The sequence below is a fragment of the Erigeron canadensis genome, chromosome 7 (genome assembly GCF_010389155.1).
Source record: "Erigeron canadensis isolate Cc75 chromosome 7, C_canadensis_v1, whole genome shotgun sequence".
Taxonomy (NCBI): Eukaryota; Viridiplantae; Streptophyta; class Magnoliopsida; order Asterales; family Asteraceae; genus Erigeron; species Erigeron canadensis.
In genome coordinates this window covers 28,143,624-28,420,983 of record NC_057767.1, presented here as the reverse complement: position 1 = coordinate 28,420,983, position 277,360 = coordinate 28,143,624, and the positions used below count along the sequence as shown (strand labels likewise).

At 33.2% G+C, this 277,360-nt stretch overlaps 25 protein-coding genes across 39 annotated transcripts; 7 read left to right on the top strand and 18 right to left on the bottom strand.

The window, feature by feature from the left end:
• Positions 1-23,492: 23,492 nt before the first annotated feature.
• Positions 23,493-25,956, bottom strand: LOC122607635 (mitochondrial import inner membrane translocase subunit TIM10-like). Its single transcript, XM_043780651.1, has 5 exons — positions 25,696-25,956; positions 25,489-25,541; positions 25,324-25,362; positions 25,161-25,230; positions 23,493-23,772 (listed from the first exon to the last, which is right to left on the bottom strand). The coding sequence occupies exons 1-5, from the start codon at positions 25,741-25,743 to the stop codon at positions 23,722-23,724; spliced, it is 261 nt and encodes an 86-aa protein (XP_043636586.1). The 5' UTR covers positions 25,744-25,956; the 3' UTR covers positions 23,493-23,721.
• A 10,498-nt stretch (positions 25,957-36,454) lies between these two features.
• Positions 36,455-37,737, bottom strand: LOC122609227 (glutathione S-transferase T3-like). The gene is made up of 2 exons (XM_043782285.1): positions 37,073-37,737; positions 36,455-37,028 (listed from the first exon to the last, which is right to left on the bottom strand). Exons 1-2 carry the CDS (start codon positions 37,735-37,737, stop codon positions 36,455-36,457), a joined length of 1,239 nt encoding a protein of 412 aa, XP_043638220.1.
• Positions 37,738-43,019: 5,282 nt separating this feature from the next.
• LOC122608515 lies at positions 43,020-45,085 on the top strand. 2 transcript variants are annotated; one of them, XM_043781620.1, is made up of 4 exons: positions 43,020-43,757; positions 44,136-44,247; positions 44,334-44,406; positions 44,499-45,085. In XM_043781620.1, exons 2-4 carry the CDS (start codon positions 44,210-44,212, stop codon positions 44,970-44,972), a joined length of 585 nt encoding a protein of 194 aa, XP_043637555.1. In that variant the 5' UTR covers positions 43,020-43,757; positions 44,136-44,209; the 3' UTR covers positions 44,973-45,085. The 2 variants fall into 2 exon arrangements, with proteins under 2 accessions (XP_043637555.1, XP_043637554.1); XM_043781619.1 differs by having other exon boundaries at positions 43,020-44,247.
• A 4,281-nt stretch (positions 45,086-49,366) lies between these two features.
• LOC122609226 lies at positions 49,367-50,240 on the bottom strand. The gene is made up of 3 exons (XM_043782284.1): positions 50,189-50,240; positions 49,769-50,098; positions 49,367-49,551 (listed from the first exon to the last, which is right to left on the bottom strand). The coding sequence occupies exons 1-3, from the start codon at positions 50,238-50,240 to the stop codon at positions 49,367-49,369; spliced, it is 567 nt and encodes a 188-aa protein (XP_043638219.1).
• Positions 50,241-54,188: 3,948 nt separating this feature from the next.
• LOC122608015 lies at positions 54,189-58,739 on the bottom strand. The gene is made up of 3 exons (XM_043781096.1): positions 58,358-58,739; positions 56,891-56,933; positions 54,189-54,503 (listed from the first exon to the last, which is right to left on the bottom strand). Exons 1-3 carry the CDS (start codon positions 58,652-58,654, stop codon positions 54,382-54,384), a joined length of 462 nt encoding a protein of 153 aa, XP_043637031.1. The 5' UTR covers positions 58,655-58,739; the 3' UTR covers positions 54,189-54,381.
• Positions 58,740-61,887: 3,148 nt separating this feature from the next.
• Positions 61,888-64,379, bottom strand: LOC122607669 (tubulin beta chain-like). The gene is made up of 3 exons (XM_043780687.1): positions 63,908-64,379; positions 62,882-63,151; positions 61,888-62,750 (listed from the first exon to the last, which is right to left on the bottom strand). The coding sequence occupies exons 1-3, from the start codon at positions 64,299-64,301 to the stop codon at positions 62,077-62,079; spliced, it is 1,338 nt and encodes a 445-aa protein (XP_043636622.1). The 5' UTR covers positions 64,302-64,379; the 3' UTR covers positions 61,888-62,076.
• A 3,457-nt stretch (positions 64,380-67,836) lies between these two features.
• LOC122606671 (trithorax group protein osa-like) lies at positions 67,837-78,654 on the bottom strand. Of its 5 annotated transcripts, XR_006324974.1 has the most exons (8): positions 78,532-78,654; positions 77,262-77,530; positions 76,953-77,174; positions 73,599-76,568; positions 73,324-73,508; positions 73,096-73,245; positions 71,984-72,051; positions 68,719-71,882 (listed from the first exon to the last, which is right to left on the bottom strand). XR_006324974.1 is itself a non-coding variant. In XM_043779511.1 (6 exons), the coding sequence occupies exons 2-6, from the start codon at positions 77,466-77,468 to the stop codon at positions 73,164-73,166; spliced, it is 3,666 nt and encodes a 1,221-aa protein (XP_043635446.1). In that variant the 5' UTR covers positions 77,469-77,530; positions 78,532-78,654; the 3' UTR covers positions 72,898-73,163. The 5 variants fall into 5 exon arrangements, 2 of the variants coding, with proteins under 2 accessions (XP_043635446.1, XP_043635447.1); XR_006324973.1 differs by lacking the exons at positions 68,719-71,882; positions 71,984-72,051 and adding an exon at positions 67,837-68,096; XR_006324972.1 differs by having other exon boundaries at positions 68,719-72,051.
• Positions 78,655-86,658: 8,004 nt separating this feature from the next.
• LOC122608217 (mitochondrial uncoupling protein 2-like) lies at positions 86,659-93,495 on the top strand. The gene is made up of 9 exons (XM_043781304.1): positions 86,659-86,829; positions 88,089-88,307; positions 88,450-88,528; positions 89,884-90,017; positions 91,189-91,287; positions 91,375-91,479; positions 92,115-92,189; positions 92,282-92,368; positions 93,030-93,495. Exons 1-9 carry the CDS (start codon positions 86,749-86,751, stop codon positions 93,048-93,050), a joined length of 900 nt encoding a protein of 299 aa, XP_043637239.1. The 5' UTR covers positions 86,659-86,748; the 3' UTR covers positions 93,051-93,495.
• Positions 93,496-104,149: 10,654 nt separating this feature from the next.
• LOC122606954 (serine/arginine-rich splicing factor SR45a) lies at positions 104,150-110,738 on the top strand. 3 transcript variants are annotated; one of them, XM_043779856.1, is made up of 8 exons: positions 104,150-104,315; positions 107,820-107,848; positions 107,950-108,027; positions 108,144-108,255; positions 108,354-108,503; positions 108,913-108,976; positions 109,668-110,482; positions 110,612-110,738. In XM_043779856.1, exons 2-7 carry the CDS (start codon positions 107,820-107,822, stop codon positions 110,459-110,461), a joined length of 1,227 nt encoding a protein of 408 aa, XP_043635791.1. In that variant the 5' UTR covers positions 104,150-104,315; the 3' UTR covers positions 110,462-110,482; positions 110,612-110,738. The 3 variants fall into 3 exon arrangements, with proteins under 3 accessions (XP_043635791.1, XP_043635792.1, XP_043635790.1); XM_043779857.1 differs by having other exon boundaries at positions 107,820-107,842; positions 109,668-110,738; XM_043779855.1 differs by having other exon boundaries at positions 109,668-110,738.
• A 993-nt stretch (positions 110,739-111,731) lies between these two features.
• Positions 111,732-117,352, bottom strand: LOC122607403 (calmodulin-binding receptor-like cytoplasmic kinase 2). The gene is made up of 6 exons (XM_043780369.1): positions 116,893-117,352; positions 115,302-115,534; positions 114,931-115,099; positions 114,729-114,818; positions 114,349-114,647; positions 111,732-112,225 (listed from the first exon to the last, which is right to left on the bottom strand). The coding sequence occupies exons 1-6, from the start codon at positions 117,200-117,202 to the stop codon at positions 111,908-111,910; spliced, it is 1,419 nt and encodes a 472-aa protein (XP_043636304.1). The 5' UTR covers positions 117,203-117,352; the 3' UTR covers positions 111,732-111,907.
• Positions 117,353-123,514: 6,162 nt separating this feature from the next.
• On the bottom strand, positions 123,515-130,654 carry LOC122608345 (probable anion transporter 4, chloroplastic). Its single transcript, XM_043781438.1, has 8 exons — positions 130,183-130,654; positions 127,789-128,015; positions 126,555-126,921; positions 125,999-126,043; positions 125,770-125,916; positions 125,498-125,635; positions 124,975-125,008; positions 123,515-123,904 (listed from the first exon to the last, which is right to left on the bottom strand). The coding sequence occupies exons 1-8, from the start codon at positions 130,630-130,632 to the stop codon at positions 123,720-123,722; spliced, it is 1,593 nt and encodes a 530-aa protein (XP_043637373.1). The 5' UTR covers positions 130,633-130,654; the 3' UTR covers positions 123,515-123,719.
• A 1,338-nt stretch (positions 130,655-131,992) lies between these two features.
• On the bottom strand, positions 131,993-134,083 carry LOC122607998 (acyl-coenzyme A thioesterase 13-like). Its single transcript, XM_043781078.1, has 3 exons — positions 133,812-134,083; positions 133,506-133,646; positions 131,993-132,301 (listed from the first exon to the last, which is right to left on the bottom strand). Exons 1-3 carry the CDS (start codon positions 134,007-134,009, stop codon positions 132,158-132,160), a joined length of 483 nt encoding a protein of 160 aa, XP_043637013.1. The 5' UTR covers positions 134,010-134,083; the 3' UTR covers positions 131,993-132,157.
• Positions 134,084-137,727: 3,644 nt separating this feature from the next.
• LOC122606574 lies at positions 137,728-138,790 on the bottom strand. The gene is made up of 3 exons (XM_043779414.1): positions 138,596-138,790; positions 138,371-138,511; positions 137,728-137,871 (listed from the first exon to the last, which is right to left on the bottom strand). The coding sequence occupies exons 1-3, from the start codon at positions 138,788-138,790 to the stop codon at positions 137,728-137,730; spliced, it is 480 nt and encodes a 159-aa protein (XP_043635349.1).
• A 1,763-nt stretch (positions 138,791-140,553) lies between these two features.
• LOC122607392 (acyl-coenzyme A thioesterase 13-like) lies at positions 140,554-142,568 on the bottom strand. Its single transcript, XM_043780355.1, has 3 exons — positions 142,068-142,568; positions 141,817-141,957; positions 140,554-141,077 (listed from the first exon to the last, which is right to left on the bottom strand). The coding sequence occupies exons 1-3, from the start codon at positions 142,263-142,265 to the stop codon at positions 140,934-140,936; spliced, it is 483 nt and encodes a 160-aa protein (XP_043636290.1). The 5' UTR covers positions 142,266-142,568; the 3' UTR covers positions 140,554-140,933.
• Positions 142,569-143,508: 940 nt separating this feature from the next.
• Positions 143,509-146,053, bottom strand: LOC122607391 (acyl-coenzyme A thioesterase 13-like). The gene is made up of 3 exons (XM_043780353.1): positions 145,788-146,053; positions 145,067-145,207; positions 143,509-144,051 (listed from the first exon to the last, which is right to left on the bottom strand). The coding sequence occupies exons 1-3, from the start codon at positions 145,986-145,988 to the stop codon at positions 143,908-143,910; spliced, it is 486 nt and encodes a 161-aa protein (XP_043636288.1). The 5' UTR covers positions 145,989-146,053; the 3' UTR covers positions 143,509-143,907.
• Positions 146,054-151,403: 5,350 nt separating this feature from the next.
• Positions 151,404-154,621, bottom strand: LOC122607744 (acyl-coenzyme A thioesterase 13-like). 2 transcript variants are annotated; one of them, XM_043780772.1, is made up of 4 exons: positions 154,371-154,621; positions 153,089-153,229; positions 152,065-152,229; positions 151,404-151,616 (listed from the first exon to the last, which is right to left on the bottom strand). In XM_043780772.1, exons 1-3 carry the CDS (start codon positions 154,557-154,559, stop codon positions 152,098-152,100), a joined length of 462 nt encoding a protein of 153 aa, XP_043636707.1. In that variant the 5' UTR covers positions 154,560-154,621; the 3' UTR covers positions 151,404-151,616; positions 152,065-152,097. The 2 variants fall into 2 exon arrangements, with proteins under 2 accessions (XP_043636707.1, XP_043636706.1); XM_043780771.1 differs by lacking the exons at positions 151,404-151,616; positions 152,065-152,229 and adding an exon at positions 152,296-152,617 and having other exon boundaries at positions 154,371-154,615.
• A 3,022-nt stretch (positions 154,622-157,643) lies between these two features.
• On the top strand, positions 157,644-159,125 carry LOC122607575 (protein-S-isoprenylcysteine O-methyltransferase B-like). The gene is made up of 3 exons (XM_043780582.1): positions 157,644-157,771; positions 158,067-158,138; positions 158,222-159,125. Exons 2-3 carry the CDS (start codon positions 158,069-158,071, stop codon positions 158,827-158,829), a joined length of 678 nt encoding a protein of 225 aa, XP_043636517.1. The 5' UTR covers positions 157,644-157,771; positions 158,067-158,068; the 3' UTR covers positions 158,830-159,125.
• A 23,534-nt stretch (positions 159,126-182,659) lies between these two features.
• Positions 182,660-199,068, bottom strand: LOC122607780 (AT-rich interactive domain-containing protein 1-like). Of its 6 annotated transcripts, none has more exons than XM_043780824.1 (4): positions 197,971-198,323; positions 190,676-190,771; positions 188,383-188,946; positions 182,660-182,706 (listed from the first exon to the last, which is right to left on the bottom strand). In XM_043780824.1, exons 3-4 carry the CDS (start codon positions 188,861-188,863, stop codon positions 182,690-182,692), a joined length of 498 nt encoding a protein of 165 aa, XP_043636759.1. In that variant the 5' UTR covers positions 188,864-188,946; positions 190,676-190,771; positions 197,971-198,323; the 3' UTR covers positions 182,660-182,689. The 6 variants fall into 6 exon arrangements, with proteins under 6 accessions (XP_043636759.1, XP_043636758.1, XP_043636757.1 ...); XM_043780823.1 differs by lacking the exon at positions 182,660-182,706 and having other exon boundaries at positions 186,362-188,773; positions 188,846-188,946; positions 197,971-198,322; XM_043780822.1 differs by lacking the exons at positions 182,660-182,706; positions 190,676-190,771 and adding an exon at positions 198,840-199,068 and having other exon boundaries at positions 186,362-188,946; positions 197,971-198,026.
• On the top strand, positions 194,906-196,283 carry LOC122609225 (zinc finger BED domain-containing protein RICESLEEPER 2-like). The gene is made up of 2 exons (XM_043782283.1): positions 194,906-195,859; positions 195,939-196,283. The coding sequence occupies exons 1-2, from the start codon at positions 194,906-194,908 to the stop codon at positions 196,281-196,283; spliced, it is 1,299 nt and encodes a 432-aa protein (XP_043638218.1).
• Positions 199,069-215,240: 16,172 nt separating the features above from the next.
• LOC122608207 (AT-rich interactive domain-containing protein 1-like) lies at positions 215,241-226,626 on the bottom strand. 2 transcript variants are annotated; one of them, XM_043781295.1, is made up of 3 exons: positions 226,440-226,626; positions 224,952-225,515; positions 215,241-215,459 (listed from the first exon to the last, which is right to left on the bottom strand). In XM_043781295.1, exons 2-3 carry the CDS (start codon positions 225,430-225,432, stop codon positions 215,431-215,433), a joined length of 510 nt encoding a protein of 169 aa, XP_043637230.1. In that variant the 5' UTR covers positions 225,433-225,515; positions 226,440-226,626; the 3' UTR covers positions 215,241-215,430. The 2 variants fall into 2 exon arrangements, with proteins under 2 accessions (XP_043637230.1, XP_043637229.1); XM_043781294.1 differs by lacking the exon at positions 215,241-215,459 and having other exon boundaries at positions 224,592-225,515.
• Positions 226,627-229,075: 2,449 nt separating this feature from the next.
• On the bottom strand, positions 229,076-230,843 carry LOC122607464. The gene is made up of 2 exons (XM_043780441.1): positions 230,522-230,843; positions 229,076-229,689 (listed from the first exon to the last, which is right to left on the bottom strand). Coding segments are annotated over exons 1-2 (447 nt in total). The 5' UTR covers positions 230,523-230,843; the 3' UTR covers positions 229,076-229,243.
• Positions 230,844-231,359: 516 nt separating this feature from the next.
• On the top strand, positions 231,360-232,373 carry LOC122609224. Its single transcript, XM_043782282.1, has one exon. The coding sequence runs from the start codon at positions 231,360-231,362 to the stop codon at positions 232,371-232,373; it is 1,014 nt and encodes a 337-aa protein (XP_043638217.1).
• A 5,652-nt stretch (positions 232,374-238,025) lies between these two features.
• LOC122609223 (squamous cell carcinoma antigen recognized by T-cells 3-like) lies at positions 238,026-244,619 on the bottom strand. Its single transcript, XM_043782281.1, has 2 exons — positions 244,396-244,619; positions 238,026-239,414 (listed from the first exon to the last, which is right to left on the bottom strand). The coding sequence occupies exons 1-2, from the start codon at positions 244,617-244,619 to the stop codon at positions 238,046-238,048; spliced, it is 1,593 nt and encodes a 530-aa protein (XP_043638216.1). The 3' UTR covers positions 238,026-238,045.
• Positions 244,620-245,736: 1,117 nt separating this feature from the next.
• On the bottom strand, positions 245,737-248,526 carry LOC122607585 (protein NRT1/ PTR FAMILY 8.1-like). The gene is made up of 4 exons (XM_043780593.1): positions 248,143-248,526; positions 247,548-247,765; positions 246,889-247,445; positions 245,737-246,794 (listed from the first exon to the last, which is right to left on the bottom strand). Exons 1-4 carry the CDS (start codon positions 248,282-248,284, stop codon positions 245,912-245,914), a joined length of 1,800 nt encoding a protein of 599 aa, XP_043636528.1. The 5' UTR covers positions 248,285-248,526; the 3' UTR covers positions 245,737-245,911.
• A 14,102-nt stretch (positions 248,527-262,628) lies between these two features.
• Positions 262,629-265,537, top strand: LOC122608063 (laccase-4-like). The gene is made up of 6 exons (XM_043781149.1): positions 262,629-262,766; positions 262,963-263,114; positions 263,212-263,456; positions 263,552-263,680; positions 264,123-265,043; positions 265,141-265,537. Exons 1-6 carry the CDS (start codon positions 262,665-262,667, stop codon positions 265,269-265,271), a joined length of 1,680 nt encoding a protein of 559 aa, XP_043637084.1. The 5' UTR covers positions 262,629-262,664; the 3' UTR covers positions 265,272-265,537.
• The last annotated feature ends 11,823 nt before the right edge of the window (positions 265,538-277,360 follow it).

The following is a 277,360-nucleotide window of genomic DNA, read 5'->3' as shown; positions in this document are numbered from 1 at the left end:
ATGATTATTGATTATATAATATTATCCCTAATTACCCGCATAGAAATGATATGCATAAATCCTTCATTAGGCGGAAGTGATTTAGTCCCATAATAACTTCCTTAATTAGATAATACTAGGAAGACAAGGCTTGTTTGTCAAACTGAGAATGCCCTAAGGCAGCCTTCATGTGTCGAAGGTTTTCGTGTATCCAAAAGCATAGGTTCGTACTAAAGGTGAATTACAATATTAGGCTCTAGAAAATCTTAAGTATGCTAACATTGTAAGTATACTATCCACAACGTCTCAAGTCAACAACGTCTTAAGTATGTATAGTAACTAGATAACATTGTTCATTGTTGAAATAAACTTGTGTAATCATATATCCTTTGTAGGTCATATTTCAGATTAGTACTATGAACACTTTACTACCAACATTAAGAAAAAAAAGGCATACAAAACTCATATACTTATGTTTCTTTGAAAGTGACAAATCAATATGGTACAATAAAGAATTACCCCGTATATGATGAAGCAATATGCATCTCAAAGCAAATAAAGAGAAAATAGAAAGTATCTTGGTTGTATATTTATAACTTTAATATGAATCGATATTTAAAGGAAAAATAGAATAATTTCGAGGGATTAAGATTCTTTAATATTATCTCTAATACTAGTAAAATTAGGGATCTTGACTAATAAATTAAAATCAATGATCAAGATTAAAGATGATTTTTAAATATTAATCATTAATTTTAATTCAATGGTTAAAATGTTGATAATTTTTAAATATTAATCATTAATTTTAATTCAATGATTAAAATGTTATTAGCTTTATTGGTAAAGTTCAAACAGGATCCTCATAGTAAACCAAATTTTTTTTATATTTTAAATATTTCATCTTTAGTATATTCATCCGTGACTTAGCAATGATTGGTCAAAGTTTTGTTACACTATTTGGATATAGATGCAAAGTATGCAACCGAAAAAGCGGTAAGTAAATAAAAGAAAGCTTCTACTTTATAATGGAATCTTTCTTATAAAATTTTCCTATAACGGCAAGAAGAATATACACAAAATTACATTAGAGGAAGTAGTGAAGTACTATATTCTTCATTGAATTTTAGCTCATTGGCTTATTTTTACTATGGTGCAAATGTGAGACCAAAACGATGTTTTTTGTCATTCAAAGTTAGATTAGTATTAGTAATATCGTTTTTTACATATGTCATATAGAATCTTACTAGATTTTAGGCTCGTGTCTAATACACGAGGCTTACGGAGTTATAAATATTAAATGTTAATTTATTATAGTTTAAAACTTATTATACTCCCCCCGTCCCAATTTAAATGTCACGTTGACTAACTTTGACCGTAAATAACTTTGTTTGGGTCATGTAACACTTGATATAAAATATATGAATGTATTGAATTTTTATTGTACTTTTCGTTCATATAAGTTTCATCAACTACTATATAATACAAACAAAGTTATTTACGGTCAAAGTTAGTCAACGTGACATTTAAATTGGGACGGAGGAGTATTATTTTGAGTAATAAAACATTGATCTTTGAGTTTTATATTAAAATACTTTTCTAAAAAAATATTTTAATTGAAATTGTTTACTTTCAAAATCTTAATATATTTACATTAAATTTTATTTATTTTTAATTAATTAATTTTATGTTTATATGATTAAACATACTATTGGATATATATTAGTTATTATTCAATTGGATAAATATTAGCAACTAGATTAGACCTCGTGTGTTGCACGTTTATAACTTATTATGCTGATTATTTCTCGTAAATTATATACAGTAGAAACATCGTAGAAGTTAAGATGAATGATTACATATTGTAAACTATACGTTGATATAAATTAAAGTGTAAAAACCTGATTAAGCTCATCATAAATATAATCACATTGATCTAGGTTTTTTTTTATAATGTCAACTAGGTCAGATATAAATTAGTCATTTGACCATAAATATTAAGATTTGTCCCCTTTTTTTCCCCTAAAGATGATGAATTTACAATGATATCTTACAAATAACTTATAACCTATTTACCTACATGTTAAGAGATACCATATTTTCGATGTAGCTATATTAACTTGCTATGATTTTTAAATCCTTATGTGGGAAGTTAATTCATTGTTTAATTTATTTTTCGAAATTATAAGTCCTTAGTTAATAAGCTTTAACTAATATTTAATATACTTATTAGATAACTAAAAGTAATCATTAATAAAGTGATCCCAAATGTATGAAAAATGCATGTCGATTTTACAATTATGATAATGTTATCTTACGACTACGACAACAACGACGACAATGGTACCCAATCCTGGCAAAAACGGGGGTACGGGGGAGGTATGATGTAGACAGACCTTACCCCTACTCAAAGGTAGAGAGACTGTTTTCAGATCCACCGGAGTGGAAGTGTAACACCCCCAAAATATGGTGTCCAATGGGTGTGACGTGTATGGGATCACAACACAATTTCATAGTAAACAACATAAAGGACTTGTATATTAAAAGACTTATTGAATAACAAGATGATTAGTTTGAAAACATGAGTACATTATATTTTAAAATAAAAAGAGTTTGAACGTTGTTGATATACAACAACATATCTATTAAAGACATGAAAGATAGTAGGCATAGAGCTTTCGACGGTCAAGACTTGTGATCCTTCAACTTTTCCCCCATTGCATGCACACATTGACAAGTCATAGAGTCCATCTAATCACCTGTGACACATACTAAACAAAGTCAACAATAATGTTGGTCAATCCCATAGTTTTATAAAACAAGTTATCCATGAACCACAAGGTACCAAAAGTGATCATTGCCGAAATGCAATATCTAGCAGCCATTGTCATATTACAATGCCGGGTAAGTAAATGCATACGTAAATATCTAAGCTCATGAAACGAAACTTGACTAGTAATAGTTTGCCTCGAGTGGTACTTGTTCAAGGTACCCGAGTTTACAAATATGATCACTTGTACAAAGTGGGGTTGTCAATCCTAGTAGCGCTACTAACCATATTCACGTTTGCTTATATTCAATTAACGTTTCATGAAGGAAGGACTTGTATGAACAAAGACTTAGATCAAGTATGTATGCCGTTATTACACTTGTGTTCATAAAGAAATGGGTATGTATCACAGCCCAAAGGTTTAACAAATTGGGGCTAGGGGACTCACCTTGATTGTGGTGACTCGTGGAAGTGAAGAAAGAAAAGAAGTGAGTAGGCTAGTTGTGTTATGTTGAACCTATTTCAAAGAGAAATAATACTTATCTTAATTATTGTATTCTTTTATTATATATAACTAAAAGAAAGTTATTTTCTAAATATTCATCACCCAAAATGTTTGTTGATTTTCTTTGTTTGTATATTTGATTTACTAGAAATCCAAAGTATGACTTTGTTGTATAAAAAGTGAGTTGTGTATACATATTCTTAGATATATATATATATGGATGTACATATATATACATATATATATATATACGTTTTGATTATAGTAATTATAAGTGTAACTTATATATTTTTGATTAATGTTTTAGCAAGTTACTAGTTTATTTGGGTGGATCTAGAGATTGGACATAAGTTTCAAATAAGTATTTCTTTCTTTCAAAAATAATCATTTTGTGACCATATTGACGGATATAAAATGTTTAAAGTATAGTTTAACTATTTGAATGATATCCATGATTATTAGCATATACATATAGTCATAAGATGGTACATGCACCGATATCCTTGATAGGAGGTGGGCAAAAGAGATAGGGTAGAGATGTATGTGCTAGTAATCATAAGATTCTTCACATCAATACATACTTGTATGTATTAACATAAAGAAGATGGTTAAGTTTTTATAGATTGATTGATTAATAAAGATCTTGCATCAACAAACACTTGTGTTATTGATTAACTCATGTGTGGTACACTCGTAGATCAAGTGCACAAGAATATGTTAATGCCAAATTAACATAATATGATAGATCTATGTGTTTATCACATGTTTGTGTAAGAAATCCCCCATGTGAAATCATACAATCTGTTGGAATATCCTTCACATGTATAGATCTAGTACACAACCACATCATAAACACAAAATCAATCATACTAATATGTCCAAAAGTTAACTTTATTTTCAGATTTCCCTTTTTGTCATCCAATCATTAGATCCAATAAATTATTCATATATAAACAAAAAGAATAAGTATAATACAAACAAAGGAATAAAATTAATATGGAACTAACAAAAAGAATAATAAATAAATGAATAAATAATTTTATGGGTGTTGAATCCCAATGAAAAATATTTTAAATACTAGTAATAATTTAACAACTAAATATATAATCTTCTCTTGTCTTAAACAATGGATTAAGGTTCAAACCCAAGGGTCAAACATCCATGATATATAGACAAATCATTGAAGATGATTTAAGAGTGAAAAGAAAGAAGAAAAATATATGGGTTTTCAATCCTAAAAGTTCGGCCATCATCCATGAGAAGGGATGAGACGTTTTTGCTATGATTACTACCTTGTAATATTGATAGATTATGATTTAGATGATGATTTCCTTTGGGGTTTAGGGCTGTTCGAAATCAGCTAACCAAAGAGAAGGAAATGATGAGATTTTTCATGCTAGATCTTATTATTAGTCTTAGATTTGAAGTCTTTGATTAACCTAACTACTAAGGATTATTATTACATAATATTAGATGATTATTAGAGATGATTTGATGGTGTTTTGGGGCTGGTACACGGCTGCCCTAAGTGGCAGTGGTGTTGGTCATGTGTGACCAAGAGAAAGGGAGAGGAATATGGATGGTTTGTCTAAAAGTGATTAAGCTTGTAACTAGTGTTATGGGTGAGTATTTATAGAGGAAGATTAGGGTTATAGGGAGGGGTTTAAGTCCAAAAACCTGGAGTCTTGAGGGACTAGAAGTGTAACTCTTTATTATTAATTTATTTATGTTATGTGTAGGTTAGATTATTTAATTAGTAGTTAGTGTAAAAGATGTATTATTTTTATTATAAGTATTATTATTACCTATGATTATTATTATAATCATTAAACAAAATTTTCCATTACTTTAATTAAATATTTTATATCTAAAGTTTCATGCAAAGGTGGTCGAGAAATAGTATAAGAGCTAGATACACGTTTTCGAAGATTAATCAAGTATATAAACCAAGTGGTCACATATAGTAATTATATATAAAGTTCTTATTTCTAAACTATATACACTTCATTATGAGTTGGTTGTGTGTGGTTAACTAAGTTAAACGGACCTTGATTTTGCCGGGTGTCACAGGAAGGGACCTCTGGCCCAAAAGTAAAAAAATAGGGTTAGATCCATCGTAGTAAAAGCCTTAACCGGATCTCGATCTCAAACTCTCAATCTGATAATGCTATCTTAATGTATATAAAGAGAAGCAATGAATAAAAAATAGTTTCAGTATTTTTTAATTTCTAATACTCCATATGTGATAATGTGTTATGTATAAAGATTGTAACTATATTTCGTTATTATCAAGTATTTTGGATGAAAAATATAAATATAATTTAATTAAAAATATTTTTTGCATCCAAATAATTACATGTTAAAAAAAAGTCAATTCGAAAACTCTATGTTATTAAACTGTAATGGTTTGATTAAAATTAAAATACCTTAATTTTTAAAAATAATTAACGTTTGTACTTATAATTAGTTTATTTATTTATGAATAAATGTTAATAAATTTACCATTTATCTACATGAACTATATAATATTACTTATTTATTTAGTATTCTTTTTTTTATTATTTATTAAATTAACCATTATGAAAAACTTATTAGATGTAAATCATGTTAAATTATCTTTAAATTATCTTTTTTAAAACTATATAAAACAAACTACTTATTTGTAATCTTTTTAAGTTTTAAAATATCAAAAATGCCTTTAATAATATAACTAACATGATCCATAATGTTATTGAATACGTAGTATATCTTTAATGAAATTAATTTATAATATACATTTTCAATTTCTAAAATAACTATACTACTCTTTTTATATCGATAAGCTACATTACTCGCCACTGCAACCAATAGCCAACACTGTTACCCGTCACAACCACTATCACATCGCCGCTACCACTAACGTCGCAACATCGCGTGAGTATTCATCTAGTAACCCCTAGTTCTTATAAATTAGAAATTTGATTTAATCAACATTCGATTTTTTTAAAATTGCCATAGGAATATTTGATATTTGATTTAATAGATATTTGTTTAATTTTTTATATCATGTTAATGGAATATAAATGAAAGGTAAGTATATAACAAGATTATTTATATATATTTAGTTTATAAACTACATACCCCTAGATTATATATGTGGAGGTGATGAGGATATATATTTATTTATTAGTGTAGTCTAGCTTATGTATTTAGGAAAGGAAGGAAATAACTGAAAATTTGGCTAGCTCAATCGGCCTTTGTATTGTTATTACGAAACATATTGTTCGAACAATGCGACCATTTTTATTTTTAATATTTTAAGTAAAGGCATACTTATGTCTATGTGGTTGATGAGGTGTCGAGCTCCTATCTCCTTGTGATATGAGAACGACACGTAAGAAAAAGATGATGTGGCGAGCATAGAGTTATGCCACATCATTGGTTGGAGATAGAGAATTATATATAGAGAGAGATTATTTTATTGGATATATATTAGCTATCAATATTTATTTATTATATATAAATTATTGGGTAAAGAGTGTAAATTTATGATGGAAAACAAAAAAGTGTAAATTAAAGTCAAAATTGAAAACAAAAGTCAACTTTAAGAAATCAAAAGATGTGATTGGTCGATAAATTGTTAGATCCAGGAATTTGTTTAAGTGGGGGCAAAAAAAATTTACTAGATGATTGACTATCCTTGTAAAAGTCATTAAACATGAGCAGATAAAAAATACAATGAATTAGCTTCGAAATAGTATCAAAACTGCCTCGAAATAGACAAAATTTCGGAAAAAAAACCCAATAAACACCTATAATATAACAGCAAAAATACAGCAACAAAACAATCAATTTACTGTAATAAAAAAAAACTTCCAAATAGGCAATTTACTAGCAAAAAAAACTGCGGCAAACAACAATGGTGCCACAGAAAAAAGCATAGAAACTAACATTAAACAACAAAAAAATCTAACTAAAATCATCTATATATTACAAACAAACAATTTTTTTGTTAAAGAAAAAAATTAAGAATTTAGAAACAAACAATCCGATACATCCTTCAAAATAAAACTTGAGGATGTTTTTATTTATTATCATCTTTTCTCACTATGTACAATCAATTTTTAATTGTATAGATTATTTGGGGGCATTACAAAATTGAGTTGGGGGCATTCTACTAGCATTTGGGATTCCATTAAAAATTTAACATTGACAAGTCTAATTTATTTGGGCTCCATAGGGGGCATTACCCCCTTGCCAACAGTATACATCCGCCCCTGCTTATAGGTTATAACAAGAAACATCATCATTGTTCCTAATTTGATGTTAAAGGGAAAGCATTTGTCAGGCCAACTAACAGATAGCATCAACTTAACATCCAAAATGCTTATAAGCAAGTAACACTTTATCATTTAAGATATATTCTGCAGGTAGCCCAAAATTGTGTGTCATAGTTCATACAACGAAATATCTATGACTCCTTAATAATCAAAACTAGAATAAGCAAAACATAGGTAGGTAAAATGTAGTCAATCCAAGGCTTGGACTACAGACATATCTGTGACATTCATCAAATAATGGTAATCATATGGTCATTGCTTCACAATAGCACATAACTATAAACCATACACAAGAAGCTTAAGAGGGTGTTTTTAATAATAGATTGTGTTTTTCAGAATTAAAATTAGATACTCAGCTGTAAGAAAACATGTTACAAAAAGATCGCGACAAAAAAATAAATATACATATATATATATATATATAGGGCTTAAAATGCAAATATTGCCAACGACAAGGACCATTTGTGCTAATAAAAGGAACAATATAGAGATGTAAATTGGCAATACAACAAACATGTTACTGTATATGATTTGAAACTCCATCCAAAATTCCAAATCGCGCCCGTATCTCGACCATCATTTTTAGTAATTTGACCAGACACATTTTTCAGCGAGGGTCGCTGCAATAACCCTCGCCACGTCAGCTTTCCACTCACCGCTTTAAATGTTTGACCTGACCGTGACTCCACTTATTGCAGCGAGGGTCGCTGCAATAAGTTAACCCAGCGCCTTTTTAAAAACCGATCCACCCATCATCTATTCCATCATTTTCAGATTACACTTCCTCCACCCTTCAAAATATAACATTTTTTTACACTTTTTCTTCCTCCACCCATCTATTGCAGTACCGCCGCCAGCCACCACCGTCGACCGCCAGCCACCACCGTGCAGTACCGCCAGCCTTCTCTTCCTCCACCATCTATTGCATTACCGCCGCCAGCCACCACCGTGCAGTACCGCCAGCCGCCGCCGCCATCCACCGCCACCGCAGTACCGCCGGTGTCGGGATTATCCTCCCCCAAATTCCGGTCGGTCGTCTTCCCCCAAATTTTCAAGCCATTTCAAATTGTGGTATGTATTTTATGCTTTTTCCAATATCCAAACCGTTATTTTTTAGTATCTAGACTATTACTAATTTTTGCAGCGACCCTCGCTGCAAAAAGTGAAAAAATTCGGGCCTTTCAAATTGTGGTATGTATTTTATGCTTTTCCCAATATCCAAACCATTATTTTTTAGTATCTAGACCATTACTAATTTTTGCAGCGACCCTCGCTGCAAAAAGTGAAAAAATTCGGGCCTTTCAAATTGTGGTATGTATTTTATGCTTTTCCCAATATCCAAACCATTATTTTTTAGTATCTAGACCATTACTAATTTTTGCAGCGACCCTCGCTGCAAAAAGTGAAAAAATTCGGGCCTCCATGGTATGTTAGTATAGTTTTTGTACATATATCAGTTTTGTTAATTTGTTAGAATTATTAGTTGTTTATAGGATTTTAATAGGTTTGTTAGTATATTGGTATGTTATTATTAGTTTTGTTAGTTTTGTTAATTAGTTAGTTTTGTTGGAATATTGGTATGTTAGTATAGTTTTTGTATATTTATTAGTTTTGTTAGTTTTGTTAGAATATTGGTATGTTAGTATAGTTTTTGTATATTTATTAGTTTTGTTAGTTTTGTTAGGATTATTAGTTGTTTATAGGATTTTAATAGGTTTGTTAGTATAGTTAGTTTTGATTTATTGATAATTTAGTGATTTGTTAGGAGCCACGAATTTGTTTTGTTAGTGATTTGTTAGAATATATATCTTTAAATGCAAATTTAAGAAGATTAGAAATTGTTAAAAAATTGATTAAAATAAATAGGCAAGATTATGTAAAAACTTTGATTAAATAAACTACTTAAGACGTAATAAAATTTAGTTCAACAAAAATATACATAAAAATTAATTATAAAAATTAAGTTCAAAAGTATAAAAAATTAAGTTAAAAAGTTAATATATTGATTTGTTAGAATATTTTAGTCATTAGTGTTAGGTGTTTTACTTTTTGGTTAGAATATTGACAAAATAAAAATGACGTAGATTAAAATTTGTTAAAAAAATGATTAAAATAAATAGCCAAGATTATGTTAAAAATATATGTATTGAACTAAATATACAAAATTATTTAAAAATTTGAATTAAAAATTTTGATTAAGTAAACTACCTTAGACGTATTAAAAATTATTATAAAGTTAAATTTAAAAGTATAAAAGTAAATTTATATTGTATAAACGGAGTTCTAAAAATTATTATCAAGTAAAAAAGATATATATAAAAGTAATTAAATTTGTGATAATTTTGTTATATGATTTGTATTTTGCAAAAAACGTATAATATGATTTGTATTTTGCAGTATAGATGGCGACTTATCATGGCGGTGATGGCGGCAATGAAGACCCACGTCGACCATGGTGGAAGATTACATGGGGCTGCAAAGGCAGCGGCGGTAAGGAATTTGGTTTTTTTATAATTCATATTTTAATTTAATATTTTTTTACTAACTTGTCTTTTTAGAATTTGGTTCTTTATAATTCATATTTTAATTTAATATTTTTTTTACTAACTTGTTTTTTTAATTTTTGCTAGCCCCACGAAAGGGAAAGGGGAGGGGGCCATGTCAAAATTTAAATCTGGAGGCCGAGTTCGCGAAAAAGGGCCGTCTGTCAATCGACTTTGACACGAGCAACTTAAAAACGTGGCAGGCGATCGGCCCAAATTCTTCTATGTATAAGAGCCTCATTGGCACCTTGGTCCGCCACATCCCTCAGACATATGACTCCTGGGACCATGTGCCTGCTGAAAGAAAGGATTTTATCATCCCGACCCTGAACGTAAAATATTATTCATTTTTAACTTCTTCTTTGATGTTTGTATTTTTTTTTAATTTCGCTAACTTTTACTTTTATAAATTGCAGACTCGGTTCAAATTGGACCACTTTATTCAGATTCCTAACCCCGAGGATCCTATCAGGCGGGGGTTCAGGCTGTGTGTTGATAGGGACTGCTCCGATCAGTATCGGCTCCGAAAGAGCCAGTTCAAGAGAGCCCACTTTTCCAAAAAGGGGGGTCTGGATGCAGTTCCCCAGTTGGAACAGGCTGTTCCTCCAGAGGGTATGTCACAGGAGGACTGAAGAACTTTGTTGGGGTATTACCAGAGGGAGGACCGGGTGAAGCAGTCGGCGAGAAACAGCATGAACAGGGGCAAACAAGTTATTGCGGGGACCCATGGTCGTAAGTCTTACTCTCAGTATGTCCACCAGGAGAAGGTTAGTTATGAATTATATATGTATTAAATATATATACTTGTGTTTAAAAGTATGAATTAAAGAATGTATATGTCTTATGATAAATTGATGTGTTTACAGGTTGAAAAAAACAAGGACGTGGACTTGGTGGATTTGTTCGAGATTATGCACAAGAAGAAGAAGGATAAACAATGGGAACACCCGATGGCTGAAGAAATACATGTATGTGTCTCTCTGTAGGATTTTATATTTTTTAGTATTAAATGTTAATTAATCAACCTTATGTATAATGTAATGTTTTTTACAGTCTCAGCTCAAGAAGAAGAAGGAGGAGGCTGAACAGGACCCCGTTCCGACACCAGATCCTGACATTGTCATGGATGTACGGGGACCCTGGGCGGGGCATCGTCGAGGCATAGGGCGGTTCATCAGGCAGATGGGTACCGAGGCGTATGACTATACGCATCTTACCCAGGGACAGCCACGTGCATCATTCGACTTGAACAATGACCCACCTCAGCCTAGCCAGACGTCCTCCTTATTTGAGGAATTATTTAACTATTCTAGTTATGCACAGGCTCCTTTTCCTCCTCAGCCGTCCCAGCAGTTGCCCACAGCCCCTCAATACTCAGGCGGATCGTATCATGTCAATTTAGATAACGATGATGATGAGAGCGATGGTGCTCATGATTAGTATTTTTTGGTTATAAACAATATATATTTTATTGTATCAATTATGTTTGTGGTGTATATGTGTTTATCTTTTCGGATGTGCTGGTGATGATGGTCATAACAAACGAAAAAAACGTAAAAAAAATATGCCTAATCTATATAAATAAATACGTCAACGATATCTAGTACTTATAAAAACAAAAACATCAAAGATAGCTATAGAATACGTCAACTATTATTAGTAATCATTATAACAAATATAAGTAAAAAAATACATCAACGATATCTAGTACTTATAATAACTATTATTACATACGTTAAAGAGTTACAAACAAAAAATTATACGATATAAATAAACTATTCAAGGATCTCATATCCCGTAGGTGCCTTATTAGCTTGAACGTGTCTGTGGTACTCAGCCAAACGGTCTCTGTACTTCGGATGTGTTGCCCAGGCCTGCGATGCAGGTTTATCATGTCCCCAAGCTGAGGTGTAAGGCATTGGGCAGTCCTTATCTAAAAAAACCGTAACAAAATGTGTCGACCCCGATACCAGGGCAATGCATATCGGGTCATCTACGTATAGCTTGCCTTGCCCCTTCCAAAAAGGAAAACATGTGATGTTCTCCTCTAAACTTAAACAGATAATTATTACCCCCAACGCATTAGACAGAAGCATAGCGCAATATGGATTCATCATCCAGTAATCGTGTGGGCGACCATTTGGATAAGACATTGTCGCTGGTCTGTTTTGTTCGGGCGTCTGCAAAAAAAAAAATTTAATAACAGATTACAATTACAAGTATACTAACAAATAGGGGGCAATTACCAAAAAAAAAAAAAAAATTTAATTAATTAAATGTAGTTCGAATTATGATCCGACATACTTGAGGTATATTTTTCTTTGACCCGATTGGTCTTCCACGTTTATTTTTAATAACAGACGGGTCCTTGATTTTCGTTCTCCCGGATAGACAATGTCTTTTAATTTAGAAATCCAGTTTTTGCGATTTGACTTCGGTTGATCCTTAAACTGGACTTTAACATCCTCTACTAATTGGTCGATAGCTTTGTCATCGTCAGAGTCTTTTCGATGATCGTTGTCTGGAAGGCATGTCGACAGTGTTAGGTCTAGCTTTCTCCAAAAGTCATTTATGGTATGCACCTCAACACGTTTGTCTACTTTTTTGACGAAAACTAATTACAATATTTGTGCATTTAGCCAAAAAAAAATAAGCAATTGCCTATATTTCAATAAACTTACTGCAATGCATGTACGCAGCTAGACGGCAGGCACATGGAAGGCCACAACTAGTCCACACCTTACACCCGCATTTTCTCAAGTCTTTTCCGATCTCATTTTTTAATCGTTTTATTTCATCGACCATTATATCAAGAGCTGTCACAGATACAACACAAAGCAGGTCTTTCAAACATGGGTAGTTGTGTTTACCAACTCTATAAATCCTGCTTTCTTCTAGTTGGCCCTTGATTTCTGTATCTTGTCCGAGGAGGACATCATTAACACACTGAATTATTCGGTGAAATGTACATCTCCCCTGTAACTCGGACTTGAGGAGTGAATGCTCAGCCTCAACTCTGTTGGTAGTGTAATTACGGTAGTTGAGGTGTTGATCCACCCAAAAGGACACAAACTTTTCCTTGTACGGGGAAAGCCACTCCTTCTGCAGGTACTTGTAAACCTCTGTCAATTTAACATGTGATTAGCTTGTGTGGGTATATGTGATTTACCAAAAATTAGGAAAAAAAAAACTTCAAAAGAACTTCACTTACTGTCTAAACGGGGACCCATCTTCTCTTTTAAATATGATAAATTGTTGGTGTACTCTTCTAGTGTGCGGGACTCGTAAAGTTTTTTCCACCATCCGTAAAAAGGCCCCCATTTCCCTTCCCCTTTTAACGATGGCATGCTAAATTTGTCTATGTTCCTCCATATGTGCACTCTACACAGTAAATGGTATGCTTCAGGCATAACGGTTTTGCATGCTTTCATTAGCGCCAGATCCCGGTCCGTGAGTACGACACGCACAGCAAAGCCTTCACCTAACGTCGACTTCAAACACTCCAACACCCATCTATAATTATGCTCTTGTTCGCTTATGATAAACGCATATGATATGCTAAATGTCCTGTTTGTTGGAGTGACACCAACGATCTCGACCAATGGCATGTTGTACACATTCGTTTTGTACGTGGCGTCTATTTGGATAACATAAGGAAATGCACGCCACAATTTAAATGCTGTCGGATGTATAAAAAACAGATTCTCCAATCGACCAGATACACTGTTTGTTGTATGATAATACAAGTAATTATGCTCCTTAAGCAAACTGAACATAACCTGTTTCGTTTGAACAATATGGCGTACATATGTCGTTTCAGATACTCTATCATAGTAAATAAATAAAAAGATATGTAAATTTGATATGATATACCTGCATTGGAGTGTTCCCATGTTTTTCGGCCGCCTTTTTCCGCATAGCTTTTTGGAAATTGTAAATGTCATCACTGCGGGTCAAGTTTCCTGGAAAATTTTCTTTCAATAGCTTTAACATCCTACGGGGCGTACTACCATGATGATATTCTTCTTCCAGAAATAATCTCTCCTCTTCAGTCAACCTTCTTGCGTACGCGTAACCTTCCAGATTCTCAGCTGGATAGTGATTATGTGTGTCGTCTACAACGGTTATCCTCCAACCATCATCAGTTAAACGACCGATTAATCTAAAGGGGGAACTAACACTTAAGTGTCTTTTTAACGAGGCCGCTTATCCTATCATCCATTTTCCCAGAAAAATTACAGACTATCGTCACTTTATTTCTTACACCAGCTAAGTTGGAATTTGTTCGTCGTTTGATTAACACATAACCAAGCTGCAATCCTGTACTTTTGGCCCAGTTGAACAATTCTTCGTGTGAATCGAACACCTTAAGATGTATTATTAGTCCTTGAGCAATATATTTATACAAAATTGCGGTAAAAATTTACAAGTTATTTGGGGGTTTAGTAAAAATAAGATTAGGGGTATTAAAGTCATTTGATAATATTTTAATAGTACTAAAATATAAATATTTTAATGATATTTGCCTAAATTAGTTTTTTTTAACAAATTATCATTAATTTGTATACTAATAAATATCTAACATTAAAAGTATGCAATATCTAACATTTTAAAATATGCAATAAATATAACAACGAAACACAAATGAAATAGTACTAAAATATAAATATTTTAATGATATTTGCCTAAACTAGTTTTTTTTAATTATCATTAATTTATATACTAATAAATATCTAACATTTTAAATATGCAATATCTAACATTTTAAAATTGCAATAAATTTAACAACGAAACACAAATTAAATATTACTAAAATATAAATATTTTAATGATATTTGCCTAAACTAGTTTTTTTTAACAAATTATCATTAATTTATATACTAATAAATATCTAACATTTTAAATATGCAATATCTAACATTTTAAAATTGCAATAAATTTAACAACGAAACACAAATGAAATAGTACTAAAATATAAATATTTTAATGATATTTGCCTAAATTAGTTTTTTTTAACAAATTATCATTAATTTATATACTAATAAATATCTAACATTTTAAATATACAATATCTAACATTTTTAAATTGCAATAAATTTAACAACGAAACACAAATTAAATAGTACTAAAATATAAATATTTTAATGATATTTGCCTAAATTAATTTTTTTTAACAAATTATCATTAATTTGTATACTAATAAATATCTAACATTTTAAATATGCAATAAATTTAACAAAAAAACACAAATTAAATACTACTAAAATATAAACTAATAATGATATTTGCCTAAATTAGTTTTTTTTAAAGTTAACAAGGATACCTGATCGGTGTGGAAAACCCTAGCATCGTAGTCAAAATGAGGGGCCGCCTCTGGTATGTCAAATTCTTCATCAGGTTCTTCTAAGTGAAGCTCAAAACCTTCCGCACCCATTTTGCCCCATATACTTTCAAAATCCATCTGAAATAATGATAAACTATAATAATAATACTAAAGAACAAATAGAACAAATAGAATGTTATATAAAAACTTTATGAAAGAACAAATAGAAAGAAAGAATGAAAACGATTGTGTATATTGAAAATCTAATGTATATCTATATATCTATATCTATATATATAAACGATTGTGAAAGAACAAATAGAACAAATAGAATGTTATATAAAAACTTTATGAAAGTACAAATAGAAAGAAAGAATGAAAACGATTGTGTATATTGAAAATCTAATGTATATCTATATATCTATATCTATATATATAAACGATTGTGAAAGAACAAATAGAACAAATAGAATGTTATATAAAAACTTTATGAAAGAACAAATAGAAAGAAAGAATGAAAACGATTGTGAGATACGAGTTTCCATATATAGAATCAATTATACACTGTGGACTTAATGGTCCACAGTGTACGATTTCGTACATCGACCTTTTGCAGCGAGGGTCGCTGCAAAAAGTGTGGTCATTTTACTAAAAAATTGGTCGGGTAATCAGGCGCCTTCCAAATAAGGCACACATCTGATAAGTGATAACACCAACTACCATGAGATGGAATAGTACAGTAAATGATGATGCATTTCACTTAGAAAGTATTAGCTCACCAAATCGGTCTTCTTGTAAGTGTAAGAACAGTAGATCCCAGAAAGGGTAAAACTATCATTCAAAGTAATAAACTGCAATTTTTGTGGGTGGAAGGACTACATTACTACCATCAATAATAATGCAATAGATAAATGTCATTCATTCATACTAATATAATAACTAATGTTCCCTAATCAACATCAATGTCATTGCTACATTACTACCATAAATACAGCAATGCATAGAAGTCATTCATACTGATAATAATAATATAACTAAATGTCACCATTAATCAACATCAATTACTTCTCCTTTTTTTTTTCTGCATATGAGATAAATCAACACAATCCATAACCACATCTTCAAGATCAATCAACAATCCTAAACTCTTAATCACTGTCACGATCTCCACCCGCAATTCCTCCTAAACACATATACATCCATAAAAGAAGTTATAACATTTTCTAACAACTCTATATATTAAACATTTATTTCATTCCAACTCTTTTATAGTAGCAATGATACATCAACTATTTTACAATATTTTTTCTGATCACTTTTTAACAACAATTTTTTAACATTTATAGTTCATATTGCTATGGAGAATAACGCATTATGCATCAATTATACAGCAGAAATTATTAATAACATTCACATAACATCTAAGTTCGATTTAAAAGTTTGTTGTAAACAAATGACTTAAGAGATCATCTACTTCGAATCCATGCGAATCCATGACACGTCCGGTTGCATTTAAATTAAGAATTGACCAATCCAAATATGTTGATAAAGTAACCTAGATTTGAACAAAGAACTCACTTGGTCGACAAACTTACCAACAATTAATATAACTTACCCAATTAATTAATTTGTTTTGGCTATGTATTAACAATTATGCCCACATGAACGTGACACCATCAACCGCTAATTAACAAATTACTTTCCATTATTAATATGTCGTTTGCTACCACACCATGAACTAACAGTAACTACTCATATAGAAACAATTGAAATCATACTTATATACTTCCGACACCATCGACAAAGCATACATGTATCACTAACAAGGATAACAATAAGAGACAAGAAGTATCTCGACACAACGTTAATAAAATCAACTTGAATGAAACTTTGTGCAACAATCGTCAATTGTATCACTTCATCTCAATAGATAATGAATTTTTGATTATTTATGATTAAACTAATAACACTAATTCATAAGTTTAAGAAAAGATGAATATTATTAAATTACTTGAACTCAAATTTACACTATTAATATATAGAAAAAGTAAAGAAAGTCGAACCCCAAGGTGGGGCCTGCTTGAGGCTTACCTTACAAACACAAAAACTCCTGCCGACTTTACTCTCCAATTCGTAACCCTACATCTAAAAATTATCACAATGAATATATATATATATATATATTCTTGACTTAATGCCCAAGACTAATATATTTGAATATTTGGGCCTTTTTGCCTCTGCCAATTTGGGAACACGACAAAGGAAGGAGTGGCCCTTCATTTATTTTGGGCTTAATGTTGATTAAGTGGGCTGCCACTTTACTTCTTCTCTTTTTCTCAAACTTCCTTTCGCAACTAGCAACCAACGAGCACCATGACCACCTAAAGTAGTAATATAAAATTGAGCTGCTTTTCTATCGATCAACATCAAATTGCAAAAGCAGATATTTACATCCATTTCAGCTTGGTTTTCATTTAACTTCCATCACATGGACCTGTAATTCAAATAAATTATCTATTAAGTATCCTAAGTTTATGAAAATAAACATAATTTAAACATAAATAAATAATATCGCGTAAAATAAATATGTATAAAATAGGTGATATCAAAAGGCGTGCAAGATACGTTGCAGATACAATATCTCGCCGGAAAACATCCAAATTTCGAGCAAGGTACATCTCCACATGAGTAGGATCCAGTTCTTCTGGGAACTTGATCCAACATGGTAAAGGCCTTATTGCCAACCGAGTATACTCTTCCCATCGACTCACCAATAAAGGTAGGTAGTCTTTTGGGTCAAAAATAAATACACTATTGACAGATCAATTGGTGATGAAAATTGGCTTCAAATTAAACATTGGCAGACGAGTTCAATAACTTCAAACTTTTGTTTCCATCTATGAGCATAATATCCGCGCATTTCGGTGAATTTATTTTAGGAGTGACAATTTATTATAAAGGTATATACGGTAATTTAGTATTGTAGTGTGTGGATGAGCATTTTGGGAACCATAGCGATACTGAAAGAGGCTTTTGGGGAAAAAAATATGCTTAATTTTTAAGACATATCATAAATAAAAATCCAAAATGTTTTATAATATACTAGCCTGGTGCCCGCACGTTGCGGCGGTGATGAACGGTGTTGATGGTGTTGATAGCAGCGGTAGCGATGGAGGGCGGCGGTGAAGATGGAAGGCGGTGGTGCAAGCAGTGGTTTTAGGGTGGAGATGGAAGGTGGTGGTGGAAGGGTCGGGTGTGTGTTACGATTAGTAAGAAACGAAGGAAAGAGATTAGCTTTATTTTAAGTAAGGGTATTTTTGAAATAAAAAAAATACTTAATGTCTTAATCCTTATTGGGATTATAGATATAAATAAATAAAGATATTTTTGGGGGGTAAAAAAGGAATAGATACACCAGAAAGTAAACATTAATGTTGGCAAAAGATGAGTCAATAACTTCACAGTGCCGCAGTGCCGTTTTTAAAGCCAAGTTCTTTACTACTTTCTTTTTTTTTTTTTCCTAACTTCATACTAACATTGTACTCGCGCGATGCAACGACGGTTTGATAGTGACGATGACTGGCGGTGATGACGGCGGTTGTGGTGGTGATTAACTGTTGGTGGTGGTCAGTGTAAGTAATTGATTTAATATAACTTGTGTAAAAGGGTAATGGAGATATTTTAGAAGATAAAGGATTGATGATGTAAATTAACTTATTAAAGGTAAAATGATAATTTTGAATCTAACATTTTATTTTATTTTATTGAACAGTAAATTTTTGGTACTTTATTCCACCAAAATCATAATAGATACATTATCAAACAGCTTACATACAAGAAACATACAACATCAGATTTTTTACAGCAGGACTCCACTAAAATTCTTCCACTCATCTCATCTATTTCTTACTTTATTTGATCTGTTAGAGACCCATTGGAAAGTGATAATTATTTTGTCTAATGATTGTTTTACCTTTCACAGATCTCTAAGATGATTATTAGAGACTCATAAAAGAGAAAGTAATAATTATTATAATATAATATAGATAATAATGTCTAATGATTGTTTTACCTTTCACAGATCTCTAATGTGAAAATGGAAATGCACAAGACTCGGTATTAACATCCTACTGTTATTTTCGTTATTTTATCATCTTCTATTGACCTTTTGATATATGTTTTAGTAAGTAATGGCATCATCGGGAAATGGGTTCGGATACTCCTTTTCATTACCATGCCCGTGGGTTTTTCTTGATCGGTCAAATCACACGTATCTACTAACGAATTTTTTGTACGGATACGCAAATTTTCTACCCAAATGGTGTAAATACGAACTTTGGTTTCTAAATTTGCAAAAGTACGAAAACCGGTGTCTAAGACACCGGTCTTCATTTCTCTAGACCAAAGCCGGTGTCTAAGACACCAGTCATACATTAGGTGGCGTACTTTTTTGACAAGACCGGTGTCTGAGACACCGGTCTTCACTTTTACACCTAAACGGCTCTATTTCTGTGTTGTACCTTCCTGCCACATCAACTCAAGTCTAGCATCTTCAACGCCGTTCTTCGCTTGCGTGGCAGATTTTTATTTTTTCTCCATTAAAGAAGGTGTTGTGGTTGCCGGACTTCGTTTTTGTTTTCGGTTGCAGGCGGTGTAGATGGAGAGGAAAGAGGAGGTTGGTTAGTGGGTTTCTTGGAAAATGAAAGATATGAGAGTGTCGTGTTGTTGTTTTATTGAAAAGTCATGGTCTCATTGACCAACAATTGTTGACCCTATTTCTTTTCTTTTTTTCGACATACCAATTTCTTTTACTTATTTAATATAATAAACTTTCAAAAAAAGTAAATTAATATACGAATAACAAATTAATATGTTTAACTTTTTTTTGAACTGGAGTTAATATGTTTAACTACTAAATGGATATTCCAAAGTCTTTTAAGTCTTATCCAAAATATTTTAAATTTTCAATTATATGAATAGATTATTACAAAATAGTTTAATTTAAGGGACTACGCACTAATTTAAGAAGGTATATACAAGTTTCACACTTTCTAATTAGATTAAAAATAAAACAAGTCTGTTATCTGTTTTAGTTTTTTTATCAGGGCTACATATTTGATGGAACTAGAAGGCATCTTAATCTTATCTTAATATATACTGTAAGACAGTTGACCTAATAACTTATTAACCAATCATATTGCTCAATTTCATCAAATTAACTTTTGATGATGTCATCATTTAGATAAACTACAAATAAAAAAATCCTAATAATCATTATCCAAATATATTATTATATTAGTATTTATATTGATTTGTAGAAAAAGTCTCATTAATTTACACTTTTTTATTTTCCATCAATAATTTACATTTTTAGCCCTGAATACTTAATTTATATTTATTTTTAGCCATCAACTTGAAAGAATTTTTTAAAATTACAATCATTTAATTAAATAAAATTTTTTTCAACATATGAAATATTTTCGACAAAATTTTTTTCAAAACCTAATGACTTATTAACAAATATTAGATTAGAATTTTATAATTATAGATATTAATATTTAGTTTAATATTTGATATAAATACAATGTGACATCTAGATACATATCCCAAACACGATTTATAACAGCGGGTTACTTGAATCCTAAATCCAAATCAAAAAGGTTAATTCTATCACTCAATCAGAAAGGTGCATAATTTTCTCTTTTTTATATATTAGTTTTGCATATTAATATTTAAAGTTACAGTTCTCACTCAAATCAAGAGTCCTAATTGTTATCAAATATATAAAATCAATCCTAATTGTTATCATATTATCATAGAATAAGTGATTGAAAATAAACCTATGCGTGTTATGGATGCGCAACATGATTAAATACATATACTTGAATGTCAAGTATAGGATCACAAATATGTTTATATCTTTTATTCTTAATTATCTTTCATAATAATATCACATTATGAGTACAACTGGTTTCAAAATATTCTATAATGGAGAAATTATTATATATAGCATGTGACTTGTGGAATGACTACGACAAACAATTTCATCAATATTTCGAGACTAATAATGACAGTGACAAACATATGATTATTGTACTACAACTTGCAAGATATAACACTTAGAACCGTATTTCTTCAACATTATAAGCTTTTATGACTTAAATGTATGAACATCTAATATTGATAATATCGTAAACCCCGTGTCCAGTATTAGACACGGGTCTAAAATCTAGTATACAACTAACAACTTCTATGTTGTGTTTGAAGTATTTTATAATAGGATACATATCATTATTATTATTATTAAATATTTGTATAAGGATATAAAAGATACGAGTATGAAATACGGAGTAACTGAAAATAAAAAACATATAAGTATCAAATTGATTGGAAATGAAGAGAACCACACCTTTACGTTACTTCAACATGTTTTTTTTTTCTTTCCAAAGCAATATTAATTATACTTCTTCAATACCTTTTGTCTATTCAATTAACCAACCCCCTCTCTCCTCTTCATTTACACCGCCTACATCCGGTCTTTAAACCCATATTTTCATAAACAAAACTCAGGTATGGTACTATATATATATATAAAAGCATACAATTTATGATGGCCGGCCATGTTCATTATATATATACTAGCATGGTAACCCGCGTATTACGCGGGCAGATAAAAAAAAAATTTACTTTAATTTACCGAAAAATATTTGTAAAAAAAATGTATATATATAAAACTTAAAAGAAAGCATGTAATCCATTCACATGTAGCAAATTAAAATATTTAAAAGTGAAAGTATTTAATGAAGGAATAAAAAATCAAAATTTAATTAGGTATGATGTCATAAATTAATTAAATAAAAACAAATAATTAGTAAGAAAATATCTCACAATGACAAATAGGTTTTCCTTTAATAAAAATGACATCATCACAATTTTCTTTTATTTATATAAGAGATATATATAACCATACACTGTGAGCTTTAGTTTGAGTATATATGAAACCATATATATTTGAATATCAATAACAACAGAAACAGAGCCGTCCTCTAAGATACCGGGTTTGGGTGAATCAGTGAAAACCGGTGTCTCAGACACCGGCTTTGTCATCCCTTTTCATAACAGCACGCCACGTAATGTTAGACCGGTGTCTTAGACACCGGCTTTGGCCTAGAAAAATCATGACCGTTTTCGTAGTTTTGCAAATTTTGAAACCAAAGTTGGTATTTACACCAAATGGATCGAAAATTTTCGTATCCGTACAAAAAATTCATCTACTAACGGGTTAAATATCATGTCTATCATCCGCGGAGTTCAAAAAGATATCTAGGAACAATAAGTGTTAAACAATGTTATTCATGTGATATTTTAGACAACAAAATATGAATTCACAACGATAAATTGTAGATACATCTATAATAGCACATAGATCTTCAAGAAAAAATAAACATAAAAAGAATTTTATACAATAAGGACTTGAGTAATTCAAAGGGTTATATCACATATGACATATATACTAGTTCGTGAGCTTGAGGGTGATGAGGTTTACTTACATATTTATATCCGTATCCATTGAAATTACCCGTCCACGACTGGGTATCCGCGGGTTATGAGTTTTTTCTTACTCGTTGCCATCCGCGATAGATGATTATAAGGCGCACTGTGAAATATGAGTAAATATAGCCCAAGGGATTTCGTTTCCAAATAGCATATTCAATTATGTGAAATACCCATCCAATTATGTGTCGATAAGAAGGCTTGTCAGGATTAAGCATGTTTAACCACAAGCGAAAAACCCAAAATAACAAAACCAATATCAGACCGGCCTGAAGAAAAAGGCTTGAGCCTTTTATGTCCAGCCTTGAAACATACAACACCAGCTGACAGCCTGACACAATATTTGCCTCAAACTGTTTTCTAAGAACAATTGGCTAAACACAATCACTAAGAAACATCATCACCGTTCCTAATTTTCATTTGCATGAGATGGATGTTAAAGGGAAAGCATATGTCGGGCCAACTAATAGCATGAACTAAACATCCAGAATGCTTGTAATGATAACAGACATAACATAGTACGATATCATTTAAGAAATATTCTGCAGGCAGCCCAAAATTGTGTTATAGTTCATACAACGAAAATTCTATATGATTTATCAATAAACAAAACTAGAATAAGCAAAAATAGGTAGCTAACATGTGGTCTTTAACAGCCCGGGCTTGCACTACAGATCTACATAGTCATAATCCTCGGGTATTATTGAATAACAATTGACAAAGTGAAAGATTCACATGGGTGGCCTTCCAGATCCAAGCAGCTGGCCTACAAGATTTGTAACCTGAAAATAAATGGAAGAACATGTTATACATCCAGGAACAAAGGCATGTCCTATAAGAGCAGAATGCACTGCAACATTGTTTCGTACCCATAAAACTAAGCAAAGGCCCTAAGAAAAGAAACTATAAAAGCATTTGGATGTACTGCAATACCATTTCTGATTCTGTGATTTTTTTGCTTAATGTTTTTAGTGTCGAATATCAATAATCAGAACAGGAGAAGCAACAAGGAATCACTAAGAAGAAAGAAAAAAAAAACTGATTTTCTAGATGTAAATGTAAAATTACTGCTACTATCTCCGATCTAGCTTTGTGTAGGGGTATGGTTTGCCTGGATCTTACCTCCCCCATACACCTCATTATTCATAGTTGTGTTGTAGTATCTATGACATTAATTTAATGATAATTATAAGGTCATTGCTTCACAATAGCACAAAACTATCAGCCAGCGCAAGCTTAAAAACTAGACCTCAACAACAAGATCTATTTGGACTCCAAAATTATAAAACATAAAACGCCAAATGCTCACAAGGTCGAGTTTTTTCAGTTTAAAAATTACTTGGTTAGTTTTCCATTTCTTAGTAAATTCTTTAATGAAATGTTACAAAAAAACGATAAAAAGAACATACATCTTAGATGATATGAAATTCCGTCCAACTAAGGCACACATCCCTTTCTATGGATGTGGCAAGTTGCAGCCTGGAGTCCTGGACCAGGCAGGCGGGTTGCGAAGTGATCAAACCAGGTTGAAGATAAGACTGACCGCAGCACTAATTTTGTCCATCTTTTACTATGTGTACAAATGACTAATGTATCAAATACAATTCAAGAAACGATATAATGCTACAATAATAATCCTAACTTTGTAGATGGGACGCTATAGGGTGATTCTAACGATACACTTAATCAACTTTCGACCTGCTTCCCTTGTAGCTAAGTTTGTTTTTTCTTTTATTTCACTCATTTTTCAGGTTGTAACTCGGTCAATATTGCGGAACTCGCTATGCGTTCCCAGGTCGGTCGACTAGTGAGTTGTGAGTACTCGGGTCTATGCGGTGAGTAATCGAGGGGTCAAAGTGGTCTAGTCGGTGAGTACTCGGAGTAATCGGCTGAATCGGATCAACTCGGTACCCTACCTTGTAGTGAGTACTCAAAGAGTACTCGACTCGGTGAGTTTTACAACAGTGAACTCCGTATATATTAAAAGTCTGCTATATTAAATGATAAAAATTATATATGATAAAAAAAATCCCTTGTAGCCGATTTATAAATAAATTGGTCAAAACTGGCACCAGTAACTTCACGTCAGTCGCAATTACCTTGCACGATACAGAAACAAAACAAGGCACAAACCCAAACACATAAATAAACTAAATACAAGAAATCATACCAGCCAATATTTCGATACACAACGATCAATGCAGGTGTTTTCAGCCATGTTTAACTCAGACTCTTTGTACCTAAAACATAACAATAAATCATATATCAATAAAATTCTTAAACAGGCCAAATTACTACCCACACAAACAAGTTTGTTTCAAAGAGACCGATACCTATTCTCAACACACTTAGAAAAACATGTGTTGGTTAACCTGCAACAAAAAGACACAAATGTTGTCACATTAACATCACATAAATACAATACACAACAAATTTTTCATCACATAATTATATACATATATACATGTAATATATATATATAAGCGAACAAATATTACTTGTTAAACAATTCGACCCTGTATTCCATCTCTGTTTGTGCCATCATATATATCTATATAAAAATCCACCAAAAAAAATATTAAAAAAAAAATAGCATCAATATATTATTCAAATACTACATACCTGGCTTTTGCGAGATTGTGTACAGTTGTTATTGTATTTTCACATATAATATATATATATATATATATACAAGTGAAATTTACCTGTTCTTTATCCATTGCTGCTTGCATATTATTATTGTTGGCAGCCATTATAGATTCAGCAAAGATTGAAAATCAAGTAAGCTGTTATAAATTATTATTATTATTGGTGAAAATGTAAATAAATCGAATCAAAGAAAAACAGAAAGTTTTAATGTATTGGATTTAGGAAATGTTGTGGCGAGATCTGGGAGGGGGAGGTGTGGGATATTTTTAGGGTTTTAGGACTGAAAAACATTGCACGGTTGTCCTCTGTTTTTGTTTTTCAATTTTACACCACTATACTTTTGCTTTTCATAATTTGAACTTGAGTTATATACAGAAATTGTCCCTGTCGTGAATTTCCATTTGCATCTTTCGTCCCTAAATTTAATAAATTACAGTTTTAGTCTAAAAACCTTTGACCCGTCAACACTTTTGGTTCTGAACATAAACGTCTATTTAAATTGTCTATCATTTTCCAGTCACGTAATGGATAAATTCGTCTTTTAATGAAACAATGACCAAAAATGTTGTTTTTTTCTTACCATAGGACCAAAAATGTAATTAATTATGTCAAACATAATAATCATCATCTATATCTTTATCTATATATGTAAACAAAAATTCATATTCACACAAATGAACAACAACAAATTATTTATTATGATAAAGGAATATGATGTAAACAGTATTTTTTTTGTCTTTATATATGTTTTTAATATAAATAAGAGAATTAAAAAATTATAACAGCAAAAGTGGATTTGGTAGAGTGGTTGGTCTCTATGGTTTTGAGATGGAGGCATGGGCGTAGCTATTAAGGGGCCGAAGGGGGCGCCCGACCCCCCAAATTTTTTTTTGTGATGGAGGGTATATTGTTTTCGTGTAAAAAAATTTTGACCCCCCGTTTACTAGAAAAATAGCGTTATGAAAAAAAAATTAGATCTTGCCCCCCCCCCCCCACCCCTTTGTTTTTTTTTTGTTTTTTTTAATAGTAAAGTATTTAAATTACACTTTTCGTCCATGAAGTTGACACGTTTTTCACTTTTGATCCCTAAACTTTAAAAATTACAATTTAGACCCTAAAGTTGGCCAATTTTTTCAATAATCGTCATTTGGCCTTACGGCGTTAAAAAATGGCCGTTAACGTACGCACGTGCTAGACACGTGAGGGCACTAATGTCATTTCACCATACACCGAGGGACGAAAAGTGAAAAATAGCTACCTGAGGGACGAAAAGTGAAAAAATAGCTACTTGAGGGACGAAAAATGAAAATCATACAAATCAATTTATTCTTCCATTCTTTCTTTTCCGATCATATTTTCCGATGGAATTTTCCGACTACACATTTATTTCCGCTTACCCCCATGCCTCTCCAATCACCACCACCTAGTAACCACCAACAATAGTCGCCGCTACCGGCCACCGTCGTCTGTAACCAATACCAGCCACCGCCGTCTATAACCATCACGAGCCACTACCACCCACCGCTACCTACGGCCACCGCCGCCTATAATTACCAACAGCCACCGCCACTACAATCAACACCAGCCACCACCACCAGTCACCACTGCCTACAATTACCACCAAACACCGCCGTCTACAGTCACCTCCAACTACCGCCGTCTACATTCACCACCAACCAACCGTCGCCGAATCACCACAAAGCAACCGCCGCCACCTAGAATCACCACCATCCACCGTCTCCCTTTCAATTAAAATCAAAATTTAGAAAAGAAAAAAAAAAGATGACTCACATGTTTGAACTATAATTTGTTTAATTGGTTGTGTTTTGAATGCCATGAATTTGAGTAAATGATTTTGTTTGTGGTTTAGATTTGGATTCAAAGACTAGTTTTTATTAGATATCATCGGAAAATAAATGTCTAGCCGGAAAATTCCATCGGTAAAAATGATCGGAGAAGATGATCGGAAAAGAAAGAATCGAAGAATAAATTTATTTGTATGATTTTCATTTTTCGTCCCTCAAGTAGCAATTTTTTCACTTTTCGTCCCTCAAGTAGCTATTTTTTCACTTTTCGTCCCTCGTGTAAGGAGAAATGACATTAGTGCCTTCACGTGTCTAGCACGTGCGTACGTTAACGAACATTTTTTAACGCCGTAAGACCAAAGGACGATTATTGAAAAAATTGGCCAACTTTAGGGTCAAAATTGTAATTTTTAAAGTTTAGGGATCAAAAGTGAAAAACGTGCCAACTCTTTTTTTTTTATATAACTTTTTAAAATGCTATATATTTTGTTATTTACTATGTTTTTTTGGTTCTTTTTAAAAAAAAAAATTGTTGCATTGTATTTCTTTTGTAATCTTTTAAACATTTCGTTTTTATATATTTTTCACATGTAACATTTGTTTTTTTTATAAGTTATTCATTTAGTTTACGTATTTCTTTTTGTTTTTTTTTGCTCTGTTTTTTATTTTTTGGTTTAGTATATTCCTTTTGTAATTTTTTTAAATTGGGTTTCAATATGTTTTGTCTCCCATAAATTTGTGGTTTTTTAACCCCACCCATAAACGCAGACATTTTGAAAAACTTACGCGGCTCATTGGGCGGCATGAAATTCCTAGTTTTCTATATACAAACCCAAAAATCTATATAATTTTTTTTTGTCTTCAAACCTAAAAAAAGAACAAATCTAGAAATCCAAAAATATACATAGAAAATAAAAAAACCTATATCTTCAAACTTTTTGATCATCATCTCAATTTTCTTTTTTCAAAAAAAAAAAAAAAAAACTTTTTTCCATATATATCTATCACCCATATTGATGATGGACTCCGTGGTGATTAATGATTGTTTTGATATTGGTGGTGAAAAAAACTCAAATTCATATATTAGATTTTCAAATCCGAATATATACATATCACTATAAGAAAGTTGGTTTTTCGAAACGAATGTTTTAGGGACAACAAAAGTCGTCCCTAAAAGCTCGCTAAATGAGAAAAATCTCAACGCTTTGACTAAAAAAGTCAAAAAAAGAAGTTTTGGGGACGACTTTTAATTTCGCATTTTCTTTTTGAATTATTTTTCTAACAAAATTCGAAAAGTATTCTGCGACGCTTAAGGTGGTCGCAAATGTCGTCGCCAAATATATATATTTATTTATTTATTTATTTTCGTTTTCCCTCCCAAAAAAATAAATTTCAGCCATAGTTTTAGGGGTGACATTTGGAACGTCGTCCCCAAAACTTTTTCCTCCAAAAGAAAATGTTTTCGTTTTTCATTTTAATTTGGGACGAAATTTGTGACGACTTTTTCATCCCTAAAAATATATTTCCAAAAAAAAAACTTTTTTTGTACGAAGACCTCAGAGCTTCACATAGAGTGACGATAAAGGTCTGAAGAGCCAACTTGACAATATGAGGGTTAGCAAAGATAGGGTCGTTGTTCCACAACACGTCAAACTATTGCGCCATGGCTTGGCGTCCAAGACACGTACCGAGGAGCTGATCATAGTTTATAGATACGGAGGACATTGTGGCGCCAACATCTACGTGTCTTAAGTACATATAATTGATATTGGCTAACTTATGCATATTATGAATGATCATTTGTTAGCTAATATCATTCATTTGTTTACATTTTGAATTAAATTTATGTTATATTTGTATGTGGTGTAGAATTCCACCAGTTTTTGCACTCTCAAATAATGATCTACTAGATTTTAGACTCGTGTCTAACACTGGACATCGGATTTACGATATTAACAATATTAGATCTTTATACATTTAAGTCATAAAAGCTTACAATTTTTTAATGAAATACGGTTTTAAGTGTTATATTTTGCAAGTTGTAGTACAATAATCATAGGTTCTTCACTGTCATTATTAGCCTAGACATATTGATGGAATTGTTTGTCGTAGTCATTCCACAAGGCACATGTTATATATAATAATTTCTCTATTATAATATATTTTGAAACAGATGTACTCATAATGTGATATTATTAGGAAAAATAATTAAGAATTAAAATATAAACATATTTGTGATCCCGAACTTGACATTCAAGTATATGTATTTAATCATGATGCGCGTTCATAACAAGCATATGTTTATTTTCAATCATTTGTTCTATGATAATTTGATAACAATTAGGACTCTTCTAATATTTGTTAATAAGTCATTAGGTTTTCAAATAATTTTTTGTAGAAAATATTTCATAGGTTAAATTTTTTTTATTTAATTAAATGATGGTAAATTTTAAAAAAGTTTCTCAAGTTGATGACTAAATATAAATATAAATTAAGTATTCAGGGTTAAAAAGTGTAAATTATTGATGGAAAACAAAAAAGTGTAAATTAATGAAACTTTTTCTACAAATTAATATAAATATTAATTTAATATAATAATATATTTGGATAATGATTATTAGGATTTTTAATTTGTAGTTTATCTAAATGATGACATCATCAAAAGTCAATTTGATGAAATCGAACGATGTGTTTGGTTAATTAGTCATTAGTTCAACTTTTTTATAGTATATATTAAGATTAAGATTTATCTAATGAAAACAAGCTAGGGAGTGGAAAGTGGTAAACACGATCAATCATATTGGCAACTATTTGGGTCATATAAGGAACGGCGTTGTGCACAACAACAAATGGTTGGGTGGTGAAGTGGTTGAACATGACGGGTATTCTTTGGTACCAATGGTGTGATTTTAATATGTAACTTGTTTTCTAGTGTTTAAAAACCATTGTACGGATAACTAGCACCTTGCTAGTAAGTTTTAGTGATAGTATCACCATTGCTGTTATAAAAAAAAAATGTATGTAGCTACTTTAGTAAGATCGTGTGAAGGATATGTCATCAGATCTAACAAGCTCAAGCTGTCAAGCATGACGCTACTGGCATCGATAATCCTCATACTACTGCAAGAACAAAAATTGCCTAAAAATGAAACTACCCTTGGCTAACAAACTAAGCGATAAACCCAAATAATACCATCACAAAGGCACAAAATCCCTTCTTATTTTGAAAAACCCCACAGCTGATCGAACACAAAAGTATTGCTTCTTAGATTGACGGAGAAAACATAAAATGTAACCAGTTAATTATATATGACATATACACAACATGTAGCAGTAGTTTGATCCTTTTGAGGGTTTAAAATCATACCCATTAGGCCATTACTGTTTATTAAATCATTAGTTAGTTTATACCAATATATTGGGGAAATCCATTTGAATTTTTATTATTATGGAACATGATTAGCCCTCTATTTCCTTATCTCATCTTTTCTTTTTGATTTTGCTACATGTCATAATCATAAGGATTTTTAAGAGATTAGTTAGGAAAATATTATTATTTGAACTTGGGATTTTATGAGTAGTTTTTTAAAAATCTACTAATGGTGCTGATGATTTCCCATGTGCTTTGAACCCAATACTTTCTACTAATTAAAACACCAAACTCATCCATTTTATTTTTCAAGAAAATTCTATAAAAAGATAACAATGGGTATATTGAGGTAACAGTAGAGAAGGTGGACCTGGTGAAAATTGCAAAGTGATGATAATCTTCAAAGACATATAACCCTTAGTTGCTGAAAGTGAAGAACCAAGCATTGAAGATTATGGCATCAGCAATGGTGATTACATCAATCACCATAGGGGGAAGTGTTGAAATTACTCCATAGCAAAATCAAGGATAGATATTTTATGGGAAAATGATCTGCACATTACTTAACTGTTATGTTTAAAACTTTTTAAAAAAAGGGAAAAAAAAATGTTATGTTAAAAAAATATATAAATTATTGAATAACATACATAACTCTCTTTGAATTTTACATAATTCTCTCTCAAAATACACTTATTTTACCTAAGATATGTACTGTTTTACCTAAGCTTTTTCCATAATTTATATTATCTTATAAAAAAATAATCTCATTTAAAACATTACATTAAAAAAAAATGTTAAAAATACCTTAATTATTATATTACATTATTAATATCTTATCTTTTAAAATATTTTAATTAACATTTTTTATCCATTACTTATACATAAACTATCTATACCATTCGATACCGTTTGTTACCACCAACAGTCCCCCACCACCACACCGTAACCGCCACGAACATCGCCGCATTACGTAAGTACCGTGCTAGTTATTGTAAGAGAAAACTGAGTATATTATTGCAAGAAAAAACTGAGTATAAGTTTAGACGTTGATCCCTAAGTTTAGACATATAACCATTCACACATGATATTTTTTAATATTTATTATATAATAGATAAAGAATTATGCCTTATATTTTTTATGAATTAAAAAATTAAATAGGGAAGGTACATTACCCAAGCTTAGTGGGCACATAATGTCATTTCTCTTATTGTAATGAAATTATAAGTATTGGGTCGGTTTTCTAAACAAGCACTTGTGTAAGGGTTAATATTGTCTATATCCATACATCTAACCCGAAGTTTGTATCCGTATATAGAGGGTCAAAAGTTATGGTCGTGTCAATTAAAATAAATTACAAATAGAAAATCGATTTAATTTTATCGCACCCGTTAAAGATGTTTTACCCCTTAGCATCAAATGAGGAAAAACAATTTGTTGTGAATTATATGTGTGTATAGTGTGTGTTTTGACAGAGAATTAGGTGAAAAAGGTGTTTAGATAAAAATGTGTCAAAAGTTATAAGGCTTAAAGGTTTGAATACAATGAACTAGTAAGGAGTATTTATACAGTAAAATCTCTTTAAAATAATACTCGATAAATTAAAAGCCTTGATAAAATTAATGATTTGGCCGGTCCTTACTTGAGATCAGTATAAATTTGGACCCCAATCAATAAAATAATAAGATTATTTTTTTTTGAAACCCTATTGTAAATATATTAGTCCCACTAAAACTATAAATTAATAATTGTATAAATATTCCAAATTTCTAATATTGTCTAGTAAAAAAAAAAGAAAAATTGGACATGGAAAGTTTTAATAAAAACTCTGATAATCTTTAAAGAGTGTTTGATATTGTTTTCTCACTAAAAGATATTAGTCTCATTGTACCGAATCTTGTTGATTGCATTTTTGGCGATCTCTCTAATGCTTGCATAATAGTTTATGGTTGATTGTTTAACACCTTTTTAGTTTAGAAGCCAAATAATTATAAAGTGATATAAATTTAACAAGTTCATTTAATTCATGTTTTTCTTTAACTGGACATGAAAATTTTTAAAGTCATATATGAACCTCTTTAACTCAATAATTCATTAATTTATCAATATAATAATATCTCAATAAGTTAATTAAAATTATCGGTCCTAATATTATTAATTTATTTATAGACGTTGCACTCTATATGCAATCTTAATTTCACTAATATCAATTCTACATAAGGTTAAGTATCCTGGAGTGTAAGTAATTTTGCAACTTTTTCTATTGTGTGTATGCATAAAAAATTTTGAACATTTTATGTAAGTATCTCGCTAAATTGAACGCTTAATGTAAAAATGTATACGTGACAACCATATGAGTTGCCCACTTAGAAGTTTTTGATTGGTCAACGTAAAAATTTTATATTAAGTGTTCAATTTTAGCAAGATACTTACATAAAATGCATAAAAAATTTTATACTTACATACAATAAAAAAAGCTGCAAAGTTGCTTACACTTCGAAATACTAAACCTTTCTACATATATGAAAGTTACAATTCAACCACATAAATTATATTTCTAATAACAACAATGGCTATTTTTTTTTCTCGGCAACTTCATTTTCAACAAATTGATTTTCATTTTTAACTATCATTTCTCTATCTTTATTATGTTTTTATTCCCATGATAATGATTTTTTAATCAGATCAAAAGAGCTATTAGTTGTTGCTAATAAACTTCTTTCTTCTTATTGACACATATTCATACATATTCATATCTTTTGACAGAGAATTTTTATGTTTTATTTGGTGAGTGAAGAATTGAATATAGACAAAGACAGGGAAGTTAGAATAACGATAAAAGAGGTTTTTCTTTAGAGAAAAAAAATCTCTGAAATTTTGTAAAAGCGGTTGGTGGTTTACTAAGACTAAAGATTGCGAAATGAAATTTACTTTGTTTAATGACAAAAATGTCTATAACCATCTGTCATATACCCCATTTGACATCACCTCACACGAATCTCAATTTTCAATTGATGTTATCCCGTATATTTTTGGGTTGCATAATTTAAAAAGTTGTTTTTCTTTACCATATATAAATAGGTTCAATATTCAATTAAATATCTTTAGATATACTAAAAAACAACTGACCTAATAGCTTATTAATCAATCATAACTTTCGATTTATTTTAATTAAACATTAATGATGTCATAAATAAATTAAAATATAAAATAAACATTCCATTTTGAATTGCAATAGAAGTAAACTCAGCATCAAATTAATGATAACCACAAAAGAATTTCAACATTATCAAATTAATGCTCAATATCAACGGATAAATATCCGACCAAAAATATATTAATAAAAATTATATATTTTTTATTTTTTATCATAAATTTACACTTTTTAACTAATAATTTTAATATAATAAATCAAAAATAATAAATAATATATATCCAATAAGATAATAACTAATATATATTCAATATATATCCCATAAATTTAAACTTTCCAACCAATAATTTTAATAAAATAAATCAAGAATAATAATAGCTAATATATATCATTATATCCAACAGAATAATTCTTACATATATATTCAATAGAATAATAGCTAATCTAATCTAATCTAATCTAATCTAATCTAATATATAATATATATAGTATAAGACAGTTGAAACTAATAACTTATTGACCAATCAAATTGGTCAATGTCATCATATTGATTCTCGCTTATGTCATCATCTAGCTTAACTATAACATAAAAATTATAATAATCATTATCCAAATATATTATTATATTAATATTTATATTAGTTTGTATAAAACTAATTTACACTTTTTTGTTTTCCATCAATAACTTACACTTTTTAGCCATCAACTTAAGGAGGTTTTTTCAAAAATTTAAAAAAGGTTACAAAAAGTATCTATGTTATATTTAATTTTTTAAAGTTACAATTGTTACTCAAATCAATAGTTCTAATTGTTATCAAAAAATATGAAAACAATCCTAATTGTTATTTATTTATGAGTCCGCAATCGCATCACCATCAAATACATACTTGAATGTCAAGTACATGATCAAAAGTATGTTTATATTCTATTTCTTAATTATCTTTCATAATAATATCACATTATAACTACAACTGGATTTAAAAAATTCTATAATAGAAAAATTATTGTATCATGTGTCTTGTGGAATGACTACGACAAACAATTCCTTCAATATGTCTTAGCTAATAATGACAGTGACGAACCTGTGATTATTGTACTACAACTTACAAAGTATAACACTTATAACCGTATATCTTCAAAATTATAATCTTTTATGAATTAAATGTGTAAAGATCTAATATTGATAATATCGTAAACCTCGTGTCCAGTGTTGGACACGGATCTAAAATCTAGTAATTTACTATTAGAACCAGTTTATTTACAAAACTTTTATGCTTTAGAATAAGTAGTCTATTTCGGTTAAGTATGCTATTAAAATAATTTAATATCCCGACAACGCGTGGGAAGAAAACTATATTTATGCTATGCTTTTACACGCTTTTACGTTGTTTTCGAAAACTAAATTCACGCGGCAACAACCAGGTATATCATAATAGTCAACTCGTAAATCGTAAGAGTCTAACAACTATATTTACATCCGAAACCTAACACATGATAAAGTAACTATTAATAGTTATAGTTATTTAACACCATATGTTACACACCTCTATATATGAATATGATGACTGTTTGTACAGCCAATCTGGTAGCCTAGAAAGGAGGAATGGGGGTGTTTGTGGTTGTTCGTTGGCGGTTCCCTTTTGGTAAGGCGGAGCCTTTTGTACGCCAAGAAAGTGTGTGTGAGATTCTGATCTCGACCTAGCCATCCTTCACCCTATTTATAGGGGGTTCGTGACTTATTCCTTAAGTAGGGTTTGAATAGATTTAATCGGGCCGTGCATATCTCTTCTAAGAATAAGGGATTTGATTTGATCTTCTTTCCTAAAATATAGGATTCTTGATAAATGCAAATCCTTTCCTTGTTTACCGAGAACGATACGTACCCTTTGATCGTACCCTGCGTGATTGCGTCTGGGTGGGTACGTCATCAATGACGATGAAGATTATGGTGGACGGTCACTTTATATATAAACATATATAGTATAAATTTTAGAAAAATAATAATTAGAGGGACCTTGCCATTTATTAAACACAACACACTTAATTATTCATGTGTGGAAGAAGTATACACTACACTACATTATACGTATGAGTGCAAATAGCTTATGGGGTGATAAGGAGATAAAGAAGTGAAATTTAGATGGTCATCAAACCGAGCAAAAGAGTTTGTGTGTTAAAATAAAGTTAATGAAATCTTATATGTATGGTTATCTTGTACGTTCATAAGGGTGGGGGAGGGCTTCCCCACTCCTCCCCTCCCCTCCCCGATTTTTCTTCTCCTCCCCTCCCATCCCCTAATCCCTAATGCTAGGAGCACCTCGCCACCCCTCCCCTCTCCTCCCCACCCTTTTCTATTTTATTTAATTTCTATTTATTTTTAAAAACTAAAATTTTTATTTAATAATTAAAACACAAATAAAACACATAATCTTATTCAAACACACAAAAACAAGTAAAAACATACAACTTAATCAACATAAACACCCAACTAAGGCATCGGCCATCCGTACTTCTCACAAATGGCGCGTTTCTGCACCAAAACGATCTCCAACATCCCCCCGCTGAGGTGATCGTGTGGCCTGATCACGAAGTCCATATCGTTCTGTCGCTGTTGATTCTGGACCATCCGTGTCATCTCCTCCTCCTTTTTTTTCCTAGCCTCCTCTGCCGCCATGTAGCTATCCATCATCGCCCTCTGCATCTGCATCTTCTCTTCCCGAATTCGCTTTTTATCTTTATTGTCGCATTTCAACTCAGCGACCATCTTTAAGAATTCTTCGGATGTGGTGGAGGCGGATGTAGACGGCTGCTTACCCTTAGCTCTACGACAGGGTGGCACGGGTCTAGCAGGATGTACTAGTGCATCATCCATGTCGTTCCCACCCTCCTCTTCTTGCTCCAACCGGTCCTCATTCAAGTCAATATGGACCAATGCCTCCCTCGATGAACGTACATGGACTGACCCTTCCGTTCTTGCCCTTTTGCTACCCGACTCCTCACAAATCCCCTCCAAAGTAAGAATCTCTGACCACTTGGCCCATCCCTCAAAACTTGCCACGCCTCTACATGCGGAAACCCGGACTTGTTATTGCATTTCCGCATATACAATGCCACGGCCGCCTTAAACACATCCTCGTCACTTTGATCACTCGACATCTTACTTTTCTTCACATTGTAGATACCACAAAAACCCGACACCTTAAGCTTCAAATCCTTCCATTTCGACCGACACATTTCCGGGGTACGTCCCGAATCACGTTTCAAGTGTTCATCCATCTGAAACTTCACCTTCCCCCAAAACGAATTGGCTGTTTGGGCGTTTCCGGTGTATGGATCCTCGGAAACGTTTAACCAAGCTTTTGCCAAACACTTTTCTTCATCCTTCCCCCATCCACGACACTCTCTTTTACCTTTAGCCGCTTTAACCGAGACTTGGGTCTGGGGTATTGCTTCTTCTTCTTGAACCTGTTGATGATATTGTGATGATGAACCACCCGCGAATTGCGAAAACCCGGGTTGACTTTCATTCGAGAAATTCGAAAACCCGGTATTCATTTGTTGGACACTTGACGGGATGGTTGAGAAAAATAGTGGGTCCATTCCACTAAGGAAATCATCAACGGATTGTGGCCGATACGTATTTTCGAAGGTGTCTCTTTGCGAAGGAGGAGGCGGTGGCATTACATTGCGGTTGTTTGGAGGTGGTGGGTTTCTACGTTTTTTGGGTAGATTGGAGAAATTTGGGTCTTTTACATTCTTTCCCCTATTCATTTTATTGATTTTTCATGGTGTTGATTGAAAAACAAAAAAAATAAGAAGAAGAAAGGGAAGAAACGGCGAGAACAGAAGAAAAAAAAAAGAAGAAAATGAAGAAGAGAAGAGAAAGAGAGAGCCGTTTAGATGTGGGCCCCATTTTTTTTGTAACGGTCGAATAGGAGGCACCAACACCGGCACCACTATGCCCAACTCGCTCCCCACCCAACCGGTATCGGGGGGTCGGCGCGGTGTGCCAACCGGTACCGGCCCGGTACCGGTTCCCTCCCCTACCCACACCGTCTAGCCTAACAACAGTGCTACATATGGTGGCTAGTATACACGCATGGTCCCAAACAAATTTTTTTTTTGAACGACATGGTCCCAGACAATTAATAAGAGAAATCAAAGCTATTGTGCGAATGTTTACAGATATTTACTATTCACCTATGGTGGTTGGTGTATTATAGCTAGGGAGAAATTAACTCAACGAATCACTCCCCATCTCTATCTATTTCTCTTTCTCTTAACCTTTATCCTCTTCTCTTCTACAACACTTTCTTTCTCATATCTTCACATATACTTTCATGTCTATGTCTATACATACGCTCTCTATCTCTCGATCATGGCTATATGGTCTTTGCTCTATTTCTATCTATCTATGTACTTATTTTTCTGCTAACAAATAAAACCAACAACTTCATAGATTTTATTTTTACATTATCATCATCCAAATAAAAACCCTTTTTCTTACAATCAAAAATTTCATCATCCATCATCATTCATCTATCATCTTCTTTTACCCATCAATAACTTTTTCACCCATTTCATCATCTTTAAAGATTAAAGCTTTAGGGTTTGAGATTTTGGGGGATTGGAGCTTTGGTGATCAAGAAGAAGATCTCACTACCATTCCATTTCTATTGTTGATATTGGGTTGTAATCTCTTACTCTTTTCATTTTATTCATACTTTTTGTGAAGCATTAATTGATAATGTGTCTATGCATGAATATAAGTATTTTATGTGATGTTATGATAATGATGAGTAAGTAGATTATTTGTGTTTGCTTGGACATATGATTCGAACTTTTTTGTGATGATCAATTAGTGCTTTGCAAATGACATTTTGATTGAGCTTGTATATGTTGGTGATTTTTCACCATGGTGTTTATGAACGTAAAATCATATGGTCCCTTTGGAGTTAATTGGTCAAATAAGATTCGTAAATTAATAAGTTGTAATTGCATTAAAAGATGACCGTTTAAATGTTTTTATAACTTGTTAGCTTGAATTGCGTGCATAAAGGGACACCAACTTTTATTTTGATCAAAGCCTCTTGAGTCATTTTTCATGTCAAACGGTGGAAATGGAGAATACTTGTGACCGCAATACTCATATCCATTCGTTTCTAGTGATTTCAACGTTTGAGTCTTTTGTCGTAGATGACCGTCTAGGAAATTGTTTTAGATGTTTGTGTCACGCCATTTTCTCAAGTAAAAGTCAAGTCCCATAAACAAGTGTTTGTCAACCCGGTTTCATTGTCTATTTAAATCAACCATGACCATTGCACGATAGGGGAAAACATGTATAAGTAAACATATATGTTGATATTTAATTGTTTGTTTATTTTGTTTATTTATTTGCTTTATGTATTTGTCATTTGCATAATATTTTTCTTTTTGTAGTTTAAAAATCAAATCTCAAAAAAATCTTTTCTTTTCATTAACAAAGTGCATTTCAAAAGATCAAATAGTTCACTTAAGTTTTCAATCCACCGCCTCCTTGTTCGACATTGGAGTCATACTTGTCATATACCTTTGTATTTGGTCAAGTATTGACTTTCCATCTCATTTGTATTCTATTTCCTTCATTTATTGACCGTGACCCGTTGACTTTCCAACGACGGTCTTTCGAGCCTCGCGTCAATTGAACATCACACACTTAACATTTGCTTGTCCTCAAGCAAACTCTCAAAATGATTTGAATAAAGGTGACCGCTAAGCATGAATTATAGTGAAATGTATAAAAGTGGGTTATGGAAAAATGGTGAAAAACTTTACCAAAGAGGGTCTTGAATTCTCACACACATTCTATAAATATGCAAATCAAGGCACAAAACAAGGATAATTGTGATACAATCACGGAGTTATGATGCTAATGAACCAATGGTGCATTTCTTAGATGCATCATTAACCTTATTAAACATAAAAAAAACCACATTTACATATATATATACATATAAAACATTTCGAATGTGGCATAATGGTCCAACTAAAAGATCTTAAATCACCCATACCTACATTTGTGTTTTGCCATTGACGGGTTTTAGAAACGCTTTCCACTCCAATATATAAATTGTTTTTTAGCCGAGACACATAATTACTTGCCCTTTAGTTTTGCCTATCCATACTTATTAAGCCCTAAAGGAAAACCCTTAATAGCTCAAGTCTATAGAAAACAGTATTCAAACTTAATTAAATGTTAAACAATTGAAAGGCGGATGGGTAAATATGGATATAAATATATGAGAAGTTTATATTTTTATTGGCTTTATTTTGATTTGAATTTATTTTTATTTTTATTATTATTATATATTTTTTTCACTTTTGACTTGAGTTCATTTCTTTTTTTTTTTTTTTAATTTTTAAACTTTGACTTTTCAACTTTTGTTTTGCATTTATTGATTTATTTACTTTTTGAATGATAAAATAAGGATGAGTGATTTAGATTTATTGGCGAATGAAATATGATTTTTGGGTATTGACGTTTTGGTAGGTCAAAATGATAAAATGTAGGTTTTGGGTATTCAATTGAATATCATAAACGTAAGTTTGGATAAAGGACTCGCAACTTATCTTGCCTTAAGGTATGAGGTATAAAGTTTTCAATTAAGGTTTATTAAATATGGATAACCAAGCCCGCGAGACGTTCCTTATGTACTATAGGTCATGCATTCTAGAGAGTGAAAAACCACAAATCATAAAATATAGGCTTTCAAAGTCGATTATCACCTTCAATGATGTTTAATATCTAATATATGACCATTGACCACACTTTACTAATGTCGAGTTTAAAAATGGGGAATGACCATCTAATAAACAATGTTGCCTTTCTTGGTCAAGGTCTACCCCCAAGGTCAAGACAAACCAAGTCCAATGAATAACCCAAACCAAACTCTAAAAACTTACAAAAACCAAAATCTGTTTTTTTAATATATAACTATATACATAAAAATTAGCATCAAACATTTCACAAAAATCTAAGTTTATCATGAACGTGTACAAATGGTAGAGTATTTCAAAAAATTTGTAATGGATAATGGATGAACGGGACTTAAGGGTCATGAGAGTCTACTAAAAGGTCAAGCAAATATCAATCACAACCACTTTCATATTTCAACAACACTTTCAATTTAACTGTCTTACTTCTAATCAAGATCACATCCCACACTTCAGTTCGTACAGTGTTCTCAATGTTCCAAGCCACAAGGTGGGGAATTCCACTCTTGTGAATGACAAAGAGGGTGTCCAAACCCGAGTATGTTTATATGGCAACAAAGCCCCATAACCTAGTAAAGCAAATCACAATGCTAAATGGAACCTCATATTTAACCAAAACGGACCAATCTCACACTATAGTTAAACATATCCCAAAATGTGAAAAGCCAAAAGGTGGAAATCCCACACTTATGGTAAAAAAAACCATAATGGGTGTTCAACCAACGGATGTGTTAAAGGCAATGGGATCACACACTTAGGTCCTACTTAGTTTCTAATGCTCAATGCCACAATCAACAAGATCAAACAAACTCAATGCCCAAGATTCTAAGAATGCAAAATAAGCTAAGTAATATGGACCCAACATGGCAATTTGACATAAAAGTAAAGGAGAGGAAGATTGAGAAAACTCCCGATTGATACAAAGCAATTCCAAAAGTTGCAAATGAGTATAGTAAAATCATTTCAAGTGCAAGCAATCTTTAAGAACTGCTTCATGCTCCAGACATCACACGCTCCAACACATCCATTTTATTCAAAAGATAAAACCTAGACAAAACAAACACAAAGAAAAACATGAAATAAGAGGTCACAAAGCAAGTCCACCGACTTACTAGTGACCCAAATAACACATACTTATTCAAAATAAACTACTTAAAGCATAAAGGACAGAAAAAAACACACGGGTTGCCTCCCAAAAGCGCTAGTTTATTAACGAGTCACTAGCTTGACTCGTAGGGTTCTTTATATCCTGCCCAAAGGTAACCATAACTTAAGGGATCAATCCCAAAAGTAGGAAATGAGTAAATACGATCCATGGGTCGGGGTGAAGCAAAAGACAAATGAAAAGGAAGGGAGTCATCCGGGGGATACTCTAAAAAGTGCTTCAACCCGACATGATCCTGTGGATCATCAAATGAATCAATATAAACATAAGGATGACTATGAAGATGGTCCAAAAGAGGCACCGAATCGCTCAAGCCTTTAGCATGTTAAGGGGGTCATCGGTGCACTCCACCTCACCAGGACTCCACCATGATGGGTTAATAAAACACTCATCATGAGTAATAACAGACTCAAATGAGAAATCACAAGGTCCAACCGGAGATGGGACATGCACAGTACTTTGTGGACATGAATGATGTGCCTTGTCCATTATTATCTCTAGTTTTTCCTCACTCCATGGTGCAGGAGGAGGTGCATAGGACCAAGTGGCGGCTCGGTGGAGATTGCATTACTTGGCAATGAACCAAGTCGATCCTCATATTCAAGATATTTAACAATCAAATCAAGACCTTCCTGAATCTTATTATGAGAAGTGGCATGTTCTTTAAGAGTAATATCAAGTTATCTTGACTTTCAGAAAATCTTTGACAGAAGGATATTTGGTCAGCCAAGAGTTGCCTCAATTTGTCCTATGTGGACATATGAGGGGGTAGTGCATAATAGGTAGAAGGAGGAGGTGACAACTCGTGATAGTAAGGACCATTGGACCAATCTTCATATGAAGATTGGTTCCAATCCACCGTGTTTTGGTAATGAAACATGGGGTCACGAATCATGCATCATAGAGTTGCATCGCCAAAAAGCACGAATAACAAGAAAATTAGCAAATACAGCAAGTAACTTCAAACGAGACGACAGTCTCTAGTGAAGGATCACAAAATACATACAAAAAGCAAATAATCCACAAAAGATAATCGGACACCAACCTCCCCGGCAGCGGCGCCAATTGACGCGGGCCCGAATGACGTCGCTGGATAAGGGGAAGTGGAAGATAAGATGGAAGATGAAGAGTCATACTTGCCATATACCTTTGTATTCGGTCAAGTTTTGACTTTCCATCCATTCCATTTTATCTTCCACTTCACCTTATTATTGGACCGGAGAACAATAAGGAAGTAGACTTCGAGAAAAAGAAATTCACCTGTTCTCAGACCCAATGATCTGGTTAGGGACAAGGTTAGTAAAGATGAAAGGGCCATTAGCTTCTATATCAGAAGATGTGATTTTTATTTCAACATGCAGATGGAATCATATATGAGTTGTATTCTTAGACCATCAAATCACCAGAACTGGATGGTGAAGAACCAAAGATAAAGAGTAATAAAAATCTAGAAGAAAGGCAAAAAAAAAAAAAACCCGATAACCTACCGTCGACCGCAAGAGTTATATGTACTTAAGACACGCAGATGTTGGTGCCACAATGTCCTCCGTATGTATAGACTATGATCAGCTCCTCGGTACGCGTCTTGGACGCCAAGCCATGGCGCAATAGTTTGACGTGTTGTGGAACAACAACCCTATATTTGCTAACCGTGATATTGTCAAGTCGGCTCTTCAAACCTTAATGACCCTATCTTTGCTAAACTTGATTTTGTAGGGGGAGATAGGAAAACAAAAGGGAACTAAGAATCCGAGTTTGATGGTTGTTTGGAAGAAAAACTTGAAGAACCCCTTGAAGATAGATTTCGAGGAAAACAATAGAGGGACTTACGTCGTTGTCGGTGACAACATCGAAAATTTCAATTCTCTAGCTGGTGCGATTATCTCTAAGATCCCTTACTACTACCCCTCCACGAGAGATGTGCCAGAAGACCATACTTGCACCATCTTCGATGAGATTCAAGTTAATTGTTTTCAGTTATTGTATTTATGAACATATACAGTAGTCTCCAACCGTTCTCATATCTTGCAGAATTTCTATGATGTGGTGCCCCATATTGAAGGGAAGTCGGGTGAGGTTGTTAAATCAGGGCTTGAATTTCACTTTGGGAACATTTTTAAAAATAAGAAGTGGAGGTTTGGCAAGAAACACTTTGAGGACCGAGGGGGGGGGTAGCCAATGCAGAGGCGCTTATGGAATTGCCTCCTAAAGATGTGCCAACTGAGGATTGGAAAAAATTTGTGCGTTATAGGTGTTCGGACCAGTTCCAGAAACGCTCCAAAGCAAACAAGGATTGCAGGAAGGCATAGGAAATCATAGTATGCAATGGAAGAAGGAATCTCGTACGGTATCGCTATGGGCATGTAAGTTTTATATTTATAGTATCATTGCGACATAGTATATAACACTAACCTTATGTTCAATACATGTGTTTATAGCATGGTAAAAGCCCCATCGATGTGTACAAAGACTTGAGGACTAAGGAAGGAGTCTTCACAGAGAGTAAAGCTGTCGAATTGCATGTAAGTAATAGTATATATTATTTAAAGTAACTTTTTTTTGTAACATTTGCATATATATAACATTGATTATTGTTTGTGTTGTAACCATGTAGGCTGATATGGTCACAAAAAGAAAAGACCCCAGTTATCAGATGTCGAGCGATGATGATATTGTGCGGGAGGTGCGGGGGGAGCGTTGTGGCTGGACTCGGGCAGTAGGGCAGAAGCTGCCCCGGTCTATATTTGCAAAAGATTTCTCTTCCTCTAGTGAACCAAAGTACACACAACTAGATGTACAACAGATTCTTGAGGAGTATACCGCCCCGCTTTGGAGCAAGCTTGCCATGACCCCCCCCCCCCCCTCCCTTCCCTGTAATGAAGCATGTAGACCCACAAGGGAAAGGAAAAGGAGATCGAGAACGAGAACCATGTTGTTGATCTTGATGATGAGGATGGCGAGGAACATATTGATGACGTGTGATTGGTTCATGTGTAACTTCAAACTTTACTCAACTCTTGCTATTTTTTTTTATTTTGGTATGTCTTTTGCTACATTTTGGTATGCTACTTGGTATGTAATAACTTAGGTATGTGACGTTTGGTATGCTACTTCGTATGTAATAACTTAGGTATCTATGTGACGTTTGGTATGCTACTTGGTAACTTAGGAATATGCAGGTTGATCACTTTGGTATGAAAAGTTTTGGTTGAATTTGATAACTTAGGTAGATTGTTGATGATGTTTGATGTTGTTGTTCGTTTAGGTAGATTGTTGATGATGTTTGTTGTTGTTGATTGTTGAGCAGGCTAGAAACAGGTTTTATTAATAGGTTCTGTTTCCGGAAAATGCCCAGAAAAACTGGGTGGAAATCGAAAAAACAGCAAAATGCTGCCCATTTTTTTATTAGCGACGACTTTTGGGACGACATAGTCGTCACCAAAAGTCTTTTACGACTTTTTTTTGCATTTATTTTTTATTGAAGAAAATGATTTGGGGACGACTTAGGTGTCACTAAATATGGTCTCAAAATCTATTTAGGGATGACACCTCGTCGCTAAAAGTCGTATATTTTTTTAAAAAAAATCAAACTTGAATGAAGTTTATTTGGTGACGCCAAATGCGTCACTAAAGTCGTCGCTAATATTTTTTGAATTTCTTTTTCATTTTCTTTTTATGGCGGTAGGACCCACTTGAAGTAGTCGCTAAATATCGTCGCTAATGACTTTCGGAGACGAAGCTTTGGTGACCATGCCTTGTCGTCACCAAATCTTGAATTTCTTGTAGTGTATATATATATACACAAGGTTGTAGAACTCGGGGATCGGGATCGGATCGGCGAGGTGGGGAGACGGGAGATTTTGAAAAATCGAGGAGATATCGGATCGGGTGAATAGTGAATAATAATAATAATTTATGGAAATATATTTAATAAAAGTTTAAGTATATAATAACTTTTTCAAAAATATAAATAGAATAAATATAAATTTATGATATATTATGAGAATATAGATTTTTTTTTTTAAAAAAAAAAAGAAAAAAAAACTTTGTTTTGACTTTGACCAGATATTTAACCAATATTTGACCGATATTCCGATATTTGACCCGATCCAACAAGTTTTCCAACGTTGACCGGATATTTGACCGATCCTAGCCATCTCGTCTCCTGGAGTGGCCGATTCCGATAACCGATCCGATATCTCGGCCGAGACGGCCGAGATTTACAACACTGTATATACATATAGTTTTTGAGATTTCAAAGCCTTTGGATTTATGATGTGTTCAAACTTGTAAAATTTGGTCAAAGACTAAGTAGTATGCTTTTGGACAATATGGTCAACACTTGGCGGCACGTTATGAGCACGTTTACCTATAATGAACACATACTTAATTATGATAACTTGAAACAGATTGATGGCGTGCCGGTTACTTGCTTTCTGATATCTTGTGTAGCATAATCTTGTTGCTAGCATTCATGTGAGCTTCGTAGTCCCCTTTTTACATGTTTTCTCGGGGCTGAAAGGATACAAAATGTTCTCTTGTAAAACTGTATTTATTTGATATGATATTGTGAAAACCTATTTTGACTGCACGATTGATAACCTAGTTTGACTACATGATTGATAGCCTATTTTGGATACATTTTGATAACATATTGTGAATACCTTTTGATAACATGTTTTGGTTACATAAATGATTTCATAACTTGGATACCTATTATAGGTACATTTGGATGCATTGGATACATGTTCTTGAGCACGGCTGGTTGTTGAAGTGTAAGGCCTGACATTTGACTAAACTAGATGCATCGGCTGGTTGTTGAACCGTAAGTCCTGACTAAACTAAATGCATTGGCTGGTTGTTGAACGGTAAGTCCTGACTAAACTTGATAATTCCATGGCAACCTTGTGGTTATGACGACCTTAAGACATTGGCAACCTTGTGATTATGGCAACATTGTGACGTGGCCTCTTTAACTATACATGAAATGCATCACGTTAACCTAACAACCTGGACTACAACTCTACGAACTCACCAACCATTGTGTTGACGTTTTTAAGTATCCTCCAAGGTGCACAGGTTAGAGGTGGTTGAGGAGAGTAGCATGGAGCCTTTATAGCAGACTTTGGACTCTATGACTCCTTGTTGTTGCTATGTTATCTTATGTTCTCTTTTATGTTAGTATGGCATTATGCCTAACCTTTGATCCCCTACGTGGGAGTTGGATTATGTTTTATTTGTGATTGAATCTTGTGTTGAATGTTTGTGTTAATCTATGCTAAGACTTTCTATATTTGTGGATTCATTTAGTCTTCCTATGTAATATCCATGACGCGTGTACTATGCGTCGCATCTCGAGTTTTCCGCCTTAGTCGGGGTGTGACAAGTTAAGAAGATGAAACTTCGTTGACAAAAATTAGAAATCCAAAAGCTATGAGGTAAAAAGAAAGGAAAATGAAACTTTCGTGTCAAAAGTAGAAAAGAAAAAGTATAAAAAGTCACGAAAATAAAACTTTTGTGTGAAAAGTTAAAAAAAAAAAAGTTTAGGTTATGTGGCGATAACTCAAAGGTATGTGCGATAACTATATAAAAGTTATGTGATAAAAATTGTTGACAAAAGTTAGAAAAACAAAAGCTATGTGAAAAAGTAAGATAATGATTTTTCGTGACAAAACTTAAAAAAATAAAAATTATAAAAAGTAAATAAAACAAAACTTTCGTTCGAAAAGTAAAAGAGACGAAAGTGATGTGGCAAAAAGTACAGGGGCGAAAACTTTAGTAAATTTATGTGATAAAGAGAATGAAACTTTCATGACAAAAGTTAGAAAAATGAAAGTTTAAAAACTAATAAAACAAATCTTTCGTGGCAAAAATTAAAAATAAATAAATTATGTCACAAAAAGTAAAAAAATTAAAAGTTTCGTGGCAGAAATATGAAACAATCCAAATTCCATGTAGCTAAAGAAACTTGGATTGCTTGTATATAATTTTACATCAAATATATGTATTATTTTACCAAACTGCTAAATAAGAAAAAAAGCCAAAAACATTTCAGGGTAGACTAAGCAATGTGTTAAATATCGGTAAATACTGACCGGTATTACCGGTATCGGAGGGTACCTCGGTATTTTAAGTGGTATTTTTCTGGTATTTTCACTATTTAATATCGGCCTGTATTTTTGGTATTCCTGGTATTTTTCAGTATTACCGTTCCGGTATTTCCAGTGTTTTCATTTATTTTTGATTTTTTTTTATAAAAAAAAAATTTATGATACTTTAATGTTGTTTTTTTTTGTTGTTGTTTTTGAACTTTAAAACTTAGATTACGTTATGACATACATATTTGATACTATTTTTAAGTTGATTATACTTGTATTTTTAATTATTTTTGGTAAAATGTAACAAGTTTTGTAGATTTTTATAAAATAAAGTAATTTTAAATACATTAGAATAGTCATACCGGCCGGTATTTTCGATAATACCGGTAATACTGGGAAATTTTTTCACAACAGTATGATTAAAATACCGTTTTTTAAACATCAAGACTAAGCTTAGTTTTAGTATGGGTTGGGTGTAGTTATAACCCGGTCTCTGGCCCGACCTATCCCATTCAGGCGTTAAATTGATAGCCTAATATTTTCCTCAAGGCCCGAGCTTGTTAGGCAAATCTCGAACCTGACTTTGTGCATCTTTATGGGGCTAAGTTTGTTTACGGATCATAGGTTAAACATACACTACAATGTTGGTTAGAGCCCAAACGAAATGTTAAGTTAAATGTAGACAATTTATTCGACTTTCATGCTTAATTGTAACTAAAAGAAGATTGGTGATCGATATACCGATAACACCTAAGAAGTGATCAAGGTTAAATTATAAACGTTCCAACAGGGTATTGAAGAGCAACAACAATATAAACATCCCAATTAAGCAATAAACCACCAACAATTTAGGTGGTTTAATAATCGGGCATCCTAATGTTCTCACATAAGTCTTTAAGTTCGAACATCAAGATATAATTACACTGGGGGTGGTCACCAAAAAAAAAAAAAAAAACTTGAAAACGGCCACAAGAATATCTAAAAACACTCTCTCTCTAAAGAGAGAAATTTTGCGGTATCAGTCAACAAGGTTTTTGTAACGATTAATGATCTTTATGTGTATCTGATCTCTATGTGCATTGGAAAATTCTGGCATGTTTAATATTTTGTAAGTTTATCCCTTTAATCATAAGTTTTTTTGCTCTAAAATACTAAGAGATGTAATATGCTTTTCTTTTTTCATTTTTTTTTTGGCCAAGTTGACTAACTCCGTAGATTTTTCACAAATATATGTTGCATAAGAAGCTAAGAACAATAAGATTTTTCTAGTATAACATCTCATATATCCTATAATCACATAATATAACTGAATGTGGTTTTTACATAAGACACCACTTAGTTTCCAAAAACAATAGGAAAATCATAGCATGACTCAACAATACATTCATATAGAAGTAGGAGCATAAGCCGGAGAAATTGATAATTCGTTAGAAGCTGGAGCTTCTGCCAACAAAATTGAACCATCTGCAGCAGAAACAGGACCAAAAGCTGCACCCGAACTTAGAAGTTGACCCATTGCACGACGCGGCATCTTACTATGAACTTCACACAGATTTTTTAGATATACACCTAAAAGAATTAAAAAGTTTGTTAATTAGTAACAAGTAATTATGGATGAAGAATTCAATTTTTTGGGGTTTTGCTAAATACAGCTCTAGAGACTATAATTAAAATTCATAAAATAGTTGTACCCTTATCATAAAATTCAGATGGTGGAATTTCAATATATTATACAGTGTAATAATATAAAAAAAAAGAAGATCATTAGTTAAATAAATTTAATTACCTTCACCAATGGCTAAGTTGTAATAGAGATCAACAATGTTGGGGCAGTTATCAAAGCAAGAATGCGAGCAAAGCATTGCTATAGAACGCGGCTCAAGAAGGGAGTCTGAGGAGATCCCGACTGACTTCCTATCAACCCCACAAGCATTTGTGCAATCGTCGTTCTCAATCCAATCTTTCATGTCTTCAACAACGATCTCCGAGGTCTTGCATTGATATTTGATCATGTCTTCCGTGTTTTTTACATAATTCTCTAATACGCAACGCTTTCCTGAAGATGCAATCGAGAAAGCACACAATTCGGTTGGTAGTTCCTCACAAATGATTTCACCTAGATGAAAATTTCAACATGGTTATAAAAAATATGTATATAAAAATTGATTGTTATAAATACAAATTAAGTTGAAAGTATTTTAAGTACCTAAAGCTCCATGAAGTAGGAGTGACAATGAAAGGAATAGAATGAATGCCATTTGATTTCTTTCTTTTCAACTTCCTTCTAAGAAATATATAATCCAGACTAGTTTGTGTGTGTTTCTTTTTGTATTTGATTTAGTTCTTAACTGATGGGCTATATATATACATATTAATCATGTACACACACATAGCAAAAGGACAATAGAGTACTCTTCTTAAGCGAAACAAAAGTATACATGCATACTGATCCTTTTCACATATTCATTTGTTAGCTAAATCCACGCAATTGGTCTAGTAACAAATAAGTATTTGACCACTTTTTTATGTTTTTCAAATCATTTTTTGTAATGGTCTTAATGACATATTAACACTACAATATATCAAAGTATCATGACACCGACTATATTGACATATTGTAGGAGTTACCAGATTCAAGTTTTACCGAGATTTTGGAAAAGTTTGATTAAAAGGTAACTTTATCTTTTATAGTAATAGTAATATAGTTTAACAAATGTGTCATAAAAAAGGAAAATCCAAGTTTCAAAAACGTATCATAAAGAAGAATGTGAATAGGAGTGTTCATTTTAGACCACATATTATGACATTTCCATGTATTTTTTACATAGCGATTTGGTCTTTTCTGTGTGATAACCTTTTATTATCTTAGTATTATCTAACGATTTGAATTAATCCGATCCTTATTAATCTTGACTTTTAACCAACAAACCTTTAGAGGTATTTGGCGTTATAAGATTGGGCAAAAGTTAAAATTAATAACATTGTCTTAAGATAGATAATGTACCCTAGGCGCGTTATACACACAAGCCCGATCACCAGCTAAGGCCCCTAAATGACTCTGTATTTAAAAACAAAGAAGTTTAATTAGTACCTTTAAGTCTATAACGGTTTAGATATTGAAAGTTTATTAGGCATTAGCTATAATTAATGGTACATATATCCGAAAGTTTTTACTACCTAAATGGTAGTACAAATTTTGAACGTTTAGTGCATCAAAAATCAAATTTACTACTGTAGTTGAGCCGATACCCGATATAACTAATTCTGAAAGCATGAGAACTTATTTGTTCCCTTCAAGAATTATAAAAACATCATAAAATACACATAAATAAAATGGAATAAGCATCGCGGCAAATAAATATACAATCCCGTTTGTGTTGTTTTGTTTTGATATTTACTAGCACGTTACCCGCGCAATGCGACGGTGGTCGTGACAATGCCGTTGTAGTAGGGGGGCGAGTGTTGGTAGTGGAGACGGCGTCGAGTGATGTGGATAATTGATGTAAATGATTAATGAAAATATATTAAAGAATAAAGGATTGCTAGTGTAAATTAATCATTAATGTTATGGGGTAGTGTATGTTGAAATATTTTAAGGGGTGCTAAGTGAAAATATTATATATTTTCAACACTTCCATAAATAAAAGGGACTATTTTTTTTATAATATAGTATAGATATTGTGTTTAAATTAATGTATATGGTATATAAGAAACGTTTACATTTGTCACATGTTACATCAGGATCTAAGTAAGGACTATTTAAGGATAGCGATTGTTTGTGTATATACCGTCGATAATAACTATACCAATATTGACAAACAAGTTTTGTCTCATCAGGAGATACCTCAGCCGGTATTCCACTAATACTATAATTTCCAAAAAAAAGTGAAAACTGAAAGAAAATTAAAAGAAAAATCGAAGTGGAGCAAAAACATACAAAAATATTATTTGGCTAGGAGTTGGTTTACGTCGGTATATGTTGTTAGGAAAATAACCTTTGTCATAATAAGCATTAAGCAAATTAAGAAAAATCGGTGATCGAATAGTAACACCTTTGAAAATGGTTAAATTGTAAACGTCCCAACATATATGTTTCTTTAGATATCAAATACGACAATTTAACCATTAACGTTCATTGCAAGATTGGGAAACAAATCAACAACGTATATGTCGTTACTAATTTCTTACGTATAGCTATTATTATTAGCTAAATATATAGTTTGTAGCTAAGCTTGCCATATGCCCATACCCGCATATTACATACACTGGTCAAATATTTGATTTTCACTAAATAATATCGAACGTGTATATCATATGTTCGAAAATAAATAAATAGAGGAATTGAGGAAAATTAGAATAAGTGAAAACGTAATTTTTTTAACACTTTGTAAGGCTTTTGTCAATTTATCAATTAAGCTTGTAATTAGCAGATTGTGCATACAGTATACACATATATAAGCTTTTGTCAAGTCTTTGCATTTTTAAGTCAACTAATTTGTTAGAACATCTGGTGTACTAAAATGCTTCACGGTGTGATTCCCAAACAGCTATTACTGACTTACTGTGATGGCCTGAGCTTGGAGCATACCACAAATGATGTGTATTACATATATACTCACCAAAAAAGGTTGAAAATGAAGAATATGCTCAAACTTCACACCATTTTTGCTTGCCAGGTTGTTTCTTTAAATCTTTAACTGATTTTCGAAGATTTAGAAACTCAACCATAATCGTTATGGTTCACGTTTGGAATGATGCCACAATTTTATTTTCTTCGCTAGAATGAGAGCTTTAGAACCCATGAACTAGATTGAGTTTGAATACACGACCCTAACCTCATTCGCTAAACGTCAATAGCTGGCATCATTATTCAAACCCCCACAACCCTAGCCTCATTGATCTACAATCAAATAACAACTGACCAAACTTGTGTCTTAAACTAGATATCTCAGACAATGCCATGATTAGAGACTACCAATGACTTTTAGTTATTAAACTCACAACTACAAACAAGATTATATCAAACTCATAACAACTACAGACTAAGTTTATCAAACTTTTAACAACTACAAACTAAAATTACTCTACCCACAAAATATCTCTTTAAATTCACGAAAACCACAACTTGAATCTCCATCAAAACAATGGCAAGCAAAATTTACACATTATGCATCTCCTTTCTTGTAGCTCTACTTTTGGTTAATGGTGTTGTTGATGTTGTTGAAGCGAGTCATGATGACTGGAAAAATGGTGATTACGACTACGACAACAAAATCAACTGGTTGTCTCCATGGGAAGTCAAAGAGTTACCCCCGGAGCCTAGGAAGAATTTTTTTAAGGACCTGAGAAGTTGCTTGAAGACTTTAACACACCAGTGCAACAAACGGTTGTATGATTATGTGTACACGAAGCAAGAGATTCACAAACCATGTTGCAGGCAAGTGTTCAAGATGGACATGGGGTGTGTCGAGTCACTAGCATGGGTGTTGACTGCAGCCAATCCTTGGCATAAAGCAAAACTAGTTGATGAACGATTAGCAGACGCATTAAGCAGGTGTAGCCACGTTTTAACCAATGAAGGAAAGTTTAAATACCGAGCATGCAATCATAACAACACTAAAACACTAGATGGGAAACGTCTGGAGTTGGCAGTTATTTGTGCTTGAAGGAAAGCAGTTGACAGCAAAATGGTTTTACAAGTTACAAATGGACATTTTATGAGACCCCATATATTAGTCAACAAGTATGTAAACACTACACTGAAGGTGGAAATTTCAATCCATTGTTATACAAATAGGTGGATTTGGGTTTTTATTTTTTAATCTCTACTAAGTCAAATAAGTTACGCTTAAAAAATCAAACACTCAAGTATTCATACACCTAAAAGGTCAGCATCACATAATATTCTACCTTAAGAAGATTTCTAAGAGCAACTTCCGAGGATTATAAAATTTCTTCGCATAAACTAATCAAATATTGATAATAAACAAGAATAAAAAAATGATTGTGGTTCATCGAATTTAACACGATTTTAACCACTAACCAGCCCATCTAATCTGTCAGTCCTACATGAAACTAAAACTCTGACACCTGAGCACATTAGTACATGAGATCAATGAATAGTGACGTGCATCTCAAGAGTAGATTGAGAGGGGGATGCATGAAGAAATTACAGAAAAATTCAATATGATAATCTTAATTGGTAGTTTTGATATAAAGATCATAGCTATAATCATTAAAAATATCTTGAAAAGAGTTTTAACATGCAACATCATTGCTAGCAATCTTATTTATGAAATAAGATACAATACTCAGTAACAAAAAGCATCAATAACATCTAACCTTGCATAATTTTTCAACGAACATAAGCATAAAACAGCATAGACGGTATCATGTGGATTAAACTTCTGGTTCAGACAAAGGTTGTGTGCTTTGTTCAGTAATCTTTGAGTTGGGAATGTACTTCCAACAACGTTTGTGAACACCGCTAATTTTCTTTGGAGCATCAGCAGCCGGGACACCTGCGCAAACACCAACACTAATTAGAACACAGTATTCACCGAGAGCAAGAAGACTTGGTTTTGATACAAGTTCTACCCAAGTTAAGAGCTGGTTAACTGGATACAAATTTAAGAGCTGGTAAACTGGACGCAAGTAAAACACCACGTGTATCGAAATTGTCACCAAATAAAATAATACCTTTTAATTCGCAAAGTTCTAGTAACCCCTAACATCAAATATATTTCCAGAATCTGGTACTTACTAATAAAAACGATTATGGCCGCACAAACTAAGCAAAAACATATATACCACACAAACACATGTATCAACATACGTACATGTACTCTTAACACCTAATAAGAGTTGGATAAGAGAAAGAAAATTTTGATATACGAAATAGGTAGGATCAAGCAAAAGGTTCAAGACACAAACAGTTCTGGAGCGTTTTCATTTCTGATAAACTATGTGGATCACATCATTTAATAATACAAGAGAATAGATTTCACTTCCTACGATTTTGAGACTCTTCATGACTAGAAGTTCTAAAGAGCTCTATGTCTTTAGTCAATGCTCATACGCAGTTCCAAACAATATAAACTGTTTCCCAAAAATATAGAAGAGTACATAGTGAATGTTTCAGTACTGCATTATGATAGTAGGATGTGAAGTTTAGTCTATCTGGGACGAAGGATGAATAGTCAGAGTGTCAGGCAATAACTTAAAAGAATAAGCTTTAAAAGGCAACAAATACAAATTTCATGGCTTCACATTCATTTTGATTATATACTACCCAAAATAGGAGATCTACCATCACGTACATATAATTTCATAACCATATCAAAACCCTATTACCCTGATATTAATCAAATTACTTCAAATTAAGAATTCATGAGTAGTTCAATTTATTAGCATTCTCTTATGTCAAATTTTCTCTTCCCTTCTCCTCTCATCTTAAACTAATCATTTTTGTTAGATAACGTGATTGAAACTTGATATTAATCAAATTACTTCAAATTAAGCATTCCCGGTTGTTTCACTCTCGACGATGAAGCTTATCCCCCGTTGTCTCACTGGCCGACCTTGACCCCTAAACTGTTGTACACGATGAATCTTTTTGTTTAAGGATCTATATTGAAAGGGTGTAAAGATATAGTGCGCTTATCCACTTTTCCCTTGAAGAACTAAAGTGAAACTAATGTTATACTTATTGGAAAAAAGGAAGTGAGACAGCCTACCTCAATAGCTAAGACATATATGGGACCACTAAATAAACGTAAAAGTGCAATAAGAAATTACCTTAGTAATATACTAAATCTAACAACCATAGAAAACTTCAATTTTTTGTTCTCGTTTGATTTTATCCTTTAAAATATACATACGCACACATATCTTAAAAACTTTTTAGGATAGCAAATCCTAGTTTTCACATATGAATATATGATGCATTTTATCCTAGCAAAACATAATTGTGAAGGCAACAATACCTTATCAGAGTCAACAAATACACATAATCAGCAATTTACATATCAAGTTAAATACTCTTAATATAAGCATACACATAGACTACTACTGGAATCTACTCTGGTCAAAACAACCATCAGAAAAGAACTTAATGAAAATTAGATCAATGATTTACTTACAACACCATTTTCGTAGCAAAAATCAAATGTCTATGTAGTATGTACACCCTTTGAAATACCAAGGGATGCAATGTCACACTTGCAGTATATAAATCGGTAACCACCATAAAAGACGGAAAATTGGTAACACGTTTAGCACATAAAACACTAAATCTACTAGCATTTTACTGTCGAATGAATCTAAAAAAAAAGCTCAATAAACCATTCAATCAGGACTATAACAAGCATTTTACTGTCGTATAATGACGAATAACAAAGTACTCAAAACATAAATGGACATTTTCATTGTCCAGTTCCCAAACTTGAAATTAAGAAGGCATACCACATTTACCCATCCTCTCATATTTCACATTCTATTAGAGAGCTAACCACACCAAAATGTATCCAATCATCCATGTTTTGCTATTATATATGCTGTTCAAACCTTACCTTTTAACATACCAAAGATTCAATTCATTGCAATGCTATGTGTCTTAATAACCTATCCATCATGAAACCTATTAAGATTTTGTGCTGACATGTTGACCTTACAGTTGGCCTCATGTCACCATTTAACGAGTTAAAAGAGATCAGATACATATAAGAGTGGTGAACGAAATATTTTGTTACATCAAAAAGTAAACTTGATTATCCAATACATAAACAAGGATAGTTGGATACACTTTTTTTTGGTGTAATTAACCGTTGTCTAAACAGCGGGAACCTTAAAACACCAATGAAAACTCAAAAACAAGTAAAAAATTACAAAAAAAAAAAAAACAACTCACCATCTTTGTGAACAATTCCCCAAGCCTTCCCATGCTTCCCATCCTGAATAATAATAATAATATAACCAATCAATAATAACTTTTAAATTAGTATAACAATACAACATATAACTTACATCATTCATGTTCCACAAATTAAAAAAAAATAGCTATTTGTTTAGAACTAAGACCCTAAAACCCTTTATAGCATAAAAAAAAGGCAATTTATTTTCTTTTACAAATCTGAATGACACGTTACTGAATACTAACGATTGATACCAGATACACAAAAACATTTCAACAAAACCTAAAAGGAATACATGAATATTTTAATCAAACTAACGCCTTAAAAACCATTACATTCTCTGAAAGCCGAAAAGGGTCTTTGAGGTTGCGTTTTGAGGAAATTATCTTATTATTGCATGATATCTTTCTTATATGCTCACATGACTTATTTGCACCTTTTAGGGGTAGTGTTCTGCCAGCTAGGCGACCTAAGTTACTCTGTGTCTTAGGTTAATTAGCACCCGTTACTCTGTTAGTATACTTGGGCAAGTAGGGCCTCAGGACTTCTTAGCTAATTTCTACTTATTAGATATGTATGCCTGGTTGATATCATTCCTATTTGCTTCTATAACTTGTTGGGAGGGGGTTAAGGGGAGTTCTTGCACATGTCACTCGTAATTGTTGCCCTCACCACACTTGTTTGGTTTATGCAGGCAGTTATGTTTAATATGATTTATGTTGTTGTTTAATATGTGCAAGTGTCTTATCAACTATGTATTGTTAGATATGCGAAAAAGTGCGAATATGTGGTATGTTTGCTACTTTGCTCTGCTTTTAATGTTACCAGGTGATACTCGGCCGACTAGTATGGAAACTACTCTCTTTACACTTCACTACTTTTGCCCCATTTTAGCCAATGGTCCTTATGAAAGCAGTCTCTCTACCTCTGGATAGAGGTAAGACTGTCTACATTTCACCTCCCACATACCCCGCTCAGAGATTGGGTCCTGTTGTTGTTGTTGTATCTTATTATTGCAATAACGCAAATAATCAGACAAAGTTACGTTTTTGTCGAGATGAAACGCGGTTTTGGAAAAGCTGCATGCTTTTTCAAGACTCCTGTTGTTGTTGTTGTATCTTATTATTGCAATAACGCAAATAATCAGACAAAGTTACGTTTTTGTCGAGATGAAACGCGGTTTTGGAAAAGCTGCATGCTTTTTCAAGACCCTAAAATATGTTGTAAACAGGCAAACCCCAAACACCCCCTATTATAAAACACCTTAAACCCCTTAAGAACCTAAAAAAAAAAAAATCACAAAATACATTTTCATTTTTCTATAGTTCACTTTCCAAACACATCAATAAACCTAAAATAAACACAATTATCTCATTCTGTCAGCTATAGATACATTTATATTTATATTTTTATATATACAAAAGAAATGAACATATATATATAGATACAGAAGAGAGGAGAACCTTGTAAAGATTGATTTTAGTGATCTGATAAGCAACACCAGACCAATGGGTTTTCGCCATTTGATAACCAATTCCCCAATTTGGCAAAAACTGTGCCACTTCAAATAAATTCTTTTTCTTTTTCCTTTTTGATGATGATGATTTAGTGACTGTTGTAGTTGTTGTAGTCGCTGTGGCAGCATTTGATGATGCTGGAGAAGTCGCTAATGTTCTTTTGAATAATAATGAAGAAAATAATTGCTGCTTTTGTTTCCATGAATTAACGAGGATTGATGATGATGATGATTTGGTCGCCATTTTCTAAGTAGAGATGCCCTGGTTGCGGCTCTTTTTTTGTGTGTGTGTGTTTTTTGATTGTTTTGTTTTATGAGCTCAAAAACATCTATGTGTTTGCTGTTTACTACTATGTCACCCTTGTAGTTTGTATAAATTTACATTTTGCATCTATCTTTGTGAGATTGTGTTAATATCCTTTTTTTTTTTTTTTTTTTTTTTTAGTGGAGTTAAAGAGAAAATTTCTAGACAGTTTCATCCAATCGATTTTCTTGTTCGGGCGTTGTCAAGAATGAGCAAAATTTTCTAATTTCCAATTTGCTTTGGTTTTAGCAACGCTATCAACCCAATAACTTTATCTTTTTGGTTCAGCATGGAAATTGGAAAAATATGTTTGAATTCATTTTTTTTATTATTGATTTTAATATTTGAATTCATTTTTTTTTTATTATTGATTTTAATATTTCTCGATCACGGATGGTTAGTACTATTATTTTTTGGAGATAACTTAGATGATGTTAACATCATCTTTGTTAGATGATATTGTTATTACAAACCATAATATTTATGACGGGCTTTTTGACATGTGTAAAATTAATGTTGTAAGTATGTGAGGGAACATTTTCCCTTATTTTTAACTCTCATATCTTCTCTTTTTATCTTTTTGGTTCATCATGAAAAAAATACAACATTTCAATGGTATATATGTTTCCCTTAAGTAATTACCAACCAATTAACATCAGTTTTTATAAATTCATATATTGTTTTCGCGACATATAACATTGTTCAACTTCCTGTATGTGAACCTCCATGCAATTACGACCACGACTAAGTTTATCTAAAGATTCTTCCTGTATGTTCAACTTACATGGATTTATCGATTAATCATTTTTTGTGTGTTTTTAAGATGTTTATAAATTTCGAAGATGAGTTAAATAGTGAAAAAAATGGGTTACATTGGTTTCTTAGTTGTTTTCTTTTATTTTCATTATTTCTTTCCCCTCATATTTATTTATAATAATAACAATAAAAGTGTTATAAGTGAAATAGTTCTAAATAATATATAATATATAGAAAAAAAAAACTAAATAATAAGCAAAGAAAAAAAAAAGAAACGAAAAAATGTCAAAAACTAATAATTCTTTTTTTGGATTGTTATCAAGTCTAGTCATTGAGTTATAATATCATATAAGATGAGACAAGAAAGAAGATTCATATGTCAATCCATGTCATATTTCTAATGTAAAACATAGAGCTTTAAGGATGGTGGACGCCCCATGTCTAGCGTCAACACCGCTGCCAAGACAAAGGAATGGGGCGGCATGGGGGTGGCATGGAGGAAATCGGCATGATTGTCACCATCCTAATATACAAGGTATATACGGATCATAGATGGAGTTTCAAACAATATGGATACTATATCTTCAGTTGCTTTGGCATCCAACTGAATTGAACAGAAGAGGTGGACTCTATATATGCAATCTAACAAAATTCTTCATTAAAAAATGTTAAAGTGTATCCTTTGAGGCTATATTTAACATGCATAAAAAACTTTTAACTTCTATATCAAAAGTTTTAATTTTGTCTCCTCTGAATTTTTTCTGAGTACCGCCTCTGAGTGTGTTAAAAGATTGAGCTCAAACTCATTACGTTTAACAAATAAGTTAGTTATATCGACCATTTAGAGCTTTAAATAAAAAGTTCTTAAGTTTGTAACATTATTAGTTATGCTAAGTCATTCTGCTCTAGGCCAAACCCGCATATCTTTATGTCCAGGATAACCATGGTTTTTTCCCAATAGGATACGGCTAAGCTCATTGGATCAGGTTCTTTAATCTAGATGAGCTGGTTGCTGGTATATTTGTCCCATGAGTAACTCTTGTGTCACTTGCTTTGATAATCGATTACTAACTCTTGACATGAAGGATATCAATCTCATACTCTTAATTTTGGTATTTAGAGAGAAGCACCACATATACTATTTCATTTTGGAGTTAAATGTGTAGAATAGAAGAGGCTCTTAGAGGAACAAAAGGATTTGCATGTGAAATTGTTACATTTGTAGACTAATGAGTTTTTTCCTACAAAAATATGTTTGGTAATTTTCTGGATGCAATATTTGCCCACAGTAGTGTACACTCGAAAAGAAGACCAGATTTTGATACAACTGAGGTTCAGGATCTTAACAACCGATACAGGTTAGCGTATGTGCGAACATAAAAGCCTTCTGACAACTCTCAAGTCACCAAATCATTAATAAATTGGGGAGGGGTGCATACCTCAGTTACAAAATGAAAGAAAACAATGTTCTCATTCAATCCAATCCAATTTTGTAGAGTTTTTCACTTCTGAGTCTCAATGACAATTGACAACTACCCCATGCCATAAAGCATTTCAAGGATGGTTTGGGCTTAGTATTGGTCAAGCTTAACTGGAACTAAGCTCAAGTTCTGGAGAGGAAACTTGGTTAGAACTTAGAACCATCAATTTCGAAACTGCCAAGTTTGTATGGATAACATGTTCTCTCTGAGATAATTGGGTTAGGGGTCGACTATTTGTATAATTGTATTAGATAAACCAATTCTACTTCTATAACCGATGGTATTTTGCATCAGTTCATGAGTTTCTTGCAAACATTTGCTTTTATAATACTTGGGTACAATATCTTTGGGTGTGTGCGATGAATATAAATAGTAGCCTAACGAAACTGTTTTGGACCTTGGCTATGGTCCCCTTGTCATGATTCGATCCCAATAAAGATTTTCGCAAGATGCAGGTGTTAGCAACTTAACATGCCATACGACAAATTTAGTGTTCAAGTTTTCTATGCATCTTTATTTGCAAATAGTCCAAGGGGAAAGAATCATTAGAAATAGAACTGATGCGTGAGAGAAATATTAGATTACATATGAAACTGCCTTTTATTTTTTTTATTCGGATCGGATTTCTGTTGGCTTCGTTGGGAGGAAGGCGAAGAGTTAGTACTTTTTCCTTCTCTTGAAATTGCATCCTCCCCTAGTTTCATGAAAAGACTCAAAACTATATTTTGCCTTGTGCTGTAATACATGTTTTGAAGATGCAAATGTTTAATATTTAATAACATAAAAAAACTTGCTACCAATCAAACATATTGAATACTTTTATACGAAAACATAATATGAGTAATAGTTATAGAAAATGCAACTGACAATTCACTAACAGCAAATTAGTATGAAAGATCTTCAAAAACAAAACCAAGAGCACACACCAATCTCAAATGCACAAATATCTCTTGATCAACCAACCAAACTGTAGCCATAACTCTTTTGAAAATAGAAAATCATCAATACGTTCATAGCATAAACATTGCTTAACCTAATTCCTAGATTTTGATAGAATGGTAGTTGAGGTTACAACCACGGCACACAAGTACAACGGACAAGAAGTTACCCACCTTCTGCAACCACTCAAGCCTCGTCATATTCCTCCTCTTCTTCATACTCGCCCTCTTCATCTGCAGTTGCATCTTGATACTGCTGATACTCAGACACCAGATCGTTCATGTTGCTTTCAGCCTCGGTGAACTCCATCTCATCCATTCCCTCACCAGTGTACCAATGCAAAAAGGCCTTCCTCCTGAACATAGCAGTAAACTGCTCGCTCACACGCCTGAACATTTCTTGGATGGATGTTGAGTTACCGATGAAAGTTGAAGCCATCTTCAAACCAGTTGGTGGGATATCACAAACGGTTGACTTAACATTGTTGGGGATCCATTCCACAAAGTAAGAAGAGTTCTTGTTTTGCACGTTCAACATTTGCTCATCGACTTCCTTGGTACTCATCTTTCCACGGTAGATAGCAGATGCAGTCAAGTAACGCCCATGTCGGGGATCAGCAGCACACATCATGTTTTTTGCATCCCACATTTGTTGGGTTAGCTCTGGGACAGTGAGAGCACGGTATTGTTGAGATCCACGTGAAGTGAGTGGAGCAAACCCAACCATGAAAAAGTGAAGACGCGGGAATGGAATGAGATTAACAGCAAGCTTTCTAAGATCAGAGTTAAGTTGCCCTGGAAACCTTAGACAGCATGTGACCCCAGACATGGTTGCGGAAATCAGATGGTTGAGATCACCAACTGCAACAAAAAATTCACAAAAATTCAAAATTACAACGACATCAAACAAATCAAAAACTTAATGAAATATATTCCTAATATGATGTTGAACATATAAATATATTTAGTACTCGTAATTTGTAAGAACTTACAGCTTGGGGTAGTGAGCTTAAGAGTCCTAAAGCAGATATCGTACAATGCCTCGTTATCAAGAACCATACATTCATCAGCATTCTCAACAAGCTGATGAACAGACAACGTAGCATTGTAAGGCTCAACAACAGTATCAGAAACCTTGGGTGAAGGGAACACAGAGAAAGTCATCATCATCCTATCGGGATATTCTTCTCTGATCTTCGATATCAAAAGTGTTCCCATACCAGACCCTGTACCACCACCAAGAGAATGGCACACCTGAAAACCTGCACACATACATATGTCAACACATCATCTTGATAAAACGACCACAACAGAACGATCATACTACTCAAAAATCAACAGATATAGCTAGCCAAAAACAGATAGTTAACTGTAACATAGTACCTATAGATATCAAAATCATACATAGTACCTATACATCTGCATATTTTCTTATATTTTGTTTCATCGTCTTAGATAAATTATTCGCGGTGTTCGTCATTTCTAGCTTCTCAACACGTCGCTCGAATCAAAGCAACATAAAAGAATACATAACATCATAAACGAATCAGCCATTCTAAATAACACAAACAATTAGTAAAAAAATAATACATTATTTCAACGACTATCCATTTTTTTCAACCAATCAGTGCATATCCAGTTAACAGATCTTAGATCTAGCAACTTCAACAATAAAAAGTCAAAATAATTCAAAATTTGGTAAATATACTTCATATATATAGACACATCAGCATCAAACTGTTATCAATCACTATATCAAAACATTTTGAAATCAGATCTACAAACTACTAACCCTAAAAAAAAGTTAGCACAATTAAATAACAGATACAAACACACACACAGATATATATATATATATAAACAATATTACAAATAAATTCAAAAATAGTATAACTTAAACTCAGATCAATTCACATGAACAAACATATAATAGAAAATATAACCAGATCTACAATTTCTAAATGTAACTAATAAATAGATATATAAACATACATATATAGATATAGATAGATATATACCTTGTAAGCAATCACAATTCTCAGCTTCTTTCCTAACAACATCCAAAACAGAATCAATCAACTCAGCACCTTCAGTATAATGACCTTTCGCCCAATTATTTCCGGCACCAGACTGTCCAAAAACAAAGTTATCCGGCCGGAATATCTGTCCGTACGCACCAGATCTAACACTATCCATTGTACCTGGCTCCAGATCCATAAGGACGGCGCGTGGAACAAACCTTCCGCCACTCGCTTCGTTATAGTAAACGTTGATTCGCTCCAGTTGTAACTCGGCGTCTCCGGTGTACTTTCCGGTGACGTCGATGCCGTGTTCTGCGCATACTACTTCCCAGAATTTAGCTCCGATCTGGTTTCCGCATTGGCCGCCTTGAATGTGAAGGATCTCACGCATTTTGTGTGTTTTTGAATTTAGTGTGTGTGAGATATAGAGAGAGAAATGAAAAATTAGGGTTTGAGAGTAGAGTGTGAGACTGAAGTGAATTATAGGAGTATTTATATACAGAGTAGATGTGTGTATACGTATATTTTTTTGTATACTGTGTGACATAAAATGCAAGAAATTGTTTAATACTCACTACTAGAAAATTTAAGAGGAAAGGTTAGGTAAAGCATGCAATACTAATCTTAAGTAAAGCAGGGGGTCATTATGTAAAATTCAAGGGGAGTTTATGTAAAATTCATGGGGTTATGTATGTTTATTAAATTCAAAGGTTTAATATGTAACTTTTTTTAATGTGGCAGTACCTAAGCTTAAATAAAATCTACAGTACGGATCATTTTCCCAAAATTTAATATACGTTATAATTATGAAAAAAAAAATGTTACATGTTGCGTCATTCGACAATCACACTATTTTGTATATCAAAAAGTCATGAAAAATTGAGAATGTACACTAATTTCTTTTAACGAAAATGATTTATCTTTTTAAAAAATTAATCTAAAAATTTTTTTGATAGTTTTATATGGTGAAATGTGGATACCATTAATTCTCTTTTCTAATTTTACTATCTGATTTTTTCACATGTCATATTAGAAAGATTAATAATTTTTTAAATTAACATTAGAAAGATTAGTAATTTTTTAAATTAACCACTAATATACAGTATACACATTTAAGATGGTTTTGAAATCCAAACTATAACAAAAAGAATTGACGAGTGGGATAGCTTCAAGGTTAGTGATCTCACGATATTAGTAGACTTGTGGAGATGACTAATGAATACTTTTAACTAGTCAACATCTTAATTATATTAAAAACTAACCAATTTGATGGTATTAATAGGACTGTAAATGAACTAATCAGTTCAAGAACCGTTTAATAGAAAGTTTTTTCGTGTTTATTCATTCTTTTCGTTATACGTGATAGATAACCATTTACATGATATTATAATCTAAAACTTATATGATGTATAATATTTATCAAAAATCTCGGTCCAATATTTGTTATAACTTATACTTTTGTTTGCTTTCAAAGAAAACTTTTGGTACTTTTTCTTAAATCGAGTACAAGTCAATGTGTAAATTATATTATTATAGTGTTAATTGATTTTTAAAAAAAAATTTACTCTTTCTTGGTTCTAACTTGTTTTTTATATATAATCATGTAGTTTTCTTTTAGTTATTGAACATTAAAGTTGCCTAGTGATTTACACTTCATTCTTAAGTTTTTTTTTTTTAAGGGTTAAGAAAAGAAAAAGTAAGAAAACTAGTGTTTTTGTATTCTTGAATTTTTTTTCCTAAAATAAAATGAAGTGAAGGAAAAGATTACTTAAGGCTTTTTCTTCCAACATCTTTCTGGCCAGATTTGGATGTAAAAAATTCTATCCTCTCTTCACTTGACCTTACTTCACCATCATCGTCATCATCCACCTCATCACCACCGCCGCTGGAGCTCCACTAGCACTACCACCACCACCACTACTAGTCCGATTAGAAGACCAAGATGACCTAGATGAAGAAGATGATGTTGCTGATGAAAATGATGAAGATTGTTTGCTGGTTAGAAGAACCAGATTAGAAGAAGACCCAGATGATGATGAAGAAGATGATGCTGATGAAGATGATGATGACCCAGATTAGAAGAAGACCCACAGAACATGAAGATTTCTTTTAGTTTCCTTTTGAACTCAAAAATGCTTTTTTCTTATATAATTTTCTATCATTTATTCCCTTTATTTTTCTTTTAATAAAAACTCAAGAATATAGTGTTAAGAATTGTTCACCAACCATCTACAAATAAATCAATTAATACTATAATTGTGTCTACGCAATACGTGATGTTAAATTATTTTATAACTTTTTAGTAAGAATTGTTAACTAGATGTTGACAGTCGGTTTCACTTACTCCCGGTTTATGTGGTAGACATTTTTGGTGATGTTGTCATGTTGGTGAAATTTATGTTATGAATTAATTTATAGTAATTAGTTACCTTTTTCTTTTGATCAAATATGTGATTTTTGGTTGTATTAAAATAAAATCTTTTGATTCATTCAATTTATACTATTTATAATACCTAATAACACAAAAGGGCCTTTTTTAATTTAGAAAATTCTGCCTTTGAAAACCCCAAATTGCTCTTAGACATTCTACATCTCTCTTGTAACCAACCTATCTCATCTCTACTCCCATATAAAGCAAATCCCCCCCCCTTAATACATATTTCTATCTTTGAAATACCTTATTTGCCTTTAGACTTTTTTGTTTTTTTTCTTTACATAACTACCCAAAATCCCTAATAAAGAAGACTGTCTTCCCCATTACTGTCGCTGCATTGCACGGGTACTATGCTCGTATTAATAAACAAATTACTCTCCCCTATTTTCAACTATCTACTTTTAAAATATCAAAAATACCTTAATTTTCAACACATTCTTAACTCACACACTAAATCTACCAAATATATCCCTAAAATATTTTACATCCATATTTATCCAAACTATCCATCTCTTTTATTAATTAATTTAAATATTTATGCATAATATCGCTATAATATTCTTAATAAAGTTATTTATAAAAGATATATTATCTCTTAACCATAAAATAACTACACTACCATGTACGTCAATTAATTTTAGATTAATAACCACATCGTTACCATCACCGCCACCAGCACCACTCATTGCCGCCACCGTCGCCACATTATGTGGATACCCATCTTGCTAGTATATATATGTTAAGGTCAGTATACAATCGCACTGAATTCTAAACCGTTAATATTTGCAAAAACAAAAACCCACATGTCATAATACATTATACAAAGATATTAAGAGATTATTTTAAGAATATGAATCATTGTCTTTCTAAATATCGTTTAACAATATGATGAATGACAAAAGAACGTCTACTAATCTTTAATTATTTAATCTCTTGTAAAGAATTGGATTAAGACTTTAAACATATTTTTTTTCTCAAAATGCTCTTTTTAGCATCATTATGGTTTTTAAAATGCTCATATACACACTACAACACTATTCTAAATATTATATTGGTTTTTTTTTTTTATTATTTTAGTTCATTATTTTTGTTATCAAATTATAATTGATTATAATTTAATTAACATTAATTAATATTTCTGACACACTTTGTATCCAATGTATTTATCCAGAAATTAGTTATAAAATTCCGCCGCAACACGCTGATACTATTGTCGTATAATATATACATGATCATGTACTTAAGTACCTGTAGTTTAGATTTATTGATGAAGTGAGTAAGATAAAGAAAGACCATCAAAAATAAAGTACCTTAACTATGCATATAAAGATTTAATAACCCTTTAATTTATTAGATTTGTTACTTTTATTGCTAGTAAAAGTAAAGAATGGCCCGTTCAAAAAAAGAGGTAAAGATGGACATTAATTGGTAAACCAAAACAACCACTTGTTAATACTTTGCGAAACACTAATATTTCCATACAACAATTTTGTTAAAGATAAATTATGTTACCCATGCAAATGATTTGCATCTATATCGGTTTATATAATTCAACAAACAATGGTTTGTTTCCATACACGACAAAAGAATAATAACAAACCATCTAATCTAAATAAAATACAAATTAAAAGTATTAAATTCAATTACAATATTTGAATAAACAATCCACCTCAAAAATGAGGCCTTCATCAACAAGTGTATACTGTGGCCGTAAGTTGAAAGCCTTTCAAAGATAGTGCACCGGGAAGAATGCTTCACACAAGCAAGAAGACACTCGTCGTGGAATTAGAAGACATTGTCATAAAAAATCTCATAAAATAAACTATAACTTGAGCTAGGGTAACGCTATCAGAACTGTTTTATTTCAAGTCTCAATGCGTTTGCTAACAAAGGCAAATTTAACTACCAGGAGATGCTCTATTCCTAGGATTACACCAGCTACAAACAACTATAATAAGCACCAAACTTTCATCATTCCTAATTCCGGGCACTGTGCATATAAACTTGAGAGTGATTTCATTATTTTATCTTATAGCTCAAGTGGTTTCTAGTTTCAGATTTTATTTCCACCATTTACGTTACATTACTAGGATTTTTTTCACCAACTCAACTTATTCACATGGATGGACAGATTATATGCTTTCTTATTTGTGTTCATTTCACCTAGCTGAATAATTGGACATATATAATATATAGCCCAAAGTGAACATATTTCTTGGAAGAATTTAAAGTTCTACAGTTGCATTATGTGGCTTATAAGGAATCAGGTTTCTTAAAGTCACTTCTAAAATACATACAAATCAAATAGGGATCTCCATACGAGGAAAGGTCATTCTTTACTAAAAGTGAATTAGGCCGATTACACAAAATTATAAGTCTGTCATGTTATCAAAGCTCAATGCTAAGGACCTGTTTATTTGTAAGCAAATATTCTCTTATATACTCTTTCATCAACAACTATTCCCAATCATCCATTCCGACTAAAACTAATTCCAGCTCACATGTCAACTATAGATGAAATATCAATAAACGGTCTACAAGACCAAGTATATATGTGATTTTATCTGAAAGCGGAAAACTACATGATATTGTAACCTTCTAAACATCTAACAGCAATGTTAATTCAAGTGAAAAGGGAACCAGAAACACTGCCAGAAAACAACAGGTCTCAAACTTTGTATAAGATTCCATGAACATAAAGGGTCTCAGTACTGTCTGCTAATTAGATTGACAATGTTAACATTTGGAGCAGCACTAAAAATGTTATAGTGCTTCCAAAATTGCCTATAGTATTTCAGAATCACTAAATAAGTATCTTTAAGTTCCAACATACCAAAATCAGGATACCACTCGTCCCCCTACTACATTTCTCTTATTCAAATCTTCATCAATCAAAATCCACCCCTCATTCTTATTAAAACTACTTTGGCAAAATTATAAAACAGTAACCGAAGGCTAAGATTTGATATATAACGATAAAAACCACCATTTTCAGACCCTCAACCTAAGCATAAAAAGTTGAACTATAAATGAAGTTCTCAATCACTTGGTGTATCTGAAGGATATGCCTGCCTTTTCAGTAAGCATTTATTACTCCTACCTATATTATCTTACAGTCTCAAGGACATATTCCTGACAGAATGATTTAATAAGATACAACGCAGCATTGTTCTCCAAATTCAACGATTCAGCAATGTGAAAGCAATGTACAAGTTAATAGAACGTCCGAGAATAAATATGTTAATTAAGAATCAAGAAACCAAGAACTATCTGTATGTTCCTTCTATAGATTAAAAAAATGACACTAGGTGGGAGGACCAGCTTAAAAATTAGGTTACAGCCTAGATCAACTATATAATATGTCGCTAATGGAAGAAACATTTTCTACAATTTGCCTTAGTGGTGCATCTTCCCAATATCTTCAAGCTACAGGCTTCTGTAATCGACACCAGATACATATAGTAAATATCAATATATTTAGTGCTAAATGCCGGTCACCAAAGTATTAAGTGATGAATTTTAAATAAGTTCTTCCAGTTATTTAGAGACGTTGGCATCTTTTGTGAACTATCCATTCATTTTCTCAAAGCTAAACTAGTGTCCGAATTGCACTATTCCTCTGTACATTTCATTGTCTAATAACCTAACTGTCCCAGTATATAATAAGCCAATGGTGTCTATGCCTAGTAGAAATATGGACGTATTAGAGAGTAGCATGACAAAAATATTAGGAAAAAAAAATAAAGAAAAATTATACAATGCATTTGGTTCTAAAAAGTAAAAGATAATATAAAACAAAACTAAAAAGCAACTATGTGTCAATACTTCGCCTTTCATGTCTTGGTTGTTCAAGAATAAGATTCCTTATTGTCTGCCTTTAGTAAGAAGCTAGTAAATAAAGGATGCCAAAAAAATAACTCAAAAGAAAACTTTTAATTGTCACATTTGCATTGCTAACCTTGTTTCTACATTTGAAGATATATCTAATGGTGTATCTAGTAGTTTGTATTGCATTCGTTTAAAAATAAGTTATTCATGTTTCACTAATAAACATCTTGCTAAGTTATCCAACCAAATTCATTATTTATTCGACAGTTCAACCGCTAAGGCCTCAAGGTTTTCCTAACAGCTATTCTCTAGTGTCTTTAGTTACAAATCATTAATGAACAATCAAACTTAAAGTTAACTTGCACTCGATGACAATCTTGTGCAAGTTTACTTCTACAATCGTGAAAATACCCCGTGATGTTTCTTTCTAGACACTTCTATTGCAATCAGTTCGTAATCTTCTCTAAGCAGAAACATCACAGCATAATATACAGTTGGTAGACATTATCTAAATGCACTATTGTCTGCATTAGCATATTGGATCACCATTGGGATCAATGAAAATATATAGATATTAAAGACTTTAAGTTGACTTTTTTTGGAAGAACCATAAATTTGCTTTAAGGTCTTGAATATAAGATTCACAGTTCTAAGATTGTATATAGCTATTGTTACCATCTTGTTGTGCATAAAGCTTTGATTTCTTCCTTATATGGCGCTAAAACTAACTAAGACCTTATCCAGTCCCGATGACCACACATAAAGATGTATATATACGTAAATACTCACACAGACACACACACCAAGACATTGTACTGCCTCGTCATTCCAATTATATTTGTTAACTAATTGGTCACTGCTCATTAGCACCACATGCCTTCATAGAAGTCTCGACTCCTTAATCAGAATTCTCACCTGGCAAGAACAGTGTTTAACCGAGCTACGCAAGCCAATACAAAAAGGGAGATACATGAAAGGCAGTTAAGAATACGAAATATGTTGGCAACCAAAGAAATGATAGCATTCAACAAGGTGAGATAGTAAGGAACTTCTAGAAAGACATCAAAAGCTACCAAAGTTCAAGAGACGGTGTTCACACTGCACTGAATAAATCCTTACTAACAAAATTTGCAAGTAAATCTCTCCCCAGGAAAATATCAGCTTTTTGATTGTCTGTTTTGTATAAAAAATGAACCAGATCCAATACGAAGAGTAAAATGGTTTCCACTCGAAGGAGGGAAACAAAAGCAGACACTAAAACGTTTTGAGACCCCAATTTGATATTTTACATAGATAAGCACAATTACAATACAATTCACTATGAATGATCGGGAGTTATATATAGAAAATTTTAAACATTTTGTGTGTTGCTAAAGATCAATACCAGAGCCTATATGTAGGGGGTTGACTCTTCAAAAGCCTATGGTTGTTTCTTTTTGTCATTGCATGTGGGACACCTAGATCAGATTATTTTGTGACAAAGAAATTGCATTCTAGGTATCAGAAGCTAACAGCAATATACAGACAAAATTTGAGCAAAATCATTGTTAAGCTATCTGGTCTGTAAAATTGTATAACCACACAAAATTCAATAAATATACAAACGACATGCAGCATTCATGACCTGCATAGGCTTATCCAAAGAGTAGTATACTAGTATGCTGTATGCGCATAGGAGGTCAAAGTTCCAGATACTATGCGGATGTTAATCTATATTTGATGTCAAAAAATGCAAATCAGACAAATTCCACACTAAATTTATATGTAGCTTCAGGATCAAAAAGTGCAAATCAGACAAAATCACACTAAACTTATATGTAGTTTCAGATTCCCCCAAGTGAACGATGATGGATCCGATGCTTCTGATCCAGCTGTTAATCTATATATAATATCAAAAGGTTGAAGTTATGTCAGACAATCCTGCTTAAAATGTATTTGTAATTTCATATTCCTCCAAGTCAATGATAAAATGAAACACTTTAGCGCTTTTAATTAGTTAGATTGTTAACTTCAAGAGAACATTGTACTTTTGAGACTATGATAGAGGACAGAAAGTTCCGGAAAAAGAATCAATAAGCTGTAACGAGTGTGACAGGGTTCTTATCTACTATCCTGGCACAACATGATCATGTAATCTTTATCTTCTAGACACTTAGACAGTCATGTCCCAAGATATAAGTTACTCTGTAATATTTGAGTATATTTCCATCTTAACGTGTTCATTAACCACTAGAGTTTTCCAGACAAAACCTAGTAATAGTGAAAAAGTAGAAACAATGTTGTAACGATTTGATAATGGCGATTGTAGATCATGCATAGAATAACGACATCAAATACCCAAAAAATGGTACCAGAACAACCAAGCAGCCATTACTGGTGAATACCTCCAGAGGGATTACAGACCAAGATATGATGTAATACATGAGTATCCAGGGTAAAAAAGAATATAAACATATACGTGTATCACATCTGTGGTTCTAAATTTTGACTTGAATCTACTTCACCCTTAACATGATTCTACAAAGCTCTATGCAAGTCATTCAAGGCATCTCTGGGTGTCTCAATCACAGTGGTTTAGCCAATAAATAAATAAAAATGTTGGGCTGCCCTCGTTTGTGTTAGTACTCAACTATACGGCAAATCTTACTATTGGTATGATGGTCACATCAAACTAGAACACATAACCGGCATAATAAACTAGAACCAATTTCAGACAAAGGAATACTTGATCAAACTAAAAGCTCATATAGAAACCACATATCTAAGAACAGCTCTGCAAAGAGCTACCAAATATCAAGATGGTGAAACAAAACCAGCCTAAGTTTCAACAGAACTCCTAATTCCCAAAAACCATCTTGAATAACAAAGCAGCAACCTGAAATTCAAAACAAGCATAAACCATACAAGAGAGCATCTGACTCACCAATTGCTACATGTAAAATTACCAAAGACGATACTGCTTTGATCCGTCCTCAACTCAACCTTCAGCACCTAAGACATATTAGCTCGGGCGTTACTCTCTGGTTTTCTGAACTTGCTTGCCTCCTCATGTGGAGAATGGTCATTAAATGCTCTACATCATCCGAAAAAACAAGGGTTTAATCTACAAAACAACCAATTATTGCATGAAAAAGACCAAAATAGGACTTACTTTTGTTTCTTAGCATTCTTCTGCTTGATGCTAATGACCATATCCATAGACATCCTCTGGTGTTCGCGTGTTTGACCATGCATATCCAGACCTTCCACACTTTCACAATCAACTTTGCAAATGCGACACCAACCCATACTTGAAGTTTTTCTCTTCCTTAAAGGGTCAAATGAATCAGGCCCACCCTAAAAGACAAATTATAGACACTCAACACTTCCATTTGTAGGGAGGATTATATGATAGTCATTCTGCTTAACAAGGTATATAAGACTTACTGCAAAAAATCCACCATCACTTGGGAACCCCTGACGGGAATAGCTACTTCTAAAACCTGGTTCGCCCAAATGTGGGCCAGTTGACTTGATGCCGTATAATTCTCCAAAAGGTGGTTGATGAGAGAAGCCTCCAGGCCCATTTGATTCCCCAGGTCGACCATATTCTTGAAAGAAGCCAATACCAGGCTCACCGCGACCTCTCGGGCCAAAAGGTTCACCACTTCTTGGCTGTGGCGGGCCATCAAACTCCCCTCTATGCATGTGACCAGGAGGCCCCATTGGGAATCTATTACCAAATGGGTGTCTTTCCATCTCCCTGCCATCGAAATCGACATTGTGTGGTCCCCTAAATGGACGTGATGGATTTCCTGGACTACCAGGTGGTAAACGGTCCCTGTTATGCCGACCAAAACCATGCATTGGTCCAAAAAAATCAGGGTTGTGGCGGTTATTATCGAACCTCCCTCTGTTATCATCATGTATACTTACAGGAAGTGGTCTTCCACCAGAATCACCAGGATGCAAACCATCAGCAGAATGATAGTCGTATCCATGGGGGTCTTTATCAAGAAACCTTGATGGTCCGTCCACGCCTATTGGCCTTGATGAGTGATTCCCAAATTTCGGGGAACCCTCACTGCCTAAATGAGGGGGGCCAGGGAACTGTTTCAGAGTTCCCTTAAGCTCGCCTTGATCATGGTAACGAGTCGGTCCCATAGGAAAAGCATCAGGATTTTTAAAGTTGTGATCACGAAAACCAGGTGCTAATGACGAGTCATGACTTAGTGGTGGTCCACCGTTCATCCTCGTAGAATTTGATTCAACACCAAAAGGCTGCCCATAAGGTCCTCTGTCAACATTTCCAGATAAGTATGAATCTGGACGTCTACTATCATAATGAGGGGGCCTCTGGTTTTGGTACATATCAGATTCCATCGGACCAAGAAGACGTGGATCAGGCCCATGTGGATGGGGTACATTACCGAGTGGTGGCCTTAGATCATAACTCCTGCTGTCATTACCATAAATAGTAGATCCAGGACCAGGTGGTCCACTGAAAGGGCCCTCGGACGGGAAAGGACCATGTTGGCTTGGACCAGGTGGATGGAAATGCTCACCTGGATGGGGAAAATAACCAGGCCCCAGAGGCCGTAAATGACTTGCAGGTGCAGCAGGTCTTTGTTGCTGCCCAGAATGCCCATGAGGCATGTGAGGATGTGGAGATCTTCCATGTTCAGTGCCCTTGCTTGGAAATCCACCAGACACATCACCAATTTGGCCTTGTTGAGCATTTCCATTCTTAACCTCAGAGTCGGTGGTGGAAGCTCCCCCATCCTCGGTTTTATTTTGACTAGACTTGCCACCAGGAGAATGATCTATTGTACGCTCTTTGCTCTCTTCTTTCACTCTTTGTAAAAGCATGGAATCACCATCTCTGCTCTCATCTTTTCTCTGGTCAATATCACCTCCATTTCCAGACTTGCGTTCATCATTAATAACAGCTTCAGATTTTACATCCTTAACATTAGCTCCAGAATCATTAGCCACTGGCTCATGTTTCTTCAAGGAAGGTGACCTGTCTTCCGCTCTTCTTGCGGGCGGTGCATATTGGTTATGTTGCTGCTCTAAATATACGGGTGGCTGATTCGTCATGCTTACATTATGTGGTGGTCTAACATGAGGTGGAATACCGGCTACAACAGAAGATTGGGGGAATTGCAGTGACTGACCTCCCTGATTCAACATACCAGGTTGCCCAATGTAGCTTTGAGACGAATGAGGCGGCAATGCAGTCCCTTGCTGCGGTTGAACATAGCCAAGAGGAAGTTGTTGCATTGGCTGAGGTGGACCAGGTGGATTTACTTGAGAGATCTGCTGTGCAAAAGAACCAGCATGGTGTGGCTGACCTTGAAGTTGACCGGGTGCTTGTCCTGTAAATGTTTGAGGCTGCTGCATATATTGTTGAGACATTGGTTGCTGAACCTGCTGCATAATAGGACGCTGCTGAGGTGGCAACATATGAGGAGGTTGAAGAGGACGCATATGAGGGGGTGGTGGTGGAAACTGAGCTTGCATCTGACCTGGGAGTAACGACCCAGATGATTGCACTTGCATAGGATGCTGTTGTTGAGGTGCCTGCTGGGAATAAGGGAGATGACCTACAGATTGAACCGGAGGATGCTGGGGATTAAGAGGTTGCAATTGTGGTTGAGGCTGGAGATGTGGTTGAAATTGTGGTTGCGCTTGTGGATAAGGTGGTGGTTGAACTTGAGAAGGTTGAGAATGATTTATCTGTGGATGAGGTTGCTGAAATTGAGGTGCTTGCATATGTGGTTGGGCATGATTTTGAGCAGGATATGGCTGTGCTTGTGAGTATGACGGCGGTGGCATGTGACCTTGCGGAAGGGGCGGACCACCTGGGTTAGCGTGTGGAGGATTCACTTGAGCCTGATTTTGACTTGATCCAACGACAGCTGACTGAGAATAAAGAGATTGAGGCTGTCCGTTAGCTGAAATTTGTGATTGAGCTTGAGTTTGTGTCTGTGGTTGCATTTGGGGCTGGACCTGAGGTTGAAGTTGTCCAGGGGCTTGGAGTTGCTGCTGAAGTTGTGGCTGAGGCTGGAATTGCTGAGCTGGTGGCTGTTGATACATGTAGTACTGTTGATAGCCTTGCTGATATGGGTCATAGCCAGGATACTGTTGGTAATATTGCTGATATTGTTGGTAGTATTGCTGGTCAGGAGTTGGCACAGCATTTGCAGGCATGGCTTGGGGTGGAGGATTTACAGTTGCTGGCTGATTCACATTTTGAACAGCAGATGGTCCAGTAGCAGTATGAGACGCCTGAGGCTGGGAGGCTGGTGCTGTTGCTTGATTAGCAATCTTGCTATGGTCTGTGGGCACAGTTACTCCAGATGATGCAGCAACCTGTGTAGTCTCACCCCCTGGTTGTGACTGAGTATTTGTACCCTGCTTCAAACAAAGCCAAAGAGAGCATAATAAAGTCTGTTAGCTTGGATGGACTGAGCTGAACAGTGGAATGAAATAAGCAAGATGATGAAATGGATCATTACATCATATCATGTAGATACAATACATATATTTCTCTAATTTACATCTTACTTAATAGAATAAAAAAATTGATAAAATTTCCATGTTAGATGGTAACAAGATGATGAGATCGATCATGACATTATTTTATGAAAAAAAGGATCAAATCAAAGGAATCACATTTCTTCAAGAAAGGTCCATTCCATCCCATTCCAGGAGACAAACAAAGGCTACCTAATTCCACTTAAGATAAAAAGATAAAGAAGTTTTTTACTATGAACTCGAAGGAAAGCATCATATTACATTGGCATTACAGGTCTGCGCATGCTCTTGCACTTGACGATGGACAATATGAATTCCACACCGGTTGCATACAACTGGAGAATTACCAAAGGCACATCCAGAACAGTGTGTTGTGCAATCAGATAAAGGACCTTGCCATACACAGCCACTCCTATGATAAAGGCAATGGACAGTAGTTTTCCCAATTGTTTCTGCTAGAGCCTTGTTGCATTCCATTAGTGGCTGAAAGCAGAATTTTACATAAATTTAATAATCGAAAATCAAGTAACAAAAAAATAACAAAATACAAGAATGATAAGAAAACTTCACCTTTGAACCAGCTTCAGTTACCAAGTATCCATCATAAGGGCAGGCCTGGGTGCTACTTACAACATATGACAAACAAGGTTTGCAGTATAAGTGAGTGCATTGTGTCTGGACTGCTTCATGTGGATAGACAAGTGTTCGACATACGGGACAAAAGTACTCGCCGGCAAGAGATTGAATGTTTAAAATGCACTCATTGTCAAAACCCATGTTGTGTTAAAATACCCTCTTGGGCATTCACGGTATATCAGCACAAACCTAGAAACGGAGAACTGCATTAATAAAACACACTCAGTTCAATTGCTGTAGAAACTAGAACCTAACAAAATCAGTAAACACCATATTAAAATGTTAAACGAATGATAAAACCACAGAAAAGCAGCGATTGTCAAAATCAAACTTCCAACTATTCAAGAGACAAGATCAAGAAAAACCATCATTCCCTAATAATAATTAATAAATTAGCGTTAAAGTAGGAGTGAGTGCGTGACCATTTGGAACACGTAAAAGTTCATTCATATTGCTGTCATTTAAAGTAACTCGAAAAGCAAAAAAACCTTGTCATTAACCGACATAACGACTTACACACGTAGGTCTGCTTTAGTTACCCTGCCTATAAAAGCTCAAAGCAAACCATCCGAATTCATCCAAAACTAGGATAAAAGCAACCACATTACCAAACAATCTAAAAAATCACAACATGATTCATACAATATTCGGCTTTGCCTATATGAGAAAAGTAGCTCTAAGTCATAACACTAAGGTTTTACCAACCCCTCACGAGTAATAAATATATATACATATGTGATATGTCCACTAATCATACGAAAGACAGCTTTTCGCCTTCACTTAACTTTTCCGATTTACTTTAACTTTTTATTATGAGCACTTATAATTCGCCACCTCTTTCGCACAAAACTAACCCCCTAATGTACATGCAATGGTGAAAGCACAAACACACACATTCTTGCACTAATATTCAACAAGTTAGTTAGCTGCTGGTAAATTTGAAAGAAAATAATCCACAAAAATAAAAAAACATAAGAATTATCGCAACCGAAAATCATAAAGTTTATAGCTTTCATTACTTTTGCATATACATACATTCATACATACATGTATCTATATATATATATACATACAAACACACATATATATACGTATATATATATAGGTTACCTGGTTCATTTACAGAAAACATAAAAATAATATATTGAATAATAAAGAAATTAAATTCTAGGGTTTTGGCAAAAAAAAAAGGAAAAAAGAAAACCTTATTGGAAAGAATGAGAACGAACGGTCACGATCGTATTGATGAAATTGTGTAATGAAATGGTGTTTGATCGACGGTGATGATGTGATCGAACGGTGGTGGCGTCAGTGAGCGGTGGCGACAACTGTGTGATGCCCTAACCCCTTGAGTGAGTGTTTTCAGGGATATGTAAGACAGAGAAGGATTGCTTTTGTAAATTGTTGAAGTTTTAGGGGTAACTTATGTAACTTTTGTATATGATATTGGTTTTTCTCCTCTCTCTCCCGAGAGTGTCTCACCATCCCTCCCCGTCCATTCCCACTCTTTTCTATTTAATTTACTTATTATCTTCTAGTCAAATAATAACTAAAACATTTTATTTAATAAATTAAAAATACCATTAAAATATATAAATAAAACACATAAAGTTTTATTCAAACACACAAATAACAAAAGCATAAACAACATAAACTAAGACATCGGTCATCCGTATTTCTTACAAATGACGCGTTTCTGCACCAAAACCATCTCCAACATCGGTTCGGTGAGGTGATCGTGCGGCTTGGTGACGAACTCCAACTTCAATAAAGATGATGTGTTGTTTCAAATGAAAGGAAAAAAAAATCAAACGAACAGAAAGAAGAAAAGAAGAAGAAGAAAAGAGAAAAAAGGATTTGTTTCTAGTGGGCCCCATTAATATATATATATATGGGAAAAGGGAATATAAGGCTGTCCGGCACCTAAGCTTAAGTGTGGAACTCCTCACATACTAATATTTTACTATTTATTGTTTAATGAATAAATGCACGGGCCCCATGATTTTTATGGATTAAAAAAACAATATGTGAGTGTTCCACACCTAAGCTTAGATACCCGACAGCCTTATATTACCATCCCCATATATATATATATATATATATTGTGTAACGGTCGAATAGATAGGCAGCGAAACCGGCACCACTATCCCCAAGTCAATCTCCACGCTAGCGGTACCGGAGGGTCGGAATGGTGTTCAAACCGATACCGGTCTCCTGCCTATGCACTCCGTCTAGCCTTAAAGATGTTTTCAGGTTCTATTTTAAAAGGAATCAGATAAAGTGATAAACCATTTGACCTTTGTTTGTAGATACAACGTGAGAGTACTTCCCATTATAGCTTAATGGTTGAGCACCAGCTTTACATCCTGTAGGTCTCGAGTTCGAGACATGGGAAAGACATTTAAAAGGAATTTCACAAAAAGTCCTCCAGTGAAGCAGGTTTGAGTCCTGCAGAGGGGGCAAGGTTTTACCCCAATTAAATGTCGTGCATTCGTGCGGTTTAGTTGGAGGTTTCTCCACCTACTAGGTATTGAGGGTGAGGGGGCTCTCTAGCGCGGACCCGGTTAAAACAACGTAAGCTAGATCCCATGTTGCGAGCAAATTATCCACACCTTTAAAAAAAGATACAACGTGAGAGGTATCCGTGCAATGCGACTGTGGTGATGGTAGCGTTAATGGTGTAATTATTTATGTAAAGGTAGTTGATGTAAAAGGGTGGTGCAGTTAACGTAAAACATATATTTCCATATAGGGCACTGGTGGAATATGAGATATGTGAAAACTTTTGATATTATGTAAGGATATTTTAGTCATATCAAAGGCTTAAAGTTTAAAAAGAAAAAAAAAAGGTTTTGCTTTATTAGGTATGAGAGGAGTACCCGCCCAATGCGGCAGCAGGGCGGAGACGACGGATGCTGGTGGTATTAACGGTGTGGTCATTAATCTAAATGTAGTTGACGTAAAATGATGGTATAGTTAATGAAAAGGGACACTCGTGAAAATAAAATATTATGGTATGATATTTCCTTACAAGGTGAAAGACAAACTTATTGGGGTAATTATGTTATAACAATATTCATTTAATATGAGTAATTATAATTTTAAGGGTAAAATTGGTATTTTAAAGGTTGGATGTTTAATGGAAAAAAAAAGTCTTTTACTTTATAACTAGCATAGTAACCCGAGTATTACGCGGGCAAATCAAGGAAAAACATAATTTGATATACCAAAATGTGTTTGTATATGTCATGTAAACCGATAGTAAAATAAATATACGAATAATAGAAAAAATATTTTGCAATATTAGAGGATGTACTACTTAAATAAAGTCTCTAATATGTATATATATATATATGTGTGTGTGTTAATATTTTGTGTAGCAAATGAATCAACAAATCAATCTACCATTGGTATTCTAAAGTTACCATCATCATTTATAATTTTTTTAAGTCTCAAATTTATTCTAGAATATAAAAGCCAAGAGTCATTCTTAAAAATAAGTTTCAGGTAATAAAAACATTGATTATAAATTTTATTTTGAAATAAAATATAAAGACACATTAAAATAAAATTAAAATAAAAATTCACAAAATTATATATTTATGTTTATGTTATAACCGCATGTAAATTCGTTCTACACACGATTCTCAAAAATAAGTTTGAGAATTGTATATGATTTTATTCATTAAAATAAATTAGTGACGTCATATTATCATTTTAACATGGAAAGTGTGGCAACCGTATAAAACCATAATTTACCACATAAGAAAATGTTTAAAAAAGATTACCTCATAATAATTTTTCTTTATTTATATATAAGATAATATGTAATATAAGTTATAGATGATATTAACCATTTATCCAACTTTGATGATTTTTGTAAGACGAACCTTTCAAAATTGAATTGGCTACATCAAAAGCTATATCATTAATTCTTTACCGTTGGGGCATCAGCAATATTAAGTCTTTGTAAGAAAGCTTAATATAAAAGAAAAGCTTTTACTTTAAAAAACTTTTAAAAAAACCTCAAAAATCTAAAAATAAATAAATTATAATTAAATATAAATAGAATGTTTAATTTTATCAATAAAGTATATTTTGATAAATATACCACACAATACAACTTTTTGAATACTCTGTATAAGTTGCTAAAACACATGTTTGGTAGATTTATCACAACATGTGGTACGAATATAACTTTTCATTGGCTAATGTTCTTCAACCTATTTGACAATACCATAATGAAAAAAAGCTTAAAAAAACTTTTGATTAACTATTTGTTATAGATACTTTTTAAAAAAGATTTTTATTTAATGGTTTTTATAAAAAAATTTATTTGGTTTTTAATACTACTTTTAGCTCTAGCTATTTTCAAACTAATATAATTGTTATATCAAAGTAGTTTACATTTATTGGCTTGAGTTACTTAATTAGATACATTAGTTATTTTTGGTTTACAGCATACAAGAGTTTATAAGAGCTTGAGTTTATTAGTTTACAATAACACTATTAATTTCATCATTCTCCTTAATCAGTTATAACATATCTTATCCCAAACCCGATTTAAGGATAAGAAATCGATAAGGCTACATACCTGTCTAATTTGTTCATTCTTTACCATTACTAACATATACTACCAATAATACCCTTTTTCGGATTTTACAACCAAACTCTATCACTAAACACACTAAACATACGTTTCATCATACCTCCACTCGTCACCGCTCACTTCCTAAAAATCTACATCGATTGGTCGATTCAGGTATATGTTCAAATGTTCTTTATCCCGTAACGATTGGTCAATTAGGTGGAGCAACCATTTATAATGTTTATTTGAACTGATTTATTAGGTGGTATGGTATGCTTTTTATAGGTCTATTTTTTTAAATAAGAAAGAAAAAAAAAAAGAGAAAATTTTTGTTTCTCTATAATATACTTCTTTTGTATGTTAAATGCTCACAAAAGAAACTTTTTTTTTTCTTTCAACTTTAATAAGAAAAAAATATGAATTTACAACTAACCAACTAATAACTTATTATAATTTTTTACTTTATTTTTAAGTGTTTAAATTTAAAATATTTTATAAAGGTGTCTCATGTGTTAACATGAGACATAATCTAATTCTCAATATATTAAAACATATCATAGATGCAACAAGTCATTTATAAACATTTTTGGGATGCCAAAAAACAAGTCTAGAAAACACTCAATTGAACAACACCATTCCAATTTTATATGTCAGAAATCAAATTATTGACTTTCTTTAAATAATTTGAACATCAATCACTCTAAATTTCTTGCAATTCGTTACAAGATAACAGTGCTCATTTTTTTCACACAAAACATTAGGGTGCACGGAGTCCCTCCCCACCCACATAATGCCAAAAGACAAAAGAAGACAAAAAAAAAATATTAGGGTGGAGACGGACCCGGTGACCGCCCTCCCCGCCGATTAAGTTCCGGTACCACGGTGCGGTGCTTCCTTAGGTATCGGGGTACCTACTGAATTCTCGGAGTACCCGTGTACCCTTAGAAAAAGACAAGTGTATGTGTTTAGTTTGATACGTATAAAAGTGATAAATTAGCATATATGAAAAAGGATTAAGATTTTCTAAAGTTATGAGAACTTTATAGGTAAAGTTGAGAGGATCTTAACCTTTGAATTAAAATCAAAGGTTAAGAAACCAAGTTTGAATCTTGACGTTTAATTTTAATCTAAAGGTTAGGATCCTATCAACTTTATCTGTAAAGTTGTAATAATTTTATAGTAGGGATGAACAAATGAACCGAAAACCCGTGACCCGTTATTGACCCGACTGTAACCGACCCGACCTGCCCGGTCACCAAAGGGTCGGGCCACGGTTCCTGATTTTAATGATTTCCCGGGGTCGGTTCGGGCTGGGTCAAAACTCGCGGTTTGATCCGTTAGACCCGTGTGTTTACATAGCTACTTCGTTGGACCGCATGCCTTTGTATGGTTCCATGTACATCACTCATTAAAGAGAAGTGTAATAGCTAGAAAATACTCCTTCATGGCTTGCTTTACTACTACTACTACTACTATTAAAAAGAGAAGAAACATAAGATATTGTAGTAAACACAGAGAAAGAGCGAGTTTAGAAAGAGAAAATGACTACAAACAAGTTACCATGTAATTTAGAGAATGAGGGAAAACAATTTTCTAGTGGTGTGGATGAAAGAGAAATGATGGAGGTAAGATAAAGACGTTTATTAAATTCATTTGAGGGTAAAAAGACATTTTTATTTAATATTTATATTTATATAAAGTACCACTAGTACAATAGATGTCCATAATATATTATTTTATTTTGTTTTGTCTCTATCTAGTCAAATCCATAGATATCTACTCCTTGAAAAATTGTGAAGAGTAAATAAATAAATAAAAAATGTGAGGGGTCCAAATATGACCTTTTATTTGAATTTCCCAACATCATTACTAGACCTTCACATGATATCTGCTTTTATACATATATACATAATATATAAAAAACTAGATTATTACCTGCGTAATACGCGGGAAATATATATAAATAATGACATGTTAAATTTTCATAATACCGTAATTTCCACAAATATTTAACCAGATAAGAATTAAATCACTAAAAAACATAAAGTTACATTAGTGGTCGTTTAGATTCCGGTTAGCAGAGAGAGTTGAAAAATGGATACATCATCTATTACAGGTCTCGCTAAGTAAGGTTTTCGTTTATTTAAATGTATTTCATTCATCCGGATATGTCTGCATTGTCATTGTACTTGTGCTTTAACGTTTTGATCGAATAATTTAGTTATACGCTAAAATTACTAAGCAATTTAATTATCAATCTATATATCGCATGTTGTGTTAATCTAACTTAAAATTATGCATAATATCATTGCAATTTTTATGCAATTATTTTCTGATATATAATTGTGATAGCTTGCTATAAACTCCATATTTGTTTTTCAGTTATTTATTAAGAAGGCCAGTTTAACATCCGGTCCAGTTTTCAACACATTGATTTAATAAAAACGTTTTATGATAAAAGTCCTATACAAAAATCCCTATAACCAAATTTTATTCGTTATATGATAAAAAAATTTATACAAAAATATGATTTAATAAAAACGTATTACATTAAAAAAGAAAATTTTATTGTAAAAAATAATTAAAATTTAATTTTAAAGATAAAAATGATGTAAAATATAAAAATATCAGTTTCCATAATTATATCATTAAAACATTAATTATCAATGTCTACAAACTTAAATAAGGAAATAATAATAATTTAAATTTATTAAAATAAAATTAGATCTAAAAAAGTTAAATAAGGTATATGACATCATCGTTTTATCTAATGACTATAATTAAAAGTTGAACTTCATCTAAGGGTTCATACTTATCTAATTATGAATTAAGGTTTCTTTTATATATATTTAGAGATTAAAAGGGTGAGAAAACACACGCTTGAATCACCTCACCCTCTCTATTCATCTCTAGCAATATATATATATATATTATACACGCAAATATCTATCTATTTTTTGTCACTTATAAAGACATCCATAGACTCTTGCTCATAAAACAATACGAAGCTGCAAACTCTAGTTCACAAATCCACAAAACAAAGTGTGCTACCGCCACAAAAAATGAATCAAATCAGATTTGCAGAGTGGTTTCAAGGTTTGAGTTGTTTTTTCATGCTCAAAATCGATGGTTTCTTCCCCTTATTAATTAATTTATATATATACATATATACCTAATATCTCTATAATATTTCAAAAGATACATCCCTTAATCATAAAATAAACTCAGGGCCGGCCCTGGCACTGGGCCAAGTGGGCGACGACACGGAGCATCGAAAATCTAGGGGGCAACAAACTTTCGGTTCAAGCTATAATATACTAGGTTCATTTAGACTTCAAAATAAAATTACAATAGATCTATTTAGAAATTAAAGTTATCATATGTTAGTTATGGAAGACAAATGTGAGAAAAAGGAATCTTTGTACGTTTTAATGGTGAAAGGGAAGTTGCAGGTGACTGCCTGAAGAAGAAGATGTAATGTTTTTGTTTTAATTTCATTTTACACCCGTTTACCTTTAGAAAGCTTGTCTATTTTAATCTTAAGTTTCAACATTAACTTTAAAAAGTAGTAGAGACACATATATGCACCTTCAATCTTTCATCAACTTAACAGTGATACCTTTGTTTGTTTTTTTTTTTATAAATATTACTAGTAATAATATAAATAATTTTAAGTTATATGAAATATTACATTATTTGATTTGCTTTTGTATTTGTATGTGATTGTGAAAAGTTTTTATTGCTTTCGGTTATATAAAACAAAACTATGAACTTAACTATTATTATGTTTAAGAAAATATATTATTTGCTATAATCAATTAGTACAAATTGTACGATTATTTGGATAGTATGTTGTTGTAACAAACGTATAATGAATTTGGTTCTATATCTTTGGTTATACTTATTTGTAACAAGGGGATTTGTTAGAAAAATAAATTTAAATTATTTAAAAAGATATCTTATATAAACATTTCTCTTAAGTATATTTTGCATAAAAGATACTTATCTATGAAACATAATGAGCCTAGAGGTATCGAATGTATTCAAGTTTTTTATGAATTGAAAGTAGTTTAGCTATCATAGTAATGTTGATTATTATTGTATAAGATAATTAATGTTTTAATTTCAAAATGAAGACATCATTTTAGATGATTTGTAATGTGGAACTTTTAATTCGGGCTTCATTTTCTCAATTTGTAACTTTGTAAGTTTATAGCATTTTACTTATTTAATATAAATTGACGTATAAATGAGCCCCTTATTTTGACAATATGTAGTTTGTCTACAAAATTTTGATACGGGCATATCCTAAATCTTTAGCCCTGAGCATTTGATAACTCAGGACCGGCTCTGAATAAACTACACTACCATTTACGTCAATTACCTTAATTTTAATAACCACTTCATTACCAACACCACCACTAGCAACACCCGTTTGCTGCCACCGAATCTGCCGCATTACGCGGGTATCCATCTCGTCCATGAAAAGAGCTCAAATCAATCTCCTCACATCACGGATCATAACCTTTTTTCTAATCATTTTTTTTAGTTACAACCGCACACCAAATTAAAAGAAATAAAATCAACTCAATACAAATAAAAAAATCGCATAAATCCAAAACACCCCACAAAATACATCAGAAGCTAAATATTAAATAAAAAAAAAAGTAATTAGAAAAAGTATATATTGCAGTACATTTCTACAGTTCTTATATGTATCAACTATCACCTCCACCGCTCATAATTCAGTTCATAAATAAATGCAATCTAAACACACTCATTTTAATTTTATTTATTTGTATATTTTAACAGATTATTATTATTATTATTATTATGATGCCAGATCTCAGCCGCAATGAGATCTCATTCTCCGCAACCTTTTTTTGTAGTGCATTTGCTGCTTGCTTCGCTGAGGTTTTATTTTCATCATTTTTATATATCTATATTAAACTCTGTGATATTATATATATATATAGGTGCGTGTATGTGTGTGTGACATAGTCATATTGTTAGTTTGAAGAAGAATGTATTGTGCAAATGTTAACTTGAACTTTTTTTTTATTTTTTTTTATTTTTAGTATTATGTTTATTGAAGATTGATTTATTACTATTAATAGAAAGATTGTGAATAGAGTACTAGTTTGGGATCTCGACCTGTAGTGGAGTAATTGTGAATTGAGAGATGGAACGGAATCGTATATTTTTGTGTATGTATATATATATGTGTGTGTGTGTGTGTGTGTGTGTGTGTAGGGAGTAGGGACTATTGAAATTAGTCGTACGGTAAATGCAGAACGAGTTTATATATTTTTTTTTGGTCAAATTTACACAACGTTTAAGGAAAATGGCCTGTACGTGATCTTTTGGAACGAATGTTTTTAATGGTAAAAACATTAGAAGGTGACTCTTGTTGGTGTGAAAAAAAGCTATGATGTTATAATGTTATCTATATTATGGGGACGACGGGTATTAGTTTTAGTTATGTGAATATCTGTTAGGTATATTGAGCAACCAATAATGAATAAAGCTAAAGCGTTTTATCTCTGAGAAAATGAAAATGTAGTTATTGTAATGCATCCTTTTATACTTCTTGGTACGGTAGTGCATACCCTTGTTGGATAATATAAATCTAATACTCAAAGATAGGCTTACAGGGCTGCAATCTTAGCTTTTTTTTTTTTAAAGAACCTAAAAAAATAATACCCAAGACGGTGAACCTGGAGGTGGCAATTTCGGCTTATTTACTTGCAAACGGGTCTTCTTGGGTCAAACTTATTCCAAATGGGTCAATTTCGACCATTTTACATGTCAAATGCGTTAAATGTTGCCCTAAGTATAACTTCTAATGCTTGTGAGTCCTAGATTATTATTGTAATAACATAGTTTTTGTAAGCATTAAATATATTAAAAACTGGGCAAAAATATGCTTGTGGATCGACTTGACAAGACTCTTTTCCGTCCATACTAAAAACAAGCCTTTTCAACCCAAGCTCATTTTGACATGTTACCCAACCCACCTGTCCCATTCACACTTGACTGCTTGACCAAGTTGCAAGCCATCTTTGATTGATTGCATTCTTTACTTGTACATGTAGAACTTGTTAAAGTTGTCATTTGTCAATACCTAATTTAATTCATATTGTAGATCATTTTGTCTTGCTTTTTTTGTGCAGTTATGTACAATCCCTTTAGACACTGCTAAAGTTCGACTTCAACTCCAGAAGAGAGCAGCATTGGGAGATGAAGGCAGTGCAGCCAAGTACAAGGGTCTCTTAGGTACAGTCGCTACTATTGCCAAAGAAGAAGGTTTACTTGCACTTTGGAAAGGTATTATACCTGGATTACATCGCCAATTTATATATGGAGGCTTAAGGATCAGTTTGTATGAGCCTGTAAGTTTCAAGTATCACATATCGGTTTTTAGGCTACCTGGTGATTCATTGATTCGGGGCATATAGGCTTCACCTGTGAGGACTGATCCAGTGTGGCTCAACAGCTGTTAGTGTATTACAATCTGAGATTTTCGTTATACAGGTCAAGGCCTTTTGTGCTGGTGGTATTCTTCTAGCAGAAGTTTCGTTATTTCAGAAAATAGTTGCTGCTTTAATTACAGGTGAGTGATTCTTGATATCTTTTTCTGTGGCTTATAAGTAGGTAACAAAATCGGCGGGGGATCAAAGTAGGTGTATTTGGTTAGTTAAAGATAAACATTGTCCGAATTGACGCATGCATAGGTATTTGGGTCGAAATGACCACCTTTAATTCTAAAGTTAGTCAAGTTATTTTCAACTTCAAAAGTCATACAGATTAGTTTTTTTTGGATGATCTTAACAACACCCAATGTATAAAATTTGTGTTGTTTGTTAGTTGACGTGCCATTAGTAATTCTCGTGGGAATATACAAATTTATTGTTTGAATTACAAATAGACAATGGTAGTTAGAATAAACCTTATGTTAAAAGTCTTGGTAAAACGTTGGTTTTCACCTTGGAGTTTGAACAGATATAAGTATAGTATTAAATAATTTATAAGAACAATATGATAGTTGTTTTTGTCCTCCTTGATAAGGGTTTTGCATTGAACCCTATATGTGGTCTAAAATGGTTGAAGGTGAACGAGATATCGAGTCTCAAGTTGAGATGTTTGAAGCACGAAAGTTTGTCCCACACAAAAGTGCAAGTAAACAGGTGGCAGAGGGATCCCTATTCAGGCTATGAGGGTTTGATGTAAATGACCTAACTGACTCCTTTTTAATGTTTTTTTGTACATTGTACAACTTATAAACTCCTCCAAAGTTTGCATCCGCTTTTGTGTGTTAATTCTCTTCCCTTTCCTTTCCTTCAATTTTGTATCACAAACACCTTGTGACTCTGTAAGACTCGATATTTCATTTACCTTGGCTAGTTGGCTTTGTTTTGGAAATCTTGGTTTGTCGTGAAGACTTATCAAGGATTATGTAACTCACTATCTTATCGTTCGTATAAATAACTAATCGACTAATCCTGTACTTATATGTTTCCAAAGTTGGTGGGAAATAAATCTATTTGTATGTGAACATCAGGGAACAACATTTGAATGCAGAATCATTCACACTTTTCAAGTGAGCTCAAGAATTATTATGATGCATATATTTTTCCATTTTACCATATGAACCAACAATAAATATATGACAGAAGTTTATCAATAAAAGTTTATCACTAAAAGGATATATCCAGTAAAATTTAAATTGTCCATAAAACGATACTTGAAGTATATCCATTCAGTTCAAACTTTATTTGGCTTGTGGGTGAATATGTTTAGGCCTGCTGCTCTATGCAGGTATTGATGAAAAAGGAATTAATACTCAAATAGAAGTAGCTCTAAGATGTTTGACAGAATTAAACATATAGGCCTCAAAATGTCTCTATTAAGTGATCATATGAAAAGTTGGAAAGAAATCCCAAACTTAACATCTTTCTCTACAAACAGGTGCCATAGCAATTACATTGGCTAATCCGACTGATCTGGTAAAGGTCCGGCTTCAAGCTGAAGGTAAGTTGCCAAATGGAGCACCTCGCCGCTACTCTGGTGCTTTAAATGCCTACTTCACCATATTGAAAGAGGTTAGTTTCTGCCTTCTGGAGTTCTGGGATCATCATATCTATTTTACTTATAATTAGAGATATTAAATAGCGTGGGTCAGGCAAGTGGGGTAATCGGTGGTCAAACGGGAAACTTTTGCTAACTTCGTATTAGTTAAAAATGTAAAACCAAAACACTTCTTACATATTATATATTTATAGATTTAGATCAAACGCGGGTCTGTTAAATAATTTGTTTTTTGTATATCCGATAAGATGAACTAATTAACAGTTGAGTAAAATGTATTTATTTTTGTAACCAGATTATAAATAATATGTTTTATAACCATGAATTCACATCCCTTTAGGCTATAGTAGTATATTTGATACTAATTAATGAAAATTTTCATTAGTGGATTATGACATCATGATGACATCAGAAAAGCATTGTTGGCCAACCTAGATGGCTGCCACATGAGCTTTTCTTATGTCATTACTATATATTCTTTAGTAGAATAGTAAGAATAAGAATAGTAAGATAAGATATACATATATAGGGAAGGGTTAACGTGATACAACAAATATGAGGAGAACCGTGAAAACCACTAGTTTCCCTCCCTCTTTTTCCTTTTTGGTGTGGTTTTTTTAATTTTTATTTTCTTTTAACAAAAACCCATTCCATTTTATTTATTTTTTTTGTAAAAAATCATATGGGTTACGTGTTGAAAACGTATGGATACGGTACGGACGTTGCCCCCATCCGTTCTAAAGGGGTTGTCACCGGACGCATATGGAAATGGTATGGATTTGATGGGCGGCGATCCAAGAGATGGTGACGGTTTGATACGGTACGGGCGTAGCCCTTAACTCTAAGGGCAAAAGCCCTTAGAGATGGATTTTTAGTGGTTCTCACAGTTCTCACCATATATGTTAGTTCTCACTTGATCCCTTCACTATATATATATATATATATATATAACTAAAATTTGTGCGTAGGATGTGTCCAAAAAACATATCATCGATCATCCATTTTTGCTATAGTAAAATAATTTAGTGGGTTGTATACTTGTATGCGTTAAGTTTACACATTGGGTTACTCTTGGCCCGTTAGATATATAGTATACCCTGATCTTCGCAAGTAAATGTGTCAAAATTGCCACACGTACCTATTCTCTTTCCATATATTAATATACCATTGATATACCATAAACAGGAAGGACTCATGGCACTTTGGACTGGTCTGGGCCCAAACATTGCTAGAAATGCTATTATTAACGCTGCAGAACTCGCTAGCTATGATCAAGTGAAACAGGTTTGGCTTATCTCAAGTTATTTTTGTTTGAACTCAGTGCTACTTCTACTTCTTACTCCATTGTAAATTTTTTGTTCAACTTTGTAGACCATTTTGAATATTCCGGGGTTCACAGACAATATATTCACTCATCTACTCGCCGGTTTAGGTGCAGGGTTCTTTGCAGTTTTGATTGGTTCACCTGTTGATGTGGTAATCTTGTTTTTGTGCCGAATCGGTTTATACTTTCATATACTTTTGATATGTCCAAAACAGGGAAATACCTTTACTGTGCTTTAAGAAAGATGCAATCTGACATTCTGACTTATGTGCTCTAAGTCGAAACATTAATTCAGTTTGGTATCACTTTTATAGAGTTTGGGAAAATGGGCAGGTTTGGTAATGGACTAAAGTGCAGTTCTGGCTATAAGGGTTTGGTTGGAGCCTTGTTTTTTTCTCTGTAAGTTATATAGATACTTAAATGTATTAAATATGATGCTAAAAACTATACTATTAAAATAATATCCTATATGTTAGAGTAAATCGATGTAGGAGGTTGAAAGCATTTAAATAACACTATAGGTGAGTTCCATTACCATTTCTATTATGATTGAAGTTTTCAATGTCATCACCTGTTAGAGATAAAATATAGCGAACTGTGACTCATATAATTGGCTGAATTGCCTCCTCTAGAGTTGAACTGTTGTATATTGGTAAATGGATCAGAGACGTTAAACAAATTATACCCATTTCAAACTCAAAAGGTAGAATCTTTTATCTGTTCCATGCTAAAGCTCATGTACTCATATCTGATCCTAACTATCACATGCAATTTCTGTTGTTTCCAGGTGAAGTCTAGAATGATGGGAGATTCAATCTACAAAAGCACCATTGATTGTATGGTTAAAACCTTAAATGTTGAGGTATGCTTACATTTATCATTTTTGAATATGGCTACCAATGGCGATCATGATTGTAAATTCCTGTTGTGATAATTCTGCTTCATTCTTTCCAGGGAGCCCTTGCATTTTACAAAGGATTCCTTCCAAATTTTGGTCGACTGGGATCTTGGAATGTCATAATGTTTTTAACGCTTGAGCAAGTAAGATTTGTTTTAGCCAATGGGGTTGGTGGCCCATTGGTAAGGTCTTTGACCTTGGGGGGATCCACCTGGGTTCGAGTCTCACTTCCCACATTTGTGAGGATGGATTAATTGGGATTTTTCGAGAGTTTGGGGTTTCATCTCATGGATGCGTGTAATTTAGGAGTAGGAGTAGATTAGAATGCCCTTTTTTTTATAAAAAAAAAGTAAGATTTGTTTTATGCATTTTCCTTTTATGCAAGTTATATTAAATATATAATAGTATGGCCTTAGCCATTAGGTAATCTCTCTAGAGGTGTCAAAACACGAGGATGGGTAATGGTTCGAAACAGAATGTGCTTGTTTCTGTGGGGTTGACCCACAAACACTTGTCTGTTTTGTTAACCATAGTTGATGCGTTTATAAGGTTAAATAATTAATATTACAAAACATGATACTCGAGCAATTGCGCTGGGGGCAGTTTCTCAAATGTTTGAGGAATAATCTGTGCCAGGACCAATACACTCCATACTCTAATCTGACTATATCCCAATTCTTAAGTAGTTGAGACATACCTGCTTTGTGATGAAGTTTGTACACACGCAACTCTAAAAAGCCAAAAAAACATTAGTTTGAGTGTATTTCTGTCGGTTAACGTTTTTCTTTTTTAATTTATATGCAGGCAAAAAAGTTATTTTCGTGATTTTGCACTGCCAGAATCCGTAATTCCTTGTGGGTACATTATTGCATTCTTTATTGAACATCCAGGTGTTATAGTATAAGTTGCCGCCTGTGAAAGATGTGTAAGCTAAACTTTTAAAGTTATATAGATGACAGAGTGAAAGTAATGAACGTTATCATGTGAGGCTACATGGAGCAAGAGAGCATTATATAAATTGTTGTAGTTTTAAGAATTTCCCCAATTTGGAGACGATGGAACTTGAACTTATGAAGCTTTGCTTTTTACCATTTCGTGTTAATATTGTACTTGTACTATCATCAGCTATAGTTATATCAGCCACATTTGTGTTACGTCTCGCTACTGAACATTATGGTTTGAGGCAAGATTTGATGAATATGATGTAATCAGTGAATGTTGGTGTATGACTATATAGTTACGGTAATAAATCTTCGTTTTTTAACCACCATCAATAGCCTAAGCACAATATTGATTTTTTTTTTCACTTAACACACATTATTATATATATATATATATATATATATCATATACTAGATGGATGCCCGCGTGATGTGGCGGTGATAGTGGTAGCGACGAAGGTGTGGTGACGGCGATGTGTGACGGTGACGGTGGTGGTGAATGTAAATTAATTGATGTAAGAGGGGTTAATATGGTTCTTTAAAGGTTGAAGGATCTATGTTGTAATTTTTTCATTAAGAGTATTATATGTAAGGGATAAGGACCTGAACCTGAGAATGTAATGAACTATGTACAAATGTTTATGTTATGTAATGAACTACTTGGATGTTTACTGTATGTAATGAACTTTCAAATTCAGGTTATTGGATGTATCCGACCAATAAAAACTTACAAGTGGCAACTTATATGGTTGCCACATATATCCAGGTACATCCAATAACCAGGATTTGAAAGTTCATTACATAGAATAAACATCCAAGTAGTTCATTACACAACATAAACATTCGTGCATAGTTCATTACATTCTCAGGTACTTATCTCTATACGTAAATAGGTGAAGATGTGTTAAATGAGTGAATAAAGAAGAAGAGTAATATGGTTATTTCAAAATCTTACTTATTTAAAGGGAGGGGGGGTAGTTTGCTCTATAGAGTAGTATAGAAGGGTATTATAGGTCAATAGACGAATATGTTTAAATTAGTGAATAAAGAAGAATGATAATATGGTTATTTCAAAATCTTAATTACTTAAATGGGTGATGGTAGTTTGTTTTATAGACTAGTGTAGATATAGATATAGAGGTATAGACTAGTATAGATATTAACATTTTTTTTTCCCAACTAAGTAGTTGATTATTTTAAATATTTTCATTTGAAAAACTTATAATACTTATTTGAAATAATTATATTACCCTTAATAAACTTAATTTATAACATCATATTATGAATTGCTCGAGGTCTAACAGGGTCTGAATCGGGGAAAAATACAATTGACTTTTTTAAAATGATAATTTTGATATGTCAATTTCAAATGAAACTTTTTAATAATGATAATTTTGATAGAGTAATTTCCATTTTTTTCTATTTTACCTTTTTAATAAATTTAATCTCGTGTCAAATATACGAGTTGTTTATAACATTTTAAAGTTAAGATAAATTGTTAAATTTATAAAGTTAAATGTAAAAATGTTGATAAAATCAAATTAAAAGTATATATATTTCTAGAACATTGAATGTATATATTGTGTTTCATTTTATATAATACCTTTTTGTAGACAATATTTGTTAATATCTAAAACATTAAAGATATTTTTCGATTTAACTTGAGATATCACAACCTAAAATTATGTGTACCCAAAAATCCGACGTTGTAACTACAAAACAATTTTTGATAAAAATAGTGAATAACATTATTGAGGAAAAATTTGCTCGGAAAAAGAATATACTTTAAGTATAAAACTTTAAAACTAACTATATTGATTCAAAAACAATATTAGATATTGATGATCGAATTAAAAGTTTGAGTTTGAAATAGTATAATAAAAGAAAATCAATATTAACTAGTGAATTATTAAAGAGAAAAAATTAAGTTATATTAATATGTTAGAGAACTTTTTAATTAATTAAATGATGAAAACTTAACAAACTTTCTCAAATTGATGACTACAAGATGTAAAAATTATAAGTTAAATATTTAGTGAGGTTAAAAAGTATATATATATATATAAGGGTTAGTTATTTTAGGACCAATCAGGACATGAGTTTTTTGTAACTTACACACCACTATCATCATCTACTATGATATACAAGACTTTTTTGTAAAAACACTAAGACTTTCCGGCGATGCGGTGTCCGGAAAATCATGGTAGTGGTCGGAGATGATCATGTTGGTGTGTAAGTTACAAAAACACCTCTAAAATAGGTGGTCCTAAAATAACTTGCACCTATATATATATATATATATATATAAAGAGGGGGAAAGATAATTTGAGACCATCAAAAAAAAATCCAAAAAAGGACCATTGATTTTCGTAACTTACACATGTGTAAGTAACTTACACATGATTTTCTGGTGGGCCCGTCGCCGGAAAGTCTTAGTGTTTTTACAAAAAAGTCTTGTATATCGTAGTAGATGATGATGCTGTACAAAAATCAATGATCCTAGTTGGTCCTAAAATAAGAGATGGACTCAAAATATCTCACCCCTATATAAAGAGTATAAATTATAGATGAAAAACAAAAAAATATAAATTAATGAGACTTTTATAAATAATAATATATTTGGATAATGATTATTAAGATTTTTATTTTTTAAATAGATTAATAAATACATCATTAATGTCCTATTTTAAAGATTGGAAAGTTTTATTGGTCAATAAGTGGTTAGGTCAATTATCTTTTAATATATATATATATATATATATAAAGATAAAGATTTAGATTTTATTTATATTTATTTATATTTGTCAAGACAAGTCTTACAATAAAAATAATATATAAAAAAATATTGATACAAATATTAACTTGTATTAGTCCAAATATTGTAACCTCCTTAATTTTTAGTTATATGTTTGTTAATTATTTTTAAATTGAGAAATTGTAAATTGATGATAAAAAAACCAAGAAGTGTAAATTAATTTAAAAATGTATTGATTCAATTAATTTTAAAAATTAAGTGGTGTGATAGCTTGTAAGTTTTAAACTTGATGGTACTTCCCAAAATCACCTTTATGATAATAAATGTGTGAAATCGAGTCTTAAAATTAATAAACATGAATCACATATCAACTAACTACTACACACTTACAGACAATGAACCTGTTTGTATGCAATATAGTTAACTTGGTAAATCTGAGGTCGATCACTAGGACTAAAGTACAATAGTTATTCAAATTAAGCGATTCAAAATAGAACTGGGGGTTGTGACTGAATTGTCACGTTACTTTTAAAAGTTAGTTTGCAGTAATTCCGAGGAATTAATCACAAAGAGTTTTGTTGTAGACAAGAATATAAATAAGCGCATCTACTTGGACCAGCTTACATGTGTATCAATCAGAAAGTCATAATATCACTTGCAATGTTGAATGACTTAAAAGGTAATCAAGATGAACTCTCGTTATATTCAAATCTTTGATTGCAAAAAGTATAGTTATCACTCTCGTAAATAATTTCTACTCTAAATAATTAAACATTAAGAACTTAAGTTGATTTTATGATTTAATCTTGAAAAGCTTTCTTTCGAACCGCTTTATTCGCCTAATCAGATCTCTCTATCATAGACGTTTACACACTCAAAATGAATTTAACTGTTTAAATCTCTATCGCTAGTTTCTCTCGAACTCCAGCGACTTTTGGTTAATTATAGACTGATTAATCATTTCATAAACCAATTGACAATTACATAGATTTCTCTCGAACTTCTAATAACAATTATCAATCAATCTATATAAAAGATAAAAGCAATTTATAAACTCAAATAAATGCGGATCTTCGATTAAACATAGAAATCATGTTCAATATCAAACAATCATATGACATGTTCACTACCCAAGTAGGTGCATAGAGATTAAGCCTCTCATTTTGAAAAGATAAAAACAATTAATAAGATATGAAAACATATTGTACTGAATGTTGAAATCAATCCAAGAATGATTAAGAATTGCAAACGATAATGAAATAAATCTCCAATCGAGTTCTTGATCTTCAAAGGTGTTAAATAGATCAAAAACCCCTTCAAAGTGTGTGAAAAATGGCTGGAATAATTGGTAGGTCGGTTAGGGTTCTTTTGCCTTTGGTTGTTTGATGGAGGCTTCAAGACTTGTTGAATGTTACTCGGTAAACTACTGAGTGATCTATTGGAGTTCTCGAGCCTCTCAAGCCTCCCTTTCAAGTCCTTTATGGTGGCTTGTTGGTTCTTCATCCCTTGGTCAAGCTTACTTCCGAAACCCTCCAAGTGAGTAGTCAAAGCATCCAGATCCAGTGACGTCAACATCTTCTTTGAGTCACTTGCTACTTGTTCGTTTGTTGCTTTCTGAGTGCTAATAAAATCTTTCATGATACCCTTGAGCTCCGAATCAGAATCTTGTTGATTTTGGTTGTTGAACCTGCTCCATCTGTCACTATTAAAACCAGAATTGTTAGTATTATAAGATGAATTAGAAGGATAAAAATTACCCGATGACCGGTTTTGGAAACCAGTGTTACGGTTGAAATTCCCATGTAGTTGGTTCTTAACAAAATTAGCATCTTCAATTGGCTTATGGGGACAATCCTCCGTGTAATTCAGATACCCGCAATTGTCACAACCATCAGCCGTAACTTTCACATCCCTTTCCAAGCTCTTGGACCTACCTTCCTGACCATCAAACCTCTCATCCATGCGCTTCGAGAGAGCTTTAACTTCAACAACTAGTTTTGAATCATCGCTACTTTCAGCTTTAGCAACAGTGTTTCTCCCGGATCTCTTGATTCAGTTTTCATCTCGGGTCGAGCTGTCCCTGGCCACATCTTCAAGAATTTTGTAAGCTTCATTCGGGGAAATGTTGTTGAAACTACCCTTAAATGCATACCCGAGATCCCTCTTAGACCTCCTATCCAATCCATCGAAGAAAATCTCAACAATCAAATCAGTACCCATGCTATGTCTCGGGCAACTCCTCAACATCTTCTTAAATCTCTTCCAAGCATCAACAATATCCTCACCATTATCTTGAGGGAAGCTAGGTGCCTTTGAGTTCTTATGGAATAGAACTCATAAAAAAATGCTTCCCTGAGTTTAGCCTAAGTAGAGAATGAATTTTCTGATAGCTCTTTAAACCACGAGGATGCCTCTCTAACAAGAGTCAATGGGAACAATTCTAGTTTCACAATATTAGCTTGCCATTCCTCGTACTGATATAATTGACAAATCTTTTTAAACCTCTCAACATGAGCATAAGGATCCCATCTTCTAACCCCGTCGAACTTATCTTCCTCGACACTCTTGTGATGATTACCTTTTAAGGATAAGTTTGCTGAAATATGAGGAGGGCAGATGGCTATGCCCCGGTTAGCTGGTATGGTTCTTCTTCGTTCCCCGTAGGAAATGTTGTTCATATCTCTTTCTTCATCACCCATTCTGTTTACTCTTATCCGTTGATCTTGATTTCTGTTGATTTGCGGAAAAGAAAAATTCTATTTTGTTCAGGTGTTTGAACTTTTTCCTCTATTCATGAACCTTTTCCTGTTCTGAATTTCCTATTTGCTTCTGCTTTAGTGTAAATGGCTTCCGATATGTGTGCTTTCTTGGTATAGTACTCGTCCAAGTCTATGTCCTGTTAGACTTGGTCTGCAGTTTCTGAATCTATCTTGACTGATGTGGATGGCTCTGGGTTGTCTCTTTACACTAGCCTAAGGATGGTTCAACCCGGATTAGCTAAAGGACTATGCAACGATAAACCAGAAGATCTAGTGTTCATCAACTAGCAAGAGACCTACACAATCACCACAAAACAAACCGTCAACCATACCTGGTATAAATGAAGTAAAACTGAAAATAAAATAAAATCTATTTAATAAAGCAATTAACTTTCGCACAAGTAAATGGGAGAAAGGGTCAAACTACAAAACTAAACAACTACTAAACAAAAGTCCCTGGCAGCGGCGCCAAAAACATGATGTGTGAAATCGAGTCTTAACATTTATAACAAGAATCACCTAGCTACTACACACTTACGGGCAGTGGACCCGTTCGTATGCAGTATAGTTAACTTGGTAAATCCGAGGTCGATCACAGGGACTATCGCTAAAGCAGTTGTACAAATAATGAAATTCAAGTAAAAATGCGGTTCTGACTGTGTTGTCTAGTTGCTTATGAAATCAGTTATTAGAAAGATCTAGTTAGTAATTCTGAGGAATTAATCGAAAAGAGTTTTGTTGTAAACAATAATGTAAAAAGACGCACCTACTTGAATTAGCTTACATGTCAATCAGAAAATCTAAATATCACTTGCAATGTTGAACAACTTGAAAAGGTAATCATGATGAACTCTCGTTATATTTAAATCTTTAATTGCACAAAGTATAGTTATCACTCTCGTGAATATTTTTTACTCTAAACAATTAAGCATTAAGAACTTAAGTTGATTTTATGATTTAATCTTAAAAAGCTTTCTCTGGAACACTTTATTCTCCTAATCAGATCTCTCTATCATAAACGTTTGCACAATCAAAATGAATTTAATTGTTTAAATCTCTATTGCTAGTTTCTCTCGAACTCCAACGATGTTTATTCTATTGATATTTATTGAAACGACACAACTCGATTTAATAAAAAAATAAGGATTTTTTTTTCTTTTTTATATATACCCACTGCGTCGCAGTGGGTGGATGCAATCCCCACTACGCCGCAGTGGAAGTAACATGCTCCCTGGATCCGAGAATCCCCACTGCGCCGCAGTGGGTAAAATTACCCCCACTGCGCCGCAGTGGGCACCAGTTCAGCAACACCAAAAATCGTTAGATGCTTAATCAAACTTACAGACTATCAAAATCAAAACCAAACTTCATAATACAACATTTCTAAGTTCAAATAAGTTTTCAACTCAGAAATACGCAAGGTAAAAGTATTCGTTGACAAAACATTCACTTTACCACCAAATGGGTCAATTACCCGAGTTGACATCTTACAAATGACGACGTACAAAATTAGAAATTTCGGCATGACCCATTCGTAAAATCATCATCCAAACCTGTTACGGATTATGAGTTTCTCCAAAACACGTTTAAACAAAATCAATACATTACAACTACAAAACGACCCATTTAAAATACCCAAAAACTCGAGTCCAATACTAGACATCATAATAATTCTCCAAAAAGACATAACAAGTGTACAAAGAGCCGATAGTTCAAAGGGGTCACTATGGGTCCTATTACCAGTACCATTATCCGCATTTAACCAAAGCAACCCATATCCATTAAGCATCTTTAACTTCAATCTTTACAATACTTACTTTCTTCCGCATCGGGAACAACCTATAAAAGGGTAAACAACTAAAAGTAAGCAAAGCTTAGTGAATAATCTTGCATACGTTTATACCTACGAAGGAGGGCAAAGTGCAAGGACTTTCACATGTAGCCTATGACACCGTCATGCCACATTTACATGCTCACCTTGCACACTATCAACACATATATGGATCCATATAAGCTAAACAATCATAACAATCATATCTATCGGGATTCTTAGGCCCCGGAGGTTCTTAGGCCTCATTTCACATCAACTATCGGGATTCTTAGGCCTCGGAGGTTCTTAGGCCTCATAAACAATGTCCCACATGGGCTTCACGCCAAATCAATTACCATGCTTGGAACATTCACATCTCATGGTAATTGACCCAACGTAAACATAAAGGTATGCAAGAGTACTCACCTCCTCCGCGACAACCAAAATCATAAATCAAGAAGACCGCATGAACACAAAACATGTATGCTTCAACCTAGCAACAAATTATAACGCATAAAGGATCATCAATGACATACTAGGTCATCTAGCCATAACCACTAGCATTTCAACACCCAACCCCTCATTTACAATCTTATATTAATCTTGGGTTGGTTCATCAAACATGTATCTCTTATATTATTCTCATTTGACCAAAACTTACTTTCATACCCAATTCGTCATTTTCATATTTGACCAAGTAGACTTCAAACAAGCATAACTCAAGTTCTACTTACTCTTTTTACTTGATTCCAGTGGCCAAATTTAGGTGACACATATACCTACCTTTTATCTTTAGTGACCGATATGTGAATTATCCTTCAAAGGTGAATTCTGGTCGTTTTAAAAATCAAAACTGCTGCTGTTAAACAGCTTTGACCCTACTGCCTTCAAATGACCATAACTTGAGTTCTACACCATATTTTGACCTCATTCCAGTGGCCACTTCTTCTTAACACATTTTAGTACATTTTATATTCAGTGACCAAAACATGAATTAACTTGCAAGAATGTGTTTTACCCGTTTTAACAACAGACATCAGAATCATTTTTGCTGAAAGATCAGCATTGCGCCACTGGATTCAAAAATTCATATCTAGAGTTCTACTTCGTATTTTTAACTCATTCAAGTGGGAAAATTTACTTAACACAATAACCTACATTTTCTTTTTAGGACTCAACAAGTGAAAATGCTGTCATGAAGGTGTTTAACTCGTTTCAAACTCAGGGACAGAATCTGTCCAACTTTGTTCTTACTAACATTCAACAAAATCTATCATGCAACTCAATTAAAACCCTAATTTGATTAACTTACAAGAACCCTAATTCATATTCTATCAATTTACTCAATATAAATAAAACCCCCAAATTTTCCAATTCAAGAACCCTAATTTCTAAAATATAATTTAGCAAGAATCAAAATTAGGTTAAAGCATCAATACCTCAAATAATGGAAGACATAAGTTTGGGTTTCAATTTCATACTTTCTTCTCCTTTCTTTCTTGTAATTTCAGCCACCACCACCATAATTAAACCTCCACTTTTCAATTTTATGAGATAAAAGAAGATTATTATTATTGTTCTTGATGAAAGGTTCTTAGATTGAATGAGAAATTAGGATTAATGTTTGTTAGTATAAGAGTTAGTTGGTGGAGAAGTGATGAGTAAGGAAGAAGGATTTGGCTGGCACTTCTTAGGAGTGCCACGCCCCATTCTCTAATTTAGTGGGTAAATACCTGTTATCCGCTAAAGTTCCAACTAAAACAATCCCATATTCAAAAATAAAATACTAGGAAACTATTTTAATGTCAAAACTATAATAGAGGTAAATTTTCATTGACTTAATAATTTAGGGTGTTACATTTATTGTCTAACCACTTTAAGTTTTAATAAATATATATTATTAACCTTCATTTAATCAAGTATTATAAATTAATTATATATCTATAATATAATTATTCATGAAGATTTTATAATGATTGGTGTATATAGTTATAATTGCAAATTTTGTTTGGTATATATATATAATTATAATATAATTATATAAAATATTTTGCATAATATTAAAATTACCGGTATACTACCGAAATACCATTGAAATAATCGATATTTCGTATACCGGTCCTTAACCGAAACACCGAAATTTTTCTCCTTAACTATTTAGAATCAATGTTCAGATTTGTAAGTTATGGAACACTAACATACGCTCCAGTCTTCGATCAGTTAAGATTGCTATTGGGCATCGCTATTTAGTCGGTTTTCTTCTTTTTCTTTTTCAAACTTCGACTTCAGTGAGAATGTCTTCAGTGGAATAGATCTTGACTGGAGTGAAGTCCAGTGAACTCAAATTTGATGCCATCCAAATTTCCTGTACAAGTAAGATGTTCATTGATATTCAATTATTTCGGGATAAATCTTCAATAGGCTCTAGATGACTAGACCAATCCAATGAAATTCTAGAGCAAGTACAGTGAAAACTGGACTAACATAGTTCAATACTTATTAACTTAGTTACCTTCTAGTACAGTAGATAAGATAAATCAATGATGAGTTGGTGTAGTGGTTTGAAGTTTTTCTGGTAACCTATAGTTCTCAGGTTTGAATCCTCACTCTACCAATTTTGAGATATAAGTAGTCATTCTATGAGAACTTAACTTAGGTATATCCAGGTTCAAGTCTGAAAGGGCAAAGATTAACCCTATTAATCGTTGTACCTTCAGGCGGATTAGCAGAGGGTTCTACCCCAATCAGTTATTTGAAATAAACATTTTTACTTCAAGCGAGTTCTATAGTGCGAACCCTGTTAAGGCAATGTATGATAGATCTTTTGCTGTCGAATTGTAACATGAAGTTTCAAGATAAATTCACCATTAAAAATAAAAATAGGATAAGATAAGATAAAATAAGATAAAAATTTCGAAAACGACAAGGACTATAGTAATAGATTTGTTTTTAAATGGTCGAAATGGGTGGCAAGGAAGTGTAATATATTTATGTGGAGAGTGGGGATGAACAGAATCCCGTCGCGGTTGGCTCTAAAGGATCGAAATTGTCTGATGGGATTGGTATTATGCGGTCTTTGCGATAAAGAAGAAAAGAGTACAGAACACTTATTTTGCTCTTGTGAAGTTGCACAGGAGGTTTGGGCTAGAATTGGGACATGGTGTAATTTACCACCTATTTTTTTATTTAATGTCTTGAATTTGTTTCAACTTCACAAGGGAGGAAGTGTTGGGAAGATTTACAAGAAGACTGTCAAAGGAGTGATCTTTCTAACTTGCTGGTGTTTATGGAAGGCTCGTAATGAAAAGTTTTTTACTCAAAGAAAGATTGAGGCTGCAAAAATTATTTAAGACATCAAACCTTTGGGTTACTTATGGTATAGAAATAAGAGAAATAATTGTACAATTTCATGGAATAATTAATGTAGCTTTCAATTCATGTAAATACATGTTGTATAAGGGGCCGATCCACTGTTTTGGTGGGTTTTGGAGTAGTGAATAAAAGTCAATTTAAAAAAAAAAGAAAAGAAAGATAAAACATGACATTTGGTGATCGAGAACCTTCGGTTCCATTCCAGACGGTTCCTAACTGACACGTGTATGGCTATACTTTCATATTCTCCTAAAGTTTTTAGGTTCCTTCCTTCCTTGCTTCAAAACACATAACCCTGTCGATCTTTTAATAAATAAAAATATATTCTCAATTTTTAATATTTAAATCAAATTCCAGTTTCAAACATCCATCTGACCATCCATCAAACATACTTGTGTCTCTCAATCTTATTGTTAATTTTTCTTTGTCGCGAGAAATCATCAATTAATTAAGGTTAGTTTCACTCTTAATTACCTTCCCTAATGCTGTTTGATTATTTTTTAATTACTAAGTTGATGATTTTGCATGATCTTATTTTTCATAATATAATTTTATTTCGTTTATGTGTTGTTTATGTCGTTGATTGTGTTGTTTCTTTTCTATTTCGTTGATGATTGATTATAGTATACAGTTATTTATATATATAAATCATTTGTCAAAATATGATCATGTTACCTTCTCATCGATTAATCTTGCCTATAGCTTTGTCTCCATTTTTTAATATAACGAACCTTGATGTTCCAAAAAGATTTCCTAGAATCAAGTTCATCAACAAAACTAAGATTATTATTATATTATTTATCATGACAAAGTGGAAGAAGAAAGAGATACATAATCTCCTTTCTCCCTGTGTAATCTTTGAGCGGAAAAAAGTGTATATGTATATATCTGATATATATGTGAGTGAGATTTGTGTAAAAATTAAAATTCAAACTCATTTTCCCATTGCATTTTGATTTAAGCGGGACTTTAGCATTAAATGAATGTTTAATCAATCTTCTACTTTATGTTAAAGAACTTGTAACTCGTGCATTTTTGAAGAATATAGGCGGCGGCTTGGAGGGAAGATTAGGCAACTTTCATTAAATGCACACACATGCATCTACATTTTCATGAGACATCAAGTACACATATATTATTATACATAAGATTGTACCCCTTTTACAAATTCTTAAAAATTACATACACACAAAAACGCATATAATGTATATATATATATATATAGAGAGAGAGAGAGAGATCAAATTACATGCCAGATCAATATACATACAAATTCGCGTAGTGACATAATCAATTGTGTGTATAATCTATTGAGATTAGCCTAAGCAATTTGACAAAAAAGTTTTGTTTAGATCATCTCCTCCTCTCCGCTAGTTGGAGAGGGAAATTCTCTCTTATCTTCCAATCATCTCAAAGAACTTTCAGTGTTCTTTTCACCATTTTTTGACAAGGTTTAAGCTAAGAATTTTGAAATGGAGAATATAACAAGGTTTATATAATATTATTATATTGTATTATGTACATAATGTTAGTTGTATATTATTTCGATTCAGTTTTAACATGATTTTGATATATATTTTTTTTAATTTATGATTAGCGAGCTAACCATGTTGGGTGGAGGTAGCGGAAGATGCTACCTCATAAACAATAAACTTCAAAAACTACGTTGGTCTTATATGATCAACGCCAACATGAAGACATGTTACACGTGGCGAAGGAGTAATACTGTCAATGACTATTTAGACATCAAAGTAAATCTACATGGAACAATTAGACTTCATCATCAAAGATATAAATACCTTTTATATGCGACAGATCTTTGATGATGAATTCTGTTGTACCATGTAGATTTACATTGATGTCTAAATAGTCATTGACTTACTCCTTCACCACGTGTAATATGTCTTTATGTTGTCGTTAAACTAACGTAGTTTTTGATGTTTATTGTTTATAATGTAGCATTTTCTGCTGCCTCCAACCAACATGGTTAGCAAACTGTCACATAAATTAAAAAAAAAAATCCCAAAATCATGTTAAAACTAAATCGAAATAATATAGGTTACAACGAATATATATTATGTATATATATATGTATATGTATATATACATATACACAATATAACAATATTATATATACCTTGTTATATTCTCTATTTCAAAATTTTTAGCTTAAACCTAAAATGGTGAAATGAACAAGGAAAGTATTTTAAGAGGATCGGGAGATAAGAGAGAATCTCCCTCTCCTTTACTAAAGGAGCGGAGGAGATGAACTCATAGAAGCTTATTTGTCAAATGCTTAGGTTAATCTGAATAGATCATACACACAATTGATTATGTCACTACGTGTTTTTGTATACGAATTCGTATGAATATCTGATTGGGCAATGTAATTCGTATAACATGTGTGTTTGTGTGTATGTAATTTTTAAGAATATGCAAAAGGGGTACAATCTCATGTATAATAATATATGTGTACTCGATGACACATAAAGATGTAGGTTTATGTGTGTGCATTTAATGAAAGTTGCCTTATCTTCCCTCCAAGTCGCGTGGTTTCTTAAAATATGCTGGAAGTACAGGATCTTCGGCACAAAGTAGAAGATTGAATAAACATCCATTTAACGTTAAAGTCTCGTTCAAATCATAATAATTTTAATTTTAACATAAAACTCTCTTATACAGACAAGGTTGTAAATAACGCTCGGCGGTCACTCGGCGGTCGACCGCCTTTAAGGTTAAATCTCATTTCGCGGAGTTATATCGGCGTTATAACGGAGACTATAAAATATAAGAAATTTATACAAAAAATATATATATTAGCAATATCCTAACAAAATTAGTCAAAAAAATGTCTTTTGACCGTTATGCTCCGTTAAATCCGTTATTTGACCGTTAAATTCCGTTATTTGACCGTTAAATCCCGTTATAAAAGGCCGTTAAGACCGTTAAATCCGTTTCCGTTAAATCCTCAGACCTTTAAATTTACCCTTCAACCCCCTTAACGTAACGTTGGACCTCCATTACCGTTATAACGGCCGTTAAGGCCGTTAATTACAACACTGTATACAGAGGAGATTTATACATATATAGATATATACTAATATACATATACATTTTTTTCCTGCTTAAAGATTGATTATGCAGTTAACCCTAAAACTCTTTATCTCTGTTATTTATTTATTTATAGATAATACCAACACAAAAACTTTCTCTTATCTCTTTCTTCTTCAACTTTACGATGACAAAGAATAATAATAATCGTAATTTTAGTTTTGTTGATGAACTTGATTATGGGAAATCTTTTTGGAACATCAAGGTTTGTTGTATTAAAAAATGGAGACAGAGCAATAGGCAAGATTATATCTTCATCGATGAGAAAATAACATGATCGTATCTTTCCAAATGATTTATGTATACATATAACAATATGCTATAAACAATCATCAACGAAATAATATTATATTATGAAAAATACGAAACAAGTTGAGTTTTGTTGATCATTTTCGCTTATCAAATTGAATTGTGCAATTTGCTTATTAACTTTTTATTTTGTAAAACAATATGTACACAAACTCATCGAATTGTATGACACGTCTGTAGGATCATAGAAGGACCTTTGAAATTTTTTAAGAGTAATTATTATATTAACACAATTGTTCAATACTTGACCGTGTTAACACTGAGTTGTAACTCCTAACCATGTTCATACTGAATTTTGGACCTAGCCGAGCCCAATCGGATTGGGCTCGGTCATTGGCAGGCATTCAGCCCAATTTTTACAAAACTGACGAGTATTAGGTCTTTCCATTAGTTCGTGAATGTTTAGGGCCATTAGATTTATTCTTGAAATGCAACGATAGTGTTCTTAGTAGCTTGAAAATATATCTGGCTTTACATTATTTCGGTGTTACCATCTTCCTATTTTTACTAATTCAACGTGGCTTTTTGTTCTTACAGATGTCATACTCAAAGAGGTCAAGGTACGTGTATGTTTTCTCAATTATCGGCATTGCTTATGTGATCAGTCCTTAAGGATTTTATTAGTATGCTTTGGTGGCTAATAAATGTTGATTTCTTTTATCTGCAGGTACTCTCCCTCTCCATCACCACCACACAAGCGATACGGAAGGTCTATGGCAAGGTCCAGATCGAGTTCAAGGAGTCGGTAAGTGCTGCTTAAATTTTTTTTGTCAGTGCTTTTTCTTTTTCATTTCAACTGTTTTTGGTCTTGTGTAATTCTAAAAGCAAGTTCACTGTAGTTAATGAATTGAATGGTTGCAGGAGCTATGGTGCAAGTGACATTGAAAATCCTGGAAACAACTTGTATGTGACGGGTTTATCACGCCGTATTACAAGGGAAGATCTCGAGAAGCATTTCGAGGCAGAGGGAAAGGTATGTCTTGAAATTTATTTGACTATAATGCAGTCTATGCTACTTGACATTGTTTGTTTTTGCATTATGTGGCTGTAATGGTGAATGTGTTGTGTTAGGTGGAAGATGTTCACCTTGTGATGGATCCTTGGACCCGAGAATCTCGTGGATTTGGGTTTGTTTCTATGTCCAATGTTAAAGAAGCTGATCGGTGTATTAAGTACTTAGATGGTTCTATTCTTGAGGGCCGTGTCATTAAAGTGGAGAAGGTATCATATTTTTTTCTCACTTCCCATTGTTCCTTGTATGTTGCTGTATGCAGAAAAAGTGAGCTTATATAAGTCGGTTGTTTTATATTTTTTTATATGAAGAATGTTGTTTGCTCTTCGGGTTAAGTGCTTATTTTGACAGACTTTGCTGTATTTGCAGCTCTTCATCAAAGTTCCAAACTAACAAATGAAATCACAAGCAAATATCAGACTATCAACCCACAGGGTTGTATATCCCCATTACTTTAATTTCTTTTTGTCTGTGTAGTTTCATTTTATACTACATATATAATTTATACGATCTTCTACGAATATACATGGTTTGATGCCAATAAGCAATGGTGACGAGGTAGAATTCTGTTCATATGATAGGGTTTCTTGAGCTCATGCTTCTTTTTCGAAACTGCAGGCTAGAAGGCGCAGAGGCCGAACTCCCACTCCTGGAAGGTATCTTGGACTGAGGACTGTGCGTGGTATGTTTTGAACCATTTTTCTCTATAGATCCAATTCTAAATAAATGTTCACAAACAAATATCTTCTTATATTAGTGAACACACATACCTGCATACTGCACAAGTACGTCATATATGCATGTCACTGTCTTGGTTAGTTTCTACGTATTTATTGGAATTTGGGCTGTGATCTATTCATCTCCAGTGGGATTAGTCCAACATTTCTTCTTTTTAGCTAAAATACGAATAGGTTAAAGGGGTTGAAACTCGCTCAAGGTTTTTTTTTTTACTGCATACAATATACTAAATCTTGTTAGTTGAAACTTTACAAGCCAAAAAATTAGATTTGTAGATTATGGTTTTACTGGTTATAATATGCCATTTTGGGCATTAATTAAATGGATAAATGAATAGGGTTTTCTCTGTTTAGATTACTGGCCACCCCCAAGATGTTACCTAAAGAGATTTAACCCGAGAACTCCTGTAAAGATCCCAGTAATATAATGACCAGGCCACCTTGGAAGTGCTTTGTAAGTGCTTAGCCAGGTTTAATGATTCTGCCATGTCCATGTTATTTTCACTCGCAGGTCACCTTACTACTGTATTATGCTCCTGTTGAGGAGTTGAACTCTCTTAATGTTTTTGATGCTAGCTCTATTGATATGCCACCTCTTGTATGGGTTTCTTATTGTGCTTCTGTTTGTGCATACAGCTCATCGTCGATCTCGAAGCTATTCTCCTTATTCGAGGAGCCGTTCTCCTCCTTACTCGTCTGAAAGTTATAGAAGCAGGAGCAGGTCATACTCTCCATATAGCCGGCATCGCCAATCATACTCCCGTGGAAGGTCCCACTCTCGTTCTAGCTCCCCTTACGGTAGGCGCCGGTCTTACACCCCAGATCATCATCGTAGAAGGATCCGAGACCGTTCTAGATCTTACAGCCCAGAATACAGGAGCCGCCGATACCATTCTAGGTCTTACAGTCCAGAAGACCGTTACTACAGGAGGAGCCAGTACCATTCTAGGTCTTGCAGTCCAGAAGACCGTTACTACAGGAGGAGCCGGTACCATTCTAGGTCTTGCAGTCCAGAAGATCGTTACTACAGGAGCCGCTACCATTCGAGAGACTATTCACCAGACTACAGAGAATCGTACAGGTATTCCAGAGATTATTCACCCGATCACAGGGCTTCATACAAGAGCAGGAGTAGAAGCAGGCGCTATACATCTCGGAGTGTGTCATCTTCTCCGAGGAGGCATTACAGGAGCTATTCTTCTAGTGTATCCCCGGTAAGGTCAAGGAGAAGCTACTCAAGAAGCATCTCACCACCACCGAGAAGGAGCTCGAGGAGGAGCTACTCCCGAAGCGCCTCCCCTGTTAGGTCAAGGAGTGCAGCCTCTCGTGGTCGCGCTGCTTCAAGAAGCTACTCGAGCAGGAGTGGCAGTGTGAGGAGTTATAGGTCTGTGTCGAGGTTGTCAACTCCTAGATCTGTTTCTCCTAGTTAAAATATAAACCAAATGCCGGACATGTTTGCCTGCATAGTCTTCAAGAAGCTACTCGAGCAGGAGTGGCAGTGTGAGGAGTTATAGTCTGTGTCGAGGTTGTCAACTCCTAGATCTGTTTCTCCTAGTTAAAATATAAACCAAATGCCGGACATGTTTGCCTGCATAGTAGGAGCTTTTTTATGCATGTTCTTATAAGTTTAAACTGAGTGTGTATTTGAAGTGGATATTATATGCTGTGTGGTTATCTATAGTGTAAAGCAGTTTGCATTTTATTTTACTGCATGTGCTATGGCTCGATCTTCCAAGTCAACTTGACTTTGCATTTGATTGTTGGACAATATAAGTGAATACATGATTTACCATGGTGTCAAGAAAAAGTTTGAATGTAGATTCGGATACGGCTAGGTCAGTGCCGGCTTAAGATTTATTATGACCTTAAGCGAGATAAATTTTAGGGGTCTAGTTTACTAGCATAAAAAAAAAAGGTACATGACTAAACATGAGGTTGTGAAGGAGATTTTATGGAACTTGTTACTGTTAAATAGTGAGTTGAGTTTTAACCCATTAGAATGAGACCATTATGAGTTATCAAGAGGCAAGAGTTATAATTAAGATTGATTACTACATTTATTTCTTTTTTTTTTTTTCTAATAATGTCATTAGCTCAAGTATCCAATACATTAAGTCCAGTGGAGGCCTCAAAAATATGGGGACCCAAAGCAATGGCTTGACTCTCATATATTATTAGGCCGGCTTTGGGCTAGGTGAAAACAAGTAATGGATAAAGTTGACGAATAACATATTTTCTTTATTGGCTGTGCTGATTATGTAATTATAACTCATGGAAAGTGAGTAGACAGTGAATTACGAGCGTTGATTTCTTTGCTTTTGATATCCGGTTAGATGGATAGCTGGGGTTCCACCACAATAAGTATGCTTTCACTATCCAGCTAGATGGATGGGAATATGGGGGCCATCACAGTAAGTACAGATTACGTATGTCTCTGTTTTATGTGTTGAAAGATGTAGTTAATGGCAGAGAAGTATGTCTATGCCTTTTTGACTTGACTCATAAATCAAGTCAATATTAAAAGTAACGTGCAGCATCACTGTATTTTTATCTCATAAAATTCAAAGTCAAATGATAATTTATGTAATAACAGAGAACCTCGGCTAAACAGCACAACCCAATGATTACAGCCCTGGCTAAAGAGCTCGATTTCGTCAGCTAAACAAACTTGAAACTTGAATTTCAAATGAACCTAGAAGATGACGAATTACAATTTGTTCCCGGGACACCGATATAATATATAATACAAAAAAAAAAGAACAAACAAATACTCCGTGTATTCGCATCATGCGTGTATAATTGAGAAACCTTTGGCAGAAAATACAAGTAAACAGTTGAACAAATCATCTACATACAAAAACTTCTCTATACAACATCTATGCAGATTGAAATCTTTGGTTGCTGCTGTCTTCAATACCAAAGTATTCATGGCGGTTCCTTCTGGCATCCATTTGAGGTACTTGTGCAGAATGATTTAAAGCTGCCATAACTTCGTTCTGTTCATGGTAATCCTTTCTGACTCTCCACAAGATCTCGGCACATCTCTTCATAGAAGGTCTCGATTGTCTGGTGGGAGCCAGGCATTGTCGGGCAACTCTCAATACCTTTTCCACGACCATCAGGGATCCTGGGTTCCTCTTTAGCTTTGGATCCATTGCTAGCACCACCTCTCCTTGTTTTAGCCTTTGCATTGCCTGCAAGAATGATAATCATGTTTTTAATTAACATAGAAAATGTTCAAAAACTGTTGCAAGTGAAATCCTAATTCAGAGTTGTTTAAGATATGCATAATGGGTATTTTATAAGATTTCTATTCTTTTAGTTGATGGATTATGTGTTCTCTAATGGGGTTACCGTTCTCTCATAATATAGGCTAGTTTTGCTTATCAATTTCTTTAGGTGACCCAGCGAATGCTAGACGAGCCAAAATTATTCATCAGTGACCCATGAAAAACCTGTTGTAGACTTCAAAAAGTATATGATAGCTGGCTAATTTGGATTGTAGTGAATCGATAATGGGTCTAAGGCTAGAATAAAACAAATTAGATGCGACTGAAACGGGTCAAAGGCATAAGGTAAAACAAATTAGTATGATTGAAACGAGTCAAACTGGATGAAAAGTTGTCTAGACATGACTAAATCTTTTCAAACTCCTGAATCGTTATTTTGTTCAGTAAGTTGGAATCTTAGATAATCAGTTCATGTTGGATACTTGGATTCAGCCAACCAATTTCTTCAATTAATCGATTAAGCCCTGAAGGTCCTTTTTAAGTGGTTTATCCCTAAAGCTTGTTTTTCTAAAGAATGGTCAAGTATTGATGGGGTCAATCCAACCTTAGACTTAAACTTAAAAGTTGCCCATTTCAACCAAAACCCATTTTGGCCTGTTACCCGACCCTAGACCTATGCTTAAAAAGTTGTCAGTTGTCATATGGATCCACATTCAAGTCCATTGGTTCTTTTTCTGTTTAGCTATGGTCACATCTCACTTGATACTAGGCAAAAATATGATTGTTAAAGATGATGGAAAAAGTTTCACTCGATCTTGGAGGCTATTATGTGATCCAGGTTGATGAGATGCCTTTATTTGACCTTACGGGGAAAAAAAAACGGCTCACTAATTCTTTTTAAAACTTCCCAATCACAGCTAGTGCTAAAACTATCGCAAGCATCATATTTGATAGGAGATAGGCTCAACACTACAATCACAAATTGCAGTACGCTTTTGTCAAAAAATATTTTAGATATCTAACAAAATATTAGCTGAAACTATGAAGGTAGGTATCAACTATAGATGGGAGAAAGACAGTAATTCATTAATTATTTTTTCCAAATGCTCTGTATGACACAATTATTAAACCCATACCTAATTACCCAAAGTGATTCCATGCAACAAACCAAAAGTTCATTGTTTCTTATTTGGGCTATACGAATCCTCTATTGTTTTCTATGATCTGACATTTGGAGTTCGGACAAAAGCCGGATTGATACTAAGAAAGTGTGACCATCAGATGAGAGATTAGAAAAACAAATTCACAAATTTATGTCAAATATATGCAATTACACCCATTTCTCGTACTGTTTCATTTCATCATTTGTTTCCTGCCAATACTATTCACTTATATGTATAAAAGTAGTAGTGGTAGTTACCATGTAGTCGAATGCTTTACTCAACTATGGAAACCAAAGGTCGGAATTCGCAGTAAACGGGTAAATTTCTGGTAAGAGTTGAAATTGGTCAGGTCAAGTTGGTTGAACCAGGAACTTTTAGTCCAAGGCTATTAGTAAAGTTTATATATAAGTAGTGTGTTAAATATGATTACAACAATACATTGAGTTAAAAGTTATCAATTTGAGAAAAATGAGTGATTGTCGTTTGGAATATAGTTTTCAAAGCAGATTTTGCGTTTTCAGAAATGGCCTTTTGGAAAAGTATGTTCCAACCTACTTTCTCAAAACTGTCAGGTAATCAATCACTTGTTTGTCAAACACTAATTACTGATTATAAGCGTTTTACATGTCATAACTGAATAATCCATCCAAAACGCAATCCAAAATACCCTCTGAAAGAACACTTTCAGAAACTAACTGTCGAAATGTTGACAATCTCATGAAAGTTAAACTCCTTGAATTTACCCATTTGCAGCAAGGATGAAACCTAACCCGCATCGCTACATTCATACGTATATATATCGTGACATAGATCTTCAGTGAAATTTTTTATAGAACCAGGACTGGTGATATTATCACTCACGATAAAGAAAACACATTGACATGATTGATCAACATATTAATCTGCAATGCTAGAAGAACTTACCCATTTTATCGTTATTTTCTCGCTGGGAGCTTTACTTAATTCGATTGGCAGTCTTCCTGTCACCAACTCCACAAGCAAAACCCCAAAGGAGTACACATCACTTCTGTCAGTAAGTTGGTATGTACTAAGGTATTCTGGATCTAAATAGCCTGCAGTTCCTTTGACTTGAGTAGAAATGTGAGTAGCTTCTGGATCTTCAACACTTATTCGGGCAAATCCAAAATCAGCCACTTTTGCACGCATTTTATCAGTAATCAATATATTAGCCGATTTGATGTCTCTGTGGATTATTGGTATATCTGAAAAGTTTATAGAAAAACTGGTTAACGTAGATTTCTTGATGTTTTTAATTTATAAATATTTTCAAGAAATTTAACAACCTGTATATGTATGCAAATATGTAATTGCATGAGCTACGTCGATTATAATATCTAGACGCTCCCCAATTTCAAGCCCATTTCCACGTTTGCCTGAGAAGAATAAGTATCACTTTTAAAGTAGCTTCAAACCATCAAGGTCGAATGACAAACTGCCCATTTGAGGAAATATACGGGTAACTAAAGAAGTCCTTGTTGCACTTACCATCTAGATGTTCACGAAGTGTTCCATTGGCAACATATTCTACCAAGATAAGACGCTCGTCTCCATGCTCTATGAATCCATAGAATCGTACCAGATTTAGATGCTCAATCTTCGATAATGTTAGTATTTCATTTTTGAACTCCACTGGTGTCCCTTTTTCATAATTGTCCTGCCATTAGAAATGTAAATCTCCATGACATCAAAATTTATAGCTACAAGAGATGAAAAAGATAAAGATATATAGAAAAAGCAGGGATCAATTATAAAAATTATTGTTATTTGGAGCATTAGGCTAAAGGAAATCAAAATCCATCTTATTTCTGGTATGAAGGCAGTAATACTATAATATTTATCTCCAAAAAAGAAGTAACCTTTTTTGCACGTTTTACAGCAACAATGGCTCCATTTTTCAGTGTTCCCTTATAAACGGTGCCGAATCCTCCTTCACCGATTATATTTGAGGCTGAGAAATTTCCAGTTGCCTTACAAATATCTTGAAAGGATAACTCATCTGCACCCTGCTGTCCATTGGAGGCTAAAGAAGGTGTAGAGGAAGCTGAGTGGTTGAGCTTTCCGCTGCTTCTCAAGGAACTACGTGCTGAATCTGCAAAACAAATGACACTGTCGTAAAAGAATAATACTAATGCAACCCGAAAAAGGTTATTATTAGTTACTTTACAAATCACAAATATCCTGCAGTAGTCCCTAAATGTACAAGCCCTAAAAGATACTTCTGCATATGGTACAACTATAATACTATATCATACAGTTTGAATGACAACCATCATAATTTTTGTTATCCTTTACTGCTATTAGCAAGACAGCACTGCTAAGAGTATTCTACCTATGCAATAATCAAAATTGTGCAGGTCCCAACACATAAGCTTCCACTTAATAGAGGAAGTAACCCATACACTTATCCATTTGAAATAACCGCCTTCATAACCATCATAAACCCCAAACTCGGGACTTAACCGAGTGAGTGAGAGAAGCCACATCAAGGACTTTTTGTGTATGGCTTCAAGATCAACTCATTGTTCGCAGAGGTTGCCATAAGTCACACCACCAACACCGTCAAGCTATGCCATCCACATTTGGACTACAATCATAACTTTGATACTTGATAGGACCAATACTTATCCCACCACAATGCCGAAAACATATGCGCACCATGAATTACCCTAAAACCGTTGGTGATAGAGGGAGTAACCCGTAAGCTACATATAAACATTCATTTTTTACATTTACCAATTTGGGACATAAGTTTGAACCCCGACAAGATTGAATGGCAGTTGCGCTAATTTTAAAGTTCCATATTAACTTCCTCTTTCATTTATATAAAGTAAAATCTTATACTTTCCAATGTTTGATTCCACATCTATGCTGTCTGCTGATTAATTTCAAAATGTGATTCTGTTTATATAATATGAGGTTATGCACTAATGCTTCAATATATTGGCATATTCCTGTGTGAGACGTTAAACTGAACATTCATACAAGGGAGAATCCATTATCATGTACCCAATGGCTAAAATGGAACGCACGACCATCTTTTTGCAGACCCATGGAAACCGACAATACTACCCCTACCCACAAGTCCCCATCCAGGGCCATTTATAGATGTCAATGTTTAGACTGACGCGACAACCTGCTTAAGAGAATGTCCGCCCAAACGGTGCAGTCAATCCACTACACATTCTCAAGCCTCCAACCACTTGGACCTACCTTTCGAGCTACACAAAGCTGTCTTTTAACTACTCAAACCACGCATCTTTTACATGGAAATTACCCTTCTTAACCTCTAAAGAACAGATATATATATAAATTTACTCTTAATCCTAAAAAGTCAAACATTTCTCTCTTTAATTCCAGAACCATAAACCAATTCATGAAAATTCCCATTCCCATAATTATACAAATTATGTAGGAAAAAAAAAAGCAAAACAAAAACATAAAACTTACATTGAAAAGTAGTAGGAGGGTCAACATGAAAATGATCATATGAGTCCTCATCATCATGAGAAGCATCATTTCTACAAGTCAAAACCTTAACTATCAAACCAAAAATCGAAACCTTCTTGTTTGTCTTTTGTTGTTGTTGTTGTTGATCAATATTATTATTCCTGCTAGGTGTATGTGATCCAAATAATGACCCTGACCCAGACCCAGAAGCAGAATTTGAAGTTGAAGTTGAACTTTGATTCCAAACCTGTTGTCCTCTTGGTCCTGGCCCAGCCCGAATCACCACCGGTGATCTTTTTGTTTGATTCATATGCAAACACGACAACTACTTGTGTAACTATGTTTCTGTTTTATATGTTTGTGTGTTTCCGATACGTTTTTCAGTTCAATAATATAATTTGTTTTATTTTGAAAAAATCATCAAGTCGTTTACCATGAACTTTTGGTCTAATTGGGTGTGTTTAATTTATAATTTATGATATGATAGAATGATTCTTTTTGGATTATATTATTTGGAGTAGACTTAATCAAATTAACCTATAAATTAACAACCGACTTTACTAGCTAATTCTTCTGATTTTTATTTGTAATGATCAAAAAAATCCTAAAATGTACGGGTCATATGAGTTTCTTATTTTTTTTATTATACACCGGTTTAACAAAATGTTTTTTTTATGTGTATAGTTGTTTCCAATTATTTTTCTATAACCAATTAAGTTATTTACTTTGACTAGATTCAAACTTAAAATTTTCATGTAAAAAAATTACTCGATGATAAAATCTTCAGTTAAGTTATTTATTTCTCTATAACCAATAAAGCTATGTACGGGTCTAAAATCTCGTTAAACCACTCGATGATGGTTCAAATTTTAATTGATATATGTGTGCTTAATACAATTTGAGAATTAGATGATTTGTAGGTCAAAGCTAATATATAAAGGAAGCAACAAAATCGGTAAATCTTATGATAATTTGGTCATTTTGATCGAGATCACATTGTTATTTGACCAAATTGTCTGACAATATGCCATATCATTCTAAAGACGATACAATGTTAATGTGGAATGAAAAGATCTAAGGTTATGAAGTCTAAAGCTAAATGAATTTAAAATGTTTTAGATAACATAAGATAAGTTTATAAATAAGTTTACATTGTTAATATTGTTAACCTTTAGATAAGCATACAATTTATATGTCTTGTCATTTTGCTTTTGATTGTAGCCTTTTGGTTGTAGAATACTGTCCCTATTTGTAATCTAACATTTTAACGGCAAAAATAATAAATTTATCAAAAGTTATGACACCCCTTGATACTTCTTATTTATGTTTATGAGAATTAAGAACTTCACATACTTGATGTTTATACTTAATTATCTTTATGAGAAATAAGAACTCACGTATTTGCTATTTGGCCGTTTAGTAAGATGAATGCAAACCAAATTGGTAATTCACAAAATCTTTCCGTTTGGAATCTTATTATAAACATATTTGAGAATGACAACGTGTATTTAGTTGGATATGAATGACTTTTTATCTCCAAATTTTTGGGTGATACGAATTTTTATAAAAAGATTATATAACGATCCCGGCCAGGAATATAGATCTTTCATGATTCGCGAGTAACTCACACATTTTATAAAAAAGTAAGACGAATGCTATTTTAATGCAATTTAAAAAAAAAAATTAATTATCTTATTTTGATTGTAATTCGAAGATATTTTTTAAAATAGTTAATGATTATTAGTTGCCATTAGGTCCACAACCTACAAGGCAATATACTATGAATTAAATTCAACATGACAAACATCAACCAACTTCCTTTTTGATTGGATAATGACTATATATATAGAGGGCATAAATAAATTCTAAAGTACAATTTCTTTTATATATTACAAAATAAAAAAGTAACTCCCAATGCCGTCTTCTACGGGTTTTAGGTCCCAATACCGTCTTCGACGGTGTATGGGGGAGGTTGATATGTAGACAACCTTACCCCTACCAAAGGTAGAGAGGCTGCTTCCAGGTTCTACCATAGGTAGAAAAGGACCTCCAGCCTTGCTGGGCATGAGGATCGAACCCATGACCTCTGTTTCTAGAGGCATGAGCTCCAACCACTGATCCAACCCAGTTGGTTTTTTATATATTACAAAATAAAAGTACCTTTAAATATGGTGACAATGAAATGGGGTCACAAACAGATAAAAGACTAAAAATCATTAACCATCACTGTTATACGTTTCAAAATAATTAGCAACCTCCTTAAAAAAAAAAGGAAGCCATGACAATTTCCACAGGAGATTCGAACAAGTAGGCTCAAGCATAAATCCTATCAATAAAGAACCATCTGTGAGAAATATCATTCAGAAGTTGAACACCAACAACTACAAAATTAGTAAACTATGCTATAGTAAAAACTAAAAACTAAGAAACAGTTCCATAATATCCTAATAGGTACCCAGGGGGAGAAATATGGCACCACATTGCTAGAGTGTAAATGATAAAACGAGCAGGCGGCAATAATAAGCATCAACACATAAAAACGGTGAAACCACGTCCGCCTCAGTTTTTAAGGCCTTTTAAGCCCGGGAATGTACAACAATTTTCACTGATTTTGCATAACAGCTACATACGGAAATATCTTATCTACAAAGAGAGTAGCAGACAGAGCTAATTACTGGCCTTCATAAAAATTCACCGGTGGAAAAGATGTTCCAAAACATAGCTGCTGAGAAATACTAAAGTGCTGCAATTAAGCAACAGAGATATCTGAAAAGAACCCACCAATTCAACAAAGTAACCAGCTCCAATTGTCCCGATTATGGCAGCCAATGTACCTGCAGTATTCGACAAGTTATACAACAAGAATGTATATGCATCAACAACGGGTCAAACGGAGCATACAAGTTACAAAATCTAGCCTTTTATGACAGGTACCAACTATTTACCCATTGCAACCCGCAGATTGTGCCATCTCTAGTGTAAAGAATTAATGTGGCCACTAGTCACCTAAAAAAACTCTTTTTTCTTAAGTAATTTTGACATTCTTGAATCTTGATACTTGGTAACTTTTCTATTTTGCCAGTATTCTGGGTACTCATCCGTTATAGCATTGGACAGATGGGTAAAAAGTGAACCATTATTTGATAAATATTTCATAGGATATATGAAAATATGTTAATGGGAGGCGCCAAAATATGTAGGGGGGGGGGGGGGGGGGGGGGGGGGGACACCAAAGCAATATCATTTCCTCATGAGTATAAACTTTAGCGTCACGATATAAATTAGTAAGAATTCATAGATATGAAATCTATACAAAGATAGGCGTGCATTTCAGGATTACAAGACACCATCAAAAACTCATGACTATGACTTTTTCTTATAAACTCTTCATAAAAGCATATATTGATTCTCTATTCCGAAAACTAGGTAAAATAAAGAGTGAAAAACTATGTAAAACAAAGTCAGCTTTGTTTCCCATTTTGGATGCATCACAACCAGCAATGGGCAAGCTTCTGATGCAGATGTGGCTACATATCTACAATTGATCAAAATTGGGTTTGTTGTGTGAAATGGTGGCTTCTTTCACCCAGTAAAAGCCCGGAGATCGCCAGTAAAGGCCAGGTGACCGTTAATAAAGTCCGGAGGACCACAAAAGTCAACAAAAAGCTGCAAGTCTTACATGGCATGATATATATAGGAGAGAAATGGGTACAAAAAGCGAAAGCTATATATCAATACACTCAAATTTTTGCAATCGCTACGAAGGATGAACTAATGACATACTTAAAACATTTAGACATGTTTCTAGGCAAGGAATGAATCTATAGACACGCACCATCAATAAAGACGCGACAACAAAGGCTGAGACGTTGCGTTTTTTTGTCCTTCCATTGTTGAGAATCAGAAGACCTTATAAAAACTCAATTGAGGGCAGAAGCAGTTTCTTCATTGAAGCCATGAACAAGTTTCTGCATTGTTTACCTAATTAGTATGTGCAAAAACTCCAATCTGTGCAACATGTTTACATTTATATAATTTAATGCGCACAACCAACCAAAGAAAGCAAAGCATTGGTCATTGGGATTCAACAGAACTGATAATTTGATATACGAAAATCCATTTCAAACAATTATAGTTGAAAAATAGCATTCCATCAAACACATAAGTTAATTAGATATATGATATAAATCTTCTTGTTGGGAATGATATGTTTGTACGTAATCCGAACAAAGTTAACAAGAAAACGAAAAATGAAAAGATTACTGTCGGGATTGGAAGGGATCAACCTTAGTTGAGAGTCTGCCTAGCCTGACTAGGGTATATAGCCGTGGAGGTAACAACTCGACATACATTCTCTTAGTCGAGAGACCAAGCCATGTATCGCTTGGCCGAAGGTATCTCCTCCTTGCGTTCAAGGGTGCGCGCACCAGAATTCGTCACAAGCTCACGCAACTGAGCCCGGCGATTTTAAATATCCAAAACAAGGATTATAAACATGAAAGTTGTTATTACTTTGGCCGATGTGGGATGGCATGACACTTCTAATCCTATCTCATACAAGTTTTTTTTATTGGACCTCCCGAATACTTGTTTATCTCCTATCTTTTCTCAAAATGTTTGACCTCTGTTTTTTATAGATATTCAATTCATGTTTAAGATATATTAAGTTATTTTTAATGAATTTAAGTTAAGGGGTAATTCAGTTCATATTTTATAAACGTCTAATAAGAATTATCTAATTTATATTATAGTAGTAACCAAGGAAAAGAAAACTCAAAATCAAATGATTTAAGATCATGTTATAAATCAAATTTCGTTGTGAAGTATAAATCATAATGCATTTTTTTCTTCTGAAATATATGATATGTAAACAAGATAGACCAGTTTAGAAGCAAATTACAATGATGATTATAAAATTTAAGTTACGAGAATATCAATGTTCGTAATAAGAATATACGAAGTCTTAAATACAATTTTGTTTTGGGTATGGTGAGTTTCGACTCATTCGACTTTGTTAGCTACTCGTATAATATTTCTAAGCTAAAAGTTTTGGTATTAATTATTTTTAACCCGGGATTTCAAAAACTACATACTCATTATTTTAAAATGAATAAATTTTGTCACTTACATACAATGTTGGAGAACTCAATAAATCAAGATCGGAATGGCGAGGGTAGAGTTAGGAGATTTTGACAACTCGGATAGGAATCGGGAGATCCTAGAGAACCTCGACAATTGAGTAAGTGAAAAGACAACAAGCAAAGGGTATGCTTTCATTTCTTTGTTGAGATTGAAATAAAGTTCTTTAAAAAGGAGTAGGTATAATTAAATAACTTGTAACACTCTGTTTTTTTTTTCTTTTAATAAAATAAGATTTTTAAATATTAAAAAAAAGCAAGGTGTTACAAGTGGTTTTCTTGCTTCCGCAATCCCGTACTTGTGCTCATCAAACCCGTTTTTAATATAGAATAATAATAAATTTTAAAATTGTATGTAATAAACTCTAAAGTTGAATATAATTGTATAAAAATAGTAATTTAGAGTTCACACTTAATTGTTCAAAAACATAAAACTAAACTAATTTAAGATTTTATTAAAGTTTCTTATAGAGAGAAAACTAAAATTATCTCGAGTTTTGACCGAAATCGACCAAGTTGGTCAAGTTAGACCGAAGTTGACCCGATTATCGACCGTTGATTGAATTTTAGTCCGATTAAGCCAAACCCAACCCGTGAAGGAGCCGATTCTAGTTCCGAGTCTAATTTATCATCCGAGTTTTATAACACTAAAACATATTATTAATAATGATACATATCATTTTACTTATCCGACAATAGAATCAAATTATTTATGTAATTCTTTTCTTAAGGTTGCAATAACTTTTTGGGTGGTCGAATATATTAGATTTAAAAAAGTGAACACGTGTTTGTTAATAATTGAACTATTCTAAATAGTACATGTGAAGCTACATATTTAATAAAAACTTTAACGAAACGACTATATATAGCAATATAGATTTTTTTTTCCATATATTGAATCCTTAATAATAGTATCTCTGTCTTCTAAAGGTGGTCATGAAAATACTATGATGCGGTAGAGTTGAATGGAGAAAGGAGTAGGATATTAGATCTGAGAAGTTTAGGTTTTACTCACGCACGTAGGTTGGGACGTTTAGGAAAATGAAGAGGAAAAACACGTAGACCGTGGCTTGTTGCAAACGGAAATTGTCAATAAAGATGAGAGAAGAGCGAAAATGGAAGATAAAGAGCAAGATGTTGAGATGAGACGTAGATTGGACGTCAGATCGAGCACAAACTTTGGTGGCAGTGTAGATGAGCAAGGGTATTTACGCGGGGGTCCTGACCCTCTCTGTTTTTAGTGCTATTGTATATGCATTTCATTTGAAATTTTTTTTTTTTTGTTAGTAGTCGTATTATTTTTTGGTTCCCGCGACTTTTGGCTCCCTCTGTGACTTCCCTCGAGATCCACCATTGTCCATAACAGCCTAACAGGTACCCAGGAGGAGAAACATGGCACCACATTGCTAAAGTGTTGATAAATGAGAAAATGAGCAGGCGGCAATAACAAGCATCAACACAGAATAATGGTGAAATTATTTCGATAACTCACATCCACTTGCATTTCTTTAAGCAAGAATAAATAACCAGGCACCGTCGAGGTGAGATTACAACAATGGAACCTAGTTAGATCCTACCTTCTGTTCTTAGGGCCTTTAAGGCCAGGAATGTACAACATTTTCACTGATTTTGCATTACAACTACATATGCAACTATCTTATCTACAAAAGGAGTAGCAGACAAAACTAATTACCGGTCTTCATCAAAATTCACCCTTTCACCGGTGGAAAAGATGTTCCAAAACATAGCTGCTGAGAAATATAGAACTGCTGTAAGCAACAGAAATCCCTGAAAAGAACCCACCAATTCCACAAAGTAACCAGCTCCAACTGTCCCAATTATGGCAGCCAATGTGCCTGCAGTATTCGACATTCCTATACAGCAGGAATGTATTTGCATCAACAACGGGTCAACAAGAGCATACAAGTTACATAATCTTACAACATACATATTGATTTTCTTCAGTTTTAATAAATAAAAAAGTCAATTTGATAATGTGTACAGTTTGTAGTCGCCGGGGCTTCAAAATATACTTATCTGGTCACCCAATTGTCAAAAAGTAGATGTAAGTTTACCAGTTTACTTATGTATTGGTCAATTTGGATTATTTTATCTATAACAGGTTGACAGGCTAAAAGTCGGTAATAGTGTATTTTTAATGCATAAAACATGTTAAATCACTTTATCTAAAGCTTTTTTGATAATTTTGAAATATTGTTACTTTAAAATCATACTTGACATTATAATTATTTGTCAAATAAGAATTCCGGGTTGGCACAACCTAGCCTGTTATGACAGGTACCAACTATTAACCCATGATGTAACCCGCACATAGTGCCATCTCTTGTGTAAGTGTAAATAATTAATGTGGCCACTAGTCACCTAAAAAAGCTCCTTTTTAGCAGTTTTGGTATTCCTAATACGAGTACTAGGTAACTTTTCTATTCTATTTTGTCCGTATACTCATCCATCATTGCAATGAACAAGTCGGCAAAAAGTGAATCATGATTTGATGTTAATACAGTTACCCACAATAGTGAACATGATTTGATAAAATATATCATAGGAAACGAAAAAATGTTAATGGGACTATGGGAGTGGCCAAAATAGCTCAAAAACCTAAGTTAAATGGGCACAATACTAATTATTAGAGGGGGCAAAGTAGACTTCGTTAGGTATACAGGGAAGCAATATCATTTCCTCATGAGTATTAACTTTTGCATCACAAAAAAAATTATTAATGCATATATGAAATCTATACAAAGATAGGCATGCATTTCTGGATTACAAGACAGCCATCAAACTCATGACTCTTAAATATATAAATTATTGATAAGAGCGAATAATAATTCTCTCTTCCAAATATATATGAAAAGAAAATAAGATATTGTCAACCATTCTTCACTTCGTATGTATATGCAAGTCATAAGATTAAGTGTCTTACCATGTAGAACACCGGAATATTGTGGGGCAATCTCCTGCTCAAAGTAAATTAGATATGTTAGCCAAGTAAGACGACATTTAAGATCATCAGTCAGGATTAGAGGTGGCAACTTCAACCCATTGATATTGAACATGTCAATATGGATTAATTATTGTTCTAATGGATAGACAGAAATTAATCTAGAAACGAAAAGTTGTAAAACAGGTTAAAATTGGCTAACGTGTATTCAAATGCTTACTACGTACTAAATTTCTTTTGTTCAAAAGAAACTAGATCATTACTATAATATGTATTTCCTTATAATCATAATTAACTCATTACTAATTTACAAAACTAAAAAGATAAAGAGAGGCAAAATATTATGAAAATTGAAGCAAAAAGGTCAATTTTTTCTGAGTTGACATGATGAAATTACATGCGTTAACCTAATCCTAATATCCCATTTTACCCTTTACCCAACATGCCACAATCGACTTTTGCCACAATGCCACCTCTAGAAATGATGCTAGAAAAGAGATCATACCTGAAGGTTTACAAGGAATCCACAGTGACTAAATGATTTTAGCCCTACAGCTAATGTAAGCCATGCAGAAGCAATGACTGGGCTTTTTGCCATTATCAAGCCAATAAGAGCAATACCAGGTCCCACGAAACCAATTGACTGATGGAAGAAAGCAAAAGGAATTAAGGTCTCATTTTTTCCATTTCTAAAACTAAACAAGATCAAGTATTACTAAATAACTTGGTGTGGATATTGACCCATTCATATTAACCTTTTCACAGTATATTACACACCTGCATAATTTTACGAGTCAAAGTGACAGTCATGCCACTCTGTATCAGTTTGTCAGAAAAAACACCGGCAAAGTAGCCTACTAATGCCATCATACTCCAGGGAACAGCACTAAACCATGCTGCTTGTCGGAGGTCCACATGATATATCTGCAAAAAAGACACGCCCACTGTTATACAATACACTTATTTAGACATATGAAGAAAAACATAGTATGTCAGTAAGACTTACTGTTTTGAAGTAAATGGGCATCCATGAAAGAATGACGAAGAATCCCTGTGGTAAGAAAATTGAGGTTTAGATATAACATTATAGTATTATTAGTGATAAAAGCCACTCTAAGTATCATAAGGAGCAATGATATTTCTCAACTGTGCAACATAGTTAAGACTTGAGAGAAGGAATTACATACAACTAGATGACATCACATTAACTTCTAAACATCAGTAACAGAGGTTCTAATTTCGACATGCTCCCTTTTAAGGCCGCTTTAGGTTATGTTTATATCTCTAATAGGAAAAACAAGTAGAAATAAATAGCCTAAAACGAAAACGAGACAAAAGGGTCGAAAATTGCCCAAAGTGTATTTTTGGTTCATAAAAGCTCCTATTAAAGAGCCACATAATTATTGAAATGAAATAAACTCTGTAACAATAATTGACACACTAATAGTTTGGACAAAGTTAAGCCAGCACCCAACTCATGCCGAATTAGTACCAGCTTTGTCCCAATGGATTGCCCAACCCTTTTATTGCATATCGTAAAGCACGGGGAAAGAATAGACTACCCAGCTATGCATGGAATTTGCAACAATGAGAGACCAAGTTGGTAGTTTAGAGAGTAAACGCCTGAAGGGTGGGATCATTTTGGCTGTCTTCATTTGACTCTCAACCTTGGCGGATTGCTTCCTTTTGCTCTGAATATATTCTAACTCGTATTTTGTTATTTGGCCGCTTCGTTCTGGAGTGCTAGATGTTGCAGATACCCATACCAAAACCCATAGAAAGCCAGATAATCCAAATATTATAAAGGGTCCTCCTACACCACCTCGTGACATGAGGATGGGAGAAAGTGTGAGTCCAATAGCACTTCCAAGCTGAAATCCAGCCATTGCAAGCCCGACAGCTCGGGATCGTTCGGTTTGTGGAAACCATCTACAAGAAAAAGATCAAAAGGATACTAGCCGTTTGGGTTATACAAGACAATAATCAATTGGAGTAATGGTATGCACATTGGAGTTGAATAATATGTTCTATTATATTTGTGTAGTTTGTAATGAACATAGTTAGATTTAGCAAAATGGGGGATCAGTCAGAAGGGTCTGAAAACGAACCAAAATGATACTTTTTGGTACATGTCATAAACAGTTTGGCTTGATATAAAACACACCCTGTCCAATTTTTTTTATAGGAAGATTCACATATATCCCACACTTTTGAGACATAATTACATATTTGCCCAAAATGCAAGTTTTCAATGCATAAATACAATGCTTCTAAAGCATGCTTTTGGAAAATATGTAATTATAAATCTCCCTTTTTTATAAACTACTAGTGTGTCAAATATGAACATATGAGTTGAATACTCAATTATATATGTGTACCTTGTAATGAACTATACAATAGTTAGATTTGGTAAAATGGGCGGGTCAGTCAGAAGGGTCTGATAACGGGTCAAAATGTGGTACATGACATAAACATGTTGACTTAATCTAAAACACTCCTTGTCCAATTTTTTTTGAACGTTATAAGCTACTAATGTGTCAAATATAATATCAAGTGTTCAATATTTTAGCACTAGATTGTCTTTTTAAACAAAATTATTTAGGAGATTTCACGCATAGAAAATACACTTAATACAATTTGACATGTTTCCTTTTTAGCTTCTTTCTTATATAACTTTCTTTTTTCAAGAGGTGGACTCATTTTATATTTTCCCTATATATATATAATATATATATATATACATATATTTAATATTAAACCAGCTACTCTCAGAAGATAGTACAAAAAAGTTGATACCTGGCTATCATATTGTTCATACATGGAAGTGCCACACCTTCTGCAACTCCAAGCAAAGCACGCATGCTAAGTAGTGCCCAAAGAGAATTTTCAGCAGCCCAAGGGGTGAGAAATGTAGCCATTGACCATAAAGCAACACCACATGCCATGATTACTTTACCGCCATAGTAGTCTACTAGAGTTCCTCCAGCTATCGGTGATATTAAATATCCCCAAAGAAAAGATGACTGCGATCAGTGCCACCAATTAGAAGGAAAACAAAACAAGTAGAGTAACTTCAATAACAGAGGTTTCTCTACTGACTTCCAAATTCCCAGATAAGTTGATATAATCCATACAAGCTCATGACTAAAAGAGGCATCCAAGTATCCAAAAAAAATCTATAAAATACAAAATGATATTATGTGATAGTTATCAGTCTTATATATACTTCTATCTCTTCTCTTTCAGTTGGAGGCATGTACCGAGACTTTATGATACAAGATCAAATATGCATGCAAAGACATCGAAATTCTTGCTTGACTGTAAATGGGACACATTTGTAGGCCGAACTAAAAGCAAAACATGGAACCACTACTGCGTAGGATCCCGTCCTTTAGAAGGAGAAACGGTGCCCCTAACAATCCTATCTCTAGCAACATGGCGATCCAAACTCAACATATCTTTGCTGAAGAACTGGTCATCCTTATGATTGCAGAATACTCTAATAAATGAACCCTAAAAGTAAAAGTGAAATAGAAACCATACAAATTGTTTTTAGTAGCTGGCGTATTTTAAAAGATGGTGATTTGTACACCAAAATGTAGAAAAGTTGAAAGTGGATGGTACAAGTACATGACAACTTAACTCTGGTGTGTACAGTAATTTTTAGTGTAAAAATCACCTCCTAACTCAAGAAACCACATTAATTCCACTTGCGTAGTCACCCTCCTTGCACCCCCTTGAAACAAAAATCTCAAAATAGTACATCAGTTAATAGGTGCGGGTTTGGGATTGCATACTTTTCAAGTCATTTATTCCTTATAAAATTACAAGAGTTGCCAAGGGCTACCTATAAATTCAGACACACATATAACTATAGTATATTATAATAACCGCCACCAAAAGTAAGGATCAACCACCAGGTCTATATTTTATTTCACGTCTGAACCAAATTAACCATATTTCTGGTACACGTAGGGTTGAACAAGAATAACCTATGTCCAAAAAAGTTTAATTCAGAATTCAGAAAAATTAACCTTTCAATGACTTCTGACCTGTTTCCTTAAAAGAAATTTTTTTAGCTAATAGTTTACTGTTCCATTCATTTCAGCTAATGTGCTGACTGCTGATAACTGTATAACCCTAATTCTCAAATGTCTGTTTAGGTATTTAAATAGAAATTTTCATCCTAATAACAGTTGCCCGAGAATCTATGTACTAATGCATACAAGTTTTGAGACGCATCTTCTTAATTTGGGTAAAATGCTAATACATTTTTCAAGTAATATCTAGTTTCTTTGATTACAAGGACGGCCCAATTTAATTCCTCCTTTTTCTCCATGTATGGCCCCCTACCAGAAACCATCTTAACCCATTACCTGACTTGTCTTGGCTACCTATAAATAAAACATGCTGCTGACAGATTTCCCTTTTCTTCTTTATTCCATTTCATCATTTCAAACGACCTCATATCAGCGTTGGTAATATTGTGACAACACTCATTGAATAGCACTAAGGGTTATGTTTAGCAAAACCTTAGTAATAGATATGATTTTTTTCCGGAAAGTGTTTGTTGTTGCTTATCCATAGTAAAAATAAAACACTTGAATAAGCAATTCCAAAAATCCCCTAAATTTACCAAATTCATAATTACTCGCAACCTAAAACACCATTAACTCATTCAACATAGTTGTTTGGCATCCTAATGTCCTCACAAGAGGTCTCAAGTTCGAGCTTTCCTAGGTTACAGTCATTGTGTCCAAAAAACTCAACTAATTCCGCATAGTCGTTAGGCGTCCTTATGTCCTAACAAAAGGTCTCAAGTTCGAGCTTTACTAGGTAACAGTCATTGTGTCCAAAACTCAACTAATTCCGCATAATCGTTAGGCGTCCTAATGTCCTCACAAGAAGTCTCAAGTTCGAGCTTTCATACATTGTGTCCAAGACTCGCCCTCCCCGAGTAACCTAAACAATAAAAAAACCTCCTCCTTTGACCCATTTTTAGATACATTTCCAAAAAAGTCAAATCTTAAATCATCAACACTATGATTCATTCTAAGTCATTCAGTATCACAACTTTCAATTCCACGAAAAAAACCCGAAAAAGATCATATCATATAAACAATAAAAGATCAATCTTATATATCAAAAGAAATAAAGAGAAAACAACATGAGGAAAAGGAAAACAAGAACCTGAACAACACCAGCAAAAGACTGAGACCAACCATGAGACAAAGACAAAGGAACAACCGCAACCGACATAACGACACGGTCTGCATTACATAATGCCAATGCCAATCCCACCATTGCAACTACCTTCACTCTTTCCGATGTTATAAACTCCATAAAACTCGGTTCCGAGAAATCATCAAACCCTGACAAAGCAACATTATCATAGTTTACATCTTCTTCGGCTGCTGAAACCGATATTTGTGGTTTTCGAAGCAAATAATGAAATGAAAGACCGAAATTATTATTAGTTGGTTTTTTTATTTGGTGAAATTGAATAACTTTTTTTGTTTTTGAGTTAGTGGTGAGATGGAAAAATGATTGGTTGAATATGGTGTGTGGTGGTTTGATGGGGTTTTGGAGAATGGTGGCGGTGGCCGGAGAGAAATGGGCCGCCGTTGGAGAACGATACATTTTTGAGCAGGGGTTTGGTGGAGTGTTGTACTGTAGCTTGCTCCATCGTAGCACTTTGTTTTTTATGCTTTAAAATGTAAAAAAATAAAAATAAAAGATAATAAAATCGATGAGATTTTAACCCAGGTGCCAATTTTCGAATAATCAAATATTCAAAATCTCGATATCTAAAAAATCTCAGTTAGAGTATTGTACAGTACAATATTATATAGCATATTTGGTAGTGTACGTTAAAATCGGGTGGTGTACAAATCATTTACCTTCACTTATGTATTAAGAGAGTTGAGTTTAATTATCTGGCGTGATTATTAAACGAGTCGAGTTTAGGTTGAGCTATATGAACTTGATAACTCGTCAACTTGTAACCCATCCACCCACATACGACAATCCGATTATATTAAAAGCACGACTAGTGTGTTCGTGTCGATGCTATTATTTGGCGATGTTAGCATTTTGAAAACTGAAATGTTTAAGAATTGAAGAAAATAACATATCAAGCGTTGGATGTTGTGTGGCTCGATTAAGACAATCGACTATCCTGACGAGAGTGAGGTCTTCCATCATCACTTTTGAATGGTGGGAGAGCGTTCTATTCAACAGTTGCATTTAAAAAGTAAAAAAAAAAAGTAATTGGATGGGAACCTCCTGATCCCATGTACCATTTGGTATCCACTAATCCCCCAGCAAGGCTAGTGTCCAGGTGAATTTCAATCACTTAATAATCCCCTGATTCTCTCAAGTTTGTCTTTGGCAATACTCGAACCCAAGACCTCTCCTATAAAGTTGCATTTAAAAAGTAAATTAAAGCATGTTTTGTTAATGTTCTTACACCTATTATTCATATCTATACTTATATTATAAAACAGATTTTTTCTAGATTTTCAACATTAAACATAAATTTTCAATATTAATTATAAGTTTTAATATTTATTTACCTAAAATGCTCCTCTTAAGTTTTCAATATTTACCTAAAATAACTATAATACATTTTCTCTATCCTCAAATCTCAACCAACCATTTTTTTTCCTCTCATCCATAAATCATTTTATTATGCTAATTCATTCAAAATCTTCTATCCCAAAAACCGCACATCGATAAATTATAAAAATTATATGGGTGTTCTTAAAATTTTATTCTCTTTCATTAGAGTGGTCATTCGATATACTTTCGGTGAATTTTTAAATCCTAGGGCGGAGACCGTCATGTAAATCACCCCATTACCGCCATAACATGCGGGGACCGTTCTCGCATATCTAATAACAATTGTAAACAGTCGATTAAGATACAAATGTATAACTGTATAAGTAACTAATTTATTCCTACAATATATTGTAACGACACTTAATCAATCTATAAATAATTTCAGACAACAGCCATTTATCTTTCCAATTTTGTACATTTACTAATTAAAGGAGGTAGTCAAATAGCCTTTTAGTTTTGTAACAAATAAAGGATCAAACACCATAAGCAAGTTCATTGAAGCAACAATGAGCTAGTCCTATAAAACCAGAAGATCAACAAGCTTTCAAATCTTGCTTCTTTTCAAACAAAACATCGAATGTCGTCCTTCAGCAATCATTTCTCTGGTTGCTTTATTCTTCAAAATAACAACAGCTCCGTTGTAAGCTCCTTTTTCGCCGATAACTTTTGCAGTTATCTCCAGTTCATCCTGCTTACAACAAACACTTTTTAACATGCGTATAGAAACAAATAAATCATATATCACAAATGCAGCTTTATAATGTGATATCGTTTGAAGTTTCAACACCTTAAACCCAAAGTTGCATACTATCACAGTCATGTCAAAATAAACTGAGGTGGGAATTAAAAGTTCCCTTCATATGAGTGAAATCAAAATTACTATGATTCGTAGCAAATACAAGCACTTTACTCTTATTGATTAACGAACACGAAATAATAAATCATCTTAAGAGAATAGTCTAAAAATCCGTTTAAGCACAAGATGATATCATGTGGAATAATCAAAGGATAAAATTAGAAAATAGATTTTGTGGAATCCACGTGTCATCATTTTATAACTTTAGCAGAATTTGTAGGTTAATCCTTATTATGATATATCATTTCTCTTAACAAAACTACTATGGTTTGTAACAAAACACAAGCAACTTTTATTGAACAGAAATTTATCAGACTCTTACTACTAATTAAAGTATTTATATTGAATTATTGGAGCTGCTTTTTGTATAAAAATAAAAAATGAAAAAAAGATGTTTCCATTTTTCCATTGAACTTTATTGATTGAAAATATGTTTGGCAACCAACCCCTTTAATGATCACCTAGCCCTCTTCACTTAACCTTTACAAATGATCACCTTGCCCAATTCACCTAACCTTAAAAATGATCACCTAACCTAGCCCACCTCCCCTTTAATTGGTAAAACCTGTAAAGTATTTTAAATCTTGATGATGCAAAGCAGTAGTTTGTAGTTACCACTTTTATACTCGATTAACACCATTGCCTTTGGAGACAGAGGTCATGTGTTCTATCTTCATCCTTTGCAAGGCTGGAGGTCCTTTTCTATCTTTTAGATAGAAACTGGAAGCAGCCTCTCTACACCGTCGTTGTAGAGGTAATTAAGGTTGTCTACATTTTAACCTTTCCCACCGTCGAAGTATTGGGACCCAAAACCCGTGAAAGACGGCATTGGACGTTACTTGCTTACTATACTCGATTAACACAAATGTATTCATGATCGCAAGCTTACATTTGGAAATGAAGCAAAACTAGTTCCATGTATGAAATAATCATCCCGAATTCGGGATTCATACGAATTCTACTTTAAACCACCACTTCAAATTCTAAGAAGGGAGCAACTAACTTAGCAAAATTTCCAAGAAAAATTTGAACTTACATTGAGCTTGGCAGTAGAAAGGTAAGAAATAGACATGTCAACAGAAACATTTAGCGAAACATCCTTTACAAACAACACGACAGACCCAATCTTATCTACTAAATTCGCAATCGCTCCAACTGCCAAAAATCCATTCCGATCCTGCTTTCCAAAATGAAAACTCATCAAAAGTCATTAATAATATGATATTTCTAGCTAGAAATATTAGCTAGAAACATTTTTTTTCAATTACATATTTGCCAATAACTAATTGATACTAATTATATATTGAAAACATGAAAGTAAATGGAGGGAAATGTTGATTACGATAAGATGAGGGGGAACTATGAGAGTGCAAGAAATGAAACCAGGTTGGTATGCATCAACTTGTATCCCTCTGATCGCGAACTCTTCGTAGAAACTATGGATGGCGTTTCGTGGTTTAGGAGGAACGTTGAGCCCGGTGGCTCGATGGGAATGCTGTGGGTTAACTTGTAGATATTCTCTGGCTTTCTTCTCCTCCATTGAGTAAGAAATAAGCAACTCCTTTGATTCATGATAAAGTTATTCCTCCAGAAAGTTAGCCATATATCTATCAATAAAGTAAATACGCACTATATAGATAGTTACAACATATATATGTACATTAAGGTCCCAAAATGGCAAAATCAACACATGCTTTTAAGTTTGAACAAGCTGTATTATTCGTATTATATTATATTTTATCATAATAATGGGTTAACGAGTAATGAATCTCCACAATCCACATGGGGTATTATAATTTTATAATTATAAATTATAATAAGTCTTACATCTATTTTATTTTAATAAAAAGTGAAAAGAACCGTTTACTAGGATTTGATTTGAGTTCACCGGGAAAAAAAAAATTCAGTTAGAAAATACGTATTGATTTTGATCATTTTTACTAGCTAATCAACCCATAAACTACTCATACATAATTAGAAAAATATAAATAAATTATTCTATGTTTGATTACACTTAAATCAACTACAACTTTTAAGTCTCACGTCTTCATACTTCAGCTAATGTATCTCGTTTCGAAAATCATTTATAAGCATAACTCAAAACTTGTAAGCTACAAATTACACAAACATTAAAGCCTGTGGCTATGAACATTGCCATTCACTTTAACCTCGTTTTACTATTCAGATTTTGTCATATCGGATTCTGTTTTAGTTTTTTTCTTTTGTTTTTTTTCTTGGTTTTTCCCATAGTTTTTTTTGCTTTTGTGTTCTCTTTTATTAATTCATCTTTTTTTTTCTTTCGTTATTTTCTTGGTTTTTTCATAGTTTTTTTTTTTTGCTTTCGTGTACTCTTGTATTAAATCATCTTATACCCCGCATCACTATTTGGATTTCGCCATATCGAATTGCGTTTATTTCCTTCAGTTTTTTTTTTGTTTTTTCACAGTTTTTTTTTACATTTGTGTTCTCAATCAATATATTATAAACTTTTACTCATTGTTTTTCCTTCGTTTTCTAATTTTACTTTTTTTGAAAAATATTTTAAATTTTTTTGTACAAACTAAATGTATGTATTTGATATTGCAAACTTTTTGACCCGGTTTTCTTGGTTTTCTAGCAAAATTTTTTTCTATTTTATTCAGATTATTTATTGGCTTTTTTCACATTTTTTTCTTTTTTGTATTTTCAAATAGATTTAACACCTATAAATTACCATAACAAACTGTATCAACATGATAACTAAAGCCCCGCAGAGCGGGACCGAAACCTCACTAGTGTATATTAATAAAAATACTCCAATGTATCATTTAAAATGGGTACTGACTCGTAAAAGTGCCTTAACTTGACCAATAAAATAAACTCCACATATACTTAAATTCAAAGAACATGACACTAAATTCATCCGATAATATGATGTAATTACAGGCTTTTCCGAGCAATTCTAACTCGCATAACTCATGTCTAAAAAATTGATGTTCGCTTAAGTAAAAAAAGTGATCAAACTAAAATTTATCAAAACAAAATTGCAATATACATTGATTAACAAACTCAAATACTTCCTATTGGTACCGCTTCATTTACATCAAGCATCGTTAGATATAGTTGAAGTAGAATCACTCGATCTGCTCAAGCCAGAAATCCCCTACCAAAAAGACAAAAATGAGGCACACAAATTTTTTTGACTTATGAGGTCAAACAGAACCACTTCTAAGCTCAGGCATATTTTTTGAAGTTTGTAAAAATTGAACTTATAGGAAATATACCAAGATTTTATAACAATATAATTATACTATGACGAATAAGATTGTTCTTACAAGCCAACTTCTGTATACTGTATTGGCAATTAAATTTGAAAATCTACATGTTTGACCTGAAAGTCAAAATGGTGTCTAATTTTAAAGGACCGAGAGAGGTGATCAATAGGTATTTTTGAATCAAAAGGACAAATTAAAGTGTACATGCGACAAACATAATTTTGGTTATTCTTTTCAAAAGAAATAAATCTGAGAAGACGATTTTGTTTAATGTATAAAAACATTACAAACAAATACTCCACTACACCCTAGCTAAGTATTTTATACCCATACACAGACAATTCTGTAATGAAAATAATATGAATTAATTGTGTTTTAAAATTATTTTTATTAATATAATTTTTATAAAATTTTATATAACACACAAAAAAAAATATTTAAGATCAAAGTTATAAACAATCACTTTTAATATTTAAAATCGGACACGTTTAAATTTTGGAACTATTACCAAAACTTTTTGTGAAGATCTTTTTACCATTGGTTATAAAAACTTGTTTCGTAATATATAGATATTAAATAAGTTTTATAATAGCAAATCTTATATATTAATAAAACAAGATTTTTATGATATCATTATTTTATAGATAATGTTTACTTGTCATTATTAGATTTATTTATATAAATTATTTCTTTTTAATTTTTTAAATTTATGACATCATCCTATTTAGGGTTTTTATTTTTAATTTACTTATGTCTTATGATATTATAAGCATTTTCCTTCTTTAAGCTTATTTCATTTTGATATTTGTTATTTATGATTTCTTTTTTTTATTAAAAAAATAGGTTTTTTGTTTTTTAAAAACTCTAATATTTTATATATGGTCTTTTAGATTTTCATCATCTACATAATTTAATCATAATAAAATTTTAATTTATTTGCATGTTATGCGGGTTAATAAACTAATATATATATTCGAAATATAAGGTAAAGTATTCTGAGATTATGAGGATGGTTAAACTATCTCATAGTTCTTAGACATATACCTAACTTAATATTACAAAAAATTTATTAATAAGCCCGGGTTGAAACCGGGTTAATTAACTAGCGAGTGTACAATTGTAAATTTTAGTGTACAAAACTTCATAACCCTATTCGGTCTATACTTGTATAGCATATTTGATTTTAATATCATTTTAAAATTCTCTTAAAATTATATTAATTTGACAAGGGGATTTCATTTAATCTCCTAATTTTACCCTTTGAATTTCCATATGTCACCATTTTGTGAATTAAGAGGATTTTTAGGCTTATAAATTGAGAGGATTAATCATTCCCATATATATATGTCCCACGTTTTTCTAAATCATCATCTTAATATTATTATCATGATAATATATATTCGAGTTATCAAGTCAGGGTTGTGACCATTTGAAAACTAAAACTGACCAAAACACACTGTGATATGAATTTACACAATGTATTTTAATTTTTTTTAAGAAACATATTGTGTTAAGCTCGTATTACAGTGTGTTTGAACAATTTTTTGATTTTCACGCGCTATCAAAAACACATTGTGATTTAAAACTTACCACAATGTATTTTTAGATTACACAATTAAAACACATTGTGTTAAATTCAAATCACTGTGTGTTTTGGGCAGTTTTCTAGTTTTCACAGAAATTTTAGATTTCAAATGAACATTTTACTATCAAGTTAAGTTAATAAGTAATTAAGTCAAGAATAATCAACCATGTAATTAACTCAAAAATCTGGGTCGGAAGTAATCAACTCATCAAAATGGACAAAAGAATATCGTGTACTAAGCCAACCGGACCCATATCAACAATTACATGCTTCCACTCGAACCCCATTGACTCTTTCAACAATCCAATATCATGGTATGGTAAACTTCCTTACATTTGCTTGTAACTATTAAAGAAAGTTGCTTTAGAACGAATGTCTTTTACAATCCAATATCATGGTACGGTAAGGTCTTCTTTCTTTTACAGTTTACTCGCCGGGTTACAAAATAACGAATGTCGTCCTTCAGCAATAATTTCTCCGGTTAATTTGTTCTTTAGAACGACAAGAGTACCCGCATATCCCCCTTTTCCACCTATAAGCTTTGCACTAATCTCCATTTCATCCTGTCAACATTCATACACAAGCATATTAAGTTGTATACACATGTGACAACGATCCATTGGTCCAATGTTGAGGGTTTGATCCTTGACAGGTGCAAATTCTTCCCCCCCACAACCCGCAAGAAAAAAAAGTACAGATACACACGTTTTCTATCTACATTAAGGCATTTTTAGTCCAGAGAATGGGCCGATATGATTCTCATAACTAATCTATATTTTCCCACTAAAATTCAAAAACTGTCCAACTTTATGTTTTTGAGGCCTTTTTCATCAAGTTATGAACATTTGCTACTATTTGAATTTGTTATGATACATTACTACTATGTTTCCGATCGACTTTCTGTATTAAAATTTCATAAGGAAGCTTATTACATGATCATTCAAAAATCAAAACCACCAATCCTCGAAGTTAACTTAATCCTAGAAGGCTAACCCATCATTTACTTCACACTAAGAACCATTTAAAATTGCTTTACAAATACATTAACGGTAAATAACTTACGTTGAGCTTGGCCTTAGAAAGATAAGAAATAGACATATCCACCGAAAATTTCATAGGTGCATCGTTTTCGTACGCCATAGCACCACCAATTGCATCTACTATATTTGCAATTGCACCCACTGCCAAATCTCCATTTCTATCCTGATATCGAAAATATTACAGCTAAGCGATCTCATCAAAAAACCAATAAGTCGAGTGTTCAATTAAAGTAATAAGAGTAAATACAGTAAGGCGCGATGGAACTGTGAAGGAGCAAGCTATGGAACCGGGCTGCAATGTATCTACTCGTATACCCTTTAGTGAAAAGTAATCATAGAATGTGTCTGAGTACTCATTTTGTCGCGGGGAGATGTTGAGTCGGGTAATCCATTCTGTATCTTGTTGGGTTACTTTCAGATACTCTCTTGTGTTTTTCTCCATTTTCATGCATGACTCAATGTTATTGGTCTTTCCATGGTATCTTGTTACAAAAATATGCGGAATAACCAACACAAACACATGAGAATTGACGCCTTTTCAACTTTTGGTTTTATTTAAAAGTTAGAAAACTTTGTTAGTCTTAACAATTTAATTATTAAGTTATATTCCATTAAAGAAACAAAATGTTCATCGAGTCATAAAAGAACTTGATTATCAAACATATTGAAAAAAGGTTTCTTGGACAACTATACTTCCAAAGTAATTTGGCCAAAATATATTAATCTCATTTTTTGCTTTAACTACTCAACATCAAATGCAGCTTTCTTTGAAGCACACTGAACAGCAGATCAATCTTCTTTCTTCAATTTTTGCTGGTTGGTTTACAAAACAATGGAGGTCGTCCTTCGGCAATCAGTTCTATGATTGCTTTGTTCTTCAATACAGTTACTTTTACGCCGATACGTTTTATACTAAACTCCTGTTCATCCTGCGTTCTAACCAGGTTCATAGTAACAAGGGGCAATTCGGGTTTGGGTCAGCAGGTAGGTATCACCAAACCTGAACGTGAACCATTTGGCTAATCATGTTTAAAAAACTGAACCCAACATGGACAAGTCTATTTCATGTAACGCAGACATGGCACTTGTAACCTGTTTATCTAACGGGTCAAACGGGCTGCTTGATAAGAGGGTTAAAACAGGTTCATCCAATTTACGGGGTTGAATTTTAACTTGAATATTTTAGTTCTTCACATAACCAACATACGGAGTACAGACCAGCACTTAATTATAAAAAACTAGGCGTTGAACAACATAACCCACCCCATTTAGCCGTTCATTTAAGGGCTTATGCCCTGTTGGGTATTGCCACCCCAGTATCAAATGTCCTTCAATTTGGAAATAGGGAAACTTAGACCTTTTGGTCCTAACCAAGTAATCGGGCTCAAATAAGCCTAGGCCCTCTCGGGTCAGGTCATCAATGACAATCCTAAACATATCAATGACATTAGAATTTACATTTAAGAGTAACAAAATCTTAAAGGGGCACTGTAATAGATGTTACTAGCATAGTTGTCAAAAGCGAAAGCGATGTCAAAGCGCAAAGTCCTCAAATAGGGCGAAGGCGAGAGGTGCAAAAAAAGCGCACGCCCGGGAAAAAAAAAAGCGCACTAAGTAAATAATTATAAAATATTTATATATAGTGAAAACTAATAGTAAAAGAAAAATCAAATGTCATTTATAAAACCAAATATCATTCAAAAAGTACAAACTTTTCAACCAAAAACTTCAAATTATTAGACTATGGTCACTACTCTGTCTTCTTCCCCCATTTTATATTTTCTATCTCTTCTTTTATCTTCTTAAACAACTATGGTCACTCATTTTGGCCGGAAAACATTAGATCTAGCCACGATTTGGCCGGATATTGAATGATTTAGTTGAATGTTGACCCATTTAACCAATTTGATCGCCGTTGACTACCAGAATTGACCAGAGTTGACCCTTGTTGATCGCCTTTTTCATGGTCGACTTGGGCCTAGGGTTTCAGGCGCTGGAGGTGCGCCTCGCCCGCCTTTTGCGCCTAGGCACAAGAGGCGCTCGCCTTTGACAACACTGGTTACTAGTACTTACTAGGTCTACACTGTGAATCAAATAGCTCGATACAAGTGCCATCTAAGTTGAGGCATGCTTTGTAAACAAAGTGATCCATTTTGACTACGGATTACATGTCCCACAGATAGAAAATAATCATGAGTATCAGACTGTCAAAGAAAAGTTTTCTAACATTATTGTAAGCTTTGAAATCTCATATAACACCCTCAATTCTTAGTACAAGGAAAGTGAAAATTTCATAAACTAATATAATACACCACCTTAAATTGTAGACATAATAACATAGAACAATTTGTCGGGTATTTGTCTTATAGGTTCCACCTCGGTGTCAAGCCAACTGTTTTCCCTTCAATGATCATTTTTATCAATTTGTAGAATATCAGAAGCTGAGCTAGTTTTATAATATATCGGCCAGGGATCAAAAGAGACAGTCTCGATGCCTTGTGGGGTCTAATATACAAAGACGCAATAAACAACAAAAACAAGTAGTTTGAATCAATATGTTATCTAACCAGAAGACCAATCTATATTCAAACTTTACTCTGTGGTTTACGAAACAATGAATGTCGTCCTTCAGCAATTATCTCTCCGGTTGATTTATTCTTCAAAACAACTTCAGTCCCATGATATGCCCCTTTTTTACCCAGAAGCTTTGAGTTTATCTCCAACTCATCCTGCCAGAAGAATATATATAAATTCAAACATAAGCATATAAAAAACAACCTTTCCAAAAACTGGTTGATTGCTTGCAACACCGAGACTTAACATGTTTTTACCAAACATAGTAGTAGTACTGTAAGCATAAACTTCTTGCATTTGCTACAATCCATTCACGGTAGTTACATCGCCAATCATATAAGTTCTGTTTTTATATTCCTTTTGACCAATAAGACAACGTTTTGTTACTTCAAGTTGTTATAATTGGTGACAAGATGTAAGTACTAATATCGATAACTTTTGTACTATGTTGCCTAATCCGTAAAACATGTAAACCTGTAAGGCATCCTGCTATTCCAAGCAATTATTCCACCAGAAATCGTTTTACTGTGACTGAGACACATTTTCATTATTTTGACGTCACTTATTTCATAGAAAAAATTACAATTTCTAAGATTAACTCTCGTATTTTATGGATGAGAAGCTGATTTAGGATCAGGAACGAAGCAACATTAGTTTCATAGATGAACTAAAAGATCTTTGATTCTCTCCCATTTCCAACTACAAATCATTATCTTTTTACTATCTGCAACCAACATTTGTAGTCAATAGTTTCGTTTTATTATTCGTTTGTCAGAATGGTGATCTGTTCTTTAAAAATTGTGGACGAAGAAATCCTTGTAATGATCAATCTTTGAGTGGAATGCTAAGTAGTAACCACTTCTTAAAATTAAGACCAAACAACTTAGCACATACATTGAGTTTCGCAGTAGAAAGGTAAGAAATAGACATATCCACAGATAAAGGCATGCCTTTATCTTTCTCATACAAGGCCATGGCGCCAATCTTATCTACCAAATTCGCTATCGCGCCCATTGCCAGATATCCATTCCTATCCTACATACATAAAATCACATGTAATATGATACGTATGTACATCAAAACTTATAAAAATCTGCAAATGTACATAACCAAATAAACAAAAAACTTGAGGATGGAGTTGTTACAGTAAGGCGAGGTGGGACTATGAAAGAGCAAGATATGGAACCGGGCTGGAAACGATCAACTTGTATCCCTCTAATGGCAAATTCTTCATAGAAGCTAAGGTTTGCTTCAGGTGGTTGCGGAGAGATGTTGAGTCCGGTGACTCGGTCTGAATCTTGCTGGGTTACTTGGAGATATTCTCTTGGGTTTTTAGTCTCCATATGAGCCTTGATTGGCAACCAGACATGAGTGGGTGTTACTTTCCCAGCTTCCAACCCACTATATATGCATCTAACTACTATTATTTTGGAGCTATTATCACAAATAATACATGTGGTATACTATTTAATAAAAACACTATAATTTATTTAATTATTTTCCATTAAAGATACAATATGTTCATTGTGTTTTATAAAACTTAACCATCAAACATAAATTTGATATATTAATCTCATATTTTGTTTTAAATACTTAAAAGTAGGCATGAGCTGGGTCAAAAAACCCGGCCTAGCTTGGCCGAAACCCGAAAAACCTTGAAACTAAAAACCAAAACCCGGCCCATTTAGATTTGGGCGGGTTCGGTCTGTCCTGCCATCCCGGTGTATACTGGGTCGGTCTCAGTCCAAATCCATTTGGCCCGAAATTGTGACTTTTTGGCAGATTTTGATGGCCTGCTGGGCTCTAAAAAAGTACCTGATAGGATTAAAAAAGAAGTGCAGGGCTTAAAAAAGAAGTACCTGTAGCAGTATATGACATATACTCAGAGCTCCTAGACCACCACCTACTCTAGTATACGAGTCACGAGTCAGAATTACGTAACAGAGTCACAAAAAAATCAAGCAAACAAATGAAACAATACTCCGGACTCTGGAGTCAAGAGTATTGTTGTTGCTGTTGTTATTGTACTCTGCTCAAGACAGGCAACATCAAATGCAACATTTTTTATTTTTTATTTTTTGAAGCAAACTGGCCAGAAGATCAATCTGCTTGGTTCAAATATTGCTGATTGATTTACAAAACAATGGAAGTTGTCCTTCGCTAATCAGTTCTCCGGTTGCTTTGTTCTTCAAAACAACAAGGGTTCCATTATAAGCCACTTTTACACCCTACAGTTTTGCACTAAACTCCAGTTCTTCCTGCCAAGAAGGTAAATTGTTGAGCATAGGCATCTAAACAGACGCCTGTTACGCCATCACGATGTACTCCCTACACCAACACCATCATATTGTTCTAACCAATGTCCTAGTACCAAGTAAGGGGCAATTCAGGATTGGATTGGCAGGTAGATATCACCAAACCTGTATATGACCCATTTGGCTAATCATGTTGAAAAAACTGAACCTAACATGGACAAGTCTAACTTATGTAACGCAAACATGGCACTTGTAAGTTGTAACCTGTTTATCTAACGTGTCAAACGGGCTGGTGGATTGAGAGTGTTGAAACAGGTTCATCAAATTAACGTTTAAAAGAGAAAAATGCTGTAACATTATTGTAAGCTTTGAGATCTCATATTACACCCTGAATTCTTCATACATTAATATCATTAGTACAATGAAAGTGAAATTTTATATACTAATATCATACACCACCTTAAAATGTAGACATAAAGATATAGAACATTTTGTCGGATTTTTGTCTTATAGGTTCCCTCGGTGTGAAGCCAACATTTTTTCATTCGATGATCATATTCATCAGTTATCAGAATATGCAGAAGCTAAGCTAATTTTCTTATTCATCGGACAGGGGTCGAAAAAAAGCAGACTTGTTCGCTTGTGGAGCTTATTATACAAAGACGCAACAAACGACAAAAGCAAGTGTTTTGAATTAATAATGTCCTCTAACCAGAAGACCAATCTATATTCAAATTTTACTCTTTGGCTTACGAAACAATGAATGTCGTCCTTCAGCAATCATTTCTCCAGTTGTTTTTTTTTTCAAAACAACATGAGTTCCATGATATGCCCCTTTTCTACCTAAAAGGTTTGAGTTTATCTCCAACTCATCCTGCCAGCAGAATATGATTTCAAACATAAGCAGATAATAAAACAATCTTTCCAAAATGGGGTTAATTGCTAGCAAAAACAGAGCTTTACATATTTTTACCAAATACAGTACCAGTAAGAAAATTAACTGAATCTTGCTACAATCCATCATGGTAGTTATGTTAGCAAACGCATAAGTTTAGGGTTTGTTTTTTATTTGTAGTGACCCATTAAACGATGTATTTTTTGGTCATGATTACCGATATTGATAACTTTAGTACTACGTTGCTGGTACCTCAAAAGATGTAAATCCGTAAGGTATCCTGCTATTCTAAGAAATATTTCACCAAAAATCAATGTTTGTGACCGAGTTCTTTATCATGACATATGTACATCGTTGGATATTTGGTACCTTATTCACAAAATACATTGACACATTTTCATCAATTTGACGACACTTATTTCATAAATAAAATTACAATTTGTAGGATTAACTCTCTTATTTTATGGATGAGAAGCTAACTTAGGTTCAGTAAAAACGCAACATTAGTTCCATAGATGAACTAAAAGATCTTTCATTTCCTCACATTTCCAACAACAAAACATAGTTTACATGCTTTGAAACACCACTAGTAAGTAAGCACCTAATGCCGTCTTCGTTTTGGGTTCCAATACCTCAACGGTGTAGAGGGGAGGTTAAGATGTAGACAGCCTTACCCCTACCACGACGACGTAGAGAGGCTACTTCGAGGTTCTATCTAAGATAGAAAAGGACCTCCAGCCTTGCAAGGCATGAGGATAAAACCCTTCACCTCTGTATCCAGAGCCACTTATCCAACCGAAAATAAACAAAATCACTAGCTAAATAAACGCCAATATTATAGATTAACATTAACATACTATATATATATATATATATTCCTTTCATTAATATCTTCGACCAAGATATGTAGTCAATAGTTTTATTGTATCATTCGTTTGTCAGAACGGTCTATCCCAATATTTCCTAAGCAGTAAATACACTCCAAACAACTTACATCGAGTTTCGCAGTAGAAAGGTAAGAAATGGACATATCCACAGATAAAGGCATAGCAGTTTCTTTCTCATAAAATGCCATTGCGCCAATCTTATCTACTAAATTCGCTATCGCGCCCACTGCCAAATATCCATTCCTATCCTACATACATAAAACCACACCTACATCAAAACTTGTATATACAAATATATATAAACATTATTCATTGTGAAATAAATATTAAAAAATTAGTATGTGAGGTTTTTATACCTAAGTTTTAAGTACATAACAACCAACATTCACTTATATATATATATATATATAGGGAAAATGATTTATGATGTTAACATCATCTTTGTTGGATGATGTTGCTCTCACAAACTCACTTAAATCAATTTCTACCCATGTCAAAAACCCCCCATGACTTTTAATGGTTTGTGAGAGCAACATCATCCAACCAAAATAATGTTAACATCATCCAAGTTATCCCCATATATATATATATGGGGTTAACAACTATGCTTCTAGCAGCAGCCTACTTCCAGGAGTTTGTGAGGGGATGATTTTGTATGTACACATGTGATTTTCATCGGGTGGGGGTGGGGGTGGGGGAGTTTGTGAGGGGAAGCATGGAAGACATCTTCTAGCAGCATATTGGTTTTTCCATATATATATATATATATATATATATATAGCAAACGTATATAATCAAATAAACAAAAACTGGGGATGGATATATTACAGTAAGGCGAGGTGGGACTACGAAAGAGCAAGATATAGAACCAGGCTGGAAATGATCAACTTGAATCCCTCTAATGGCGAATTCTTCATAGAAGCTAAGGTTTGCTTCGGTTGATTGCTGCCGGGAGATGTTGACTCCGGTGACCCGGTCTGAATCTTGTCGGGTTACTTGGAGATATTCTCTTGGGTTTTTGGATTCCATTGTTTATTTTTTTATTTTGAACAACAATTCCATATGTTGTTGGCCACTTGTTCTGGCTCTTGGGATGTGTCATGTGTGTTGGTAAAGTTTTTTTTTGAGCTTTTTTGTGGGCCACTAGATGTATTACGTTCCAACTTCCAACCCAAAATATTTTTTTTTTCCTAGAAAATGAATTTCGCTTGAAACTTTATATTTTGACAACGAGAAATATAATATAAGTTGTCTTGTTGTGTTATTAACTTAGTATGTGCTAGAGAGTTATTTTAAAATAAAAATGTCTATTCCAAATACTCAATACGGGAAAATTTCTACTAATCCATCTGAAAGCACGACGATTGATATGGGTAAACTCTGCACACTTAGACTTGAACCTGGGTATACCCAAGTCAAACTTTCATAGAAGGACTACATACATCTCAAAGTTGGTTGAATGAGGATTCGAATTTAAGACCTATAAGTCAACAAGGGAACTCCAAGCCACTACACCAACTTATCATTAATTGCATCTAATCTATACTTCCTTATAAAGCAAATCACTCTTTTCTCATCTTTTAACTTTCAGCCTTTGAAATATCTAAATTACCCATCTCTTTTATTAACTAATTTAAATATCTCTACCTAATATACTTATAATACTTATAGTGAAATCAATTACTTTTACATTACCCTCATTAAAATTACCTTCAGATTAATAAACACATCGTTAGGTCACCAACACCGGCGTCATCTATCGTTGTCGCCGCATTTTTATTTTATTTTTTTCTAGGTAAACAATTTTGTATAAAGCATCTTAGGTTTGATATCTAACGCAAGGTTTTCGCATATATTTTAATTGTGTTTTTTTTTTAAATAAACTCTTAATGATATGGGTTTTTTATTGAAAATTTTAATTTTATATCTATTTTAGTTAAGACAATATAAGCTAGATAATCCAACATTCACAATTGATTTTCATCTTTACGAAGAAAGGTGAAATAAAAGAAGGGCGAAGGGAGTTGGTGCAAATGGTTATTGAAGAGGTGAAGGTGTATTCACTTAAGTGAAAGAGGTTATGGTGACGAAACATGACTCATTTAATAGGGTGTCGAAAGTCACAAAATCTAAAGAAATATATTTTTTTTTCTTTGAACAATTTATAGATCTGAGAAAAAACTAAAGGGTGGCCACCCTTCAGGCCCCTTAGAACATCCACCATTGTCAAGATGCGAGGTTATTTTTTCTTTAATATTATTTATCTTATTTTGTTTTTATTTTTATGTGGGTATATTATAAGGTATTGTGAGACATATTTGTGTGTTACATTTGAACGTAATAATGATAACATGGTATGAAAAAGTGTAAATGAAATAAGTGAATGATGAGAGATGCTCATAAATTTCCACCAATTCCTTTCAAAGTGGACTATCTTTCCACCTTATAACTAGAACAATTTTTGTAATCGTTGATCTCGACAACCTAGGGTGAAAGACCTTCCACCTTGTCCATCCTTTCACCATTACACATGCTCTTACACCTTTTATCTGTAAATTCTTATGAAAATTCAATATTGTTAAATTATTTAGATATTAAATGTCCATAATATTCAATAATCTCTATTGTTTATATCTTAGTTAATATCCATTTGACTGAGTACTCGAAATAGACTCTTGACCCCCCCCCCTCTCTCTCTTCCCACCTTCTCGTCAATCTGAGTCACGAGTTCTCCAACTTTGTTAGGACAAAATGATTATAATACATGAATCTATTAACTAATATTATATTTAAATTTCAAGTTTGTGTGATTGTGTCTAAACAATTTTTTTAAAGTTTGAATTTTGTAATAAACTAAGATCACATATAATTTCAAAAATCATTATTTTTAGATGTAAAATCTCAACCCGGGTACTCCCCAAGTCAAGTTCGAGTCTTCAAAAGCAACAGACTTTTCCTTTGTTAAGTCGATTCTGAATTACAAGTTTTTAAACCTTGATCATATATAAAATTAAGTTAATTTGATCTTTGATTTAGTTTGGTTTATAAATCAAATAGTTGCAAGTGAGATGGAAATCCAATTTCTAGATAGATTTGGTTTCAAAGCAAAGCAAAAACCCAAATCATTATATATAATAACAATCCAAAAGTCGGGTGCTACAGTACCGGGTCGGGTTAACCAGCACTATAACAACTCAAAGCAACACTATAGCAACTCGGTACTGTAGCAACAAACAACTGTGCAGGATGAACAAGAATAATAATTACAATAAAATCCGAACATTGTTCATTAATCATCGGCAGCAATACCCACCGCAAGAAAAATCCACCGATGGTCGCAGGTACAGCGACCGTTTCATTACTCCATTCTTGAGTTTTGCCTTTGTTTCACCTTTTCCTGTCCACTTTTAATCTTTCTTTCTTCCGCTTCCACATCTATACATAACCGACATACATCTTCTCATTTGCAAAGCAATCAAGACATTCAAACAAACAAAGCGCTAAACCACTTCAAAATCGCTTATTGACACAAACAATTCTTTTTCTTTCTTATTTTTCTTCTTCCACACACAAACAAAAAATCAAAAACAATTGACTTTTCATAGTTCAAATTCTTAAACTGCGCGTACAACTTATAAAGCAAAGAAGAAAAAGGAGGCATCCTTTACGACATTAAAAATCGGGATAACCACATAAAATAGAAACGACCTTTCGACCAATTCACGAAAATAGCAGTGACCTTTAAAAGTTTTACTTTTAGAAATGAACTTTCATTTATTCCCGAAAATAGTAACATTTGACATGCGTACATGATGACATGGACATTTTTTGATTACGTGACATTTTTTAATGACGTGACATACTTTATAACTACAGAAAATAGAAATGACCTTTCGACCAATTTACGAAAATAGCAGTGACGTTTAAAAGTTTTACTTTATAGCAATAAACTCTCATTTATTGTCAGATTACTCTAACACCGACGGCGGCAATGTTGGAGATGGAAGTGGTTTCTTATTGATTTCTTCAACTAATTTAGAAACCGCCAGCGGTCTGTTTGAGCTAACCTCTGGATCTCCGCTATCTGGATCTATGTCATCTGTCGACGACTATTCTTAAACGGTCCAGATCCGGCCTATGAAACTGTCGTCTCACCATGAACATCCTCAGGATCTCCCTCCGGCTAAAACAACGACGTTTTGGCATCTAATTTTAGAGATTTTTAATCTCGAGATAGACGAAGAAGAGCTATGTCTCCATTAAGATCTTCATACACAACTTTTCAGCTTTTCAATGCTTGAAATAGGAAGAGACTCAACGGGAATCGATAAAATCAAGTTGAATTAGCTTCAGAAGAAAATGCGAGAAGAAATACCTTTCCGGAACCAAAACTAAAACGGAGCTATGTCATTTTTGAGGGAAAATGACATGACTGATAAAAGTTACATAATAAATAAATAAAAAATAATGTCATGTCATTAAAAAATGCCACATAATTGATAAATGTTCACGTCATCATGTACACGTATAAAATGTTACTATTTTCCAGAATAAATGAAAGTTCATTGTTAAATATTAAAACTTTAAAAAGTCACTGTCATTTTCGTGAATTCGTCAAAAGATGCTTTCTATTTTCTGCAGTTATCCCTAGAAGGGAAAGCAGCTTGAGAAATGAAAAAGAAAAAGGTGAGAGTACAGGAAGCCAGAAATATACTATGGGTGTGAGCGGATAGGTGTTTGATAGCACACCGTTTTACAAAACTATACAGTGCTTTTCGCAATTAACATAAGGGGAAAAGGAATATGAGGCTGTTAGGCACCTAAGTTGGGTGAAAAACTTCTCACATACCTTTTTCTAAACCATAAAAATCATGGGGGGTTAAACTTTTATTCAAAATATTAAAATATTGGTATGTGAGGGGTTTTTCATACCGTTTTACTAAAGGGAAAATCTTAAATACTGTTAAAAGTATAAAAAACCCAGCCCCTGTATGTCACACATGTTATAATAAAAAACCCAACCCCCTGTATGTGAGGGAAGACAGCAGGTAACTCCTGCTGTTAACAGTATATTAGACACCCCTTTACTAAATTGAAATTCTAACTTCTAAGTTTCAAAACGGACCAAACTTGGCCCATCAATAACAATTTTTTCTTTGAGCCAAAAAAAATCTTGCAATCCATTTTGGCTAAAAAAAATTATATCTCAGCAGCTTTGATTTTTTAAAGGTCGTCTCATTATCATCTTTTAATTTGAGATTTTATCCTTTTACGAAAAAAAAATCATGCAAAACAAATGCTTTTCATTTTTGTATTACCAACTTTCATTAAATTGTAAATGGATTTGGTTTATCAAATTCTTTTCATTTTTATATTAAGAACTTTCATTAAATTGTAAATGGATTTTTAGTGACAGATAATAACTTTTATGTACAGAAGAAACATAGTCTAGGCTAACCTGATTATAAATGTAGAGTAAAGAAGTTGCATATGCAGCTCTAAACAAATATAAAGTAATTAAAAGCCGGTTTGTTAAGCATTTTTTTTTTAATCGTATTTTATAAATTTCAAATGGAATAACTTGAAAGATCAGGTACATACATACTAATTAGGTAAAACAAAATAAATTATAAAAAATATATGAAGTTAAGGGTATATAATGCGTGCATTTGGTATGAGTCTTTAAGGCACACTCGAAAAACACGTAAAAAGTTTAACCCCGGACGTTGCACGGGAATTAAACTAGTTATAAACAATTCCACTTCGGCTCCATTCGAGTTATGGTTTCTTTGACGTGAATCAATATTTTAAAGACCCGTAGTTTCAATTATACGAATTTCACGAATTTGATTTTTCCTGGTTTAGATAAAGTGAATATCACATATCGTTTTTTTTAAAGAATTAAAATAAAGTTTAGAAATTATTTTTCATAATTATATCATTAAATTATAAATTGTACTCGTAATAAATTACTTTCCATAATTAATGATTATATTTAAATATATTATATTTAAATTTAATCTAATAATTCTAATTAAAAATTGAGCTTCATTTAAATATTGAAACTTCTCGATTTTGGAATTAAGGTTTCTCTTTCGTATATATTTAGATATATTAGAGATGGGGTGAGATATTTTGAGACCATCTCTTATTTTAGGACCAACTAGGACCATTGATTTTTGTACAACATCATCATCTACTACGATATACAAGACTTTTTTATAAAAACACTAAGACTTTCCGGCGACGGGCCTACCAGAAAATCATGTGTAATACACATGATGATGGTGGTGTGTAAGTTATGAAAATCAATGGTCCTTTTTTGGACTTTTTTTAGTTGGTCTCAAATTATCTTTCCCCTATTAGAGATTGTTCATCTTGTAGGATAATATAATCATAAAACTGATCAAAAATGTGTATGGATTTAATATTACAAACATTGGATTAAAACTCAACAATTTTTTGCTTCAAGTATGCTCGTATGCCGTATATTTGGCAACAATATACCATAAACTTGGTTTCAGATTTTTCCTTTTCATTCAACTAAACAATGAATGTGTCTTTCTCAAGTAATCATCTCGGTGATTACTGTGTTCCTCGCAACAAGAGTTCCGTAGATAGGAGTTGCATTCAAAAGAAGTATCATCCGTAGCAGACCTGCAATCACCATTGCAGTTGGAAGATGTTATCGGAGTAGTAGTGAAGCAAATGAAATTGACAGATGAACGATCAAATAGAATCGTAGGGAGATGAGTTTGGAGTTGGACATGATTTTCAATTTGGTTCTATCTTTGGAGAATGCTTTCATCTGGAAGAAGACATAATGAAGATATATAATTTGATGCACCAGTTTTTTGGGATTGTAAACCTGATGATAAACCCCATTCACTATCCGATACATATACCAGGGGTGTCATATATAACTCTACCCAAATAACTTGGCCGACCCAATTGAGGTTAGCCGGATTGTCTTATTTGGGCATCTGTCTGTTATACTAGTTAAACTCATTATCACATAGGTTATATGGATCAGATAACAGTTTTACATATGTAACTTTTAGAAACTCTAGACCGGATAGAACATAAAAAACTGAACGTGACCAACCTGCAGGTCAACTGGTTTTTCCTGCTAGTCTGTTCAACTTATGCTAATCGACAGCTGCTTCTCGCTCTTTTTTTCAAGATCTTTGAGCCTCTTCAGGTTATGAGACCGACATAAATTTATAGTTACTACATGTTTGATGAGCAGAGGCAAAGAAAAACAACTAACCTGAAAGCAACCAACGTTTCATGAATCGGATTTTCAACATTACTTTATGCCTAACTCGTAATCATAGAAACAAATATGAATGCATATGACAAAGTATACACAATTATATTATTGATTACATAATACATACTAGTCAATATAATAAACTTGTTTTTGCTCCTACTACACAGCTAAGCAGCTTTATTCTTCTATACATATGGCCAACAAACTGTAAAAGATTTTCTAACCAGAAGAGATTTAGTTTTCAAATTTTGCTTCTTGTTTTACGAAACAATGAATGTCTTCCTTCCGCAATCATCTCTCCAGTTGTTTTATTCTTCAGAACAACAAGCGTTCCATTATACGCCCCTTTTCTACCTAGAAGCTTTGCACTAATTTCCAACTCATCCTGCCAACAGGGTACAAATTCCTTTTGACATAATCATATACACAAATAACCTATCTCTAAAATCTCTTCTATAATGCCATCTTAAATGTAACATCTCAGCTCAAAGTCATGGTGAACTAGTAATTATATCATTTTAAACATTTTCTTTACGGGCATTTTCAATTTTGAACAATACATAATCAGTTAATCACCCATCATGGGCATTGTCAAATATTTAAGAGAGCCCAATATATACTATTTGTTGGGTACAAACCGAAGTCAGGAATATAGGGATGTAAATGAACCAAAAGAACACAAACAGGAGGGGTTGCTCATATATGTGTATTTAAGTTTAAACATAGACAAACGGATGAATGAACACATTTTTCATGCTCGTTAACAATATATGCATGTTAAATGACATCAAACAAACAAACAAACATATCTTTGAAGAGTACCTTAACATAATTCAAGGTTAAACTTAGAACTTACATTAAGTTTGGCATTTGAAAGGTAAGATATAGACATATCAACAGAAACAGGCATAGGTGCATCTTTTTCATATATCACACTTGCACCAATCTCGTCTACTAAATTTGCAATTGCACCCACCGCCATGTCTCCATTCCTATCCTGTTTTTCATTTTCACAAAAATAAAATAAAAATAAAAATGCTAAGTTTACAAACAAACATTTACAAATTGATGTGGCAAATTAAGTGGACCAATTACATGTAAGGGACTGCCCAGTACTAAGGATTAGTCTCCTACATCAGTAAAACACTCTCCAGAGACTAATCCTTCTAAACAAGCCCAGTACTAAGGACTAGTTTTGGACCCACCTTTTATTTAATTGTACATTTACAAATTTCAAAAAAAAAAAAAAAAGAAAAAAGCATAATAAAACTCATCCCCATGGGAAAGAGTAACACAAGGACGAACCAGGGACGAGTCGAACCCAGTGGTCTTCGCTCGTCCCTGGATGGCGAACGAGCAAAGGACAAACAAAGACGAGTCATATTGGGTTGCTTCTAAAAGGCTGCCTTATGCGTAGACTCGTCTTCAAGAGAACTAATCCTAATCAGCGCCACATCAACAAAAAACCATCCAAGGACTAATCCCTCTAAATCCAACCTTATACCAAAGAATAGTCTTGGACCCACCTTTTATTTAATTATACACTCACAAAAAAAAAAAAAAATTAAAAAAAAGAAAAATGCTTAAATATTCGTCCATGGGGGGACGAGTCCAAGGACCCGTCCAACCCCACGGTGTTCAATGGAGGACGAGTCCAAGGACTAGTCTTGGACAAGTACATAAGGTACATCCCAAAAGCTTTCTTTTTTCATTATCTCTCTTCATTTCATTGGTGACACATGAGTTTGTATAAATTTGTTTGTAATTATAACATTGCTTATCACAAACATATAAAAGAAAAGGAAAAAAGTGCATAAAAAAAGGCAAAGAACTACTCGTATATACAATGTAGGGGTAGCCGGGTACAAATTTGCTAAAGAACTTGTGCCGTGAGTTACTTTCAATCCTGGTTTCGCCACCACATAGAAACGTATTAAAACTAGTCATGTTTTTCTAATCGTATGCATCCAACTATCAAAACCTATTTATCAAACTATAATTTAAAACATTTTCATGAACTCCTATGCATAATAAATCCATCATAAAACATACATATAAATATATAATAATTAATAATCATATAAATAAATTAATAAATATATAACAAAGGGTTTAAATAGTGGGGGGTAAGTTCATACAGTAAGGCGAGAGGGGACAGTGAAAGAGCAAGAAATGAAACCGGGTTGGAATCGGTCAACTCGAATGCCTTTGAGAGTGCAATCTTCATAGAAGCTGTGTAAGGCTTGAGGTGGTTGTGGTGGGATGATGAGTTGAGTGACTCGGTTAGAATCTTGGTGGGTGACTCGGAGGTATCCTTTTGGATCCATTATTGATTTTACTCTCTAGTATTTCTCGCCTTTTAAAAATAAAGAATCTGAGCCAACATTCCCCCTTGTTTTTCTGTATTAAATTTGAGAACATATTATTTAACCAGGTTATTATATTTATATTTGTCTATAGCTTTTGTTATGATATTAGCACCATTTTGAAAAAAAGAAAGAATAAAGATACAAACAAATTTTTACAAATTAAGTTGTTACCAATAAAATAAGGTAAGAGAAGGATGAAAGAAAATAAAGTTTGATATCTAATTGGTTTACTTAATTTGACACATAAGTTTGAAAAGATTTGTTTGTAATTAGTCTGTATGTTTAGCAATTAGCATTGCGCTTTAAAAAAAGTGTATTTGTGTTTCGACCTATAACGTAAGCATAAGTTATTATTTGATAGTAAAATGAAGGCGGAGTTGTCTAATATTCAACTTAGATAAAGGACTTCCTAACCATGGGTGAAATCACATTGTGTTTAAGAGTAGCTCGAGTTATGGGTCCACTAAATTGATGTAGTGTAATTTTTTTGAAAAATGATGTATTCTTTATTGGTGTTACGGGTCAAGGTAATATGAGATATCGGTCAATATAACAAACTCTAAAATTTTAAAAAAGATTATTTATAAAACTTATAAATACATACTCGTGCAACTAAATAAATAATGAAAACTACTAAAATGCCGAAAAACTCATAGAAATTGCTAAAAACAACAAAAAAAAAAATCTTTAAAATGTTAAAATTCGTGAAACTCTAGTCATTATCGTTACTTTACGATGATACAAAGCTAGTGGTAAAAAAATTGTGCCACGAGTCATTTTAAATCCTGGTTTCACCACTGTTCTTAACATCTTAATTTTTTTTAACATTTTTAGATAAATGAATGAACTCCTTATTTTATTTAAAAAAATAATATAAAATTGATAGTTTTTCATCCAAGTTGGATGTGACTATGTGAGACAACCCCGCCTTCAGTTCTCATATATATATATATATATAGGTGTGGGTTATTTATAGTACATGTGTAAGTTAACTTACACACTTTTTCCTCCTTCCTTCCATCTTCGACCACCACCATGATCATTTCCGACCACCACCATGATCATCCGGCGACGGCAGTTAACTTTCTGGCGAGAATCATGTTCGTTTTCGGGTGGATACGGTACAGGCCAGAGGCCCTTATCCGTTCTAAACTGACCGTCAAGGAACACATATGAGAATCGTATGGATTTGATGGACGACGATCTAAGAGATGGTGACAGTTTGCTACGGTACGGGCGAAACCCTTGCTACCGGCGCCGACGTCGTGGTTGGGGTGGTCGGAGATGATGGAGGCTAGTGGTGGTTGTCTCGCGAAGGAAAAAACCTAAAAAATTTAAACCCTAAAATGCTAAAAAAGTTGTACTTACACATGTGTAAGTCTCGCCGGAGATGATCGCCGTCATCGGAGGATCATGGTGGTGATTGGAGGTGATCATGGTGGTGGTGGTCGGAGATGGAAGGAAGAAGGAAAAAGAAGCATTTAAGTTAACTTACACATGTACTATAAAAAGTACATGTACTACAAATAACTTTCACCTCTCTCTCTCTCTCTCTCTCTCTCTTTATATATATATATATATATAAAGTAAATATCGAGGTGTCTCACACCCAACTTGGATGAAAAACTCATTACATCTAATATTTGTATATATATATTTTTTGTATAAAATAAGCGTCTATATATTTATTCTATAAAAATTATTTAAAAAGTACGATGTGAGAAAATTTTCCACCTAAGTTAGGTTTTGGACAATCTCACACTCACTTTTCGCATATATGTATAAAATCGTTCATGTATTTATTTTATAAAAATATTTAAAAATTATGATGTGAGAATTTTCCACCTAAGTTAATTGTTAGACAACATCACGCTTACTTTTCGCATAAATATACATTTATTTTATAGAATATATAACAAAATTATGATGTGTTTTTGCTAGTGCAAATGTAAAATATTTAGAAATGAATATAGTTAAAAAAAATTTTTTTTTATTTGTAAAAAATGATATAACTAGTAATATCACACAACAACAATAAAACCTGATTCCTAGGCGGGTTATGGGGGAGGTGAGCTGTAGACAGTCTTGTGTCTACCCGAAGGTAAAGAGACTGCTTGCATAAGGATCTCTGGCCACAAAGAGATAAGAGTCAGAAAGTGTAAATGTTTTAGTTATCATACTTGTTAGCCAAAAATAGCATAATAAGATATACCTTTCTGCTAAGTATCACCCGACTACATTAAGCGTAGGAAAAAAATAGCAAGCATGCAAGCTAACAATACTTTAGCATAGGTTCGATAATACATATATATATAACAGCAACCATATTTAACATAGTAAACTACATAGATAAAAAAAATACAATAAACATAGCATGCATACATACGTAAGTATAAATAGGAATGATCATAATTGTCAAATAATTCAAAAATTAAAACTTTCTTTCCAAATGCAGTAGAAAGAGATTAAGATTAGGATAATTTTCTTTAAAAAAAACTAGCACGTTACCCGCCTCATTGATAATACATATATATTATAGCAACCATATTTAATATAGTAAACTACATAGATAAAAAAAAATACAATAAATATAGCATGCATACATACGTAAGTATAAATAGGAATGATCATAATTGTCAAATAATTCAAAAATTAAAACTTTCTTTCCAAATGCAGTAAAAGAGATTAAGATTAGGATAATTTTCTTTAAAAAAGACTAGCACGTTACCCGCACAATGCGGCGGTGATCGTGACAGCGACAGTGTGGTGGAGGGGCGAGTGTTGGTGGTGGAGGCGACGTCGAGTGGTGTAAATAATTGATATAAAGGGTTAATGAAAATATATTGAAAAAAATAATGGATTGGTAGTGTATATTAATAATTAATGTTAGGGGATAGTGTATGTGAAAATATTTTAAAGGGTACTAAGTAAAAATATTATATATTTTTAACATTTCTATAAATAAAAAAACTATTTCTTTTATAACATAGTATTAATAAAGTGATAAAACTAAGAATAAATATTTTTGAACAAATAAATACATAGGTTTATATTCCCGACCCACACGGGCCACACATACCCACCCCCGCCCATCTCAGATCTCACGTGACTGACAAACCTCCCTTCAGCGACGGAGTCACCACCGGCGCCGCCATCATCATCTTTTTTATGTAAGCATTCTCCTTTAAAAAAGTAAATCCATTTATATTTGCATCTAGTTAATTAGGTTTTGATTGCCTAACTTTCTTTTTCCCCTAAATTAATTAAAACTTAGCCTCACTATTTTTGTATTTTGATAATTAATTCCATTCAATTGATAAAGGCCTTTGATTTTAAAAATAATATTGTTTAGTTTCACTTAGTGTACAAGTTCTGATGAAATTCTCTTGATGCGTTTTTTAATATCCAGTATGTGCTTAGCCTAATATGCTGAAAAATATTTTTTTCCCTTTTTTTTTGTTGTAGAAATGTCCCTTTTGAAGAATTTTGTTCGTGACATAAATACCGAATTTGCGGACAGCCCGTCTTCGTTTCCAGGTGTGAATTGAGCCTTGCCTTTAGTAATTAACCACAAATTCTTAAAACCCATCTGACTGAACCTTTCATCTTATCTGAAAAAGTTTCGTTGAATCAACATCTGATGGACGTATTCGGCTACACTGCTTCCAGACAATTGTCACAAATGTTATTTGCCGTATTCTTTTTCCATGGTTCCGAATACTTATTAGCAATCATATTTCACGGGAAATCTAACGTAACCCTTAACTCGCTTCTAATCAGCCAACAATACATCTTAGCCATGATCCTTTCCGTCCTAGAATATTTACTCGAACTTTACTTTTTCCCTGGTTTAAAGGAATATTGGTGGATAAGCAATTTAGGACTTGTTATGGTCGTTGTTGGGGAAGTTATAAGGAAACTTGCTATTATAACTGCTGGACGGGCTTTTACGCATCTTATTCAGAGACATCACGAGGTACATCATAAGTTGGTAACTCATGGAGTTTATAGTATTGTTCGTCATCCGGGATACACGGGTTTCTTGATTTGGTCGGTTGGTACGCAAGTAATGTTGTGTAACCCGTTGGCAACCATTGCATTTACGCTAGTTGTTTGGAACTTTTTTCATAGAAGAATACCATACGAGGAGTACTTCTTGAGACGCTTTTTCGGGGATTATGAAGAGTTTGCTAAACGGGTTCCTTCTGGCATTCCATTTGTGCAGTGATGATAAAACTAACGCATTACCATTTGTAAGTTCATATCCTTTTACAGGGGTAGGCTAAAGCTCTGATATGCTTGCTTGGTCATTTTTGATGTTTAATATGTTTCTGTTGTAAATTATCATCCGAGTTATGGAATCGCTTGATAGGATTTGGATCTGCAAACTAGGAGCCAGATTTTTAGTAGTTTATTGATATCGATACCTACGTTTGCTATGGTAGTCTGGTACACTTTGTTTGTTTAGATTGTGTTAAGGATTTACACATTTAGCATAACTAATTGCCATCACATTTAGCATAATTAATTGCCATTTATGTTTTTCTATCACTTAAAACTTTCAAGGAATGAAAGTCTCCTACTCAAAAACCATGAAGTGTCAAAACCTTCTTCAAGATGCTTGTTACCTTTGATGACAGTAGTGCTAGTATTTAAAATGGATTTGAGATTTTCTGCAAGTAGCACCCATATCCAAAATCCAAGTCAGGCCTTGCGAGTTGAGAAGACCAAGTATGAAAGGTCGTTGGCTGTTGTGATAGTGAAGAAGACTTAGTGAGTTGACCACAGGATCCGATTACATTTTTGCCATAAATATGAATATCTGGATGCCATAAAAAGTGGGAAAAAAATAAAAGATCTTTCTTCCTGAGATGCTTGTGTCTCATTCTAGTTTCTGACTTTCTGGGATGGATGTTGTGATCCAATTTGATAAATTGGAAGCTAGAATCGTCATTTCTTTAACTTATCCTGCTTTGTTCTTAATATTTAATATTTATGTACCCATTTCTTTGTTATACGTCTGTAGCTTGTGCATGCCCAGTTTAGCCTTTTTTTGTTTTTTTTTGGCTTTTGCATAAGGGAGATGATCTGTACATCATATGTTTTTGACCGTACACCACCAAATGTGCTTTAGAGTGTTGTACTGTACAATACTATATAACATGTTTGGTGGTGTACAGATCACTTCCCTTTGCATAAGTCCTGATATCTGGAAATGAGTATTAATGTACCCATTTCTTCAACTTATCCTGCATTCTAGATCTGTTACCCTCAATACAAAAGGCCAGGTGGTTAAAAGGAATCGAGCCCAAATTCCAGTTTAAGCTTTGTGCAGTCGCTTGGGTTAGATTTATTCAGATTACTTCAAGACCAGAGACTGGGTCGAAGCAACACATTATTCTTTTAATGTTTCTGAGGTTGTTGGGTAACCGGCCAATTACCTATGATTATCATGTCTTCAACGGAAAGAAGGTGGGAAATTCGGTGTCACCTTGCGGTGATCCCCGATATGCCCCGAATTCCTGTGTTTGATTTCTGTTTAACTTGCTACTGTTGAAGTAATATTACCTCTGATCCAAGTAATCCACTTTTGTGTGAATTGCATTTGCTCAAGTGCGGATAAAATGAATTGCCACGAAAATAAATCCTTCAGCATAATAGATTAAATCTTTATCAAGGGTCTTCGTTTCAAAATTAAGGGGTAATTAAAGCTTTAAATACCTCTCAAAAATTTAAAAGTGAATAATTTAGCCTTTTATTTATGAGAGAAATTATTTAACCCTATAATGAAAAATGGTCTAAGACTCTTAGTAATTGGTTAAAAAAACCAATTGTTCTTGCTTTCTAAGTGACCCGTGAATATTAACTTTTGATGCTAAATTATAAAGCATTTACTCTTATTTTTTCAATTTCAAATAGTTGATAAACTCAAAATACTCTTTTCTTTTATTCATCGGTTTAAATATCTCAATGTAATGTATCTAAACATTTAGTTAAATTATTTACAACATACAATGGTTACACTAACTATTTTAATCGGTTTAAATATCCCAATGTAATGTACCTAAACATTTAGTTAAATTATTTACAACATACAATGGTTACACTAACTATTTTATACGACTAACTCTTTTATACGAGTATCAATTAATTTTACATTAATAATCAGACCGCCGCCACCACTCATCGACGTAATCATCACTGCCGCCCGCCACCACCATCACATCACCGCATCAGACATTTGTCTAGTTGTTTATAGGTGAATTTGAAGACCCACACCATAAACTACATATAATTTTGCATTTTAACACTTCAATACTCATCAAAGACAAAAGTTTGTCGACAATATTTGGCGTGAAATATCTAGAGGAAAATAAAAATCCAAGCGTTTCTTTGTGGCTAAAAGTACAAAACAAAGCGATTTAAAATAATAAAATTGCAAAGCTGCACCAACAGGGAAGAAGCCGCCATATTTGAGTGGGTGGTATCCTGATCTTGAAAAATGGTTAAGTCACATTTTTGGTGTTTAAATTGAAGTTTGGGGGTTAAGACTAGTCAAATAAATTTTATAAGACTATCCCTAATTCTTTATTCATAACCTAACCCAAAAATATTATTCATTAAAAAATTAATTTTTCTCTCCTATATCTATCTAACCCACTTAAACCATTTTCTACACTCTCATTAACAACCAACAAAAATCAATTTTTTTTATCATGTAAACTCAACTTTACAAAACCTTCAAACAAATTTTGAGTCCACTTAATTCAAAATCATTATATAGATTAAATAATTTGAACAACTTGAAGTTGGTATGGTGAACAAGTCGGAAATATATTGGAAGAAATTTGGCGGGCCCAACCCACTATTGCCAACCAACTAAACAATTTAATCACCAATGAGGATAGTCTAAGAAAACTTTCAAAGCTGACTTTAGAAGTTGTTGAACATGTTTAAGGTGTTATGTAAAAAGAATGGATATTTTGAAGCTATAAAGGTTTTTAAGTTTATAAAAAATTTTAGTGAGCAAACAATAACTTTTATGTAATTACTAAATTATTAAAAATAGTTGACATATAAAATAAATTCCGTAAAAATTCGTGTAAGTACCCAACACTTTAAAGTTAAAGTGGTAAAAATTAGGGGGCTTGATTTGTTCGTTTCAACCTAATTAAAAATAAACAAAGTTATCAAAATTTCAATGAATATGAACATGTAGAAACCAATGTTAAATCCTCAAACAATTACTTTGTAACTAAATAAGATATGACAAACAACGTAGTGAATATATTGAATAAAGCCATATGTGTATTTTATCGAACACGGGTTACAATGGATGATTTTTGACTTTGTCCATAACTGTAACTTGCGCTTATATATTGTCACACCCTACTTTAGGCGGAATCGTAGGATATGACGAAAAGATATAACAATAGCACATGGAATTTGTAATAGAGTTATACTAAATGAAATCCAAATAAATGTAATTCCATAAGCAGAAAGTCTAGGCAACACGCCTCAAATATCAAAAGAAGTAGCAAATTGCAAATAGAGTTCCATGTTTCAAATGCAATCTAGGAGTCCATGAAGGATCTCTTTATTGGTCTTCCTAAAGTCCATAAGCTCACTCTCCTTAAGCATTGCTATTACCTGAAAATGAATGCTTGAAAATGTCAACATAACGTTGGTGAGTTCGTAGGTTTAAAGGAATACAAATGAATTTGTTGTGCATGATATATGAGGTTTGGACAATAGTGTAAATATAAACATGTAGCAGCTTGTATGCAATCCAAATACTGATCAATGTCATCATAGTTATCCAACAACACAATCCCCATCACTCCTGCCAACAACTCAATCACACACTGTAATACCAACAACTACTAGCTGGAGTATATAGTTGGTCGATAGATTTCAAATAGTCTTCAATAGATATCAACAGACATCTATTGCATCATAGAATCAACACAAACAAGCTAGCATACACAATTCATAATTACACGTATTTGTCCAAGAAAACAAATAAGTTTTGGCACAACTAGTAAAGAAATGAAAAATGTTTTGAGCATCATTTTCCCCCAAATAAATAAAATATAAAGGGGCCACGAAACTCACCTCAACAAGCAAGTAGTTATGCAAAGTCCAACAAGGTCGCTAGAATCTACACAACATATATATGAACAAGTTACAATTATGGACATGGTCAACAACCATCCATTGTAACCCGTATTTGATGATATATACATATATGGCTACTTTCAAAATATTCCCAACTGATTTGTCATATATTATTAAGTTACAAGTCACATAACTTAATATAGAGTATTTGTTTTAATGATTTATGATTTAGTTCTACAAGCTCTTATTCGCTGAAATTTTTAGTAACCTTATCTATTTTTTATTAAGATGAGACAAACAATTCAAGTTTTTAAATCTTAACTACTGTAACCTTAGAGTGTTATAAACTTACATGAATTTTTACTTAATTTATTTCGCACGTTAACTATTTTTAAAAATTCCATAATCACAGACTAGTTAGAAAATTCACTGTTTGCGTGCAGAAAAGTTTTATAAAAGTTAAGGGCCTTCGAAACTTCAAAAAAAGTCCAAATTTTTACTGTACACTATTAACATCTTAAAAATGTTTCTGGAAAAAAATAATTTTCCAGTTCATAAAATAGACCAAGATATGACTATTTGAATTTGACCTAAATCTGTTCAGAAAACTCAGCTTTGCGCAGTTTTGTTATAAAATTCGTTTGACAACCTTAAACTTCATGTTTTTACACGGAGCCAATTCCACCAGAAAGTAGAATTCCTAAACTTAATTTTAGATACCAAAATCGTGACTTAACCATCTTCCATGACCAAGATACGACCTTTCAAAGTTAACAAACTGAATCTGTCCAGATTCTGAAATAACTCAACTTACTGTTATAAAGACTATTACAACTAAATATTTATAGATAAACTTTCAAATCTTTCCAACACTTATTTACATCTGTTATTATGATTTCCATGCCTTCATAACTGAATTTCTTTAATTACATTAATTATTATGCTACAATAAATACGTAAACTTTTAATATTAATATGATTTATACTTCAAGCTTTTGATTTAACCCTAAAAAAACCCTTTCATTCATTATTATAAATTTTTGCCATAATATATATATATATATATATATTCATCAACATAGGTTACTTATAAATAAATATTAATAAATAAAAAGATATGCTTATATATATATATATATATATATGAAAAGAGAAGACAAGTGATTTACCCCAAGATTGATGATTTCCTTCTTAGATACCTTGAGAAAAATAGAATATAATCTTTAAAATTTTATTGTTAATTGTAATTTAAATCAAGATTCATAAGAATTATAATTAAGCTTACCAATAAATTATAGCTTTGATCTTGAGAGGGTTTCTCTCTTTTTTTCTCCCTGGGTCGACGCAAGAAGGAGAAGAAGGAAAAAAAAATAGTTTTATTTTTTGTTTAGGTATTTACTTTTATTTATTATAAGGATAAGTGTTTTAGAGTTTGAATGTAATTAGGATATATTAATATATAATTTAAAAAGAGTTCTAATAGAAATACAATTTCTCTTTTCTTTCCTTTTTTTTTCTTCTTGGTCATCCCTCCTCTCAAGTATACTCCACTTTTTTTTTTTTGCTTTATTTATTTAACTTTTAATTTATTAGTACAATAAAACTATTATTAGTATTACTATATATATAATTATTGAAATTTATTATTATAGACTTTAAGTCACTTTTCTACACTTGTTATACTATATAGGCTCATTGACTAGTAAAGAAATTTGGGATTGAAGTTAGAGACTATAATAAATTACCGGTTTTGGTGACAGATGTCACATATATGTTGTGTAAATTCTAGTTGATCTTTTGGGTTTCACTACTACTTGTTTGTTGAGGTGAGTTTTGTGGCCCTTGTTTTATTATTTCTTTGGGAAAAAATAATGCTTAAATCGTTTTTCATATTTTTACCAAATGTGCTAAATTATTTGTTTACTTTGGACAAATACATGTAATTATGAAATGTATGTGCTATTCCAATGGATTCCTATAGATGCCTATTGATTTCTATACATTCTTATAAATGTCTATTAATTCTTAATTATTCCTATGGATGATTATTGATGCCTATTAGGCCACTACCCAACTAGTAGTTTGTTGGAAGCACATTAAGTATATGGATATGTCTTATGTGCTACTAAATTTTTGTACTCACACTATTGTCCACCTTACTTATAGCATGTACAACAAAGTTATATGTATTGATTTAAACCTACAAACTCAGCAACGTTATGTTAACAATTTGAGCATTTATTTTCAGGTAATAACAATGCTTGAGCCTTGAGGAGCTAGAAAATAAGGACCTTAGTGAGACTAATAAGGATATCCTCTATGGGTTTCAAGTTTGCATTTGAATATCTAATTTCTATTGCTTTATTTGCTAGTTATTTGAGCATGTTGCCTAAGACTTACCCCGCTTGTGGGAATTACATTTCTTTGAATTTTATTTAGTAAAACTCTATTATAAAGTCATTGTGCTATGTTATTTCTTTTTGTCATATCCTATGATTTTGTCTAAGGTGGGGTACGACAGACTACTATCAGAGCCTGGTTATAGAGATTTAGGTGATTCGACCCAGACTATAACCTAAGTATCCTCATATAACATACATAATAAGAACTATGTGTGCATTTTATATGTCTGTGTACTTTTCATTAGATACTAGTAACTATGTGATTATTCTACTTATGTTAAATTCCTAGTTATGATAAAAATTTTATGTCCCCAGATTAGTGAAAATCCGACTGTTACATTAACGTAGTTAGTTGTTATTTAGTCATGGCACGTACGAAGCAAACATCCCGTAAAATTTGCATAAAAAGGTTCAAATCCACCCATCCACGACGTGAAACATAGATCATACCTATCAAAGAAACCCCCGTAGTGGAACCTCAAGAACTGTTTCAAAATCCTAAAGACGACTTTCACTATGAGCTGGAAGAAGACTCTAACTATGACTCTAAGGCAATTATGTCTCAAAATCCTGAAGATGACTCTGAAAGTGAGCCGGAAGAAGACCCTGACTATGACTCTAAGACAGACCCCGAAAGAGGTCTTGAAGAAAACACAGAGGAGAAATCGAGAAAAGACTCTAAAGAAAATCACAAAAAGGATTCAACCAAAGGATCGAATAACAAGAACCTCAACAAGGAAGCTTCTTCTTCTTCTTCTTTTCTCCGCGTCCTGGAGTATCTCTCCGTTGCAGAGAGTGAGTATACACCCATGAACGAAGTTCATGAGCGATTCTATAGTCCCGCTAACTCGGGACTTTCTCAAGAGAGCTGAAATGGACCATCACGACACTAAGTTCCTTACCCTCCTATCATCTACCCTAACTCCCCTTATGACGCCTCTTGTTTGGGAGGGTTAGTCTTTGGGAACTAATTTCATAGGCTTTTTTAGATTTACTTTAATGTCTTGGATTCTTGATTTCGAAAGCTTTGGATCATTATTGGATTTATCAAACTGACCGGTTTCATGAGCTTCTTTGAAAAGCAATAATCCAAGACATAACCCTCTCACACGCAAGTGGCATCATTAGGAGAGTTAGAGTAAATGGTAGGAGGGTAAGGAACTTGGTGTTGTGATGGTCGAATTCAACTCTCTTGGGAATCTCATGAGTTAGTGGGACTATTGAATTTCGTTTATGAGTCTATACTTACTCTCTGCATTGGAGAGATAGCCGGGACTAAAAAGAAGAAAAACAAGCTTCCTTGTTGAATTTTTGTTTTTCGATCCTTTGGTTGATTCCTTTTTGTGATTTTCATTAGAGACTTTTCTCGACTCATCCTTTGTGATTGTTTTAGGACCTCTTTCTTGTTCTGTCTCAGAGTCATAGTCAGGGTCTTCTTCTGGATCACTCTCAGAGTCATCTTGAGGATTTTGAGACATAATTTCCCTACAGTCGTAGTTAGGGTCTTCTCCGGGCTCATAGTCAAAGTTATCTTCACGATTTTGAAACGGTTCTTGAGGTTCCACTTCTGGGGTTTCTTTGATAGGTATGATTTCTGTCTCACGTCGTGAATGGGTGGATTTAAACCTTCTTATGCAACTTTTATGGGTTGTTTGTGTCGTACGTGCCATGACTAAATAACAACTAACTACGTTAATGTAAGAGTCGAAATTTCAGTAATCTAGACACAAAAGTTTTCTCATAAGTAGGAATTTAACATAAGTAGAATCCTCACATAGTTACTAGTATAGTAGTATCTAATGAAAAGTAGACACACATATAAGATGCACACATAGTTCCTATTATGTACGCTTTTTGAGGAAACTTAGGTTATAATCTAGGCCGAACCATCTAATTCTTTATAACAGGGATATGAAACTAGTATGTCAAACCCCACCTTAGGTGGGATCGTAGGATATGACGGAAAGAAAAAACATAACACATGGACTTTATAATAGAGTTTTGCTACATGAAATTCAAAGATATATAATTCTCACAAGCGAAGTAAGTCATAGGCAACATGCCTAAATAACTAGCAATTATATCAAGTAGCAAGTAGAAATTAAATGTTCAAATGCAAACCGGAAACCCATGGAGGGCCTTGTTATTGGTCTCACTAAGGTCCTTATTCTCTAGCTCCTCAAGAATTGTTATTACCTAAAATTGAATGCTCAAAAATATCAACATAACGTTGGTGAGTTTGCAGGTCTAAAGTGTAAGTACAAAAATGTGGTAGCACATAAGGCATATCCAAATAGGCATCAATAGTCATCCATAGGAATCATTAGGAATCAATAGGCATCAAAATGAATCAATAGGATATAGGAATCAATATAAAAAAACACAAATGCTAGTTATAATTACATGTATCTGTCCAAAGAAAACAACTGGTTTAGCATATCTAGTAAAAGAAATGAGCAACGATTTGAGCATTGTTTTCCCCCAAAGAAGGGCTACGAAACTCACCACAACAAGAAAGTAGTAGTGAAAGCCCAAAATATCAACTAGAATCTATACAACATAAATAAGCGCAAATTACAGTTATGTATGAAGTCAAAAATCATCCATTATAACCCACATTTGATGAAATATACATATGGCGTTATTCAAAATATTTACTATGTGGTTTGTCATATCTTATTAAGTTACAAGTCACATAACTTAAACTAGAGTAATTGTTTTGATGATTTATCATTGGTTTTTTCAAGTTCATATTCACTAAAAAATTTTGATAACTTTAACTATTTTTTATTAGGTTGAAAGTTGAAACCAATAAAATCAAGCTCCCTAATTTTTACCACTATAATTTTAAAGTGTTGGGTATGTACATGAATTTTTACATAATTTATTTTATACATTAACTATCTTTACTAATCCCATAATTACTAACTAGTCAGAAAAGTCATTATTTGCGCGCTAAAAAGTTTTATAAAAGTTAAAGACCTTTAAATCTTTAAAAAATCCATTCTTTTTGCTATCAATACATAACACCTCCAGAAGAAGCAACAAATTCTAATTCTCAAAATAGTCATAATTATTCAAAATCGGCTCAAACTTGTTCAAAAAAATCAGCTTTGAGTAGTTTTGTTATAAAATTCATTTGACCCATGTTTTGACACGAAACCACTTGCAACAGAAACTAGACTTCTTGAATTTCAAATAGACACCAAAAACGTGAGTTAACCATCTTTTAAGACCAAGATACAACCCTTCAATATGGACTAACTAAATATGTCCAATTTCTAAAATACTTCCAAACACACTTTTTGAAGCCTACCCATACGGCCATACTCGAATAATTATCTAGACTTTCAAACTTTATAAGAACTTATATAAGTTAGTTATTAACATATATCTATATTTATATAAATATTTCAAATTCAAATTGTCTTTATGATTTTATCGCCATATAAATTTATAACAACATGGAAATTTATAACAATTTATAAAAAAATCTTTATACTATTAACCATACACAGATACTCATTAAATAGATTACAAAAAAAACTTAAAATACATATATATAGTTTGAATAAAAGAGAAAGAATAAGAATTTACCACCAAGGTTGATGATCATTCCTTAAATACCTTAACAAAATAAAATATAAATCTATAAGGATTTAACCATAGATTTTATATGATAAAAAAAAATATTAAAACATAATGAAAAATTATTTAAACTCACCAAAAATTGCTTTGACAAAGTGAATTACGGAGTAGAATTTTGTTTTGAGGTGTGTGTTTGGTTCGACGGCACGAGCAGCAAGAAGAAATTTTGTTTTAGATTTTTGATAAGTAAGGATGTCTATACTTTACTAGATCAATACCCGGTCGGTGACCAGGTTACCAAGTAAATTTATAAGCATTTTATTCAGAAATAAAATTTATTATGAAATCGAGTATAATGTTAAATAAAGTCTTAAATTTGCACAACTTTTGATATAAGACATATAGAGTCGGTTTGATATATATTAAGATTGCCAATACTCGACTTTACCCGAAATTTGATTTAAAACCGACTCAGAAAACTGGGTTAGGGTTGTGAATCTCGACCTAGTAACCCGCCAACTTGACTTTTTGTGGCCCAGGGTTGAGTTGACCATTTGGTTTAATAAGTCAATTCGTTAACCTAAATATAATTTAATTTCTATAATGTTTTTTGTTAAAACACGACGGATCGTTCAAATCGTGACCAATTCGACTATGAAAGTGTGGAATCCATTCATAATCGACTTTGAGGTTTCTGTATAATTAATGGACATATAAACACGAATAACATGAAGAATAAGAGATAAGAACAGATGTAAAACTCGTAAATATCATTAATCATATGGATATTACACCAACTCAGTATACATTTGACTGGCACGGGGTATAGATCTCTACCTCGTGCGCTATGAATGAAATCTGTTGCAACTAAGATCGTTAACCTACAATTGTAACCTAGTTCTAGTATATATAGGTTGCTAAACGGGCTGGACTTCAATCTCGTTCGTGGGCTTTAAGCTCCTTCACACGAACTAGCAACTTCGTGCTGACGTCATCACGAGGTGATGATGACGTCATCACGACCTGCTGCCTCGTGATGATGACGTCATCACGACCTTGAAGACATCTTTTCTTCTTCATAATCAACCCATAGAATTGCATTGCGACGGACAATAAAAGGTGCTCAGAAATTGCATCTACAGACTCCCCCTTTTCCGTTGCAATCAATTCTAGATGAACTCCGATAATCAATAGCTACCGAAAAACCTGAATCCACTGGCTCCCCCTTAGCTGATGACATCGAGTCTTCTTGTTGAAACTCGATCTTCTAACATTGCATCCTGATCTTCAAACTGCAAAGTCCCTGTCCCTCTATGACAACCAATCAACCCAACACATCTCATTGTAGTTCTCCCCCTCAACAGTTAACCACCTCCGAATTAAGCATTGCCACCTTCCACTTAGGATTGTCGCTCTCCTTGCCTAATCGGCATATAATAAAGAAGTTGAATTTCCAACAATCAGCATCAAATCAACCAGCTATCACAAAGATAAGAAACTTTACAACCTGCATCACAACATGTAATACCATAGACCCTGTCTCAACTATAGCAGCATCAAACTCCGTTTTGTATCTCCACAACTCTGCTAATCACCTGAAGTCTTTCTTATCAGATTTCCCCTTCAGTTATATAAACCGCCAATCACATAAAGATCTTAATCTCGCAATGAAACTTATATATCGCCTGATTATTATAGATAGGTTCAATCTTCAAATACTCAAACAAAAAATAACCAGCTTTATCATTTCAATACATCAACAAAGTTTCAGCTATGTCTCGTATCTTCATTGCTCCAATACTTCGACAAAAGCTTCCATAATTGCTATATAGAAGATCATTTATTGAACAGTGTCAATCAAGACTGAAAACACTATGATCTTCATTACTCGAGTATTTTAAAAATGACACTATTAATTTGTTAAGCCGAACAGAATAACTCTTTGATCACTAATCTGAGCTGAGTAACACTTTGAGTAACACCCTTGCTGCTAATATAACTCGAGTAATTGCAGAATTATTCTGAGAAATTCGAAAGAATCGTTATATTCCCCCTTATTTCTGCGTAAATTCTACAACTTGCAGAGTTTTGCTGAGAAAACCGAAGAAATCTCATCGAAGAACAACCTTGAAATTTTTATTCTACCGAAGAACAACCTTGAAATTTTTATTCCCCCCTTTTCTCTACAAATACTCTGAAAATCAGCCTATCATAGGTTACTGTATCTCTCATTCTTGAGGTTCTTAAAAAATGCTTAGAGCTCACGACGTTTAGAGCTCTTCGCCAAACAGGGTATACCCGTTTTCCCTCCAAATTTTCATGGGAAAACACATTTACGTGAAACATTGGTATTCACGTAAATTTTTATTAATAAGACTGTGGGAAAATTTTGATAATTGCCGAAAATTTTCATCCAAAACGTGCCGAAAACGCACAAAAACGGACCGGAAATTTTTCAACCGCTACCAAACTTCAAATCTCCATGAATCATGCCATTTTAAGACCATGGGCATAAATTATTTTTCCCGCCAAAAAACTATTTTTTTATTTTTTTATTTTTTATGTTTTTCTACTACCCTGTTTTGTGTGCTTCTTTGAATATGGATGCACACAACTTGGAACCTCTTTACTCGATCTGTTTCTTGTTATCTTCAAACAAGGAAGTAGACATCTTCGTGTTAATGCAAGCACGTGGGACAAACCTCTACGTGATGGCATAAGCGCGAACTTGCTTCAGATCGACATATCATCTTCAACATGACGTCAGTGCGAAGTAAGGAATACTAAGGCATGACGTAAGCACGAACTTGATATGAATTATGTGATTATCTTTGTGTGATGTCAGCACGAGGGAAAGTCCTCTTCGTGATGACGTATACACGAACTTGATAATAAAAATGTGATTATCTTCGTGGTGACGTCAGCACGAGGGAAAGTCCTCTTCGTGATGACGTATACACGAACTTAATCAGAATTCGTGATATCTTGTCCATGAACTCGTGGTGACGTCCTCGTGAACTTGATCCACTTCGTGCTGATGTAAGCACGAAGTCAAAGGAAATATCATGCGAATACTAGCCACTTCGTGCTGACGTAAGCACGAGGCTAAATCCTCTTCGTGCTGACGTAAACACGAAGTTACACGAATTTCTTCATCTTCACGAATTTGCACACGAATTTGAAGAAAATCCTCAATACAGATCACGATTGAAGACTGAAAACGCCTTCCCTGCTCTGATACCATGTTGAAACACGTCGGATCGTTCAAATCGTGACCAATTCGACTATGAAAGTTCGTGTATACGAATTACATTCATAATCGACTTTGAGGTTTCTGTATAATTGATGGACATATAAACACGAATTACATGAAGAATAAGAGATAAGAACAGATGTAAAACTCGTGAATATCATTAATCATATGGATATTACACCAAATCAGTATACATCTAACTGGCACGGGGTATAGATCTCTACCTCGTGCGCTATGAACGAAATCTGTTGCAACTAAGATCGTTAACCTACAATTGTAACCTCGTTCTAGTATATATAGGTTGCTAAACGGGCTAGACTTCAATCTCGTTCGTGGGCTTTAAGCTCCTTCACACGAACTAGCAACTTCGTGCTGACGTCATCACGACCTGCTGCCTCGTGATGACGTCATCACGAAGTGATGATGACGTCATCACGACCTTGAAGACATCTTTTCTTCTTCATAATCAGCCCATAGAATTGCATTGCGACGGACAATAAAAGGTGCTCAGAAATTGCATCTACATTTTTTAATAGGTCAATCCATTAACTTACTTGATCCAAAACCCACAACTCATTTTGATTTCAATTCAACCCGTCAACCCACCAATCTATATTACTTAAGGTCAACTCACTAACCCATTTAACATGTCAACCCACCAATCCATGTGATATGAAATTAACCCACTAACCCATTGCAAACCCGATTTTTTTGTGTTGGTGGTCGGGTTTGGTTTGACAGCAGGTTGAGATTTTAAAGTCGATTTTGATATCAAGTCAGGTTTAGGTTGGTTATTTTCAACCCGTTAATCCAAATCAGTTAACCTAAACCTGTTATAATTATGTAAATAATTATAAACATATTTATTTTAGCTTTTGTTCTATATAAAGTTATTTATCCGTGCATTGAAATTTTAAAGTCGATCTTTGGTGAAGTGGACCATCGTCACCCTCACCCAATTTCATACGTAAAATTTATAAGCATCATTTTTAAATTTGATTTAACTAAAAATTTAAATCTTTTGATAAATTATTAACTATGTTACGCATTGTGGGGATACGATTCTTGTTTATATTTTCGCATCGTATTTATACATTGTATCTGTAATATCTATAATTTCTAATTTTGATTCTTGATTTTCGATATTGATTTTGGTTTCACATTTCATGTTGTAGAATTGACCAACTCTAAATTGAAGTAAGCTATTGTTTATTAATTGAACATCCTTACTTTTACCCGTATTTCATTTCAGATGGAATTACCAATTAATAGAGAAATAAGGTTATGTTGAAGTTCCAAATGGTATTAAAATTAAAAGGTATTTTTGTTTAATATTATTATGGTTCTAAATTTAATAAAAGTACATTAAATACCTTAAATACCAGTCACTTTTTATAAAAAAAATTTCAATTGTAAATACCATACATTTAAGTAATTACAGTTTACAACATAGTTATGTTAGTTAAATACGTCTACTGGTACTAAATTAATATTGTGATTAAAAAAATAAATAAATAAAATTATTCAATATATAAACCTAAAAGAGTTGTATATTCATTAACTTTCCAATATTAGTCTATAAATGACTTTTATTTTTATGCTGAGGTTTACTTTTTTAGTTTATTTTGAAAGGTAAAAAATAAAGAGTAAGTTTTAATATTTTTTTTAGGGAAATGCTAAATACAGCCCTTAGGGCTGTATTTAACGTGCATAAAAAAACTTGTAGCTTCCATATTAAAAGCTCACCCCTTGATTTTCATGGTAAATGTACAAACAATTTATGCACCTTAAACACAGCCCTAAGGACTGTATTTAGCAAACCCCATATTTTTATGTTATTATAAATATTTATGGTGATACTTTGAAATGAGAAGTTTTATGTTTTTTTTAATGATATAAACTCAAATGTCATATAAATTGTTAAGGATAATGTAATTAATTATGAAATTGTGATTGATGAGTATGTTGTTACTGATCATTGTCGTGTTTCTTTTTTGGTACACGAATTCAAAACTTCTAAGTATAATTAGCATTAGTATTATTAATATGCAATTAAATAGTTACCATGTTTATTATCTTTTGACTTTTAGATTTTAGAAAGTTGACTTTAAATTTCAAAGGTCAAGATTTAAAAGCTTATGATTTTCAATGGCCAAGATCAAAAATTTAAAATATTTTTTTCTCTTAGCTATGGTGGCCATATATATATATAATATGTGTATAAATAAGTGTTTGAATTGATATATAATTAAGATAGATAAATTATTATATACAAGAATTCTAATTCTAATGGGATTATAAATCCACGGTGGCCGTAATTTCATGTCTAGCATTAATTACTTGGTGCAAACTTCTTATTTAATCAATTGTTTCATTATTTATTTATTTATTTTACTTTTGTTTAATGAATTTACTATTATCATTATCGTGTAACGATTTAGGATTCGGAGGGGTAATCCCTTTTGACCGAACTCTACAATACAGTAGAGATATTCTTCATGTTTGTGATGTATTATATAGGCTTATCTTAATCTTATATCAACTTAACATTTCATACTTTAATAATCTAATTTCCGAGAAACATCACTGTTACCCATAACTATCCAACACAAATACAAATAAGGGTTAATTATAAAAATGGTACCTGAACTATCCACTACATTGCACAAATCATACACAGGGTTTATTAATTACGTCTGTCATACCCAAACTTACCATCTTTCCACTCGGACCATACCTGGACCAAACGTTATTTAGTTGTGCTGTTAAATGACCCCATGTAGAAGTATTAAATATTTAATTTTCATTATACTTCAGGTACCATTTTTGTAATTTACCCTTATTATTAATATTTTAGTTTATAAACTTATATTTTATCAATTAGTATTATTTAATAAATATTAATATTATTCATGAATGTTATTCAATAATAAATTACTGTATAATTTTATAAAACTTTATTAATATTTATTTTTTTTTAAAATAATTACTTTTATTTTATGAAATAATATTTAACTTTTATAAAATATTATTTATATTCTATAAAATTTATTAATAATTTAAAAATATTTATATTATTTAAAAATATAACATTTTATTTTTATAAAAAAAATTATTATTAGTCTATAAAAGATATTATTTTTCTAATATTTTTATTCTTTGAAAAACTATTACATATTAAATTATATATCTATAATGATCTTGATAGATATGTATTTCACGATTTATTTTCTTTTTTTTTTAAAAAAATAAATTAGAAGGAATGTCTTAATCTCTTGTATCGCATAAATACCTACACAACCACCATTTAATATTTTTTTTAAAAAATAAATAAATATGAAAATATGCATTTATCAAAATAATGATCGATCTATGATTCAATATATTTATAGTTTTCAATAAAATATATTTTTTTTATAAAAATTAATAACTTTTTATCAAATAATATTAATCTTTAATAAAAACTAAATATTATTTCATAAAAAAAAGTAAATACTTAAAAAAAAATACTTATAAAATATTAATAAATTTTTATAAAATTATAATTTATTACTAAATAAAAGTCATTAACAATATTAATTTATATTAAGTAATACTAATTAATGTCCTTGAGATTTAGCCCAACTGGACATTGAATTCTCCTTATGTCTTTCAGCCAAATGTTGGTCACGGGTTCGCAAATCTTTGAAAGGCATATTGGGAAGTCCTTGCCAATGAGGTAGGACATGAGGGTTTTCTCTAGTATTTAGCTAGTTTCCTCCAAAATGGTAGTATGACTTCCACCGCCAGTCATGCCCTCGGATTGACTGTGATGGTGACGTGGTCGATCTCTACCAGACAATGAAGAGGCATGCCGCTGAGTCCAATCACCAGTGCTGTTCAAAAAAAAGTAATATTAATTGATAAAATTTAGTTTTATAAACTAAAATATTAATAATAAGGGTAAATGACAAAAATAGTACATGAAGTATAATGAAGATTACATATTTCATACCTGTACGTGGGACACTTTACAGCACAACTAACGGACGTTTGGTCCAGTAGAAAAATGGTAAGTTTGGGTATGACGAACGTAATTAATAAACCCTGGGTATGATTTATGCAATATGATGGATAGTTCATGTAGCATTTTGTAATAATAATAATAATAATAATAATAATAATAATAATAATAATAATAATAATAATAATAATAATAATAATAATAATAATATGTACAACAACCTTTTAATTTTCTAGAGGAGTGAGAGCCTAGATAGTATCTCGGATTCCTACTAATTTCTTGTAAATCCTTTTAATTTCTAACTAGCTTATTACCCGCGTAATACGCGGGCATTTATACATTATTCTTCACATTAATTAAAACTTTTAAAATATAAAAACGATTAACATCTAAATAAATATTTACAAACTTTTGAACCACAATATATTATAATACTATATTTATTGTTGATTAATCTTAATAAATAATGTTTTCAATCATAAAACTAAAATATATGCGTGGAACACATACAGTATGTAATGGCGAAGCCACGTTAGTAGTAGGAAGGGCAAGACCCACCCTAGCCCAATAGCATTACTTACACTTTATATGTTAATTTTATATAAATCTGAATTATGGTTTATTTGGCCCATCCCACAAGTCAAAGATATTTGATTCTTAGCCCACTAATTTATAAGTGTACGTGTACCTGTTTGGTTGTTTATCACATATTTTGAAGAGTTTCGGTACATTTCCTTTTTCTTATTTCAACGTACATCATTTTATAAATCAATCAGATTTGTTCCTTTATCTCTTTTATATATCGTACAGTATACACACATAAATGAGTGTTATATTTATAAATATATATATATTGATGTGTATTTTGAGTTATTTAGATTTATGTTTAATATGTTTATTTTGATATAGGTTTTATTGGGTTTTCTTAACAATTTTGTTTTATATATTGAGAATATATATAGGCGAGACTTTTAGTTTAGATTCAATTTTAAATGATTTCAATTATTTGATTGAGCGTTGCATCTAGTTAAACTTTTAAATAATTGTGTTAACAATTTTGTTTTTTTGAGCAACTTTTAGCTTTTATTACTCAGTATTTAGGTTTTGACCCATCCAAAGCGTAAATCTTGGCTTCGCCACTGACAGTATGTTCCAATAAATGTAGTTCACAATGTTGATACCCATTTAAAATTGAAATTTGATAAAAAGAATTTATATCATTTACACAACATTAAAAATACAAATATATTAAAATATATTAATAATATATTAAACTTTATATACATAAAAATATATTATACTATATAAATGATTTTATTTATTTATAAGTTATATACATTAAACAGTACTATTATTATAAATATATAGTTCACAAAGTTATAAAATGATATTTAATTAGGCCATTTAAATTAAAATAAATAAAGTTAAAGGACTTTATAAACATTTATATAAGAATATGAGGACCAAAAGTGTTAATAACTAATTCTTTAGTCGATGATGATGTCATCAAAATGATCTAATGGTTGAAAATGAGAGATAAAATTCAATCAATGGTTATAACTATTCTAATTTGGAATTAAGGGTTTTATCTACCAATATATATATAACAAGGTGTTAAATTCATCCATAAACAAATAAAAATCCTTGGATGAAATCTATCTTTGATTTATAACCATTTGATCAAATTTAATTATTTCATCTTTGTTAAATGACAATATTAATACTTATATTTTATATAGTTTGTCAAAAAAATATCCTGCTTAATTATTATAATATACCATACCATAAATAATATTAAAATAATATAACTATTATTCGAAGTCATTAAGATGTTGTTTGTCGTAAATAAATTAGATTGTGATGTTATCACAAAATTGTCAAATTTATTGTTCTTCTAATTAACGATTTAGTCATTCAACGAAGGTTTTTTATTTTATTTCTATCTAAACTTTTTAAATAATTAACGATTTAGTCAATCAACTAAGGTTTTTTATTTTATTTCTATTTAAACTTTTTAACTGTTTAATTAACTTTAACTAAATTTTATATCTATGTCAAATATACGGATTTTACAACATTATCAATATAAGAATTAACATATAAATAAAAGAAATACTAATACGTTAATATGTAAAAATTTACTTAAGAAATAATTGAGACATTCAAATATAAATACTGAATTTTAAATCATATCCAATTAGCCTAAGTCATTTGACATAATTTTCTCTTATTAGGGTGCCTTGCCAGAATATTTAGTAACACTTTCGGTTGAACCAACATAACTTATTTAAAATTGATAACATTGTCATTTTAACATCTCTTATTTATATTTATCAAAATATTTGTTTATCACATATTAACATTTAAAGCAGCATGGTTGGATCAGTTGTAAACATCCTTGCCTCTGGAGACAGAGGTCATGGGTTCGATCCTCATCCCATGCAAGGGTTGGAGGGCCTTTTCTACCATTTAGGTAGAAACTGGAAGCAGTCTCTCTACTTAGGTAGAGGTAAGGTCTGCCTACATCTTAACCTCCCCCATACACCGTCGAGGTATTGGAGCTTAAAACCCGCAGAAGGCGGCACTGAGCAGTTACTTACATATTAACATTTAAGTAGAATTATAAGTATTGCTCGCGTATTACGAGGGAATATAATCTAGTTTTAATATATATTAAAGATAGAATTGATATTTTAATTATTTTGATATTTTATTATAAAATAATAATAATAATAATAAGTGTACAACAACCACAACTAACTTTTCTTCATTTCTAATTAGTTTTTTCCAATCATTTATACGACCAGTTGTTTCATTTTAACGTAACGTGTCCCAAACGAATTTTCCAGATGTAAAACCAGTAATATCTAATTGAGAAATATATTAAATTTGAAACAATATTTAAGATTATTGATGGAATGAAAAGATAGAAATTTAGATACTGAGTTTACTCCAAGGTCTTGAGTTCGAGGAAGACTATTTAAGATCCGCTTAATGCGAGACCATTTCGTTGTACGATTAGCACACATCATACGCATCTGAGGTAAAATCACTTGCCAAAAGAAATAAATAAATCTCAATATTCGTTAGCGAATTATAAAACAAAAACAAAAATTATAAAGCTATGTAAAAATTACGGACAACTTTTGCTAAAAATATTTCAACAGAATATTAGATCTAAGTTGAGAACTAATTTGAAAAGTTTTAAGATGATATATTTCAAATAAAAATAAATATTGGGTATAAAATATGGACTAGTTATAACTAGATTTTAGACCCGTGTCATAGACACGGGTTTACATTGTTATAAAGATTAGATTATTATCAAAGTTTAACTATATGCAAGCTAAAAAGTCTTATTAACTCAAAAGAAAAATAACAAAAAAATAATCTTGAAAGATGTAAAGAACGTAATTAAAAATAAAGATTGATGTTTCATTCAAAAAGTTGAGTTTACATGCGTGTTTAGCTAGCAGAAACATTGCATAGGTGGATTTTACTTGAAAGCTTGAGATTAATCGGAACACTCATTCTTCAAATAGATGTTCAAAGTTCGGAATTAATGAATAATGGATTGAACAATATATCTTTTTACCCCGTTAATAAATAAATTTACAATCAATTTTTAAGATAAATACTTGTTATGAATAATATACTAATGGAAGTGGATTACCTATTCATCTACCGATTCTTCAGAAAAAGGATAATCGTACAATAATTTTTAAAATCTTAATATATTTACATTAAATTTTATATATTTTTTAGTAATTAATTTTATATTTATATGATAGAATATATAATAAAGATATAATAGCTATTATTCTATTGATTATATATAAGCTATTATTTTATTGGATATATATAAGTTATTATTCATTATCGATTATATTAAAATTAATGGTTAAAAAGTATAGATTAAAATAACTATAAATTAATTTTTTTTTTTAACAGCGAGTTATTGTTAGCGGTTAGCATTCGAAACATCACAATGACATCCAATTGGGCAGTATGCAGAGCTCGAATCACGCATGCCTGAGATTAAACTTAGGACTCTTAAAAACTCCCTTAATAATCCACTCCTACAAATGTAGGAAGTGAGATTTGAACCCTGGTGGATTTTCCTAAGGTCAAAGACCTTACCAATGAGCCACCAACCCATTGACAATTAGTGAGAGTACAAAGTGTAATTTATTGATGGAAAATAAAAAAATGTAAATTAGTGAGATTTTGTCTACAAACATTAATATAAATATAATATATTAATATATTTGGATAATTATTATTAGGATTTTTGATTTATAATTAAATTAATAATGACATCACCAATTTTCAATGTGATAAAATCGAGAAATATGACAAGTTAATAAGTTATTAGGTCAGTTGTCTTTTAATACATATAAAGATTATATTTGGATAAATTAGAATTTTTTAATGTTGAATAATTACATAAGATCAAACTATACATATTTAAGGGATGAGTATATATAACTATTGTGTACGTAAACTTAAGTATAAATCCCTTATATCTTAAAAATTTAATCTATGAAAACACAAGACCAGTTACTTATTCGTTATTATATTCATTATTCATATATATAGGAGAGAAGATAAGGTTGTTTAAGGAGAGAAGGAAGAGAGGGTTTTTTTTTTTTTAATTTTCTTCTTTATTTTTCATTATAATTTTTTTTTAGTGAAAACCCATTAAAAAATTAAAAGATAATTCCTTACACATGTGTAGATTTTTATACCTAACACATATCTACACATGTGCAAGCAGTTTTTTTTTTTTTTAAAAAAAAATTTAAATTTTCTTTTTCAATGAGTTTATATATAAAGAATATAGAAAATTAAAATAAATAACAAAACAAGCTAAAAACAAAATTTAAAATCAGCCTTCTCTACTTAAGCAACCTTCTTTTAGGATCCCTACGCTATATATATATATATTTTTAACGAGTTAGTAGTTAACACCCGAAACACCAAAGTGACATCCAATTGAGCAATATGTGGAGTTTGAACCACACATGCTTGAGATGGAACCTAGGACTCTCAACCCCCCCCCCCCCCCCCCAATCAGTTTTGCACGAACGGCCAATTGTTCATCACATATTTGTATGTATTTAACTTGTTTTTTGTTTAAATTGTGTAATAAAGCGACTGAATCCAATTGTTGTCATATACGATGAACATTTGTACATAGATTGTTACAAACAATGTACTTTTGAGCATAAGTTCTTACAATTGTGACACTAACCCAAGGGTTTAATTTAACATAAATCAATTTAGCTGACTAACCAGTTAAATCAATTTAGCTGACTAACTAGTTAAACAGTGCCGTTCTAAAAAGAAAAACTAGTTAGACAGTAATCCGTACCATGAATTTGACAAAATACAAGTATCATACAATGAACCAATGAACTACATATAACTATCATTAAGGGGGTGTTTGGTTCATGAAATTCCTTGAAATTTTTAAAAATTGGAATCTAAATTCCAATCCTTTCTATTGTTTGATTGAAAAATGAATGAAATTGGGATCTCAAAATTTTTATTAAATTCCTTAAAACATAGAATTTACAATTCTCCCACTAAGATGATGGAATGTTAAACATTCCTAGGGAATTCAATTTTTCTTACCAAAATGCCCTCTTACAATTTAACACCAACATAAAAAAGCCTTTCTTTGGAGATCTGATTTGTTGTCCTGTCAGAGATTAACCACCATCACCATCCATCACCATCGCTGATGCTTATTCTGGTGCCACCACCACTTACCGAAATTCCAGCTACCACCGCTGCTTTTTTCGGCTACTGCTGCTACTCATGGGCGATGAAAATAGAGGCCCCTGAGAAAAAGGTGTTTGTATGTTTTTTTGTACGATGGAAAGGATGTATGTGTTGTCTACTATTTTAAAAATACTAATTGCTTTGGAATTTTTTTCTGTTTATGTGTGAAAAATTTTAGGGGATGAATTAATGTTTATGTATGTGTTTCCAGTATGTGGAAAAAAAGTGAGATGGACGTATGAATATGTGATTGTGTAAGCCACTTAGTGTTTGGTGGAGTATATCTTTTTTTTATGCGTCTATTGTACAGTAACTAAATAGATTGTATACGGTACCTAAATAGATTGTATTTTTTATGTGAGTATGAAATAAATTGTGATTGAAGTAAATCGATGATCGAAGCTAGGTTATACGAGTAATAAACAGTAATGATAAATATAATATATGTTTAGTTAAAAATTTTGGATTTACCTTAAATTTTTAAAATCACATCAAAATCGGAACTTATAAACATAAAGGATGACGGCGAATAGGCTTGTGATATCGGATTGTAAACTCAATTTTTTGAAGTCTTTATATTATTAACTTATATATGTAATACAAATAATAAGAGTTGAAGAATTAAGAAAGAAAAATAGATAAATTTACTAATAAGAAAACGATCAATCAAATAAGGTTATAATGTGTTTTGTGTCACACCCCACCTTAGGCGGAATTATAGGATATGACGAAAAGACATAACATAGCACATGGAATTTATAATAGAGTTATACTAAATGAAATCCATAAATGTAATTCCCAAAAGCGGGATAAGACTAGGCAACACGCCCAACGAATAGCAAATGATGTAGCAAATAGAATTCAATGTTCAAATGCAACTAGGAGTCCATGAAAGATCTCTTTATTAGTCTTCCTAAAGTCCTTATACTCAGTCTCCTTAAGCATTGTTATTACCTGAAAATGAATGCTCGAAAATATCAACATAATGTTGGTGAGTTCGTAGGTTTAAAGTAATTCAAATGAGTTTGTTGTGCATGATATATAAAGTTTGGACAATAGTGTAAATATAAACATGTAGTAGCACGTATGCATACTGAATACTGATCAATGCCATCATAGTTATCCAACAACACAATCCCCACTACTCCTGCCAACAACTCAATCACACATTAAATACCAACAACTACCGGCTGGAGTATAAAGTTGGTCGATAGTTATGCAATAGTCTTCAATAGATATCAACAGACATCTATTGCATCATAGAAATCAACACAAGCAAGCTAACATACACATTTCATAAGTACACGTATATGTCCAATAAACAAACTAGTTTTGGCACAGCTAGTAAAGAAATAAAAATATTTTGAGCATCATTTCCCCCCAAAGAAATAATACAAAAAAGGGCCACGAAACTCACCTCAATCAGCAAGCAGTTGTGCAAAGTCCAACAAGGTCGCTAGAATCTACACAACGTATATATTAACAAGTTGCAATTATGGATATGGTCAAGAACCGTCCATTGTAACCCGTATTTGATGAAATACACATATGGCTACACTCAAAGTATTCATAAAATGATTTGTCATATTTTATTAAGTTACAAGTCATATAACTTAATATAGAGTATTTGTCTTGATGATTTATGATTAAATTCTACAAACTCATATTCACTGGAATTTTCGATAACTTTATCAATTTTTATTCTGGATCACCCGAACCAACCGAGTCCTTAAATTTTTACCACTGTAACTTTTATGTGTTAAATACTTAAATGAATTTTTACAGAATTTATTTTGTACTTGAACTATTTTTAAAAATTCGATAATTACAGACTAGTTAATAAATTCACTGTTTGCGCACAGAAAAGTTTTATAAAAGTTAAGGGCTTTCGAAGCTTCAAAAAAATCCAATTTTTTTACTGTACACTCTTAACATCTTAAAAATGTTTCTGGAAAAAAATAATTTTCCAGTTCATAAAATCGACCAAGATATGACTATTTGAATTCGACCTAATTCTGTTCAAAAAACTCAGCTTTGCGCAGTTTTGTTATAAAATTCGTTTGACAACCTTAAACTTCATATTTTTGACACGAAACCACTTCCACCAGAAAGTAGACTTCCTGAACTTAATTTTAGACACCAAAATCGTGACTTAACCATCTTCCATGACCAAGATACGACCTTTCAAAGTTAACAAACCGAATCTGTCCAGATTCTGAAATAATTCCACTTACTATTTTAAAGACTACTACAACTAAATATTTATATAAACTTTCAAATCTTTCCAACACCTATTTAAATATGTTATTATGATATCCATGTCTTCATAATTAGATTTCTTAATTATATTAATTATTACGCTACGATTAATACATAAACTTTTAAGATTAACGTGATTTATACTTCAAGCTCTTGATTTAACCTTAAAAAAACCCTTTCATTCATTATTATAAATTTTGCCATAATATACATATTCATCAACATAGGTTACTTATAAATAAAGATTAATAAATAAAAAGATATGCTTATATATATATATATATATATATATATGAAAAGAGAAGACAAGTGATTCACCCCAAGATTGATGATTTCCTTCTTAGATACCTTGAAAAAAAAATAGAATATAATCTTTAAAATTTTATTATTAATTGTAATTTAAATCAATATTCATAAGAATTATAATTAAACTTACCAATAAATTATAGCTTTGATCTTGATAGGGTTTCCCTCTTTTATTCTCTCTGGTTCGACGCAAGAAGGAGAAGAAAGAAAAAAAATAATTTTTTTTTTTTTTGTTTAGGTATTTACTTATATTTATTATAAGGATAAGTGTTTTAGAGTTTGAATGTAATTAGGATATATTAATATATAATTAAACAAGAGTTCTAATATAATTACAATTTCTCTTTTCTTTTCTTTTTTTTTCTTCTTGGCCGTCCCCCTTAAGTATACTCCACCATTTTTATTATTTTTTTTTTGCTTTATTTATTTAACTTTTAATTTATTAGTACAATAAAACTATTATTATTATTACTATATATATAATTATTGAAATTTATTATTATAGACTTTAAGCCATTTTTCTACACTTGTTATACTATTAGAGTTTAATTCTAAGTCTAATAAGAAAATTTAATCTATATACATTTAAAAGAACTAATTTAATAAAATAAATAAATTAAAATGACAGGGCACGTGTCGTTTTAATAACATTTCAATCATGTTTTAATTTATTGGTAGATTACTAAGGGGTTCCCGCCGATTTACCCCATTATTATTATTATTATTAAATAAAATTGTTACATAAATAAGATAAAATCATATAATACAAAGAGAAGTTAATTTTGTCATTTGATAAAACTTATATATGAATTCATTTAAATGAATTCCATAAAATTCCATTAACCAAACACAAGATACATTTTGAAACTTTTAGATTCCAATTTCTTTGAATTCTAATTTATTCAAAAACTAGTTAATCAATCCGGGTTTAACCCAGGCATGTTAATTAAAACTTTAAAATATAAAATAAAATAATTTTTTTTATGTAATATATGTTTTTAAAACATTATAACTTGATATAAATCTAATAATTCAATTAAAACAATAATTATATAGTTAATAAATCAACTAAATAAAAAAATACATGTTATTTGTAATAATATTATATAAGAGAGATTTTTTATTTTTTTAATAAATGATTGATATTTTAGTTAAACATGTAAAGAACTATTTCTATTTTATTTATATACTAGTTAATCAGCCCGGCTTCAAGCCGAACATTTTTTATAAAATTTTAAAAGCAATAAAAATCTAAAAAAATGTATATAATTTTTGTTATTGATATATTATAACTTGGCTTGAAGATATTAATTTGATTAACACAACAATCATATATATTACTACCTATTGCATTAATAAAACATAAAAAAACATTTATGATATTATATAAAAAAGTATTTATTTTGTTTTCTAATTAAAAGAATAAATTTGTAGACATCATAAATAAAATAAAACATTTTGAAAATATATTATTGGCTATTTATCTCTAAAATTTTATTAATTAGATATGACATCATAAATAAAATAAAAACATTTTTAAAAAATTTGTAGACATACCACATTATAATCGTTTCTAAAAATAGTTTAAAAAACAATCCTTCTTTATTATATATAAAGATATTTTGTGAATCAAAACTACCTAAGAATAATGGTATGAAATGCCAATTTACTTTCCTCTTTATACATAATTGCACCATAAACTTTTGATTGATCCGATTGTAAAACACGAACTTTTATACATAATTGCACCATAAACTTTTTGATTGATCCGATTGTAAACCGAACTTTTAAAATTTGTCTGCATATGTTCATTACCATCAAACTTTAACTGTTGCTAAAAAGCTTTCAAAATTAGTTCACATATGTTTGTCAAATTATTTGAATTTTATAATGACTATATATACAAAATTTGAACGTTTAACAACTAAATCTGACTTTTTTTAAAAAGTTTGATAAATATAATATTAAAACTACCATTGCATATTGAACAAATTTGAAAAACTATGGCAACCAAAGCAATAAAAAGATTCGTGATTCAACTATGTACAAACTGAAAAGTAAATAATTTATATTTAGCATAGTCTAACATCTTAATTCTCATGTTAGTTTATCTTGATAACCTTCTGCCATATCATTAATAGACAAGGTAGCTATGTTGGTTATGAGAATTCAATACTTTCACCAACGAGTTAGAGATTCAAAGTTTAAAAGTCTTGAGGGGTGATCATCCCTTGCGAGAGGACCTCTGCTTCTTCTCAAAGAGACCATGCGAGTGGACTTGAACTCCACGGATTTAGTTGGTGAAAGATTGAATATCAAAGCATCTAATAATGAGTAGCCGCTAAAGCATGAACAAGTCCAATATACGAAAGTTTAGCATAAAACTTAAAACTTCTAGTCATTATTCATTCACTTCAAATTCTACCATGAAAGCAGCCATAACCACCATCAAACTTACAACCTACTTATGTTTACTATGTCCATCTTTATCTATATCTATACTCCTTTATAAAACAAACTCTCTCTCACCCTCCTTAATTTTAAAAACCTGAAATGACACATTTGCCTTCCATCTTAATACATCTTTATTTCTATTTTATAGACTGTGACTAAAATGCCCTTAAAAAAATTCAATCTCTATTTCTTCCTCACGCAAAAACACGTTGCAAAACCCTAACTCAAAATTCGTCCCCCGCCATAATTCATCACATCTCCGACCGCAATGAAATTACTTTTACGTTAATAACCACACCATCACCGTTACCGCCGCGACATTGCGCGGGTACCAATCAGTCTCTCTCCAAGTCTCTCTCCAAAACACTTCAAGTATAGATAAATAAATCAATCATTATTCTTCAAACTATGCATATTAGATCTTGAACCAAGGTTTCGAGTATCCAACCCCATGGTCCATGATGTACTCTAGTTGTACCTCTTGGTATATATGAGACCTATAATTAACGAGCTCTTGCAAAAAAACCTAATGTAGCTCGATTTGTAACACAAATAGATGAAAACTAGCCTTAGTTGCACGAAAGCAACAAATCTTAATGGTGTGTTTTCTTAATCAATTGATACCCACTGCATGAAGTTATCAATTATCTCATGATAAACAATTTAAAACTTAGACTTTAACCTTAACCTATGGTAATTTGACTCATCTAACCAACAAGGAGTTCGCCTAGTGATTAGGGAAGCACTCGGTGACAAGAACAATTCCTTTAAGGTACCCGTTACTAATAAAGCCTAAACCCACATGTAAAGTTCTAAAGACACAAGTTCGATCCTTCGGGGGTGCCCAAATCATTTGGGGATTAGGATGGAGATATTGTACCGTCATCATATTTCTCATATGGGGTGAGTCGACGGGTATCCAATTGTGGTACTGGGCTAAGATTCTCTCCATTTACCCCTTTTCATTTAACTCATCTAGCCAAAAGTTAGTAAAATCAACTAATAATATTCATGAAAGGCACCCTTAGACAGAAAAGCTTCAACTAGTAATCACCATGCAAAGCCCTACATCTCAAACCATACATGACCAACTTTACCTATGAACTAAAAATGATATCAACATCATAAGTAGCATGCTTAGAAAATTAAGGAAAAAATCTATCCAAAGTTGCCAACCTTGACCATCGATTCCTTATATGATTTTAGTTGGGAGAATATCTATTTGGTTTTAAAAGAAACAAGAGACGGAAGAAAAACATTACTTGTGAAAGCCGAACTTATAACACTCATATGAGAATTGAAATCTTCTTAGCTATATGTGTTCCTGATTTCACAACAAAAAAGATGCAGCCTACCTCTGACCTATTAAGTAACCAACTTTCATAATTTTTGAAGCAGGGCCTGCACCATCAACTTGAGCCCTCTTTTGTGACCCTTTGGAACAAGGGGTTGTTTTCTCTTCTTCTTCATTATCAGTGTCTACTAATGTACAGCCTGACCTAGTTTTTATGCTTAGTTGTCTAGGAAGGTATACGTTGAAGTAATAGCTTACTATGGTATTAGCTGACTTTGATGGAAAACTTTCCAATGCGATTTTAATAAAATTATTACCTTCCAAATTTGGATTGGTTTTCACAATTCGGGCAAACTTCTGCTGCTCTGATTGCTTCCATAACTTTGCAACAACTTCTCCCATCTCATTAAACTTCCAAATTTGGAAGGCAGGTCCCAGATCATTGTGAAGACGGGCTGTTTTTTCGTTGATGTGGCTCTTGACACAGAGGATAGATCCAGGGTTGTAGCAATCACAACGATGACTTCTCCCTCTCCCAATCACATCATTTGCGGCTTCTGGACTTCTATGGTTGTTAGACCATATTACTGTGCCTGACCAATTTGAAGAGTCTAAATTGTTGATAGTGTTGTGAGGGTATCTCCTTTGAGGTGGGCCAGTCCACTCAGGCACACTAGCTTGAAACCGTGGTCCAAGCGGGATTACTAACTGTTTATTGTCATCAATTATATGATTGAACCAGTCTGGTGTAGAAGAATTTTGATGTTTCTGTTTTTTAACCTGTTTCGATGACTTCATGCTTGAAGAATTGCGAAACTTGTTACAACACAGCGAGTCACAATATAGCCCTTAAAGTGAACTCACTGCTCAAGGATACCCACCTGATTGTATGAAAAGATGATACAAACCTTATTTAGCAATGATGGAAGAAATAATATTGCGGAGCTATGAAACATAAACACAAAACACGGGTTTGCTAAAATATGAACATTTCAATGAGACTATATATTAATATCGATATTTACAAACAAGAAATGTATTGCTTTTACACGATGATATGGTCGAAATGTGACGTAATTTTTTCATACAGCATTTTTTGGATCTCCATATTTTGACCAATCAATAATGCTTAGAGAATGACACTAATTATTTCCAGAACGACGCAAGTTATTTCTAGATAGACGTTTATTCTCTCTATATTGATCTTCCATTTTGCAACTTTCAGCGCACAAAGAAATTTGTAGCATCTCCATTTGTCATATTGGTGCATTCCCACAAAGTATCAAGCAACAAACAGCATACAGCCGAAATTTAGAAGTAAGAGAAAATGAAAAAGATATAGGAAAGATCTTACGAAAAAAGTATTGCTGTTGGTAATTATGATGATTGTGAATGAGCGAATGTTGTAGATGAGCAAATAGAGTTGGTAATTGGCACAACCACATCCAATCATGCAACTATGAGAGAATTCTTTACGACATGCCAAACTAGAGAGTTAGGTAATTTGAAAATGACATATAACAGCTAAAAACCAAAACAAAAATTATAACCTAAAATCTATTAACCATTAATCTGGGAGCATCATGCCAAAACTGCAGATGGGTCATGCTCCTTCAAAATGCTCTACACCTTGTGCTCTGATATGTAGATACTTTGAGCAGACCCTATAAATTACAATCAAGTTGCAGCTTAAACTATAGATACTTATATGGTTAGCTTTATTATTCGTAGGATTATTCATCTAAAATCTTAGTTGTCTTCAAAACTGCAGATAATTTCACTTTCTTATATACAGAGGACATTTCTTTCACAAACTTCTACGGTATCAGAGCAATAAGCTCTTCTCTCATATAATCCCTCTTCCCTCGATAGCTCTATCTTGTGTACTTAACTTCTTTAATTGAGTTTTTATGAAATCTTGTCACCTCTGCTCAGGCATTACCGTGGTGACGGAAACAATCAAACACATATAGCTAATGTAATAACCTACCTAACCGCTCACAGACATCTATAGTCAGCGCTGGTTCCTTCCTTACAACAACAGTACCCGATGTGCATGGTATTTTTTTTTTTGGGGGGGGGGGGGGTAAGATGTAGACGGTACCTGTGGTAACCACAGGTAGAAAGACTACAGAAGGAACTATGGATTATGGAATGTCATGCATAGATTATGCAATGCGGAAGTCAGAAATATGATGTGTATGAAGATATGATTGGTCGCAGTACAAATAGAACATATTTTATGGATGAAAAATATGTAACGGCATTAATAAGCATGTGCATAAATACACTTTTGGTTGCCAAACTAGTATAAACTTTCGAAAATGCAAATATAGTACACAAAACAAAGCTATAACTAGGCTCCATAATTATTTATAGAAAAAAAATAAAAAAATAAAATAACCCAGCCCACACAAACACATGATTTTTAACATAAGATACCCTCTAAGATGAAAGTAAAAACCACAGGACTTTTAATCCCCCTTATACTACAATATGAGGACTATGATGATAAGTCTTCACCAAATAAAAACTAAAGGCATGAATAAACATCATACTCAAACAGCAAGGTGTATGGATTGAAAGTAAAGATAGAGGAAGACATCTCACCCAAAACTGCTAACTATCCAGGCCACAAAAATGACTTTCGGAGCTCCAAAATCAATCTCCACTGATGCAAATGTTGGCTCAGGTGCTATGAACCCTCTGTCCAAAAATCAGAAAGATCCAACCGTTCAATCACCCGGAAATGCCAGATTGGTGCTGTTAAAAACGGGAAAAAATATATACTTCATTTTTTGTTCCTTCTTTTTCCTTTTTTTGCTTAGTAAGATGAATATATTTAGCGTATAATACATAGGTATTTATGGTTCTTTCTGCCAGGCCTAATTCTATGCGTTTCATTAGAATCCCATTAATAAACTGGTAAAACTAAGTAAACATTCAATATGAAATTAAAACGATAAGATCAGTATTTAAGGTACACAACCTCCTTCTTTTGGTGCAAAAGATACCCTACTTATCCAAATGTAGCTTTATGGTACAAAACCTTCTTGACTTTTTTTGTGTTAAATTAAGAGAGTGAACTTTAAATTTCAATAACCTACAGCCTATTAAATATGAACAATATAACCTAAACCCAATAAAAAGACCTTCCCTTTATCACTTTCAAACCACAACTGGACTTAGGTATATACCAGTGCCACCATCACCATTACTGCTAGGGTGAACAGAAACCTATTTAACTGGCTTAAACCAACCAAAATAGCTGATTTAATCACATAGCGGATGGTTTAGTGTTAAATCTTTGAATAATTGAAGTTTTTACTTCAGTTATGGCTCTTTCTTTGGAACCAGATAAACCGATCTGATCTAAATAGGTTTCATAAAAAATTTAATATATAATCAATATTCACATCTACTTAACAAGGGTTAAACTCTAAAAGGAAGCTTCGTTTGCATGCACATTTATATTTTCAAGGAAGGCCTTGTGTAGGAATAAGTGATATTACTAAATAACAAGAAAAATTGTTAGGAATCAGGTTGCACATCACAACGGAAGTAAATAAGCAAGATAAATAAAGAACATGAGATGGGTATCTTACACAATATGTGTATACTAATCCAAAACTGCAATTAGGGATTCCATTATGCTCAGTACAACAAAGTACAATGAATAGAAGGATTACATATATAGGAGTACAACTAGGGTTTATTACTTGGGAACCAAGAAAACCAAATGGGCCTCTTAAACAATTAATAAACTGGCCCCAACAAGCCCACAAGGACTTCAAACCTAACAAGCGTACCTCTACAGACTACCGAAATACCGTACCGATCGTAACGATTCTAAGGTTTGACAGCTTTTAATTTCGGTATTATATGGTACGAGATGGGTACTATCGAACTATAACCGAAAAAATACTACTAGACATTATTAGCTCTTAAATAAATATTGATATGACATGCGTCTTTATAGTTTATAGTATTCAAAAGGGGGTAGCGGCGCAACTTGTTGCCCGACTATTTTCCATTGTAATGTAATGACTTTCTGTGAGTAATTATATGGAATTTGGACGTTGATCATTAAAAAAAAAGTAGACAAGTACCATGCTAGATGGAAAGCTCATAAAAAAGTAAAGAATACTATGGTGGTAACAACTTCATTGTTAAAATACAAGGAAAAAAGCAAGTTGTCGGAGTACTATATGATATGTTTTTTAGTCTTCAATAAATAATTATCTTGTATTTTTTCCTCGCAATAATTGCTATGAAATAAGTTATGGCAGATCTCAACACATGTAACTATTCATACACACCTCTTTTCCTAGAAGCAATTAAATTTTTCTACTCTTTTTCAAAATAGGTTTTTTCTACTCTTTTTCGGAGTTCAGCACTAGGCAGAATACTATAAAACCAATACTAATACCAATGCTAGTACGGGTACCATTAGTTCGGTATAGGAAATTGGGAAAATGATTTGGACCTTTTCGGTTTAAGGCGGTTCAGTATTATTCCAATCTTATGTTCAATCCTAAGAGCGTCCTATTAACTTTATTTTTCCAAACGTTCGCCATTATTTATAACAAACCATATGGTCTAGTCTTAGAATTTTGGATAGATTGAACTTTAGTGTTTGGTTATGGCTACCTAAAAAGTCTAAATCATATTAACTGGCTACCTAATAAGTTGTGGTGGATACCCAACACATGTTATAAGTGATGCACGACTCTTTTCCAAGAAGTTTGTTTTTTCCTACTCTCTCTTTTTCAAAATAATTTTCTCTACTCTTTTTCAAAATAACTTTCTCTACTCTTTTTCAGAGTTTAGCACTAAGTGATGCACTACGGGTACCATTACTACAGAAAAATGGTTTGAACCTTTTCGGTATAAGGTGGTTTGGTACGGTAATCGTACCGATACTACCCAATCTTGAGTTCGATCTTAAGAGCCTCCTACTTACCTTATTTTCCCAAATGTTCACCATCATTTATAACTAAAAAGAAGCATAGATTTGGTCTTATAAATTTAGATAAACAGATCATTAGAGTTCAATCATGGCTACCTATAAAGTCCATTGCTGTAAAACTCTGACTGAGTCCGTCGAGAACTCGGACACTGATTGGCTATGTTGTTAATCACGGTGGTATAACGGTGTTATAACGGTTATCGGTCCTTCCCCAAAATAACGGTCAATATAACGGTCCCGTTATTAACGGTGGTATTTACCGTTATTTTACCGATATTTAGCTTTTGATATTTTGGTTGTAACGGTGTTATAACATGTTTTTTTCTTTTCCCCTTTTTTTGGGCCCAAAACTAATAAATGCCTTGTTTTTTAATAGTCCATACTACTAACTAGATAAAAGCCCAGATCCCATCTATTATTTTAACACAAGATAAAAAAGAAAAACATGTTCCAACCCTAAAATAACGGTCAAAACCCTAATTTTAACACAAGATCTTGGGAAACAAATGGATAACTTGGTTGATGTGGATTCGGAGGAAGATTTTGAAAACTAATGATTTGAATTTCATCTATCGTGTTTCAAATAATTTTAAGCTTGACTTTAAAGTTTAATATTAGTATAAAGTATTAACTATTTTGGAATTTTTACATATATATATATATAATTATATATAGCATAATATTATGATAACCGTTATACCACCATTATACCACCGCTATAACCGATATATCAAATACCGGTCGTCGACCACTACAACCGTTATTCGACCATTAAAACATAGCCGATTGGAGATCGGCTCCTCCATGAGTCGGATCCGGCTGGATCAAACTAAAAATCGGCCAACATTCAAAACTCGGGTCAACTAGACTCGACTGACTTAGGTCAACTTTGTTATGTTAAAGTTGCGTTTCTAAACACATAAGCTTTTGAAGTATTATGTTAAGGTAACTAAACAATTATGTTTTATGTTAGACTCGTACGAGTCAAAACAGGGTAGAAAAGAGACGACTCGGACATCGACTCGGATTGTCTCGTACGAGCCGTGTTGTGACTCGGACCGATTCGTATCGTATCGGTAATCGGGCGAGTCACAAAAAGAAGAAAAAACTGGAGGAAGAGGAATATATAGCCATTAACGAGCCGCCGGTGATCGGGAGGAAGATTTGGAACGTTGACCGATCCATGGTGATGATGATTGATGACGATGACGTTTCGTTTAGCTTTACGATCGCCATATCTAGATCTAAATACATATATTATGAAGATGAAGATGTAAGTTTATATTCAATATTAAAAGAAAATGGGGATCCAGTGAAAAGGATGATGTTTAACAAATGATGTTGTTTTCTTTATTGATAAAGAAAAGTGAGGATAGGCCGATAGAGTGAATGAGTGATTACTGATGAGATACAACATACAAGTACTCAAAAAGTATTTGTATTCCCTATGAATCATTATAGCCGATAAATCAAATAGTCAGATCTAACGGTTGAAATTTATTCTCAACTTTACATTGATAATGGGTGATGGGCCTGGCGAAACTTGATGCACTCCTTTCTCCAATATTTAACTGATATATTAGTTAATTAGTTACTCCAATCAAAAAAATGTTTAATCTGTAATTTTTTTTTATTTTTATGACTCTTACGATACGAGTCACGATACGAATGACGATTCAAAAATCTGGAAAACGAGTCGTATCAAGAGCCACGAGTCGACAACTATGCATATAATTTCAAACTAAGCTGAGTCACGAGTTCCGCAACCCTGGTAAAGTCGCGAGTCCCCCCCCCCTGCCGATCGGAAAAAGGTCTTGAATTTCTGTCCCATATCTAGTCATCGAGGTATTGACATTGGTAAAGCTGTTGAGATGTGTTTGATCAAATGGGGGATAGAGTCCAATGTGTTTACAGTTACTGTAGCTACAGCAAATGATGTAGCTGTTAATTATCTACAAAGTAAGTTTGCAAATTGGGACAAATGTGTTTTGGAAGGAAAATGGTTACACGTGCGGTGCATTGCTCATAACATGAATTTAATTGTGCAAGAAGGCTTAAGTCATATAGGGGGGTCAGTTGATTCTATCAGGGCTGTTGTTAAGTATATCCGTCAATCTCCTCAAAGGTTGAAGAAGTTTAGAGAATATGCTCAACTTGAAAAGTGTACAAGCACCCAGAGTCTGATTCTAGATGTCCCTACTCGTTGGAATTCTACATACATGATGTTGGAAACGGCACAAAGTTATGAGAAGGCATTTGCTAGATATGATAGCGAGGAGCGACATTATAGAGATGATCTTGAAAAAACTGGAGTGCCTACAGCAGCTGATTGGGCAAATGTGAGGAGATTGGCTAAGTTTTTGGAGCACTTTTATGAGCTGACTTTGAAAGTATCTGGTACCATTTATGTGACAACAAACACATTTTTGGATGACATCACTTCTATTTATGCACTTCTGAAAAATGTTGTTAGTGGTGGTGTTCGTGATTTAAGTCTTTTAGATATGGCAAAGCTGATGAAAAGTAAGTATGACAAGTATTATGGAAGTCTTGAAAAGTGTAATATGCTTACACTTGTTGCTTCAATGCTTGATCCAACCCGTAAGGATGACTATGTTGAAGTCTTACTTGTTGATGTGTATGGAGAGATTGAAGGGTCCTCTATGTGTAACATGATAAAAGAATTTCTTTATCAATTGTATGATGATTATGTAAGAATTCATTCAACGTCGGACCCATCTATGGAGGCTTCTCATCCTTCCTCACTGTTTAATCAACGCTCCACGTCTACTGTAATAGAGCCATCGATCATGCTAAAACAAAAGGTAAATGATCTTTACTTATTTCATTTAAAATAATATTTTTCTTCATGTATTATTTAACTTTATATTTCTTATCAAACAGGTGAGAATGGAGATGAAAAGAAGGAAGTCTGAAAGTGGAGCGAGACATTCAAAATCTGGGCTAGATAGGTATTTAAAGGAGGAGACTGAAGATGAAGATGAAGGTGACAGGTTTGACATACTGAACTGGTGGAAGGTTAACAGTCCGAGGTTTCCTATCTTGTCTTTGGTAGCTAGGGATGTTCTTGCAATTCCAATATCGACCGTGGCTTCAGAATCCGTCTTTAGCACAAGTGGAAGGGTGTTAGATGCATTTAGGAGTTCTCTTACTCCTACTATCGTTGAAAGTTTGATTTGCACTCAAAATTGGCTTCGTGCACGTCCAGTGGATGTTGCAGAAAAATAATAATTTACGAAATTATATGTATTTGAAAGTTAATATATATCATAAACTCTAAGTATAGAGACTTCAAATGTGATTAAAAGGAAGATAAAAGAAAAGGGCTTTTCAGCTAGTATTGGAACGGGCTAGTATCTTTAAAGGAGGAACCCTAAATATATATATATATATATATATATAAACAGCTACATCTATTTCCTTTTCTTTCTTCTCTCCAAACACGGCCACCATCATTGGCCACAACAATCAATCGCCACCAGTCCACCACTTTCGATCTAACACTACCTTACACCACCACCATCAGTGACGACCAAATAGAGATACCGTTTTTTAGGTTCCTTGCAAAGTCTTAAGAGGGCAACACTATTCTAAAAAAATTGGGCTGCAAACCAAACTTGTATAGAATCTTGGCACATATGGCAAAGCCACAAAAAAAAAGTTCTCTTGGAGAGTAAGGCATTATATGAGATGTAAAGTAACCCGTCAACCTTAGCACTTTTGGAATAAATCAAATTCTAGATAAACAGATTTTGGGATAAAGAGAATTGGGTCGTTAATTAAGCAAAGATGAAGCCTACCTATAAACCTATTGACACTTGTGTTTGGAGCTTCTTGTCCTTCATATGTTCTGAAGAACGATACTAGGATTCATTGATAAGGACTCATGAACCACCAACATTGCCTCCATGCATCGTTAAAAGCTTGTGGCATAAACCACCTCATGGTGCCCTGCAACTATCAAAAGATCAACCTCACCACTATAGCCTCTCTCGCCATCATCTCGTCATCTATTATATGACCCTCATGATTGGCCTGGCAGCCACGTTGCATACTTGCATTTCTCTCCTTCATTCCAAGTGAACCAACCACTATTGTTTAGCAGATATCTCTCTTCCCATATTTAAAACTATTTGACCTTCCATATAGTTGGTGTTTTTCCATATCAAAGAACTTCGGATAAAGAAAATTTCATCCTAATATTCTAGGTGGGGATATGTTGTCAAAAAATAACTGACATGACACCTACGCAAACACGTGTATTTGCACAATCGTATATCCCCGAGTTCCACCAAGACTACCAACAAGAACATGGAATTGTTGGAATATGTTTATATTCCAACAGGTATCAGATATGATTGCAGAGAAATCACAGTCATCACAAGAATAACCATGTAAACTGATCCTAACAGAAACTTTTAGCAGCACTTTGCAAGGTACTTGGTCATGCGGGTTTTGTCATAAAATAGGGGGAAAATTTGGAAGCTTTTTTTCTGTTCATCGAGAATAGGCACCCTAAATGCATATCAACATTTACCTGATGCGCTCATAACAAGAGAATGGAAGCTAGTTTTGATATATATATATATATACACTAGCACGTTACCCGCGCAATGCGGCGGTGGTCGTGACAATGCCGTTGTAGTTGGGGGCGAGTGTTGGTGGTGGAGACGGCGTCGAGTGGTGTGGATAATTTATATAAATGGTTAATGAAAATATATTAAAGAATAAAGGATTGGTAGTGTAAATTAATCATTAATGTTATGGGGTAGTGTATGTTGAAATATTTTAAGGGGTGCTAAGTGAAAATATTACATATTTTCAACACTTCCATAAATTAAAGGGGCTATTTCTTTTATAATATAGTATGGATATATTCAAATACTAAAAAGGTGCATCAAATGTGTGTACTTACAATATGGATTTTCAGTTGCAGTCTTGGATGATTCTGCATATGCAATCTAACAACTCCTGCAAATAGACAGCAAAACCAAACATCAACTTCTGATGTTTTTAAACGACTATATCACAATAAGAAGCCGTAAACATTTCAACTATTATTTGACAGCGAGTCAAAAAACAAGATGTTGCTTTACTTTTCCCCAAAACAAATCAAACAACTTCCCACTGATGTAACTTTAAAAAATTTTCCGCCTCCCTTTTTCACATTCAAAACATATTCATCCATGTTTCCTTCAAATCATCTAACTATTTCGAATCATTTTTCTATTCTTTCTTATCAATTTCTATCTTATTCTTGGTTGAAAAAATCAACTTCCTTGTTACTTCATCTCGAAGAATCTTCTTCAAAAGTTACAACGCATCAAAAAAGAATAAAAACTACAAAATAGACAAAAAGGAATCAAAGTAAAAGAAATTCCAAAAACATGTATCTCTCTATATTATCTAGAGAATAAACTAAAGTACAAAACAGAATAACTATATCACACAAAAATAATTATAGACAAGAGGACCACAATTATTAGACTTCAATTATTTCCTTTCATTTTTAATAGACAATATTTTTAAAAAATGGAAATCTACATACAGTCAAAATAGTTTTCTTTACAAAGCTAGTACAAGAAAAAAGAATATCAGCTTTTTACAAAGCTACCTAATTTTTAATAATAACAAGATTAATAAATAATAAAAATAACAACAACAAAAACAATAAAAATACCAATAAGGACACGATTGGCGCCACTTATTTCATATAATTAAATTAGGAAACAATAAAATTAATTAAAATAAATGCATAGATCTATAGATAAACAAATAAATTACCATAATCTGTCTCTTAAATCAAATTCGCTGATAAATCTCCAGCTGAGTTCTGCTCAGCTGCAAATTTAAACTTATAATTGGCAATTACAATTCCTAGTGATTATAAATTATGTATTTTACGCTAATACAATTTAATCATTTCATATTTGAAACGATAAATTGAATTTCATTTATGTATCAGTAATGAGTGGAGAAAATTTAGAGGAAGGTTATTGATGAAGAAGATGTAAAGGTTAGTGAAAGATAAATTTTTATAACAGATTATTTTTCTGTTTTATTATATTTATTTTGTCAAAAAATATATTTTAAAAACTTTTACGAGGTGCTGGGCGATGTTGAATGTAAAACTAATTGATGTTAAAGGTGGTAGTGTATTTATTTTAAATATAGAGGGATCTATATTGTAAATTACGGAGAATTTCATAAGGATATTATAAATATATGAGACGAAGATGTTTAAATTAGTAAATAGATAGGAGGGGTATTTTTTGTTTTTTAAAGGTAGAAAATTTAAAGAAAAAAATGGGTGCTTTGTTTTATTAGATAACGAGATGGGTACTCGCGTAATGCAGCGGCGATGGCGGCAATGAGTGGTGCTAGTGGCGGTTGAGGTAACAATGTGGTTATTAATCTAAAGGTAATTGACGTAAATGTTAATGTAGTTATTTAATGGTTAAGAGATTTATCTTTTGTAAATAACTTTATTAAGAATATTATAGAAATGTTAGGTGAAAATATTTAAATTAATTAATAAAGAAGATGAATAGTTTTTTTTTGGTAAAGGGTTGTTTACCTGGAGATAGATAGTTTTCTTCATCATCTTCTCTTTGAAGATAGATAGTTTTGATAAATATGAGCGTAAAATATTTTAGTAATATATTGTGAAGATTTAATGTGAGAGTTTGAAATGTGTTGAAAATTAAAGGTATTTTGGGTATTTTAAAGGTAGAAAGTTAAAAATGAGGAGAGTAGTTTGTTTATTAATATAGTATAGATAATATAGATATATAGATAAAAATATTTTTAAAGGTTAATCGGAACCAATGATAAAGTCCACGCCATAAAGTAAATTTCTGAGTAATGTCATGTGTGTTTTTCAATTGGGGGATGAGAATATAAGGCTGTCGGGTATCTAAGCTTAAGTGTGCAACACTTACATATTGTTTTTTAATCCATAAAAATCATGGGGTGCCCATGCATTTATTCATTAAACAAAAAATAAGAAAATATTAGTATGTAAGGGGTTCCACACCTAAGCTTAAGTGTCGGACAACCTTATATTTCCTTTTCCCTTTTCAATTTATTAATTGTAACTTCTTATTTGTAAGAATCATATCCGCGCAATGCGACGGTGATGGGTTAATGGCGCGGGGTGGTGGTGGCGGCCTCTGGTGGTGCGGTGACGAGTGATAGGGATGACAATGGTGGTGAATGTAAAATTAATTGATGTTCAAGGATGTAGTGTAGTTCTTTTAAGAATTGGGGGTTTTTTGTTATAAATTGTTTCATTAAGGGTATTCTAGGTATATATTAGGTGAAGATAATTAAATTAATGAATAAAGAAAAAAAAAAGATATTTTAGGTAGTTCAATTTCTTATTTGAGATATTTGTTTAGTTTCTCTTTTGTAAGATATTATAGATATAGAGATAAGATTGTTAGATGGGTGATTTCGGTGAAGCTTTCATGAGAAATTTTTTTTACTTTGTTATTCTAATAATTTTTAAATTTGATTCAAATAATATATCTTATCTAAGTATATACTATAAGACAGTTGAATTAATGACTTATTAACCAATCAAATCGCTCAATTTTATTTAATTGACTCTCGCTTATCTCATCATTTAGATTAACTATAAATTAAAAATCATAATAATCATTATCCAAATATATTATTATATTAGTATTTATATTTATTTGTAGAAAAAGTCTCATTAATTATACTTTTTTGTTTCCATCAACAATTTATACTTTTTAGCCCTGAATACTTAATTTATATTTATTTTTAGTCATCAACTTGAGAAAATTTTTAAAAAAAGTTACAAAAAGTATTTATATTTAATTTTTTAAAGTTACAATTGTTACTCAAATCAAAAGTCCTAATTGTTATCAAAGAATATGAAAAGAACCCTAATGGTTATCTAATTATCATAGGACAATAATTAAAAATAAACATATTCATGTTATCGGTCACATCATGATCAAATACATATACTTGAACGTCAAGTGCAAGATCACAAGTATGTTTATATTTAATATCTTAATTATCTTTCATAATAATATCACATTATGAGTACAACTGGTTTCAATCAATTATATAAAGGAAATGATATCTGCACCACACTTTTTAATAAATTTACCACACTCTACAACTTTTTGAACACACTATACAAGTGACTAAGACACATGTGTGGTACATTTATCAAAAAAAATGTGGTACGAATATCACTCCCCATTATATAATAATATAATTATTGTTGCATGTGTCTTTTGTAATGACTACAACAAACAATTTCATCAATATGTCTCAGCTAAATAATGGCAATAACGAACCTGTGGTTATTGTACTACTATTTGCAAAGTATAACACTTAGAACCGTATATTTTCAAAACTATAAGCTTTTATGAATGAAATGTATCAAGATCTAATATCGATAATATCATAAACCCCATCTCCAATGTCGGACACGGGTCTAAAATCTAGTTGGTTATTATAAAATAAGTATTAAAGTAAAACAAATAAAACAAAATCTTGACACTTAATAAAATTGATGCACGAAGATTCAAAAAGAACAAGTATATATATTGATTCACGATGATTTGCAATATATAAAATCTTATTATTTACTTGTTTTATTTTACCAAGAACCTAAATATATAATCAAAATGAAAACATGATTCAAACCACAACCAACCCCCCCCCCCTCTCAAAAAAAAAAAATTCATCATTTCAAAATCCGTCTATACTATTTCAGAACTCTGCACAAGACTCAACAAAAAGATTCTTTCCTATCTCTTAAAAATGAAAAACATACATCACAACTGTTTTCTTTATCTCTTAACACCCAATATACAGATAATATTAACTCCATTCACAAATTAACAAAAAAAACTTCCCAAAGTTGACATTGATGATAAGCTTCTATGGTTTTTGAGAAAGTTAAGAACACAATATTGTGGTGTGCCTTTTTAATATTATATACATGATATGTGTTAGAACACGAGTCTTACATCTAGTTATATATATATTTATGCAAGTTTAGATATATTCTTTATCTTTATAATTTAAAAATGGTTTAGATTTTTTGAACGTGAGGAACTATACATAAATTGGTTATGCCGTGTAACGTACAATTTTGGGGTTCATTGTATGTCAAAATTTTTAAATCTCGGTTATTCGATTTACTTGACAAATTAAAAACTTACAAATTGATAATGTGGCCTTATACGTGACAACTTATATGATTGCTACATATACACGGATACATATAATAACTAAATTTCAAAGTTCATTATATACACTTGTCTAGAATACCTTTATTGGGCGAAACTACAAAAATCTGTATTGAGGAACAAAACCATAATTATCATATATGACAAACAATAACCTACAACATGAGTAAATACATAATAATCATAAAATCAATCAATGATGGAAAGTACACTCCTAACTACAAAATCATAAAAAATCTCCTACACGAATGTTATCGACTCTCATGTGCAAGTTTAAGGTATTGCCCTTCGTATGACCGAAAAGGTATATTATCAAGCCCTAGTCTAATATTACTGGATGCTAAAGTTGTGATTTTAGACTCCCATAAACGAAAAGAAGCCTTAGGGACAAAAATGAAACATTGTAGAAATGAGACTTCTAAATATATAACAGGGTGAAAATGAAATTGTCATTAGGTAAAAGGGGGTGAAATAGTGAAAGAAGGAAAAAACAGGGGAAAGTTTTATAAAGATGGCGGTGAAACGGTTGCCGCAAAAAGGCGAGCGACTGTTCAATATTTTGAGCAACGAAAGAGGCTACCTGAAAATCGAAAATGTCTGTTGTTTTACGGATTCGATTCCAATGAAGAGGTATTAAGGAAATAATGGGCTCGATTACACCAAAAGGTAAAAGATAGCAACCAGAGGGGTGCAATCTCATTCGTAACTTAGAAAAAACACATTTGGTGGCAAGGCTACGCTCTAAAATAAAGTACACTAATGGGTTGGTGAAGGAAGCCAAAGGATCCGAGGTTGAAGTTGTAGCGGGCGGAAAGACGTAAAGGTAAAATAACTAAATAGACTACTGATGACGAATCCGCCCAGACTCCATATTGAAATCTACCCGCAGCCTAACCCGACGTTGATAAATATGGAAGTGATATTCAATCCCTTCAATTACGAGACCCTTGTATATCCCCAAAACTTAAGATACAAACGAATCATGAGAAGATCTTGATTCAAGATAAAGTACCAAAAGAAGAGGGAAATACCCTACTTATCGAGAAACACTCATATAAAAGGAGAGCCAGAACCGAAAGAGAACAAGTTCACACACTTGAATATTATAGGCGTACAAGAGGTATAACCTTACCGAAAGGAAATTACCAATATATTCTACAAAACATTTTCATTTCCCAAGTTTAATCTCTTTGGTCTAGGGTAGATTCATTTGGCGCCATGTGTGGGCCGGACCGCTACGATCTGCCCACAAGACACACAATCACAAAAAGGCTTTTCACAAAATCTAATCCTAAAACATGACTAGCCCGAATGCACCACCTGGATTTGGCGGACCTCGAGTTGATTCATCTAAAGATTACTCTAGGAAAGACCACACCAATCGAATTTGATCTTAATAGGACTGTCGAAGGGACTTCAATAACACCATCCTCATGACGACCACCCACGCCTCCAATTTGGCACCTCCGCCCAATTCGATGAAGACTATATTCGTCGAAATTATGAAAATATCATGAACAAAGTGATGCACCTTCGAGAGGCTAGGGTGATAGGCTCGATCGGCCGTACACTCAATTTTGATGAAGCTTATGATGACTTTGATGGAGACACCCCGCCCAACTGCATTTTAAGACAGCTTCGTGATTCCCGACCAAAGGTACAAAGCACAACACAAGTTGCATGTACACCATAGAGTAACAACACCCAAGTTCTTTAAACCCTAGGATCCTAGATCCATATCGAGGGTATTCAAACCCTAGGGTCCCAAATCCATATCTAGGGTCTTCAAACCTTGGAGTCCGGGATACCAGGGTCTTCAAACCCGGGGTCCCAAACCAACACCCAGGGTCTTCAAACCCCCGACATCTCATATAAACGCCCATATTCTTCAAAACCCAAGCTTCCAATATTAGTACCCAAGGCTTCAGAAACCTCGAACCACAAAACTAAAGTTTCCAAACACCCATTCATCGGATGGGTACCCCAGGCTCTCAAGTAAATACCTAAAGTTCCAATGTCTCCAGGTACGAGACATACCCGCAAGGTTCTAGCCATTCAAGTAAATACCTACTTACTAAAGCAGTGGATAAAACGTTCCAGATACCTCCCAAGCTAAGTGAAAGGGGACGCAAGGAAAAAGACAAATATTGTGAATTTCATAACGACATAGGACACGAAACAAACTCATCAATTAAGAAAGGTAACTGAAGAAGTAATAAGGACATCAAAGCTAGCCCACCTACTTAAAGGGATTCGTCAACAAACAAAGGTAAAAAGTGAAGACTTCGGATAATAAAAGATGAACGCAGTCGTAGTCACGATTTACAAAATTTGTAGAGAAAAAGAAGGGGGTAAAAGAAAGGAGCATAATTACTTAACAAAAAAGTGTATCAGAAATATCCTTCCCACCAATCGTAAGAACTTATGTTTGTGAGGAATCAATTATCATTAAAGCAACATTCCACGACACATTGGTTGACAAAGTACACATCGAGGATGGAAATGACTGCAACATTCTTTCTACATTCTTTATGAACACTGCTTCCCAAAGACACATCCACTTATACGAATCCTAGCGTCCACCCTCAAACATACCTCTGGATTCGCAAAGGACAAAACTCATCCTACGGGAAAAATAATCCCTCAAATAACGCTCTCAACTTGGAGATCAGAGGAACTTACCTTCATGATAATACAAGGCACATCACCATACAGTGCAATCCTAAGCAGACCAGCAATTCAGAGATTTGGAATGATACCCTCCGTAATCCCTTCCATGGTCAAAATTCCAAACGAAAGATGGTATAACATGCATAGCAAGAGAAAATCGAGTCCCGATGGTTCACGGGTATGTCACCACGGTCATGGCTATAAAGAATTGAAAGCTAGTGGAAGAAGCATGATACCTGAGCAACATTTTCTCAATATTATCCAGCTTGATGGGTAAGGAAGATGCAACAAAGAAGGCGTAACACTGATTATCAAAGCAAAATTCATGTAGATCCTTCCTAACTTTATTTGAATAAAAGTTCTTAGTTTTTTCTAAAAATATATATGTTTGGTGAAGAGGATCGCATCCTCACGCCTATGAAAATAAGCAAGCATGATAAGGATCCCCAAACAAAGGCACACCGGGATGCATAACAAATACTAATAAGCATGCAAAATGCTAACATATATATACCGTAGTTTAAACAAGTCCAAACTACACATGAGACAACCAAAGCACACAAACATTTTCTAAGGCATAAATATGCCCATACATAAAACATTGCATGGTCACTTCGAACCCATGCCAAAATTTTGTTTCAAAAACACGAACGGGTTTTTCAAGGATGGATGTGGAGAAGCTCGTCAACAGAGGCTTTGAGCTTTGAACTAAGGACTCCATTTACATGAAACTTAGCTTGATCCCACTTCATGGAAGCTGCAATCACCCTCTCAGAAGCCTTTGGTTTGTAGTCAACTCGGGTATTCAAATCAACAAGCCCATAAGACTAAAACTCCTCCAACACCTTGGTTCTTTCCTCCTCACAATTAGCAGTAATACCCTCGCCAATGGCCCTTAACACATCAAGACTACCAAGTACCCTCGCCAATAGCCCTTAACACATCAAGACTACCAAGTAATGTCTTGCAAGCATAAGGCACGAATTTAGTAACCAACCTGGTACGATCAGCTTTCAAGGCTTGGACTTGTTGGGTTAACTCATCAATAATTAACTTGTCTGCACTAGCCTCGGATGTCAATTTTGCAGTCTTTATGGATTGAGTCTGCAACTTAGCTTTCAACTTGGCAATCTCCTCAATCTTAGCAAGCAAGATGCCTTTTTGGATCTTCATACCCGACTCTACTTCACTAACCTTCGCCTTCAACTCAACAACACCACCCAAATGTTGGGTGAGCGCAACCAGCTTAGCCTCCGACTCTTTTAGATTGGCAGACAATACATATGCTTTCTCTCTCTCCTCAGCAATCAACCTAACAACATCCCTATACCGCAAACTCATTTCTGTCACTATAGAGCCATGGACATCGCAATACTCATCATATGCTTCAAGAAACTTTGCAGGATCCACTGCAGCCATCTCATTTAAAGTACGCTTGGGGGTCTGAGCTCTTAACACCCACTCTGACACAAACATTTTTGGAACTACAAGAAGAATACAATTATTTTACACATAGAAAAGATGAGGAATAATGAAAGCAGCAATTAAATATACCTTTTTTCGAACTACTTGCAAGGATATTAGAAATCCCACGAGAAGTTATAGTCGTAATTTTCCCTTTCCTTGAGGCATCACTAGCGACTCCAACATTGTCATTAGCAGCAACAACAAGCTTGGCTTTCTTCATACGATTGCCAATTGTACCAAAAGTATGCACCTTGTCCTTCGTCTTACCCGTGTCCTCCGGGATAGCTTCAACATCAATGGGATCCACATGATGAGGTGGTTGGCTAGCCACTTCCCCACTATCACCGATTTCCTTTGTAGTACCACCACCAACCATAAATGGTCCAAGCCTGGGAATTTTGGATACTTCCTTAATGCCTTGTTGAATGAGTTGTAAGTATGCCATGTCTACATCACAAAGAAGAAAGATGTAAGCCTCAACAATATAGAAATAATAAAGGTATGTTCAATATAAAACCTACCATCAAACTCTTCCTCTCTGTCAGCAAGACTGTCAACTACATCAGCTTTAAACAAAATACCATCTGGGTACAAATACACAACTATACCTTCCTAAGACAAAATCTCAAACAAACCACCAAAGTTCTTTTTTGAAATTTCATCAGCAAAGAACCCTATCTTTCGAACTACGAGATTTTTCTTATCAACCAAACACTCAGAACGACCAAGGATTAGACCAAAATGTATAAATACAAATTCATCTTTCTAGTCACGAAGATCTACACCACATTTGATTATGCAGTCTACTTTTGGTCTCTTGGTTATGGTTATCAAGTTGCCGACCAAACATTACAGAGCTTCCTAAATAACAATACAATGGAAACACCACTATGTCCTCGATAAATGATCTCAAATGCCATGACCCAGGCACATTCAAGAGGATGTATCATTGATATTTGACAACCATAATATTTCAACACATTTTAGGAAGAACTCGATAAATGGATACCTAACACTACCCATCGTAAACATCTTTACGTAGACAGTAAAATATCCGGCTGTCGGGGTCATTACTGTCTGATTAGGAGTGGGTAACCGAAACCATTGACGACGACCGAGAAAATACATTAACACAAACTCATCCAGAACTTCTTCATTGACACCAGAATAGAATTATATACAACCTTCATTGACATTATGGAAGCAAATAAATGTTTAGGGTTTGGAAGAGAGGAAAAACGAAATATTACCTTGATTGCTTTTGGGATGTGTTTCTTCTTCGTCGTCTAACAAATTGCCTCAACATAATAATGAAAAAGGTAAACGAGGAATAGAAGGATGGAGAAGATATTTAAATGGAATTTTTTCAGATTCCTCCTAACTGTGGATGGTTTTTGAATCCTCGGGATACGCACTTTGCTAATTAACCGCATTTAAATAACCACAAGTACCACCATTTAACATTTCTAACCCACTACTTCCGGATAATTTACAAAGTCAGCATGCAATTCGAAAGCTGGGAGGCTAATACAATGACTCGAGCAGATCATCCAATTAGACTAGGGGCTTGATGACGTATCCACCCAGACTACATATTGAAATCTACTCGCAGGAAGCTAATAAATATGGAAGTGATATCCAATCCACCCAGTTACAGGATCCTTGTATATCCCTAAAACGTAAGATACCAAGGAATCATGAAAAGATCTCGGTTCAAGATAGAGTACCAAAAATGGTGGGAAAAACCCTACTTACTGATCAATAAACTCTCCTATAAAAAGAGAGCCCAAAATTGGAAGAGAACAAGTTCGCAGAGTCGAGTATTAAAGGCGTACAAGAGATTTAACCTTACCGAAAGGGAATCGTTAATATATTCTAGACATAGGTTCTTTCAAAGCATAAGATTAGTATAAAATCCCATATTAAAATCTTGTTCCAAGCCGATCTTACCAAACTTGTTAAAATAAAATATAAAATAACTAACACTTAAAATTCTTACCAACCAGAGGTAAAAAAATGTGTAAGAGTAAAGTTTTTCAATTGTTCTAGTGTAACAACCCGAATTATTATGAAATAGTAATAATGTTAATCTTATAACTAAGTAGAAGGTTTATTCTGTGCGTTGTCGCGGGTGTCCGTTCTCTTTTTCATTTGAATAACACACCACTACATCTATGTATACTGCTAGAAATCACAAAAGAAATAGTTATTTTTACCCCCTCCCCTCCAAAAAAAACTATATATTATTTGTGAAAAACAAAAATATCAAAATCTAATATTTTAGAAAAACAAATGCAAAGAAACCATAAGAAAAACAATTTACCTCCTCTGTCGCATTTGAAGTGTCTTACTTTGAATATTTGAAGTCTTAATTTTTAAACTTCGACCTTAAATATATTTTTTTGTATTATATAAAACTTAATGAAAATTATATCATTGAAAAACACTTCTAAAATACAATCAATTCATATTACTTTCATCAAGTATTATCTAACACAAAGAAAAATATTTAAAGTCAAAGTTGTAAATGTTAGACTTTGAAAAGTCAAAGTTGTAATGGAACAGAGAGAGTATAAAACAATGAACAATCCAAACTATTTTTACAAGCCCAAATAAAAAAACCTTTCGAAAATCAACTTAGGCCTAGTGAAATTTTGGCCTGGCCCAAACCCAATAAAGATTTGACCAATCCAAAATGCTTTCAAATGAGAAACTAATAGCCAAAAACGGATAAGGGGATTCCAACCCCGAACTCTTCACCTAATAAGTGGTCGGAGAACCACCCCATCTAAGCCAACTTATATTTCATATTTTGCAAATTTAACAATATTCAACGGAGTTACTGTTCACTCCGTTGAATATTATTAAAGGAATATAATTTCATGAGTGGAAATAATATGTCGGGTATTCATGGGTCGTACAAGTGAATACCCGACATATTATTTCCACTTAAAACACCCGTCACTTAAAACATCAATTAAGCAACTTAAATTTATCCATAAACTAACAAAGACCAAGTATTAATTGAAATTGATGGAATCTACAGCTGGGTTGAGGGGTTTGGTCGCACCACCGGTCACTTCCACGAAGTCGATTCCACCACCACAGTGGGTGGTCGTGGCAGTTTGATGGTAGTAGCAGGTTTGGTAGATCTAGGGTTTATTAACGCATGTATTCATCAATAGGATATCAACAGGCTCACCATGAGATCTGAGATTATATCTTGAGTTATCACTTTGATTAGCAAATTGGTCACTCGAACCGTTCGATTGAGAAGTTTCATGAACAAGAGCACAAATAACAATTTGTTTTTATTTTGATTTTCTTGCGGATTTTTTCTTGACTTTCTTTTGATCTACCACTACTTCTACTTCTGATTCCATGAATTGGAAAAGTAGTGATTGTGATAAAAAAAAAAACCGGATAAATATGTTAGTATGTATATATACACCTATATTGTAAATATGTTTTTTTCATTTTCATTATAAGTCCACATAACAAAATTTAATGATGTGGCAGTGGTGATGTGACATTTAACGGAAGGCTGATGTTAAAACTAACGACATTCCCTTTATTGCGATATTATAGAAATGAGATCCTTTTAATATACAAAAATTAAATAGGTTTCTTAATTAGGAATTTTGTGTAAAGAGGTTACATTTTTATAGATTTTTCCCTTGTTATTATGATGTTGCTAAACATCATTGAATCATTGGTTTTGATTATTGAAAACTTTTTATAAAATGGTGATTTTAGCTAATTGTAATTATGTAAAAGATGAAAAATGGATAAAAGGGTGTTGATTGTAGTGGGTTGGACAAGTTCATTCGGATGTATCAAGGTTGAATTAAAGCTTGATTAAGCTAGAAGTACACTTGGTAGAACTATACCTTCTGTTAGTAGCTAATTCATGAAGTTTGACTTCTTGTCAGTCGTGACCACCAAGTTATGACGAAGTTAGAAAGTTGATAGTAATAGCATTTGATTCTTAGATGTTAGTTTTGATGTATATGTGATGTTTGATAGGTGCTAAGGACAATAGAGTCTTCTTTGGTCATATAATTGCTTTGAGATCATGGGAGTGTTATGGAGGTTAAATGAATATTTAACTAAATGATTGTGGATTACATTTGTATAAGAAGTTTCATATAGTCAAGGATATTCTAAATATCACAAGTGAGTTCGGGTTCTTATGGTCTTATTATAGAAATATGAGTACCTTATCATGATTATCATATAAGAATACGATCATGAGTTGAGTTTATAATCATATTATAGACTAATTATGAGTCAAGTATGGCTCCTCATAGTTAGGTATGTTAAGGATCATAAGTTGAGTCGTCTCCTTATGATCGTTTGTGATTATGATTGAATTAGGTCCTCTTAATCACCATGTTATTGTTTTTAGGATCATGTAATGTACACATTGTTTTAGGATGTATAGTGATAAAATATTACGAATAAGAATGTGCGATGGCTTCAATGAATGATGTTCATGTGACTTATGTGCTAGTTTATGATATCTGTTTTATTGCTCATAAGCTCACTTAGCGTTATGCTTACCCTTTTTATGTAATGTTTTATTAGGTAGTTCAAACCAGAGTTGCATGGACGTAATTATCCTTTTTGCGTGTTTTTTTAAAGACAATAACATAAACATAAAAGCGTAAATGTCTTTACTTTCGCATTAATAATTTTCTAAAACATAATGTTCTAAATCCCACAAAGAAAATAATAATAATAAAAAAAAAGTTAAATTATGAGCAATACCTCTATCATGTTCAAAAGTTGTCACTCCACCCAAACCCAGATTTAATTAATATTTAATCTCATAAATATGTATGGTTTTTCAAGTTGTTTATGATTAATAGGCAAGTTGTTTAACTTCGCATGTTGCCATGGGTATCCGTTTTTGCTTAATAGACAATGGCACAACCACACCCACATGTCTATGTTTATTTCAAAAAATCACGAAAGAAAAGATTTTAACAAAGACGCTTAAAAAATAAACAATTGCAACAAAAAAATTTAAAAAAACGAATAAGATATATCGAAAGCAAATTTTACCAAAAATATAGCTACAAAGATATATTTAAAACATTATGGAAACAAAAGAATACAAAAGAAATATAAAAAGAAAATAAAATATTACTCCCTCCGTCCCGGTCAAAGTCTCTTAATTTGAAAAACACAAAATTTAAGGTAGATTAGATTATTGCTTTCTTTCTTTACCAATTGACAACAATACCCTTAATATATCCTAAATATTAATTTCAATATATAAATACTGTAAACAAATGTGGACCGGTGTATCTTTGACAAGTTTTGTTCAAATAATGCTAAGTGAACTTTTGCACTACTCATCTCAACATTCAGCCAAAAAAGTTGACTTTTTGTAATACTAGCCAATAAAATTTTGGAGCCAAACTCACTCCAATTTATCCGCCCAAGTATTTTTATTCGTAGAATAGCAATTTCAATTGTTCATATACCGCCAAATTGATAATCCAAATTTATCGCCAACCTCATTTTACTTGTAAAGTATTCATTTTAGTTGTGGTCAAACCCATTTGTTTGATGACAGAACACTACTTCAGTAAACTAGCTTTTCTACTCCTTTTCTTTATATTGAATGGATAACCTTATTAACTTAAACACTAAACCCAACTTTACAATTCTGAACGTCAAACCATATATGAAGCGTTATTAGAGCAAAGTAACGACGGGAAACTAAAATATGGCTCTATAAGCGATGTGGCATCACGTTTCTCCATATCTACCCGCACCGCAAGTCGTATATGGCATCGAGCTAGATTTCAAGTCCTTCATGGATATGTAGTCGACATGTCTTCAAAGAAACCATATGTAGTTAGATAAAAAAGGATACAAATCAATTTCGATCAAGTTTCACAAATACCACTACGTCATCAAACCAACATCCGATCAATTGCGAAAGTAATCAACGTTCCAAAATCAACGATGTTTGAGCATGAAAAATGGAGCTCAATCAAATAAAAGATTTAATCAAGAAAATCATCATGATCTCCTCAATACGAGTGCAAACCTAATAAATTTTTGACGAATCTAAGGTGCATGATGATTTTCTCATAAAGATGTATCGATCTATGGAAGATATTAATGATATATGTATTTTTATATAATGATTGATTAATGATGAATGTTGAATGTACTGCTACCGTATATTCTCTGTTGTTACAGAGAATGTTGTAATGAATATATGTGTGAGTTGATTGTGTACAGAATGAGAGAGAATGTATGTGACATCCAAATGATGAGGAGTATTTATAGACTGGCAATTAGGTCATATCTTAATTTGAGCCTGTCAGAAATAGACCTTTACCCTAGTACTCAAAACGACTATCCAAAGAATAGAATGTTCTAGAGTAAATTTGCCAGTGATTTATCATCATGTCACAATAATATGAATGTAACTTTGTAAGCATAGACTTTTTCAAGATGGAGAATTGTATTGGCACCCTCTTCGATCTATGTTAGCTTAAACTTCAACAGAGCCCCACTAAATTAATCTGGGGAGAGTGGGCCCCCTTCTAAGCTTAAGGCTTCGACAAGATAAATAAATATATATATTAACTAATATATATATATACGTATATTGGTCGAGCTCTCCTTTCCATGTCACCCGGCTTTAACATGTTACCTAGGCTTCGACATGTTACCTAGACTTAGACAAGACCAAGTCTGGCCTTGTCACGCCTTGCCTTTCTTTCTTTGCTTTGTCTTTAGAGGAGGGCTCACCAATTTCCACTCCGCCTTGAGAGTCCGATCCTCTCTTTAATTTATGGATATATATATATATTTATAGGAGAAAGATCAAATAAGAAGGTGTGTTAAGGAGAGAAGGGAGAGAAGGTTATATTAACCAATCAGAGTGTGACACGTCGTTTTTTAAAAAAATTGCGCGGTGGCATTTTTGTAAATAAATCAAACTTTTAGTCAGCCTGGGTTCTGGGTCAGCTTGGGTTATGGGTCAGCTTGGGTTATGGGTCAGCTTGGGTGGTCAGCTTGGTTGGTCAGCTTGGGTCAGTTTGGTCAGCCCAGGTTCTGGGTCAGCTTGGTCAACCCTAAGCTAACCCAACCCAACCCCAAGCTGACCCAACCCAACCCCAACCTGACCCAAGCTGATTCAACCTGACACAGACCCAAAGCTGACCCAACGTGACCCAAGTTGACCCAAAACCCATAATCTACATTTGTGTAGATTATGTTTAAATTGTGTCAAGCTAACCCAACCCCAAGCTGACCCAAGCTGACCAGACCCCAAGCTGACCCAAGCTGACCCAAAACCCAAGCTGATGCAACCTGACACAGACCCGAAGCTGACCCAACGTGACCCAAGCTGACCCAAAACCCATAATCTACATTTGTGTAGATTATGTGTAAATTGTGCCAAGCTAACCCAACCCCAACCCCAAGCTGACCCAAGCTGACCCAAAACCCATAATCTACATTTGTGTAGATTATGTGTAAATTGTGTCAAGCTAACCTAACCCCAAGCTGACCCAACCTGACCATACCCCAACCTGACCCAAGCTGATCCAACCCAGAACCCAAGCTGACCCAACCCAGAACCCAAGCTGACCCAAAATCCATAATCAACATTTGTGTAGATTGTGTGTCAAGCTGACCCAACCCTGACCCAGACCCCAAACTGACCCAACCCCAAGCTGACCCAAGCTGACCTAACCTGACCTGACCCCAAGCTGACCCAAACTGACCCAGACCCCACCCCAAGCTGACTTTAGCAATCATCAAATTTCCAAGTCAATATCTATTCTAGATTATATTCTAATTAGTTAAATATTGTATTATAAGATTTTATTTTACAGAATACTAAAAGAAAATACCAAATGTTAAGTAAATCTTTTGGAAACTATATTTTATTTAGAGCAATATATAGTTTGGTTGACTATCATATCACTTGTAAAAATAGTGACAATTTCTTATGAACAAAATTATGACTTTTGGTACTTTTACTCAACCCTTATGTCAATCATCAAGCAGTTAAATCAAAAATTCAAGATACATGATAGAATATATATCATCAATAGCAACATGAATGAGAATCTAAGATTTTACAAGTTTATTCATTACACCATCAACATCAGTATATAAAAGAGCCCAATTATAGCAAAAACAAGGAAAGGTTCAAAATACAATACGACAAATAACAAGTAGAACACATGAGTTTTCTAAACATGACAGCCAGATTATCTTTTTACCAATAGTCTCCATCTTGTCAGATTATATTCTTGACATCTCTTCCTTCTTATACTAACCAAAATATTCTATTGATCATATACACGTTACAAGATAAAGCACCCCATTTCCCATTGTTTCTTTAAGTCGATCGGTTACAAGGAGGCACCATGTTTACAGGACTCTTCCACCCAGGAGACACCTTTCTTGAATCACCAATAAAACCAGTTCAAAACATTCCTCATCACTCTCCTGATCGGCTCCAATCCTCTTATAAATAATCATCCCATTCTCCAGCTCAAATGCACCAAAAACACCATTGCTAAACAATCATTTATAACACTTAAACTCCACCTTACCCTCCCTGTTTTACCCCTGTTCTCAAACCAGAAAAATATAGCCCATCTCACCATAACATCATAAACACTATGACCATGACTTTCAGTTAGCCGCGGTTGTCATTTGTTGAGCTTCGTTACTGTTTTGGGTTCTAGTCTTGAGTCACCAAACGTTTCTGTTAGCTCTCGTAAGTACCTATGTATTCGCTATATCATTCGAGTTTTGTTTTGTTTCTAAATGTGTCATTAAAATCGAACTCGTTTTCTTTGTTCAGTATCATGCGTTTTCAGTCACCGTAACTCAGGAGCTCGTTTCATCTTAGAATTATCCCTACGCTTCTCGATTCCTGTTGCTGTAAGTCTTTTGGCCCTGCTCTCCGATGTAACGATTCAAAAAACTCTTGTCACGATATCGCTTTGTCAATGCTATGAGTAAACTTCAGGAGAAATGGATTCTAAACATGAAATGCTAATTAGAGTTCTAATCTTATAAGCATAATTCAAATGACCTTAAGTAATGAACATGGACAGGGGACGACCTAAAAGACTACATGCTTAAGCCCACATATTAGTTATATATACCTAGCCAAATAATGTTACACATGTTAAATAAATTGATTGACTTAAGAAACCATAGATGAGACTTCTGCTTACATGACCTACTAGTGAACATGTATATAGTGTAAACGTCTTAGGAGGTCCAAGTTTAGAGACATGAAAGGTTAATATATCAATACGAACGAAATTATATAACGACGATCTCATGCCTATTCAATAATTATGGATATCTCGACTTATGTTTAAATTCAAACTTTGAGTTTTAGAGACACTAACAAATTGAAACCGATCCCACTGTTATTACTATGTAATAAGATAATATAGTGCTCTTATCAAACTTGCTGATGGATTATTCACATAGGGTTTATTTGTATAGACACTACTAATATGAGTTCATCAGGAGATTCTAATTATGAATATATAGTGATTATTGGCATATAGGCCTACATATGAAGAATAACTAAAATAATGAAAACCTTATAACTATACTAGTATTATGGGTTTCTTGATTCATACTATAATTTAGATTTTGAGCTTTACAAATAAATAAACTTGGCGTTGGTAATATGGACAGTAATGTAAAATGGATAGAATTTAAGTGACCTTTTGACTTATAAAATCACATGATTTATTTAGGACACACATAATTCTGGAATACTCAACTTCGAATCACCATTTTCTCTATATCAAGCTAAGGTGAGTTCATAGTCCCTTTTAAATATTTCATTTTTTTTGGGTGAGAATACATGCACTTTTATTTATTTTAAGATTGGACACAAGTACTTTATTACTATATATTGCCTGAGTTGTTTCTCATCCTATTAAATCCCTTATTTCAATACCGTCAATTATGGACTTCAGCGCGAATATTTGTGAATAGATCTATTGGGTTTGACACCTCCACCCGAGTTAGTAGCGCTAACTTGATCGGCATGATCAAACGGGTGCATGATATTTGATTCATAGTACTTGAGGATGAAAGTACTACGCATGGGGTAAATGTAACATCGTTAAGCTTTGGTATTGGGAGCTCAGTGCTATAGTATTATATATATTATGTATATAAAAACCTTGTGATCCATAAGCTATGTTGATATGATAAACCTATGACTCACCAACTTTATGTTGACGTTTTAGCATGTATTTCTCAGGTAACTAGTGTTATGGAATTTCATGGAGTGGAGTAGGAATCTCAAGTATTCAAGAGTCATGTACTAGATAATAAATAAGAACTCTTATGTATTCCCTAGCTACTTTATTGTAAGGTTATGTCTTGAAACGTTGGTATTAATGAATAAAAACGACACGTTTAGTGGTCGTTCTCTTGTACAATTTGTGTCTAACCCAAACTAAGCTGATCCAACTCAGGCTGACCCAACCCACTGAGAGTTGAAGCTGACCAAGCATCACAAAACTTTAAATTATTTACGAAATTGCCACCGCACTTTTTTTTTTATTTAGACACATGACGCGTTCTAATTGGTCAATAGGACCTTCTCTCCCTTCTCTCCTTAACACCCCTTCTTCTAGGATCCTCACCCTATATATATATATATATTAGTTAAATTGTGGAATATAGCTTTATCCAAACTTCCTTCGCTGCCTCTGGTCCTTCTCCTAAGTCTCGACAGGTGTGGGGCCCACTTGTGAAGGCTAGGCTATGACTCCCTTCCCACCTTTAGTCTTCGCCCTTCTCTCTCTTGAATTCCAAAGAGGAGGTCCCGGTTGTGTCCCTCTCTCTCTTCGGCCTTTTCCTCTCCCCCCCTCTCTCTTCCTTTCTTTACTCTTCTTCCTTCCTTAACCGACCCTCTCCTTCTCCTATTTCTTTCCTGGCTTAACCTCGCTCGTCCTCTGTTTTGCTCTCTTTTTCTCGACAGTTTCACCCTTTCTTTCTTAAGGCGCGACATAATATATATATTAAATATATATTGAAATTAAACCTACATCCAAGAACTCTCTTCTTCACTGTCATTTTTGTTTACCTTATATATATAATCTAAGGTTTGTTTTGGTTAGATCTTCACCATACTCATCAAACGGTGCATAGAAGGATAAAAGAAGGTGAACTTCGACCACACACAAATGCTATTAATCCGAATTTGACGGATGGGGATAAAAAAGCAAGGTTATAATTTTGTTAATCTACGATTGCTCCATCTTTATCTACTCCTTCATTTTATGATATGTTTAACGTTATTCACATCGATGAAAAATGGTTTTACATGTCAAAACCGTCAAAACGTTACTATGTTGTATCGGGGGAAGACCAGCCATTAAGAACATGTAAATCAAAATTTTTTTATAACAAAGGTTATGTTTCTAGCGGCCGTTGCACGACCAAGATTTGATGCGTCGGGTAATGAACTTTTTTCGGGGAAGATAGGAATCTTTCCTTTCATAAAACTTGAACCCGCAAAACGTTCGAGTAAGAATCGTGTTGTGGGAACTATGGAGACCAAGCCTATCTTGTCGGTGACTAAAGAAGTAACAAGGTCATGGTTAATTGATAAAGTACTACCGGCTATTAGGGATAAATGGCCATAAGGTCATACGAGTCCAATTTTTATTCAACAAGACAATGCGAACCCACATATAAGTATTGACGATGAAGAGTTTGTTCGAGAAGCATCTCGAGATGGGTTTGATATTCGACTTCGTTTTTAATCTCCAAATAGCCCAGATTTAAATGTGTTAGGTCTCGGGTTTTTTCGAGCGATGGAGTCACTACAAGAACAAGAGGTTTTGGGTTCAATCGATGAGTTGGTTCATGCAGTCCAAACTTCATTTGAAAGTATGTCATCACATGATCTTAACAATGTTTTTTGACTCTACAAACATCTATGAAAGAAATCATGAAGGTGCATGGTAGCAACCATTATCAAACACCACGTATCGGTAAAGGTAGATTGGAACGTCAAGGAGGGTTACCGTTGCAAATCGAGTGTGATAGTAATTTGATCGATGAAGTAGTTTCATGTTTAGCTCAGTAAAGAAATGAAGAAAAAAAAGATGCAGCAATGGAGATATCGTATGATTAGTAGAGTATGTAAAAAGAATAAAAGAAGGAAAATATTTTGTCTTACTCTCTTTATGTCTAAATATTCAAGAATGAATGGTGGAGTTTTTTTTGTCTTGTTTCTTTCCTTATGTGGTCCACCAATATGCTCAGTAACTCCTCAAATTATAAAATATATGTACATACTAATTCAAGAATGAATGGCGGAGTTTTTTTTATTTGTCTTGTTTCTTTCATTATGTGGTCCACTAATATGTTTATTTATGCTAGTTGTGTTTAAGCGTAAACTTGGAAATTTGTTGGTAAATTTTAAAAGTGGACACTTGAAATGAGACAAATAAAAAAGGAAATATGGATACTTCTAATGGGGCGAAAGGAGTACAAAAAACAAAAATCTAAACAAAAGTTACAACTAAGGGTGTAAACGAGTCAAGCCTACTCGTGAAATATTCAAAATCGATTCGTAAAAAGCTCTTTTCGAGTTGAGCTTAAACAAGTTCGAGTCGAATTCGAGCTTAACTATTGACTCGTTTACTAATCGAGCATGAGCTCGAATTTCGAATCCATAACTCGATTCAGCTCGCGAGCCTAAACGAGTTTTCATATATATATATATATACATATTTATTACATTAATCGAGCTTTCATATATACTAATCGAGAACCTAAACGAGTATTTTTCACGAGCCTCTGATAACTAAGCTTAGTTTTGATCACTTACCGAGCTCGAGTCAAGCTCGAACTTGTTTAGTTTTTGTTTGACAAACAAGTCGATCTCGAGTCGAGCTCGAGCTTTCCTAATAAATCATGAGACGAGATTGAGTTTAAATACTAAGGCTCGAACCAACTCGAGCCCGAGCTCCTTAAGCAATCTCGAGCACTGTCAAGTTCGGGCTTGGCTCGTTTAGACCCCCTAGTTACAACAAAAGTTTTAAGAAAATTATTTAATTAATAACTCAAAAACTTATCTACAAAAACTTCAAGGGTATGTATGTAAATTATGGAGGAGGTAAAATGTAAATTCTTTAAAAAGAAAATAATCCAAAAAAGAGTGGGGTAAGAGTAGAATTAGGGACCTCTCCAAAAGGAAGGAAATCCTTAACCATTCCTCCTAATTCAAGTTTATGTATATATTATTATTTGCTACAAGTTGTATTTATATTGAGAAATTATGTAAAGAAAATCAAAATCACTATTTTGGTATCAATAAACGGTATAATAGGTACAAATTCGTCATAATATCATGAGGAGCATAGGGAGGCAAGGGTACTACTATGAAGGACTAGAGTGGGTCACGCCTGTGAATAGTTTTGCAAGTATTTTAAATTGCAGAGTTGATGTTAACTTATTGTAAACTAACAAGTCTTTTTTTGGTTAATGTTCAATATGTCCTTGTCGGTTTCGTTTCTAAATGGGTAAAGATTTGCACTTTGCATAAAATGGGTGATGGCAAGTTTATATGTATTGTATATTTATATATGTATGGAATAAAGTCTTGTGCTTATAGGTTCTCTTGTTCCATGTTTGAAAGATTGGAAGATAATGAAAGTGTAAAAAGTATAAAGTCTTGCGACTTAGTCATATTTTTACCTAAGTTGCCACTTAGTCACTTGTGACGGAGAGGTGACCCGTTTGGCCCATCGAGCCCGAAATTTGGAATAAAAGGCTCAATCACGTCACATATAGTATTTTATTTGATATTTTCTTTAATGGAAGTTTTGATGATTTAAAGTGGATTTTTGGTCAATTTGGGGGTAATTATCTGTTTCGGGAAAAACGTAAGAAATGACTTTTTCAGACCTACTTTGAAGGCGTGTAACTCTCCAATGGTTCAGTCGTAGTAGTGGATTATTGGGGTAGAAAGTAGACTCTTAAGGCTTCATAACGGTATAGGATATGTTCATGTTTGTAAAAGTAGTTCAATTCGGGTCGTAAAACAGCCACGCAGGACTACTTTAATGAGTAACGGCCGCTCAGGACAGGACTGAGGCAGAATTGACTCTGGGCAAGTTTTTGAAAGGCGGTAACTTTGTGTGTCTTTTGTTTTGGTAAAATTTGAAAATATGTATCGGAAGTATGTGATTAGACCTTTTAAAAGACATAAGATTTGCCCAAAATGGATGTGTCTAAGTGGAGTCTGAGTCGCAAAAGGGTCATTGGAGCTATTTGTAAGTATTGCAATTAAGTTAAAACGGTCATAATTTTCAAACAATAACTCCATTTTTGACGTATGAGCTATCCACAAAAAAGGGAAGGAGTCAACTTTCTAGCGTGGTTTTGAAGTCTACATCAAACCGCAGCTGTAGTGATTGTTGGTATGTATGGCTGATTGGCGCTTCAAGGGTCTATGAATGTAGGGACTTTTCGTATACATATACGTATATATCATAAGAATGCATATGTTTATGTTAGTAAAAAAAAAATTTAAAAGGAAGTTTGTTGTTTCATCTGCTTCTACCTCATTTGGTAAATACTTACTCTATATCAAATATGTCAAACTTAGATACTTATTGCCATATTCTTTGGTATTGCATTATTGTCTTAATGTCTAAACAAAGTATACTTGATAAAGTTTTCACACACTCATTATTTGACATGAATTATGAATCAAGGGATCGGATCGTGCAATTATTATCTTCTGATGTCTTAGTGTTAGTATTTTCCAATGTAGCATGTCGCGGCCCAAGGCGATAAGGACCTTCGTCGCTACAACCGTAGCGAGGCTTCCGCGTGGTGATTGCCACACGTATACATGGCGACCACTCTACAAATACCTTAATACCCTACATGTAACAATTTATTTTTGAGTTAATTTCATTACATATCACTATATCACTGGGGTATGTCATTTTTTCATTTTTCGCCCCTCTCGTTTTTCCGTATCATTACATACCCCTAAGGTGACTTTTTGCTTCATTACATACCCCTCCTCTTAACGGACGTTTGTTGCCCTCCGCCAACCTTATCACGTGCATATCACGTGGGGGTACTTCTGTCCATTCCCTTCTAATTTCACTTTATTACATCATTTTAATACATATGAGAAGTTAACTTTAATTTCCACCCAGACATATCTCTCTCTCTCACCCACACTGACAAACACATCTATATCCCAGATATATTGTATATCCAATGCAAACATACATAGAATTCACAGATCTATATCTACATCATCATAACAAAACTTAAAGATGGATTATTAATCAAAAGGTAGGAAGTAAGAGTGGAAGACTTTGGACCAGATTGAAAGGTAAGCTTTTCCGGCCACCACTCCCCGCCGCCTGCTTTGCCGATCATCCCGGTGGTGCCCCCGATTTATTATGCCAAAAAAAGATGGCCGTGGTGGTAGTATTACAATTGAAAGTAGTCAAAAAAGTAATCATATCTATGGGGATTTTTAACATTAATGAGGTGGATGTGCAACCAAGATCTGCCCCGCCACCACCACCAAGATCCGCCCATCACCACCACCAAGATCCGGCAGTTGAAACCGCCGAATATCACCCTTTGTGATCTTATTTTCTTTTCCTTCTGATTTCTTTACTTTTCTAATTTCGGTACCCTTGGTGTTCTAATTGCCAATTGTGGCGGTGGTGTGGTGGTTCTTAGAGGGGGGTGGGGTGGCGGCTCTAGACGAAAGAACGAGGGAAAGGTGGGGCCGGTAAGTGGTTGTTTCCAAAATTTTGTGTTTTAAAGTGATTGGAATGTTTCTATGTTTTGAACATATCATTATGTTTTGCAAAGTAATTGTAATTCTAGATATAAAGGTTTTTTTTTTTTTCCTTGTGAAGGTAATTGGGTTGATTTAGATACATATGTATACAAGTCAATTAAAATTTGGTGGGAGTTTTGTGTAGAAGAAATCATGAATGGCATCATATAGAAAATGTGACAAATTCAAAAAGCAAAGTTAGTAAGATGCCTGGAAATCTTGCGGATGAAAAAGACAGCTTTTGATTCAAGGAAGAAAAGTTTTATTGTGAAAAGACTAAACTCCCCCCCCCCTTATATACACGTGATGAGGCTGACGGGTGGTAACAAACGTCCATTAAGAGGAGGGGTATGTAATGAAGCAAAAAGTCACCATAGAGGTATGTAATGATACGGAAAAACGAAAGGGGCGAAAAATAAAAAAATGGCAAACCCTAGGGATATGTAATGAAATTAGTAGTAGTAGTTAGAATTAGTAGTAGTAGTTAAAATTTAAGACACCACAGTCACATCCAAATGGGCAATATGCGGAGCTCAACCACACATGACTTGAATGAAACCCAGTCTCGAAAATCCCCCAATAATCGACTCCTAGCGCCCTTCCTTCGTCAGCTTGAAAGACATATCAGGAAATAGCTACTTCAACCGAAGAAATTTCTTTAGTAGCGAGAACCCTTCCTACTCGAAAAAAGGTCAGGAAAGAATTAGGATTCGAACACGGGTGGCTTTTCAAAGGTCTTAGACCTTACCATGAGCCACTAACCCATTGGCTACATGTAACAATTAGATACCAAAATATAACATACCATACTACAAGAAAAGACAATTGTTTGTTATTCCAAATCACCAACCGAGAATAGTTTGCGATTCTACGGCACCAAATGTATAATCGGTAGAAAAATTCGGCGAAAAAAAGGGCCTAAACCATATAAAAAAAGGGGCTACAAAAGTTAGAAACCTAACATGTAGTAGTCACTATAGTCGCTGCTTGCTACATGTCACTACACCTCCTACGGCGACGCTTGACGTAACGTGCTCGTTACACGTGTGGTGTGGCGCCTTAGGGATTGCCACACGCTACACCTCGCTCGTAGCGCGTCATTTTAAACCATGCATGATGTACTCTACCTTTACCTCTTGATATAGTTTGAGCATTCTATTATGGATGGGCTCATGTAACAAAACCTAATTTAGCTTGATTTATAACATAAATGGATGAAAACTAGCCAGAGCATAGCTTGTGCTCATTTGACTCATGTAGCCAAAAGTTAGTGAACTCAACTAGCAATATTCATGAAGGTGCACTCAAACCAAAAAGTTTCAACTAGTAAGTAGTTACCATGGCAAACCCTTAGGGGGTGTATGGTACAATGAAATGGAAAGGAAATGAGAAAGATTTCTCATATTTGGTTACAATAGAGATAGGGAAAGAGAATTGAGAAGTGGGAATCGATTCCATTCTCTCAAACTCTCTATAAAATGTAGAGAATTGATGGGAATGAAAATTTTTTATTTTTGTTTTAATGATGTTATATGTATTAAATTTAATTGTTATATATATTTTTTTATTTTTTATATATTCATTCTCTTCTAGTACCAAACGACGGAATCCATTCCCTTTCCAAATTCTCATTCTCTTTCCCACTATATTCATTCTCTATTCTCTATTACATTTTCATTCTCCTTGATTCACTTCTACCAAACACCCCCTTACATCTCAAATTGTGAGGCATAGTAGTCATTCATACACCATTTATGACCAACCTTACCTATGAACTAAAAAAGATATCAACATTGTAAATAGTCTGTTAATAAACTTCAGGAAAAACCTAAGATTAAACCAACAAATTTTGCCTTTAATACATGGTTGCAAGTTTAACCTTTTTGTTGATGTATATGCACTACAAACTTTCTACTTTATTACATAGTTGTATGTTAAACTTTTTTATCTATGTATATCCCCTATCCCCTGCAAACTTTTAATATTCGTACATGTTTCATACGTGGTTAACCAATAGAAGAAATGGTTGATCACGTATAAACCATGTACAAATTTATAAGTTTGTAGAACATATACATAAATAAAAAAGTTTATCGTGCAACCATGACCAAATTTTAGAAGTTTGAAGAGCATATACATCAATAATAACGTTTAACGTGCAAACATGTACAGAAAAGAAAAGTATGTGGTGATCCAGTAATTAAACCTAAAAATCTATCCAAAGTTGCCAACCTTGATCATGGATACCCTTATATGATTCAAAGTCGGAGAAATCTATTTGATTATGAAGGGAACAGGGAAGGAAGAAAAACATTAACAGAGAGATTTACTTATGACACATGAAAATTGAAAACTTCTTAGCTATGTGTTTCTGATTTCACAAAAAAAAAACCCAGATAGACGCAGCCTATCTTCGACCCATTAAATAGCCGACCTTCTTAACTTTAGAAGAAGGCCCTGCACCATCAACTTGAGCCCTCTTTTGTGGCCCTTTGGAACAAGAAATGGTTTTCTCTTCATTATCTCCGTCAACTAATGTACATCCTGACCTAGTTTCTATGCTTATTTGTGTAGGAAGGTATACGTTGAAGTAATAGCTTACTATGCTATTAGATGATTTTGATGGAAAACTTTCCAATGCGATTTGTATAAAATTATTACCTTGCGAACTTGGATTCGTTTTCACAATCCGGGAAAACTTCTGCTGCTCTGATTGCTTCCATAACTTTGCAACAACTTCTCCCATCTCATCAAACTTCCAAATTTGGAAGGCAGGTCCCAGCTCTTTCTGAAGACGGGCTGCTTTCTCGTTGATGTGGCTCTTGACACAAAGGATGGATCCAGGGTTGTAGCACTCACAACGATGAGGTCTCCCTCTCCCGATCACATCGCTTTCGGCTTCTGGTCTTCTATTTTTGTTAGACCAAATTACTGTGCCTGACCATTTTAAGGAGTCTTGATTGTTGAGAGTTTTGTGAGGGTATCTGCTTTGAGGCGGGCCAGTCCACTCAGGCACATCAGCTTGAAACCGCGGTCCAAGCGGGATTACTAACTGTTTATTGTCATCAACAACATAACTTAACCAGTCTCTTGTAGAAGACTTTTTATGTTTCAGAGTTTTAGCCTGTTTTGACGACTTCATGCTTAAAGAATTGCGAAACTTGTCACAACACAATGACTCACAATATAGCCCTTAAAGTGAACTCACTGCTCAAAGATACCCACCTGATTGTATGAAAAGATAATACAAACCTTATTTAGCAATGATGAAGTAAACAATATTGGCAGGTGATGAAACATAATAACAAAACACGGGTTTGCTAAAAATGAACATTTCAGGGAGTCTAGTTATCGAAATCGATATTCACAAACAAGAAATATATTGCATCTACACGCAATATAGTCTAAATGTGACAATGTTTTCACACAACATTTGTATAATTTTGTATCTCCATATTTTGATGCTCAGTTGATAAGTCAAAACAAAACAATGAAGATAAACTGACCGATCAATTATGCTTATAGATTGACACCAATTATTTCCAAAGTGAGACGAGTTATTACTAGATACATGCTTATTCTAACTAAATTAATACTGCATCTAGCAAATCTCCGAGCACCATGAAATTGGTGGAATCTCCATTTAGCCCATATTAGTACAATCCTCTTTTATGAACCTACTACATGGTAGGTAAGTAAGTAACACCAAATGTCGTCTTTTAACGGATTTTCGATCCCAATACCACAACGGTGTATGGGCTAAGGTCGAAAGGGTGATTCCAGGTTTTACCTTAGATAAGTACCTCCGGCTTTGCAAAACATGAAAATAGAACCCTTAACCTTTGTTTTAAGAGAAAATTACTTAATCCAACTTTGACAATCTTATCAAAAATATCTACCAAAATTGTGGTAGCTTTATCAATTCCTTTGATATATTGGTGCATTCCAGAAAGTATCAACCAACAAAAGAAAATAGCCAAAATTTAAAAGTGAAAATGGAAAAGGATGAAAGAAAGATCTTAATAAAATGACAAATAACGTCTAAAAACCAAAAACGAAAATCAAAACTTATAATCTAACAACCATTAATCAGATAACATCATGCCACGAATAAAAGACAGAGGAAGAGATCTCACCCAAAACTCCTACCTATCCAGCCAACGAATAGCAACTTTCAGACCTCCAAAATCAATCTCCACCAATGAAAACGTTGGCCCAGATGCAATGAACCGTCTGTCCAAAATTCAGAAAGATCCAACCGTTCAATCACCCGGAAATGGCAGATTAGTGCTCTTTGGGATTCAAAATCAATTTCATTGTTTTTTTTTTTTTTTTATTCTTGGTATAATCTAACCTAGAAATTATAGGTATATATATATTAGTCTTTTATGGGCCGATTAGATGGGCTTTTCAAGATTATCTTTCTTTATACTTGTATTGGTTTAATAATTCTTTTAACAATTAGATTATAGTTGTTAAAATCAAATCATGAAATTAATTTTTAAACAAAATAATATAAAAATGAGAAGCATTATATTAAAAAGATAACAGAATGGTATTTTTCATTATTCTTATTAGATGATATTAATTTAAAGGCCTTGTTAAGTTAGATGTCTTTGCACAAGCGCATAGACCTCATTCGGTTTATATAATAATGGTGTGGTTGAGTCCAAAGTATATAAAATATATTAATTGAATAACTGTATTTGATAGGTTGATGATTACTTGTAAATTATAGAGGGTGAAGATATTTGTAAGATTGAAGACATAATGTTGTTTTTTAAGAAATTGTAGGTATATTATGTGATAGATAATGTGACAACTAACGACACCAAAGGCTATGATTAACGTTAAACTAGTCTATAGATTGAGATCCGCTAAAGTTTGAACATCTTAAAGGGTGTTTGGTATGATGGAATGGAAATAGGAGAAAGGGAATGGGAAAGACTTCCCTTGTTTGTTTGCGACAAAGAAAAGGAATGAGAAAGGGGAATCAATTCCATTCTCTCCATTCTCTATAAATTGTAGAAAATGGGTGAGAATGGAAAAAACTTTTTTTTTTTTAAGATGTTATATGTTATAAATGTATTATTATTTAAAATTTTATTTTTTATATATATTCATTCTCTGTGGTTACCAAACAACGGAATCTATTCCCTTTCTCACTATTTCCATTCTCTATTACATTTTCATTCTCAATGGATCCCTCCAAACACCCCCTAAGTTTTCATCAACTACAATAATGGCAATAATTTCATATTAATTGAATTATGTATTTATTAGGTAGATGTTGATGTGGAAATTACGGAGGTTAAAACTTTATCCAAATTATACATTTCTTCATCTCTTTCTCATTGTCACATTAACGTCATATCATTTTTTTTTCATTTTATAATCCATAATACATTACTACCAACCATATCTTTTTTAACATATTTTTATCAAATATTTTATTATATATAATTAATTAAACCATATACAAACAAAACTTTCATGCTTTGAAAAAGACTATTATATAGGAAAAAAAGAAATGTAAAAAGTCCAAATTTACTCTGCGGGCTTTTGTTTCCTCCCATTTCCTCAAGTGAAAAAAAAAAAAAAATGGTTACCAACGCTTACTTTTAGAAAATTGGGAGAACATGCTCAAGAAAACAACCATTGGAAACGGCTTAAGAATATGTGTAGGGTAGATAATGAAATATGAGGTTTTCTTAAAAATTTGTAAAGATATGATATGCAAGATGTCGTGACAGTTTAGGACACCGAAGAACACAATTAGCATTGGAATTAAGCGTAGGGATTAAAATCTTCTAAATTTTGAACATCTCTTGTGTTTTCTTAAGTTATATCTAGTATCAAAAGAAGTCCATAGTAAGTTCCCATTTTATATATATTGTCACGTTGAAACATCTAAATTATAAATACTATATATTATAAAGCAAATCTAATTTTGATGAATTTTAAGATTTGAACATTGAATTTTACGTTTTAACAATTTATGAGAACCACATTACATCAACAAGATACATTACTCGTCGTCTCGTTACCCTGCCACCACCACCAATTACTGCCACATTCACCACCCCATCGCCGCTACACTGCGCGCCACCATTACCTGTCACCGCCACCACCACACCCTAGCACAACCCGTCATCGCTACCGCTGCCGCCGCCATCATATCGTCGCGTTGCGTAGGGACCCTTCTAGTATTTATAAAAGTACCTTTGTCGCTTCCAGCATCTCGTTCATTTTCAGGGTTTACTGGCTAAAATTTGACGTGCTCATCTCTACTACATCATAATACATTTGTTCCATCCAAATTTTTTCAACTTTTCAACGATGTACACCTACTAATGCATAATGTACAATACATCTATAAAAATCTCAACCACTCATTTTTCTCTCTCATCCATAGATCATTTTATTTCTCTAATTCATTTAAAATCTTTTATCTCAAAAACCATACATCGATATATAAAAATTATATGGGTGTTCTTAAAATTTCATGCTCTTTCATTAGAGATGTCATTCGATATACTTTCGACGAATTTTTAAATTCAAAAAATTCGAGGGCGGAGCCCGTACGGCTAAAGCATTTGGCTATAACACTCTTTGACATATCACCTCCTATCACCTATCACACTTTATGACCTATCACCCTCATCTCACCGCCGCAACGTGGGGTTTTTTCTCTCGTAACTCTATTTGATATTGTCATGAAAAATTGGAAGTATCATTTAAGACGAATATAAATATACAAGTACGAAGAACATAACAAAGAATCATAACCAACTTTTGTTTAAACTATGCCACTGTAAAATAATAACCAAAGCATCTTCTTGATAGGTATAAAATCAAGATACAAATTCACCCAACAACGATAAACACTAGAAACCACCAATCCATCATTATTACACTCCAATCGCTAATATCAAGTCTAGATTGTCACTGGCTCACTGCAAATCATACCCTTTCTCCTGAAGCTCTTGAACAACTTCATTCTTCATCCGCAGCCACAACTTGAGTGCTTCTTGATCAAACTTCTCTTTCTGCAACTGCTTTTGATAATTTCCTGGACCCGAGTCCATTTCTATGGTCCCTTTGGCGCTCACCATGGTTCCAATCATCCCACCTTTTGCAACGAACTCAGTCATGGCCTCCTCGTCACCTGGGTAAGGGTAATTGATTCGTTGATAGAGATGAGCCAGTTCTTTCTCTTCTTTAGGGACCGGTTTTAGTGTCCACCAACCTAGTGGGGATGTTTCGTTGAACAGCCACATGGCACCAAATACTGCGTATGTGCATAGAAGTCCTTTGCCTATTTGTTTCCAAAAGTAGTAGTCCTCCTTTCCGAGGCCTATTTTCTTTAGGTACTTCTCAGCAGTAAAAGATTTAGCCACTGGAACCAAAGAAAACATCATACATGGGTACACTTAAGTTTCAAGTTCAATATCTCTAACCAACAATGGTAGTTAAATAACGATTTGATTCAAGAGTAAATAAGAACTATAGAAGTGCGGAACTAGGAAGTATTTAGTTGAAACTACTTGAGGCCTAAAGTTAGAATCCCAAACGTGTGATCTTGGAGTTATTATTTTATTGGAAGGGAGCAAATTCGATTGTTTGCCTATAATCAGGTTGATTTGGATACCGGCTTGTCTGTGATAGATCAAATGGGTTAAGAAAGGGAATTAACTAGAAAGTAAATGGGTCAGATGTGTTGAAAATCACCAACAGCATATTCAAATGCATAAAAATCTCCGAAACTGGTATTGTAAAATGTGGACCGTAATCCCGTTCATTACTCGGTTAATACTATATTTATGTGTTATGTCAATATAGGGGTTTAGTGTGTCAATACGATAGATAATAACCGAATAGCGGTTATTGGAAGTTACTTACAGAAGGTCGTGACTGTTGGTGAACAGCCACAATGTTAGATAGTTTAGAATAGACATGACCATCCGTGAATAGTCATGATGCTTCGGTTTATGTCTATATATACAAAGTGTCGTGTAACAGAATTCGTAATCTATCACATACGGTTATATATTTCTAGTATATTCTCTGTTGTGAATCAAACGATTAGGGACAACAATTGGTCAGAGCATAGGATCTTTGATTCATAAAAAACTGTGACCGGAATAATATAAAAAAAAAAGAAAACGCCTGCCGGAAAATCTACGGTGGTGGAACGACGGTTACAGGAAGTAGAGAAGATAAGAACTTACTTGAAATTATAATTGAAATACGCCGGAGTATATACGGTGGTGCACAACCGGAATTACTTGGAGACTGACGGAAGTTGCAGGCGGCAACAAACTTCAATCAAACTCTTGAAGAAGAGGAAAATCGATTGAAGGAAATAAACACACTTCGATCAGACTCTTGAAGAAGAAGAGGAAGCGCAACCGATTGAAGGAATTGTTAACCCCATCGACATCCAGTAACTCGATTCAATTTTGGGGAACCACTTTTTGTGGGTAGCGGCTGTAGAAGACGAAAAAGGAAACCACTTTTTTTGTGGGGAGCAGGCGTGAATAACCGACAAAAAAAAAGGAAAAAGCCATCTGATTTTAGGCTTTAATCAAGAAATTACTTTTTGTTGGTTCTTTTTGGTACCATACGTAAAACCAACAGAGAGGAGAAAAGCCATTTGTTTTTGGGCTTACTAACAAAGAAGATTACTTTTTATTTGGGCTGACTAGAAGTGAGACAATTGGGCTACAAGTAAAGACATTATTTGGACTTCTTGGAAATTCAGTTGTTTTAAAATGGAAGATACATTCTACAATTTGGGATTTTACAACACTTTTAACGGATCGGGGACGCTTCTCTTTGACAACGGTTCTATAAAAGGAATTATTTTCGGATATACACAACACTCGGGTTAGAAATCTAAATCTTTTGATTTCTAATTTACTAGTAGTATAAATTTTATTATCTATACTATTAGGAAAGCCCCAAATTTTAGAAAGTGAAGATCATTAGAATAGAAATCATGTCTGGAGAAAATCCTAATGGCGCCTTAGTAACACAAAAACCCGCTGTACCAATCTCTCATTATCAATGCCCGTTTTGAAAGAAACAAATTATACCGTTTGGGCCATTCAAATCAAAGTTATACTTGAAGCGAATGGATTATGGGAGATGATAGAACCTAAGGAAGATGCGGAACCCGATGAGAAAAGGGATATGGCAACGATTGCCTTTTTATACCAAGCATTGACCGAAGACGTGATACTCCAAGTTGCGGGGTGTAAGACTGCGAAAGAAGTCTGGGAGGCGTTAAAAAAGAGACATGTCGGAAAAGATAAAGTGCAGAAGGCACGCTTACAATCGTTGATGATTGGATTTCAAACACTCCAAATGAGGGAGGACGACACGTTAGATGCCTTTACCGCTAAGTTAAATGGTTATGCCACCAAGGCAAAAGAATTAGGAAAAACCTTGGACCAACCGTTATTAGTACGGAAACTTTTAGATTCCATGCCAGATAGGTTTATCCAAATAGTGGCATCCATAGAACAAAACTCTAATATAGACGAAGTCACTTTCGACGAGATCATTGGAAAATTAAAAGCATATGAGGAAAGAATTAGACTCAAGAAAGGAGGACGTGGAAACAGCCAGGAAAACTTATTATTTGCGCAAGGCGAACACTCTGGGAGAGGAAGGCGATTCGGCAATCGCGGACGTGGTAGATCAAACTCTTCACGAGGAAACTGGCAAAACAACAGAAATAGAAACGACTCGAAAGAGGAAGGCTCAACTCACAAGACGAGAACAAACACAAAGTGGAATAGGCAAGTGAGGGATATGAGCAAAGTACAATGTCACAGATGTAGAAAATTTGGACATTATAGGAAAGACTGCAATCAACTACCGACAACACAGGAACAATCGAATCTTATCCAAGACGACGAAGAGCCATCATTGTTAATGGCAACGCACAAAACTGAGAACGAAAAGGTATCGTTAAATGAAGGACAATTTCAACCCGAAAAGTATGGGACGTGTTCGTTTTGGAGATGGATCGTATGTAAAGATAAAAGGAAAAGGCTCTGTTTTGTTAGGATGTAGGAATCACGAACAAAAGATGTAATCGGAAGTATACTACATTCCAAACCTTAAGAGCAACATACTGAGTCTAGGACAACTCACAGAGATAGGGTGTAAAGTGGTCATGGAAGGAAACAAACTGACTTTACATGACAAAAATAAGAGGCTGCTGATGAAGATTGAGAGATCGATGAATAGACTTTACAGCATCAAACTAAAGATAGGTACACCCATATGTCTCCTAGAGAATATAGATAGTCAAGCATGGTTGTGGCACGCTAGATTAGGTCATCTAAACTTTGAGGACATCAAGAACATGACAAGAAAGAATCTAGTGGAAGGAATACCTAAGATTGATCACGCAGGACAGATTTGTGATGCCTGCCTATTAGGAAAACACGGTAGGACTCCATTCCCAAATCAAGCCAAATTTAGATCGAAGAAACCCTTGGATTTAGTATATGGAGACCTCTGTGGCCCTATAAGCCCAACCACACACTCCGGGAAACAATATATTTTCTTGTTAGTGGACGACTGTACACGTTTCATGTGGGCCTACTTCCTGACATCGAAAGATCAAGCATTTGATACTTTCAAGGAATTTAGACAACATATTGAAATGGAATTGAGGACAAAATTAAGGATGCTGAGAACAGATAGAGGAGGTGAGTTCACATCTAATGAATTCACCAAGTATTGCAAGGAAAATGGCATAGCACGACAGTTAACAGCACCTTACTCACCACAACAAAATGGAGTCGTGGAAAGAAAGAATAGAACAGTGCTATCTACAACTAGAAGTATGATGAAGGCAATGAAGTTGCCACTCAACTTTTGGGCGGAAGCAGTCAGACATGCCATCTACACATTAAATAGGGTCCCTACAAGAGCTCTGGTGGATAAGACTCCATACGAGGCACTCTACAACAGAAAACCAAATCTCGAAAAACTAAGGATATTTGGGTGCACAACTTATGCTAAGGTAACGGTACCTTACTTACAAAAGCTGGACGATAGAAGCATACCCATGATTTACTTAGGTGTAGAGGAAGGATCAAAAGCATATAGATTGTATGATCCGGAAAAGAAGAGGAAACACGTAAGCAGGGATGTTAAGTTTATGGAAACCAAACCTTGGAATTGGGATAACAATAGAGAGAAACCAACTACACAAAACTCAGAATGGACAAGTTTTGTGGTACGAGGAATAGACGATGGAAATACGACATCAGTCAACTCGGAAAGCAATGAAGATGCTAATCAGGAACAGGAACAAACTAGTGCTCCAAACTCTCCAGTTACCCCACCTACATATACTTACAACCCATACTCAGAGGTGGAATATGCTACTACTAGTTCATTTGGGAACTTAGAAGAAAGATTTGATGATACACCAACACGGGGTTTCAAAGGTTTGAATGCAATATATGCAAATGCATGTGTAGTTGAACCAGGAAGTTTGCTACTTATGGAAGAGGAACCACGTAACTACAGGGAAGCATCGACAGATAGGAAATGGATTGAGGCCATGGAATCAGAACTGGATTCAATTAACAGGAATAACACATGGACTCTTACTACTTTGCCTGCGAATCATGAGGCAATAGGACTCAAGTGGGTTTTCAAGACCAAGAGGGATGCAAAAGGAAGTATCATCAAATACAAAGCAAGACTAGTAGCAAAAGGCTACGTGTAGAAGCACGGAATAGACTTCGACGAAGTATTTGCACCAGTTGCACACATTGAGACAGTTCGTCTGATTTTAGAACTGGCAGCACACCATGGATGGCAAGTACATCATTTGGATATCAAATCAGCATTTTTACATGGGGAATTAAAGGAAGAAGTCTACGTTACACAACCTGAAGGTTTCGTGAAACCGGGGAGTTCAGGGGAAGTTTACAAGCTCTCGAAGGCACTATATGGTTTAAGGCAAGCACCAAGAGCTTGGAATACGAAGCTTGATCAAACCTTAAAGTTATTGGACTTCAAGAAGTGTAATCTCGAACAAGCGGTCTACACAAAGAGAAGTAAGACTTCCACACTAATAGTTGGAGTTTATGTTGATGACTTGATAATCACGGGTACTCCAAGGAAGGAAATAGACGTGTTCAAATCCCAGATGGAAGACAAGTTTGTCACTATGCGGCAGATGCTCAGGGTTCAAGATCTAGGACGAAGCAACGATCGAGATTAAGGGGGAGAATGTGGACCGTAATCCCGTTCATTACTCGGTTAATACTATATTTATGTGTTATGTATATATAGGGGTTTAGTGTGTCAATACGATATATAATAACCGAATAGCGGTTATTGGAAGTTACTTACAGAAGGTCGTGACTGTTGGTGAACAACCACAATGTTAGATAGTTTAGAATAGACATGACCATCCGTGAATAGTCATGATGCTTCGGTTTATGTCTATATATACAAAGTGTCGTGTAACAGAATTCGTAATCTATCACATACGGTTATATATTTCTAGTATATTCTCTGTTGTTCAAATTTTGTGAATCAAACGATTAGGGACAACATAAAAAAGTTAAGTTATATTTGTAATTGTGTAATTTACCTATATAAGGTTGACACAGAATTTTAATTTTTTTTTAAAAAAGAGTGCTTATGGTTGGCCCAGTCCAATCTAGCCTCCTTCGTATTTGAACTGCATAAAATTGTTGGTGTTGCTACGGTCCCAAACTATTAGGTCTAGGGCTATAAATACTTTCAAATGACAAAAACAAGACCTTGTTTATGTTTTTTTATTTAACTTAAGTACTTAAGGGTGGACAGAGGGCCTTACCACCCCTCCCCTCCCCGGTTTTGCTTTTCCTCCCCGCTCGCTGCCTAATGCTAGGAATGCCTCACCACCCCTCCCTTCCCCTCCCCACCCTTTCTATTTAATTAAGAAATAAGTAAGGAAGAAAAGACAAAAAAAGTAAAGGAAGAAAAAGACAAAATAAGATAGGCAGCAAAACCGGCACTATGGTCACCAATTCGCTCCTCGCCCTATAGGTACCGGAGGGTCGGCGCAGTGTTCCATCCGGTACCTATTTCCTCCCCAGGGCGCTCCGCCCATCCTAACGGCCGGATAATGAATATAAACATGTGTTGATTTTTGTTGGTTTTAATTGGTTTGTCTAATTTGGTTTTGCGTTGATGAACTAACACAAATGTACAAATTACACTTAATATATAAGAAGCACTATGATTAAACTCAACATTATAAACATTCATCTTTAAAAAATAATTATATTGCATGTTCAATTATGATATCAATAATAAACATTCAACTATTTGATAGTTCTAAAACAGATCCATGGGTCATCCAAAAAAACTTCTCCAAAGTTGATTTCAAAACAGAAAGAATATGTATTAAGTGTGAAGCCAAATAACTATAAGAATGGAGTAATGTACCTTTTTTAACCAAAACCATTTTGCCGGTCCCACCCTTTTTTAACCTTGACTTGTATAAATGTGGTGAATGGTGATCATCGTGTCTAACTTGCATAAGAGATGAAAGCGTAAGCTATCAGATGTGCCTAGCCCCAAAGGTTGGGGGCGTTCATTGTCAACATTCAACTTGAGAAAACCAAATTTTAGAAAACGAGTCAGCTTTTAGGTTCATTCGAACCCAAACAGATTTCACAACGTGCTTTCCTGGACGAACTTCAAATATGGTTTTCCGGACCGACCCAACTTAGAAAGTTAGAACTAATACATATTAGACTCCCCTCAACCCCCCTCCACCCTAAATGGTCTATGGGCTGATAAAAAAAATTCTATACTTAATTTTAAACAGCTAGTCTTCAAATATGCTTTTTAATCAGATAAATATTACATTTCCATCTTTCAAACTTATTAATCATACAACCGATATCTTGGAACAACGTAATACGAGAAAATAGCATAAAGATGAAAACTTTGGGTCAGGCATTTTATCAAGCACTTGGTGGGCTTGCTAAAAAAAAGACAAAACTTGCCTAAAACAATTAAAACCCAGATCATGAATTTCATTTTACATATATCTATATACAACATAAGATACAGAATTAAAAATCAAACGCATACACAAATTCGAAATTTAACCATAAAAATTAAAAAAAAAAAAAAATTTAACTGTTGAGGGATATCAAAAGTTTACCTGTTTCAGCAGCTCTGTAACTTTTTCTGACCATTTTTTTGTACCGTTTTTGTAATTTAAACTTCATGAAAAATCCCAGAGTGGAAATAACAATTTCCCCCAAATCCTTTCTTTGTTCTTTTAATAGTATGATAAAATGCCTTTTTTTTTTTAATATTGCTCCTCTGTGTTCAGTATATGTCCACTTTACCCCCTTCAACTTTATTTATTTTTTATTATTTTAAGCCTGAAAGTTGGATAGGATGGCCTCTACGTAAGGATTATATTGCTCCCAATTTTTATAAAATACAAGATGCTCACTGAATAAAAAAGAACTACCGCTCGTGCGGGTGCTTCACTCTAAGGCGGAACGCTCCCCTACCGATGTATTTTTACATCCCACAGCTTCGGCAGATCGCTTAGCCCCGTTCATCTTCGGCGCAATTTCTTACTTTAGCAAAGGCCTTCGCCACTTCAAACGGGTGCTTCGCCCCTCTTCTTTTTTATTAGAAAGAGCGGCTACATAAACACAATACAATGTCTCACTCTCAGAGGTGCTCCTTGAGTTCATTTGCTTTTGGTTTAATATGGTATCGATAGCAATAGCTGTTTTTCCAGTTTGTCGGTCCCCCAACGGATTCTTCCAATGTATCATTTCTGGGTCCAATGGAATTCATAGGCGAGATTAGATGGAATCCTTACCCCAGGGTACTTCTCTCTAATCTCTAATGAAGAGAGATAGGGTATCCAATATATATAAACAATTTCATACCTTACCTTTCGAGACACTTCTGGCATCTAGTTCCATTGGATTCTTGGGCGATTTGGATGTTTCATTAGGTTTGAAAGAACTTCTGAGGTACGATAGCTAGAAAACTCCTGCGCTTGCTATTCCAATAGGAATGGAGAATGACATCGTGACGAGCCGCATCCAATTAAGATTTAGATGTTTGAATATTAGCTCTGTAACTCAATTGTCTTATGCCTGCTTTACCTCAAATTCGAAAATTATGAAAATTTAGGATCCTCAATTAAATCCTTTCCCTTACAGACCAGTCAGTAAACACCAAAGCATAGAATCAGAATTTTCAGCTTGAAAACAAGAATGTACATAATGAACAATGCTAATTTAGAAAACAGCATTTGCTGCATAGTCGAGGATCTCGATCAAAGTGGCGGCTTAAGGTTTTTGAAGGCCTTAAGCGAGGTTAGTTTTAGGGGCCTAGTTCATTGGCATATAAATTAAAGTAAACAAAAAAAAGGTAGCTCGACTTATGTTATTGAACTACTAGTAATAAAAAGATTCAGATGTTAATGTAAAAACCAAGAAGGGGGTGTTACTGCAATGCAAATTATATAATGGTACTTAGTCTAAAGTCAAAACATTAAGTCTAGTATACAAATATTGAGGCCCTATATTTTTTGAGCCTAAAGCGATCACCTAATCTCATAGTACTGTTGAGCCACCTATGTCGATCATGTAACTGGTAACATCAGTTCCTCTTAAAACAGCTCTAGTCTATTTTCTATTGCTACTAACCTTCACACGAAAGTTAAATATGGCATAGAAACTTCACGTTGTCTTCAACAAAATGTTTCGCAGCTCCTTGTTTGTTTTAGGCCTCCCTTCTTCACCTTTTGTAGCTGCTGATGATGATGCCGGATTCTTAGTGCTAGACCAACCTAGGGCTCTAACTGTTCTTGGAACAGCAAAAGTGTTTCTCCCCTTGAGCTCAACTTTTCCATGTCTATAATCTTCTCCATTTTTCCCCTGACCATGTTCTGTTGGACTTTTGGGTCCCACAGATCCTTTTCTTTTGCCTTTAGGATCAGAACGTAAAATGCTCAACTTCTTTCCAAGAAGCATTTGCTTATTCTTAGCCACAGCCGCCTCAAGGTGTATATCATCAGAGAAGTCTACATATGCTAATCCCCTTGATTTTTTTGTGAACTTGTCAAACAATATTCGGATGGCTACAACGCCACCAACATCATTGAAGAAACTTTTTAAGTCCTCATTAGTAGCCTTTAAATTAATATTTGATACAAAGGCAGTGCATTCGTCATTGTATTGCTTGGATTTCTCCGTTGTGGGTTCTTTAGGTTTTATGTCGTCATCTTCACCATGAGGCATCTCGTTCGGGGTGACAGTGTTTGTCACTTTATGTGCTTTAGCCGAATTCTTATTAGAATGAGCTTTCTTCTTTTGATGCCTCGAATCATCTTTTTGCCGCTTTGCTGGTGACTCTTCATTACATACATCTGAAACAGACTTTCTCTTTTCACCTTTATTCTCCTTATAAGTAGGATCATCCGTAGTTGATGAGGCAATAAATTTGCTTTCTTCCTGTAGCCTAAAAAACCGTAGCTCCTGCAGCCGAGGCCTTACCTTCTGTGAAGCATGCTCAAAATCATCTAGCGTACCAAATTCCCTCTCAAACCGTATCCATGAGTTACATATGTCCTCGGAGCCTGTCCCAGAAAATCTTTTGGTATAGCATCTCTTGTATATAGATCTAGCTCCACTTATGTTCCCCATCTGAATTTTCATGTTAATATATCCTTTCCAGGCTTCTAACATAGACCTACTGTTTTTAAGCAAGCTCTCCCATACTTCACGAGCTGCGGTTGTGTCCTTCTCGATTGTAGACTCCAGACGAGCCCAATAGCTAGGTATTTGCAGCAAACTATATGTGTTCTTCAGCTGTGGTGACAAATAATCACATGCCCTCTGAAAAGTATCCCGTATCAAAGATATGTTTATTAAGCTATCATCATCCGGTTCTTTCGCAGCCAAGATTCTCCTCCTCAGGCCATCCATTCTCGTCAAAAATATGTCTGCATACTCATCGATAGTGAAAAATGTGCATTGCAAAGATCTTTCAAACACATCAGAAAGTTCTTTCTCAAAACCACGATTGCGTTCAAGATATAGCATGAAACTGTTACGAGAGAAACAGAATCACAAGAGAAAAAGAGAGATTTCACACACAAAAGTTGTTGTATTATTACACATATACGATATATATATACACACAGTATATAACCGTTTCTCAACAACCTATCTTTCCTTTTGACACTATCAGTCCCTCGACTTATCTCTTTTACAATTCATGCCCACAATTCTAATTTCCAATATTATTCTATTTATTTCCATTTAACATGTAACAAATACCCGCCTGTTTTAAACAATTTTGTCCTCAAAATTGAAATTCTGGAAATCTGCATTGCATATCATCCAAGAATTCCCAAGTGGCATCAGTCATGGGCAAGCCATCCCATTGAATCAACACTCGAATAGCTCCCTTGTTGCCCCTTTTAACCATTCCTCTGTCCAACACTGCTTTGGGCTTGAGTAACATCTTTGAAGTGACTGGTAGCTGAGTTTGATGAGTAATCAATCCATTAGCTTTCTTCAACAATGACACATGGAAAGTGTTGTGGATTTGACTAGTAGCAGGTAAATCCAATTTGTAAGCCACTTCACCTATTTTCTGCAGAATCTGAAATGGTCCAAAGAACTTTGGTGACAATTTCCTATTTGAATGAGTCTTCATTATATTTTGAGCAAAAGGATGTAATTTGACATACACCCATTCACCTGCTGCAAATTCTCTGTCAGTACGATGAGCATCACTGAATTGCTTCATTCGATTCCTTGCCCCTTCCAAGTTAATTTTTAACTGTTTGATCATAATTTCTCTATCTCTATACAATTCCTCAACTGCCTGCACTGTTGTATATCCTGGAATATAGGGAATGTGGAGATTAGGTTTAATCCCAAATAATGCTTCATGAGGACTCATTTTAATGGCAGAATGCCATGTTGTATTGTACCACCATTGGGCCAGTGGCACCCATTTAAGCCAGTGAAGTGGAGTATCCATACACATACATCTCAAGTAAGATTCCAAACATCTATTCATACCCCTTGTAGCCTTAAGAACTCTTTCCAGAACTTGCTAACAAAAAGAGGATCTCTGTCTGACACTATAGTCATTGGGCAACCATGTATTTTGAAGATAGAATCTAAGAAGACCTGAGCTACAGAAGCAGCTGTGTAGGGGTGTAAGAGTTGGATAAAATGTGCATACTTGGTCAACCTGTCCACTACCACCAAAATAGTTTCCTTCCCGTACCTTTGGTAATCCCGAAATAAAATCCATTGAGATGTCAGTAAATATGGATTTTGGGGTTGGGAGTGGCTGCAATAATCCTGGAGAAGCAACTCCTTCATATTTGGCCTTTTGGCAGACTGCACACTCCTTGATGAAACTCTTGACATCTTTGATACATTTCTTCCAATAGAAGATATCCTTAATCCTTGCCAAAGTTGGAATGACTCCTGAGTGACCACCCATAGTAGAAGCATGATAAGTCTAAATAATGGTTCTTCTTAATTCTGCATTTTTTGGAACCATTAATTTCTGTTTCCTCAATAATAAATGCCCATCCCAACTCCTGTTTGGGATTTGTTCTCCCTGAGACAATTTATTAATCAAAATTCTGCAATCTTCATCTTCTTGCCACCCTTCTTGAATTTTAGTCCACAAAACAGGATTGACTGAACTAATATTTATTTGAAATAAAGCCAACCCTTCCATTCTTGACAAAGCATCTGCTGCATTATTTTCTGCACCTTTCTTGTAGCTTATTTCAAAGTCATAACCCATCAATTTTGCTAACCATTTCTGCTGTAGTGGAGTAACAATATTCTGATCTAGGAGATGTTTTAAGCTTTGATGGTCAGTTTTGATGACAAAATGCTTAGTTGCCAAATAATGATGCCAATGCTTGACTGCCATGATTATAGCCAGAAGTTCCTTCTCATATACAGACCAAGTTTGTTGTCTTTCAGAAAGTGCTTTACTGAGGAATGCAATTGGATGGCCATCTTGCATTAATACTGCCCCCATACCTTTGCCTGATGCATCTGTCTCTAATACAAAGGTGGATGTGAAATCTGGCAATTTTAAAACTGGTGGTTTGCTGAGAGCTTCTTTCAACTGTACAAAGGCTTGTTTGGCTTCAATATCCCATTTAAAATTGTCTTTTTTCAGCATTTCAGTGAGGGGTCTAGCAATTACTCCAAAATTTCTAATAAATCTTCTATAATACCCACATAAACCCAAAAACCCTCTCAATTGTTTCACATTGGATGGTATGGGCCAATCTTGAATTGCCTTGATTTTATTTGGGTCTGTTGAAACTCCCTTCTCAGTAATAATGTGACCCAAATACTCAACCCTGTTGGCTGCAAAAGCACATTTTGACTTCTTTGCTTTCAATTCATTTTGCGTCATAAGATCCAATACCAATTTAAGATCCTGCAAATGCTGATCCCACCCTTTACTATAGACTAATATATCATCAAAAAATACCAAAGCACCTTTTCTCAAAACAGATTTAAAAGTGGTATTCATCAGGGCTTGGAATGTTGCTGGTGCATTAGTGAGACCAAAAGGTAATACCATAAATTCAAAATGACCTTCATGGGTTTTGAATGCAGTTTTGTAGACATCATCTTCATGCATTCTGACTTGGTGGTAGCCTGATCTCAGATCCAATTTGGAAAATACTGAAGCCCCTTGCAATTCATCCAATAATTCTTCTATAAGTGGGATAGGATACACATCCTTCACTGTGGCTTCATTGAGTCTTCTATAATCAATGCACATTCTCCATGACCCATCGTTTTTTTTTCACCAAAACCACAAGTGCTGCAAATGGACTGTTGCTATGCCTCACTATACCACTTTCTATCAATTCTTTAGTCATTTGCTCTATGATATCTTTCTGAGCCCTTGAGTACCTATATGGTTTCAAGTTGAGGTCAACTGATTCATTCTTGAGCTTGATCCTGTGATCACAAGTTCTACTAGGTGGCAAACCCTTTGGAACTTCAAAGACATCTGAATATTGCTCTAATAAGCTGTCTAATTGTCCATTATTATGGCACCCCATTAACAATGGCTGATGCATACTGTTAGTACCATCACCCTCCTGCAAAGCATATAATTCTGCATGTGCTATGCCCTTTTTTTTGACACCAAATTGCACATTTTTTCCATTGAACACAACTGTATACACTTCTGCACTACCCTTTTTAATTCGAATTTCTGCCCATTGACCTCAAATTTCATAGTTAAATCCTTGAAATTCCAAATTATATCATTAAGGGGAGCCAACCACTGAACTCCTAAAACTATGTCATAATTGGTGAGTTCAATTAATAGCATATCAGCCTTAAAACTATTCCCCTGCATAATCCACCCAAAATCTCTGCATAAACTCATACATTCCATGTTTTTACCATTTGCTACAGTCACCTTCACATCTGGAATCTGAATAACAGGCTATCCTAATTTCATTGCTAAAGATCTATTCATGAAATTATGTGTAGACCCACTATCTACCAAAATGTGTAATTTCCTTGTTCCTACTGAGCCCACTACTTGCATTGTAGACCAAGAAGGAATACCCATGATGACATTTAAGGAGATTTGAGGATCTCCTTGTACCAATTCCCTTCCCACTTGTGGGTACCAATTCTGTTCCCACTGCAGTGTTTAACTGCCTTTCTATTTCTTGAACTTCTTCATCAGAATCATCAATTACTTCTACCAAGAATAACTGTTTCCTCCCTTTACACACCTTACTGTGACCGTTTGTAAATTTTTCATCACAGTAAAAACATTCATTTCTTGCCCTTTTTTCTTCTATTAATTTGCTATTAAATTTCTTTGGAACCATGGCATTAGAGGGAATTGCATTTATTGGTGTGGCTAAAAAAGGGGTTTTGCCACATTTGTTAACTGCCCACTTTTATAACCAAAATTCTTCTGCCCAAAATTACCAAACCCTTTTCCCAATTGTAAAGCCTTATTAGATTGATTTTGTAATTTTGCTAAAGAATAAACATCTTTCAATGTTTTTGGTTGAAACAGTTTAATTGGGCACTTAATTTCGGGCTTCAATCCTTCAATGTAAAGACTAATAGTATATTCTTCACAAAGATTTACCTTGTTTAGCAGTTTATCAGATTCATCATTATAATCTTCCAATTCCCCATTCTGCACTAAAGCTTTTAGAGCCCCCATTGCATCTTCCATACTTGTATCTCCAAATCTGGCCATGGCTGACCTTGAATAATCATCCCATTTTAATTCAGTCATCTCTTTTCCACTAGACTTAACAAACCCATGGTGCCAAGATAATGCCTTCCCATCCATATGGATTGCTGCATATTTAACTTTCCTATTATCAGAGGTTTCATCGATATCAAAGAAATGTTGGCATTTATACATCCAATCTTCCACATCTTCTCCATTAAATATGGGAAAATCCAACTTTGCCAAACGATTATTACTACTTCTTTCACCCTCATTTCTGTTAACTAATGCTAATCCTTGTTTCTCCATGGACGCCATTTGAGATAGAAGTTTGTCCACATGAGATTTCATTGTTAACATTTCATTAGTTAACCGATCGTTATCTTTTCTTAATCGTTCTAGTTCAGAACTTTGATTTTTGTTTCTAGTATCCATGGTGATGGATTTGTGTTTGGGTTATTGGTTTAAAAGATTTGGGAACAAAAGTTCACCGGAAAAGTGATCGGAGTTGATTTGGGAACCAGAGGTTCACCGGAAGTGATGACCAGAATTGAAGTCGCCGCCGAGGAGCGGTGGCTCTGGTACCAATTTGTTACGAGAGAAACAGAATCACAAGAGAAAAAGAGAGATTTCACACACAAAAGTTGTTGTATTATTACACATATACGATATATATATATACACACAGTATATAACCGTTTCTCAACAACCTATCTTTCCTTTTGACACTATCAGTCCCTCGACTTATCTCTTTTACATTTCATGCCCACAATTCTAATTTCCAATATTATTCTATTTATTTCCATTTAACATGTAACAGAAACGAACCCATAGTTCTCCAACCCAGGGACAGTTCCTGGTGGCCCGGCTAAATATCTCTCTCAACATTTTGTCTGCCTTTAGTGTTTTGTTGAGGTAGTCGGTGTAATCAATCCATAGATCACCAGATACCGGAAATTCACTTATCGCGCGTTCATACAGGATTTTAACACGAGCAGGATCTCCAGATGACTGTTCAAACTTCAAGTAAGCCATAATTGCCACATTGAAGGAGTGAGAGGGAAGATTTGAGCCATAGCCTCCCTTGCTAACCGTAGCTTATTAATTTCCCCTTGCTTTCTCAAAACTGTTATATATTGAACATGAGCATCGTAGTCAGTTGGGTTTGTAGAAAGCTGAGTTTCTAGGGTTTGTATCTGGAGAACTTCATCGTCGTCGGATTCCGGGTCAGAATCAAAATTTGAACAAGGATTATTGTTAGGATGAGGTTCGGTTACAATATCCATCGGATGATGGAATTTCTAGGGTTTAATTTGTTCCGTTCGAAATTGCTGAGTTTTTGTTATATACTATGATGCACCGAAACTCCAAACAGGTAGCCGTACCCGTTTCCTAAACTCCATGGAAACGTTTCCGCGTACGAAACACATATGAAACGTTCCCTTGAATTTTCTACATATACCGAAACGTTTCTTTGAAGTTTCCATACGGTTTCTAATTAATATCAAGGTTTTAATAAACTTTTTCTATTCTCCAAACCCAGACAGGTTATATTATATACAACTTGATCAACATTAAAATTTTTCTATTTCAAAACCAATTATTAAACACTAAACATTCAATGAGTGATCATTGATCAAGCATGGATTATACAATTATATATATACAATTATACATAATCTCTTAAGTCTCAAGTATTTCTCTATAAAAAAATTGATATAATTTATATTTGTATATATTTTTATTGTCATACCCGTATCATTGATTTTTCAGTTTTGCCGTTCCCCGTTCCGTACTCCTTTACCGTACCCGTTTCTGTACTACATAGCTTATATATTCGACTACGCAATTGTAGAAGACATGCGTTTAATTATGGCCCCTCAAATTTCTTTTATATGTAAAAGAAAATCATACTTTCTTTTCGTTAAACAAATTTTACTATATTATATAAAATAATTTCATCATGACCCTCCAAGTTAAAACTTATGCATTATGGCCCCTCCAACAAAGTGAGCCATTTTCCGTCCATGTTTTGAATCGATTGGTTTTAGACCCAAATAGTTTGGGTATATTTACTGTGATTAAAGAATTACTACTAGGATATGTTAATCGACAAGCAAAAACATTACCTTCTCAGGGATGATTTTACAAGTGTTTCTAAAAACAATGTACATACATTCTTATTTCATTATCATTTCTTCACAGTTGGACAGTAAAATTACATTACAACATATAAACAAAGGTTAAATTGAGACTTGACAGCTGTAAATACAATAAAAAGAAAACAAACTATAAGTTCAAAACAATGTATACAACATATGGTAATTTTAGTGATCTGAATTTGTAAGTCGTTCAGAAGAAAGCGTGACTTCCATAAGATTGATAGAAAGAGTACCAACCGGTTTTTTGTAGGTATACCATCTTGAAATCAATAGAAAAGCCCCAAAATTTAACACGCTCAGAATCGCCAAGAGCCAGAAAAAGTTTTGTAATTGACCGTGATTCAGATTGTCTGGTATCCACCCGGGCTTGCCTCCTTTAGTGCTAATATTTGTTACAATTGTCACAAGCAAAGAGCTCAAATAGCTTCCGAGTGCGACGGTTGTAAGTGAAAGAGCAGAACACAAACTTCTCATTGAGTCCGGGGCTTGCTGGTAAAAGAACTCCAGTTGTCCAATAAATGTAAAAACCTCGGCGCAACCAATCAAGAAGTACTGTGGGACTTGATAAAAAATCGACATGGGCATATGCTTGTAATCATAATAATTGTGTCGTTTAACAATCCCAAGCCTAACAACTTCTAGAATTCCTGCTGCTAACATTGCAAAAATTGAGATCACCAGGCCTGTCCCCATTCTTTGAAGTTGGGTCAGGCCTGCCTTGTTGCCCGTGTATTTTCGGGCAACAGGTACTAAAATCCGGTCGTAGACTGGGACCCAGAAAAGGACACTTAGAGTGTCGAAGATGCTAAGGGACGCAGGTGGTATTTCAAACTTATTAAGGTATATGTCCATATACGACCCTTGTAACACGAATAAGTTACTCATTTGACCATAAACTGTACTAAAGATGATGCCCGTGGCCCAAATAGGTAGCAGTTTAATGATAGATTTAAATTCCTCAACTTGTGTGACCGTGCAAAGATGCCATGGATCAACTGGTTCTTTAATATGATCCGATTCTAACTCAACCGCCGCCTTGTCCAAGAAACTGTTTGTCAAAAAATAAATCATATATATCATGGCCTAGAGGTACCAAAATTACCAAACAGACTCATTGTTTTTCAATCTCATACAAAGGTTACCTGAACTTTTTGGTGTGATCAAGTTTTCGGCTTCCAACTATAGCAGACTCATTGTCTGCAATCTCATACAAAGCTGACTTGTCACTAGGAACTTGGACTCCACGTTTCTTCCAAGAAGCCACGATGACCTGACATATACGGGTCAATGGGCTTCCACCGGGTTTTTGGTTCCTATACAAGCGTGTACCTGAAAAAAATGAGCCAACAGCGATTGCCATGGCCACAGCCGGGATCCCAAATCCCCATCCCCAACCCACATTATCTTGGATCCAAACAAGGACTGAAGCCGCTATCAAAGCACCAACGTTGATTGAAAAATAGAACCAATTAAAGAAAGAGCTTTTGTACTTTTTCTCCTTTTCGTCTGCATCATCAAACTGGTCTGCCCCATATGATGACACACACGGCTTGATCCCTCCGGTTCCTAGAGCCACCAGATAGAGTGCCAAAAAGGTTACTGTAACCTGAGTAGTTGTCGCATGACAATCTTCGTCATTCGACTTACAAGTTGGCTTTAAGCCAGAAACAGATGCTGATATTGTCAATAACGTCATTCCCTATATGCATGACACAAATTTAACCCCTAAATCAGCATCAAGACAACTTACCGATTTTGAATTTGAAACTGCGGATCATTTACTTTCAAATTAAAAACTTACAAAAACATATATGACAGAAAAGATAGCAATGGTCCAGTATCTGCCTAAATAGGCATCGGCAGCAAATGCACCAATCAATGGTGTTATATAACACGTTCCTGACCAATTCGAGAGGTTCCTTGAGGCTGTAGCACTATGCTGATTAAGGTTATTCTTGAAATAAAGCAATAGATTTGTACTCATTCCGTAATAGGCTAATCTTTCACAGCATTCATTTCCTGTCAAACACAAATAAAGGTCTTGTGTAAGTTCTGGTCACCCGAGCATTTAAATGGCCTAGTTTGACATTTTGGGTGTTTCTTGTTTAACTTTGACCGTGGAATTGATGTGCACATCCCTCTATTCCAATAGAAAAGGTTAGCCTTCATCCATGAGAGAGGTCAACATTTTTGCTTGTGTTGTATAACACTTGATGTAAAATACATGCATAAATTGGTTTTTAAAAGTATGTTCCATTGATATAATTTTTATAAAGTCTTATAGAACACATAAAAAAATATTTATGGTCAAAGTTGCAAAAGAAAGACTCAAACTACAGTCAAACTAGAAAATTTAAATAGTGAAAGATATAAGCTTATCTAAGGAAATAGTGTACCAAGAATGTAAGGACAAGCTTTCCAGGTTCCTGTGGTGTTCTTGTTAGCAGGATTGTTCTTGTAATCAAGAGTGCCATCTTTAGTGTACACATCATCTTCCTCTGTACCAAGTTTGTTGTAAGTATCTACTGCTTCTGGCATGATTTGGGTTTATGTTTTTTGACCCGTATACCTTTGTGAAGTAAATCAAGATAAGGTTCAAAACTAGTACTAACTCTCACAGCCAATGATCTGTGAAATGAAGCAAATAGTAGTACATGAGTTGGCTGATGAGATAGGTATTTGCGAGTAGTGAACAAATGATCATAAGTTTTCTACTTACATATATCTAAATATACGGTTTAACTATAGCTTAATTTATACAAGCTCAACATATGAGTGTAGTAATATGTCCTTGATTATGAAAAAGAAAGCATGAAATATTTGGTATGTATAAGCTAATAAAAAGATATTTAGCTGATATACAACGTTGACTTGTGGATAGGAAAACTACAAAATAACAATTATTGTGGGATAGTTTTTAATCATAAATTGTCCTTGTATTTATGGGTTTATACAGACGGAGATACTTTTGTTTTGAGGTATTTTTTAATGCCTTTGAATTCGTTACAAACAAATTATGTGTCATGGCAAGTGGTGTATTAAAGGTGGCAACACAGACGGATTAGGCAAAGGTTTATACAGCCATAATTTTTGTGTAGTTTGTTCATTAGGAAGATTACTAAGGTTAATGAATTTTTTATTTTTTCAAATAAAACATGTACAAAAACCATAGTTTGTAGAATTTTATTTGTAATTATAGATGATGAATATGTGGTTATTTGTAAAGAGAATAAATATGTTATTGAATTGACTAAAAAGTGTTTGTTAGAAAAATGAGTGAAAAATTGATATGACATGTTGATTAAGTTATTCGTAAATAATTAATTTTATGGGAATTAAAATTGCTACACTACAAAGAAAACTTGCCGGCAAAACTTAACAAGAAAAAATCAATGATATATGATGACATCCACATAATTACTTGTTTTCAAATTCTTCGTAATAGACGTTGATTTCTATCCACAATAATATCAAATTGTATTCATGTTAAGTTGGTTATAATATTCAGTTGAAACATTAAGAATTATATGGGTATGAATTTTATAGTGGATGAAAATAAGAGTTTCATAAGCTTACCTTTTAAGTTACATTACTAAATGAGAAATAAAGTTTCTCAGAGAAACTACAAATAACTTACAAACAAATTTTTACAAATTAAATTATCATCAAAGAAATGAAATGAGAGAATGGTGGGGAAAAAAAATAAAACTTGAAATCTAATTGGTCCACTTAGTTTACCACATAAATTTGTAATTAATTTGTATATCTAGCATTGAAGTTGTTCAAATAATATTGATCAATCCATGGTCTCAATTTACTCAAATTGATTTTTACTATTTATTTTACCTTTTATATATAAATATATAGAAAATGTCTCACAAGTTTATAATTTTTTATTTTTTTTCTATCAATAATTTACACTTTTAAGTAAAAAAAAAATCTAACTAGCTAAATACTTGTAACATCTCAAAACTTTTTGACGTTGACTGTTAACTTGTCGTTAGAGACCGTTAGTTACTATGTGTTTTGTATGTGCTTATGTGAATTAAATAATTAACGTGAGATATGTGTTAAAGTGATTAAAGTAATAAAAAATAAAGTTGATAATGATTAATAAAGTTATCTAGTGTTCCCGATGGGATATAAGCGTCGTTAAGTGTTTTCGAATGTGTTAAACGAATAGTTAAGTGACGAAACGGGTTATAAGGAAGTGTGAGGGCCTAGATGTAAGATTTAGAAAGTTGTTCCAGCAGATTTATATAGGGTATATATCACGACCCTAATGCCATATAATCAGATTATTAACCCTAAAAACTTTCACACACAAAACCCTAAGAGCCTCCTTCAAGTTTAGAGCAATTTCAGGGTGATTCGGTGGTGGTTTCTTCTAGTTTTGGATCCGTTAATCTTTCTACAGGTATAATATCATCCTTTGATTGTTAATTAAGTTCTTTAATTAGGTTTTGTCTATATAATTCCGCCATGAGGGATGGGGATGATCAATCTAAGTGTTTTCGGTTAAAAATAGACGTTTTCGTTAATACAGTCGTTAATTGAGTTAGCTATCAACGTCAAGTAGCAAACTTTAATGATGAATTATTTTGTTTAGATGTATTAGTCTATTCCAGGTGGTTAATTGGAAACCCACTTGATATATTGAGATTTTGATCAACACGTTACCGATTTTACGTTTTTCGGGTGTCTTAAAGAGTGAATCATTGTTGTATTTGATTCAAGGATCAATTGATGATTTCATAATGTTATTTGAGTCAAAATTTGGTGTACATGAACTGTAGAGGTTTTGGTAGATGTATGATGGTCGAGATTGCTTGCAAAACCAAAGGTTTACTAGATTTGAAACTTCAGTTGCATTGCAAAAATCATATCTCTTTCAATTGAAAGAGTTAGGAGATGAATCTTATATTTTTTTAAAAGGTCTATGTGTCCTCTTGAATCGATATGTATAAAGTTTCTAGTGATTTTGCCCATAGATAGGCGAAAAGTGTCGATTTCTAAAAGTGGTCGAATTTCAAACGATTTCTGCAGGCCTATATTGTAAACGTCATAAATCATTCATTATAGAATATCAAGAGTCAAACTTTATATTTCTGGAAAGGTCTTTGAGTTTCCTACATTTCATAAGATCTAAGTTTTGACTCATTTGGTCATCTTGAGGTCGAAAAGTCGCCGACAAGTGAAGGGTGTGAGTCTGGAAGTTGATCTCGACGAGACCACTAGTGGGCTCGAGGAGATCGTGGTCAGGTTTCACTTTTGATGCATTATGGAGATTGAGATCGACGAGACCATCCCTGGGCTCTGCGAGATCAGCCGGCGGAAAGGTATTAAGCGCGTTTAAGTGTCTAGTGGACTTATATATCCTTCCTTCTTGTACCATAGGTTGTCGGGAACACTCGTCAAGCACGGTAAACATTTGTGATTGTTGAGTACTCCATTGAGGTAAGATACATGACTTTTCTCACGCTGAAGGCACAACAAAATGTAGTTTTCTATAATTAACCTCTTAATCAGATTATCTTATATGTGATGGGTTTTTCGGGTTATGTGAGAGGTTATGTGGAAATGTTTGCATGTTGAAATGATTTATGTTGATATGATAATGTTTAAAGTTGGAGTAAATATGTGTATATGAAGTATGATGCTTATAATAACGTTGCCATGATATGTTTAAGATATGTGTTGTTGATAATGTGAAAACGTGTTTCAGCACGTTCCCGGATCGATTAACACGAGATCTAACAATCATAGATGTGCGGAATCCGTCTATGATCGTCTTTAGGGTTAATTAATGATTATCATGATAAACACACACGAAGATAATAAGATTAGGAGATAAACACAAAAATACCATCATTAATCATATGATTACAAGATGAATCCGTATGAACAACATCTACAATGATTACGGATTACAATCATTGAGACGAATCGTGATAGTTTGGGCGGTATCTCGAGGTATAGATCTCTACCTCGAGAACCTAGTGAATGACTCTATGTTGCAACTAAATCATCAACATAAATTCGTGACCTAAGACTTATATTTATAGGCAGAACCAACGGACTGGGCTGTCAAATTCGTACAAACGGGTTGGGCCTTACTAACTTAATAGTTCTTACGAACTTAATCTTCGTAAGACATATATGTACGAAGTTAATAGTTCTTACGAACTTAAACTTCGTAAGCATAATTGTACGAATTTCTCAGCCTTTTAGAATTATTGCATCGGACAACAGATTGTGCACTTTATGTGCTCTAACAGATAATGTCGTTGATATTCCTTAATGTTCATATGTGATGACTTGTATGTGGGACTTAAGTATGATATGTCTAGTTCACTAGATACACGTGAGAATTGCTATGAGTTGTGCACGTTAATGGAATTAAATGCAAAACTAGACGTGGGACTAATTACGTAATGATTGTACCCAATGTTAAAGTAAAATGTGAAATGTGGAAAACCGTTCTAGCCTTAGTGTTAGTGCATAAAAAGTAACAAAGATATAAATATGTGGGAAATGCTATAGCTAAATATGTGAGATTGACGTGGGAAGTGTTAAGCTTAACCCGTGCTAGTTTATGCCAAGCTAGTGCGTACGTGGTCGCTTGAGTGGCTCCTTGTGGCATAGTTACGTGGGACTAGTATTTCCGGGTGGAGTGACTAACCACCAATGTTAAAAGCATGACGGGATCTATGGAAATGGCGTTGCCTTTCCTAAAAGTTAAGACGTGGGAAATCGTGCTAGTTGTAAAGCTAGTGCGTAATATGTAAATTGATTAAAGATGTAAGATGTGGGAATAAGTTGATTAAGATAACTATAAGAATATGTGAGAAAGATATACATGTAATTTAAGATGTGAGATTTCAATGTGACGTGAGATTTAAGTAAGATATGTTGATATGTGTGATACAATCGTTGATAGGCACAATTAGAAGTATTTACTTTCCATGTGCTAATATGAATACATGTGACAAGTTTATGTATTATATGCCAAGATATGATATGAAGTTACGTTTAAGTGGTAAGTCTACATTGATATGATATGAGATATTGATTAAGATGTGAGTATATGATGATATGATGTATATGTCGATATGAAATGAAATGTGATGCAATGTGGGAAAAGGGAAGTGTGGGTTGATCTATGATTGTTGTGGATGATATGTAATGTGATTATGTTTTGATACGTAAAATATGACGAAGTTTTATGAAAGTAAAATGAATAACGTTTTTTAAATGTGTGTATCTTACTTAGCTAATTTTATTAGCTAACACTTACTTTTATGAAAGTGTTGTGTCCTTCAGGATAAGCAGGTATAAGCTAGTGAAATGCATGGATTGTGAGATGGTAGAAGAATAAAGAAAGATTAGCATTAGTTTCCCGATGCTTAGAATTCTTCGTTAGCCATTGTTTGGCTATTTATTAACGACTTATGTTTTATGTATTGATGTTTGGCATTTATGTTGGTGTCATAACTTGGATTTATCATTTATAATTGTGACGATACGATTTAGTAACACCATTTTTATGAAAGGTACCATTCAGTTGCGGATGAGGCAGTTTTATATGTACGTTTTCTGCAAAGTTTGAATGTCGTTAGGCAAAGTTTTTATAAATCCATGTTTTTTTTTTAAATGACATGTGTTACAATACTTATTCATTCCGTCACAGTGTCCAAATTTTAAATATTTAAAGTCTTTTTTTTATAACTTTGTCTTAAAATATATTTTATGTGTTATATGAAATACATTTAAAACTCAGTTATTAGACCATATTTAAAACTCAATGAAAATTAACCCAATGAAAACACATTTAAAACTCAATTTATTCATATAACTTTTATCAATTATATTAGATCATTTTTAACAGATAGACGTTTTGTCAGTGTTTTGAGACAATATGCCAAGTTTTTTTTTTTTTACAAAGTATTTAACCATCTACATCTGTGAGCTGTTTGTTAACTTTATTTTATTTATAGTTTAGTTTATACCCTAAATTTAACAAAATGGCTTTTTGAAATTTCATTGTTTCTCTTTCTCTTAATCTTGCATAATGTCATTTTGTTCTTCTAATTAATCAATTTGTTTTAATTTATGATATACGTATTTATAATTTTGTTATAGATGAAATATATTTTTTTATTTGACATAAAGTGACTTTTAATATTAATATAAATAATTATGTGTTACTAATATACTATAATTTCAGTGTAAAAATTAATGATAAAAGAGATTCAGTATAATGAGTCAATATATAATGTACCGGTGAAAAAGTGTACAATGTGTAAAAGACATTACAATATTAATAGGTTTCAGGTTAGATCCTCTTTTATGACTTTTGTGGATTTTTGCGTGTATGGTAGTTATTCAGATGCCTTCGTTCCCTTCTGTAGTCTAGAGTCAAAATGACACACAAGCAATAACGGAATATTTAAGGGTCGAGAGGGGTCATGCCCCTCCAATTTTAATTTTTTTAATATTAAGTTTATATATATTTTCAAAATAATATTCACATTAAATATTAGCCTTCTAACAAATTTGAATATTTTGTTTCATTTAGTTTCACACTTTCACCCTTATAGTAAGTAAGTGCCCAAGACAAGGGGTTAAACTCCATAACACATTTTTTGCAAACTAGCATTTTACCCGCGTAATCTGACAGATTGTGGCAGTAGGAATGAGCAAAAAACCAAAAAAACGAAACCGAACCGGTACCGAATTCGGTATCGGTTCTTGATTTGAAAAGAGTTTGGTTACGGTACGGGGAAACCGAAATTAATACCGATTTTTTCAAAACCTATAGTACTAGTACAAATAAGAGGCTTCATTATGTTTTATATACATCATATACTACTGGATGGTTCTAATCGATATGTCTTACATATTAGTACATCTATGTGTTTAGACATTCTTGACCACATTCACTGTATGAATTTATATATATATTAAATAGAACATGTAACAGTTAATGGATGGATACTAGATACGTGTAAGTTTTTCAAATAAAATGTGAAAGAGAAAAGCGTATAGACTATAGAACCAAACTACCATTTTGTCTTTCACCACCGGCCATTTTTGCTAATTATTTCTTTACAATCGGTACTTTTCGGTTTTAATACCGAAAAACTGGTACCGTATAATCGGTTCGGTATTCGAATCCAACTGTTGCTTGTTTCAGTTTCGGTACGGTTCCGTACCGAAAACCATCTTTATGTGGCGGTGTGGTTATTATTGTAAAAATAATTAATGTAAAAAGAGTAGTGTAGTTATTTAGAAGTTGATGACTTTATGTTGTAAATTATTTCATTAAGGGTATTATAGGTATATTAAGTGGAGATCTTTAAATTAATGAATAAAAAAGAGAAAATTAATGAGTAATTCATTAAGGTCATTTGCATGAGGACATGAGAAAGTGTAAGATGATAAAAATCCCCTTGGGGTTTTCCTTTCTCATTGATATCAATTTATAGAATTACAAATTACATTTGACTACCTTGAATTTATTTCATTCGACTACCTTGAACTTATGACATATTCTAAACTAATACTATATAATATATATAACGGTCTAACAGAAAGAGTGTTAAAAAATGTTAGAAGAAAGAATATAATAACTTTTATAAAGTGATAGAGATAGAGAGTTAGAGTAACTACAAAATGATACACACTTTTTACCTGGTTTGAGAAGTAGTCCATCATGAGCCATATCAATGGACTTTAGGCGTTAATTATTTGATTATACGAGGCAATGAAAATGATCATTTCACTAGCCCTTTTCCTATTTATAGTTTAATACAGAAACTGAGAAAAGTAGGACAATTTAGTAGATAATAAACTACAAAATATACACACATCAGCAAGTCAAGAATTCGAATTTCTTGCTTTAATACTATATTTTGTTGGTATTCATAAAAACAAACTATAAGATACAACAGTCGGATGAAAAATATTCGAAGGAGATTGAGCAACTTACAAAATCATTAACTACTAAGAAAGTTTACAATAAAAGTCTAACGATCATCGAAAATTCATATGGAGATAAATAATATGTAGAAATATAATCTTATTCATGTGGTGCTTGATCGTTAGATATCTTCCTAGATATTTTAAAGGAAAATGTTAAATCCTCTTAACCAATTAGCTTAATAATTCTCATAACATATTAAAAAGATGACATATGGTATTCACTAATTCTCTTTCTTAATCTTGCCCCCTGATTTTTCCACATGTCCTCATCTCATAGTTAGGAGGATTATTAGACTATTTAATTAGGAGGATTAATCATTTCCCATTTTTTAGCATTGCACTTTTTATTAAAAATATTCTATTTTGTTTGATAATTATTAAACTTTTTTATTTGAATAGAAAAATTGGATTCAACGACATTGTCTATTTATATGTCTAATTTCGATTTTAGATGAAACTTATTTTAGAAAAACCTCTATATGAGCTCCTGTCCACACAAAAATTTCTAACACAAAATTTTTTATGTTTCAGGTTTTCCTAAGTACCATGTTATATATTGATGATCAGTTGTTAACAATTAAATTAGGGTTTAGTACGACGGAATGTAACTAACTATGCCCAAAAAGTTATAGTGTGCACCAACTAACGCTTTTGTTTATTGTATGCATAAACTTAGTAAAAATGTTTATATCATGTAACTTTTTATGACCGACCAATCAAAACCTTACACGTGGCTTGTTCAAAAAAAAAAATTTTACACGTGGCAGCTCATATGGGCTGTCACGTATACACATTGCATGATTTAAACTTTTTTACTAAGTTTATGCATACAATAAACAAAAATATTAGTTCATGCACACTATAACTTTTTAAGCATAGTTTGTTTCATTCATGCACACTAAACCCATTAAATTATGAACCACTTTGCCTACTTCTATAATTTTCATTTTTTTTCAATGACTAACAAATAAAATAGCTCATGTATTTCGTAAGGAGAGAATTGAACTATTGGTGAAAGATCACCGTTTAGCTGGTCAATCCAGCCATACGGAGTTTTTACGCGACCAAGTTACTTTGGATCTTGGAAGGACCAAATAATTTATATGTTGTAAACATGATAACAAATTCTTGGTGAAACCCGCCGCTTGCCCTGATCTTTAAGAGAGAGGGTCTCTACCGTTACAAAAACAAAGATAAAGAAAAAGGAAAGAAAGAGTAGTATATTATCATTAGGTTTGATACCAATCGAGCTAATCGCTTATTTCTATATGAATCTCGATACTTGTTTACTACCAACTAAGAAATAAAATAAACTAGGAGTGAAAACACTACAACAAAAAAGTACTTTAGTGACTATTTTCGTGAAAACTAAAATTTAGTCACTAATAACATAATTAAGTTGCCATCAAGAAAAAGTGATCACTGAATTTGGTAATTAAACAAAATTAGTGGCAAAAATAACATTTTTTGGTCTATAAACAAAATTAGTGACGAATCTTTCTTAAAGGAAAGTGACCTTCAAAATTTGATAACTAACTACAATAGTGGCCAAATTTTGATAATTAGTGGTCAAAATTTAGTCATTATGATAAATTAGTGACCAAATATTTTTCGTCATTATCCGACAATTTTTTATGTAGCGAAAGAAAACAAAGTTAATGTACGAAGTGGTCAAACGTCTATGTGATCATGTCATTTCGAAAGAACTTATTTGTATTCTCGTTTTAAAAATATCATTGTTATTTATTTATTTAATTTGTCATGATATACAAAACTTATCTTTCAACGTACCTTGTGAACTCTTCAACATACTAAACTCCAAGTCTCCAACAAACTCGGATTCAAATGACGTCGGATCAATTATATGGATTGATCGATATAGATTAATATTTAATTAGTAAGTTACGTACATATAATATTTTTAACGTTTAGATATTTTAAAGATACATTTATAGCTTATAATAACATTTTATAAATTAAATAATGCTAGACACAAGTCCGTGGGATGCAGAAGTGTGGCGTCGACGGCGATAGGTGGTTGTGTCAGCGACGATAGCGGTAGTGTTAGCGTTGACGGGTGGAGGTGGTGCCGTCGGTGTTGTTATTAATTAAACGTGATTGACTTAAAGAGTGTTGTGTAGCATCTCAATAATTGAACGACATATATTGTAAATGATCTCAATACATGTATTAAAGTTATATTAGATTGAGATATTTAGATTAGTGAATAAATAAAGAACATGAATAGTTTGAGTTTATCAAGTTTTTTTTTAAAAAATTTATAGGGAATAAATACTTAGATAAGATATTATAAACATTTCAAATTATTTATTATTATGTGTTGAAAATTACAAAAATCAATATATACAAGATAACATTTCTACTCTTAAACCTTAAATATTACCGAATGATTAAGATTTGCTTTATATCTTCACCCCCTTTATAAGACATACCACCATATCACTTTTTAATTTTTTTTTAGTGTTTAAAATACTTATAATGTCCTTACCAATATAAATAGCACTATCAAATTATCAATGAGCTTATTGAATACTTAATATACTCTTAATAGTATTATTTTACAATATTTATCCCTTTATTTTTAAAACAACTACATTAATCTTTTACATCAATAAACTAAATTACTTGCTACCACCACCGATCGTTGTCGCCAATCCCTGTCGCCGCCACCATTACGTTGCCTCATCCATTATTGTCGTCGCATCGTGCCGGTATTCATCTAGTATATATTTAAACAAATTTTCTATTTATAAAATTTACTTTCTTTTAAAAGTGAATTTCACTTGAAACTTTGTGTCGTGATTTGACAATAAGGGTCTAGCATACGTTGTCTTAACAGGGTCCGCGCTAGAGAGTTCTCTCGAATTAGAATTTCTTATTTCAAAATCACATCTTTAACTTTAATTATGAAAATCACATATACGTCCTACACGACATATATTTATATATTTTAACAACGAAGTTAACAACATGTTTTTCTATGACATAAACCTATATATTTTAACAACATGATTAACCAGAAGTTTTTTTGTGTATTCGGGTCGTCGCATTGTGAGGATATCTTTTGGTGGTTTTATAGTAACTCTTTTGAACTTACCTTCTCTATCTATTATTTTTTCCATGTGTGTCCTTGGTCTAACGATTTTTCGCTTGAAGTTATAACATCTCTATCATGCAAACTACCAATATGCATAAGAAATGTACACTCTTAATTTTCCTAACGTTTACATTTCCCAATTATCAAAAACCTTTAATTCCAAGGAACATTATTCTTTTAAGCTAGGATCAACGGATCGGTCCTTAATCATTATCCATGTACTAATTATTCGTTATTCGTATCATTATCGTTGAATAAATGAAATTCTATTTCACCATGATGGAACTATGTGGAGGCGAAAGGGTGGTCAAGGGCTCGTGGCTACTTGGCTACATGCCCACAATGTCTAAAAAACTGTGTATTTCTTAGTATTACCTTTTTTTTCTTTTGATTTGATCAAAAGTTAGTCAACTCCAACAAAAACATACACTTAGATTGTAAAATGTTCATACCAGATTTAAAATGATCATCTTCATTAATGATTATAACGAATACCTTTTAGATATACCCACCTTTATTAATCGTAAATTGGTTATAGGATCATGGACGGGATTGGTATGGGGGTAGTGTGGGCAGGCAGGGAGCCCCCCTCCCCTACAGCTCAATTTTAATACAATGTAATTTTTTTTTCAATTTGAAGGTATATCGGTAACTTTGCTGCTATAAAAAGATAAATAAAAAAAATAAATACAAATCTTAAAACTAATATTTAAATTTTGTTCCTTCAAAATAGTTTTTATCCGAATAGAATTATCTTAAATATTCTCTAACCTAAAGCTTACATGCCCCACAAAGTTGGTCTTAGAAAGAACATAATTATGAAGCAAGGGATAATTAAAGGTTAAGTTGGCTAAAATAAGTAGGTGAACAGTCTCACTTATGAAGATCACTAGCGTAATCTGTTTGACCATAGTGATTGGTGAAGCAGTGACGTTTGTGCAAAAGTTACATTCTTGTTTGGTTAAATGTAGTTTTTGGCTTTGGTTGTAATCCACTATATGTCAACCCAATTAACTTCCCTTCTAGAATTTAAATTATTATAGTTATTAGAAGAAAAAAAACGCATCATCGTCTTCCATTGGTACAAATCAAAAGTAGATAAATTTATTGAAACGTAAATATTAGCTAGAATAAATGTTACAACGTTGAAAGAGGTAATAATAGGTTTAAAGACGAAATTGATGGTTTCACATGATCATAGTTAAACAACATAAGCACAATCATATTTGAATACTGATTTCAAGTGATCGAACAAAAATAACAACATATATATAATCTCATCAAAAACATGATATGAAAGATATAGAAAATAAGATTTTAAATACTCTAACTAATTACCCGATTATAGACAAACGGTCTATAGTTCAAAGAAAAAAAAAATTGATTGTTTGAACTTTGAAGTACCCAATTGTTCTTTTAATCCTTTCTCTTATTGATTGTTTGAACTTTGAACTACCCAATTGATTGTTTGGCTTTCTAATCCTTTCTTTTTCGTTTAGCTTGTTTCTTTTCATGATAATATAGTTCGCTTTGTAATTATATCGTTTGTAATTGTTTCGTTTGTAATTGTTGTGTGACCTTCTAGTATCTTATATAATTTTGATGCCGTTAAAAAAAAATATTGTTCTTTTAAAAGACAAATAAACTTTCATTTGAATTAATTTAATTTTATTCCTAACATACCCCGATCCGTACCAATCAACTACCCAATACACCAAACGTAGGACTACTAGTGTGTCTATAACTCTATATCTACAATTTAAGCAAGTTCAGATTAATAACTTTAATTAGAAATGTACGTTTTAACTTAAATCAATATTTGGAAATTAATTCATCCGTAATATGCATTACAGAAATCATGAGTCTACCTTTTTAGTGTTCTTGTTTAGATAATTAATTATTCGTTTAAACGAATAATTAAGTTATTATCTACGTAATTTTGCTCGCTATCAATCATAACCATTTATTTTGTTTTGGCTTTTTTTTTTTTTGACAATTATTGTTACTAAGGGCACTTTCAAAGGTAATTTATTGGCTAAAAGCTTTTTATTTTGTCAAGTTATTGCTTTAATGGCTAAACTTTTTTTAAAAAATTTTTTAAATACTTTTTAATTAATGAACAAAGAAAGAATTGAAATTTCTCGACCTTATTTATAGTAAAAAAGAAACTTGTCTAAAAGTTTGATAAAATAGTAAAAAATATATAAAAAACTATTTTGTAAAAATCCATTGGAGATGCCCTAATTAACTCACAAATATTTACAATTTATCTTTCGTGAAAATCCCTCTGGTTATTAAATGACAATTAGTTTTTCCAATTGCAAGACGTAACTATACCAACAAACAAACAAAAAAAACTATTTTATATTAATATTAATATTAATTTTGCTACAAAAATTTATATTCATTCTTATATTAATTTGTCATGCATGCATGTTACATTAGCATATCGTTTTTGTTGCTAGGTAATCTGTCTTCAAATTTAACAAACTATACTTTGATATATCATATACACAGAATCCTTTCTTTATACTCTAAGAATACAAAGCATATTATACTACGTAAATACAAGTATTTTGTGTATGAAAAATAAATTTTGCGCACGTATCACTTCATAAGGTTTTGGGGAGATCAACATACATATATACAAAACCACTAGAAAAAGTTCATGTGAGAACCATTATTTGAATTGGAAGAATTATGAGAACCTTTATACTATTATACTCGTAACTTAATGTTAATATGTGAATGCTTTATGTGAACATATTCATGCATATATGAACAGATCAAATTAAATCTAATATTAATTATGTTCATATATGAATATTTTCTCAAATGAACCTTACCCAAAACCACTTACATATTATATTACAGTATATACATGATAGTATCATACTATCATATGTACATGTGCATTAAATATCCATAATACATATAGTCATAAATATCCATATACATATACAATATGAGGAAGGGAATATTAGGATGTTAAACATTTCAGTTAGGTGAAAAACTTCTTACATATCTTTTTTTAAATTATAAAAAATCATGGGAGCAAGTATTTATTCAAAATATTAAAATATTAGTATGTGAGGGATTTTTTTACCCAAATTGGGTGCATAACAGACTCATACTCATTTTTCTCATACAATATATATATATATATGGGAAAAGTGAGTGTGTGGTTGTCATGTACCTAAGTTAGGTATAGAACCACTCACATACTAATTTTTTAATATTTTGAATAAATAATAGGCCACATGTATTTTATGGATTAAAAAAAGAAGATGTGAGAAGTTCTATACCCAAGGATACGCATGTCTCTAGTGTAACATATATACATATATAAGGATATGCATGTCTCTAGTGTAACATATATACATTTCTAAAATACTTAACATGACAAGATATAAAATACTCGTACTAAATTTCATTTCACTAAATTTTCATACATTCTGAGATTCAAACGACCCTAATAGCGGTATATTTATTCCGGTTTTTATAAAGAGGGTCAATACGTAGCTTAGGGTATAGAAGTTGGTTGATATACATATCTACTTTGTGTAGCTGCGAAGTAAAATGTAGTAGATATAACACCAAATCCTATATATCTCATTTTCATTTTATACTTTTTGTGTTATCTTATTATAATTTCTAAAACCAAATATGAATAAAACGTGTGCCTACCCTGTCCACCTAACAGGGTAAAAGGGACATTTGAGCAAATTAGCCAATTCCCTTTATAAGGTTAGTGTTCTATCTGCGACCACAACAAAACAACTCAAACTAATTCAAACGGAAACACAAGTGACAAAGATGGCTGAAATATGGTTCCGGTTAGTGGTCGTAGTGATGGTCATGGTAGCTTGCACATTTCCATCGTTGGTGGAATGCCGAGTCCGCCATTACAAGTTCAATGTTCGTGTTTTGTTTTACTCTTTTTTCCTTGTTTTAGAACATTCAAAATAAAAAAATATCAGTAAGTCACCTAAGAGGAACCGAGGAATAACACAAGTCTTGTTGATTATTTTTATTGTGCTGTGCGCATAATGTGTATAGATATGAATAATGCAAAGTGAAGATCATTTTCTTTTCTTTTTCATATTGTATGCAGGTGGTAATGAAGAATACAACAAAATTGTGTGAAAGCAAGCCTATAGTGACGGTTAATGGTCGTTTCCCTGGTCCCACAATAGTTGCGAGAGAGGACGATACAGTAATGATCAAGGTGGTTAACCATGTCAAATATAACCTCAGTATCCATTGGTGAGTACTAATGTTAGTTGTTAGATATATGGTTGTGCATGAGAATGCTAAAGTTCTAATGATTTTTTTTTTTTTTTTTTGGGCGTGACCACTTTAGGCATGGTGTTAGACAAATAAGGACTGGTTGGGCTGATGGGCCAGCTTATATCACACAATGCCCAATTCAGCCAAAAGGGACTTATGTTTATAAGTTCACACTAACGGGCCAAAGAGGAACCCTTTGGTGGCACGCACACATTTTGTGGCTAAGGGCTACGGTCCATGGTGCAATTGTCATTTTGCCTAAACTTGGGGTCCCTTATCCCTACCCCAAGCCTCATAAGGAAGTTGTAGTGGTATTGGGTAAGGATGATACTTTTTTTCTTTTGCTATTTTTGCTAGTAATTACTTGAAAGCTAGTTGTTTGAGTTATGAAAGTAACTTACTGTGATTTGCAGGGGAATGGTGGAAATCGGATACTGAAGCAGTGATCAACCAAGCACAAAAGTTAGGTCAAGCACCAAATGTCTCAGATGCTCACACCATCAATGGCCATCCTGGACCTATCTCAAATTGTTCGGCAAATGGTATGATTTTAAATATTTTCTATGAGCAAGATGTAACAACTTTGACCCCTTTACTTAAATGGGTCGATTGAGGCTATGATTTATCAGTGGTAACAAGCAAATACGTAATTAAAAGAAAACAGCATAATAAGAAACGAGTAAATTGGGTCAGACTGTTTATATGCTAAAGCTTCTCAATTCTTATGGTCAAAAAGTTGGAATACCGTTGAAACAATATTTCTTTTCTAATCATATATAGCATACTAATTGCTCAAAAGGTGTAGATTGGTGAGTACATCCTGACCCCGGGTGCCTTTGGCAGCCATTATCCACCTTCTTAACCTGAATTCACTATGACAATTCACATACATGCTCATTTTATCACCTATTATATGAACATAATTGATGGATGAATAGTTAAATCAAGAATTGACTCTAGAATCATTTAACTATTTGTAATAAGGTGGGTTCAAAGTACCAGTGGATCAAGGGAAGACATACATGCTAAGAATCATCAATGCTGCACTTAATGAAGAGCTATTTTTCAAGATTGCCGGGCATAACCTCACAGTCGTTGAGGTAGATGCAACTTACGTGAAACCCTTTACAACAGACACCGTTCTAATAGCACCTGGACAAACAACAAATGTACTTGTGACCGCTACTAAAAAGGCGGGCAAGTATCTAGTTGCAGCTTCTCCATTTATGGATGCCCCAATTGCAGTTGATAATGTAACCGCTACTGCCTCGCTACATTACTCTGGCACTCTTTCTTCTGCCGCCACTAACTTGGTGGCTACACCTCCTAAAAATGCAACATCAGTAGCTAACAAATTTATAAACTCGTTGAAAAGCTTGAATTCTGTGAAATACCCTGCCAAAGTCCCATTGACTATTGACCATTCTTTATTTTTCACTATTGGGCTTGGGATCAACCCATGCCCAACTTGTGTGAATGGTAGCAGAGTGGCTGCAAGTATCAATAATGTCACATTTATCATGCCAAAAACCGCGCTTTTACAAGCACATTATTTCAACATTAGTGGTGTTTTTACTGACGACTTCCCTGGCAAGCCGTTGGTGCCATATAATTACACGGATACCCAACCAAAGAATCTTGCAACGACAAGTGGAACAAAGTTATACAGACTTTCTTATAATGACACTGTAGAACTTGTTTTACAAGACACGGGGGCACTCACCCCTGAGAGTCATCCACTTCATTTGCACGGATTTAATTTCTTTGTCGTTGGAAGGGGCATAGGCAACTATAACCCTGTTACCGATCCTAAGAAGTTCAATTTAGTTGACCCTGTTGAAAGAAACACGGTTGGTGTACCCGCTGGTGGTTGGACTGCTATAAGATTCAAAGCTGACAATCCTGGTACACGATAGTTCTTTACATCAATAGTTTTTTTATGATATTATATCGTTTTTTGTACTAACATATACATTTTTTTCGGGTTTTTTTTTTTACTTAGGTGTATGGTTCATGCATTGTCATTTGGAAGTTCATACAACATGGGGACTAAAAATGGCATTTGTTGTGGACAATGGAAAAGGCCCAAAAGAGTCGGTTATTCCACCTCCAAGTGATTTACCAAAATGTTAGAAAGTTTTATGAGAAGTTTTCATATGATATAGTAAAAGAAAGAAGGTGAGTTACTAAAAAGTTCTTTTGGGCAGCCCAATTAAGCTGTTCAAGGTTGAATAAATGAAGCCTAGTTACTATTGGACTAAATATTGTATTAGTGGCCCATCCTTATTTTTGTTTTGCTTTTTTTACTTTATTTTTTTTTTCTATTTTTGTTATATATCATTGAGTGGATGTAATTATTTATGAAAAGTAATATACAATTCAAGAAGCTTTTAAAGTAACTGATCTATGCTTTTAACTTTGAATCATTTGATTGTAAGGTTTCTTAAAGTTTTTACTTTTTGATTCTTGGAACAAATTTGTGTCAATTGCATTAAAAGCTACATATTTTTGTGCTCAACAATACTAAATACAGCATATATTACGAGTACATGATATTTATTCTGTAAAAGACATAGGTTGTGATGTGTAATGTGAAATTGTGAACTGAAAAATTGTAATGGTTTTATCTAGCTGTTTACTATGGACCAAGTGGCCAGAAGTAGGCTCACTTCGATTCTACAGAGTTTGGGACCATTGATAAAGTATTTAAAAATCATTAGCAGATAGGAAGAAAAAGTTTTCTTATAAATAGAGTAATGAAATGTATTTATGATGTTTTGTGAAGATTCGACCCGACTTATTGTCAAACATGAAAACCCTTTTATTTCTTAATTCTTATTCTTATATTGTTGGCGCAACTAAATTGGATACATGTAATTTTTTAATCTTACATCTGATTTTGGTTACGTGTCAATGATAAAACAAATTTACTAACAGGTACTTTTACCATAAAAAAAACTCTTTCTCAATTCTCATAAACCTTATCCGGATCAATCCCTATCATAAATCCTAGAAGTACATCGATATGTATTCACAACCCTTGCATAGTAAGTTAGCAACCATTAAGCCTAAAAATTATTAGAGCACATATAATTAAACACAAAATAGCAATGCATATGTATGTTTTCCATATTTTCATAAGAGGATTTAAGAGAATAAATTAATCCATATTGTCATGACAATAACCTTTAAACCAATACGAAAACTTTTGCCTATTAAACAATGGGAACTATGCCCGTCATTTTGCAAACAAAGAAACTAGGCTCACCAGTCACCACCCACTTCAATTATAGGTCAATCGTCCCCACATCACATTTCTTTTCAATTATATGCATTTTCATGTCACACTTAATTGTTCTTATTCGACCCACTTTTCTTTCCAAGAAGCGTCGACAGGGGAGGCCTTAGAAGGTGCAAATCCGACTCCTGTACTGGATCTATTAATTTAGGGGCACCAAAAAATTATACTATGTTTATAACGCTAATCTATTATTTACATAAACTTTTGTTTTTATATATCGTTAGGGGCCTTAAGTTTTTTTTTTTTTTTCTCGCGTTATTTTGGGCACTTGAATCCTAAGAACCTTTGTTGCTATATGAAATGGTTATTAAACAGCAACTAAACCTCTTACTAAAGTTAGCTCAAGAGAGGAAGGTCTAGTGACAGATCGGCCGTAGGAGTATTTCGTGATATAAATCCAAAATGTCGTCTTTGTTTTTTTGTTTTTTTTTTTCTCATGCTCTTTTGCAGTTGCTTCGATCATATATTACTTTTTAATTGTTGTTAATAGATTTCTATGAAATAAAAATATACTCACGAATGAGACGACCTTTGTAAACAAGCAATTTGCTTCGTCTTCCGAAAATCATAACCTTTTTTAGATGTCTTATATACCAAAACTCCCATACACATACATGAGTATTTTAACAAGAAATGCATCCTTCAATGTGATTTATTTAGCTTTTATATGAAACAAAAAGGGAGACAATACAACTCATAAAACAGTATACTAAAGTAAAATAGCTGATTAAAATAAGCATATGATTTTTTATTAACAGGGAATGGGTGTTTCAACTTTCAACCAATCATGTTTCATGTGTACATGGGCTTAGAGGTTGGTCCACACATGACACAACCTTTCTTTTTTTATTTAAGCCTCTAAGTTGTTGTTTACCTTAATCTTTTTACACATTTAGATAAATCTTCTTTACGGGTTGGATGACTGGATCAGTGGTTGGAACCTTTGACCTCCCCTTGCCTCTGTAGACAGAGGTCAAGGGTTCGATCCTCATGCCCAGCAAGGCTGGAGGGCCTTTTCTACCTATGGTAGAACATGGAAGCAGCCTCTCTACCTTTGGTAGGGGTGAGACTGTCTACATCTCAACCTCCCCCATACACCGTCAAAGGCAGTATTGGGACCCAAAACCCGTGAAAGACGGCATTGGGAGTTACTTACTTACTTTTTTATTTTTTGAGTAATCACAATATACATATTAGATTTAGTCTCGAGTCAAATACATAAGAAAGTAACTATCTTTTTCAAATAAAATAATTTATTAAATAAATGTTAAGGTTCGAATCATTAACATCCGACACACGTCAATTAAAAAAAAATATAAAAAAAATGAACAAGAGGATATAACATATATAAGCTCAAGAATGTATATGGCATAACTTATATGTGAACCCGTATGGTCTCACATATATACATGAATAATTAAAGCATAATCAAATTTGTTAGAATTATAGGTGTCACGCCATTAGTGGTTTACATGTCGTTAACATCAAAGTGTCCATCTCACATGTCTGTGACATGCATATTTTAGGAGTTGTTTTTGTTGTTGGATTTGTACTAAAAGGAACGTGGTACAACTTAATACTGTATTTATTTCAGTCAGTCAATAGTATTATCACATATTGATAGAAAAGATGTATTGGCTTATTAGGGAATTACATCAATTTCTAGATATTTTTAAGCTTATAAATTTAACTATTTTATAAAGTGATGATCTATACATTATTATATTTTAATCGTGCACTATATTTCAATAGTATATGATATTTTAAAACATGTTTATTTAATAATATATGACTAATGTTTAAATATATATATATATATGACTAAAATTTGATAGTATATCAATATATGTATCATCGGTCAATGTAAAATATAGGAGAGTGATGTTTTTACAACAGAATTTTGTCATTTACAATGAATGTATAAATTTTTATACACATAATATAACTGCATGATGCATGTATTTTTGTATATGGTAATACTGTATTGTAGAAATATCATTTCCTTAAAATGTACAATCAATCAATAAGAATATGCAATACATATACAAAGTTTTTAGAGTATTTACATTCACGTTCACAATAATTCTCAATTTTATGATTGTTGGACCACCCATCTTTATTGTTATGGGTGGGTGAAGAAGGTAGAGAAGACCCCATGTTTCGATAATGAAGAAAGTGTAGCAACTCAAGTTGTTGTCAAGTTAGTTGTCCTTCTCTTTTTGTTTTCCATGAAAGGACACCTGCAAAATGCCCTCATGGGAGTAAGGGCCTGAATCAGAGAAGGATAATTTCGTCAATCTAAATATTCTAACGAGTCACATATAGACACGTTATCCTAAATTCAATGTTTCTTGGAAAGTGAGCCCTGCCCCCACTCCAACCTCCATTGACTTCGTGTTTTTAAAACTAGATTGTGTTTGTTCAAGAAAGCATTGGATGAGTTTCAAAAGACTAGCACAAGTTTAACCGAATATATAATCTACCATTCTATCATACAATCTAATCGTAAATGCTAAATAATCACTATGTTTTTACCGGCCAAGGTTTATGGGGTCTCACCGCCAGACAGCGTTGCATGGTCGCTAATTTGCGAGAAAAAATTTCTCTACAGGATTACGGGTTTCTGGGCATTTACCCTTTTTGAGTTCGAATATTGTCAAAGGTAAATTTGTGATAATCAAATAATTATTAAGTGGTTGAGATTCACTTTAACACTAACCTGACTAGAGAATCAGTGGGCACAAAATGATACATGAGATCAATAGGTTCCATAAAATTACCTTTTTTATTGACTTTTTTTAATTTGCAACGGTTAATTTTATTAACATCAAAATTGGCAAGATAGAAACAAATGTACATATTTTTTTAAAATAAAATAAAAGTTTATCTACTCTAAGGGAATAAATTGTTTAGTATTAGTTGATACAATTTAGTAGTGTATAATATTTTAACATTTGAAAACGATAATTAATTTATTTTCCTTTAATTACACGCATATGTGAGATGAAGTTAAAGAATGCTGAAAAATCTCTCAATAATCCACTCTTGTATTAAAAACTCTAATTTAAATAATATATCCTATTACGAGCATGATATCCGCGCGTTACGGCGTTTTATAACCATCTTTTTTAATGAATACATTGGTTACTGCGTGTCAAAAGTATAAATTATAAGATTCTGTCGATTGTTTTAAAATTATATATGTGGTATTTTAGTGTTGTAGTATGTAGAGGGACATTTTGGGAATCATAAATATGTTGAAAGAGTATTTTGGGAAAAAAAAATATATATATGTTGAATTCCCTAATCCAATATGCATTATAAGGGAGTATATAGATGAAAGACAATATTAAACTCAAATCAAAATTCCACTAATTTTATTAAGAAAACTTACTAAACATGGATCTATGTTTAATGTTTTTGTACCCAACTCATAATGACGTTTCTACATAAATACATCCACAATAGCAATACATTGACCATTAAATTTATCGTGATAAGTTTATACGGATATTAATTTTTAATGTTTGTTAGAACAACAAATCAAACATCGATGAACGATTATATTGTGTCAACTCCTAAGTGGTTCTTGAAGAAAGGGAAAATGAAAGTTGATGAGACTCGGAATCTATCGATAGCTAGCTCCTTTCCTTTATGTACAAAACATAAAATTAAGAAAAAAGTGTAGACTGATAGGGACACTACTTTAATGTTGTGTATCATTCTTGTACTCGTTATCCTTATCCTGCAAAGGTATGATGTTTGTGAAATGCCTCCACACGATACCCACAATGGCTCTGAGACTAACTTCGAACCCGCATCCAAATTGGCAAAGGAAGCTAAGGCAGCATGCAGATGGTCACTAGGCTATGATCAAGTGGTTATGAAAAAAAACATAGAATTAACGTTTAAGTTTTATTGAAAAATGACTCTTTTAACCCAAATGAAACTACACATCATGTTTATGTTTCTCTGTCCTGGTGATTGTACTATGTTTATTCAATAGATGTTTAAACGATGGGTACAAAAAAGCTTTTTTATGAATTGATCAATGTTGTGTTTGCTTGCAGTAATGGGTACGTACTTTTGTCTGTCGTCATGTTGTATCTGTCGATGTGTTTGCTTTATATACCTCAAATGTATCTCACCAATCAACACAATACCACCTACATATACAATGTACCAAAAATATTATTAATGAAATATTTTACAACATCAATTTTTCAATTTTTAAAATAACTAAACTACATATTTTTATATCAATAACTTTTATATATTAATTTATATATGTTGAGAAATTGATGTTATAAATTATTTTATCGCCCGTTTCCACTAATAGACGCCCTCACAACTCGTCGTCACTATAATCGTCATTGTTGCATAGCGTTGGCATTAATCTAGTTATGCTCTCATACTACTAGTCCTTTGATACTTCCTGCAACCAAACCCATTTTGGCTTATCAAATGTTTAGGATATTGAATATATTATCAAATATTTAGAATATTGAATATAGAATTTTATAAATATAGGTATTCTTTGCAAAAAAAAAAAAAAAAAGTTTGTAAATAAAAGTAGTGATTATTTTAAGAATCACTTGTAAGAACTTTTTAAATCAAGTTGAATCATTGATTATTGTTTATATAGTGATTCTTTTTTATTCTTTTTGAGTTATTTGGATGCAATTTTGGATTTTACAATTATATAAAGACATGGATTACGATCCGTTAAATAATTATGTAGAGACATAAAATTTATGATCATATGTGCATGAATAGTTCAATGAGCATATGTGTGCAAGTTAATCATATATATGTAAATATTCTATAAATAGATATTTTCATGACATATCTGGTGATCAAATGTATATTATTTATAATCAATTTTATAGTCATATAAATATGTATAAATAATCATATAATAAATAATTTTAATTTAAAAAAGATTTCTAAGAGTTTCTATAATTTTTTATAAGTTTCTAATACAACCCATTGAGTTCCTAATATAACCCTTCCTAATAAAAGTATCTGAAAAAAACAAAAAATATCAACACATCAATACCAAAATATCAACACAACCATACCATTGATAGTGACAAATGGTGAGTTATCAATTGGAGTATTTCTCCTTTAATTTTTATTCCATAATAAAACAAATTATATTTTCTCAATTAAAATTTGAGAAAAACGCGACAATAGCTAAATTTCGTCACGTTTGTACCAAAACAGCCAAGATTTTTCTAATTATCACAAAATAGCCATATAATCGCAATAACTGGACAAAACCGCATAAAGAACCTTAAAATCGCTACGAGATCTTCAAAATCGCTACGAGATGTTGCAAAATTGCTACGAGATCTTCGAAATCGCTACAAGATTCTGAAAATCTTTATGAGATTTTGCAAAATCGCAATATGTTGACTTTGACATTTTTTTTTCAAAATCGCAATGTGTTTTGTTGTAAAACCACAATCGTATACCGTCTATGGGTGAAGAAAGGAAGGTAACAACATGCAGTTGTTGTAAAGAACGTGATTATAAAAGGCAGAATTGAGGTGCACCCATGCCATTATTTTCTTCCATCGAGAGAGTATGGATCTTCATCAAGATCAAAATCAAAAGGGAAATCAAAATCAACTTCACACTCTTCTATTTTCGGTGCGGTTAGCTTAGGGGATTATTAGCATGTCTCCAGTATGTTTCTTATGTATTTGAAGTTTTGTATTCATGGACTCCCTTCATCCCATTTTAGTTGTCATGTTGACTAACTTTGACCGTAAATAACTTTGTTTGTACTATATAGTAGTTGATGAAACTTACATGAACGAAAAGTACATTAAAAACTCAATCCATTCATATATTTTATATCAAGTGTTACATGACACAAACAAAGTTATTTACGGTCAAAGTTAGTCAACATGACAACTAAAATGGGACGGAGGGAGTAATAATTTAGTATGTTTATAAATAAATTAAAATATCAATAATCCCAACAAAACCCATTGCAATTTTGCCAAAAAAAAAAGAGTCAAAGTCAACATATTGCGATTTTGCAAAATCTCGTAGAGATTTTCATAATCTCATAGCGATTTTGCAATATCTCGTAGCGATTTTGAAGATCTCGTAGCGATTTTATGGTTCTTTATGCGATTTTGTCCAGTTATTGCGATTTATATGGCTATTTTGGTACAATCGCAACGAAATTTAGTCTTAAAACTTTTATCTTTAAAACTCATAATACTACTTTCAATTTTTATCACTTTCTCAACTCAGAGAATACATCTACCCAAAATACCTTTGAAATGTTTATAAACCTTTATCTACTCAAACTATCGCTCTACTTTATTTATTAGTTCAAACAATTCTACCTAATATACTTATACTGTCTTTAACGAAATTATTTAAAACATACATCTCTCAGCCCTTGAAATAACAATACTACCTCCTTTTACATCAATTACTTGTACGTTAATAACTATAACGCTATTGCCACCATCACCACCTGCCGTTGACGCCAACGCCGCCACCCGCAACGTCGTCACCGTCACCACCACCACCGGCTTCAGCACCGCCAATATCCACGTCACCATATTGAACGTCTACCCTTTGAGTTATTATTTTTTTAAACATTGAAGGATGAAGTTAAAAAGGAAAAATAACATTTAAGAAAAGTTAGGATTTAATACTTAAAATTTCTATCAAAAATATGAAACATTATTGCAAATGAAGATTGATACAAATACTCGTGCAATGCAACGGACAAATACCTTGTAGTCGTTGGTGAATGGTGGTGGTCGTAAATCGTTTATCTTAATTTCAATTCGTTTTATTTATTAGAGTGAAATCTTTTTATGGTTGTGTGAAATAGATTATTATATTATAAAAGATTAAACTACCATTGGCTTTAAAATACATCTATTATCTACCTAAAACGGTCCTTGAGCTTTAACTCAATGGTTGAAAAACCATCTCCCTTTACATGAGGTTTTCTGTTCAAGCCTTGGAGAGGATACAGGAATTAAATCCCTTATTGAGGGCTTGACTTGGGTATACTCAGGTTCAAGTCTGAGGGGCAGGGTTTAACCTTATTAATCGTCGTGCCTTCGGGCGAATTAGTATGAGGTTTTCTCCCCATCGGGTATTTGAAAAAGACATTTTTACTTTGAGAGAGCTCTCTAGCGCAAACTCGGTTAAGAAAACGTTGCTGGACCTCCCACTGTCGAATCGCGACACGAAGTTTTCAGCGAAATTCACCTTTCAATTTTATTTTATTTTTTACCTTAAACGAGATGTGTGAAATGAATTAGGTGGGTTGGCCAGGGGTATGTTATAAATCCACTATGTGGACCTCAGACAAGGTCTCGGGTTCAAGTCGTGGGTTTCTCAACTCAAAGTATTTTACATGAAAAGAGGGTTAGAGGTCCACCAAATCGCTAGTTAAATTTGTCTCCAGCACGTCTATATCGAAACTAACTTTACAAAAAATATATATATATACCATTGGCTTTAAAATACATTTATTATTTTATCTAAAACCGGATGCCGAACTGATAGGTAGTGGATTATATATTGATAGAAAGGAGTTTGCGTATAAGAAATTAAAGTAATTTAACGACTTTTTAGAAAACTTATATAAGAGAGTATAAATAGAAATGCATGCTATATTTATAGAATTCACATAAATATGATAATGGAATGATTTATTCTTTAGATAGACACTCCCTTAACTCATCTTGATAACTTGTTTGTTTATATACATGAGCCTTGGAGAGTTGGAGTACATAATAGTAAAGACTAGACCTATACCAAAACCATGTGGCGGCTCTAATTTTTTTGCAGTTTGACCCTTTTCATTGTGATGTGAAGAAGATAGACACGTTACATTTCTTTGGTATAAAGTATTCCAATAATACTTATTGTCAGAATGTTTTAAAAATGCTGGCCAACAATTCGATACCATCATGGGAGGTATAGAGGTTGTGCAAACCTGATTCTCAATCGAAACATAAATTTTGAGGGGCATAAATTTTTGAAATATATATATATATATAAGGGATTAATCACGGGAAGACTAACGTACTTTCTCATTTGTACACGGTTGCCCATTATACTTTTTTTATTGATGAGGTTTACCCACATACTTTTTTTTGTACACGGTTGACCAATATTACCAACTATCACAGGTAAACCGGTCAACTTTGGGTCAACTGTGTACAAAAAAAAGTATGTGGGTAAACCTTATCAATAAAAAGGTATAATGGGCAACCGTGTACAAATGGGAAAGTACGTTGGTCTTCTCGTGATTAATCCAATTTTAATCAACGTTCGTAAACATGTACTTTTTAATCAACACAACTATATATTATATTGTAAATTGTTTCCTTACATTCTATCTTCACAATTATGTCCATATTACAACTATACTCTTATACACAACTCAACATCGTTCTAATATAGATCATTTTTAAACCACACGTTAAAAATGAAAATAATATAATTCATCCCGGACGTACAACGCATGGGTCTTAAGACCTCGTTACAAAGAAAAAACATGTTTTGAGGTCTGACACCAACATTCATTATTATTGAGTTGCAATGATATGCAACATCCACAACGTCAAAATGTTCAAAATTTTTGTATTTTGGGTTTCGTATGAAATATTTGGTTGTTAGTCCTTTTTTAGTAAGAAAGATTCGCATGTATTAAGTATGCGAGATCATCCATAAAATATTTTTTTAGCCGTACGTCACTACTTATTTTTTTTATTAATCACGAAAAGACCAACGTACTTTTCCATTTGTGCACGGTTACTCATCATACTTTTTATTGATGAGGTTTACCCACAAACTTTTTTTTTGTACATGATTGACCCAAAGTTGTCCAGTTTACCTGTGATAGTCGGTAATATTGGTCAACCGTGTACAAAAAAAAAGTATGTGGGTAAACCTCATAAATAAAAAAGTATAATGGGCAATCGTGTACAAATAGGAAAGTACGTTGGTCTTCCCGTGATTAATCCCTATATATATAATGTATAATATGCTAAAAGATGTGCTAAAATATAAATATATAATTATTTCTTATACATTGTTGATCAAGCTCGTTCTTTACTTGCGACAAGATTTGAGCAATTCAAATTGTATGAGAAATTGTTTGGTTTTTTGTTTCCACATAACTTGAGGAGAATTGAAGATAAAGAGCTTAAGTTGTCATGCCACATTTTTGAAAATGCACTCAGGTTTGAAGAAAGATCGGATATCGATGCTGATGAACTTTATATAGAGTTGAAGTTAGTTGACACATCACAAATTGATGAACTTCACAACCCTATAGATGTTTTAAAGTGTTTGAAAGAGATTGGTTATTTTCCAAATGCAACCATTGCATTTGACTATTCCAGTCACAGTTGCATCTACAGAAAGGAGTTTTTCTAAGTTGAAGTTATTGAAATCTTATTTACGATCAACAATGTCTCGAGAAAGACTTAGTGGATTGGCCATGATAGCTATCGAGAACGAAACATTAAAGAACATAAATTGTGAAGAGCTAATTAACCAATTTGCTATGAAGAATGCTAAGAGAGCTTCACGGATCATCGGGTAAATAAGTAACTATTATGGTATGTAATTCTAAAATTATGATCTTATTATGTATATATAATTTTTTTTATAATGCTAGTTATCGTTTATAAAAAAAGAGTTATATATATATGTGGTAAAGTTATTTTGAGAACCCTATATATATATACATATATATTTGAATTTGGTTAAAGTTAGGGGCATAATTTTATTTGCTCGGTCGGGGTGTTAAAGTTCTTAGGGCCGTCACTCAATACTTTGAAGCTCAACTCGACTCGACCAAGATAAAATCTGGTAGTATGATCTTGATCTTTTCATGCTCGACTTGATACATATTGATCTTAACTCGACTAGGTATAATTAACAGTAATTGCTAAAGGTATATAATATTTAAGGGTAATATAGTAAGTGACATATTTAGCTTTTTGAGCCGAGCTTATGATGCTCGAAGACAATTGGACAAAGTGCGGGTCAATTTTGAGTATTTACGAGTTGATCTCTGGTAGCTCGCGAGTAGACTCGACTCCATTTCATCCCGGCCTGGCTATAAAACGTAATACCTTTTTATACTAAGAGAATTTTAGGCTATGATACACTTAGATCAATGATTTCCTATTTGTTAAATATACGGGGTATTATTGTGCATTGACGTTGAATGCCAATTAATTTTTAGGTTGACTTAAACAATGATGAGTTTTCAAAATCGTTTTATCAGTCCATATATTTTAATAAGCCTGAAAAGTATTTTGAGTTCAAAATTTCATGATCAAATAACTTGGTCTGACCTTGCCGTGATAATGCCAGGCTACTAAATTTATTAACATATCACTAAGTTTAAGGATCGTAATATTAGATTCAACATGAAGTTTGACCAGCTGAAATCAATATGAAAAAGTTGGATGAGGAACGTGTATCTTGACATGTCAAGCTGCTAACCCACAAACATCTTTTTTTCGAGATCTGTCCAAGTTGAGGTTTTAAGTCGATCAGTCGACTCGTCAACATAATATCTTTTTCAATTTTATAAAAGAGTTGTATACATACATTTCACCTCATCAAGTATATATTTACACACCAATATATAAAATCCATAATAATTCGTCTAAATTCAAACCTCTTTCTTTCTAGATCTGTTACAGTTGAGGTTTTAGGTCATCGGTTAACACATCATTGCTTTTAAGATTTAGAAAAAACTTATATATTCATACATTCCACCTCATCAAATATATATTTATAATCATACACCAATATATAAAATACATAATAACTCTTCTAAATTATTTCTTTTCTAATGTTTTATTAAAAACATTTTATTTATAAATATCTTTTGATTACTTTCACTTCA

Excerpts from the sequence above, each read along its gene's own strand:
- LOC122608345 (XM_043781438.1), bottom strand. The coding sequence starts at position 130,632 with ATGTATCGTTCTCCAACGGCGGCCCATTTCTCTCCGGCCACCGCCACC. Across the intron at positions 128,016-130,182 it reads CTTTTGCTGGTGTTGTTCAG|TCATCTTTTCTTTGGGGATA; the intron begins GTTCTTGTTTTC and ends CACTGATCGCAG. Across the intron at positions 125,636-125,769 it reads TGACTCGTAAAATTATGCAG|TCAATTGGTTTCGTGGGACC; the intron begins GTGTGTAATATA and ends TTCTTCCATCAG.
- LOC122609223 (XM_043782281.1), bottom strand. The coding sequence starts at position 244,619 with ATGGCTTACTTGAAGTTTGAACAGTCATCTGGAGATCCTGCTCGTGTT. Across the intron at positions 239,415-244,395 it reads TGGGTTCGTTTCTGTTACAT|TTTCATGCTATATCTTGAAC; the intron begins GTTAAATGGAAA and ends CTCTCGTAACAG.
- LOC122606574 (XM_043779414.1), bottom strand. The coding sequence starts at position 138,790 with ATGGAGAAAAACACAAGAGAGTATCTGAAAGTAACCCAACAAGATACA. Across the intron at positions 138,512-138,595 it reads CAGTTCCATCGCGCCTTACT|GATAGAAATGGAGATTTGGC; the intron begins GTATTTACTCTT and ends TTTCGATATCAG. Across the intron at positions 137,872-138,370 it reads TTTCTAAGGCCAAGCTCAAC|GATGAAATGGAGATTAGTGC; the intron begins GTAAGTTATTTA and ends GAATGTTGACAG.
- LOC122608063 (XM_043781149.1), top strand. The coding sequence starts at position 262,665 with ATGGCTGAAATATGGTTCCGGTTAGTGGTCGTAGTGATGGTCATGGTA. Across the intron at positions 263,681-264,122 it reads CTCAAATTGTTCGGCAAATG|GTGGGTTCAAAGTACCAGTG; the intron begins GTATGATTTTAA and ends ATTTGTAATAAG. Across the intron at positions 265,044-265,140 it reads ATTCAAAGCTGACAATCCTG|GTGTATGGTTCATGCATTGT; the intron begins GTACACGATAGT and ends TTTTTTACTTAG.
- LOC122609224 (XM_043782282.1), top strand. The coding sequence starts at position 231,360 with ATGCCCGTTTTGAAAGAAACAAATTATACCGTTTGGGCCATTCAAATC.
- LOC122607575 (XM_043780582.1), top strand. The coding sequence starts at position 158,069 with ATGTCCCTTTTGAAGAATTTTGTTCGTGACATAAATACCGAATTTGCG. Across the intron at positions 158,139-158,221 it reads CAGCCCGTCTTCGTTTCCAG|TTTCGTTGAATCAACATCTG; the intron begins GTGTGAATTGAG and ends TATCTGAAAAAG.
- LOC122608217 (XM_043781304.1), top strand. The coding sequence starts at position 86,749 with ATGATGCCAGATCTCAGCCGCAATGAGATCTCATTCTCCGCAACCTTT. Across the intron at positions 88,308-88,449 it reads GGATCAGTTTGTATGAGCCT|GTCAAGGCCTTTTGTGCTGG; the intron begins GTAAGTTTCAAG and ends TTCGTTATACAG. Across the intron at positions 92,369-93,029 it reads TGTTTTTAACGCTTGAGCAA|GCAAAAAAGTTATTTTCGTG; the intron begins GTAAGATTTGTT and ends ATTTATATGCAG.
- LOC122608015 (XM_043781096.1), bottom strand. The coding sequence starts at position 58,654 with ATGGCGACCAAATCATCATCATCATCAATCCTCGTTAATTCATGGAAA. Across the intron at positions 56,934-58,357 it reads CTAAAATCAATCTTTACAAG|GATGGGAAGCATGGGAAGGC; the intron begins GTTCTCCTCTCT and ends ATTATTATTCAG. Across the intron at positions 54,504-56,890 it reads GGGAATTGTTCACAAAGATG|GTGTCCCGGCTGCTGATGCT; the intron begins GTGAGTTGTTTT and ends GTGTTTGCGCAG.
- LOC122607998 (XM_043781078.1), bottom strand. The coding sequence starts at position 134,009 with ATGGAGGAGAAGAAAGCCAGAGAATATCTACAAGTTAACCCACAGCAT. Across the intron at positions 133,647-133,811 it reads TAGTTCCCCCTCATCTTATC|GATCGGAATGGATTTTTGGC; the intron begins GTAATCAACATT and ends TTTGGAAAGCAG. Across the intron at positions 132,302-133,505 it reads TTTCTACTGCCAAGCTCAAT|GATGAACTGGAGATAACTGC; the intron begins GTAAGTTCAAAT and ends TGTTGTAAGCAG.
- LOC122606954 (XM_043779856.1), top strand. The coding sequence starts at position 107,820 with ATGTCATACTCAAAGAGGTCAAGGTACGT. Across the intron at positions 108,028-108,143 it reads AGATCGAGTTCAAGGAGTCG|GAGCTATGGTGCAAGTGACA; the intron begins GTAAGTGCTGCT and ends GAATGGTTGCAG. Across the intron at positions 108,977-109,667 it reads TGGACTGAGGACTGTGCGTG|CTCATCGTCGATCTCGAAGC; the intron begins GTATGTTTTGAA and ends TTGTGCATACAG.
- LOC122609227 (XM_043782285.1), bottom strand. The coding sequence starts at position 37,737 with ATGAATAGGGGAAAGAATGTAAAAGACCCAAATTTCTCCAATCTACCC. Across the intron at positions 37,029-37,072 it reads TTTAAGGCGGCCGTGGCATT|AGGCGTGGCAAGTTTTGAGG; the intron begins GTATATGCGGAA and ends TTCCGCATGTAG.
- LOC122609225 (XM_043782283.1), top strand. The coding sequence starts at position 194,906 with ATGTGTTTGATCAAATGGGGGATAGAGTCCAATGTGTTTACAGTTACT. Across the intron at positions 195,860-195,938 it reads CGATCATGCTAAAACAAAAG|GTGAGAATGGAGATGAAAAG; the intron begins GTAAATGATCTT and ends CTTATCAAACAG.
- LOC122607669 (XM_043780687.1), bottom strand. The coding sequence starts at position 64,301 with ATGCGTGAGATCCTTCACATTCAAGGCGGCCAATGCGGAAACCAGATC. Across the intron at positions 63,152-63,907 it reads GAATTGTGATTGCTTACAAG|GTTTTCAGGTGTGCCATTCT; the intron begins GTATATATCTAT and ends GTATGTGTGCAG. Across the intron at positions 62,751-62,881 it reads TAAGCTCACTACCCCAAGCT|TTGGTGATCTCAACCATCTG; the intron begins GTAAGTTCTTAC and ends TTTTTGTTGCAG.
- LOC122607391 (XM_043780353.1), bottom strand. The coding sequence starts at position 145,988 with ATGGAATCCAAAAACCCAAGAGAATATCTCCAAGTAACCCGACAAGAT. Across the intron at positions 145,208-145,787 it reads TAGTCCCACCTCGCCTTACT|GATAGGAATGGATATTTGGC; the intron begins GTAATATATCCA and ends TTATGTATGTAG. Across the intron at positions 144,052-145,066 it reads TTTCTACTGCGAAACTCGAT|GATGAGTTGGAGATAAACTC; the intron begins GTAAGTTGTTTG and ends TTCTGCTGGCAG.
- LOC122609226 (XM_043782284.1), bottom strand. The coding sequence starts at position 50,240 with ATGGCATTCATTCTATTCCTTTCATTGTCACTCCTACTTCATGGAGCT. Across the intron at positions 50,099-50,188 it reads CCTACTTCATGGAGCTTTAG|GTGAAATCATTTGTGAGGAA; the intron begins GTACTTAAAATA and ends ATTTTCATCTAG. Across the intron at positions 49,552-49,768 it reads CAACTTAGCCATTGGTGAAG|GTGTATATCTAAAAAATCTG; the intron begins GTAATTAAATTT and ends TAATTCTTTTAG.
- LOC122607744 (XM_043780771.1), bottom strand. The coding sequence starts at position 154,559 with ATGGATCCAAAAGGATACCTCCGAGTCACCCACCAAGATTCTAACCGA. Across the intron at positions 153,230-154,370 it reads CTGTCCCCTCTCGCCTTACT|GATAGGAATGGAGACATGGC; the intron begins GTATGAACTTAC and ends AATGAAAAACAG. Across the intron at positions 152,618-153,088 it reads TTTCAAATGCCAAACTTAAT|GATGAGTTGGAAATTAGTGC; the intron begins GTAAGTTCTAAG and ends CCCTGTTGGCAG.
- LOC122607635 (XM_043780651.1), bottom strand. The coding sequence starts at position 25,743 with ATGGCTGCCAACAATAATAATATGCAAGCAGCAATGGATAAAGAACAG. Across the intron at positions 25,542-25,695 it reads CAGCAATGGATAAAGAACAG|ATATATATGATGGCACAAAC; the intron begins GTAAATTTCACT and ends ATTTTTATATAG. Across the intron at positions 23,773-25,160 it reads GTGTATCGAAATATTGGCTG|GTTACAAATCTTGTAGGCCA; the intron begins GTATGATTTCTT and ends ATTTATTTTCAG.
- LOC122608515 (XM_043781620.1), top strand. The coding sequence starts at position 44,210 with ATGGAAGAAGGAATCTCGTACGGTATCGCTATGGGCAT. Across the intron at positions 44,248-44,333 it reads TACGGTATCGCTATGGGCAT|CCCCATCGATGTGTACAAAG; the intron begins GTAAGTTTTATA and ends GCATGGTAAAAG. Across the intron at positions 44,407-44,498 it reads GTAAAGCTGTCGAATTGCAT|GCTGATATGGTCACAAAAAG; the intron begins GTAAGTAATAGT and ends GTAACCATGTAG.
- LOC122607392 (XM_043780355.1), bottom strand. The coding sequence starts at position 142,265 with ATGGAGACTAAAAACCCAAGAGAATATCTCCAAGTAACCCAGCAAGAT. Across the intron at positions 141,958-142,067 it reads TAGTCCCACCTCGCCTTACT|GATAGGAATGGATATCTGGC; the intron begins GTAACAACTCCA and ends TTATGTATGTAG. Across the intron at positions 141,078-141,816 it reads TTTCTACTGCGAAACTCAAT|GATGAGTTGGAGATAAACTC; the intron begins GTATGTGCTAAG and ends TTCTTCTGGCAG.
- LOC122608207 (XM_043781294.1), bottom strand. The coding sequence starts at position 225,432 with ATGAAGTCGTCAAAACAGGCTAAAACTCTGAAACATAAAAAGTCTTCT.
- LOC122607403 (XM_043780369.1), bottom strand. The coding sequence starts at position 117,202 with ATGAATCAAACAAAAAGATCACCGGTGGTGATTCGGGCTGGGCCAGGA. Across the intron at positions 114,819-114,930 it reads ACTTCGTGAACATCTAGATG|GCAAACGTGGAAATGGGCTT; the intron begins GTAAGTGCAACA and ends TATTCTTCTCAG. Across the intron at positions 114,648-114,728 it reads ATATTTGCATACATATACAG|ATATACCAATAATCCACAGA; the intron begins GTTGTTAAATTT and ends TAAACTTTTCAG.
- LOC122607780 (XM_043780822.1), bottom strand. The coding sequence starts at position 188,863 with ATGAAGTCATCGAAACAGGTTAAAAAACAGAAACATCAAAATTCTTCT.
- LOC122607585 (XM_043780593.1), bottom strand. The coding sequence starts at position 248,284 with ATGCCAGAAGCAGTAGATACTTACAACAAACTTGGTACAGAGGAAGAT. Across the intron at positions 247,766-248,142 it reads AGCTTGTCCTTACATTCTTG|GAAATGAATGCTGTGAAAGA; the intron begins GTACACTATTTC and ends TGTGTTTGACAG. Across the intron at positions 247,446-247,547 it reads TTTCTGTCATATATGTTTTT|GGAATGACGTTATTGACAAT; the intron begins GTAAGTTTTTAA and ends TCATGCATATAG.
- LOC122606671 (XM_043779511.1), bottom strand. The coding sequence starts at position 77,468 with ATGGGTTTTGACAATGAGTGCATTTTAAACATTCAATCTCTTGCCGGC. Across the intron at positions 76,569-76,952 it reads CGCAGACCTGTAATGCCAAT|GGTACAAATACTCAGTCACA; the intron begins GTAATATGATGC and ends TGTTTGAAGCAG. Across the intron at positions 73,509-73,598 it reads GTGATGGTGGATTTTTTGCA|GGTGGGCCTGATTCATTTGA; the intron begins GTAAGTCTTATA and ends TTTGTCTTTTAG.